Raw genomic sequence first — 287,664 nt, forward strand, 5'->3', positions numbered from 1 at the left:
CTTTGGGATTCCAAAGCAAAGTTTCCTGTACTATTAAATTTTAATTGCACTTGGTACAATTTGAATCATTTCCTTTCATCCTGTGGAAATGAGTTCCATCTCCTATTCATCCTCTCCATTGTCTCTGAGAGGGTGAGAACCTGGTGGTCATTTCTGGGCTCTTCCAGAGGCAGAGAATAAAAATATTTAGCAACCTTCGTGAGGCTCTGCATGGTTTACAATGTGCTTTCCTGCATGCTCCCCTTTCACTTTGATACTCAGGAGAGCTCTCTGAGGTAGGTGACCTTGTCCCCATTTTATAGCTGGAGAACTCCTGCTCTGAGACATGTAGCAACTTGCCCAAGGTCACTCAGCAAACAGGTGGCCGAGACTGGTTTAAAACCCTAAGCCAAGAGAAGATCTGATTCTCTCCTCTGCCATTTCCACTGGGGGAAGGAGCGGAGAGGAAGGAACAGCAGGCTGTATGGTTGTTGCCTCAGGGGCGGTGAGATGCAGATGCGGGGACAGGGTGGGGAGGGAGACATTTTCTTTATCTACCCTGTTACGCCTTTAAGTTTTGTCCAGTGTACATGTACCATCTCACTGAAAAGAAACTAGATGGGTTTTTAAATGGAAGCAAGAGGAAGAATGGAATACCAGGCGACTCTAGCCTTGCTTCCATCGAATACTCCCAAGTGTGGCCGTGGGCGAACCAACTAAATCGTCTGTGCCTAGGTCTTATCACCTATCAAATGAGAATAAAGGAATAGTTGCTCTGCCTACCAAATTCACGGACTCTTTTTGAGAATAGTATAGTTCAGTAATTATTACTCTGGAATGGGGAAGGCAATGCCAGCATCATATGGTTCAAATTAAGCACACGCCTTCCCAGATATTCTGAGACCCGCACCCTCCCCACCTCCCCCAACAATTATGAAAATCGCAATTCATGTGTTATGAAAAAAGCACAGACTCTGGAGTCAGACTTGACCTCAAATCTCAGTTGCTCAGCTTACTAGTCCTTCAACCCTGGTCCAGACACCTAAAGCAGGTCACCTCAGTTTTCTCATGTCTAGAGTGGGCATAAGCACGCGTGCCCCCCAGGGGTCATGAGGATTCAACGGGCTGAGGGACGCACAGCTCAGCATACAACCCAGGGCCCAGGACACAGCATAGGCTCAGAAGCTATTAGTCTCCTTCCCATTACAACAAAAGGGATCAATAGAATTAATAAATAAAAGAGGTAATGGCTTGTGAACACCCTAAAAGAGTTAAATACAGCAATAGAACCTGAAAGGGGTGGGTTCCCAGCAGCTTGCCACCAGCCTGGGAAGAGGGGAGGGGAGAGCCAGAGAGCAATAGCTTGTGTGTGAGCCTGGCTGCCCTCACCTGCTTCCCACGTCACCTTCCCAGCGAGACCTTCTCTGACCACCCTGTCTCACATACACCCCCCTTGCTCCCTATATTCCTTCCGCACACTTCTCACACGCTGCATGCTCAGTTTATTTATCTTGTTTATTATCTGTTTCCCCGGCTAGAATGTGAGCTCCACAAGGGTGGGGATTTTTCCTCTCTCAGCTTTACTGAGGTATAATTGAGAAATAAAATTGTGTACATTTAAAGTGCACAGAGTGGTGATTGGCTATACATATGCATTGTGAAATGATTACCATGATCAAGTTAACGAACATATCCAACCCCTCACATAGTTATCTTTTTCTTTGTGTGAAAATGCTTAAGACCCACTCTCTTAGCAAATTGCAGGTATACAATACAGTATGGTTATCTGTAATCACCATGCTCTGTGCAAGATCCTCAGAACTTGTCTTTTTTTAATAAAATTTTTTTAATGTTTATTTATTTTTGAGAGAAACAGAGAGACAGAGACACAGTGCAAGCAGGGAAGGGGCAGAGAGAGAGACACACACACAGAATCTGAAGCAGGCTCCAGGCTCTGAGTCGTCAGCACAGAGCCTGACTCGGGACCCAAACTCATGAACCGAGAGATCATGACCAGAGACGAAGTCAGACACTTAATCAACTGAGCCATCCACACATGCCAGAACATAGTCATCTTATAACTGAAAGTTGGACCTTTGATCAACGTCTCCCCACTCCCCGCCCGCCCTCCCAGCCCCTGGCAGCCACCGTCCAATGTACTCTCTGCTTCATGAATTTGACTTTTCTTCTTTAATCCTATATATAGTGATACCATACAGTATTTGTCTTTCCCCCTCTGGCTTATTTCACTTAACATAATGCCCTCTAAGTTCATCACATTGCAAAATGGCCTGCCATTTTCCTCTTTTAATGGCTGGATAACAAATACTTCAGTGTATGTATTGGTCATATTTTCTTTACCCATTCATCCACTGATGGACACTTATGTTGTTTCCAATCTTGGTCATTGTGCATAATGCCGCAAGCAACATGGCAGTGCAGATATCTCTTCATGTAGTGATTTCACTTCCTTTAGATACACACTCAGGAGTGGGACATAGGTAGTTTTATGTTTAATGTTTTGAGGAACCTCCATACTGTTTTCCATAATGATTACACCAATTTGCAGGAAAGGGTTTCCCTTCATCCACACTCTCACAAATCTTTCTTTCTTTCTTTTTTTTTTTTTTTTTTTGTCTTTTTGGTAATAGCCATTCTAACAGTCCTGGAGTGATACCTCATTGTGGTTTAGACTTGCATTTCTCTGATGATTAGTGATGTTGAAAACCTTTTCATGTACCTGTTGATCATTTGAATATCTTTTTGGAGGAAATGTCTATGCCCATTTTTAAATCAGATTATTATTATTTCTTGCTAGTGAGTTGCATGAGTTCCTTATCTATCTTATACGTGAAAACCTTATCAGACGTATGGTTTGCAGGTGTTTTCTCCCATTTTGTTGGTTGCCTTTCATTTTGTCAATGGTTTCCTTTTCTGTACAGAAGCTTTGTAGTTTGATGTACCTCTGCTTGTTTAGTTTGGCTTTTGTTGATTGTGCTTTTGGTGTTATATCCAAAAAATAACTGCCAAGACCAACGTCAAAGAGCTCTTCCCTATATTTTCTTCTTCTTCTCTTTAATGTTTATTTATTTATTTTTGAGAGAGAGTGAGAGAGAGAAAGAGAGGGAGACAGAGTGTGAGAGGGGGAGGGGCAGAGAGAGAGGGAGACACAGAATCTGAAGCAGGCTCCAGGCTCTGAGCTATCAGCACAGCGCCCGATGTGGGGCTTGAACTCACAAACCACGAGACCATGACCTGAGCAGAAATCGGATGCTTAACCGACTGAACCACCCAGGCGCCCCAAGTTTTTCTAACACCACATATTGAAGAGACTGTCCTTTAGAGGCAGAGATTTTTATTTGTTTTGTTGATTGTTGAATTCCCTGAAACTAGGAGAGTGCCTATCACATAATAGATGCTCAATAAATATTTGTTGGGTAAATGAATGAACGACAGTGGTAAAAGGGAAGAAAATGAGGCTATTTAGCAAAATTCACCTGTGCTCTGGAGCTCTCCTGACCTCCTTGGGGGTGTGGCTGTCAACTGAGGTAGCAAGGAAACTGCCAGGCCTGGCGTTGGGATCCTTGGCTCCCTCCCCTGGTTCTGGGGACACATGGAGCAGACTGCCACGGCCCTACTGCTGTCATAGCTCTGGTCTGTTGCTTTCTTGGGCAGTGACCCAGGGGGTCTTAGCTGGCCACTGGGTGGCATGTAAAGTAATGTATGTCTTGGAGTGGAGAACATTTGGGCTCCCTGACCTGCCACTAACTGGAGAGAGAAAAGGCTCTGTGACATAGAGACTGTAGTCCTGTGTGAGCCAATAGACAGATGAGACAATGGGGAGAGGACAGGCATAGGAGAAATCCCAGCTTCACTCCCAATAAGAGAGAGGCAGTGAGACCCCACAGGAGGTCTATGCTATGGAGCCCTCTTCCCACAGCACCCAGTGGAGACGCAGGATCCGGTAAGGAGGTCACATGGCCTTCCTGCTTCAGGGGCCACTGTCTCACTCACTTTGCACTTATGGGAGAGCAATCAGCCTAAAGCAAGGTCTTCAACACGTCCCAGCAGACACGCCTGCCTTGGTATGAACATTCTCTAGAGTTGGAGACATCAGAGAGAGCTCCCTTTGGCCTTTGAAACCATCTAATCCAGCCTCCATCTGGCACCCAAATCTCTATGGCGTCCCCAGCCAACGGCTCTCAGCTTTTACTTGCACACCTCCAAGCAAAGGAGGAGACCTTTCAGAACCATTTCATTTTTGCTGAGATATTTCTTATTTTGCTCCTCAGATGTATTTCTCTAACGTTTCCACCCACCCAGGGCTATTCTTCAGGACATTCACAAATTGATACCAAGGCCTGCCACCATTATGCTTTCTCATCTAAAGGCCAAGCCCCTCACTTCTGTCAGCACAGAGTAGAGCAGAAAGGACCTAGACAGGGAGAGCAGGCTCACCTTAGGATCTGCAGTGTCTCCCATCTGCCTGGGGCCTCCTCCTCTGTGCTTGATGGAGTCCGCTGAATGAACGGAGGAGTGAGAGAATCCACACAAGCTTCTCAGTCTGTAAGTGAGGAAAGTGAATCTCAGGGAGGCTAAGTGACTTCAGCAAGGCCATGCAACTCCCAACCCCAGAGCTAGCTCCCAGTTCAGAGGATTTTCCCGAGTCCATACCAGCGGGTTTAGAGACCTTGTTTTACTCCGTCTTCTCTTCTCTTTAGGTTTGGCCTGGCTGGCTCCACAGAGGTAGCCTGCCGAGCTCCTGTTCCCTGTGTTCACCTGCTATGACCTTCCCATCACTTTGTCCACTCCACCTTAGAACCTTCGCTCTAGCTCTTTGCTCTCCCAGGAGCTCTCTCTTCCCAGATGTCCACTTGGCTAATTCCCCCTCAGGTCTTTGCCTAAACCTCACCTGTTCAATGAGGTCTATCCTGACTAATCTTCTTACTACCCTCTCCTCCCTGTCCCCACCTGGGCACACCTGACCCCTCTTACCTGGCCCCACTTTGTCTTTTGTTCCACAGCCCCATCACCTCCTAACATACTATGTGATTGACTTATGATGATTCCTAATTGTCCATCTCCACTGGTAGAATGTCAGTACCTTGAGGGCGGGGAGCTTTGGGGGTTTTGTCTACTGATATATCCCAAGTACCCAGAACAGTGCCTGACACCTAGCAGGGACTCAATAAGTATTTGTTGAATGAATCTCCTAGTTGGAAAACCCAGGAGGGCCCTAGGTCTGAATCGCCCCCCACGGAACACAGTAGGTGTTGAACACATGTTTGTTAATACATGGATTAACTGATTATATAACATGTCTTTGCTGCTCAGTAGCACTGTGTATCATGTGCTGCCTCATGGCTGAAGAGAGATGTGTCATGGGCTCTCCTGGGGTTGCCACAGAGGTCCCACCATGACCTAGAGGATACCCCTATCTCAGACCCCATGGGAGATCTGTAGGGTACAGCTGGATCATGGTTGCCCTTTTGCTTCCCAACCCATCTCGGATGTGTCATGTGGTAGGCTGGGTAATGGCCCTGAAGATACTCAGGTCCTAATTCCTGGAACCTGTGAGTGTTTGCAAAAGGGAGTTTGTAGATATGATTGTGTTAGGATCTTGAGATGGAGAGGTTATCCTGAATCACCCTGGTTGGCCCTACATGTAAGCTAGAGCGTTCTTCTAAGAAGGAGGCAGAGGAGGTGTGATGACAGGATAGGAGAAAGCCATGTGGAGGCAGAGGCAGAAACCAGAGATGAGCTTGGAAGGTGGAGGATGGAGCCATGAGCCCAGGTGCGCAGGTGGCCGCTGGAAGCCTTCACCTTGACTTTCACCCAGTGAAACCGATCTCGGACTTCTGACCTGCAGAGCTCTAAGAGAACAAATTTGTGTTGTTTTAAGTTATTAAGTTTGGGGTAATTCTCTAGAGCAGCAACAGGAAATTGATACACACCATTCTACAGGCACCCCCCAACCCCCTTCACAACAACCAGCATAAACCCCAGGTCTGTTTTTCACATCACCCAAACCTCAGACCCTGGGAGACCAAGGTTGGGGTGGGGGTGGGGGCATGCTGCAGTGTCCCTGATAGCCTCGTGTTCCTCCTTCTGAGTGTTGTTCCCAGTTGAGCCGCCCACTTCCCCCTCCTCTGGAGCTCTCCAAATGCTGCAAATAGACCCTGAAGTGTCTTGCTGGCCTAAGTAGCTTCCCAGAGAGGACCCTTTCAATCTTCCTGCTTCCAAGTATTTAATTAGTCCTAAATGAAGAGTCCTCCAAAAGCGTACAGCACTTTTGCACATTTGCTGACATAATCACATTTGCTGTTGCCTCTGATCGACATCCTGGAAACGTTCCTTCCCTTCTGGCTCCCCTGAAGGTGGTTTCACGAGCTCTGAGAGAAGCAGCACTTTCTAAAGCATGTCCCTTGTCTCACGGGAACCTCTGAATTCCGCAGCACCATTTGCCATTCCACCAAATAAAGGTTAAACCGGCCAGTCGAGAGTATTTCTGAACCCCGCACGCAATCTCCATGATTCAGTCTTTCCAGGCTTGGGTTTCTTGTGTACCAGGTCACAGAGTCAGCATGACCATCCTGAAAGGTAGAATTATTATTCCTTCCTTACAGATGAGGAAATCGAGGCTCACTCTACTGTGGGAACCCATCGAGGGTAAGGATTAGAAACTGGGTATGGTGGTCATTAATGTTACGCTCCAAATATTCTGGCAGTCCCCTCTTCTGGGTTCTTGGACAGATTGCCCTTCTGGCAACATGGTTGTTGAGTGGGTGCATGAGGAGGACAAGGGGACAATGAGTTAATTGTGAGCAGAAGAGACAGAGATGTCTTCCAGGCCCTGTCTCTTTCCTTCTGCCAAGGTGACCGACAATGTCCCAGATGGATGCTGCTCCACCGGCCTGGGTCTCAGAGGGAGGACATGGTCCAGAACCAGAGCTGGCCGGCAGTGGGCACACAACATGCTGTAAGCCACTGAGACTTGGGGGTCATGTGTCACCACAGGATAACCTAGACTCAGATCGAATGTCAGCTCTGCTATTTTCTAGCTCCGGGGCCTTGGATGAGTCAGTCAACCTCTCCAGGGCTTGGAAGCATGGATGGATGGCATCTAGCATAGAGTTCTAGGGAGAAGTTAATGAGATAATACGAGTAGGATGCTTAATGTTATGTCTGTCACACAGTAAGTGCTCAGTAAATGGAAGTTGTAGTCACTTTTGTTACTACTGTTATTATTATAAAGGAAATTGTCCAGAGTCTCTTAGTGGGAAGTGGTTGGTAGGGTGTGGGAAGAGGAAGGGACCATATTTTTGAGCATCTATGACAAGTCTTATATACTTCACAAGTCCTCATGCTGGGTATTGGACCTTATAATCCCTATTTTACAGATGAACAAACTCAGGCTCAGAGAATTATTTGACTTGTCCAGCATCACGAAGCCATTAAGTGGTGGAGCCAAGATTTGAATTTATGCTTGGGTGACTCTCTCCCCAGCATATTCTTTACCTTCCTTAAAAGAGAATCCCCCCATGCTCTTGCTGGGTTGGTGGGAATGCAAACTTATGTGGCCACTGTGGAAAACAGTATGGAGGTTCCCCCCAAAATTAAAAATAGAACTACCCTACGACCCAGCAATTGTGCTACTAGGTATTTACCCAAAGAATACAAAAGTACTAATTCAAAGAGATACATGAACCTCGATGTTTATGGCAGCATTATTTATTATAGCTAAATTATAGAAAGAGCCCAGGTGTCCACCAATTGACGAATGGATAAAGAAGAGGTGGTATATATATCCAGTGGAATATTATTCAGCTGTACAAAGAATGAAATCTTGCCATTTGCAGTGCCATGGATGGAGCTAGAGAGTATTATGCCAAACAAAACAAGTCAGTCAGAGAAAGATACCAAATGATTTCATTGATATGTGGAATTTAAGAAACAAACAAGCAAGGGGAAAGAGAGAGAAACCTAGAGATAGACTCTTAACTATAGAGAACAAACTGCTGGTTACCAGAAGGGAGGCTGGTGGGGGGGAAGGGCCATATAGGTGATGGGGATTAAGGAGGGCACTTGTTGTGATGAGCACTGGGTGATGTATGGAAGTGTTAAGTCAGTATATTGGACACCTGAAGCTAAATTTACACTGTATGTTAACTAACTGGAATTTAAATAAGAACTTTAAAAAAAAAAAAAAAAGGAGAGAGAATTCCTCCAGTGCCGGGCACACGATCCCCCCACTAAACCCCACGTCCTCCACTCTAGCCTCCAGCCAGCCCTAGCACTTTTCCAGATCAGCACAGATTGCCATGGGCTCCAACATGCCAACCTTCTCCAGCCTCATTTTGGACCCCGCCCCTGATCCTTCACCTGCTTCTCTTTGCCCGGGTAGGGGAGCACACAGGGTTCTTAGGAGTCTAGCCTAAGACACTGTGTGTACCTTCTAACCCCAGGGCACTGGGGCAGGGGCCTGTCTCCCAGCGGGATAAGACCTCCAGGGAAGCTCACTGCTTTGGGAAAGAAGAGCTGCAGCTCTCTTCTGGGCTCTGCACTGAGAAAACAGTCCCTTATCTTTGCAACTTCTACCCCCAGGAGCTCACTTAATTCTGCCACTGCTCCTGTGATAGGGAGGCCACCCGCTGCCTCCACCATCTCTCCAAACACTAGATACCAAACACCAGATACTAAAGCTTCTAGATGCTCCGTCAGATAGCCTTGAGTTCAAATTCTAGTCTTTACCTACTCATTGTGTGGCATTAGGCAAGTCACTTAACCTCTCTGGGCCTCAGTTTCTGTATTCATGAATTTATCCTACCATAAGGACTACATTAGACACCCTATGGGAAGTCCTCATTGGTCATTGACACACAGCGAGTGTCCCATAGGGAGTGGCTATCTTTAATCAGCCTCATTACTATCACCTTTATCATTATCTAGGGTTTATTATTATTATCCTCTCCCAGCCTCATCTGAAAAATGAGAGCTTTGAACGAGCTGGTCTGGTTCTCCTCCAACTTTGAGTGACCACCTCAAACACATATGCACACATGCAGGTGCATATAGGCATGTAAACCCATGCACACACACACACACACACACACACACACACACACCCGCAATGCTGCCTCTTTGGGCAGAACAAGGGGCCTCAAGCCTGGGCTACAATGACAAGCCTGGGTTCTGCCCTGGTATCTTCAGCGTCAAGTTCAGGGAGAGTGCTATGGTGGCTGAAAGGTGAGAGGGCAGGGTGTTCAGGGGAGATGGGCTAAGTGGCCAGAAGGATCTGCAGGCCATAGGGAGTCCTAAGGCCTAGAGTGAAGCCCCAGAGCCATCTCCTGCAGCTCTGGAAGCAGTGCCCCATAAAACCTAATGGATGTTTGAATTATCACCAGTGAGGGAAGGTCCGGGAAACAGAGCTTTCAAACCTCCCAGGAACCGGGGCTGAGACACGGTGGCGGAGTGAGCAGACCACATGCGGCCTTGGGATGTGGGTGGGAAGAGAGAGCGTAGGCTCTGCTCGAGGGATGCCTCCTCCCAGCACCTCTGGGAGGCACAGGGAAGGAGCAGGGACAGCAGCATGGCTTACCTGTCACCTGGAGTCCTTCCCCCATCCTCATCCCTGGTGCTTTGATACCAGAAGATGACAAAGGCTTCAACCCACTGCAGCTCGGCTTTCGGGGGGGAGTGCATGTTCCCCGCCTAGCACCCTCTGTGCCTGTGCTCTGTGTCGGGTTTGTTCTGGACGCAGGAAAGATGACTGTGCTGTGGCCCCTCCGGTCTCAGGTCTACCTCTGCCTGGTGTTCTGATGAGTCACGGCTCTGGGGGAGAGTCAGAGCTTTGGGTGAGTGAAAGGGCTACATCGTCAGAGGCTAGTTAGTGAGAGGAGGCTCCTCCCTGAGAAGAGGGACTCACATAGCTGAGGCCCCTTGAGATAATGTGGCCATGACACCGCCAGGCAAGGGGGCTCAGTGGTTTGCCCCGTGGGGGAGAGGGGTCATCCCATCACTGGCTCTCCAGAAAACAGGGTGTCTGCTGTCAGGGGAAGGAGGGCAGTGGAAGGGACCTTCCTTTCCCTTCACTCCCTTCTCCCCTTGGATGGCACACAGAGCCATCTCTGCCATCTGCCCACAGCCTATAATTCAGCCGCCCAGCTGCACGGGGGTGCTTGACTGCTCTGATTGTGGGGAGGGCAGATTGCTGAGTGAGCGGGGTGATGGGCAGGTGCCCCGCGGGCCCAGCTGCCTGGGGAGCAGAGGCGGGCTCTGCGTGATATTCAGCTGCCCCTGAACCCCAGCTCCCAGGCCTGCCATGAGGCCTCCCTCCCAGGGACCCTGGTCCCCCTTTACCATCATCATTCTTTAGATCCACGCTTCTGTCACTGCAGTGTGCAAACGAATCCTCTGGGATGAGGTCAGAATTCAGATCCTGATTCAGTAGGTCTGAGAGGACCCAAGATTCTGCATTTCTAACAGTTCCCATGCTGCTGCTGCTGATCCAGAGACTATACATCGAGTAGGAAATGTTTAGACTTTACATAGCTTATATGTATAACCTCTCTGGGCTCTGGGAACAGCCCAGTGGGAAGGTGGTGAATAATAATAATAATAATAATAATAATAATAATAATAATTGCTATCATTCTCAATGCCTCTAATGCCAGGTACTGTGCATAAATCTTAACTCACTCAGTCCTCACAACACCTCAGTGAAAGAGCCCTTTGTCGGAATTTACAGATAAGAAAAACAGCCCTGACATTCTGAGCTAACTCAGTTACTTGCCCCAGGTCGTAAACCTAATGAGTGGTAGAATTAGAATCCAAACTCCTATCTTCTACAGTAGCCATGTCTAAAGTTAGGAAATAGGAGCCTCTTTTAAGAAGTGATGGTTGAGAGTCAGGGGTGGGGGGGTGGTTGGGAAAGAAGTAAGAGTCAAGGGTTAAATCTCTGGAGCCAGGGTGTGCCTGAGCACAGGAGACTCCCCAAGAGCATGGAGTCTGGAGCCACACTGCTTAGATTTGAACCCTAGCTTTGTCACTTGCTAGCTTAGTGATTTGGGGCAATGTACTTAACCTCCCCATGTGACTGTGAAGTGCAAATGATAATAGTAGGGTGACTATGAGTATTATATACACCATGAGGTCTCATCATACATATACATATCTCACAGTACATATAATCTTCATAATAATAGCCCTAGTATTATCTATCTATCTGAATAGCCCTAGTATTATCTATCTGTCTGTCTGTCTGCCTATCTATCTATCTATCTATCTGATGCGATTACCTACAGAGATCAGTTAGAGAGTCTGGCACAGGTATACGTGATGGTGACCACTTGTGAAATGGGGGTATTGACTTTAACAATAAAAATTATTACATAACTGAGTACTTAGCGTGTGCGGCACACTGTTCTAAGCACTTTACATATAGTAACTCATTTAATTCTCTTAAGAACGCTGTAAGCTAGGTTTAATAGTAATCATATTTTATAGATGGGGAAACCGAGGCACAGAGTTTCCATGACTTCCCCAAATCACATGGCTAATCGGTGGCGGAGTGGAATTTGAACCTGGTGAGGTTCACTCAACTCATATCGCCATATTGATTGATTCTTACGTGTTTGGCGCAGCCACAGGCACTGGAGACGTACCAGCAAACACGATATACTCCCTGCCCCACTGGGGCTGACATTCTTGGGGTCCTAGAATATTACCACCCATGCACCCAGAACCCTCCTTGGCACATGACAAAACCCTCAGTAAACGTTAGCTCTGCTTCTCCTCCTTTTTAAAAACAATTTTTTTAATGTTTATTTTTGAGAGAGAGAGAGAGAGAGAGAGAGAGAGAGAGAGAGAGAGAGAGAGAGACAGAGGATGAGCAGGGGCAGGGGAGAGGCAGAGAGAGAGGGAGACACAGAACTCCAGGCTCCACGCACCAGCACAGAGCCCGACCCGGGAGAACCCACGAACCATGAGATCTTGACCTGAGCTGAAGTCAGACACTCAACCGACTGGGCCCCCTAGCGCCCCTCTCCTCCTCCCCTCCCTCTCCTGGGGCAGACATCACAACTGATCACAGCAATCTTTCCCACAGAGCCCACCTAGAGCCCCCAAACCTGTCTCGAGACAGCGCTCCAGGCAGCCTCCACCAGACCTTCAGGTTTGCACTGAGACCAAATCCATGCCAACTCTGGGTAACCATGCTCTAGTAGAACAAACAAATGTTTCTGACTCCAAAGCCCCATGGTGTCCACACCCGCTCCCCGGGGTGGGGGGAAGCAGTAGGCTTAGGAGACAGGGGTGCTGAAGAAGGCTTGTACAGGAAAGAGCTGCGAAACCGACATTAGGCAGGGAGGTGGGGAGAAAAGGGAATGCTGACAGCACCTTGACCCTCTTGCTCTTGGCCTGGAGCTCTCATCCTGGAGGATGAGCAGGGTGACCAGGAGCGGAGTCCCATCAGGGGCTGCCTGCCCACACGCAGCCCTGGACCCTAGGGACACTGAGCAGGGCTGGTAATCCCGCTAGGCCCAGGTCTTTGGAGCCTGGCACTAGGCTGGGGGAGATGCAGAGACAGCGAGGCAAAGGGCAAGTGAGGGGCTTCCCCCTCAGATCTGGAATCTGTCACCAGCCACAGAGCCCGCCCATGGCCCAGCAGTGCCTCCCCAGCCCTGCAGAAAGCCTCGCTGCAATGCCTGCTTTATGGCCTCTGCCAAATGAAGCACAAACTTAACTACATCACCCCCCCAACAGGACAGGGGAGGGGGGTGGGGGTGGCACACTGGGCTGCTTCAGCCCCCTAATCTAATCACTGGCGTGGGTCATTTCAATTATGGACACCAGAGTGTGGTGGGGGGCCTGGCTGCTCATAAAAGCCTCCATGCTGTTGCTCAGCTAATTATGAAGCTCTTACTGTCTCAGCAGGTAAATAACTCAGGACTGAGAGGTTCTGGCTGCTGAGATGGAGTGTGAGCCAGGGAGGAGGACGAAGACGGGGGAGACGCCTGCGATGGGCCCAGGGCACTGATGGGAGTTGCAGGGAGGGAGGCATAGCCTTCCTTCCTGGGGGGACCAGGGGACCTGGGGTCTCTACCTTGGGATGATCAGCCAACATCCAGGAATTGGTAGAGGAATCCCCTACCTTGAGCACAAAATCTGAAATTTCCTAGAAACCTCAGAGCCACACGGTAGGCGAAAAATTTCAGTTCCACCTCCTTTTGCTAACCTTGCCTTTATATGTATACTTAGATCCCTGAGAAGTTAGAGGACCCAGGGGCCCTCCAGGCTGCACCGAGGTGGGTCTAATCCCGCCAGGTGCTGCTCCATGCTGCCTGTGCCCAGGATGGGAGCTGTGAGTTCTTTGGTTTGCTTCCCGGTCTGACCTGTCCAGGTTCAAAGCTGGGTCACAGAGACTAAGGGTGAGGGGGTCAGCTTCCTTAACCACAACAGCTCCTCCCTCTAGGACAAGCAGGGAGGGGGATGGGGGTGTCTCGGGAGGGGAGCAAGACCCTCCACGGCCTGATTATTGGCCCTACACCAGACCGCACAGGCTACGGGAGACCACAGCAGCCGGACTTGGAAGCTATTCTGAGATAGAATGACATAAAAACGGAGGGCTGCCTGTCTAGCCTGGGGCTGTGCTTAGCTAAGTCTTTCTTCTAGACGTCAGTGAAGTCCCCCAAATTGGAGCTGTGATTTCTTGGTGAGCTCCGAAACTACCTTAGATTCTGGGAAACAGCAGATGGTCGGAGCAGTCACAGCTGGGAAAATCCCATTTTTGCTCTGTTCCTCAGTTTCCTTCCTCTGTGACACAGGAATCGTGAAACTTCTAAACATTTGGAGGAGCTGAGCTAAAGCTGTTCTGTAAATAAAGGCTGCTGGTGCCCTATCTTCCTCCCACGGCACAGGGACTCTCTTCCAGGGGGAGGGGTCCCATGTCATTTGTTAATAATGGCACTGCTTCAGGACGCAGACCTGACCCTGGGGCTTCAAACGCATCCCTGGCTGCCACATTGAGATCAGGGCCCCTTGGCACTTGGACGGAGGTGGTCCACACTGGGGCCCAGCTTAGTGGTCAGGCCTCGCTCCTGAAAGGCTGCCTCTTGGAGGAGGACCGAGGAGATGCTCTCTAGGGAGGAAGTGAAAGAAGGCTGCATGGAAAGTGGAATGGGATGTCCCTTGGGCAGCCCCACCACCCAAGTCCCTGGCCAGAAGGCAGGTGATGGCTTCAGGCTTTGGCCCTTGGATCCTGGAATAAAGGCACTTCTGGGGAGAGCCAGAGCTCGTAAGTGGATTCTGATCGAGGCAGAGGAAGAAAGACCTCACACCAAAGCCTGAAGAGTACAGTCCATCTGTGGACAGCAGGCAGGTCTTATTTTTATTTTGTGATGTATTAGTTACTTTTTAAAGTGCTGTTAAATACATTGCTTCATTCCAATCCTCAAAGTTCTGTGATTTGGTGGAGTAAGTATAAGCAACCCGTGTCGCATAGTCGAAGCTCTGAGAAATCACGCTCAAGGTCTCCTGGTTGGACAGTGATGGAGCTGGGACCAAAACCAGACGCTTTCCCCAAGGACAACTGGAAAGGAAGGAGACAACGTAGCGGGGAGTTCACTGCAAGCCTTTTCCCCCGTGACAGCGGAGGAAGTGAAGAGACATCTAGGGATCGATCGAGAAGCTAACTGAGCAGGCGGAGGCAGAGGAGGAAGTGAGGAGGGAAACAGGTGGAGGTTTGCACGGACACTTCCTGTTCACAAACTTCTTATGTTCCTCATTTCATTAACAGCAGCAGCGGAATTTCATGGACAATTGGCATTGAGCACTAACTGGGAGGTAATGAGAGAGGGAGGATGCAGGTAAAGGCTGTTTGAATTTAAATTCTTTTTCTTTAGGGGGATGGGGCAGCAGGGTTTTTAAAAGACAATTTTAGTGCCGCAAAAAGTTCCTAGCAAACAGCTTTGGACTTTCGTGTCCTCTGCTGGCAGTGTTAGGAGAGTTGACTCTCAGCCAACTGTGGTCTGCCCGCCAACCTCCCGATGGCTGCCCTGGCGGAGGGCAGAGGGATGCCGAGGGGCTGGGAGTCTGACCCCGGGTAGATTTTCCCCCTCAGACCTGGAAAAACACACTAGAAATGTGTCCAACGTCAGCAGCGAGCTAGAATGCGTTGCTCTGCAACAATTAGCGCAGAATCGCCATGAGCAAAGCTCTGTGTGGACCCGGGCCGAGATGGGGATAAACTGGAACTAGAAAACGGGATGGCTATTCTAGGAGCATGTGGTCTGGGTGATGAGTGATGTGCACACACATGTATACCACACACACCACACAAACATACGTGCGCACGCACACACACACACCATATACCGATGTACACACACGTCTACACACCCACACATGTGCACACATCACACATACACATGTGTACACACCCCCCACATCCCACATATGTACACACCCACACACCTGTACACATATACCACACCACACACCTATGTACACACACACACACATGTGCACACACCAAACATGCACACACACACAAGGCCCTAAAATGTTCAAAGGGGGAAGGACACAGAATAAGGTAAGGGTAAAGATAGAGAAAGGGGACCGTCACGAGGTGCTCAGGGGAAGAAGGTGAGGGAGGCTGTTTTGAGCAGGCTCCTCAGACGCAATGGCACACAGACTGGAGAAACAAAAGAATATGTCAACTCACAGTAGAGGCTTAGACGGACATGGCAGGCAGGTTAGTCTGGCTAGACAGAAGACTGTAATAAGAAGCCATGAGAAATGAAGAAAGTCAAAACAGGAGGAAGGAAATTTTGTGGAAGACCTGAACTTCCACCTTAGAATTCAGGTTGTGAGGCCATGGAACTGCCAGAAGGTGAGCTATACTCATGGCAGACTGGGCCACTGGAGAGTAAGAGCCAGAAGTTGACCAGTTACCCCAGTTCCATGTGCTCAGGGTTCTTCTGTCCGGACAAGTAACTGTGGGCAGAGATGGGAGGCGAAGGGGCCATTGGGACTGTGATGGTTAGTTTTGTGTGTTAACTTGGCTAGGCCATAGGACCCAGATGTTTGGTCAAACATTACCCTAGGTGTTTCTGTGAAGGTATTTTTAAGAGGAGATTAACATTTAAATCAGTCGACTTGGGTGAAATAGAGTACCCTCCAGAGTACAGGTGGGCCTCATCCAATCAGTTGAACGCCTCAGCAGAAGAACACTGACGCCCCTGGAAAAAGTGGGAATTCTGCCAGCAGACACCTCCCAAATAGTTGAGTTTGGACTCAAACTACAACTATTCCCTGGGTCCTGGCCTTCCAGCTTACGTGCAGAGTTTTGACTTGCCAAGCGTCCACCATCATGTGAGTGCTATAGACTGAACTGTGTTCACCCTGCCCCCCAAATTCATATGGTGAAGTCCTAATGCCCTGTACCTCAGCATGTGTATGTGGAGGCAGGGCCCTTAAAAAGGCCATTCAGGTTAAATGAGGTTGTTAAGGTACGCCCTAATCCAACATAATTGGTGTCCTTATAAGAAGAGGAAATTTGGACACAGACATGTACATGCAGAGGAAAGACCATTGAGGACACGGGGAGAAGACAGCCATCTATGGGCCAAGGAGAGAGGTCTCAAAGAAAAGTTCCAGCCTCCAGAGCAGGGAGAAAATAAATTTCTGTTTAAGCCACAAAGTCTGTGGTGTTTTGTTATGGCGGCCCTAGCTGATTCTACAGGGAGAGTAGATGATAATCTCCTTGAACCCAAGGGGCATGCATGAAGCCCATCCCCCAGCTCAGTGCCTTATACATGGTCTGCGTTGACTACAGGTTGTGCTAGATTGGGTCTGGAAGGTTTGGAGCCCCGCTTCTGTCCAACTGTGGTGAGGTACTGGTGAAGAGGCGCTCGTTGGAGCCAGTGGGAACAAGAGCTTCAGGATACAGACATGGTGACAATTTTCCATTCTGCTTTGTACAAGGTTGACCTCGGGAATCATTCCAGTGAAGAATGATCTGTGACTGACTTATTCTGTGTTCTCTCATGTCCTAACATAACGCTTAGGACTTAACTGATACACGGTAAAGGTTTTGAACGGCTGCCTAAGTGACTAAGATAAAACAGGGAGATGAAGGAATCTTACACTAAAAACAAAAACAAAAACAAACAAACAAACAAACAAACACCCAAAAACATACAAGTATGTATGTACCTAGAAAATTTCTGAAAGAGATGGCTAATGGTGTCACCTTTGGGGAGTGGCACGGAATGAGAAGGTGGGCTTCCTTTTCACTGTGTACCTGGAGATGGCCAGACATGTTCGCCATGAATGCACTAGCCCTGGGCCATTCAGTACCTCATTAGGTGTGAGTACCTGCACTGAATGAAAAGAGGCAGCAAGAGGGGAGCTTTTTAACCTGCCATGCCCCCCTCCAACCTCCCCACAAAACTTTGCAACCTTCCCCAAGTACTGAGAAAGCGAATGTTGGGTGAGACCAACAGCCTCCAGTCTTCACAAGCTGCTCCCCAGCGCCCAGAGGGAGCACAGGCTCACGGCATAGAGCCCCAGCACGACGAGGCACGCTTTAAAGAGCAGTCGGTCAAAACGTTCCAGGAAGGCCAGCCACTTGACCTCTTGTCAGTCCTCCTGGTCCCAGGTTTGGAAGTAGGTGCTGATGGACTTAAGCTGGAACAAGACTTCCTTCAGGGTCTCTGACTCGGCCTGGTGTTCTCGACAGACCGAGGGCTCTGCATGAGAGGGGAGAATGGGCTTCCGTGGCCCCTGGACTTCCCACTGGAGCTGACGGCCTCATACTACAAGGAAGGTCTGTAGGGGGTATAGGGCAGTGGATTGGGTTGGGGACTCTCTCCTGCCTGCTCAGGGCAGGTGAGGCTGTGCTGAAAGAAGCCCTGGAGAACACGGCAGAGCTGTGTTGTGAGGAAGGCTATCTAGGCTGGATCCACCCAGGAGGTTTCCTGAGAGAGGGAGGGGCCAGCCCCACTGACTCAGTTGGAGTTTTAGAGGCTGGGATGATTCTTTTTTGTTTAATTGAGATATAATTTACATATAACATATTAGTTTCAGGTGTACAGCATAGTAATTTGAGATATTTATATCAAAATGATGACCAGAGTAAGTCTGGTTGACATCCATCACCATGCATAGTCACATATTTTTTTTCTCATGATCAGAGCTTTTAGGGTATACTCTCTCTAGCAACTTTCTTTTTAATTTTTTTTAAGTGTTTATTATTTTTGAGAGAGACCGAGACAGAGTGCAAGCAGGGGAGGGGCAGAGAGAGGAAGACACAGAATCCAAAGGAGGCTCCAGGCTCCAAGCTGTCAGCACAGGGCCCGACGCAGGGCTCAAACTCACAAACTGTGAGATCATGACCTGAGCTGAAGTCAGATGCTTAACCGACTGAGCCACCCAGGTGCCCTACCTAGCAACTTTCAAGCGAACAGTAAAAATAGCCTCATAAGTTGGTATATCATCTTCGCATGGGGCCATGCTAACCTCTGTATTGTTCCAGTTTTAGTATATGTGGGGCCAAAGTGAGCCCTGAGATCATTCATACACTTTTTCAGATTAAGTGATAGGAACCCAAATACATACAAACTGTGCATGTATGCTCTATTATTCTAGAGTCAGAGGCTCAGTCACTTTAGGTACTGGTTAAAACTGGAAAACACAAACACTTGATCTCAGCCAAAAGGCCGAGAAGCAACGGAAAACACAAACAAAAACAAGGAAAGCCAAATGACGGCCTGACCTCTAAGCTAAAAGGAGGCCTTCTGGAAAGCCAGCAGGTGGTAGACAGCCTTCGATCTCCAGAGCGGTAATATCAGATGCAGCACAGAGGTTAAGAAGCAAGTGTTTCACACTTTTCACCCAGCGGGACACTGGCCTGGTGCTCCACCAATGGAAACTAGGGTGGAGAGTGATAAAGCAAGATAGGGTAGGGGCCTTGAGGCTTCTCACAAACCTGTCACCCCAGCAGGCTGGGCTTGGGGATCTCTTCTAGGCCCGTCAGCGTCAATGTCCCCTTGAAGGCATGAGAGGGGCCACTCTTGCTCACTGCTGCACTCATCATGGAGGAATGTGACCAATAGGATGGACTTAAATAAGCCGAGAACCAAGAAGGCCAGGCAAATTGTGAAGAAGACTCCTGGTGGAAGGAACCAAATGAGATGGCATCAGCTAGAGTCTCTGGAGCCTCTCCCTCCCCCAGCGCCCCCTGTCTGAAATGCAGCATCTCATCTCTGATGGGAGTCTGTAACATGGAGGTCTGGTGTCCCCAAAGCTGCTTACCAATCAGAGGGGTGCTCACTGCGCTCCTTGGCATCTCATCAGACATGTTGACCCTGAAGACGGTGTAGCCCACCAGCACATTGGTCTTGAACACAATCCTGGCTCGGCAGGTGGGTGGCAGGTAAAAGCTTCCCAGATCCACGAGCACGAGGAAGATGCTGGGAATCAGCAGGCTCATGACGTAGACCAGTGGGCCCCTGCGAATCACCACCTGGCCGGGGCCATGGAGTCTCCTGAAGACAGGGTATAAGCTGATGGACTAATGTTTGGCCAAACCCACGGCCAAGAGATCCCCGAAGTCCCAACAGTTCTACATAATGTGAAATGACCATGTAGTTTCGAGAACGGAGATTATTTTGTGTTTTAGAAAATAGAAAAAAAAAAACCTTTAAGCTTTTATGTAGAACTTGTATTAATATTATTAATAATTATAAGAAGAAGCCTGTATTTATTTACCACTTGCTGTATGCCAGGCACTGGGCTGTGTTTCCTATGCTCTTATTCAACACTCACACCAACACTAAAGGCTGGGTATTATCATCTCCAGACAAAGAAACCGAGGTACACAGACATTAAATTTCTTTTTCAAACTTACACAGCTGGTGAGTGAGAAGCTGTTTTAAATTGAGGTCTCACACCAACATTTTTCTTCGGACAGCGTGTAGGCAACATCTTGTACTATTTTTGGTTTAGCCCGTCTTCCTATGTGGCACGTGAGTACCTTAGCACCTGTGTATGTGTCAGAGTCTGGGCAGGAACAAATAGCACCACTGGGAAATCTGTGGAGCGCTTGGCAAGGAGACCGTTGACAAGGAGCAGGGCAGAGGGAAACCACAAGAAGGGGGGCAGTGCCCCAGATACTTGGGAGGACTGGGTGAGCTGCTTCTGTCCTTAGTCCTGAAGGGGGCAAGGGCTGAGAATGTGAACAGAATCTGAGAGAAAGCTGGGTGGAGAAGGCCACCAAGCAGGAGCTGTGGCTTCCCCTTAGGGGCACAGCCAGCCTCGTGGTAACTTGACTCCACCGGGAGAAAAATGGAGTGCTCATCTGCACCCTCCTCACTCTCCCCTTCTCTCCAATCTCCTGCCACTCCATCCCCTCTTCCTATTGGTCAGAGAGACCGTGGCTCGTCTCCAGGGACACAGAGCAGGAGGACAAGGGGCGAAGTGGGTCTAAGTTGGGGAGATAACTGAAGACACCCCGCAGGATGGCTGAGCATCCGGAGCTCCTGCCGGGGCTCTGTAGCTGGGAATTTGAGACTCAGAAAGTTGCTCTATCATTGCCATTTTTGTAGACCTCGCTTCTCTGGGGACGGTGACAGGAAGTGTCTTTAATAAACACAAACTATTTTCATCAGGGAACGATAGGACTGCTTTCTGTGACCCTTTGGGGGCAAAAGCAGCAACCTTTAAAACATTCCTCATGGGGCCAAAGATAATACCTAGCTTATGATGGGTGTTCAATCAGTTTGCCAAACAAATGCATGTTCTGAGCTCTTTGCTGTTGGATTTGGAGGAGGGGGGTGGCATGGAAATGATACCTGAAAGCCAAGGCAGAGGCCGGGAATGGAGGAGACGGAGGTGGGGTAGAGCTTGGCTGGGGGAGACCAGATACCTACCACCTTGCAGGAGATAACAGGGGTCCCCCAGCCTTTGGGTCTGGGAGCATATCCCGACTCATTGGAGCTTGGTAGGCCAGAGCCATTTGGAGGATTGCAGTCTGGCTGTTGTCTTTCACATGAAGCATAATGGGCTGCAGATATCTAAATGAGAGCCACACTCATGCTTTGTAATGATTTGGTTAAAACACATTTCTACCAAAGCACAGTCTATAAGAAAAACCACAACAAAATGAACTGTCACCAACCTGTGTGTCTCCAGCTCTCTTGGTCATGCTGTGACATGACCCACCAGGCAGTGGTTAGCTGGGGGCCGTAGGAAGGGAGCCACAGAAAGGGAGCCACGTGGTCAGAGTCCACAGGGGTCTTGTGCTGTGGGCCTGACCTGGGCTATGTGGGGTGGTGGGGGGCAACCAAGCCTGCTGTCGCTAGAGGGTAGAAGTGGGAAGACCACCTCCGCCCCCCCAGACCTCATGGCAGATACGACATGAACAGTAAGTGTAAGAACCCTGCCCCAAAGGAAGTACAAGTAGGCAGCTGCCTAAGCAGGAAGAGCCTAGGCTTAGAGTCAAGGGAATAGAGTTGCAGAGTCCCTGGATTCTAAGTGCCTACATGTCCTAGTTTAAGTGCTCCCAGGTGCATGCCTTGATTTTCTTTTCTTTTCTTTTCTTTTTTTTTTTTTATGTTTGTTTATTTTGAGAGAGAAGGGGAGGGGAGGGATAAAGAGAGAGGAGAGAGAATCCCAAGCAGGCTCTGTGCTGCCAGCACAGACCCTGAGGCAGGGTTTAAACCGACATACTGTGAGATCATGACCCGAGCTGAAATCAAGAGTCTGATGCTTAACCGACTCAGCCACCCAGTGCCCCCTAATTTTCCTTTTTTTTTAAATGCACTTCACTTTTGCTTGCTGAACATGATGGGTACATTTGAGATTGGCTGTTGTCTCTTTAAATAAAGCCCCTGTGTAAATAACACATGCTGAGGTGGTTCCTCTCCACCCAGAGGCTGGTGCAGAGAGTGAGCATAAATCTGGGTCAGAACCAAAGACGGCTCCTCAGTTTTGTCAGACCATGTGTCCCCCACAGTGCCAGGGGAGAGGTGTGGCAGGGGCCAAGAGGCTGCGAGGTAGGCGGGCTTCATGGGCATGAGGCTTGGGAAACTTCCCGGGTCCTGGCACTTACAAGGGCTTGTTTGGTTTCAGGCTCTGCTGGTGCCATTTTGAAACTCGTAATTTATGAATAGGGGGTCCCACATTTTCCCTTTGCACCGGACCCCACCAAGAATGTACCCAGTCCTGTCAGGAGAATATCTGTCACTGGATAGTGCCAGCAGCCGGAAGTGCAAGGGAAACATGGCGGCTACAAGGCAGACAATTAGCTGTCCTGTAACATAAAGCAGAAATCCTGCCACCTATGTTTGGCTTATAACACTATAAAGCTACATAGGCCCCCTCTTTGGTTTTCTTCAAGAACAAGGGGCCTTCCTTTTTCTTCAGGTTGATTTAGGAGCAATGTACTTATGGACTAATTTTCTCTGCAAGCCCAGTGCAGCCTAAAGAAATTCTAATTTTATCACAGTTTTCAGAAATGGTTTGTTTTCATGATCTCATTTGATCTTCAAATCTCTTTACTCTCTTGTTGAAGGAACATTAACGGACCATAAACGCAGTGTCAGGCACTTTTTTTAAATACTGGAATTAGAAGAGTTAATAGGACAGGTTTCTGCCCATCCCAGGGGATCAGCAACCAGACTCTGAAGATGGAAAGGGAATTTGCCCCAGAATGGACCATATCCAGAATCTGTACCTGATTTAGACGATGTGATTTGGGACTTTCTGAGTTTATATTTAGATGTTATTTTGGTCTCAGAGTTGATGCTGAAATGGGGTAAAGACATTTAGGGATGTTGGGAGAGGGTGGATATTTTGCATAGGTGATGGACATGAATTTGGGGGAGCCAGAGAGGGCAGTGGACTGTCCAGGTTGAATAATGGCCCCAAGAATTAATGTCCTTCTTGGAAGGTAAGAATGTGACCTTATTTGGAAATGGGACCACCGCACATAAAATTAGTTAAGATGAGGGCTGACTGCAGTGGGGTGGGCCAACACAACTGGGGTCCTTATGAGAAGAAGAGAGACGCACAAAGGAGAATTCCACATGAGGGTGGAGGCAGATCCTGGACTGATATACCTACAAGCCCAGGGTTGCTGTCAGCCACCAAAAGCTAAGAGAGAGGCACGGAACAGATTGTTTCTGGAGCTCCCAGAAGGAAGTAATCATGCTCACACCCTGATTTCCAGCCTCCAGAGCTGAGAGAATGAATTTCTGTTGTTTTAAGCCACCCAGTTTGTGGTACTTTGTTATGGAAGCCCTAGGAAACGAGCACAGGTTACTTGCCTAGTAACACACAGTTGGATGAACGCCAAAGAATGGACTAGAATAGACCATGTCAAGCCGAGTTGCATGTCAACATCAAAGAGGATTAGCACATAGTCTCTGGAGTCAGACTGACTGGGGGCTCAAGGTCAGGCTCCACAGTTACCCTGTAACCTTGGGCAAGTTACTTAAACTTGGGCAAGTTAACTTCTCTGTACCCCGATCCATCCATTTGTAAAAATGCAGATACTCAGAGTACCCAACTCATAGAGATGTGAGGATTTCATGTGCAAACTTAAAATGGTGCCCAGGGTCAAGTAAATGCTGGGTTTTGTGGTCATTGTCACAATGTCTCCCTGGGCAACATCCCGGGCCCATGATGGATAGCAGAAGCCCCGCTTTACCCATGCTTGTGTCCTCAGTGGGGCCACTGAGCCTGGCACATGATAAGGGCTCAAGAGATGTTCGTTGCGTTGTACTGGAGTCTTATTAGTAATGTTACTTTTAGTTCCAAGAAGGTGGGAGCGTGGAGTTAGCACAGATAGGGCTTCTCCTATTGAGATCCATCCCCTGAGGGCTACCTCTCGGCACGGGTCATTCCAGAGACAGTAAGGGACTCCAGCTGATGGCTGATGCTAGTGGGGGAAGGGATGTCACCAGCTCAGTGAGACCACTCTCCGTGGAACTGCCCCTACCTAGAGCCCATCATTTCTAACGGACTAAAGGAGCTGGTGCCTTTAAATTCCACAGAAAGGGAAGAAAAAGCACTTTAGTTTCAGTCCGTGTTCGCCATTAGACACCCTTCAGGTGTTAGCAATATTATGCCACAATTTCATTATCCATTAAAGCCAGGTAATAATAAGTACACAAAGGTATTTGGAGCCTATTGATGTTAATGAAAGAGATCAATCTAATTCAGAATGTGTGTGTGGAGAGCTCCTTGGAGATGGAATAGGCCCCAAGGTTAGCCTCTAATTGCCTCCTTGATGGTAGACCCCACCAGTACTCAATTTTGCATGACCGTCTTTATGACATAGTTGGAATTTTTGACGCCCAGACTCACGCTTCATACAGAAGCCCATTTTCCTCCTCTCCCAAGCCCCTCCCACCATTCCCAATTCAGAAAGAATGGGAAAGTTGCTGCCATTTAAGTAAGATCCCTGCACAGGAGCGAGAGCTTCCGGACTCAGAGTTGGATCTGGACCATGGGTCAGGCTGGGTTAGCACAAAGTCCATGATGTCAGGGTGCTTGAGTGACCCTGGAATGATTTCTAGGGCTCTAAATTCTCATTCTCTCACTCTCCCTCCCGATCTGGTGGAGTTCAGAAGGAACCTCTCTCAAGTTCATGAGCTGCATTCAATGGCTATCTCAACAAAACTACTCTAACCTAATCTATAAAGGAAAACTATGCCAGAAAAAGAGGAAAATATGGGGCACCTTGATTTCTCAACTGCCCCTCTGCATTTTTCCAGGGGTGCCCGGGAAGGCTCCCAGCCCTGCCTGCATGAACATCTCACTCATTGTGAGTATATGTGCGTGTTGGGCTCACTTTAGTTCTTCCAACAGCTGTCTACCCTTTTCCATCCAAAATGAATTCTCACATTTTATTCCTACCTCCTCCCACTTCTACCCTCGTTTTTTTTTTTTTTTTTAAAACAACAAAAAAACAAAAAGCTGCCATGTAGACATGGAATACTCACCCTTCTGTTTCTGGAAGCAGCATGTCCGATAATGTATTGGAGGGAATCTTCCCTCCTATGGCTGTTGGAGCAGGTGCCAGGCTGCACACAGACCTCCTTGTAGGCAAAAGGTGCCCATGCTCTGAGCCCCCTGTGGAATGTAGCCTGACTCCAATGTGTTAGCAGTGCCCTCTGATAAACAATACGTGTTCTAGAGCCAGCAGATAGGACTGCACATTAGCTCGAGCTAACCAGGAATCCTGAGCACTTGATTTAGTAGTAATGGCAGCAATGTACATCAGGCCCAGAGGGACAAGATATTTAGATCATCTTTCCTCCTGTCTGCTCCACTTGTCTCCACCCCCGCACTGGGCAGCCTGGACAGGGACAATGCAGGTGATTAGATCAGGAGGGAGATGGCCTTTGCTGTCAGGACCCTGGCAGACCAGTGCTGGCAGAGAACCGGGCTCTCAATTTCACATCATTGCCCAAAGGCTACCGAAGGTCACCAGGATGCCTCAGTTGTTAACTTCAGAGCAGGATGACTGGTATGGAGTAAGAGATCATGAGCCCATCAGGGCACATAGCAGGTGTGCGGAGGCATGGGGGCTGAGAGAGGCCAAGGGAGACAAGAGACCTAGGATAGCCACTGAATCTACTTTAAGTCTTTCCAAAGTTGTATAACTGCTTCTGGGCGTAGCTCCCTGCCTATGAAACATGATCTGTGACTACTCAGGGTTCTCTCCCTACTCTGTTCCAGAGGGCGAGGGTGGAAAGCAGCCCCCAGGGCAAAGAGACGCAGGGAACAGTTCCAAAAGCATACAGTGCTGTCGATGCCCACCTCTGGCATACCTCAATGTAAACACTGTAAATGCAGAGGAAGCATGGCGGTGAACAGGGCAAAGGGATGGGATCACTGTTCCCGAGACACAGGGAAGCTTCTCCTTCCGTAAGCACTGTTTTACGCCTCTGTCCATCATATTTAAAAACGGACCTACTACATAGAAAGCCTTTCGCCACGACTGGGAAGACAAATTAACATTCAGGGTAAAGGGTGACGTGTAACTACAAATAATGGCTGCTTTATGGAAAGAGTGTGAGTGTATGTGTGTGTGCGTGTGTGCGTGCGCACTCCTGTTTATCGGCCCTGCCTCTTGCCTTTGTTTGTCTCCTTCGTGCAGTGTAGGTAATGGTGTGTGCAGCGTTCTCCGGAGCGCTTGGTAGGTGACTGTGTTCCACCTCGCACGTGCTCCTCCCTCACATTTCCCTTTAATGCTCGCCATTATTCGGGCTGCATTAATAATGTTTGTGGGCTGATATCTTTAAAATTAATGAGGTGTTTACTCTTAGCCAAGAAACTCATTGAAATTAAAAAAGCTTTCTTTTTTCCCTCCCTTTCTCTCACTTAAAAAAAAAAAAAAAAGTGGACAAATAAGCCACGACGCCAGCTTTGCTAAAAACCAAGCAGAACAGGCAAACACCCAGACTCCACCACCAGGAAGGTATGAGTTGTGATGAGTTAGTTATACATTAGTCACGTTCAAGCCACAGCTATTTCTAGGAGGCCCTGATTTAACCAGAGCTTTGCTGGAAAGCTGCATGGAACGTCTTTTGACCAATGGAGGGGCATCTGTGCCCTCAATAATAGCTTATTTCGATACCACCCTCTCTTAGCGTATGATTATCCAGCATAACCATAGCACCTAGGCTAGTCTGAATTTTCCTTCTTATCCAAAAGGATTGTTTCCAAGAGAATTCATCTCGTGTGTCATCCTGACCTGCCTGTAGTCTCTATTTGTCAATCACAGACATTACCTGGCATGAAGAACTCCTCCCCACCCAGCTATCAACACTATTAGCTGACTTTGTGCAGAAAAGCAGAAGTGACTACTGACAGCGGATCTACCAGTTGCATGAACTTGCTACAAACCACTTATCAGGACGGTTTGCCAGAAGGGTCAGGGAAGGGAGAATGGCTGCTTCTGGAGTGCAAAACAGCAGTTTCGCTGTCCTGCACCCCGCCCCTCAGGCTCCTGCTGAACAAACTGTCCCATGACAATGCAGCCAAGAGCATCCTGGTGGTGCTTCCGAGAAGCTTGGGTTCTCATCGAATCCCTTTAGAGCAGCTGTTCTCTCTGATCCAGAAACCACCAGGAGTCTCTGAGGATCCTGTAGGTGATTTGTTAGCTAATTGCTCAAGACAGTCAAATTAATAATGATAGCTTGATGCATTTGTTTCTGGAATTAGTTAATAATTTACTCAGTTAAAAACAGGACAGTAACGTTAAAGAGACGCTCTTCTCCCACTCTGTTGTTGTTGCTGCATGTGGGTTTTCTTTCTTTTCTTTTTTTTGTTTCCCCCTCCTCTCAGCAGCAATTGGGAGTGGGGATGTTAGTATGCACCGAAAGGCTTGAGGATGCCTGCTAAGGTGGGTGGTTCAGGTGCCTGAAACCATTCTCTTTTTACTCACATATGGAATCCTTACAGTAGGAGTCCAGGATCTGGGACTGAATCTCTGGTCTGTGCAATGCTGTAATGCAAGGGGCTTCCAGAGCCACCTGAATCATCAGTTTTTGGATGATGATAAAGAATGAGAACACACGACAGAGCAGAGATCCTTGAGCCCAGCAGAGAAGGCTTGCGACTGCAGACAAGTAGGCAACAGGAACAGGAAGGACCTACGTTAAACTGAATCTGTGCAAAATCTCCAGTGTTGCTCTGCAGGATGTTGTATGTTGAGGACACAGAAAGAAGCTCCCACTCACTGTCCTGCAAAAATTCCTTTTTGTCATGCTTAATGTCTTCTCTGCTCCTCGGAAGGCCAGGTCTACATCTTCCACTGACAACCAGAGAAACAATGGACTTCCCCACACACAGAGCCCCCAATAACCACCCGCTTTTCCAACTCCCAACTCAAATGATTCCTTTCACTCTTGCCCCCACATGTACAGTCTTACTGAGATGGGGCTCAGTATAACCATTTTGAATTAGGGATAGGGATGTGGAATAGAGTCTCCCTCTCAGTGAAAAAAACAAAACAACCAACTGTGAATTTATAGTTTGCACTCCATTATCCATAGAATGATGGACCTGGTCCTACCTCTTCTATAACCTTCTCAGTGGCAGAGGAGGCCTAATACTGTATTCCCAAACCTAGAGCAGTAGTGAGCAATATATCTGGGCACAACACTGTACGCAGTCCAAATTACAATGGTGGCCAAATAGCTGTAAGAAAAGATTTCGATTTGTAAAAACTATGTGCAAGAACAAAATAAACCTCACAGACAGCATGATATAATTTCACCTAAGTGCGCCAACCCAGCACAAGAGTGTTTTCCCATTGGCAGACTATGCCGCTCACGGTTTACCCGTGTGCAGGATGCTACTGAAAGTTAGGCTGCAGTTCTGCATATCAAATGGAAAAGCGTTATGTCTCTAAATTGCATGTGGAAACCACCTGGATAGGCTTAGCATTCTTAATGGTCCCAGATGAGTTCACATAGACATAGGGGAGGCCGGGTGATCATTCAATGTCCACACTATATGAAACACAAGAAGACCTCGCTGTTACAGAGAAGGCCTTAGTCATTTCAATACATGAACAGAACTGATTATGAGATGGTAGTGGCTGTGATACTCAGGACTAGTCTAGAAGTAGAAAGACAGAATCACATTTCCCATGACGTCATTTACCCTGGCAAAGATGTAATGACAGCCTCAAAAGATAATTCACTTGCTACTTTTGCAACGGACATAACCCATGAGTAACCTCAAGCATTTGTAATTAAATCTGTATCTTAAATGATGTCAACTCATGGTACTTCTACCTGGAATATTCCCAACACTACGATCCTCTTTAGGTTAAGAAACAAAAGACAGCAACAGTGACTGAAAGTGACAACTGGCATAAGTAGTCCAAGCAGTTTAAGCCCCGTAGAAATACACCCCAGCACACTTACAACTCACTGATGATGTATCAGGGGCCCAGATGGCGCTTAGAGGTAGAGAGATCTCCCTGATCCCATCAAACATGGTGGGGCTCCAGGATAAAAATTCATCATCCCAAACCTGTTAGGAGGAGCTAGAAAAGAAATGTATCAAAAAGAGGCAATGTCAATCTCCCCAAAGAACTGAAGAAGGATTTGGATGAATAACCCAACTGATCTGCTTGCTGGTACTGTTAGGGGAGAGGACTTCCCTGCTAACCCCTAAAGTTGGTGCCCCAGCCAGAAACTGTGGCCATATATCTTACACAGATTCTAATAAATTAGATCTGCTGCAGGTCTAAGAAACTAAATTGCAAACACAAAGAAAATATCTATTCCTTAGAATAATTATATTTTGCAACAGATTTAAATTTTTTTTAATGTTTATTTATTCTTGAGAGAGAGAGATAGAGACAGAGTGCTAGTGGGGAAGGAGCAGAGAGAGGAGACACAGAATGAGGAGCAGGCTCCAGGCTCTGAGCTGTCAGCAGAGAGCCCGATGCAGGGTTCGAATTCATGAACCACGAGATATGACCTGAGCCAAAGTCGGACACTTAACTGGCTGAGCCACCCAGGCACCACTATAGAAATCAGGAGTCCAGTATGCATGGAAGGAAACAGCACTTACCTCATAGTACAATATACTGGTCTTTAATTTTTGATTCTGTGCATCCTGCAAAGCAAAAAAGAAAATCTGTACCAAATCTCAGAATGTCAATAAATCAAAGCCCAATTCAACAGCATAATCATTCAGAGAAAGAAAATCAAATCTAACTAAAAATGCTGATTTTAAAAGCACTGCCTTGACTCTTCAAATCTGACTATTCTCAGCTCCTAGTTATTACATGTGCCTGTCACTGTGAACTTGACTATAGCATCCATGACAAAATGGCACGAGGACTACACCGACATCTTGAATGATTTTCTAATCCCTTTCCTACCCTAATTAGTTACTCTGCCATTAATCAAAATTAAAAATGACATGTAGTCTTAGCCAATTCTGGGTACAAAGATGAGGCCAAGCTTTTATTTGTCATCGAGATATTATTCACAACATTTCAACGACTGTTAATCTCAACTGCTACTGGCAGCCATTCCTGTTAGGTTACCTGATGTTTGGATTTCTCTGGTTATCAGACTGAATGAGCTTAATGTAAATGAAGTATATTTGTGATGATATAAGTAGATGTGATTTACCCATGTCTGCAATAAGTAATTGTTTTGGAGAAGACCCTTAAGAATAACAACCAAAAAAAGAAAAGAAAAGAAAAGAAAAACCACAAAACAAAAAACAAAACACTCCTTACCAATTTTTTTCATATCTGTTCTAGTAATGAGCATTCTAAAACTACTATGGTCTTAGGAACTAAGAGGGATATCTCACACCATGTACAAACATTAACTCAAAATTAACATAAACCTAAACATAATGGCTAAAACCGTAAAACTCTTAGAAGCAAACATAGGAGTAAATCTTCATGACTCTGACTCCTCAGACAATGGTCTCTTGCATATGAGGCCACAACCACATGCAGCCAAAGGAAAAGTAAATGGGACTTCATCAAAGTGAAAAACTTTTGCGCTTTAAAGGACACCATCAAGAAGTAAAAAGACAACCCTCAGAATGGAGACGATACCTGCAGATCATATACCTGATGAGGAGTTAATATCCAGAATACGTAAAGAATTTCTACAAACCCAAACAAAACAATAACCCCACTTAAAAATGGACAAGGGATTTAAATAGACAGTTCTCCAAAGTGGATATACAAATGGCTAATAAGCACATGAAAAGAAGCTCAACATCACTGCCAAGGACCAAATTATGTCCTTCCAAAATTCATATGTGACTAAATTTGGAGACAGGACTTTTAAAAGGTAACTAAGGTTAAATGAGGGCACTATCTACCAGGATTGGTGGCTTTAGAAGAAGAGGTAGAGAGAATGATCTCTCTGTCTCCTCCATGTGGGTATGGAGAAGAAGGCAGGCATTCGCAAGCCAGGAAGAGCTCTCACCAGGAACCTAACTGGCTAGAACTTTGATCTTGGACTTCCCAGCCTCTGGAGCTGTAGGAAACAAAGTTGATGGTCTTTGTTATGGCAGTCCACGCTGGCGAATACAATCACTAACCAACCGTCAGGGAAATGCAAATCAAAACCACAGTGAAATACCGCTTCACTCTCATTAGATGGCTACTAAAACAAAACAAAACAAAAACATAAAATAAGTGTTGGTGAGGATATAAAGAAATTGACATCCTCGTGCACTATTGGTGGGAATGTAAAATGGTACAGCTGCTATGGAAAACAGTGGCAGCTCCTAAAAATTTAAAAATAGAATTACCATATGTTCTAGCAATTCCATTCTTTGGTATAAATCCAAAAAGAACTGAAAGCAGAGACTCAGTTATTTGTACACCCATGTTCACAGCACCATTATTCACAGTAGCCAAGGGGTGGAAGCAACCCAAGTGTCAATCAGAGAGGAATGCATAAGCAAAATGTGATATATGCATACAACGTAATATTATTCAGCTTTAAAAAGGAAGGAAATTCTGGCACATGCTACAACATGAATGAACCTTGAGGTGACACTGCTTCCTTCCAAGTTTTACCAGCTGAGAGATTCTGAAATAGATACTGTTTTTAAAGTCAGTATTATTTACATCTGACTTTCTTCCTCTGAACTGTCATACTGTAGAACTGGGCTTTGATTTACTGACATTCTAAGATCTGGGCTGTCCCCCACTAAAACACATAAAGGCTCAGTTCTGGGTTTCGCTGCCATCACAAACAGGGGAAAAAATAACCCAAGTTCAAAATGCACTTTGTATTACTGGAAAACACAGCTTTTTCACTCTTCTTTCACAACAAATATAGTCTTACATCTATGAAATGTCCTGACCAAGTGTTTTTTTAAATCCCCGTCTCGCCAAGTCATGAACGTATCACTAAGTCAGTTATGTGGCTGGGGAGACCAGCATTTTATCCCATCGATTCGTATTGACTGCCATATTGATGCCTCTGCTGGCCCTTCTGTTCCCACCCATTGCTCTGTCATGTTACATGTAACAAGTATGAAGAATTTTTTTCTAATATATTAGGGGGTATCTGGGAGCATTTGTCATTCAGCCCTAAAGAACACAATGTCAAAAAGGAGTCTGAGGCTAAAACTGAAATCTTTTTTTTTTTTTTTTTGTCACAGGAAACAAGTTTCTCAATGCCAGCTGGTGAACATAATTGGTTCTCTGGTGGCATTATTCACAGCTCTTCCCTCTGTGTATCTCTCTCTCTCTCTCTCCCTCTCTTTTTTCTTTAGCTACCTTCCATCTTGCTTGTTAAAAGCAAAGGATATTTCAGAGAATTGGAATTCATTAGTCTTCCTAACAGAGGGAGTCTATTTAGATCTAAATTGGTGGTTAGCAAATACACAGATAATTCCCGCACATTCTTATTTATCTTTCCCAGTTCGGAAGACTATAGAAACAGATGCCTCAACGTCTGGCTGGGAGGCTCTAGTCAATGGGCTGGAAGACAAAGGTATCTGGGATTCGGAATTGACAAAACTCAATAGAAACAAATTGAAACTCTTCACTGTTGAGTAGATTATCTCTATAATCAGATTTCCCTAAGGTACTCATAATACCCAGAAATTCTAAGACAAGACTGTAGTCTTTCATATAAACAAAACAGGAGGCAAAACATAATGGAAGCGAGGTGCCACAATGAGAGCTGGGCTGAAAGCTCTTCACGCCAAACAAAAGTTGCCAGCAGCTCAGCTGCCGCCAGATGCACCCAACAAGTTATCTATTCACACTGGGGGTGTCCTTGGCTGATTCCGTGTGCCATGTCATCAAGTCCTTCCAAACCGACCCTGCCTCCAGGATGGACTCTAGGCTTGGCCCTGCTGAATGTAATAGAGACGTTCGCAAAGCCTATTAGACGAAGCCATTCATAATGACGGTACTAAAATTGGCACTTATGTATTTTGATTAATTAATTGCTTGACAAATATCTATCCAGTATCTTTGAAGCAAGATATGCTGTGCTGCATAATATGGGAAATATGAATATGAGTAAGCAAGTCCTTCCCTCAGGAAGCTTATTAGTAAATTAGGGTATGTGACATTATAACAAATCACTATGTGTGTTAAGAAATATACAGACTTGGGACACCTGGGTGGCTCAATCGGGTAAGCGTCCAACTTCGGCTCAGGTCAAGATCCCACGGTTCGTTGAGTCCGAGCCCCGCATTGGGCTCTGTGCTGACAGCTCAGAGCCTGGAGCCCGCTTCGATTCTGTGTCTCTGTCTCTCTCCACCCCTCCTCCACTTACGCTCTGTCTCTCTCAAAAATAAATAAATATTTAAAAAATTAAAAAAATATATACAGACTTCTGTGGATTTAAAGGGAGGAGATATTGCTGTCAGCTTGCAGAATTGAGGGAAATCTTTCTCAGAAGTGGAGATTTGAAGGACTAGAATATTTTACGGATGGAGAAGGAAGACAAAGACATTTAGTGGAGGAAACAGCATACAGGCAGGAAACAACAAGGAGTTGATTTCATTGTAGTATTGAGGAGATAAGGCTAAGACAGTAGACAGGGATAAAACTAGAGGGATAGAATATAATATTTTTCCAAATTTCTAAGGAAAGTCTGTCTTATCCAGTAACAGGGGTATGTCTAATGTATTCTAGTAAAAAATTAGTATATTCCACAACAGTGGAGAAAAACATATCTTTGAAAAAGTAATGGTGTTCTCCTTAACTACCATAAGGAATCTGGTTTTATTTACTTTTATCGGGATAGAAAGAAAGAATTAGGTAAAAAAAAAAATTCCAATTTGATACAGTTGTTCTAAGGGAAATATGAATATAGAACTTAACTCCTTTTCTATATTTATCTCCTAATAAGCCTCTAAAGGAAAGCCTGAGCAATTCTACTTTATCTAAATCAATATGAAATAAAAAGTGGGAGGATGTGGAGGGACCTAGAAGGCCTCTCTTATTCCCTTACTCAAGGCTGATTATACATCTGTCCCAGGGTTTCACATGACACGGTTCATCTCATGTGTCTTTACTCAATTCAAATCATGCTATTCCCACTGTACAATGTCTGGTAAACGACGCAGTCATAATAGCTCACAGACAACCAGCAAAGACTGACATTTCTTAAGTAGGTGAAAATATAGCCCCAGGAAATTAAGTCTCAAGAATTTTAGTTCAATATCCAATTACAGAGAGCATTTAAGGGAGTTTTCTGTTGGAGCTTTCTGTAAGACTAGGCCTTTGGAGGAGGGGTGGATATTTCCTGGCATGTATTAAATAATATTTTCTAGGATCTTAGATCTAGTACTTTTGCTAAAACTGAGATTTGTGTGTGTGTGTGTGTGTGTGTGTGTGTGTGTGTGTGTGTATCATTTAAATGTTCCTGTTTGCAAAGAAATAATGATTGGGGATTTATCTAAGCTGGAGGAAAATTATGCTAAAATATCTTGCATCAGACAAAAAAAATAATTTAAACCCTGTTATATTGATCATACTTTCAGTTTCAAATTATGTTTTTCATCAATTACAATGCCTAATTCTCAGTCACAAAAAAATCAGTCTATGACTCCCAGCACAGCACTAAGATACTAACATAGAAAACTACCTCTATTTAAATAAAGAGAAATTACTAAGTGATTTTAACAAAGTACATTAAAATACTAACATTGTATTGTGGGGTATATTATGTATGTAAATGTAAAGTTGAAGGCAAAAATAGTAAAAAAGTCAGTGGAGCAGGTAAATGGAATGTTACTATTGCAAGATTTGTACAATGTATGTGAAGAATAATAACATTAATTCTAAGTAAACTGTATTAAATGAATGATGGAAATGGGAATCCCTAAAACAACAGCTAAAAAAAAAATGATTCAGAGGCAGGCTAAAAAGCCAATACAAGAACTAAAATCAAATATTAAAAAAAATATTTTCTTTATTTAAAAGAAGGCAGGAGAGGAAGGAAAGAAGAGAACAACAAAAACAGATGGCCCAACTAGAGAACAAATAGAAAGACAGTATTGGTAAATGGATGAAATGCTTCAGTTAAAATGCACAGATAGACAGGTTAAAAAAAGCAATGCCCTGGGGTACTACTCAGCAACAAACACAATGAACTGAAGATTATGGACAACTTGGATGAACCTGAAGGGAATTACACTGAATGAAAACCCTATCTCAAAGGGTTACATACTGTATCTTTGCATTTATATTCTTTTTTTTTTTAAGTTTATTTATTTTGAGAGAGAGAGACAGAGAAAGTGAGTGAGGGAGGGGCAAAAAGAGAGAGAGAGGGAGAGAGAGAATCCCAAGCAGGCTCCGTGCTGTGGGCCCAGAGCCTGATGGGGAGCTTGAACCCATGAACTGTGAGATCATGACCTGAGCCGAAATCAAGAGTCTGACGCCTGACCAACTAAGCCACCAAGGCTCCCCTATGTGATATTCTTAAAATAACATAAATACAAAGATGGAAGAGAGATTTATTGGTTGCCAGTGGTTAGGAATAGGGGGCAGGGGCAGGGATGTGGCTATAAAGGAGCAGAACCAGGTAGCCCCATGGTGATGACGGTGTTGCTTAATGTGTGGTAGTGGTGGTCACACAAAGTTACACACATGATAAAGTTGCATAGAAGCTCACACACACAGAGACAAATGAATATATGTAAAACTGGAGAAATCTGAATAAACTCTGTGGATTGAACCAATGTCGATTTCTAGTACCGATACTCTATTTGCCTAAGATGTTAACATTGGGGGATGTTGGGTAAAGGTGCACAGAACCTCCCTATAAATTTATTTGCAACTTCCTGTAAATTTATAATAATTTCAAAATAAAAGTTGACCAAAAAAAAAAAAAAAAAAAAAAAAGCAAGACCCAACTATATGTTGTCTCCAAGAAATGACTTTGAATACAATGTCACGCGGAGAGATGGAAAATAAGAGGATGGCAAGACACACGCCATGCAAAAAGTAAGCGTGAGAAAAACTTCAAGAAAAAGAGTATTACTAGATATGAAGAGGGGCATTTCATAATGATACAAGGATCTGTTCATCAGGAAGGCATGTAATTCTAAATGTATACTCACCTAACAACAGAGCAGAGAAATAAAGCACAGTTATAGTTGGGGATTTTAACACTCCTCCTATGAAATTAATAAAGCAACAAAAATTTTAAAAGTTAGAGAAGATTTTAATAATATTATCAAATACTTTTATCAAATTGATATTTATGGAATAGTAAACCCTTCTATTCAACATTGTACTGTAGGTTCGAGCCAGTGCAACAGGCAATAAAAGGAAATACAGGTATAAAGAGTGGGAATAAAGAAGAAAAACTGTCTTTATTCATAGACAACATGATCTTCTACATAGAAAATCTGAAAGAATCTACAAAAAAGCCTCTAAAACTAATAAGGTATCGTAAGGCCACAGGATTCAAGGCCAATACATATAAATCAACTGTATTTTTGTATGCTAGGCAGAGATTCATTTTTAAATACCATTTATAGAATAACAAAAAATGTGAAATAGGGATACACCTTAACAATTATGTGTAAAGCACTAAAAACTACAAAATATTACGAGGAGAAATGAAAGGACTAAATAAATGGAGAGATAAAATGGGCTCACGGATTGCAAGACTATTGTTAAAGATGTTGATTCTCCTCAAATTGACCTATAGATTTAATGCAATCTCAACAAAAATTCCAGCAGTTTTTTAAATAGAAATTGACTCTAAAGTTTATATGAAAATGCAAAGGACCTATAAGATTCAAAATGATTTTCAAACAAAAGAACAAGGTTGGAAAACATGCTCTGATTTCAAGTTTTCTGTAATGCTGCAGTAATTGAGACAGTGTACTGATGGAGGGAGAGACACTGATTAGTTGGACAGAACAGAGTCTAGAAATAGACTCAAAATATATAAAGAACTCCTGAAATTCAATAACATAATAAGCAACACTATTTAAAACTGGGTAAAAGATCTGAGCACTTTACCAAAAGAGATATCAATTGGCAAATTAGAGCTCAAAAAGATATTCAAGGTCATTAGTCTTTACTGAAATGAAAGTTAAAAAAACAGTGAGCTATCACCACAAATCTACCAGAATGGTTAATGTTTACAAAGATTGACAATATCAAGTGCTAGCAATCATGTGGAGAAACTGAAACTCTCACACATTGCAGGTGGAATGCAAAATGATACAGCCACTTTGGGAAACAGTATGGCAGTATCTTACAAAGTTAAACACAAGCTTATCATACAACTCACAATCCTACATCTAAGTATTTATCCAAGAGAAGTGAAAACATATGCAAATGTGTATAGTGGCTTTACTCATAATTTCCCCACACTGGAAATAACCCACATGTCCAAAAACTGGTAAACAGATAAACCAATTGCAGGACACTCGCACAACAGAATGCTACTGACTCTACAGCAAAACGTGGGTTGTCTCCAAGGCAGCATGCCACATGGAAGAAGCCAAAACAAAGTGTAAAATATCATGATTCCATTTATATGGCTTTCTGGAAAGGCAAAACTATAGTGAAAAAGGTAAGATCACTGGTTGCCAGGTATTGGGGTTACGGGGAAGTGAGTGGTGTTTTAAAAGGTGTTTCAGGGGCGCCTGGGTGGCTTGGTCGGTTAAACGTCCAACTTTGGCTCAGGTCATGATCTCACGGTCCGTGAGTTCGAGCCCTGCATCGGGCTCTGTGCTGACAGCTCAGAGCCTGGAGCCTGTTTCCGATTCTGTGTCTCCCTCTCTCTTTGACCCTCCCCTGTTCATGCTCTGTCTCTCTCTGTCTCAAAAATAAATAAATGTTAAAAAAAATTAAAATAAATAAAATAAAATAAAAAATAAAAGGTGTTTCAGGGTGCCTGGATGGCTCAGTCGGTTCAATGTCCAATTTTGGCTCAGGTCATGATCTCACAGTTTGTGAATTTGAACCCTGCATCGGGTTCTGTGCTGACAGCTCAGAGCCTGGAACCTGCTTCGGATTCTGTGTCTCCCTCTCTCTCTGCCCCTCCTCAGCTCATGTGTGCTCATGTGTGCTTGCTCTCTCTCAAAAATAAATAAACACTTAAAAAAAATAAAAAAATAAAAAGATGTTTCATTTTATGTAACATATCTCAATTTTAAGATGCTCAAAATCTTGTACAATACAGTTAAAGCAGTGTTTAGAGGGAAATTTACGGCCATAATTGCTAAAATTAAAAAGAAAAAGGTTTAAAATCAAAGCTCTAAGCTTCCACTTTAAGAAACTAAGTAAAGAAAAACAAATTAAATGTAAGTAGAAGAAAGAAAACAAATAAAGAGCAGATATCAATGAAATAAAAAACAATAGATAAAATTCAAAGCCAATATTTGGTTCTTTGAAAAAAAATAAGTAAAACTGATAAAGCTTTCACAATATTGGTTAAGGGAAAATAAAAGAAAACATAAATTACCAACATGAGGAATGAAAAAGGCAATATTGTAAACGAATGAATATGACAACTTGGATAAAATAAATCCCTTTAAAAATACAAACTACTAAAAGTGACACAAGAAGAAATAGGAAATATAAACATTCTTACACATGTTAATTAAATTGAACGCACACTTGTTTTTGAGAGAGAGAGGGAGGGAGGGAGCAAGCGAGAGTGGGGGATGGGGCAGAGTGAAAGAGAGAGAATCTTAAGCAGTCTCCATGCTCAGTGAGGAGCCTGAATCAGGGTTCAATCCCATGACCGTGGGATCATGATCTGAGCTGAAATCAAGAGTCCGAGACTCAATCAACTGAGCCATCCAGGCACCCACGAATTCACATTTCAATATCTTCTCACAAAGAAAATTCCAATCCTAGATGGTTTTACTGGTGACTTCTATCAAACATTAAGAAAGAAAAACATACGGGCACCTGAGGGGCTTAACCGGTTAAGCAGCAGACTCTTGATTTCAGCTCAGGTCATGATCTCATGGTTGGTGGGATCGAGCCCCACATCAGGCTCCAAACTGACAGGGAGTGGAGCCTGCTTCTGATTCTCTCTCTCTCCCTCTCTCTCTGTTCCTCCCCTGCTTGCACTTGTTCTCTCTTGAATAAATAAACTCAAAAAAATTTTTTTAAAAGAAAGAAAAATATCCACATTAAACAACTCCTTCAGAAAACTGAAGCAGAAACATTTTTTAACTAGTTTTTTTAAGGCCAACATAACCCTGGTATCAAAACCAGACATGCACATTACAAGAAATAAAAACTGCTGCCCAATACTCCTCATTAACATAGACACAACCTGTATTAAGTAGGAATTTAAATCCAGAAATACAGAAAAAGGATAACATATCAAGATTAAATGGGGTTTATCCTAGGAATGCAAGGATGATTAACATTTGAAAATCAAAATAATTTACCCTAGTAACTGCATAAAACAGAAAAGTTATCTGCTCTCCAAATAGATGGAGAAAAAACATTTGATGTAATTCAATATGTAGTCATGATTAAAAAAAACAAAACAAAACTCCCAGTGTACAAGAAATAGGAAGGAACTTCCTCAACCTGATAACGAACATCTATGAAAAAGCTATAGCTAACATCATACCTAATGGTGAAAAATTTTCCCGAGAATGGGAATAAACAAGGATGTCTGCTCTCACCGTTTCTGTTAACGTTGTAAAAGTCTTAGCCAGTACAATGAAAAAATAAAGAGCATAAACAGATCAGAAAGGAAGAAGTAAAACCATGTGCAGATGACATGATTGTGTATGTAGACAACATTAATCTACAAAAAAAACTACTAGAATAAGTAAATTTAGTAAGGCATACAAAGTCAACATGCAAAATTCCTGTTTCTCTATAATAACAAATAGAAAATTAAAAAATTTCAAGTAACATTTATAGCAGCATCAAAAATACTTTGGGATACATTTAATAGAAATATGTGTAAAGCTTCTACATTGAAAATTATAAAACACTGTTGAAGACCCAAATAAATGGAACAACATAATATATTCAAGGACTAGAATAATATTTAATATTATTAAAATGTTAATTCTTCCGTAAATTACTCTGTAGGTGCCATATCATTCTAAACAAACTCCCAGCAGTTTTTTTAAAAAATAGAAACTGACAAGCTGAGTGTAAAATTTATGTAGAAATGCAAAGGTCCTAAAAAGCTATCTCAAAAATGAAGAACAAAGTCCAAGGACTTACACTGCCTGATTTCAAGAGAAAGAGCCTGACACTTACCAGTCAATTTAATTTTCAGTCAAGGCATCAAGCAATTCAATGGGGGAAAAACAAGGCTGAAACAACTCCTGTTTAAATGCAAAAACCCAAACCAAACCAAAACACAAAAACAATGATAAAAACCTTGATCTATATCACACACCATCACACAGATTAATTCTTAATAGATCATAGAACTAAAGGTAAGGAGTTGTAAATCTTCTGACAGAAAATACAGGAAAATGATGTCTGTGAACTTGGAGTAGCGAAGATGTCCTAGGACCTAGGAAGCACTAACCACAACTAACGAGCTGGTTTATTTTTTTTTTACTTTTTTTTTAATGTTTATTCAATTTTGAGAGACAGAGCATGAGCGGGGAAGAGAGAGGGAGACACAGAATCTGAAGCAAGCTCCAGGCTCCAAGCCGTCAGCACAGAGCCTGACGCGGGGCTCGAACTCATGAACCGTGAGATCATGACCCGAGCTGAAGTCGGATGCTCAACCAACTGAGCCACCCAGGTGCCCCCTAACGAGCTGGTTTAAAATGGACTCCATTGGGGCACCTGGGTGGCTCAGTCAGTTAAGTGCCCGACTCTTCATTTCGGCTCAGGTCATGATCTCACAATTTTTGAGTTCCAGCCCCACCTCGGGCTCACTGCTTGCTGTCAGACTGCGCAGACACTGCTTCGGATCCTCTGGTGCCCTCTTGCACTACCTCTCTCAAAAGTAAATAAAAAAATTTTTAAAAAACGAAAGAAGAAGAGAAAAACTACTGATATACACAACATGAGTGAACCTCAAAAACATGATGCTGAGTGAAAAACTCCAGACACAATAGAGGACAACACAATAAAATTTCATTCAATGAAATTCTAGAACTGGCAAAAAATAATCTATGGTGAAAGAAATCAGAACAGCAGTTATCTCTGTGGGTAGAGGGGATGGGAACTGACTGGGCAGGCAGGCAATGAGGGACCTTCCTGGGGCGATGGAAAGGTCTGTTATATTGACACGGGTGTGGATTCTACGGGTACACCCAATTACCAGAACTCATTGGACTGTGCACTTAAGATCCATGCATTTCCACATATGTATGTTATACCTTAATTAGAAAAAAAAGTTTGAGCAGTAACTTGAAAAAAATATTAAACTATATTAACAAACAAGCCCAGTAAGGTCTGATCATAAGAAAAATCAAAATAAATCTGGGACCTATTGATACTGGAAATTTTGTAATTAAGAAGAGAGAGGAGCAGGGGTAAGCCACCATTTACTGAGGGTGTACTGAGACCTCTGCTAACTGCTTTCCATGAATTCTCTCATTTGATTCCTGCAACAACCCACTCTTTAGATATAGAAGGAGAGACAGTTTTATACACAAACTTCCCTCACCATCCTTATCAAATACGTTAGGTATAAACTCAAGACACCAGGGCACTTTTTTCTTTTCCTCAATTTCAGGCAATAAGTGGTAGATGTAGGGGTGCCTGGGTGGCTCAGTTAGACGTCCGACTTCGGCTCAGGTCATGATTCACAGTTTGTGAGTTCAAGCCCCTCATTGGGCTCTGTGCTGACAGCTCAGAGCGTGAAGCCTGCTTCGAATTCTGTGTCTCCCCTTCTCTCTGCCCCTCTCCCGCTTGTGCTCTCTCTCTCAAAAGTAACATTAAAATTTTTTTTTAAATAAGTGATAGATGTTTTCTTAAATCGATCACTGTCACTAAAAAACATGAGCCATGGGGAAGAAACACACCTATTGCTATTTTTGGTGTCAGCAAACTCATAAAATATGTACACTGATCTATGACCACCAATCTTTTTTTTTTTTTACTTTAATTAATTAATTAATCCACACCCAAGTTAGTTAGCATATAGTGCAATAGTGAACAGCACTATTTCAGGAGTAGGTTTCAGTGATTCATCTCCTATGTATAACACTCAGGGCTCATGCCAACAAGTGTCTTCCTTAATGCCCCTTGCCCATTTAGCCCATCCCCCACCCACAACCCCTCCAGCAACCCTCAGTTTGTTCTCTGTATTCAAGAGTCTCTTACATTTTGTCCCCCTCCTTGTTTTTATATTATTTTTGCTTCCCTTCCCTTATGGTCATCTGTTTTGTATCTTAAATTCCACACACAAGTGAAGTCATATGATATTTGTCTTTCTCTAATTTTGCTTAGCATAATACCCTCTAGTTCCATCCACGTAGTTGCAAATGGCAAGATTTCATTCTTTTTGATTTCCGAGTAATATTCCATTGTATATATATACCACATCTTCTTTATCCATTCATCTGTCAGTGGACATTTGAGTTCTTTCCATACTTTGGCTATTGTATGACTATAATTCTTAAAACCTCCTGGGGCGCCTGGGTGGCTCAGTCAAGTGTTTGACTTCAGCTCAGGTCATGACCTCACCATTTGTGAGTTCAAATAGTGAACTCACTATAGTGGTGAGCCCCACTATGTTGGGCTCTGTGCTGACAGCTCAGAGCCTGGAGCCTGCTTCGGATTCTGTGCCTCCCTTTCTCTGCCCCTCCCAACTCACACCCTGTCTCTCTCTCTCTCTCAAAAATAAACATTTAAAAAATTAAAACAAAACTCTTAATTCCATGAAACTCCTATTTCTAGACTATCTGCGTCTCAGCTTGCAAGTTGGGAACTAGAAAGCATGTGTCTAATAAGTATTTTATCTCACGCTTACTGCTAACATGAGTCTAGTGCAACTTCCCTACCAGCTCAACTGGAGTCTTAAGAATAAAACAGCTCCTAGGCTCCTGCGTAAATAGCAGGTAGTTTTACAAAAGGGTAACATGAATCAGAAAGGGTAAGATGGTCCCTACCACATCCAATACGGCATGGACAAATACATCCAGGTATACCGTGGTGGCCTTAGTCCGGTCATGAACTGGCCTCACTTTCTTGTGATATTTCTGTAATAGCTGCTTGGTGAGACGATATAGAGTAGAATTCCTGGGGTGAGGTGTATCTGTAACTAGTATTTCTGAAAAACAAAACTTAGCATCTTAGCATCTTTACGAGATTTCAGACAGTTCAGGACTTGGTGGTTCCTAACAGAACATAGTTTTCAGCTTACCCCAATCTGCTTAAATTCATAGCCAGCTGGTGGGCTTTCTGGCAGACACTTATTTAAAGCAAGCTGATGGTCTAACTGCCCAGTAGAGAAATCTCACTGTAAAGATAAATAAACCAAGCTGATCTCCAAGGATCTGAACTTCACCTACAATTCTGTTTTCACAGCAGTCTTGCGTCTTGGAGACAGAATCCTTTATTTCTGTATCACCCCCACCTACACCTACATAGAAAAAAACCTTCCTATACACTCAGCCACAAGTTATGTCCTATTTGGATTTTTCTTTTGATTTTCCATTCACAATTCAATGGTTAAGTAGAAAATCCAAGCAGGAACATGGACAAACCAATGGACCCAAAGATCTGTGTGGATTCCTCAATAATGGGATTAATGAGATTACAATTCACACTTTTCTTCTCAAAAAAAAAAAAAATCTCTTTTTGCACTCAACTGTCTTTAAATAAAACATGCTTGTCAGAAAATGAGATCTCCGCTTTGGGAAAAAATTCTTTCTGGTTCCAGAGAACAACCATTTTCTATGACCTGGGAATCCTGATTTGCAGAGGAGCAGTGATTGGTGTTGAGGCAGGGGAGGCCAGGGGAAAGGAAGCCCGGGAAGCGAGCACCAACAATTGGAAGTGACAAATTTGCGAGGGCTTCCTCTGAATTGCAAAAAGATATTTTGCTCACAAGCTCTGCCAGCTCCTGGGGGATTCAAAGCTTCGCTAAGTCATTGGACTGAAGCAAATTGCACACCTCCTGCCACGGCGCGTGAGTGAAATCTATCTGTCGTGTCCTGTGCGTGAATTCACCTCGCCTCTCAGTGGTTTTGATGGTTATTTTGATGAGCCGCTGAAGGTGTGCAGGGTCCAGCAGGAAACTGTAAATGAGATCTCTTCTGTGTGACCGTCCTGTTTCTACCCGTTTCTTTATGAATGATGTCGTGTCACTCGCCACCACGGGCAGCAATTTCTATGATTTATCAATGTCAGTGTGACCAAAATGCTAACAACGATGCTGGGGGTGCAACTGCAGACTCGTTGTGGGCAGTGGAATATTCACTTTCATTACCACCGGAGCTGCAAAGCTAATGAGCAGTTTAACTTCCTAACTATTCACCCAGGAAGACGCCTAAAATGGCATCAGCTATTCAGGCATGCAGGACTAAGGCAGGTGGCTTGCATCAGGCGTCATTTTTAAGGTTCTTGTGAACTGTGATTGTCAAAAAAATGTGCTGTGAACCTCTCCACCTGAGACCATTTCTTGCTGTTGTACCCCAGGGGAGAGAAGTCAGGTGCGTAAAAGCAAAGCTGGTTTGGTGCTTTTCCTGTGAACTTTGCTTTGGGCAACTTCACTTTCACCTCGCTTGGAAGCTCCCAATTCAAGTCCCAGTCGGGGAAGTACTGAAATGTGCGTGTTCCAATACAGGAAACTATCAGAGATAGAGTGAAAGCATAATTCTGAGAAATGAATGTGTTTTCCCTACACCCTCTGCCCATAAAGACCCAAATTTTCCCTCTGCTATCTTTTCTAGGAAACAATCCATAGATACCCTATAGAATAACATAAATTTCCAGAACATGTCAAAGTCTTTGGGTAAAAAGAGAAAGTTCTGGAATCTAGAACTAGGAACAATAGAGAAACAAGCAATGATAGGAAGAAAAATAAGAAGGAAATGAAAATATGCTGAAATAAACTATAAGGGCAGAGTTCTTTGTCCAAAACAGGAAGAAATAATAAATTACATTTCTACTATGAATGCAAATTTGCCTGAGGAGAAAGATCAATTACAAGAGAGAGATTAAGGATTTAAGTGACCATTAATTAACAGTAAATTATGCCCCCTTGAAAGCTAATGTGACATTCACACAAGCACTAAATGACTCAGTTCAGTGATGTTTCAACAGAGCTGATGGAAATGATCCACAGACCCAGGAAAGATTCCTTGTTAGCACTGCCTCTGTGGATGCTAATAATTTATTTGTAAGATTTCTGGAAAGTAGAATGTGTTAGGGGACTGAGCTATGAAGCACTTTTACGTGAAGAGAGATTTTTTTTTTTTAAGGTAAGAATACAATAGAATTATTCGTTTTCCTTGTTTTAACAAATTACTCTCACACCTATCTTAAAGTGTTCTGGGCACTCTGATGAAAAGAGATGTTCTTGCTTTAGTGAGTTATGTCATGTTTAGGATTATTAAAAAAAAAGAGTTATACATCTATCTGAGGGGTTACAAGGACATTCAGATTTAGGTGTGTGGTCTATTGAATTCCCAAATCTGACTGAATATGTGCCATATGCCAGGTACTGTGCTAAGAGCAATTGACATGGATTATCTCATTTGGCTTTTATAGCAGCCTTACGACATAGGTACCCTACAGTCACTTTGCTACAGGTAAGGGACTACAGGCTCAGTGAGGTTAGTACCACCCAAAGTCCCACAGCTTGCAGATGAAGAGGTTGGAATTTAAACACAAGTTATCTGGACCCAAAGCCCAAGCTCTTAATCATGACACTACACTGACCTGACTCCCCCAGAATATTAGGGATAGCAGTGAGTAAGTAACCCTTCAAAAGGAAGACTGACATGTTGCATGGTGTGCATGACTGGGTAGAAACAGCCCACTGTTATTTTCTGTGTGTGTGTGTGTGTGTTTTTAGGTCAAAAGTATCTTACATTTGCATTGCACCCTACAATTTCACAATGTTATCTTATTAGATCTTCACAAATATACAAGAGAAACATTTAACTTACAGGAAAACTGAATCTCTAAGAGACTAATTGGCTTCTTCAGAGTTATATGGCTGGTGAGTAGTGGAGTAGGAACCAAACAGGTCTCCTAACCTGGGCCTCTTACCCCAGCACACATCACCTCCAGGCAGTGGCCTTGAATTGGTGGTTGGTTCAGTGCTCTTGCATTTACAAATCATCTTGATATTAACCCAGCAAAGATTCCAAAGGGCAGATTTTTCTGCAACACATGTTCCCAGTATGATTTATAGTCAAGTACGGATTACTAGACACCATTAAAACACATTTTCTGTCACATTTAGAACAAAAATCAAGCGTAATACTAAACATTAGAAAGAGATATCGTTAAGAACAATTTCTTTCTTTTCCTTACCCTTTATCCTTCTATCTTACTTAGCTTAATGTTTACAATTATTTTCTGCTAAGAAACTCATCTGGCATTTAATGAAATTTCCTATTTTCATTTTTATAATTAAATAATGATTTTATCCTTGAAGTTCAACATTCAGGATTTTTATACTTTAAGGCTAAGTGGCTGTTTTTCTTCTCTACCCAAGAAAAACTCATTTCCAGCTGCTTTGCTACCAAATTCCTTCCTCATTGCCATAAATGACGGATTCCACTTCCAGTTATATTTTAAAACATGGAAATTCCTAGATGTGAGTTCCACAGACCCCTCAAAAAAGTGGGGTGTTGGGAAACACCAGCCTAAGTGATCTGCTTGATGTGTATGTGTCTTTAAGAATCCATTGTATCCGAACTCTAATGGCCCAATTCAGTGCTGCTAATACTGGAACCATAAAAGTGTAGTTCAGTTCCAGAAATATGGAAAAATATTTTAGTTTCTAAAGCATTTTAAGGGGAACTGTACACTTAAAACACGCAAGTTCATAGTGCTTGTCTTTTGAGATATACTCATTATCTATACAGACTTTGTACAGCTGGATGAAACCCTTAATATCAAAATGACATCCGGGCATCTATAGCCATGCTGTATCCAAGAGACTCTTTCTGTGGTCTACTAAAAGCTTACAATGAAGCCAAGACCATTTTGGATAATAAAAATGTATTATTCAGACATAAAAGCAAATCTGAAAAAGAATGCCCCAGACTACCAGTGTAAATTGCTGCCAAGAAAGCCTGATTTCTAGAGAAACAGGGGTTTATCAAACAGTTTTAACATTTCAGAGCATATTTCCAGCTGCCTGTACAAAGCCCCACTGTGTGCCTCTGTGTGTATGTATACATGTAGATAAAGATACAGATGTAGATATACATATACATATATAGATCTATCATCGTAGGTCTCCATGTAGCTTCAGAGGACTAGGCGTTGTACAGATGATAAATAAAAACAAACACTTGAAAAGAGTTATACAGCACAATGTAGACAAATATCATCTCTCGCTTCTAAGAGTTAATACTCAATGCCTAAAATAAAATCATTACAAGGACCCACCTGAGGCAGCCACCAGGATGAAGGGCCACAGAGGAGCCATTGCACCTGCCGTTGTTCCCGGACACATCCCAAAGAGAAGAAACGTAAACTTGCCTACGGGACGGAATACCACTCAATTTTTCCCAAAGGGGCCCCTCTTCACTCCATTCTTTGCTGTTTGCCAGTTTATGCTGTCCTCGCCGGTGCTATTTTGTAAACACTGAACAGGACCAAAGGCGACGCCAACCCCACACAATGTTTCAGAATTGATGCCACAGCAATACCCCTTAACTTCTCCATTTGGTTCTGCCCCAGCATCAGATTGTGGCCAACATTTCAATTTCCCTGACAAGAGATAGCTAAGTGAAAAATGTAATCTAAGAGGAGCCCCTAAGGAGGGGACATTCCACACTAATATGGTTTCCTTTACAGCCTTTACCTAAGGCGATGATCTTGCTGACATTCAGGACACTAATTTCATTAATAATTGAGACCTAAATAGCTGTTCTAAACCAGACTTATGCAGGAGCATCTTCAGCATTTGACAATGGCTATTGGACTCTTGAATCACACAAAGCTAATGGAACCCTGTTATTGTCTAATCAAGAACAGCTGCTAACAATACAGTGGGGAAAGTGCACTCTGTCTTTCCTGAGCTCCTTTAATTAAAAGAAAAGTTGATGTTTGATAAATGGGGGTGCTTCTTAAATTGTCACTGAGTATACAATCCAGAAAATAAACCATGTATGAGAGGATCCTTCTAGGCTGATTGAAGATGAGGGCTACGAAAGCTGGACATCATGTGATAAATTTTTTCTTACATCTTTTCACTGAGCACCCATACTCTTCATCATGAAGGAAAGAGAGACCTAATTCCATATGATTCTATCTGCCACTGGTAGACCCCTAGATGCTCTAGAAACAAAAACTGAATTTCATACCATTTCCAACATCTATCTGCTTTTTAATACGAGTGGGATTGTAGAGGCATAGGATTGAGATGAGTTTCACAGAGCAAACCGAGGGGAGAAATACATACCTGATCCCTGTTCTGCTAATTGATCTAGTCCCTTTGTTTACAATCTATGAAGCTGTCTCCTTAATTTTCATCTACCAATAAAACGTAGCCTGACTGACTTCCTACTGTTGGTGACAGGAGTTACAAATATGGAAAGGGAGGAAACTAGGATGAACCCTGAGGCATTGAGTTGGTTTTGGAGGCATCAGTGTGAATTTGTGGTTTTCAATACATGTGGCTACATATAAAAATAAACACAGATGTCAATGTGTGTGTACAGATGTTAATACATACTTGTATCCCAAGCTCTGTCCACTGGTGAGTCTAGAAGCCAACACACCCCAGTAGCAATGAGTATACCCGACACCCAGATCTTAGTTTCTAAATAACACACTTACCTAAAAGGAAGACATGGAGCTGAACAGGGGATGTGTGAGAAGACCCAAGAACATCTTGTTGCATCACAAAGTGAAGAGGTGCTAAAAGAATGACAAGGAGGGGCACCTGGATGGCTCAGTCAGTTGAGCATCCGTCTTGGGCTCAGGTCATGATCTCGTGGTTTGTGGGTTCGAGCCCCGTGTCGGGCTCTGTGCTGACAGCTCAGAGCCTGGAGCTGTTTCAGATTCTGCGTCTCCCTCTCTCGCTCAAAAATAAACATTAAAAAATAATTAAAAAATAAAAGAATGATAGAGACATGTTAAAAGGGCATAGTTAGTTGAAGGATCTCCCAAAATAAAATACAAATCCACAGGGTGCTTGAGAGGCTCAGTCAGTTAAGCGTCTGACTTCAGCTCAGGTCATGATCTTGTGATCGGCAGGTTTGAGCCCCACGTCAGGCTCTGTGCTGACAGCTCGGAGCCTGGAGCCTGCTTCCGATTCTTTGTCTCCCTCTCTCTCTGCCCCTCCCCCGCTCATTCTCTCTCTCTCTCTCTCTCTCTCTCAAAAATAAACATTAAAAAATTAAAAAAAAAATGAATCCACAAGTCCATGCTGATTTAAATGAATGAAATGAAGACTTTTCCTTAAGTTAGAATGCCAACTAACACATGTAGAAGGAATGTCAGAATCTTCATAGTCATAATTCACTCAAAAAACATCAGTGGCTGATAAAACCTAGCTGGCGAAAGTTTGATGAAAAACAGGACACTTACACAACATACTTATTAATCAGAATGAGTAAAAAAAAAAAAAAAAAAAAAACTTTCCGTGGAGAAATCTGGCAGACAACACGTTAATCAAATGATGAAAATTAACGTTACCAATCACGGGAGTTGTGTGCCATGAGATAGGAGGGACTGAGAAGACACAGCTGCACTTCTGTGATCATCCTGCCAAAAATTCAAAACTCGGATCTATCTGGAAGGAGACACCAGATAACCCCATACCGTGGGACACTCTACAGAACAGCTTATAATCTTCAAAAGTGTCAAGGTTAGGGAAGCTGAGGAAAGACAGAGAAACCGTGTCCCATAAAGCCGATTAAGGAGACATGACAACTCGGTGCAATGTGTGACTCTGGATTGGATCCTTTTGTTACAAAGAACATCTTGGGGAGACTTCGCAAAACCCAAGGTGGGGGCCTAGAGACTCCCGATTTTGATGGAATTGAAATCATGTAATGTTCTTGTTCGTAAGAATCACATTCTAAGCACTCACAGGCGACAGAGCATCATGTTGGCAAACTACTCTCAAACGGTTGGGGGCGGGATTCATTTTACTATTCTCCCAGTCTTGCTGTGTATTTGAAAATATTTCAGAAAAAAAAAAAAAAAAAAAAAGAAATGTAACCTGGTAGTGAAAATTTGATACAAACTTATGGAAAGTTTAGAAACATCCTTGAAAGATGGCGGCCAGATAAATGGGGCTTTATCAAGAGATCCAATCACCAAAGACTGATCTGGCCACCAAAGTCCCAGAACTTTCCATGAGGAGAAAAGCAAGCTGCAGACAGACATATCTATGTACCTAGCACTTTTTATGGGAAGGCGACACAGAAGCTTCCCTTTATGCAAAGGTTTAATCGCGATGATGATCGGCATTACATTCTTGCCACACATTTTATTTTAGCAAGCCATGGTAAGTCAGACCTTCTGGGATATGCTTTCCCCTCCCTTTTCTTATCATTTCCTCATGTACCCATCTGTTACTGGAAGGCCACTGCTAATGATGTGTAATACAGGTACATTACAACCTTCATTAGCTAATTTAACAACAGTCTGGTGATCCTGCCCATTACGGCTCTTTATTGGCTGATGAATTCTGCCAAGATGGGAACGGTTTTGTGTGACTGACTTGTTTTCAAAATAGTTTATACACAGACGCTTCCCCATCTTTCCTTGATCGCCTTGCTCTGTATCACCAAATGGCTCAGATATTTGTTTTTCCAATCTTACTGTCCTGTCTGGATTTAGTTTGTTTACTTGGTGCCTTTAGATTTGGTATCTCTTCCCTGTTCATTTTTTTTCATGAAAATTTAATTTTTCATGAAATTTTTCAGGAAAATGGTCTCTTCTCATTAATACAGTACTTTTTATCCATTACTCAAAGATCTCACCACACCCCTCTAAGCTATTTAGGAAGGATGAATGTGAGGTGAACCCCGTTCAGGCCTTTCAAGCAGATCAGTGTATTAAAACGAAAAAAATGGAATTGTCAGAAGCTAAGCATTCAGCCTTCTTAAAATATCAGCTAAGAAAAAGACTTAGTAATCTGAGGTTTGAATCTGTTGTTTCTTGAATGCAGTCTAGGGTCAGGCCTGTCACTAAGAGGCTACCTAGAGATGTATTTCTCTCAGAAGTCCCATCTCCACATTCCCAGGAGCCCTTGCACTTTGTCTCTCCATTATTTCTAAGTAAGATACAACACCTCTTAGCTGGACCAGTGTCTTTTGGAAGGAGGAGGGGGAGAGTTTTTATTATGCAAACATAATAAGAAGTGTTTATTATGCAAACAGCAACTGAGTTATGTGTCCTTTAAGACTACTAAATAGTTTTTAATTACTGCTATATCAGTAAATCCCATAAATATGCAAATGCAATTAGTTCACAAAACAGACCTTAAATATCTTTATTCCTCTCCAACAAAATTCTTTGAAGTTAATCGCTAACTCTCTTTGTTCACTCTCTTGGCAGTTGTGCTAACATTGACAGGAATTTTGACAGATGTACATATTCAGGGGAAACCACATTTTCTGAGCACATCTGGTCAGGCTGGAGCAGAAAAGTAGAAATGGACACTCTAGCCGAAATCAAATATTTAATGAGTACAGTCCCATGTGAAACTTCTTTTACTCTATAGCATTATCCTCTGAAATAAATATCAAGGTAACCACTGGGACGCCACTTCAAGTACAAAGCCGCACTCAACATTTGATTTTCTTCTGGCTCAGAATTTCATTTTTAATAATAACGCACATTTTCTCCTGGTCCTTAAAAATGGATGAATAAATGAACGAATGAACGAACAAACGGACGAAGGAACAGAGGAATAGTATCCCCCATGACCCTGGCCCTTCCTGGCTACGTGACATGGTTTTCTATGGGAAGTCATGGAACACAGGAGTAAGTTTCCCAGGCTTTGGAATCTGACACATCTCAGTTGCCCTCCCAGCCCCATCACTTGCTAGATGCTCATGGCCGTGGTCAAATTGCTTACTGTTTTTAAGCTTCAGTTTTCACATCTGTAAAAAGGGTGTAATAGGCTCTGTTTAGTTTTCTATGGCAACAAAACAAATTCCTACACACTTAGCAGCTTAAAACCAAACTCGTTTGTGAGCTCATGGTTCTGTAAGTCAGAAACCCAGGTACAGCTTGAATGGGTTCTCTGCTCAGGGTCTTAGAGGGGGAAGTCATGGTGGTATACTAGAAATGGCTCTGACTGCATCAAAAGGGCCAACTGTGTACATCCCTTCCCAACTCTGTTCAGTGACATCAGGTTAGTAGCTTGAGAGCAGCCATGATGGGAATGTCTGCCACACGGACGTCGGACATCAGCAAACACTACCAGTCAGTGCTCCTCCCACCAGCTGGCTACCAAACACCAGCTAGTGTGCTATGGCCCACTCCCTTGAACTTCCAGGGTCTCACAGATACCTCCTACATTATGGCATTTATGCAAGTATATTGTGACCTTCCTGTCTCTTCCAGAATCCTGTGGATTCTTTGAAGGTAGAGCACTGTACCTAATTCATCTTTGTGTCTCCAGCACAGAGCTTGGCACCTAGCGAGTACTCATTAAATACATAAGGAGGATGGAACAAAGAGAGGGAGGGAAGAATTAACAGACGGGCAGAAAAGAAGTTTGGTTTACGCAAGAAAGAGGACACACCAAAAGGGATGAGCTTTTTCACAACCATACCCAATATGCTGTCCTTCCTCCACCATCTCAGAAAGGATGGGCGGGAACGATGACTCGGGTTCAGAGCAAGATCGCTTTTGGTGGGTTTGGTCCAGAGCCAGCCAGCAAGCCATGCAAAGGATACACACTGGATCCAGACACAGGGAGTTCATGCCTCTTTGATTCTCTCAGAGGGTGCTAAAATTCAGGGGTCTCACAGTCACCTGGAGAGAGATGTCCGTCCCCCCGCCCAAAAAAAACTAGAGGAACATGGGATCACATGGTTTGCTGCTTCTTGTCATGCCTCTGAGGACATCGGTTCCAGGACGCTGCTTCAACTGCCATGTAAGGCAGGTGGTCTTAGTAATCTGCATCGTCCAGGCCTTCTGCACACATTATGGGCCTTGAAGTCTTGCTGTGCCAGCTCTGGGCATCTCCCTGGATCTGTGGCACACTGCGGGACCCAGGGCTTCTCCATTTAGGCCCATTTAGAACTTTTCTGTGGAGAGACCACGGTCAACCACAGCAGCCAGTAAGATATTCTGGTTCGGGTCTAAATTTCTGGATATTTCCAACTCTGCTGCGGACTCAAGATGGGGCAAGGGCTTTGACCTGCTGGAGCCTGTTTTATTTATCCAGCCATCCATGTGCTCACTATGTGGGAGTTCTGGTGGACACTGGGGAATATAAAGAAAGTTCAAGGAACTTGGAATAGAGGTGATAGATAAGAAACACTGAGCACACAATGAGATAAACACTAGCTAGCTGGTAAGTGAACTCGGGACAATGGAAGCAAAAAGAGGAGCCAGACTTGGGGTGGGGTGAGAAGAGGGGTTTCACAAATAGCATTTGTGTTGGGAAAAGGCGAGGGCAGGAAGAGTGGAACTCCCAGCAGAAGGAATAAGGTAGGAAAAGGCCGAATGGTATCTTCCCTGGGACTGCAAGCCTCCTTTTGTAAAACTGGGGAGCAGACAGAACACAGGTTTCTACCTGAACCATCCTAATTGCCCAAAGAAAGGCCAGTCGCTTTAAACATAAACACATGAAATAAAGTAAAAGAAAAGAAAATTAGGGAGCAGGTAATTCTAGATTCACAAGATGAGCGGATTAACACATTCATGTTGCAAAGTGTTGAGGGAGGAATAAAACAGAAAAGGGAAATATTGTATAAGTCTGTATAAGTGCCGTTATTATAAAGCTGTCTCTAAATGGTCTGTGGCAATTATTCTAAAATGCACAACAGCTGTATTTGTCCCCTTTCTGCCACTGCTGAAATTTACACTGTCATTGCTCCAGGAGGATGGCTTGGCACTAATAACAGGCTGGCTGACTATGGCTGGAGTGTGACAGACCTCTAGTTAGAGCCCTTAAAGAGGAGAGAGGAGTGGGAAAATGAAAAGCACAGTGGAAGCCAAAGTAGATGTAGTCAGAGCACCGCCTTGTGGCAGCCACTGCACCTGCAGCTCCAGGGAACATCCATCCAACCTATTGTCCGTCGTACTTTACTGTTCACGTTTCCACAGCTTGAAAGTCATGCCATGCCTCTATTCGTGCCTCTTGTCTTCTTTGCTCTAAACATTCCTCTCCAGGTTCCCCAACACCAATTCATCTAATCTATTTCTACTTTGCTTGCAACTGTCAACAAATTCCTCTTTGCTTACTTCCTTACTCTTCCTTCTCCAAACTCTTGGTCCCAGGAGCACCCAAGTTTCCCAGTGATTCAGTGATGTTTGAAGAGGTAGTTTCTCTTTCTCCCTAAGAGTGGAAATAAAGAAAGCCTTGGCTCTCCACTTCTGAAATGTTACAAAAAGTATTATTAAAAACCATATAAGGGCGTCTGGGTGGCTCTGTTAGTTGAGTGTCCGACTTCGGCTCAGGTCATGATCTCACGGTTTGTGGGTTCGAGCCCCATGTCGGGCTCTGTGCTGACAGCTCAGAGCCTGGAGCCTGCTTCCAATTCTGTGTCTCCCTCTCTCTGTCTCTGCCCCTCCCCCATGCATTCTCTCTCTCTCTCCCCCTCCCTCCCTCAAAAATAAACATTAAAAAAATAAGAGATGAATTTAAAAATTTTTTTAGTGTTTATTTATTTTTTTGAGAGAAAGTGACAGAGTGTGAATGGGGGAGGGGCAGAGAGAGAGGGAGACACAGAATCTGCAGCAGGCTCCAGGCTCTGAGCTATCAGCAAAGAGCCTGATGCAGGACTCGAACCCATGAACCCTGAGATCATGACCTGAGCCAAAGTTGGATGCTCAACCAACTGAACCACCTAGGAGCCCCAAAACCAATAAAGAATTTTAATGTTATAAAGGTCTACCTTTTCTAGAATGTCATATAGTTAGAATCATACAGTATGTAGCCATTTCAGAATTAGACTTGTAAATACAGAGAACTGATGGTTGCCAGATGGGTGGGTTTGGGGGTCGGACAAAATAGGTGAAGAGGAGTGGGAGATACAGGCTTCCAGTTATGGAGTGAATAAGCCCCCAGAATAAAAGGCACAGCATAAGGAACATAGTCAATGGTATTGTAATAGCGATGTACCAGGATGTATCAGGACAGACCAGTAGCCACACTTGTGAACACAGCATAACATATAAACTTCTTGTATCACTATGTTGTACATATGAAACTAATGTAACATTGTGTGTCTATTATACTTAAATAAAACAAAATAAAACTATGCATTTTCTCCAAGCACTAGGTTAGGGGCATTACACAAATTTTGATATATTGTATATTCATTACTTTTCTGTCTTAAATATTTTCTAACCTCTCGTGATTTTTCTTGCCCCACAGATTATTTAGAAGTAAGTTGTTTATTTTAAAATTTGGGATGTCTTTCTAGATATTGTATGATCTTCCTCGACTTATGATGAGGTTACATCCCCATGAACCCATCATAAGCCGAAAATATCATCAAGCAGAAAATGAATTTAATACACCTAACTTACCAAACAAAATAGCTTAGCCTACCTGACCTTAGCTGGGCTCACAACACTTACATTAGCCTACAGTGGGAGAAATTCATCTAGCACAAAGCCTATTTTATAATAAAGTTTAATCTCTCATATAATTTACTCAATACTATACTGAAAGTGAAAACCCGAAACCAGAATGGTTGCATGGGTATAGAATGGTTGTAGGTGGATCAATCGTCGACCCTGGCGACCACGTGGCTGACTGGGCAGGGTGGCACAAAGCTGCTGCCCAGTGTCACAACAGAGAACCATACTGTACAGCAGCAGCTCAGGAAAAGATCAAAATTCAAAATTCATAGTGGTTTCTAATGAATGTGTATCACTTTTGCACCATTGTGAGGTTGAAAAATTGTAAGTGGGATCTTCAAAAGTTGGGGACCATCTGTACTGTTCTTGACTTGCAATTTAATTTTGTTGTGGTAAAAGAACATATTCGATGATTTCAATAATCTTGTTTTGATTGAGAGCTGTTTTGTGGGTTAGCATATGATTTGCTGTAAAAGCACCATGTGTACTGAAAGGAAGGTGCAGTCTGACATCGTTGGATGTAACATTCCGTGAATAACAATTAGATCAAGGTGGTAGATAGTGTTGTTTGGGTTATATTTATGCGGTTCTTTTCTGTCTCTTGTACCACTTCCTGTGGGGTGTTAAAACCTCCTACTACCATTGTGGAATTGTCCATTTCTTCTTTTTATCCTTTCAATTTTTGCTTCATGCATTTTAGGAGCTGCTCTGTTATTAGGCACATACACATTGACCCACATTTACGAATATCACGTCTTCTTGATGAATCCATGTATCCATCATTATAAAATGGCCCTGTTTCTGATAATACTCTTTGCCACAGGTCTGTTTTGTCTGATATTAATAACCACTGTGGCCTTTCCATGCTTATTTACATGCTTTAACAGGATACCACAGACTGGTTGGCTTAAAAATAACAGGAACTTATTTCTCACCATTCTCGGGGCTGGAAGTCTAAGGTCAGGGTGTAAGCATGATCAAGTTCTGGTGAGGGACCTCTTCAGGGTTGCAGGTTGCTGGCTTCTTGTATCCTCATATAATGGAAAGGGGACTAGAGAACTCTCTGGGGCCATAATATATAATAAGGGCATTAATTTCATCATGAGGGCTCCACCTTCATGACCTAATCACCCCCCAGAAGGCCTCACTTCCTAACTGGGGGTTAAGATTTCAATATATGAATGGGGGGTGGGGGGGGGTGGAAACAAACATTCAGTCCATGGCACATGGTGTGTCTTCTCTTTCCATCTATTTGCTTTCAGCCTACATGTGTGTTTATATTTAAAGCATATCTCTTACATGTAGCATATTTGGGTCTTCTTTTTCATTTCATTTTGTTAATTTCTGCCTTTTAATTGGAATATTTGATCCACTAATATTTAAAGTAGTTTTTGATACGTTTGGATTTAAGTTACCCATTTTATTATTTGTATTTTATATTCTTTTTTTAAAAAAACTCCTCCGGGGCGCCTGGGTGGCTCAGTCGGTTAAGCGGCCGACTTCGGCTCAGGTCACGATCTCGCAGTCCGTGAGTTTGAGCCCCGTGTCGGGCTCTGTGCTGACAGCTCAGAGCCTGGAGCCTGCTTCAGATTCTGTGTCTCCCTCTCTCTGACCCTCCCCTGTTCATGCTCTGTCTCTCCCTGTCTCAAAAATAAATAAAACGTTAAAAAAAATTTAAAAAATAAATAAATAAATAAATAAATAAAAAAACTCCTTTTCTGCCTACTTTTGGATTTTAACTTTTTAAAAATTTTAAATGTTTATCTATTCTTTAAATAGAGAGAGAGAGAGAGAGCGCGCACGAGCGAGGGAGGGCAGAATGGGCGACAATCTGAAGCAGGCTCCAGGCTCCAAGCTGTCAGCACAGAACCTGACACAGGTCTCAAACTCACAAACCACGAGATCATGACCTGAGCTGAAGTTGGATGCTTAACCGAATAGGCCACCCAGGCACCCCTGGATTTTTTTGGTTTTTAATAAAGACTACCTATTGGCTTTTTAGCTATACTTTTTGCACAACTCTTTTTAGTGGTTATACTAGAAATTAAAATAAACATTGTTCACACAGTCTACTTTTCAAGTTACTACAGTACTTTCCCATCAAATGTAGTTACCATGCAATCATTTGGTTCCATTTACTGGCCCCTGCCATCACCATGCTCCGGTGTGTCATGTGTTACATCTAAATAGATACACCCCACAAGACAGTGTGAGAGTTTTTCCTTTACACAATACGTACCCTACTATAAAGCCAAGTCAATGACTTTTTCATTTCAAATACTGAATGTTTAAGCTTGATTTTTCATTTCGTTATTATGTTTTATAATTATCTGTGGAGGTTCTTCCATTTTGCTTACTACAAGTATGGTTTCCTTTACTTCACAGAGCTTAGTTATCACAGACACTTTAATGTTCTTGTCTAATGGATTCTAACATCTTCATCTGGCCTGTCTTTTCTCTTGGTAAGTGGTCATATTTTCCTTGTTCTTTACATATCAAGTAATTTGGGATTGTATTCCTACATATTATGTTTGTTTTTAATGTTTTTTAATTTTTTTGAGAAAGAGAGAGAGAGCAAGAGAGAGGGAGGGTTGGGATATAGAGAAAGGGAGACACAGAATCGGAAGCAGGCTCCAGGCTCCAGGCTGTCAGCACAGAGCCCGACGCAGGGCTTGAACCCATGAACTGTGACATCATGACCTGACCTGAAGTCAGACGTTTAACCAACTGAGCCACCCAGGTGCCCCCTTATATGTTTTACCGAGACTCTCAATTCTCTGTCTAAAGGATGGAGAGGGGGTGTGTGCGTGTGTGTGCGTGTGTGTGTGTAACCTCTTTCTCCAATGAATGTCGATGTTTTTGTGCTTTGGCAGCGAATTAATTTGGTGAGACTCAAACTGCAAACTGTCTCTTTTGGACACAGGCAACAGCTCAAAGCTCATCTGATTTCTTCTGTCCTTTTTGAGGTGCTTTGCGGCTGCTGGAAGGGTCAGCCAGAGACGTGGTTAGACTCTGCACAAAAACCTGGGGATCTTTTTCTCCACCTCTCTCCTCTTCAAGATTCCCTCCCTTTCTTTTGGGTTGCCATGTTTGTCCTAAACTCTAGTTCTTGGTTCCTCAGGCACTTCAACCACCGCATGTCATGCTGTGACTATGGTCCGTTATCTGAGTAGAGCTGAAATAGTGGGGCACACACCCCTCGTCGGACCTTTCTGCCACGTTACGACTCCCTTTTGAAACCTCTATTCAAGCTCCAGATACTTCAGGTACTTTTTATTTTGCCCAGACTTTGTAACTGTTATCTGTTAGACAGCAGACTTGTTAAGATCTTAATCCTCCATACCAAAAGCAACATTCTTGATTAATTTATTTTATAAATTAAAAAAAAATTTTTTTAATGTTTATATCTGAGAAAGAGACGGAGAGAGAGTGCACAAGTAGGGGAGGGGCAGGGAGAGAGAGAGACAGAGAATCCGAAGCAGGCTCCAGGCTCTGAGCTGTCAGCACAGAGCCCGACGTGAGGCCCGAACTCCCAAACTGTGAGATCATGACCTGAGCTGAAGTCGGACACTTAATGGGCTGAGCCACCCAGGCGCCGCTTGATTAATTTATTTTAAAAAGCAACACAGTGGGGTGCCTGGGTGGCTCAGTCAGGTGGGTGTGGAACTCTTGATTTCAGCTCAGGTCATGATCTCATGGTTCACGAGTTCAAGTCCCATGTGGGGCTCCATGTTGATGGTGTGGAGCATGCTTTGGATTCTCTCTCTCCTCTCTCTCTGCTCCTTCCCTGTGCATGCACATATGCTAACTTTTTCTCTCTTAAAATAAATAAACTCAAAAAAAGGCAATACTATCTCAGCAACATAAAAAGAAAATAAATATAACTTGTTATGGACTGAACGTAATCATCAAAATCACAATTATTAATTACTAAGTTTTCAAATCTGAAGAAAAATAAATAAGAACTACAAGTAACAATGAATCACATAACTTCTGTAAAAAAAATGAAAGTATTTTCAGTCTGTCATTTATAACAGGGAAAATGAGTTCTACTAGCTGTTAAATACCAAGATAAGGGCTTACATTGTATATACATACCACATCTTCTTTAGTCATCGTTCAATGGACATTTGGGCTCTTTCCATAATTTGACTATTGTTGATAGTGTTGCTATAAATATTGGGGTACATGTGCCCCTTCGAATCAGCATTTTTCCATCCTTTAGATAAATACCTAGTAGTGCAATTACTGGGTCATAGGATAGTTCTATTTTTAATTCTTTGAGGAACCTCCATACTGTTTTCCAGAGTGGCTGCACCAGTTTGCATTCCCATCAACAGTGCAAAAGTGTTCCCCTTTCTCCACATCCTCGCCAACACCTGTTGTTTCCTGAGTTGTTCAGTTTAGCCATTGTGACCAGTATGAGGTGGTACCTCATTGTGGCTTTGATTTACATTTCTCTGATGATGAGTGATGTTGAGCAACTTTTCATGTGTCTGTTGGCCACCTGGATGTCTTCTTTGGAAAAGTATCTATTCATGTCTTCCACCCATTTCTTCACCGGATTATGTGGTTTTGGGTTGTTGAGCTTGATATGTTCTTTATAGATTTTGGATACCAACGCTTTATCCAATATATCCTTTGCAGATATCTTCTCCCATTCTGTCTGTTGCCTTTTAGTTCTACTGATTGTTTCCTTTGCTGTGCAGAAGCTTTTTATCTTATATGCAATGGAATATTACTCAGTGATCAAAAAGAATAAAATTTTGCCATTTGCAACGTGGATGGAACTAAAGTATTATTATGCTAAGCAAATTAATTCAGTCAGAGAAAGACAAATACCATATGATTTCACGCATATGTGGAATTTAAGAAACAAAACAGATGAGCATAGGGGAAGGGAAGGAAAAACAACATAAAAACAGAGAGAAAGGCAAACCATAAAAGACTCTTAAGTACAGATAATAAACTGAGGGTTGCTGGAGGGGAGGTCGGTGGGGGGGGGGATGGGCTAAATGGGTTATGGGCATTAAGGAGGGCACTTGTTGGGATGAGCGCTGGGTGTTATATGGGAGTGATGAATCACTGGGCTCTACTCCTGAAACCAACACTACACTAACTGGAATTTAAATTAAAAAAAAAAAAAAGGTAAGGGCTTACAACACCAAAGCTTCAGATTTTTAGTCTTTATGATAACCAAGACAGAGATTCCCAAATAATGTGTGTCCATGGTGGGGGGGAAGCCAAAATATACACCATATATGGCTTTTCTAGTATGGTTAAATACTAAGAATGAATTCCTAGACAAGAAAAGAAACAAAAACATCACTTTTGTTAAACTTTTGCTTCAATAAGTGCTCCTTCCCCAACCAGGAACCTCTAGCACTGGCTCTGAACAGGCAGGCTTCCTTGAATGTCCACAAAGTGACAGAAAGGGGCTCTTGACCCTATTCAGTTTGAGCAATGCAAATCTTGTTTTTATAAAAATCAAAACTTATTTAAGTGTCACTTCATAATGCGGAAAGTATTTTCATCACGTTCTCCCAGCGAGGTCACAACCAGATCATGGATCTGCTCTCCATGATCAAGCCAGAGTGTTGGTCTGGCTGCTATTCCATTCTCTTTGTCTTGCCAATGAATTAATGAGCTTTAACATATGACAATAATTGTGGGGATCACTGTTCCTCTTCTCATAAAGTTAAGGGAACCAAATTTGAGAATCTTCTACTTCAAATAACATGACTAGTAATTTCGAGCTAAGTAACTTTTCCAAATCTTTTTACTCCTTGGTACTAGAGAATCTTGATTTGCACAGACCAGCTCTCTGAACTGCCAGCCCAAAGCACACACTACGTACCTGTCCTCCTGAACACAACTGATGTCCCCTCTACGGAGTGGCAGCTCCTCAGAAAAATGGCTCAAGAGTCCACTCTATTCAGGACACTGTCTTCCTTTGGTTTTCACTTTCTGGTTACTCTGGAGAAGTAGAAGAGACAATAAATACTCCAACAAACCACTGTTTCCAAATTTTAAAGTTGTTCCCTTCAACATTCCAGGTCTAAATAAAATTCTAAAACTCTCTTCTCTCATGGGAAGAAAAAAATCCCACAAAAGCAAAAACAAAAACCCATTCAACTTCTGCCCCCCTCTGGCAGAGACCATCAAATATTTTCCCCCCTTTTAACTCCACGTTGTCTCCTTTCTCTTCCGGGATGGCTCTCAGGCACCTCTAGGCCTTAAATGCCACAGAGGATGGCTTACAAAACTGAAAAAGCTACCCAGTCCCTTAAGGGCAAGGGTCTCCAGGCAGTGATCCCACCCACCTTCAATGGGGTGCCCTCTACTCCCTCTGGCTATGTTCCTTAGAAACAGACGAACCAGTTCTTATTAATGATACATACTTAATCAGACAGGGCTAAGAGATTTGCATTTTAGTTATATCTGAAAGACTTTGGGTTATACTACGGTGAGATTCTCTAGGAATTGCTTACTTTCAAGATAAACTGCTCTGTAGTAGGATGACCAGACAATTTAACATCCAATCCTAGAAGTTTGAGGAAGGAAAAGCTACCAAAAATCATTCCGGGGAAAACAGGGGGTAAACCGTAATTGCCTCAGGCAAACTGGGACCTGTGGTTAACTCCACCTATAACTAGTCTTTAATGGCCTGCCAAGACTCCCATTGTCTTACTCTCTGCTTTCTCTGTCAACTCAGTTCAGGTAACACCTCCTCCGAGAAATCTTTACAGGCTGTTTCTTCTAATGATTCATCTTTCCTGGGTTTCTTTAAGCCAGAATCTTATATTTTACCTCAGCCTATGGAAAGAGAGCTAGACTGCTTAGCTTAGAATCATGGCTCCCGTCTTTATAGGAGAAGTCTTGGGCAAAGTACTTTACCTTTCTGTGATGGTTTCTTCATTTGTAAAGGAGGTATTAATAATAACAGCACTTCATAGGGTCTCGTGAGGATTAGTTCATACTTGCAAAGCACTCAGGACACCACCTAGCCTATAAGTGCTCAGTAAAGTTATTACTTCCTCTAAAAATGTTCTGTTTTCTTCCAAGGTCAAGTTATCAGATCAGTAAAAACATCCGCATTTCCGAAGGCAAGTTTGTATTAGTTACTCTGGCCTCAACTATTTTTTCAAATTCTGATATTTTGAGGAGGAAGATTTTTCACTTCAATGGGGCCCTGGGTGAAAACATTAAGTCACCTTAAGTTCCAATTTATGCTTCTAGTACTTGCTGCATTATACAAACTTCTATTTTTTTTTCCTGGGTAGCTTTCTGGTTTTTATCTTAAATGATATTTTCGGTTTCTGTAGGAGGCCACAACTTTGACATAGAAGTCTTTCCCCAAATCTTGAAGCTAAAGAGGAAAATGTTTTATAAAATAGAATTTCTAGCTCATTGGACATCATCTAAAATATGGATTTGGGGCACACTCTGCATAAAAAGGAATGGTAATATTTTTCATTTATCTTGGTGATAGTTCAAATTGTAATTCCAGAGAATTTTTTTAATGTTTATTTTTTTAAGAGAGACACACACACACACACACATACACACACACACACACACACACACACACACACACACACACACACACACACAGTGTGAGCGGGGGAGGGGCAGAGAGCGTGAGAGGGAGACACAGAATCTGAAGCAGGCCCCAGACTCTGAGCTCCAGCACAGAGCCTGACTTGGGGCTCGAACTCAAAGACCGCGAGATCATGACCTGAGCCGAAGTGGGATGCTTAACCGACGGAGCCACGCAGGGGCCCCTAATTTCAGAGAATGTTAAATTTCTGCCTCATGCATCAGCCGGCATTCAAAAGGGTAACCTGCAAACCACAGAGACTTTTCTCAATATTTTTTGAGGGCACGGAAACATCATTAGAGCAAGGATTGATAGGCTTTTCATTTTAAGTTTAATGTTCTTTTAAACTTTTGTATTACTGAGTAGTTAATAAAATTTATGTAAAATGATATAATGAACCCTCATGTAAATACCACTTGATTTATGAAACCAGAACATTAGGAGTACCTGTAAATTCCCTTATATGCCCGTTCCCTATCCCTTCCCTTCCCTTGTCTGTCCCTTCCCTTCCCATCCCTTCCTTCAGAGCTTCTAGTTCAAATTTTGTGTTTATAATATTCAGGCTTTCATTTGTAGTTTAACCATGTTTATCTCCCTAGATGATATATTATTTGATGGTTTTTGTAATTCATACAAATGGAATTACGTTATGTGCCATCTTCTGTGATTTGCTTGATCCCCTACAGTACTATGTTCCTAAGATTCATCCATGCTATTGCATAGCTGTAATTCACTCATTTTAACTGCTCTATAAAGTTCCATCGAATGACAACACAAAACAACTGATCAATTTTACCGTTGATATATTTAGGTTGATCCCTGCTTCATCTGCCATTAAAAGTGTTAAGAACATCTTACACATAGATCCTAACTAACACTAAGAATTGTTCTAGGATACATACTTAGGACACGCTGAATGTGACGCACACACAACTTCAAATTTTAGTACTAGATGCCAAATTTTTCCAAAGTGGCTGTGCTAATTTACACTACCAGCGAGTGTGTAAGTGTTCTCCCATTGCTCCACATTCTTGACCACACTTGTAATTGTGGTATTTAAAAATTTTTGCCAACTGGATGCATGACATGGCATCTTTGTGGTCTTAATTCCTGTGTTCCTCATTATCAGTGAGTTTAAGCATCTTTTCAACTGCTTGGGTTTCCTTTTCTATCCAGCATCTGCACAGCGTTTGGCTGTTCCTTCTATTACACTGTCTCTTTTGTAAAGGTTTTTCACCTCGTCTGGATCGTTGGTTCTCAACTGGAGAATATGCCCCTTAGGGAACGTTTTGCAAGGTCTGGAGACATTTGTGATGGTCATAGGTAGGCAGCAGAGAGCTACTGGCATCCAGTAGGGAGAGGCCAGAGATGATGCCAAAACATCCTACAGTGCATTGCACAGGCCTCAAAACAAAGAGGTATCTGGCCCCAACACGTTAACAGTGCCAAGGTTTGGAAATTTTGTTCTGGATACTAATATGTTATCAGTTACATTGTTACAACTATTTTCTCCCAGTTTGTGGATATTTTTTTTTCATGGTACCTTTTAACGAAGAGAAATTCTTAATCTTTTGTTAACTTTTTTTTAATGTTTATTTATTTTTGAGAGAGGGAGACAGAGCGTGAGTGGGGGAGGGGCAGAGAGAGACAGAGACACAGAATCTGGCTCCAGGCTTTGAGCTGTCAGCACAGAGCCCGACGCCAGGCTTGAACCCACGAACCATGAGATCATGACCTGAGCCAAAATCGGAACTTTAACTGACTGAGCCACCCAGGCGCCCTGAGAAATTCTTAATTTTAGCATTAATTAAAGTTACCAACTTTTCTTTTATGGTTTGTACTTTTGTATCTGATTTAAAGAAGTTCTCCTATCCTCAAAGTATAATCTCCAAATGGATGTTTAAAATTTTTTTAATTTTGCTTTTTTAAAGTCTTTAATCCACCTCAAACTGGTTTCTACTTATGATGTAAGCTAAGAGTCCAAAATTAATTTTTTATATGGATATCTAGTTGTCTGAGTACCATTTATGAAAAGTTCATCTGACGCCCACTGGTCTACAATGCTGGTTTGTCAAAAATCAAGTTTGCAGAAGTACGCTTATTTCTGGTTCTTTTTTATCACCTCTCAATCTGGAAGCTAAAGTTATACTCACCTTCTTATAAAAGGAAAATTGAATCCCACAGGTTAAAGGCTTTCATGAATTCTGAAGAAAACAGATTTAAGATGTTTGTTTTATGTTTTTTTCTTTTTTAGTGTTTGTTTTCTAGAGAAACAATAACAAGGAGATATGAGGTTGTTATTTTGCATACTAAGGCCAAATACCTTGAAAATGTAAATGAACTCATTCACCTTACTGAATGGGTAACAAACTACATTTGCCTACAATACACATTTCAGGAAGGCCAGAAATTCGTTTTTCAAGTAGCCAAAGAGAGCCTTTTCTGAGACACTTTCAGAACACCTATAATTTAACCTTGTAATTCATCTAATTATTTAATCTAGGGGTTATAACAGAAATATCCATACTGTTTCCAAAATAGTGAGAAAGGCCATTTTCCTAACTGCTAAGAAGCTGGCCCGTAAGGACATTTCTGACTAGATTGTTCCTGGAAAGGAATCCACTGCTCAGAGAACAGTCATACCTGTCAATCAGCCTCAGCCTTCAGCTCTCAGTTCCAGCTGCTCCAAAGACAGTGGCAGAAACTATTTACAGAGTGAAACAGAGAAGAAATAGAAGTATGCATTTCCGTCTTTCTCCTTTTTTCTTTTCCTAACACGTTCCCTTCATTCTTTTATTCCACAAGCTCCACACAAGTATTCAATAACACAAAATGGGATCATTTTATTACAATACAAATTCTATTTTGGGTTTGAAGTAAGTCACCAACAGAAATATAAATCCATTGATTCAGAGAAAGTAACTTAGCATGGGGGCAAACAGTTTTCAGGGAAAGAAAAAAAATTCAATTTCTCCTTCAGGAAAATAGCCCCAAAACTATGATTCCCCTTTGAAATATGTCAATTACTTGCTATTGCCCCTTATTTTTTTTTCCTGAACACTCTCGAAAGGATTATCAACTAATAATGTGATTATTCTGGAGCCTTCACGTATGGGTTTCAAGAAGGAATAAGAAAAGATTTTCTGTGGTGACAGCGCATGTTCCATGATGTCCATTTTTGCTATTTGATCACTATGAAACTTGCCAACTGATGGCCAAGCACTGACGCAGACTCTTCATTAAATACTCTGTTTGGACAGGGTGTCTCTAGCTGACTACCGTGTCCAAGATCAGGTGGTAGTTAAACACAAGGAGGCGAAGAGGATTTGTCAATCTAGAGCCCTCAAACTGATTATATCGAATTTATTAGATCTGGAGTTCTGTTTAGATCCACACAGCCGAAAGATGCTCAATCAAAATTCAGGGGCCTATTATTTACCAAATGGCCTGTATACACTTTTTTTCCCCCCAGAAATACGAGTGTAGGAGGTGTCTGGTAGTTTTTCAAGGAAGTGTTCATGAATAAGTTACAGGTTTTCCACCCCATTTACTCCCATTAAACAAGCAATTTCCTAAAATGAATGTGCAAAGACAAAACGAGTTGTTGCAGAGACATGGTCAAGACACACAGAAATTTCCCTAGAGCTTTCGATGGTAACTTAGAAATATGCGAAGCTGTAAATAAATCATACTGAGAAATCAACTTGTTTTGCCGTGACTCCAGGGTTGAGGCCATGAGCCTCAGGTGTAGAACTCATGGGGAAAAAAAAAAAAGGCAAAGGCATAACCATAAAAGTCCTGCAACTATCAGACACACACAGTCAGCCTGTTGCACGTGGAAGATTCTGATCACTCTGTCAGTTTACCTGTCAGGGAAAGGGGAACCTCTGTGTCTCCAGGTGAAAAGCAGCAGCAGTCATGGCCCCGGCTCCTGTGAGTAGCCAGGTCTCCGACGGGAACGGCTCCTGTTCTGCACCTGTTTCCTGGTGCCACAAGCTGGGCTCACGGGCAGACTAGAAAGGCCTGCAGGTGAAACATCACAATCACATGGGCAACAACGCCAGGAGCACAGGGGGAAAGGCCAAGATCCACACCAAATTCACACCCAAGATACCGCCAGAGGCCCAGATCAGGAAAATGGCATAACCATACCGCTAAAAAAGGGCTCTTCCACACCAGGCCTCTACTGAGATTTGGGACAGCCAAATGGGTGCCAACCGAACGGCGGTCAGTGATAACACGTGAATAATGTGAAACATGGTTAGTAGTTAGGATTTCCACCAAACTGTTGAAAATGCAATTTCAGATCGGGGGAGGCACTGAGTTCTTAATACGCCGTCAGGAGCAGCTGGCTCGGGCTTAACCAAATAGATTGGAATTCTAGTTTGAACTCCAGAAAACCGCAAAGGGGACAACGCGGCAACTCACTCCCCACGCCCAGGTGTGTGCGGGTGCTGGGCAGCAGGGATGAGGGGGTCTGGCCCGTCTGGGTAGCTCTGGCCAGACCATGGCGCTCAGCCTCCGCCTCTCCCTGCAAACGACGGGTAACCCCTCCAGCGCCTGGACTCCCAAGCGACTCTACTGCCAGGTGGGAAACGGCCCAGAGCGCGGGCTCCAGACAGCTTCCCGAGGCCGAGAGCAGCTTGAACTCTTCCGCGAGACGGCCGGGGGGGGGTGGCGCGCAGCGAGTCGTCCACGCTTCCCAAACCATTTCCTGGGCGCCAACAGCCCCGGAACGCCGGCGCCGCTGACCGTTAGCCGCGGGCGGGGCCTGAGTCACGTGACCCGCGCCGGGTCAGAACCCTGCGTGCGCGGGAGCACGCAGAGCTGCTCGGCCCCGGGCCGCGCGCCTTGCGTGCGCGCGCAGGCCGGGGGGCGGGGCGTGTGGGACGAGCCTCCGGCGGGCTCGAGGCGGAGGCGGGGCCGGAGAGGGGTAGAGGGCGGGGCGGGGCATAGCTACCTCCTCCTCCTCCGCCTCCGTCTCCCCCGCCTCCTCCGCCTCCTCCGCCTCCACCTCCTCCACCACCATCACCACCTCCTCCTCCTCCTCCTCCTCCTCCACCTCCTGCGAGGCTGGGCTGGCGGCGGCGGCGGGAGCCGGATGACCCGCGGAGGGGCGCCTCGGCCATGACTGCGGAGCTGCAGCAGGACGACGCGGCCGGAGCAGCGGACCGGCGCGGCTCGGTGGGCCCCGCGGCGGCGAGCGGGGGCCGAGGGAGGCTCGGGGTCCCGGGAGGGGAGGGGGCTGCGGGGCGCGGGCCGGAGCGGCGCGGGCCCGGGCGGGCCTGCGGGGCTGCGGGCTAGGGGCGGGAGGGGGCTGCGGAGGTCGCCGGCGCTGGCCGGGCGGGGGCGAGGGCAGTGCGCCGGCGAAGGGGCTGAAGTCTTTGCAGGGCTCGGGTCGCAGGGATCGGGGACGCCCTTCGAGTCCGCAGCGAGCTCATGTTGCGAGGGGAGTAGGTATAAAGGGCAGGACTTGGGGTTGTGTGCATCAGGGCTTTTTCGGGGGAGCGCTCGTGGGCCCTGACCTGGGTGAGAAACTTCCGAAGGTGGCAGCTTAGGTGGGTTTTGTTGTTTGTTTTCATTTTTAAGTCCCTTTTATACAGTAGTGTTTTGAAGTGTCTAAGCAGACCGAACTTAGCTGACTTAAAGGAGGGATTTATCAACACCTTGTAAAAAAGACCAGGGGTCCTGGTTACCACTCCCTCCCTCCCTTCCCTTACCCCTGCCACCCTCGCTTTTTTTTTTTTTTTTAAAATCAACCTCCCCAGTGCATTCATCCCTGGATTTTTAAGGAGGCAGGAGGAACAGCGCGAGGAATACAAGGTATGCTCACAAATGCCTTCCCATTCCTATTATCTGAGAAGATTGAAACCGATACAGGGATTTCTGGGCTAAGTGGGTGAGAGTGGAACACTGGTTTGGGAGCATATCAAAAGGCCGATAATGCCCGTGTGAAGAAACTTGGGAAATAGGCAATTTGAGAATGTCTTCTAAGGTTGCTTTGGAATGCTATAACAACATTACCTCCTCACCCCTCAACTACTGTGCTTTTTGGAGACCGAATGGGAAACGTGTGCCAGGTATGCAAATGAGAGTTAGGAAATGAGGAATTTCATAAACATTTACAATACAAAGCTGTCAGATACCTCCACGTGGGAAACCGGTTATGGCTCTTTATTGTGTTCCTGCGCACAGGAGAGCAGTATTGTGGAAGTGAGCACACTTCCTTTTTGAACTCCTGTAGTAAGAGATACCTCCTGGTCCTGGGCTCCAAAATGAAAGTAATGTGGATGGTATTTCATGTGCTGATTTCTAATGGGGATGCTATTGTTAGGTGTTCACAAATGCCCATTGGAATCTGAGTCAGGATTTTCTCTGGTTTCACAGATCGTTTCTATTTGTTTTAGGACAGTGACTTCAAAACAGGTGGGAAACATCTTAGTTTTGAGACCGTTGGGTTGATTTTAGGGAAGAGGCTATTTTAAGGGAGAGTAAGTCATACTTAAATTTGTTGGGGACCATGTGCCTGTTAATCAAAGGCATCTTCATTTACCTCTGCCACAATGGCCACTATCAGCATTCCCTACAAGTTTGTATGTGAGGTGTTTGATGAGCACTTGTATGTAAGTCATAGCTATTTTTGGAAAACTTGGAAGTCCCGTTGGCTGTGGCTGGCTGGAGTAGTACCCTGACTCCTGGCCATCTGCAGAGTGATGACATTCAGTGTTCTTCCCAGTGATTCGCCCCGTACAGACAGATGATAAGCTCGGAATGCTCGATAATGTTTGCCCTCTTTGTTTTTGCTAATGAAGATGCTTGAAATTAGCAGGCTAGGTTGAAGGAATTCTATACAGGGAAACTACTTTTCACATCTCAGAGGAAAGGTTTTAATAACTTCCTCCTCTTGATGAGTTTCATGTTAGAATGGCTCTATTTTGGATTCTCTGAAGAATTCTACATTTCCCTTAAAGGGTCCTTAATTGTTCTAGTTGGGAACAGTTATCCTGTCCTGACACTCAGAAGCTATTTAAAACCTAGAATGCTTCCCTTTCCTTATTGGTCAGTTGTGCATGGGACAGACAGAACCCTTCATAGCCTCCCAAGAATTTTAGTGAGAAAAATGTAGTACTCTTGAAATATGTTCTCAGTATGTACTAGCGTCTGAAAGAGGATACTTTGTGATATTACTGAATACCCCAGACTGATATTCGAATTATCTATAGAAATTACTTACAGGCAGGTTTCTGTGTTTTTTCTTTCCTTATTTTTTTAAGAAAATTTTTTAATGTTTGCTTATTTTGGGGAGAGACAGAGAGTGAGCAGGGGAGGGGCAGAGAGAGAGAGAGAGAGAGGCACAGAATCCAAAGCAGACTCCAGGCTCCGAGCTGTCAGCGCAGAGCCCAATGCAAGGCTCAAACCCACAAACCATGAGATCTTGACCTGTGCTGAAGTCAGATGCTTAACTGAGCCACCCAGGCACCCAACAGGTTTCTGTGTTTTAGTCACTTCTCGACTTGGATAAAAACCAGCAGCACAGTTTACTGTTGTTGTAGGATAAACAACTTGAAGTCAGGTTGGTTCTTATAAACCTGTCATCCTTGGCAGCTGTACTAGAATTCATCACATCTTCTTGATACTAACTGGAGCCCTATGAAAACCTGCCAGTTTCAGTGAAAATTTAATGTTCTTTTTGCTTCCTCTTGATTTATGGGCTTTTTATTCACGTTTCCCTTGTCTCATTAGTTGTGATTTCTGGAACATCAGTCAGTCAGTGTTTGTTTGGCTTTCCCAACTTTTTTTTTTTGAGGGAGAGAGAGAGGTGGGGGTGCAGAGAGAGGGGGGGAGAGAGAGAGGTGGGGGTGCAGAGAGAGATGGGGACAGAGGATCCAACGCAGGCTCCACACTGAAAGCAGCGAGCCCTGTGTGCGGCTCGAACTCCCCAACCATGAGATCATGACCTGAGCTGAAGTCAGATGCTCAATCGACTGAGCCACCCAGGCGCCCTGGCTTTCCCAACTTTAATGCCTCTTCAGCTACAGTTTCTGCTCACACGATGAGTACAATATTTATAAAAAGAATTGACAAGTAAGGCCTCACCAGGCAAGATCTTCCCATGTGTTACATTTCATCGAACAAGTTTAAACAGTAGCCAATGAAGCATATGTTTCTTAAGGAGAATAATGATGCTGGTAAGAGTAGCAGCTAACATTAATTGAGCATGTGCTCAGAACTTAACATACATTATCTCAGTACTCATGACAACTCCATGAAGTCTTCATATCGGAGGCTTTTACTTGTCAGATAATTTGCCCAGGATCACCCACCTAATAAACGATACAGCCAGGACTGAACACAGCAATTTTGAGTCTAAGAGCCCAAGATATCCTTGATCCTACTTCTTAGTCAATGGACCTGTTGTCGTAGGTCAGTACCTTTCTTTTACCCTCCAGAACTTTCCTTGTGTTTTAAACTTTGAATCCTGCCTAAATTCTTTCTAAATATACATACAGTCTTCTTTTCTACTTGGTTCAGCCTGGTGCTAACTAAAGCGGTGTGTGTGTGTGTGTGTGTGTGTGTGTGTGTGTGTGTGTTTAAGGCGATTTCCTTATTTCTCTTTCTTTCCTTCTTTCTTTTCTTCTTTCTTTCTTTCTTTCTTTCTTTCTTTTTTCTTTCTTTCTTTTTCTTTCTCTCTTTCTTGTTTTTGCTCTTCAGTATCTCTTTTCTTGTGGTATGAGTTACCACCCTTCCCTTCCTTCCTTTCTTAGAGATGAATCTAGATGCATGGCGTCTAGAGAGCCTTTTGATTGTGATTGCTGGAGGAGGATGCTGCTGGCTTCAGCGGGTAGAAGCCCGGGATGCTGCCCCATGTCCTATGATGTGCCGACTAGCCCCCCAAAACAAAGAGTCCAGAATGTCCATAATGCTGAGCTTCAGAACCCCTGATCTAGGTGATGTCTCTCCTCGCTCTCCTAAATGATCTCACATTTCCTTGCCTCAGGCCTAAGCCCCAGATAGCTTCACTGTCTTCTATAATCTTGAGGCTGAAAATATGGTCTGTGGACCAGCAGCATCTGAATCATCTAGGAGTGCCTTGGAAATGTAGCGATTTGGGTGTGTTAGAGCCAGCTTGTACTGCCTCTCCAGCCGAAAGTGTGTGTCTCTTCCCAACTCTGTGTTCAGTGACCTCATGGTGGTAGCTTGAAGTTCTCATGGTGGAAGTGTTTATACCAAGGAAATCAACAGGCTCCACAAATCAACATAGCCCTGTTGGGGCCTCCACCCTAGACCTGTTGAATCACAGTTTGCCTTTTGACAACATCCCTGAGTGATCATTTTGAGAAGCTCTGCCCGACTGCGCAGAATTCCCACTTTCTTTTCTTTCATTTTCTTCTTGTTCTTTTAAGTTTATTCATTTATTTTTGAGAGAGAGCAGGAGAGAGAGAATCCCAAGCAGGCTCAATCCCGTGAGCCATGAGATCATTACCTGAGCCCAAAGCACAAGTTGGACACTTAACCGACTGAGCCACCCAGATGCTCCAGAATTCCCATTGTCCATTCAGTTATGTACATGTGTCCCCAGTCCTCCGACAAAATAGCAACAGAATTGCCTTCTGCCCTGTCCAGTGTTTGCCTTGTTCAGCACCTTCCTTTTGTTTACTTTTTGAACCGAGTTTCTAAATCCACCTGTTTTCTTCTCTAGAGCATTTTCTCAATTACATTTGTAATTCCAATTCACTGTGGAAAACTTGGAAAACGCTCCCCCACCCGTCCCTGTGGGCAAGACTAGCTCTTGGCAGTTGGGGGCACAGCCCCCAGACCAAGGCAAATTGGTTCCCAGCCTGCACCAGAGCAGCAGCGAGAACCCAGATAGGAGGCAATAGGAGGCTTTTACTGTTTGTCGCTTGGGAATGAAATGGATCGCTCGCAGGTGACCGGTGACTAACCACCTTTTCGTGAAATCCGCGGCTTTACAGAAGTAATTCTTTTTGCCATTCTGCTTTGGTTATTCAAGTACCAACTCGAATCCCCTTCTCATGCTTTTATGTGTGATGATTCCTCATTGCCACTTTTTGGTTGCTGTTTATTTTGGCAATTATCTTTATTGCTACTTATTATCATTTCTGGGTTTTTTTTTCTTTTTTCCTAAAAACTTCCAGTGTGTATTTTTTAAATCATTTGCCACAGTCTTATCACAGACTAAAGTTTTGTAGTTTACCCCCACTTCCGAAATGGCTACATCGTTTTACAACTTTCTTAGGAAAATGAGGCCTAGAAAAGATGTTTGAATTTATGTAATACATGCAGCCTTCTTCATCTTACAAATGCAGTAATGGGCCGGGGCGCCTGGGTGGCTCAGTCAGTTGAGTGTCCGACTTCAGCTCAGGTATGATCTCATGGGCATGATCTCATGGTTCATGAGTTCAAGCCCTGCATCAGGCTCTGTGCAGACAGGACAGCTCAGAGCCTAGAGCCTGCTTTGGATTCTGTGTCTCCCTCTATGTCTGCCTCTCCCCCACTCATTCTCATTTTCTCTCTCTCTCTCTTTCAAAAATAAATAAACATTAAAAAAATTAAAAAAACAAAAAACAACAAACCCCAAATACAGTAACAGGTCTCAAGAGTTAATTTACTGTTGATCTCATTGTCTAAGTCAGAACCCTGACCTCAGGCTTCAGTTCGGTGACTGGTTCGTACCCTCAGTGCTCCAGCTGCTTTACTTCCGGAACACTCTCTCTTGAACATTTTGGACGTGTATCATTCTGGTTCTTCTTCTCTTTCTTCTCTTTTAGGGGCTAACCTGTTAGCTTTCTTGGTTGTTACTTTCCTTTTATGAACTTCTTCCAAATCTGCATTTGTAATCCTGACTTGCAAATGACTTCTACTCCCCTATTTGCAAATGCTAGTTCAACAATTCTTGCATATCAGCATCCTTGGCTATGACCATTTGCTGCATAGCCACTTTCGCCACAGGTGCATGAGGCATGGGAATATATACTTGTCATAATAGCATCTGCCTTATGCCATTTTCGGCCCTGAGCACTTTTTTGTACATACTCTGCAAGGTATGATTATTATGTCTTATTACAGAAGAGGACAATCATACTCAGATCTTAATGTAGCTTAGAAAGGCCCAATATGAGATTTTAAACCAAAGCCTGTTTGGCTCCATGCTGCAGATGGGAAATGTGGCTTACCTGGGATTAAATTCTAAGTGGCAGAGTTGGGACCTCAAGCCATCCAGCTTTCTGCCTGGAACACATGCCTTTCTCAAACCAAACTTTTCAACTACCACTTGGTAATGTATGAAGTACGTTAGGGCGTATTGTCATCGAACCCATAGAGCAACCTTACGAAGTAAAATTCAGTGTGAGGAGGAAGTAGAATTTGCAAAGCGGTGCAAAGCGATCAAACCAAAACCAAAGCATAGGTCGTTTCTCCCAACCTCTGGATGAGTTTCATTGGGCAGGTAGGCCACAATATTTTCCATTTCTGTTTTCTTCTTCGTTTTTTCATTGTACTAACACATGCTGTATGCATTACTTCATTTGGTGGTCACATCAGTGCCATCAAAGCTCATGGTACTTTATTTTCCAGATGTGGAAATTGATGGCCTGGGAAGTTGAGATTTACCCAGAGGCTAATATGTAGTGGAATCTGGGCCGTGTAGCACTATTCCCACTGTCTAGGCTTTCTACATAAAAAGGGAGGTCAAAATACCAGACATTCAAAGCTCAATTAAAGATCTGCGTCAGTAGGTGCTGGCAGCATGCCACATGATAGCTTGGTAGTCATTTTATTTATTTATTTTGAGAGAGAGACAGAACAAGCGGGGGAGGGGCAGAGAGGATCTAAAGCAGACTCTGCTGACAGTAGAGAGCCCGGTGTGAGCCTCGAACTCACAAACTATGAGATCATGACCTGAGTTGAAGTCAGATGCTTAACTCACTGAGCCACCCAGGCACCTGCTGATGGTCATTTTAAACTTGAATCATCTTCAAGCAATATTTGCTTTCTCTAGTACTCTTGTCCAAGTTAGTACTTTCCTGCTGTCCTTTTTCTTTTTTGTGTGTGTATATGTGTGAGCACAAATCTTTCTTGATTTTATTCAATTGAGGTGAAATTCACATAACATAAAATTAACACTTTTAAATTTGAGAGAGAGAGAGAACGCATGCATATGCACAAGTGGGAGAAGGGACGGAAGGAGAGAGATGGAGAGAATCCTAAGCAGGCTCCATGTTCAGTGCAGACCTGACACGGGGCTTGATCTCACGACTGTGAGAGCCTGACCTGAGCCAAAATCAGTGACCTTTAGTATATGTATTCATGAATATTGTGCAGCCACCACTTTCGTGTAGTTCCAAAAACATTTTCAAAACCACAAGAGAAAACCCGTATCCACTAAGCAGTTACTCCCTAGTCCTTCCTTCGCTCGGGCCCCTGGCAACACGGATCTGCTTTCTGTCTCTCCATTTACTTATTTTGGATATTCCATATAAATGGAATCCTACAATATGGGACCTTTTGTGTCTGGCTTCTTTTACTTAGTATAACATTCTCATGTTTCAGCCACATTGTAGCTTGTATCTATCTGTGCTTCATTCATTTTAATGACTGGGTAGTATTCCACTCTGTGAATCTACTACATTTTATCCATTTTTCCATTGGTGGACAACTGAGTTGTATCTACCTTTTGGCTTTTATGAATAGAGCTACTGTGAACGTGCATGTACAAACGTTTTTGAGTACCTGTTTCTGATTCTTTTAGATATATTCCTCCAAGTAGAATTGCTGGGTCATATGGCAATTCTGTCTTTTGTTTTTTGGGGAACTGCCAAACCGTTTTCCATAGCAGGTGCGACATTTTATGTCCCTCCACCCCCAGCAGTGCACAAGGGTTTTAATTTCTCTACCTCCATCCTCTCCAAACATTTATTTTCCGTTTTTCCTTTGTTTTGTTGTATAAGAGCCATCCTCATGTGTGTGAAGTGGTAACTCATTATACTTTTGATTTGCATTTTCCTGATGGCTACTGTTGACCCTCTTTTCATGTGCTTATTGGCCATTTATGTAGTTTCTTTGGAGAAATGTCTGTTCAAGTCCTTTGCCCATTTTTTGAATTGCATTTGTTTGTGTTTGGTTGTTTGAATTATAAGAGTTGTAATATATTTGGATACTAGACTTTTATCAGATTTATGATTTGGAAATGTTTTCTCTCCTTCTGGAGGTTGTCATTTCGTTTTCTTGATAATGTTTTTTGATGCACAAAAGTTTTTAATTTTGGTGAAGTCTTGCTTACCTCCTTTTTTTTGTTGTTGCTCATGCTTTTGGTGCCGTATCTAATCCATTGCCAAATCCAAGATCATGAAGATTTACTTCTATATTTTAAGAGTTTTGTCATGTTAGTGCTCATATTTAGGTTACTTATCCATTTTGAGTTAGTTTATGGTGGAGGTAGGGGTCCAACTTGATTCTTTTGCATGCGAATGCCTACTTGTGCCAGCTTCAGTTTTTGAAGAGGCTATTCCCCATCGAATGGTCTTGGCACCTTTGTCAGAGGTTAATTGACCCTAGACGTATGGTCAATTCCCAAGTCTAAATTCCCAAGTCTAATTCATTGATCTGTATGTCGGTCCTTCGCCATATTACACTGGCATGATTCCTGTAGCTTTTTAATAGCTTTTAAAGTCCAGAAGTGTGAGCCCTCCAACTTTGTTTTGTTTGGTTTTGTTTTCCAATATTGTTTTGGCTCTTCAGGGCCCATTGAAATTCCTTATGAATTTGAGGCTCCACTTTTCTGTTTCTGCAAAAATGGCCGTTGGAATTCGGACAGAGATTGCATTGAATTTGCAGGTCACTTTGCATAATATTGCCATCTTAACAATATGAAGTCTTTTGAGATGGTTTATTTTGTGTGTCAGCCTGCCTGGAGAATGAGGTGCCCAGACATTTGGTCAATTGTATGTCTGTGAGGGTGCTTCTGAATAAGATTAACATTTGAGTTGTAGAGGGAGTAAAGCAGATTGCTCTCCCTGATGTCTGTGGGCCTCATCCAATCAATTGAAAACCTGGATAGAGCAAATAAGGCTGAGTAAGAGGGAAGGTCACCTAACTGACTGTTCAGCTGGGCCTTTGGTCTCCTGCCCTCAGACTGGAACTTACATTGTCAGCTCTCCTGGTTCTCTGGCTTTCCACCTGAGACTGGAATGACATCTCCAGCTCTTCTGGATGTGCAACTTGCCAACTGAAGATCTGGGGACTTATCAGCCTCCATGATTTCAAGCGCCAGTTCCTTATAATAAATTACTTCTCACCCACCCATCTCCCCAACAGGAAACTAGGAATGCAGTGTTCATTTACACACACACACACACACACACACACCACACACGCGCGCGCACGCACGCACGCACACGCCCTGTTGTTTGTTTCTTTCTCTGGAGAGCCATGACTAATCCAGTCTTCCAATGCATCAACCTGAATATCTTTCCATTCATTTACGTTTTCTTTTTTTTTTTTTTTACAATGTTTTATACTTTTCAGAGTACAAGTCTATCACCTATTTGGCTAAATTTGTTCCTAGGTATTTTACTTTTTTGGATATTATAAATGGGATTAAAATATATATGTGTGTGTTTATTTATTTATTTTTGGAGGAGTGCAAGCGGGGGAGGGGCAGAGAGCGAGGGAACAGGATCTGAAGCAAGTGGGCTGACAGCAGCGAGCCCGACGCAGGGCTTGAACTCAACGAACCGCGAGATCACGACCTGAGCTGAAGTCAGACCCTCAACGGACTGAGCCACCCAGGTGCCCCTGGAATTGTTTTTTTAATTTCTTTTTCATATTGTTCATTGCTGCTGTACAGAAACAGTTGATTTTTGCGTGTTGATCTTGTAGCAACTTTGCTGAATTGTTTGTCAGCAAACAAGCAGATGTAGCTCCTTTGGGGTTTTATGTATCCTGTCATCTGTGAACAGAGGCAGATCCTTTCCAGTTTGGATGCCTTTTCTTTTACTTGCCTAATTGCTCTGGCCAGAACTTTCAATATGATGTTGAATAGCATTGGTGAAAGTGGGCATCCTTATCTTATTCCTGATGTCGGGATGGCTTTCTCAGTCTTTGACTACTGAGTATGATATTAGCTGTGAGTTTTTGTTTTTGCTTTTTAATAAAGGCCCTTTGTATCACGTTGAGGGAATTCCCTTCCATTCCTAGTTTTCTGATTGTTTTTATCATGAAGAGGTGATGAATTTTGTCAAATGCTCTTTCAACATCAGTCAAGAGAACCGTGTGTTTTCTCCCCCTTGTTCTGTCAGTGTGGTATATTACATTGGTTGGGTTTCTCACTAGTCTCCTTTTCTGTAATGGTCAGCGGCATTCTCTCAGGCATCCAGTTTCAAATATTTGACTAAACTCCGTTTCTCCATTCTTTGAGCTGTTCACTGTGTGTTCCACCTTCTCCATTCTCCTACCTGCATCCTCCCTGTCCAGTCACACCTGTTTTTATTGGTAGCTTTCTAACTCATAGTTAAGCTTTCTTTCCGTAGTCTCATCTCGCCTTGAAATAGCTGTTCACCTGTGCTAGATTACCCTCCTTAAAGCACCTTTATTTTCCTTCCTATTTTTTCCCTGCCAAGGGACTTGTTTTCCATTGTTCATCAGATCAAGTCCAACCTCATGCTGACATTGAGAACCTTTCCTAATCCAGTCCCACACCACCTCTCAAGTCCCCGTTGCTTATCGCAAATAGAAACTGCACACAGAGTCCCTCCTAATAATAACTTCGAATTTCACTGTTAGATTTCTAAAACTGGAAGCATGTGCATTTGATTTCTTCTATCTTTGCCCTTACCTTCCTGGTTTCCCCCATTGACCTTAGCAATATATTACTAAACATGGCATTTTCTTTAATTTGGGAAGATGCATTCTGTATGTCCTTATTGTAACAGTTTCCCGGCCTCATTTCTTGTACTTGATTGAGGCATGTATTCAAAGAAATGAAAAAGCCTTGTCTTAATGTGTTCTACAGTATGAAAGAAGAAAGTTGCAGGACATGACATCCAGTTGAAAACATATATTCATGTGCATCGGCCATTTCTGGAAAGATACCATTATCTGGAAAGATAATGGTGGTTACTCCTGGGAAATGGGACTGAGATGGAAAGAAGGGAGAAATTCCTTTCCGCTTTGTATCCTTTTCTACTATTGGAATTTCTCTGCGCATTTGAAAAAAAAAGAGGTGAAAAAAATTGAAAAGTGAATAATGGTTAGTTCCTTCCTGGTTTTTAATTCCAGTTTAAACCCCCCTCTGTGCCACACGAGAGTGGCTACATTTTAAAAGCTTTTAATGCTTTTTAAAAACCATGGGCCAGGGGATGAACTGAAACCGTCCTTTTGATCACGTACCTACTTGACACGTCATTGAAGTAAGTTGTGAAGTAGCCTCTTCCGGGGAGTTTAGTTTTGTTCACTAAAAAGGATAGAAAGTCTTATCCTCATGACATGTTATGAGTAAACAGGGGTTGTTGGAATAAACGTGGACTTGTTGCTGGAAGAACTGAGAAGGCACCAGGGCTTTTGTGGTCAGGTCCTTGTTTTGTGGAATATGGAGGGTCAGTGGCCAACTCTGGATGCATCTAAGACCCTGATGTCCAGCCTGGATTTCTGGAGTTGCTGCTAAATATTTTCTTTGATTCCTACAGCTATACTTTTGCTTTCCTTGGGTACTTAAGTTTCATTTTATTTATTTTTATTTTTAAGGTTTATTTATTTTGAGGGGCACCTGGGTGGCTCAGTCGGTTGAGCGTCTGACTCCAGCTCAGGTCATGATCTCATGGTTTGTGGGTTCAAGCCTCACATCGGGCTCTGTGCTGATAGCTCAGAGCCTGGAGTCTGCGTCAGGTTCTGTGTCTCCCTCTCTGTCCCTCCTCCACTCTCGCTTTGTCTCACTTTGTCTCTCAAAAATAAATAAATGTAAAAAAAAAAAATTTAAAGTTTATATATTTTGAGAGAGAGAGGGAGACAGACACAGTGCGAGTGGGGGAGGGGTAGAGAGAGGGAGAGAGAGAATCCCAAGCAAGCTCTGAACCACCCAGGCAGAGCCCCGTGTAGGTCTTGAACTCCAGAACCCTGTGATCATGACCTGAGCTCAAATCAAGAGTTGGACTGAGCCACGCAGGTACCCCTTAAGTTACATTTTAAAATTGGAAAAGCAGGTCTTTAATTTTGGAGAGGACTTCATTAGGCATACTTACAAAGAACTTTGGTAGTTTTTTGGAGTAAGAGAACATTTATCAGTTATTCACTTAGCTTCAAATTTAGAAATGTATTTGGAAGAATAGACAATTGAGATTAGGAAACGTGTATGTCCGAATGACAATAGCATTCCTGTATGAAGGAATGGAATAATTTAGAAAGCTCATCACCATGCTAAACTGCGTGTTTTATTTTATTGAAACAAAAAAATTTTCCGAATATTTATTTTTGAGAGACAGAGAGAGACAGAGCGTGGCCAGGGAAGGGGCAGAGAGAGAGGGAGACACAGATTCCCAAGCAGGCTCCAGGCTCAGAGCTGTCAGCACAGAGCTCAACGCGGGGCTTGAACTCCACAGACAATGAGATCGTGACCTGAGCCAAAGTCACACGCCCAAATGCCTGAGCCACCCAGGTGCCCCTAAACTGGGTGTTTTAAAGATAAAACTCTTAATTATTAATTTCACAAATTTGCCTCATCTGATCAAAGAGAGCAAATTTAGCTGCAGTAGGATTAGAGGTGTTAGGGTTTATTATGTGAATAGTCCTTTTCATTGCTTATTGTGGGATGCATTACTGTCTTTGCTTTAAGAAAACATCAGTTCTGGGGTGCCTGGGTGGCGCAATCGGTTAAGCGTCCGACTTCAGCCAGGTCACGATCTCGCGGTCCAGGAGTTCGAGCCCCACGTCAGGCTCTGGGCTGATGGCTCAGAGCCTGGAGCCTGCTTCCGATTCTGTGTCTCCCTCTCTCTCTGCCCCTCCCCCGTTCATGCTCTGTCTCTCTCTGTCCCAAAAATAAATAAACGTTGAAAAAAAAATTTTTTAAAGAAAACATCAGTTCTGAGAAGTGGACTGGATTGCACCAAAATCACTGAGTGGCCGAGGTCAGAAAGCTTGAGTTTCTTCTTTCTAGAGATTTGTGTGTCCCTGTCTTTCTTCACTGCCTCTGGGCAAGAAAAGAGAGTACTTTTTGTTTAATGAAAACAATGTGGATTTAGCTAAGGAAATGCAAACCTGTTGGCTCTTGCTAGTTATTTGACTTCATTATGACTGGAGCACAGGCTTTGTCTTGTCTCCCGTTGGGTGTGGGCTGTGTATATTGCCTCGTAGTTATGGTGAAGTTAATATTTAAATCAGCTTCTTGAGGAGTGCCCGGAAAAGCTAGGAGTTACTAATACAGTAGGATCCTAATGAGCGTAGTGTGTTTGTTACTGTTAAAGTAATACCTGAAACGTAGCACACTTCCTAGGATTTGGGCTTTGTTTAACTAATTACATAGGTTTAGCTAAACAGTCCCGAGACTGAGTCATATAGCCGTTATTTGTGTATGTCAGGAGCACGGCTTAATCCTTGTAAAATTTGTTATTCAAGTTCGTAATAGTTATCTCTGATTGGCCTTTTTAATTCAAGACATCTGATGACAAAATGGATTTGGTAAACTGTAGTTTCCTAATCTGCACAACGAAGATAACGATTCCTACCTTTTAGGGTTGTTAGAAGGATGACGTGTGTGTGAGGCACCTAAGGTTCTGGGCACAAAGAAGAGGTTGACATGATAGTCCCAACTGTTACCAGCACAGTCCTTTGCATGGTTCAAATTAGGTATTATGTTGTATGATTCTTGCCTTTATGGAGGCAGGAATTTCCCCTTGAAAACAGAGAACCACATGATGAGAAATACCAGGTAAAGACAGTTTAGTCCCTTTCATTCACAAGCTCATTTGTTCCCACAATATGGGGGATTCGAAAGGTAGAGAATAGTGTGGACCAGAGTTCTTGGGAATGACTTTAAGGAGGAAGCGAGATGAATCTATCCCTTGGGGCGCCTGGGCAGCTCAGTTGGTTAAGCGTCCAGCTTTGGCTCAGGCCATGATCTCGTGGTTCATGGGATTGAGCCCTGCGTTGGGATCAGTGCTGACAGCATGGAGCCTGCTTGGGATTCTCTCTCTCTCCCCCCCCCTCTCTCTGCCCCTCCCATGCTCATTCTTCCTTTTTCTCTCTCAAAAATAAATAAACTTAAAAAAAAAAAGGGATGAATATAGCCCTGAACTGTGGAATTGGGCATTCCTGGAGATAACAGAAGTTTAACACTAGAAGGCATGAGAGAGGATGCATTTGTGAGGTAAGGACTGAGTAGGAGAAAATGATAGGCAGGTTAAAGGTAGAAGCAGATAACGGCCTTTGAGGAACAAAATCAGGAGTTTGGATTTGAAGTAACATGTAGCGTGTTGTTCCTGGAGTTGTACAAAATGATTTTACATAGTTGTCGTCTGTGTCCAGAAACTTTTTTCTGCACTGACAGCACAGAGCCTGACCCGGGGCTTGAACTCACCAATCCTGAGATCATGACCTAAGCTGAAATCCAGAGTCAGACGCTTAACCGACCAGTAGCTTTTAAAAAGGGGGGACTCAGAGTTTATTTTCCTTTCATGTGTGTGTTATATTCTAGATGTCTTAGTGTCCACTGCTTATCTTACAAAGTGGAGAAAGGGGAGTGGGGCTTTAATCCATGGCTAAATATGATGATTGGTGAATTATTTAATACTTGAGTACCATATTTCACTGATTCACATTGATCTGGCATTCTGAGATCTCTGAAGTTGAGATGTTCCTTACATTGTCTGTCTGCAAGTAGCAGGTAGGAGGTACTTAGACTATCTTCACACGTTTGTGCTTGGTCAGAGCTGCTCCTACTGTCCTGGCGGTTGACTGTATGTGCTGTTGGTTAGTTGAATTTTTAATTTAGTTAGTTAACTTTTCAGTTTAAAAGATCACACTGTGGGGCACCTGTGTGGCTCAGTGGTTAAGTGTCCAACTTCAGCTCGGGTCATGATCTCACGGTTCACAGGTTCGAGCCCCACATCGGGCTCCGTGCTGACAGCTCAGAGCCTGGAGCCTGCTTCGGATTCTGTGTCTCCCTGTCTCTCTGCCCCTCCTCTTTTCGTGCTCTGTCTCTGTCTGTCTCTCCAAAATAAATAAACATTAAAAAAATTAAAAGATCACACTGCGATTTGGCATTTAAATGAAAAAAGAAAACTGGATGAAGAAAGGCATAGAAACAGAACAGCAGAGTATAAATTTGATTTTATGGGAGGCAAAATATTTGTCCCTGGAGGGATGATCGCAGTTTCAAATTTTCTTGCAAAGGTACAATCGAGTGTTTTATGGGACCTAAGAAAGGAAGCCACCCTAGGTATATTAAGTTTTGTTGCTGAGAAACATGCAAAAGAATTGCTTGTCCCATGCCAGGCAGTGCACCTGGGGAAGCGGGGGAAATGGCTGTATTTCTCGAAATAAATAAGAAATTTTAGGGCTGCAGGAAGCTGGTGTGACCAATTCACGGGTCTCCTGGGACTGTCATGAAGGCATTGTGTCCTGGATTAAGTGGCAACTGTTTTTTCTCCTTTGTGGTGCATAAAGTGTGCCGTTCAGATTCAGTCAAAAGTAGTGTTTACCTCTGACACAGTACTTTCCTGTTTTAGAACTGATTGTCTAAGTAGTCAAAGGTGTGGTTTTGTAAGTCAGGCAAAATAGTGATAGAAAACTCCCAGAGATGCAAGACTAAGGTCAAAATACAAGAATTAATTATCTGCATTGGTTTGCATTAAATACGTATTCTTTTTTTTTTTTTTTTAATGTTTATTCATTTTTGGGAGAGAGAGAGAGAGCACAAGCAGAGGAGGGGCAGAGAGAGAGGGAGACACAGAATCTGAAGCAGGCTCCAGGCTCTGAGCCGTCAGCACAGGGCCTGACACGGGGCTTGAACCCGCGAACGGTGAGATCATGACCTGAGCCCAAGTTGGACGCTCAACCAACTGAGCCACCCAGGCACCCCTGAAATAGGTATTCTTGCCTGTTACCCTTGTCTTCTCAGATACAGCCTGGCGTAGGGTGCAGACTCCTGTGGCAGGGCAGCCCGGGGTCAGATCTCACAGCAGCCCTTCCTACTAGTAACCTTGTGTTGGTGCAGGGACCTCCCTGTGCTTGTTCTCTGTCACAGCAGCATAATACCTGTCACAGCTTTCTTAGGAGAGTGAAACTGAAATTAGTTAATACATACGGAGCATGTATAGCATTGCCTTTCTGACAGTCAGCAGCGTACGTTAACTACTATTTCTGACTAGCATGATTTTCTGGGAATCCAAAGTGTCAGTTGGTACACAGGGTAATTGGAGGTGAAGATGTGATTATCAATCCCATGGCTACCTTGTTAGTTCTAGTTAGGGATAACAGCGCCACTCGTTTCCCCCTCCCAATTACAGACGTATGAGGGTTCAGCTTTACGTTGGTGTAAGCGTGGCATGCATCCAGTAGGAACCATACCTTGAATTTGGCATTTCGATCTTTTCCTCAAGCTGGCGCTATGCGATATGCTCCTCTCTGGTGATGCTGGCCCAGGGGCAGTCAGCCGCGCTACCTTGGGGGGTCAACAACCGATACATTTACAACCATTCTGGTTTTCACTTTCTGTACAGCATTCAGTACACTGCATGAGATATTCATCACTTTATTATAAAATAGGTTTTGTGTTGGATGATTTTTTTTCCCCACTGTAGGCCCATGTAAGTGTTCTGAGCACATCTGAGGTAGGCTTAGGCTAAGCTGTGATGTTGGGGAGGTTAGGTCTATTAAATGAATTTTCCACTTAATGATATTTTCAACTTACGATAGCTTTACTGGCATGTAACTCCGTCATAACTTGAGGAAGGTCTGTATTATTCCACCCTTTTTGAGGCATATTGATTTTGATTCTTTAGAAAATTGTGTATGATTGAGATGTATAGATTCACACACTTTTACACATAAAATAAAATGGAATTAGAATTATTTTGAGGGGCGCCTCGGTGGCTCAGTTGGTTGAGTGTCCAACTCTCAATTTGGGCTCAGGTCACTATCTCACAGTTTGCAAGATCGAGCCTCACATCGGGCTCCCCGCTGACAGTGCAGAGCCTGCTTGGGATCCTCTCTCTCCTTCTCTCTCTCTGCCCCTCCCCTAGTCTCTCTCTCAAAATAAATAAACTTAAAAAAATTATTAAAGAAAAAAAAGAATTAGTTTGGGGAAAAAAACTTTTTAACACTTTATTTTTCTAAAAGCCCTATGCTAGCATTTGCCAAGGCTAAATCCAGACACCTTTTAGTCTGATAGCACTGTCCCAGTATACAGGCAGTGACTACCTTTGACAAGACTCCTAGCCTCCAAGAGTGCTGGTCTCAGCAGCATCGGGTTCCATTTCTATCCTATGACTGTGGCCCATGACCAGAGCAGAAAGACTGTTGATGCTTTTCTGAGCACTTGTGCAGGTCTGTTTCAGTTAGTTATTTCTAGTTGTGTGATATTTAAGTGTTGCGTTGGGCCCTCAGCTGTTGAAAAACATAGGATACTATTTCTGTTACAGCTGACAGTGAGTGTAGACTGCCTCTTGGAGACATATTACTAACTGAAAGATAGTTGATGGGGAGCATCAGATATTGAATTGGGGCTTAATATCAAAACAACCTTAGGCATGGTATAAATTTGATTTCTTTTCGCTGAATTAAATTTGAACTATTTCGTTTTCAGTAATCTATCTAAAAGAATTGGGCGAGCCAGTTCTTTAGACGAGCTTGCTTGTGAAAAATAGGTGTTTTGTGTTAACTTTTGTCTTTGTGCAAAACAGGGTAAAGTGTTCCAATGAAGACTTGAAGGCTGTAAAGGAGTTAGAAACTGATCTTGTGGTAGCTGGAAGTTAACAAGATAGGTTTTTCCATGATTCTGATTAATGAAGACAAGGGCTTCCATAGTTTATTCCCTCTGGAATTTTATTTACAATTCAGAAAATGTTGGTTCTCTCTCTGCTTTTTAAGCAATCAAATCTGAAGTTTTAAATCATGACGTTGGTGGTATCATTTGTTAATTACGCGATTGGAAATTTATTGTCAGTGAAAAATGACACATAAAAATGGCATGTGCAGTGTGGCTTAAAATAGCACATCTTCACATCCATGCGAATTCCCTGGACTCCTTATATGACCCAGTTATGTATTACTCACAGAAAGAAAAACCTCAGGCACTTTAGCTACTACGAGGGCTAACTACTACATTTAAATATTTTACGTACTTAATAGTTTTACTATTTACTAATATTATTTCCCACCAGTGCCAAAAGCATGTTTCATGATTAACCTTTCACAAGAGAAATAAATTTGGCATTTTAGAATGTGTCTGACAGTCAATACTGTGTTGCTTGGAGTTTGTCAGTTCCTTAAAGTAAAATATGCAAGTCTGAAGCCTGATTATCCAAGATGCTTGTACTTAAATTCTTGAAATGTATCCAGGTTTACTTTCTGACTGACCTGTCTCTGGTTTTTTTTTGTTGTTGTTGTTTCTTAAATACAGAGCTGCCAAATGCTGTTAAACCAACTAAGAGAAATCACAGGCATTCAGGACCCTTCCTTTCTTCATGAAGCTCTGAAGGTTAGTTTCAAGACCGCTGTTAGTCAGCAGGCTTTAAAATAGTTGTCCATATCATGGTTATGTCAAGTCAAGCTATTTTTATGTCAAAACGAAAGTGCATACAGGGACGGAAGCTCTACGGGTCAGATCACCCAGTATCTTCTCCATGTGAATTATAAGGGTGGGGGGATGTTGAGGATGGGGGAGACTTAACTGGGAAGAACCATACAGAGCAAAAGAGATTTAAGAAATGCATCTGCCAATTGCGTTTTGTAGCCTTTGTATGGATCCTGACTCAAACAAACTCAAAAATCGTTGAGTCAGGTAAGTTTGAACTGGTTATATGATATTAAAACACTTGTTACTATTTAAAAAAAATTTTTTTTAATGTTTATTTAATCTTGAGAGAGAGAAAGAGACAGAGTAAGTGGGTGAGAGAGAGAGAGGGAGACACAGAATCCGAAGCAGGCTCCAGGCTTTGAGCTGTCAGCACAGAGCCCAACATGGGACTCAGACTCACAAACCGCGAGATCATGACCTGAGCCAAAGTCGAATGCTTAACCTACTGAGCCACCCAGGCACCCCAAAACACTTGTTACTGTTAAGGTGTGGTAATAGCATTGTATTTTTGAAAGGATACATTCTGATGTATTGATAAGATGCTTAGGATTTGTCGGGCGCCTGGATGGCTCAGTCATTTAAGCATCCAACTCTTGATTTCGGCTCAGGTCATGATGTCGTGGTTTGTGAGTTCTAGTCCTGCATCGGACTCGAGCGCAGAGCCTTCTTGGGATTCTCTCCCCCTCTCTCTGCCCTTCCCCCATGCTCTCTCACTGTGTCTCACGTGCGCTCTCTCTCAAAATAAATAAATGTTAAAAAAAATTAAAAAGAAAAGCTTAGGATTTGCTTCACAGTGTCTGGGAGAGGTTAGGCAAAACAAGATCGACCATGACTTGATAATTGTTGCAGCTGAGTGACGGGTGCATAGGGTTCAATTATACATTCCCTCTACTGTTGTGTATGTTAGAAAGTTTTCCTAATAAAAAGGTAAAAGCAGACAGAAGTATGGTCACCACTATCGAATATGGTAACTGCCTAACATTTTTATTGTAGAGGCTGACTTCCTTTAGAATCTCTGTTTTAACTGTCAGCCCCTTTTGATACATCATGCCTTTGCTAGCCTGTAAAATCAGGAGCAGTAACTTCCAGAGCAGTGAGAACAAATCTCCAGCAAGATTTCATTCTTCTCTGCGTGTCGTGGGAAATCAGAACATGGCAACTCCCTTCCTGGAGCCAACCATTTGATACAAGCTTTGAGCGTAGTACCCTTGCTGTCCTCCGCCATACTCTCTCCTCCTTTCTACCTTACGCCTTGAATTACTCAGAATGTCACCAGGGTAGTCAGGAGTTAAACCAAAAAAACTCACTCACTGTTTATTTTAAGTGCTGTGATGCTTTACTTTTGAAATGTCTGTGTTTTCTCTTTCATTAGGCCAGTAATGGTGACATCACCCAGGCGGTCAGCCTCCTCACTGAAGAAAGAGTTAAAGAACCCGGGCAAGACACTGTTGCTACGGAACCATCTGAAGTAGAGGGGAGAGCTGCTAGCAAAGAAGTATTAGCAAGTAGGTGTATCCTATCTCCGTGTATCCTGCTCCGAACTAGCAGAACGTAAGAGATGAGTGTATATGGGTTGCCCACCAATCACATCAACCCTGCGGGAATAATGCTAATAATTGCTAAGTATTGAACCATCACTGTGTGCCAGGCACAATTCTGAGCAATTACATGGATTCATTCATTCATTCATTCATTCATTCATTCTGCACTTATTTAATGGGCACCTACTATGTGCCAAGCACTCTTTTAGGTACTGGAGATGAGCAGAAGAATGAGAATCCCTGCCTTCATGCAGCTTGTTTTCTTGTGGGGGAAACCCACAAGTCAGTAAGTAAATTATGTGGCCTATCAGAACGTGGTGACCACTGTAGGGAAAAGTAAAGGATGGAATGAAAGAAATGGAAAAAGGAAGGGCACGTGGGTAGCTCAGTCAGTTGAGTGTCTGACTCCTGATTTCGGCCCAGGTCATGATCTCACAGGTTGTGAGTTCAAGCCCCACCTCGGGCTCTGTGCTGTCAGTACAGAGCCTGCTTGAGATTGTCTGTCTCCTTCTCTCTGCCCCTACCCTGCTGTCTTTTTCTCTCTCCCTCCCTCCCTCTCTCTCAAAATAAATAAATAAAGTTAAAAAAAAAAAAAGAAATGGAAAAAGGAGCACTGGGGATTGGATTTTAAATGGGCTAAGACTAAAGATAGTGAAAAGGAGGTGAGGGAGCAAGTCAATGAGGCCTTAAGACAGGGATGTACATCAGTTGCTCGAGGCCAGAGCGGAAGCTTAGTGAGTGCAGCGGGCAGTGAGAGGTGAGGTGGTAGACGGACCAGGAGGCGGATCATGCTGAGCCTTTGCGCGCTTGGCTTTTCCGCTAGCTAGAGGCTAGCCGTTGGGACAGTTTGGAGCAGAGGCGTGACCTCAACTGATTTCCGTTTTCTGAAGGTCATTCTGATGGTTCTGTTGAGAACAGAGCTGTGGGGTGAGGTGGTAAGCATGGATCAGAGCAGGGAGCCCGGGGCAGTCAGGAGGCTTTGCGGGTTCTGGCGGTGTGGGCCAGGAGGTGGTGGTGGAGGGCTGAGGAGCCCCTGCCGAGGGGGACTTGCTTACAGCGGAGATAAGGGGTGTGTGTGAAAGAGAGAGAGAGGACTTGAAGGGGTTCCAGGTTTTGCTCCCGAGCTGCAGAAATGCTGGAGTAACTACCGCTACAGCAGACTGGGTGGCAGGTGAAGAGATCGTCGGGCGGTGCTGAGTTTGAGGCACCTGCTAGACATCAAGTGGAGTGTCTGAAAGGCAGTGGGGGGATCCAAGTGTGCGTGCGGCTCAGGGGAGCGATCCGGCTACAGAGAGAGAAAACTTGAACCTGTGAATGGTCCATGAAGTTGGGATACTGGATGAGCTTCCCGAGGGGTTGGGGGTGTACAAAAAGGAACGGGTTCAGTGACTAAGCAATGGACCCTCCCAGTGCTCAGAGGCTGGAGCAGGTGGACAGTGTCCAGGGAGGTTGGAGGAATACCAGGAGAGCTGGGAAAATGGGACTCTGGAAGCCAAGAAGGCTTCCTGGAGGAGGGAGCCATCAGCTGGGGCAGATGGTGTTAATGAATATTTGGGCCTTTTGCGGTTTTGAGTTACTGTGAACAGTGCTGCTGTGAATATTCTTGTATATGTCACTGTAATCGTGACTCTTTTCAGTTAAGATTTTTCTTTTTGAAACTCGTTCATATTGAAGGTTATAACTGTAGTTCCTTTAGTTTCACTGGTATGTAGTATTTCATAGTCTGAATATACTGAAAGTGATATATTTGTTTATTGACCTGGGGTTGTTTCCTTTTTTTTTTTTTTTGCTATTATAAACAAACAGCTGTGAGCTGTTTGATTCATGTTTCTTGTGCATGTATGCAAAATTTCTTTAGTTAGCATATACGCAGGAGTGTCATTGGTAGTAAGGTACTCTCATCTTCAACTTTATAGGTAATGATATTTTCCAGAAGGTTTTTTACCTATTTATTAAACTCCCACCAACAGGATTTGAGTAACCCGTTGCTCTCAAACTGGTTATATTATAAAATTATTGCCTGTATTTTTGTTACAAAATATCTTGTTTTCAGTGAGAGTTTTTTTACATTGGTAAGGAGATTGAGCAACTTTGTCCTTTTGACCACTCACGTTTTCCTGTGAGTGAAATTTCTCTTTGGGTTTTCTGCCTCAATTTTTCTATTTGTTTGCTTTTTTTCTTATTGATTCCTGATACTCTCTTATTGATAATAGCCTTAGGCTTGATATATATCTTACTGATATTGACTTTATATATATTTGATGTTAACCCACTTTTTTGGATTTGTATTACAGACATCTTTTCCCTGTTGATGACTTGGGTTTTTACCCTATGGTGTGAGCTAAATACCTTAATTTTATTGTGGTTGCATTTGTCAGTCTTTTCCTGTGGTTTGTGCTTTTTGTTTAAGAACTCCTTTTATACTCTGCAGTCCTAGGATATGAGAATTGTAATGTTTTGCTTTTCACATTCTTTAATCCATTTGAAGTGGATTTGCGGGGAGGAGGCAAGGCATAAGGTAAGGATACAGTTTTAGATTCCTTGGCACTCACTGGGCCCCATACAGCTTAGTCAATTGTCCTGGTACCTTTTATTAAAAAGACTTTACTAGGGCCACCTGGGTGGCCCAGATGGTTGAATGTCCAACTTCAGCTCAGGTCATGATCTCGCAGTCCATGTGTTCGAGCCCTGCGTTGGACTCTGTGCTGACAGCTCAGAGCCTGGATCCTGCTTCGGACTCTGTGTCTCCCTCTCTCTCTGCCCCTTCCCCACTCATGCTTGCTCTCTCTGTCTCTCTCTCTGTCAAAAATAAATAAACATTTAAAAAAAATTTAAAAAAAAGACTTTACTTACCCACTGGTCTGCATTATCAGCTCTCTGTTATATTGGATTTTCATGTTTCCAATTCTGTTTCTTTTGAGGATCTGTTTTTAATTCATTCCTATGAATGGAATTACTGGGTCATGTAACAATTCTGTGTCAACTTCCTTGTTTTAATTTTTCTAAAAGAGGACTGTTTTCTTAGCTGCAACATTATCACACATTAAAAATTAATAATTCTTGGGGCACCTGGGTGGCTCAGTCGGTTGAGCGTTCGACTTCAGCCAGGTGATGATCTCACAGTTCGTGGGTTCGAGCCCCGCGTCGGGCTCTGTGCTGACAGCTCAGAACCTGGAGCCTGCTTCTGATTCCCTGTCTCCCTCGCTCTCTGCCCCTCCCCCACACACGCTCTGTCTCTCTCTGCCTCTCAAAAATAAAGAAAACTAATAAAAAATTAAAAAAAAAATTAATAATTCTTTAATGTCACTCCAAGACCAGTGTAGAAATTTCCTTAATCATCTCATTAAAATACGCTTGCAGTTGGTTTGCAAAAATAATGATACAGACGGCATTCAAACATTAGATATGTTTGAAATGTCTTTTAAGATACTCTTTATAAATCCCCTCTCTCTTTTTTACGTGCGGTTTAAGGTCCAAAGAAATCAAATCTTGCAGTATCTTTGAATGGGTTTTTTGTCCCTTGTCTTTCCCGTAGACTTAGGTGCTTAACTGGCACGACCGTGTCACAGGTAGTATTGTGTGTATAATGGATCTTCTGTTTTGTCATGTTGAAAAAGCAAGTAACATCTGATCGCCCTCTTTTTGTGTTGTTAGAATTGTTAGTGTGTTCAGAAGATTATCCGCTTGATTTATTTATTATAAAATCCCCGACCTAGTGTCTTCTGCAGTCATTGGTGATTATTGCTGAGATGCTTTACTTCATTGGAGACTTCGAAATGCTAATATTCTATCAATACTTCATAATTTATTAGTTGGAAGTCTTTTTTTTTTAGTTGTGGTCAAGAACACATAACATAAAATTTGCCATCTTAACCATTAAAACATTTATTTATTTAATTTTTTTTTTTTTTTAAATTGACATCCAAATTAGTTAGCATCTAGTGCAACAATGATTTCAGGAGTAGATTCCTTAGTGCCTCTTACCCATTTAGCCCATCCCCCTCCCAGAACCCCTCCAGGAACCCTCAGTTTGTTCTCTATATTTATGAGTCTCTTATGTTTTGTCCCCCTCCCTGTTTTTATATTAGTTTTGCTTTTCTTCCCTTATGTTTATCTGAAACAAAGTCCTCATATGAGTGAAGTCATATGATTTTTGTCTTTCTCTGACTAATTTCACTTAGCAGAATACCCTCCAGTTCCATCTACATAGTCGCAAATGGCAAGATTTCATTCTTTTTGATTGCCGCGTAATACTCCATTGTATGTATATACCACATCTTCTTTATCCATTCATCCATTGATGGACATTTGGGCTCTTTCCACACTTTGGCTCTTGTTGATGATGCTGCTATAAACATGGGGGTGCCTGTGTCCCTTTGAAACAGCACACCTGTATACCTTGGATAAATGCCTAGTAGTGCAGTTGCTGGGTTGTAGGGTAGTTCTATTTTTACTTTTTGAGGAACCTCCATCCTGTTTTCCAGAGTGGCTGCACCAGCTTGCATTCCCACATTTAAAAAAATTTTTTTAATGTTTATTTTTGAGAGAGAGGCAGAGTGTGAGTGGGGGAGGGGCAGAGAGAGAGGGAGACACAGAATCTGAAGCAGGCTCCAGGCTCTGAGCTGTCAGTGCAGAGCCCAACATGGGGCTCAAATCCACAAACCAGGAGATCATGACCTGAACTGAAGTCAGACACTTAAGTGACTAAGCCACCCAGGCACCCCTACCATCTTAACCATTTCTAAATATACGGTTTGGTAGTATTAAATGTATTCATAGTGTTGTGAAGTAGATCTCCAGAACTTCTTCATCTTGCAAAACTGAGCTTTCTACGCACTGAACAATAACTCCCTATTCCCTCCTCCCTTCAGCTCCTGGCAACCACTGTTCTCCTTTCTGTCTATGATTCTGACTACTCTGAGTACCTCATTCAAGTGGAATCATGCAGTATGTGTCCTTTTGTGGCTAGCTTACTTCTCTTCGCCTGATGTCTTCAAGGTTCACATCGTAGCCTATGTTAGAATTTCCTTCCTGTTTAAGGCTGAATAACACTCTGTTGTGTGTATACACTGCATTTTCTTTACCCATTTATTCGTCGGTGGATGTTTGAGTTGCTTTCACTGCTTGGCTGTTGTGAATAGTGCTTCTGTGAACGTGGGTGTGCAACTATCTCTTTGATACCCTGCTTTTGGTCCTTTTGGAATGTATATCCAGCAGTGAGATTGCTGGCTTGGGTGGTGGCCCCATTTTTATTTGTTTTGAGGAACCTCTGTCCTGTTTTCCATAGCAGTTGCTGCACCATTTTACAGTCTCACCAAACCTTCCAATTTCACAACATCTTCACCAGCACTTGTTATTTCCTGTTTGTTTGTTTTACTTGTCATCCTGATGAGTTTGAGGTGATACCTTAGTGTGGTTTCGGTTTGCATTTTCTTTGATAATTAGTGATGCTGAACATCTTTTCACGTGCTTGTTGGGCCTTTGTATGTCATCTTTGGAGATACATCCATTCAGGTCCTTCACCTGATTTCAAATTGGGTTATTTTGGTTTGAGTTGTAGGAGTTTTTTATATGTTCTAGATATTAACCCTTTATTTATTTATTTGAGAGACAGTGCAAGTGGGGGTGGGGCAAAGAGAGAGAATCCCAAGCAGGCTCCATGCTCCAGCACAGAACCCGACGTGAGGCTCGAACTCATGAAACCCCAGACAGTGACCTGAGCCAAAACCAAGAGTCAGACGCTTAACTGACTGGGCCACCCAGGTGCCCCTAGATATTAACTCTTCTATCAAATATGTGACTGGTAAATATTTTCTCCCATTCAGTAGTTGCTTTTTTATTCTATTTACATCTTTTTTTTTTTTATATTTATTTTTGAGGGAGAGAAGGAAAGAGCGTGCGCATGCACATGGGAGAGGAAAGAGAGGCAGAGAGAGAGGGGGATAGAAGTTCCCAAGCAGGCTCCGTACTGTCAGCACAGAACCCGATGCTGGGCCCAAACCCTCAAACTGCAAAATCATGACCTGAGCCGAAGTCAGACACTTAATCCACTGAGGCACCCAAGTGCCCCATTTACTCTATTGATTGTAGCCTTTCGTGCACAAAAATTTTTTTTTAAGTTTGCTTTTGTCCCATTTGCCAATTTTTGTTTTTGTTCCCTGTGCTTTTGGTGGCCTAAGAAATCCTTGCTCAGTCCAATGTCCTAAAGCTTTGTATGTTTAACTTTTTGAAGGGCTGCCAGAGTCGGTTCCTTCAAACTTCTACTGCAGCTGCACCATTTTGTGTCCTCTCCAGCTAACACACAAGGGCTCCAATTTCTCCAAATCCTCATCAGCACTTGTTATTTTCCTGTTTTGTCTGTTTATGATATCAGCCGTCCTGGTGGGTGCTGGGTGATAGCACATTGTAGTTTTGATTTGCATTTCCTTAATGGCTAATGATGTTGAGCATCCTTTCATGTGCTTATTGGCCATTTGTAGATATTCTTTGGAGATATGTCTATTCAGATTCTTGGCCTGTTTTTAACATTGGCCTGTTTTTTTTTTTTTTATTCAGTTGCATGAGTTTATTTATTTAAAAAACATGTATTTATTTTTGAGAGAGTGTGTGTGAGCGGGAGAGGGGCAGAGAGAGAGGGGGAGACAGAGAATCTCAAGCAGGCTCTGCGCTTGCTGCCTGGAACCTGATGCAGGGCTTGAACTCCTGAACCGTGAGATCATGACCTGAGCCAAGATCAGGAGTTGGGTGCTTAATGGACTGAAACACCCAAGCTCCCCTTTTATTGTCTTCTTGTAAGAACTGGCCAGAATGTTCAGAACCACAGTGAATGTATGTCCTGATGGTAGGCATTTTTGTCTTGGTTTTAAAATAAATGTGTTTTCAGGGTGGTGTGAAAGCCCAGAGAAGACCTCTCACCCAGCAGAGGGTGTCCAGGAAGACTTCCTGGAGGAGATGGCCTCTAAACAGAGGCCTTCAGGAGGAGTAGGGTCAGACAGGAGTGGAGGGTAGTTAGGGGAGAGAGGCCAGAGCCTGGTGTGTTGAGGAGGTGCATCAGGTACACTGTGGCTGGCGGGTGGAGGTGAGTAGGGTTGAAGGAGAAGCAAGAGGAACTAGAAGGGTCATGTCATCATAGACCTTTTGGATCAGGGTGGGCGCCCACCAGGCATTTGGGAACCTTGGGAGTGAACAGAGAAGGGGACTGGAGGCACCGAGTTTCTATTTAAAGATTGTCCTGGCTGCCGTGTGGAGAAAGGAGAAGATTGGCAGGGGAGCAGAGGGGGCAGTTTAGAATGGATATAAAGAGACCACTGGGAAGGACCACTTAGTTATCCTTCTAGATGCTCAGGCTCAAAGCTTCATCTCTGGCTCCTTGCGTCCTCTCCTGCCTCCCAAAGGATCTTCAGTAAATCCGACCGCTTCTCACCTCCTCCATCATCATCCTGGCATCCTGGCCTGGCTCAACTTTTCATCCATAGCCCTTCCCACCTTCCAGTCTACCTTTTGGTTGACTTTTTTAGTTTGTTTACTCTCTGTTGCTTTCCCAGAGAATAGCGTTTCTGATGTTTGGGCTACTGACGTTTGGGACCAGATAATTCTTTGTTGAACAGGGCCATCCTGTGTATTGTTGCATGTTGAGCAGTATCCCTGGCCTCTACCTGCTGGATGCCAGTAGCGCCCCCTCCCCCAGGTACTGGCAGCTGAAGACACATCTCCAGGTGTAGGCAGGTGTCCCTAGGAGGGGAAGGGTGCAGATTCACCCCCAGTTAAGAACTGTTGCGCCGAGGGGTGCCTGGGTGGCTCAGTTGGTTGGGCGTCCGACTTTGGCTCAGGTTATGATCTCGTGCAGTTGGTGGGTTTGAGCCCTGCATTGGGCTCTGTGCTGACAGCTCAGAGCCTGGAGCCTGCTTCCGATTCTGTGTCTCCCTCTCTCTCTGCCTCCTCCACCCTGCTCAAAAATAAATAAAACATTTTTAAAAATACTAATAAAATAAAACAAAATAAAAGTGTTTTACATTTCACAATTAAGTATAAAGTTTGCTGTGGGCTTTTCATGGGTACTCTTTCTCAGCCTAAGAATATTCTCTTTTGTTCTTAGTTGGCTTAGGGTTTTTATTCTTGAATAGAGTTGAATGTTATTAAGTACTTTTTCTGTATCTATTAAGATGATTATTCCTTTAAGAAAATTGATGGTAATTTTCTAATGTTAACTCAGTATTTCATTCTGCAATGAACTCAGCGTGGTGTTACTATTTGATTTTGGGGGGTAGATTACTGGATTTTATTTGCTAATATCTTCTTTCTTTTTTTACATCTGTGTTTATGTTTGTTGCTTTTCCTTTCTCACTATTCTTGACTGGTTTGGGATATACCTAGATGTTACGCTGACTTCATAAAATGGGTTGGGGAGTATGTCTTCTTCTTCTTCTTTTTTTTTTTTTTTTTAGTTTATTTATTTTGAGACAGATAGAAAGGAGGCAGTGGAGGGGGAGGGGCAGAGAGAGGGAGGGAGCGAGAGAATCCCAAGTAGGCTTCATGCTGTCAGCACAGAGCCTGACCCCATGGATTGCAAGATCATGACCTGAGCCAAATATCAAGAGTCAGACACTTAACCAACTGAGCCACCAAGGCACCCCTGGGGAGTATGTTTTCTATTCCCTAGAAGAGTTTGTGTGAGATTGAAAATATCTGCTCCTTGAATGTGTTTGATATTAGCTGATGTTTTATGATGACAGATAAACTATTTAACCTCCAGATATGGGATGTATATTTTACTCTGTAGAATAAGACTGCAGAAGTGGGTATTTGATTCATTACCTCTCAGCAGCTTATCATTCCTGCCCTTTTGGCTAATCTTAAAGTTACCGTATAGCTGTGAGTTACTCATTTGCCTCTGGCCTGGAGTAATAAAGTTGTTCCACAGATGAGCCAGTGTCGTGAGAACTAGGGAGCATATCTAGTTTTGTGAATGCTTTTGCCTTTTTTCCTACTGTACAGCCAGAAGGCTGTTGTTTCCTATATATAGACTAATTAAATTTCTGTTTATCTTCCAGAAGTGATAGACCTTACTCATGATAACAAAGATGACCTACAGGCTGCCATTGCTTTGAGTCTGTTGGAGTCCCCCAACATTCAAGCTGATGGAAGAGATCTGAACAGGTTATTTATGCAATTTATCATCTTTACTCCTCTCAATAGTATGTAGGTCAGAGGCAGTAATAGTTGTGGATGCCACTGAGGGACAGTTCTGCCAAGCTCTTTTAATTTTTTTTTTTAACGTTTTATTTATTTTTGAGATAGAGAGAGACAGAGCATGAACAGGGGAGGGTCAGCGAGAGGGAGACACAGAATCTGAAACAGGCTCCAGGCTCTGAGCCATCAGCCCAGAGCCCGACGCGGGGCTCGAACTCACGGACCGCGAGATCGTGACCTGAGCCAAAGTCGGCTGCTTAACCAACTGAGCCACCCAGGCGCCCCTGCCAAGCTCTTTTAATTGCATCCAAATGAAATTTTTTTAGGAGAAAATTTAAATTCCCATTAGCTTACTTTTTGGTTTACTTTTTGACAAAGCCAAATATGGCAAAGGTCTTAGAGTCGATGTGGTCTTTGAGTAGAGGCCTGCAGGCCTTCGTAGTTTGCACTTGAGAGGGAGAGAAAACCCATCCTAGTACAAACATCTGACAGTATGTATCCCCTTCATAAACTTGGAGGCTTCGTACACATTGAAGGTTATGTTGTTGGCTCTTTGAAAATGAGCTCAACTACCCCGTCTCAGAAGTGACCACACATATCTTTTTTGAATTAGTACTAATTTGATGATTGACTGGTATTGTTCATAAACATCTAGTTCCAGTGGAGGCCTGTCAGTTTCTGGACATGTTTATTCCCTCACACTGCTGAGTTGTTTCAGGAAAACATAGGGCCAGGTTTTGTGTGCTAGGCAATTTGAAGGCTCTTATCTCTAGCAGAGTGTCTCTCTTGCCTCTCTCAATGGCGAGGTCTGAGATAGGTCACTGTTGCTGAAATCTGAATCTTTTGATACGGCAGCCATAAATAGTCTTGAGTGTCAGCTTGGTTCCATCATGGACCTTATTGGTAATAATCTCTGTTACGGAAGGATTAGCATCCATGTCTAACCCTTACTTTTTATTTAGATTATAATGTTATAGCTACTATATAGCCCAGTGATTACCCAGGAAATAGTGTATCTGGCATTTCGAATTATCTATGAAAGATGACCATGATTCTCCATATAATACATTGTTCTTTAACTTTTTCCTTTTTTGTTGTGTGGTATGTTGGCACACTATAGGATGCGCGAGGCAGCCTCTGCAGAAACTAAACGCTCAAAGAGAAAACGCTGTGAAGTCTGGGGAGAAAATCCCAATCCCAACGACTGGAGGAGAGTTGATGGTTGGCCAGTTGGACTGAAGAATGTTGGCAATACATGTTGGTTTAGTGCTGTTATTCAGGTATGATGTGTTTAAGAAACAACTGTGTCTTCTGGAAACAACTTTGTCATTTATCGAGTTGAAATGTGAGAAACCCAGCTTAGAGAAATGGAAGCAGAGGTATAAGACTGGTGTTTTCCCGCATGGCATTATTGTGTTTTGCTCTCCTGTGTTTGAGTCTAGATGCTCTGGTGTCTAAATTAGGCAATGCTAAAAACAAAATATCCTGTGGTTGCAAATTCGTTTGTAAATATGTCGAATAGGTGGTTTGGATCAGCATTTTGACTGAAAAACGTATTACAGCAGAGTTAATAAGGAGAAAGCAGTTGGGACACAGATACCCAGGCAGGAAAAGATGGCGGCCTGGAAAAGGGAAGCAGTGTAAGCCGTGGAAGGAGAGAAAAGCTTTCTAGAGTTATGCAGGAGATCAGATCTACAGGTGCTGGGGGAGAGGTTGGATAGAGGGGATATGCAGGAGACCGCCGAGAAAGACTCCAGGGTTTCTAGCTTGAGAAACTAGGTGGATGATAGGATGGTTAGATGCCGGAAGAGGAATATTTGGGTGTGTGTGAAGAGGGGGATCTCAGTTCGGTTCTACACATGCTGAGTTTAAGGTGCGACACGGAGATGCGTATAAACCGGTACTGACTTGAATCTGCCGTTCAGGAAAAAGATGTGGGCTACACATGCCACTGTAGGAGTCAGTGGCTTATACACACGGTGATAGAGCCCACAGAGTTGACGAATTCCCCCCTCGAGAGTGTTGCCTCTCTGGAAGTACCTCCCAGGCATCTTAAACTTAATAGGGCCACAGTGTGGCACCTGATCCTGCCCCTCCAGTCTTCCCCTTTGTGATACTTGACCTCTCCCCAGCGGCTCAGCCAAAAACGGAGGCCTCCCTTTCCACACGTAGGATCCAGATTCTTGCAGCTTACTCTGTGCCTGGCCCTGTGTTAGCACTGGGGAAACAGCAGTGAATAAAGGAAAGTCGTTAACAGAGAGTTTACTTTGAAAAAAGCAGGATGGGCAGTAAATTATACATATCAAGTGGTGAGAAGTGCCATAAAGATGAGTGAGGGTAAGAGGAGCTGGGCAGGGAAGGAGGCCTCTCTGGAAAGGAGGGCATTTGAGCAGAGACCTGAAGGAGGTGAGGGGATGCGCCCTATACTTACATAAAGGGCACGGTAGGCAGAGGGAACAGCAAGTGAAAAGACCCAGGTCCAGGAGTTTGTTTAATGTGTTGAGAAATAGGAAGAAGGCAGAACTGAGTGCTTACGGGCAGGGAACAGACAGTGATGATATCAGAAGGGTCGTGGAGGTGAGGCGGGGGGTGCTCAGCATCACGATGAGGGCTTAGGAAAGTGCAAAAGTATTGGAAGGTTTAGAGCAGTGAAGTGAGCTGATCTGCTTCCATTTCACGAAGATGGCAGGCATCTGTGTTGAGGGTAGCATGTAGGAAGGAATGTGGACTTCGGGACCACAGTCAGTCCTTTCAGAGAGGAGGGGGGAGAGGCTGAGGACCCTGCCTGCCCTCCCGACCTCCTCAGCCTTCTCGCCTGTGGGCATATTGAAAGGCGTAGAGGGGGCTCTCCGCTGTCAGCACGGAGCCCACTCTGGATCCTCCCTCTCTCCATCTCTCCCTGCTCCCCTGCCCACGCTGTCCCTTTCCCTCTCAGAAATGAATAAACATTAAAAAAAAATTAAAAAAAAAAAGGTACAGAGAGGTTCACAAAGTAAGGTTTCTGAGAAAGCCCAAGAAGACAGGATCTAGAGCCTGGAGGGAGGGATCAGCCCCGAGTAGGAAAAGGGCAGGGGAGTAATAGGGGAGAAGCAAAGGAAGAAAGGCACATTGCAGATTACAGCTGAAGTGGCTTCCGATCATCTTCTCTGTGAGATAAGCAGCCATCTTCTGAGTCCCTGGAGAAGGGATGGCGTCGGGTTAAAGGGGCGGCTGCTGTGGACAGTGGAGGCCAGTCGGCACCAGAACACAGTAGTAGGATTTCTGCGAATGTGAAGGTCTGCTTGAGGGTGTTGACCTTAAATGCGTACTGACGTCAGGATGGCCTGTTTTATCGGGACTTTCTCTTAGCAGCGCTCTGAGACTCTTAGGTGGAAACTGAACATTATTTAGGTTGGGGGCTTTGCTGGGTTTGATGCCAAGGGCAGTTTGGGGATTTAATGGGGGATGGTTAAAGACCATGGAATCAGAGCTGGAGACAGGAAGGGACTGGTGGTCAGGCAGAACAGAAGGGAGTCCGTTGGCTTGGGTCTTTGACAAAGTCAAAGAACAGATGTCCTCTGGGTAATTGGATCAGTAACGCTGGAAGACAGGTTGCGGTCCAAGAGCGGGCTCTTCCGAATTTGTGATCTGAGAATTGGCCGCTTCTCTGGAATTGATACATCCTGCGTGTGACCTCAGATGTGGTCGTAGAGATGGAAGGGAGGAATGTGTCCCTAGGCATAAGATGCTCACAAAGCCAAGGGGTCCCGGGCTGAATGGGTGTGCTTGTGTTCCCTCAGCAGATGTTAGTTGAAAACCCACTGTGTGTGTAGCCCTGTTCAAGGCCCTTGAGATAAAAGAATGAGTAAAACCGACACAGAGCCTTGGGCTTGTGGAAGTTAAATTCTCGTGAGGCAAGACACACAAAGAGCAGTAAAGTGGAAAAGTAACTAGTTAACTAAACTTACAGAATACATTAGGTGCTGATCACCGTGACAGAAACAAGAGCAAGGTTAGGCATGGCCGAATTGCTGCAGAGGAGATGGGAGAATCAGGGCACAATATAAACTGTGCTGCTTAGGCCTCGCCCAAGGGAGGAGGTTGGAACAGATGCCAGATACTTGAGAGGTGATGGAGTGAGCCAGGCAGCTTCGGGGGAGAACACTCCAGGTGGAGGAAAGCACAGAGCAAGGGCCCCAACGTGGGAGTGGGCTTGGTGTGCTCACGGGGCTCAGGAGGCCCGAGGGGCTGGGATTCCAGGAGCAGAGGAGGGAGTCACTGAGGGTTCTGAGCAGAGCAGTGATGAACTCTGACTCCTCACTGTGGCTACTGTGGGGAGAACAGAATGCAGGTGGTGAGAGACAGGTGGACAAAACTACACAGGAGGCCGCTACAGTTGCCCACGTGAGAGGTGATGGTGGCCTGGACCCAAGACTGGTAGCCTTGGGGGAGGTTGGATTCTTGATTTATTCTGAGGGCCGAGCTAACAGGATGTCCTGTTCTGTTGGGTGTGGCCAGGACTTGGGAGAGGAAGAGCTGTGGCCCTGTGGCAGGTGTCCGTGAATCAGCAGCTTTATTTCTGTCGTCTCAGGAAGACAGAGGAACCTATGTGGCAAGTGAATTGATCCGGGCGGGGAGGGGGTCCCTGGAGGCAGGGAGACCATGAGCAGTGACCCAGGTGAGAGGTGAGGGGAGTCTGATGAGCACTTGGTAGGGATGGTGGGGAGGAGGTAGTTACGAAGAGCACCCCCCGGAGGCAGAGTCCAAGTGACTTCTTCCTCAGTGGATGTGGATGGATAACAAAGAAAGGATTCGAAGATTCCTCTGAAGTTCTACACTTTGAGGAGTAGAGGAGGAGTGTGTAGTTAAGTGACACAGAGAATAGAGGAGAAGCAGCAGATGTTGGAGGGTCGTACTGACGCTGGATTGGGAAGCGTAATGTTAGCTCACACTTAGATGGCTTTTAAGATGCCGGTGTCTTTGAGGAAAGCCAGATTCCGGTGAAGGAGAGGAGGCAGAGCGGAATGACTTGTGAATGTAAGGCCGTTTTCCTCGTGGTGGAACAGAAGCCCTGGGAAATGGTCTGGTGCAGTGAGCAGAGTGGGAATGACCACGGGAAGGGGCAGGCGAGGTGGGGAGAGAGGGGGGCAGGTTGAGTGTGGAGCAGAGAGGTCTCGCCCTGGCTCCAGGTAGACAGACCGTTGGTGCCGTAGCATGACCAGGCTTCACCAGCACTGCCCGGCGGGACGCTCCCCCTGGCGGTTGAACCCCAGTTGGGTCGTCATAGTGGGAGGGAAGCCGCAGGCCTGTGGTCTGCCTGGATGCTGCTTCCGGGCTTCCAGTGAGCAGGCCTGAGGGGTCTGCATCTGCGGAGTCCATGGGGATGAGGAGTTCTCTTCATACAAGGGATTTGTAAAAACTTGAACCCTCAAGAGATATTCAGAGTCGAAACATGTATGACTTACAGACAATAAACCAGAGATACCTGCTGTTAAAATAAAAAAAAAAAAAAGAATGGTTCCTATGACAAAGTGGAGAATAGCACCCACTGCTATACTTGGCACCCAGCTTTAGAAATAAACGTTACAAGTCCCTGGACTGCCTGGTCCCTAAACAATGTGCCATATTGTCTTATATATATTTAACCTTGTTATCAACCATTTCATACTCTGTTTTTCTGGAACTTCGACCTCCACAGAACACAGCTCTGAGATTTCTCCGTGTTAACCTTGTAGCTCTTAGGCATTCAGTTCCACTGCTGTGTCTTAGTCCACATTCCAGAAACATTTTCTCTACAATATTAATGACTACATAATAGCCTATTGTGCACATGTACCATAGCTTATTTAATCTATCTCTGTCGTTAGCCATCATGTTGTTTCTGGTTTTCCCCTAAAAGGATCCATTTGGTCAGCTAAATTCTTACACGGAGCCATCATCATTTCCTTAAGCATAGAAGTAGAAATAGCAGGTGACAGTCATACGCGCTTCTGGGGTAAAGGAAGTATCTTTTTTGCTGCAGTTATTTTGAAAGAAAGGCTAGGAATCTCTTTCTTTATTTCAGTCTCTCTTCCAACTGCCTGAATTTCGAAGACTTGTTCTCAGCTATAGCCTGCCACAGAATGTACTTGAAACCTGTCCAAGTCACACGGTGAGTTGGTGTGGAGAAATCCTCACTCTTGCTTAGTCCCCTGCGTCCCAAAGGCTTTGAAATTTTGGCTAAAGCTGACAGCTGTGATGTTTTTTGGCTCGTGCTAGTATCTGTTTTCATTTCCAAATGGCCTTTTTCCTTCTTTGTGACACGAAACAAGGGTCTGCAAAAACGTAACGTTCAGTAAAAATAAAATCAGACAAGCGTATCCAAGAAAGCGGTCGGTCGTCCTGGCAGCCTTGACTTTTCTGCTTCTGAGCGGAAGGTTCAGAAACACTCGTTCTGTGTGAGGGGTCCCTCACTGCTCATTAGCAGCTGAGGCCGAGTGATGCAGAATGGGTGACCTGGTGCCAGAGGCCTGGATCCTTCTAGAAGAGCCTGTGGTGGGTTCTCGCCAAACAACGTGGCCTTCTGCCGGTGATCTAACCCTTCCCAGGATTTCACCTCGGGGATGCATTTTCCTAACAGGAGGGAGGGCAGCAGCTTAGGAAAGTAAACATTTTTGCCTTTCTGACAGTATTCCCTTTCAGGCTTCCACATAGATAGTCTTCAGTTTAAGGCAATCCCCACACGGACCTTATAGAGTATGGGTCACATAGTTTGAGTCCCCACTGCTCTAGATCTAGGTAAATATGAATTAGGGAGGGATCAGTGACAACGCTTCTCTTTCGTATGTTACAATTTTGCAAGTGAAGGGTTGTAAGAGCACACGTTGCTGTCTCCTCTACAGGAAAAGAGAAATATCGTGTTTATGCAAGAGCTTCAGTACTTGTTTGCTCTGATGATGGGATCAAATCGCAAATTTGTAGACCCTTCCGCAGCCCTGGATCTCTTAAAGGGAGCATTCCGATCACCTGAGGAACAGCAGGTGCGAGAAGCCTGTGATTCTCGTGTTTTCCCTCAAACCCTGTGATGTTTGAAGTCCTGCCTTGTGGATACTACTCTGATGTTGCCCCAGTTCAGCCATGTGGTCAGCCCTGAACATGACTAAGGACCAGAAGTGTCCCGGGTCCAAGTACACAGGGGCTGTTGGAGGAGAGAGGAGGAGATTGGAAAATCTCTCAGCGAATCATAGCAAAGGGTCACTGACAAAAGTAAAGCCCTTTGTCTGCACATTTGCCTTGGGATGGCCCCGGTAGAAATCCTGTTTTTAATATCATCTAAACCTAAGTTCAGCAGCTTTTCTGAGCCATCCTTCTCTTCGAGGCAGTAGGACTTCCCTTTCCCCGCCTTGTGTTAAAAAATAGAGCTGTCACTATTAGAGCAGCGCCTTCTGTATAAAATTGATTTTTCCCTCTGTTTATCTAAAGGCCTTACAGTCCTACAAAGTTCTCAAAACATTTCGTAAAACTTTCCTTTCTCTGTTCCGATCTCATATTATTCTAGAGCACTGTAGTCCATTCTGTGGACTTTTTTTTTTTTTTTTAAAGCCTACCTGGAAGAATTTGTTTGCTGGTTGGTTACAAATAGATGTGGCCAGAAGTGGTGAACTTCCAGTTTCCTCTCTGGCCATAAGCTAGTCAGAAGCTGCCTTCTGTCTGTCTGCAGGAGCTGCCTTCCAGTGCTCCTAGCTTCATGATATGTGTCCTTGCTTGGTAAAGAAGTCCTTTCACAGCAGTGGTGTCTTACTCGTTGGTGGGATAAGGGCAGATTTTCATTTCCTGTAGTGTTGGGTCTAACTGTTCTGCAATTTGTGCCTCTCTTGTAGCAAGATGTGAGTGAATTCACACACAAGCTCCTGGATTGGCTGGAGGACGCATTCCAGCTAGCTGTTAACGTTAAGTGAGTGTTGAGGATTCGTTTGCACGGCCTTCCTACTCACACTGGTCCAGGGAGAACCGCAATATGGGGAAGCGGGGAATGGACAGGGTTTTGCTTCTCAGGCGGAAATTACTGGCCTTTGCCAGACTTCACAGGGTCGCCATTCAGATACTTGTCACTTTGTATCCTCCTTGCCTTTGCTTTTCGCCTCTGAGGATGTAGATAAGCATCTTGACCCGCAGCTTTTTACCGAAGGGCCAGAACTCTTAACTTTGTTGAAGTCACAGCCCATGCTACAAAATGTATTTAAAAGTCAGATCAATCCTAGATGTGAGCGTGGTGGTAGCACATGGATACACCTTGAATTTAATCATTTCAGTCGCTGAAACGAATTTCAGAAGTGAAATTCCAGGCGAAGACTACCAGGATCCCTTTGCGAATACAGATGCTGAGACCTTTTCTGAACTGTTTTAATGCTGAGTAAAAGACCTGTACACCACAGGACAGCTTTGTACGTGGAAGCTTACATAGGAACCATTTAAGATGGGCTTGTAGAAATAAACTGTTTCCCTTCATTTCTGTTGTGCCCCTGGGAAAACTTTGTGTTTATTTGCAAAACTGCTCAAGAGGGTTGATTCTTATTTCCGTCCTGTTCTGTAACTCATATACATCTGTCACTTCTCATATATAATAACTGTATAAAGACACATGTATTTTTCCGCATGTGGGACGCTCCTGTTAGACTTTCAGCTCCTCACAGCCAGGGATCAGGCCCACATATTTGTTCCATGAGTGTTTAAACTGATTGAACGCATTACTTATTTTAGACCATATGTGGCTCTTTGGAGGTCGATGAAAATGTACTGTTTTCGCTTTTGAATGATGATTAGGTTTAGTGCAGTGCTTATCTGATCCAAATGATAGAGAACTGTTTCCTTTTTTTAAAAGCAGCAATCCCAGGAACAAATCTGAAAACCCAATGGTGCAGCTATTCTACGGGACTTTCCTCACTGAAGGGGTTCGTGAAGGTAAATTCTTTCCTCTCAATGTTGATTCTAGACCTGTGACCGTATCTGTATTACTCGAAAAGGCTTTCGAGTCAGGCAGTCCCAGGTCTGAATATTGGTTCTACCTTCTTAGTGTGTGTGTAATCCTAGACAAACGGTGTGAGTGCCTGGACCCTCAGCCTCTTCATCTGTAAAATGGGCATATATAGTGTCTGTCTCAGAATTGTTAGATTAAATTGTATAATGTTTGCACAGCCTACGTCCAGTGTTAATGTCCGTCACAGTGATGCAACTCAATTTTCTCTGTGTTGTTTTTTTCAATGTAATGTTTAATCTCAAAAGGCTTTATTGAGTTAGACTGCCAAAAAATGTTTCTCTGCTATGGAGGCTTATCTAAGCTGCATGTTGGGTGTGTAATTTTAATTCTTTTTTAACTGTGGAGAATTTTTAGCACACGCAGATAGAGCAGTCTAAAAACCCACGGGAACTCGGCAACCATTAGCCCGTGGCCAGACATTCCCTGAGTCGTTTTTTTCTCTTACCCCTCTGATACTCTCTTCAAAACAATCCAATACCACTATTCACTCCAAAAAAGTAGCATTTCTTAATATCAAATATTTAGTCAGTGTTCAGATTTCCAAGTTGTTTTATAATTCTATATATTTGGGGGGAGGGGATGAGTGTTTATTTTTACAGTTTGTTTTAATCAGGATCGAAATGTGGATCATTTATATTTGGTTGATACATCTTTTAAGTCTCGTAACAAAATCCGTACACTCTCCCCCGTCTTTTTTTTCCTCCTTGAAATGTATATTTTAAGCAACCAGGTTGTTTTGGGGTACCTGGGTGGCACAGTCGGTTAAGCCTCTGACTCTTGATTTTGTCTCAGGTCATGATCTCACGGTTCGTGGGTTTGAGCCCCACATAGGGCTCTGCGCTGACATCGTGGAGCCTGCTTGAGATTCTGTCTCTCCTTCTCTCTTCCCCTCCCCTCCTTGTGTGCCCTCTCGCTCGCTCTCTCTCAAGATAAATAAACTTAAAAAATTTAAGAAACCAGGTTGTTTTTGGGACTCCCCACAGTCTGAAATTTCTCTCCTTGCGTACCCATGATACAGTTTAACACACTCCTCTCTACTCCTCTTTTTACAAATGGGTAGTTGGATCTAGAGTTTGACCAGATTCAGGTAAGGCTTTTTTTTGGCAAGACGAATTCACAAGGGATGGGATAGTCCTTGATCAGGAGGCACGTAATGTCTGGTGGTCTTTCTTTTTGTGAAAGAAAGTTCATGGCAGTCGTTTGTGGCCAGTACCGGGATCTGCTGGTCATCGGCGGTGGCTGCACAGGCTTACGTGCGCTTCTAACCGGTTCTCAGCAAGTTGCTGAAATAAGAAGATAACCTGTCTCTGTGGTGCCAGAAAAGCAGGCTTCAGATAATACCAGTGATGTCTTTAAAAGAGCAATCTGTTTCTTTGCCTAGGAAAGCCCTTTTGTAACAATGAGACCTTCGGCCAGTATCCCCTTCAGGTAAATGGTTATCGCAACTTAGACGAATGTTTGGAAGGGGCCATGGTGGAGGGGGACATTGACCTGCTTCCTTCCGATCATTCGGTGAAGTATGGACAAGAGGTAAGTTGGACATTTTTATTTGCTGTGCCAGTGACAGGGCCAGTTAAGTAGGACTGAGCTTTTTGTCAAACTGTCTTCCCATCAGATAGTAGCTAACTTTACATTTAACACATGGTGAACCAGTCTGAAGTTTCTTACGAGTTGCTATGCATTAGTGAGTCTTAGTGTTTGATAAATGAATTCTTTACCAAAAGTGTGAATTTGAGTTAATCATATAAAGGTTGTATGCTGCTTCTGATGTTTTAAGTATGATCAAGTTTCTCTTTTTCTGTTGAAGCCTACCTGTACCTGAGTAGGGAGAACCCACTGCCTCCATATTTTCGGAGGGTAAAAGTACAGTGATTAACTCCTATGGTATGCCATTTAGAATATTTTCCCTCTTATAATATTTACTGTTCTTCATAGTAAATTCTGCCTTTGCTTTTAACATTTTTCAAGTTTAATATTCGTTTATTTTTGTGGGTTGGAAAGAAGGGGGGGAGTTAGAGGGAGAGCACTGGTAAGCAATACCTCAGGATTCCAGTTGGGTTAAGAATTAGTGAATTTGGAGCATCACTGTCAGTACCACACAGCTTGGATCATTCTCCTTTCATCACGTGTGTTGAAACGAAGCTGTGGGCTTATGTGAGTCCAACTCAGTTGCTGACTATTTTTGAATCCACATCGGGAGCCTGACATGAGCCTTGTCAAAGTGTGCTAGGCAGCCATAGGGCAGTGTGGAACCTAGGCCAGAGCTGCCGGCTCCCGGCTTTCCAAGGAAAGTTCTAACTCAGGGTCGGGAGGCACAGCATTTGTCCCACGCATGCTCGGCTGATACGTGCTCTTACAGAAGGGAAGCTCCTTAGATCTCTGGAGACCTTTATTCCAGAATGGGAACTCGGTATAAAAGAAAATAGAAAACTCTTATCCTTACTTAGATTGACCCTGAGGTAGTCAGGCTGTCTGGATTCACCTCATGCCAACAAGGGTGCGTGGAGGGAGCTTAGCCATGTGCACCTTTGGTAAAGGGAGCATTGTAAAGCTGTTCTTGCAGACCTCTGGCAGACAGGTGAATTGAGCAGGAATGCCTTTCCTGGGTTAGCGTTTCCTCATTTGGGATCAGGAACAGTTGAGATATTTTTTATAAGTCTGTGCTTTCTTTCCTTGAAACTCAAGGTAACATCTAGGTAGTTTGACCGGGTCCCTTATAAGACATCTGTGAATTCTTAGAATTCAGAGGTTTTTCCAGAAACTTGAGCCCTCATAATCATGAGGCCATTTCAAGTTTCTTTTTTAGAAATAAAGGGGATTCAAATTATGTTGAATAGCTTGTGAACACACATATTAGTGTTTTGAGCTGATTTCATGGAGATGATTGTCTCCTTAGTTATATGCTGCTTAGGTCGTAATTTCTAATTCTTTGGTTAGGCTAGCCATTTTCTTCAGGTTTTGATCCTCTTTTGAATACTGATGACTTAGTGAATCAGTTGTGTAGATTCTTGGTGCAGTTCATGCATTTAAGGGTGGTTACTTCTGAGGACGATAGTTGAGTAAAATGTTGACTGGCTTGTAAATATGGAAACTTGAGGAATGTTTAACCATATTCTCTAAGAGGGCATGATTCTAAGTGGTCATTTTAGTATTGGGGATTAAAAAAACCCCAAAACTCCAGGGTGAATTTGATTTGAATATAAATTCTATACCAGAAGAAGAAAGTTTAAATCTGGCTTTTGCTATTTCCTCAAATTAACTTCTTTATTTTTGCTTCTGACATAGCGTTGGTTTACAAAGCTGCCTCCAGTGTTGACCTTTGAGCTCTCAAGATTTGAGTTCAATCAGTCGCTCGGTCAGCCAGAGAAAATTCACAATAAGCTGGAATTTCCTCAGATCATTTATATGGACAGGTGAGTTCTGTGATGGGTTGTCTTCTTGATGTATTGCAGAAGGAGAGGGGAGAGTTTACTAAGTGTATTGTGCATAGGAATCTCCTGGAGGTTTTGATAATATGAAAATACGGATTAATGGAATTCATTGGATCTAGGGTAGGGCCCAAGAGTTTGCATTTCTCAGAAGCTCTCGGGGTGATGCTAATGATGATTTTGATCTGGGGACCACAGTTTGAGTAGCTAGGCTTCAGGTGAAAGCCTGCTAATTCTCGGGTGAAGAACAGTGTGTGAAGTAGCCACAGTGTATTTCTTTCTAATCTGAATACCATTTGTATTCCTGGAAAAGAAAAATCCTAGACAGACTTACATTATAGGATTTTAATCTTTTTAAGGTCTGGTTTATCAGTGTATGGTTTACATGCAAAACAATCGTACATTCTTAGGTGTGCAGCCAATGAGTTTTAGTAAAATAATATTGTCCAGTAACCACCAGCACAGTCTGTCATATTTCCGTCCCCCAAAAGGTTTCCTCATGCCCCTTTGCAGTTAATCCGTTTTCCCCATCCCCAGGCCTTAGCAACCACTTAACTTGTTTTCTTGCCCTATAGTGTTGCCATTTCTAGAATGTCCCATTGTGACATCAGTATTCAGTATGTTCCCTGTTGTGGCTATATTTTTACACTCAGGATTATGTTTTGGGGACTCATCCATATTGAGTAGTACTCCAATGTAGCAGTAATCCAATATTTTTTCCATTTAACAGTTGACAGACATTTCAGATATATCCAGTTTTAAGCCATTATGAATAAAGCTACTATGAATATTTGCCTAAAAGTCTTGGTGTGGTTTTTAGTGCTTCTGGGTAAAACACCTAGGAGTAAGATTGCTGGGTTGTATGAAAAGTGTATGTTGAAATGTATAAGAAATGCCCAAACTGTTTGCTCAAGTGTCTGTATAATTTTGCATTCCTACCGGCAGTATATGAGAGTTCCATTTTCTCCAAATCCTCACCCATAATTAGAATTGTCCATCTTTTAAATATTAGCTATTCTAGTGGGTTTGTAGGAATATCTTTTCTTTTGATACATGTTTCCCTGATAGCTAACCATGTTGAATTTCTTTTCATGTGCTTAATTAATGGTCACTTGTATATTTTCTTTGGTGAAGTGTCTTTTCAAATCTTTTGTTCACTTTTGAATTATCTTCGTTGTGTTCATACTGAGTGGTAAGAGTGAGTTCTTTATATATTCTGGATACAGATCCACATATTTCTTGTCTGTGCTGTCTCTTTCATTTTCTTACCAATGTCTTTAGAAGACCAGGAGTTTTTAGTTTTGATGAAGTCTAATATATCAGTTTCTCTTTTACAGTTTGTGTTTTTGTGTTTTAACTAAAAGATCTTTGTTAACCCAAGATCACAAAGATTTTCTTCCATTTTTTTTTCCTAGAAATTGTATAATTTTAGCTCTTGTATTCACGCATGTCTATTACCCATTTAGAGTTTATTTTTATATATAGTATGAGATAAGGGTTCTTTTGTTGTTGTTTTGTGGGGGGGGTTTTGTTCTGTTTTTTGCAGGAGAGGGAAAGGAGGCATGTGGATGTCCAGTTATTCCAGCATCATTTGTTGAAAAGACTCTCTCCTTTCCCCCATTGAATTAGCTTGGTACTTTTGTCAAAAATTAATTAAGCATATATTTGTGGTTCTGTTTCTGGAGTCTCTATTTTGTCTATTGTCTAATCTTAAGGTAGTGCCACATTGTCTTGATTACTGTGGCTTTTTGTAAATTTGTCATCAGATAATGTAAATCCGCCAACTTTGTTTTTTTTTTTTCCAAAATTGTTTTTACTATTTTGGTCTTATTTTGGTTGGTTTTACCTATTTCTAGATAAATATTAGAATGAGCCTGTCAGTTATTACCAATAACTATTGGGATTTTGATTGGCATTATGGTGAATCTGTAGATCAATTTGGGGAAATTGACATCTTAACTATTTTGAAGCCTTCAGTCCATGAACATGGTATAGCTCCTTTTATTTGAATCATTAATTTCTGTCAACAGTTTTTTGTAATTTTAGTGTTCAGGTCTTACATATACCTGATTAAGTTTATACCTAAACAGTTAATGCTTCTGATGTTATAGTGGTTTCTAAAAAAGCTCTACTTTCCATTTTTTCTTTATAAGCATACAGAGATGCAGTAAATTTTTTCCCTCTCTGTTTTTGAATTGACTTTATGTCTTTTGACTTTACTAAATTCACTCACTAGTTCTGATGCATTTTTGTAAATTCTTTGATATTTTTTATGTAGACAATTTGTCATCTGCAACAAAAGGCAGTTTTACTTTTTCCTTTGCTTTCCTTTGTATGCCTTTTCTTGATTTATTTTCTCTTTTCTTTTTGTTTCTTTTCTTTTTTCTTTTCCTTTCTTTCCTTTCCTTTTCTTTCTTTTCTTTTCTTTTCTTTTCTTTTCTTTTCTTTTCTTTTCTTCCTCCCCTCCCCTCCCTCCCCCTCTTTCTCTCTTTCCTTTCTTACCTTCTTTCCTTCCCTTCCTTCCTTATTGCATTGGCCATGCCGCCAATAAAAACATTTAGTGGAAGAGACAGGAGTGGATGTCCTTGAATTGTTTCTATTCTATTAAGTATCATGTTAGTTACGTGTTTTCATAGATGTCCTTTGTCTGTTTGAGGAAGTTCCTTTGTATCCCTAGTTTGCTGACACTGTGTGCTATCAATGCTTTTAAATGTAAATGGTGTTATTTGTGGTGTTGTCATTTGCTTAGGTACATGTACAAGAGCAAAGAGCTTATTCGAAGTAAGAGAGAGTGTATTCGAAAGTTGAAGGAGGAAATAAAAGTTCTGCAGCAAAAACTGGAAAGGTGAGTCGTGATATCTTTGTGCTTAGAAATATAAAAGATAGAAGATTAAAATCAGATAATTTGCTTATGTTTAAAAATTAATTCAGAATTGAAGTATTAACTTGTGTGTTTTATAAAATAGCTAAGAAAAATTCTAAGTGTGAAGCAGTGTTTAAGATGAACTGGTAGTATCTATGGGCAAATAGTAGTCCCAAGGTCTTACAGGACTCAGTCAGGCAGTCAGTTATTAGCAGTGCACTAAAGCCCTTTACTCCTTCTACTTCCCTTGTCATCTTTTTCACAAACATGAGAGAGGTAACTGTCACAGTACTCCAGTCCCTCTGTCTTGGGAAGGTGGAAGTATCTGGGAAAGATAAAAACAAAAACAAAATGCTGTTCTCCTTGGAGCATTGCTAAATGGTTCAAAGCGCTAATAGTTCTGACACATACAAAGTCCTTTCTCTTATGGAGGAATCTTTCCCTTTTTGTTTATTTGTTTTGCACTGACTATTTCTTTGGCATCACCCCATGATTTCTTAAGGAGGAGTCAGTGTAATTCCTTTCTAGTAAAGACAGATCCCAATGATTCAGCGTTTAAGAAGTAAATCCCATGGAATGTCATTTCCAGCACTTTCCATACCAGCTCTCCATACCAGCCCAAGACCCTGCATCTATAGGTCCCCATCTTTAGCTTCCTCTCTCTCACTTGGGAAGAGCTTGTCCACGATGAGAGTGATTAGTTTTCTACTTGTCTTAATATAGACTTAAACTGAGGATTAATTCCTCAGATACTGTCCTGGAAGTGATTTAAAGGACTCTACATGTGACTATATGTTGCTTCTAAGGTTTCACTGATGCTTTGTAAGGCTGGAAAAATTTGTTTTTATAAGACCAAATATACCTAATGTATTATAACTCAGAAGAACTCAATTTGCCAGTAACCAACAGGGCATTCTGACTTACTTAGATTTTAAAACAGAGTATAGGAGCATTTTATGTAGTATGATACTACTTAAAATAAAAAGGCTGTTAAAGGGCACATGGCTGGCTCAGTGAGTGGAGCATGTGACTCTTGATCTTGAAGTTATAGGTTTGAGCCCCACACTGGGTGTAGAGATTACTTAAAAAAAAAAAAAATCTTAAAAAAAATAAATAACTGACTTTTAATATCTCAGATAATTTTATTTGGGTAAATTTTTTTTTTTATTGCTTACCTAAGTGTGACATGCTCCTGGCAAAAAATACAAGACATTTTTTTTTTTTAACGTTTATTTATTTTTGAGACAGAGAGAGACAGAGCATGAATGGGGGAGGGTCAGAGAGAGGGAGACACAGAATCTGCAACAGGCTCCAGGCTCTGAGCTGTCAGCACAGAGCCCGACGCGGGGCTCGAACTCACGGACCGCGAGATCACGACCTGAGCCGAAGTCAGATGCTCAACCGACTGAGCCACCCAGGTGCCCCAATACAAGACACTTTTAATGGATACTAGTAGGCAGTAGAACCGAGACGGGCTGGGTAAATTTCATAATTTGTTTTATACTCTTTTGTCTTTGAGTTTTCTTGCCAGGTACGTACAGTACTTACATCATTAAACAAAACAAAAAAAGGTCCACCCTTTCTTCTCTAAGATACCTCAGCATAAAGCCTAGACATCTTTTCTGAAACTACTTTCGCTCCACTTTTACTAGCTTAATAGAGACGCTGCATTACATGAAGTAGTTGGTCTAAAGGAATTCAAACAGGAAAATGATGACGTCAGAAAATTGAAGATAAGTTTCTTAGAGAAAAATTCTCACTGAAGTTTTGTATAAGTACCCTACTAAAGTACAGCATACCTGGGAAGAGGTTTATGATGACTTAAATGATGTGTAAAATGATGACTTAAAGTCCCATGCCATATCATATCTTGGCTGCATTTCCAGTAAGAAAATGTTTCCTTTGGTCCAGGCCAGTCACGCATAAATTAATTCTTTCGACAAATACTGTGTGTTTCTGAACACACGTTAACCATGTCTGTGGTACAGATAAGAAGTTTAGGTCCTGGCCTGTAGAAGTTCAGAAGGGGATAGATGGGGGATGGAAGGAAGACTTCATAGAGAAAGTAGATCTTGAAAGGTAAGTCGAGTTTAGATAAGCCGAAATAAATGCAAGAAAATAAATTTAAAGAATAGTACAGTTCTCTAAGGTTCCTCTGAGTTTGAATATTTGACATCCTTTTCAGTGAAAGCCTCAAGTCTCTGTGGCAGCCAGATGCTAATTCTCCTTCTTTAAATTAGTGAGGATGAAGTGTCTTTGCTACCTACCCTTTAACATATGTTTGGCTTTGAATTGCATTACACTTTGTTTCCCACTAGCAATTTCATTTCAAAATGCCCTTTAAAAAAAAAAAAAGTTTATTTATTTTTGAGAGAGACAGAGACAGAATGTGAGTGGGTTAGGGGCAGAGAGAGAGGGAGACACAGAATCTGAAGCAGGCTCCAGGCTGTGAGCTGTCAGCACAGAGCCCGACACAGGGCTCGAACTCATGAGGTGTGAGATCATGACCTGAGCCAAAGTCGGTCGCTGAACTGACTGAGCTACCCAGGCGCCCCTCAAAATGCCCTTTTTGATATGGACACAATTTTCTTTCTTCCTAGTTCTGTACCTGCTTCTTTCTTTCACTTTATTTGGAGAAGAAAAATACGAAGTGCCTCTCTATCCCTTTGTAAATGGAAGCCCATAATTATAGGGTTTGCCTTTACCAACCAGTCAACCAGTCCCATTTAAATTCTGTCCACTATAGTGAATTATAGAGTTTATGACTTTAACAGTGTATCTTTTTATTGGGTCTAATATGTGCTGGTAATGGCAGAATATTAGGTATTATTACAATAATTTGTTAATTATTTTGGTTATATAATGAAGATATTTATTAATTACTGATCACAGAGAAGCTTTCAACAATTTATGGCTGGCCTATGCTGTTGAATGAGTGCATGAATAATAGGGTGCTGGGGACCTTGCAGAGGAAAGATTTGTCGGTTTTCTTAAACTCTGACCTTTATCAACACCTTCTTTTCATTTCCAGCTGGCTCTCTATCATTTTCCTTAATTTCTCAGTAGGGGGTCTAACGGGCAGCAAAGAATAACCCTTGGGTACCAGTTCACCAGTGTTATTTGTGGATCTGTGGATCTGAGTCCTGGTAATAAATCTATTTTTCTTAAAGACATAGAATTTACTTTTATGACCTGATCGTAGATGTGGTTTGGAATCAAGAGAACGCACAACAGATAAGACCTGAATTGGGAGCTCATTTGAAATGTTTCCTGCCAGGTGTAATCACATAGATTGTTACCAGTTTCTACTTTTGTAGTTAGAGAATTTTCGCCTTCTGGATTGTTTGAGTGACGCATTGAATACCATATAGCATTTAGGAATGAGCCTTTCTTTCCACGGACTCTGCACAGTGACAGACCTTTTGTCAGCAAGCCACAAAGCACTAGACAAACCTGGCCAGTCAGAGCACCATTGTCTTTGCATCTTAGGTACGTGAAGTACGGCTCAGGCCCAGCTCGGTTTCCACTCCCGGACATGCTGAAATACGTTATCGAATTTGCCAGTACAAAACCTGCCTCAGAAAGCTCCACGTCTCAAAGTGACCACGTGACGTTACCGCTTTCTTCAGTGCACTGCCCAGTTTCTGACCTGGCATCCAAGGAGAGGTAATGAAAACAAATGTTTAACATAGTACACATGGCGGGAGGGCAGGGGGACACCTGGTTGGCTCAGTCAGTGGAGCATGCGACTCTTGATCTCAAGGTTGTGAGTTCGAGCCCCACGTTGGTGTGGAGATTAGTTAAAAATAAAATCTTTTAAAAAATACTGAAAAAGAAATAGTAAATGGCTTTTTGTTTGTTTGTTTGCTTGTTTAATTTGAACTGTGCACCATCTTCCCACCTGGTGAGCACTCACTCCATTAGAGCTCAAGGGCTGTGAGTTCTTTGTCGTTGAAGGGATAAGTTTGCTCCTACTTAGGTGGGAGTATTCCTGATTGCCAGCAGGGCGCTACACTCACTTGTCTTGCCCACAGGATGGTGGGGTTGTTTCAGAGGGTTCTGATGCATCTGCAGTGGTGTTCCTGCCCCACCAGGTCTACCTTGTTTTTAATTAGCTGTAAGCTCACTGCCACTCCAGCCCTGATCTTCCAGAACATCTCATTCTCACATCTGCTAAGGATACTCAACCAAGTTAACCTCAGGGAAAGCTTTATTCTTGAGTAGACAATTAAAACATGTGAAAAACAAACAAACAAAAAACAGCTAGAAAGTGAAGAGGACAGCCCAGAGGGGCTTACCTAGTGCAGGAACAGGGAGGCCCAATGACACAAGCCCTCTGATTCTCTTCCAGCTCAGATCAGGATTGATGTACGCGTCCTGGCTAATAGAATCTCTAGAAGCCATTGAATAAAAAAAGTCCATACTTCATAATTATTGTTTCTATATATTTTACTCAGTCATCTGCATCGTGGAAACTCTGTAGTTGATTCCTTGATTCTCCCAGTCCAGTCTTCTTTGAACCCTTCTTCCTTGTCCCTTCTTTATATATATATATATATATATATATATATATATATATATATATATATATATATATATTTTTTTTTTTTTTTTTTTTTTCTGTTTCCAGTTTTTAAAAAAAAATTTTAATTTTATTTAAATCCAAGGTAGTTAACATGTAGTGTAATAATGATTTCAGGAGTAGAATTTAGTGATTCATCACTTCTATATAACACCCAGTGCCCATCCCAACAAGTGCCCTCCTTAATGCCCATCACCCAGTTAGCCCACCTTCCCACCCAACACCCTACCAGCAACCCTCAGTTCTCTGTATTAAATACAGTCTCTTACGGTTTGCCTCCCTCTTTTTATCTTATTTTTCCTTCCTTTCTACTATGTTCATCTGTTTTTTCTTAAATTCCACATGTGAGTGAAATCATCTGATAGTTACCCTTGTCCCTTACAAGAAGTAGTTAGCATGAACCATAGACTCAGATAGATCTGGATTTAAATCCCATAATTTACTAGATGGGGGAGCTTGGGTAAATTGCTTAATTTTCTAAACCTTAGATAGTTATAGTTTTTGTAATTGGCGATAATAATAGTATCTGTCTCATCAGCAAGTTGTGTTAAATGAGACGATGCATATAAAGACTCGGTTTGGCTCAGTGCCTTTACTGAGCAAATATTCACCAAATTATAGCTGTACTTTTGCACATAGCAGGTAGTTTTATGAAGCACATTAACCGAGACCAAGCCATATTTTGGAAATTACCATGTGAATGTTATTTTTATCCTCTTTCAGTACAAGTAAAGAAAGCCCTACTCAGGATGTTGAAGGTACCTTTTCTTCTCCTGAAGATTCTCTACCCAAGTCTAAGGCAATGAATAAGCCATTTACATCGTCGCGGTCTTCCATGGAAATGCCCGCACAGCCGGCTCCTCGAACTGTCACAGAGGATGAGATAAACTTTGTTAAGACCTGTCTTCAGAGGTGGAGGAGTGAGATTGAACAAGATATTCAAGGTTGGCTCTTTTAAAACTTGTCAGACTGTTACTCTTTCCCTTTCTGCCTGAAGTTAGGCATAAATGATGGAGAGAGGCATGATTCTGACGTGGGGATTGGGACTTCTTTTGCACTTTGGTTCCTCCCATTATACAGCTGTGGAAAGACTCCTCCTAGAAACTCCTCAAAATTTCTAGGAACTCTTGGGACGCTTAGATGCACATGATCACCTTTGGCTAGGATTTTTCCACATCTGCTGATTTCTGTTCCTGTAGTTCATGTGAACTCTGGCTTTTGTTGACCCAAACTTAGAATTTAGCTCTCTTAGATTTCCACTTTTAAAGACTAGTCTAGGGCTACCTAGCTGGCTCAGTTAGTTAAGAGTCTGACCAGCTCAAGTCATATTTCACGGTTCGTGGGTTTGAGCCCCATGTCTGGCTCTGCAATGACAGTGCATGAGCTTGCTTACGATTTTTCTCTGTGTCCCTACTCATTCTCTGTCTTTCTCTCTCTCAAAATAAATAAACATTAAAAAAAAAGTCTTCTATGAAGTACGTTTTACTGAAGGCTAATTAGGCAGAGAATGAGCAGTGGACACAATGTAAAATGGAATTATTCGGCATTATGTTTTTTTTTTTTTAATTTTTTTAATGTTTATTTATTTTTTGAGAGAGAGAGAGAAAGAGCGTGAGCAGGGGAGGGGCAGGGAGAGGGAGACAAAGAATCCCAAGCAAGCTCTGCACTATCATCATAGAGCCTGATGCGGGAGTCGAACTCACCGAAATCAAGAGTCGGACACTTAACTGACTGGGTCACTGGGCGCCCCATTCAGCATTCTGTTTTTAAAGGTCCTTTGGCATTGTCATCTTGTTGCTCCCTTTTCCTCCTCCCCTTCCTTTCTCCTTTTATCTAGAGGGCAGAATGAATGAATGAATGAATATCATCATCATCATCATCATCATCATTAGGGACATCTGGGTGGCTCAGTCGGTTGAGCATCTGACTTCAGCTCAGGTCATAATGTCACTGTTCGTAGTTCAAGCCCTGCATCAGGCTCTCTGCTGTCAGCATGGAGCCTGCTTCACATCCTCTGTCCCCCTCCCTCTCTCTCTGCACCTCCCCCGCTTGCGTTCTCTCTCTCTCTCTCTCTCTCTCTCTCAAAAATAAATCAACATTAAAAAAAAAAATCAGATCAGTCAAATCACATTGGTCAAATCAAATCAAATCATCAAATCCAGATCCCTCCTAAGTTCTTATCACAGGAATCTCACCTCTTTCTTCTCCTCTCCAGTCGTGTATGAGGAACATACATTTTTACACCCAAAGTGACCCATTAAGGTCTTTTTCTAAACAGAGACTGCTTCTTTTGGGGGAAATGTTGGTGCCAATTATAAGAGAGAACTTTTTTAAACCTTAATGCAAATTGTGATGAACTAAAAGCCTTCATAACCTAAAGCATTAGCTGCTTTGAAAGCATCCAGTCTTTTGTGGCTCATAGAATTTGAAATCGCCAGAGTGCCAGGGATAGAGACACAGTACTTTTTGGTTGGCTGTATGGAACGAAATCATTTTAACTAAGTTTTTTTTTTTTGTGTGTGTGTGTGTGTGTGTTTTTTTTTTTTAACAGATTTAAAGAATTGTATTGCAAGCACTACCCAGACTATTGAGCAGATGTATTGCGACCCACTCCTTCGTCAGGTAGAATGAAAATTGATGGGAAAGTAGTCAAGGCATGTCCTCATGTGCTAATGGTAGATCAAAGAGAAAATTGGATAGTTTTCTTTGAGACTGAACGGGAGCCTCCCTGAGACCTAAGAATAGACTTAGGACAGAAATAGGTATTTTGCTGTTTATTTTTAGGCCCAAACAGGGAATATATTTTCTAACAATTACATTTAACACATACTTGTTTTGATTTTGCCCATGGTATTTTTTCATATAGTAGAAAGGTTTATTGTCAAGTGTTAAAAATTTCTCATAAAGTGGTAGTTTAAGTCATGTGGTGAGGAAAACCCCAGGCAGGGACTGGTTACCCACCCTTTCCACAGTATCCTGTCCTTGGTGATGCTTTGTTTAGCAGTGTGCTTTCAAGCTTTATTTCCCTCATAACTCCAGAACGGAATGTGGCCAGGGCAGAAATTCTTATTGTCCACATGCACTTTTGTTTAGAATAACCTTGTGGGCACAGAGAGGAAAAGATGCTCCAGCCAGAGGCTCGTGTCTGCAGGGTTGGAGGAGGAGGAGAGCTCTGTCTGATTCCAGGTCTCATGGAGGCACAGTAGGAACGTGCCATGTAAATCTTGGGTTTTCTTCATTTGCTCTTCCATATTATTTCACAAATTTCACTGCCATAAAAACATGCCAAAATACTGATTGAATACAGGCTTAACTTGACTCTCTGGCTGATTTTCCTTTTTCCTCAGTATTTACTTGGCACCTTAAGTATTGCTCTCTGTGTTCTCCATATTGAAAAAGAACAAATGCTTTTCAAACATTGAAACAAGTATGTCGTTGAAAGGGTCTTCACCCCAGAGAGGTGGATGGATCCCTTGGAAGAAGAAATATGAGGACCATATGACTGATTCATGATGAAGTGTGCTAACTTGAAATTTGGTACAAAATAAAATCAGCACAGAGCAAGACCAGTACTAAACTTGCCACATGTCCCTAACGCAGTATACCTTTTCTCAGCAGGAGTGGTGAAAGTGATTCTATTTTTAGGTAAACTGAGTTTGGAATTGGGAGGATAAATAGGTCTGCATTATCTTTGACTTCAGCTCTGGGATTTTAGGAATTTAAAGAGTCATCAAAGATGCCATCTCGTTCAGCCATGTGGTTTTAAAGCTTCATGAGTTGAAACATAATTTGGTAAATTCCAAGGCTGTGTTTTGTTGCTTCCTATGGAATCAGCAAGATGTTTTGATATTAACCCCATATCAAACACATGTATAAAGAGGCAATTTTCTTATGTCTCATAGTTGGCAGTAAGCTTGAAGTGTAATAGCCTACACTTTCTCGTTCACGTTGCTTAACCTAACTCAAGAATATGCCTTCTGCTCTGCAGGTGCCTTATCGCTTGCACGCAGTTCTCGTTCATGAAGGACAAGCCAATGCTGGACACTACTGGGCCTATATCTATAATCAACCCCGACAAGTCTGGCTCAAGTACAATGACATCTCTGTTACTGAATCTTCCTGGGAAGAACTTGAAAGAGATTCTTATGGGGGCCTGAGAAACGTTAGTGCTTACTGTCTGATGTACATTAACGACAAGCTGCCGCACTTCAATGCAGGTAAAAATAGCCTAACGGAAGCTCGAGATGGGGAGAATCTGTACTGCTCACAGAAGGGAACAACCTTGTAGTCTTTTTGTTTTTGTTTTTAAACTAGAACTTGGGGCGCCTGGGTGGCTCAGTTGGTTAAGCGTCTGACCTGGGTTCAGGTCATGATGTCACAGTTCCTGGGTTCATGAGTTCAAGCCCTGCGTTGGGCTCTGTGCTGATAGCTTGAAGCCTGGAGCCTGCTTCAGATTCTGTGTCTCCTTCTCTCTCTGCCCCTCCCCCGCTCATGCTCTGTCTCTCTCTCATAAATAAATCAACATCAAAAAATTTTTTTTAAATAATTAAACTAGAACTTACTTTTTTTTTAAATTTTAAGCTAATTTATTTAGTTTTGAGAGAGAGAAAGAGTAGGTGGGGGAGGGGCAGAGAGAGAACAGAGAGAAAATCCCAAGCAGGCTCCACACTGCCAGCACGGAGTCCGATTCAGGATTCAAGCTCAAAAACCGTGAGATCATGACCTGAGCCGAAACCAAGAGCCGGTTGCTTAACCCACTAAGCCACCCAGGCGCCCCTGAATTAGAACTTACTATAAAGTAATAATGCACTTAAAAAATACAGTGCAAAATAGAATGAAAAGAAATAAGTTTGCTTTCCTGCTTCTGTCCTGGAGCCCAACATATATCTGTTCTTTAGGTTTCTTATGTAGTATTCAGGAAGTGATCTAGGCACATGCTAGGTTTTATCTATCAGTGTCTGTCCCCACCCCATTTCCCCCCCCAAATGGGATATTTTTCCATTCTCTCCTGCATTTTTTCCCATCACTCATGTGTATTAGTGATCTCTCTCTCTGTTTTTTTTTTTTTTTTTAAAGTTTATTTATTTTGAGAAAGAGAGAGAGCATGAGCAGGAGAGGAGGGAGAGAGAATCCCAAGCAGGCTCCACGCCATCAGTGCAGAGTCCGACGCAGGGCTCAAAATCACCAGCCATGTGATCATGACATGAGCTGAGACCAAGAGTCAGACACTTACTTAACTGACTGAGACACCTAGGCGCCCCAATGATCTCTATATCTTTATAAATAGAACCAACTCATTCTTTTTAACAACTACATAATAATTCCATTGCATGAAATATGTATATAATTCGTTAAGCCAGCTTCCCACTGATAGACTTTTACATTGTCTCTAATTTTTTTTCTTTTTTAGTGCCATCTTTGTGCACATGATTTTGCGTCCTTTGAGAATAGCTAGATTCTATGAGTAGATCTGCCTGAATAATTTCATACCCCTCATAATACAACTGATTCTAAGAGCAATCATAATTATCATTTATATTAGAACTTTACTCCTTACTACATCTTTCAAACTTTATTTCTCTAATAACTTAGAACTCTAAAAGACACAGTAGGAACTCATTACCTGCATGTTCTTGGTACTCTGCTCGTCCAGAGTCACACAGCCAGTAAGCAGCTGGCAGGCCCAGGATTCCAGATCCAATTCTGACTCCAAATTCTGTCACCTTCCATTTACATTACTCTCTCTTTCTTTCTTTCACATTTTCTGGAAGAGGTCTTGCGACCAGCATTTCACATCTAAAATCGCGGAAAACCTTTTCTTTTCATATTCAGGCTGTACTTTGTTGAGTAAGTAAGAAAACACAGAAGGCATTTTGTCCAGGGAGTGCATTGTCTTTCCAATTGGCAGTGTGGCTGGGGGACCAGGGGATGGAGAGAATGATCACTTAGCAGTAACTGATCTTCATAATTGCATCTTTGCACATGAAAGAGGGAACAGCTGCTTGTGGGGGGCGTACAAATGACTGGACTATTGTTGGTCGTATATATGGCAGCCTTGTTATTACACATATGGTTCATTCTTCTACTGTAGAAACACATAAGTGAAAGCTGTCATTTTCCTAACGAAAAGGCTAGTTAATGGCAACCAGGAAGTAGATGTGTTGTTCTACTGTAGGCTTTTGTATTTTGATTTAGTCACAGGATTAGAAATGAAATTTAATATGCCCTTGATATCCTTGTCATTTTTCCTCAAAGCCTTTAATTATCCCCTAGGTATTATATACCATCTAAGCATTGTGTCCCATGGCTTTCTGATAGCACTTAACATGTGTGAAACTTGAGGCAGTATAAATGTCTTGGAATTCACTTCTAACCGTCTTGAGATGGATATTCTTTTTTTTTTTTTTTTAATTTTTTTTAACATTTATTTATTTTTGAGAGACAGAGACAGAGCGTGAGTGAGTAGGGGAGGGGGACAGAGAGAGAGGGAGACACAGAATCCAAAGCAGGTACCAGGCTCTGAGCTGTCAGCACAGAGCCTGATGTGGGGCTCGAACCCATAAACTAGGAGATCATGACCTGAGCCAAAGTCAGACGCTCAACCAACTGAGTGTCTAGGCACCCATAGATGGATATTCTTATCAACAATAGTTGTACTGTTTACATTGATAAAACCGTTCAGCTTGAAATTCCCATTGGATCTAACGATTTTCCGGATTTCCAAGAAATGTTTGGTCCGTTCCTGCTATTTTGCCAGTGATTGGCCTCTATTCCAAATTCTTACTCTTTATTCATCCATCCATTCAACAGATATTCAGTGTATGCCTACCTGTTAATCTTCCAGGTACACTTATTGGTGTGCTGTGACTGTTGGCTTTATATTGTCCTTCTGTTGGATTATGAATGTATGTATGTATTTTTCACGTGGAGTAAGAAAAAGGACCGAGTGTCTTATTTTCCTTCTTTCTAGAAAGGACCTTCTGATTCCTGGTGACCTTTTGCTGGATGGCACTCCCTTTTAACTCTGTCTTTGCTCTTGACTCAGAGGCGGCCCCAATTGAATCAGATCAGATGTTGGGAGAAGTGGATGCCCTGTCTGTTGAACTGAAGCATTACATTCAGGAAGATAACTGGAGGTTTGAGCAGGAGGTCGAGGAGTGGGAAGAAGAACAGTCCTGCAAAATCCCTCAGATGGAATCGTCCAGCAGCTCAGTGTCCCAGGATTTCTCCACATCCCCAGGTATCAGTGAAGGGCACGCAAGCCACTGATCCAGTAGCATCCAGTCTGCACGATGTATAGTTCACATGTCGTGGGTATTGCACACCTCACAGCACAGCTTGTGGCTTCAGAATGTCTTTCCTGATGAGCAGAAAGAATATCAGAAAGACCAGCTCTCTGTACTTTCAGTCTGTTCAGTTTTCAATGTTTCCTGGGTTGTAGGAGAAGGTATGATGGGATTAATAAGGGTTCTCCAAGGGTGTTCTCTTCTAACCAGCAGCAGTTTGTGGTAAGGCTCCTCGACATCAAGAAACAGGACAAAGTTGGGAGCACATTAAATTCTACAGAACCACCCGTGGGCTCTCGTTGAAGTAGATACCTCTTCGAGTCCCTAGTTCCGAGGGGGAATTTGCACAGGGTTAGTTTTTTAAAGGCCCGTTAGAGGGGCTGTAAATGAAACTCCGTGTCTGTTTTGCTTGCCTTTTTACAGAGTGTTCTAGACATTGCTTATCATCAGATGCTGATTCCTTTGTGCCATTCTTTATCAGAGCCCTCAGTAGCCTCTTCCCATGGGGTCCGCTGTTTGTCTTCTGAGCACGCTGTGATCGCAAAGGAGCAGACGGCGCAGGCGATTGCGAACACAGCACACGCCTATGAGCGGGGCGGCGTGGAAGCCGCGCTGAACGAGGTGAGGACATCGATGGTGCCTGCTGCCAGCCAGAATTGCCACCGTTCCCCACCTTTCCATTGTTCTGTGTCTCTGCTCCGTTTAACCACCCCCTCTTTATTTCTCCTGTTTTCTCTTACTCTTTCTCCCCATCCTGCTGCCACAGCTTCAGGAAGTTGAGCCCGAGAAGCCCATGTCCCCGGAAACAAACCCCGCAGGGCAGACAGAGCAGCCCCCAAAGGCTGGTGACACAGAGTCTGCTGCCCAGCCTGACTCTGAGGCCTCTGAAGTCGAGATTCCCAGTGTGGGAAGGATTCTGGTTAGAGCGGACGCAGATGGATATGATGAGGAGGTACAGAGATGAGTGCAGGATTCAGCTGTGTGTCGCTGCTCTTCTGTTGCCTCCCCATGTGACCGAATCTACTTTTTTAAGGTGTTTGGCAGTAGTTCATATGGAAACAAATATTCCTAATTGAAACAACTAACGAACAAGAGGGCCTATCTGGTTTTGACCTTAGCTACTGTTCTTTAAAAGAGAGCCTTGGAGCCTTGTGCCTGCTGTCCGCTGCCCCTGCTGTGTATCTACCCAGGCATATACTCACAGAGGCCCCTGCAGGGTCTAGTGGCTCAGAAAGGTAGTGTTTAGTTCCTTTTTTGGTATTATGAGAGGAAAAAAAAAAAGGCCTTTTCAATTAGGAGGCTTTGTCTTTGGTAGTATTAGCCCATTTTTTTCTGCCCAAATATCAAACTTGCAATGGTGTATAGTGAGCAAAACAAATGTGAATCGAAGTTGGTTTTGATTCTAAAGCTTTTGGAAGAAGCTTTGGATCCCACGTTATTTATGGTTCGTCCCCTTTGGAGTTGTCACTGCACATTAGCAGTCATGAACCCTGTCCCTCAAAATCTTTGAAAGCGTTTGATTTTATAAAGTCATATTAGCATATCGCCTAATTTCGAGTATCTTAAGTGTAAAACATTTAAACATTTTTAGTTAAACTCTAGAATATTTGTGTACTGGAACACACACCCAGATTACAGAACAAAATTGGAATTCTCACTGCAGACACTTCCCCTGGGAGACCTGTAATTTAACTTGATTCTTCAGCAGCCGCCATTTGTAGATATTTTCAGATATCCGTCTTAGTTCATCCGCAAAATTAGAATACATAGGAACAGCCTGTCTTGGGCAAAGTCCCGACATGCCGCGCAGGGACGGGGCTGTGGGTGTGCATGGGGGGCAGGTGCGCAGATCTGGGCCGGCCACGGGCACGCTGCCCCGCTTCGCTTCAGCCGCCCACTCGCCTCTCTGTCACTCAGTCTTCTTTTGAACTTTTCTTCTCTCCTTTTTCTCTCCGTGTCGTGTGCCTTCTTGTGGTAGGTGATGCTGAGCCCTGCCATGCAAGGGGTCATCCTGGCCATAGCTAAAGCCCGTCAGACCTTTGACCGAGATGGGTCTGAAGCAGGGCTTATTAAGGTATCTCTGTTTGTTTTTTTTTTTTAATCTAATATCCTTACACCACAAGTATCATAATAATGGAGCCGTAATTCTATTAGATGGTAAAAAAAATGGGATGAAGTGTGTTTTTCTTTAACACCTAAAACTCCACTTCCGGTATTGCATCACCGACAGCGCCCCCTCTCGGGGTGAACGCAGCCTTGGCAAGCTGTGCCCAACTGGATCACAACTAGCCTGGAGGGCCGGTCGTGGTCCTTAGGAGATCTCCATTAATAGAGCTGCCTCTGTGGTGCGAGGGCCGTGATAGAAGATGATCTAAGAAAGCAGGCCCTGCTTTTTAAGGTACCTGAATAAAACGTAAGGTACTTGAATAAATTGCATTCATGTGAATTTTTAAAATTCAGGTCCTTGGAACTCCAGGATACGCCCAAACTCATTAGAACGAAATACTCGTTTTCCTTAGAATTTTATGCGAGAGACAAATTTCTTACAGGCCCAGTGCGTCTGCGGTGCCACGGCGAGTTTTAGCCCTCCTGACAGGCAGACAAGTCCCAGGTTCCGTACTTGCCTCTGTAATTCCCCAATAGGAGCTCCTTCAAGTCTTGGAGTTCTGCAACACCTCTCTAACGTAGGCATCGGGTTGTGCGAGCGGAAGGCCACAGCGCCCCCTCCTGCTCACTGCCGACCTTGTCGTCAACAGGCATTCCACGAAGAGTACTCCAGGCTCTACCAGCTGGCCAAGGAGACGCCCACGGCCCACAGCGACCCTCGGCTCCAGCACGTGCTTGTCTACTTTTTCCAAAATGAGGCGCCCAAGAGGGTGGTGGAGCGGACCCTCCTGGAACAGTTTGCAGATAAAAATCTCAGCTACGATGAAAGGTGAGGAGGGAAACGCGCAGATGCACCACCCACCGCTTCCGGCGCGAGCCCCTCCCACCCCTGCCGGGAAGGCCGCGCCTCTCACTGCTCTCTGACCTCGGCCCACCCAGGTCCATCAGCATCATGAAGGTGGCGCAGGCCAAGCTGCAGGAGATTGGTCCAGAGGACATGAATATGGAAGAGTACAAGGTGAAGTCTCCTCTTTAAGTGTGCTAAACAAAAACATCAACTCTTGAGGCAAAATGTAACAATTTTGTGTTATCACAGACTGACTAGCCTCCACCTGCTCCCCCCAAAAAACCCACAATTGGGTGCCAATGGATAAATGAGCTCTAACCCTCAGAGTAGCCGGTTTCTTTGTTTGATTCTTCTGTTGGAGTAAATTAATGCTTCCTTTCCGTTTAATACCTACTCCAGCCTTGGACCCAGGCAGTAAAATTCTTGATTCATGGTTTGGTTTCTTGTAAAATAATACTGTTTGCTAGTATTTCTGTATTCCAAATGAAACTTCTGTGCGTAAAAATGCATACATAACTGCAAATTTCCCAAAAAAGCAGTGTGTTAGAAGGAAAACAGTGTTCTGTGACACCTAACGGGGTCCCACTGCACCCCACTGAGCTCAAGTGCTCTTCTGAATGACTGGAACAGCCTTGTCCTTCCGTGTCCCCTGCACACGCACAGTTTTGTCAGAACCTGAGACGCATCTGTTGAAACCAAAACTGCAGGACTTTGACAGGGGTGTTGGAAATGAGAATAATAAACTCTAAAGCTCCTTTGAAATAAATATTTCTGTTCCTCGGGAAGTAATAGCTCACTGAAAATGAAGGTCAGCAGTGGGCTTTTGTTGTAAATACTGAACACATCATTATCGAAAAGCTTTTGTGTTTGTTGTGTTTGTGCCTGGCCATACGTGCTCAATAAATATTTGTATAGAGTTTAAAACTTAGTGTGGTGGGAAGTGTAGAGAAAGTTCCTGGTGACCATCATCGCTAACGGTAGTCATTCCTTTGCAGAAGTGGCATGAGGATTATAGTTTGTTTCGAAAGGTGTCTGTGTATCTCCTCACGGGTCTGGAACTCTACCAAAAAGGAAAGTATGTTGGCCTTTTATGTCTCTCGGATTGTTGGTCAGGGCACTGTTACCTGCTGGTGGCCACCCAGGAACAGAGAGAACCATAGCCATGTGTTCCCTCCCTTGTCCCACGTGGCAGGGCACCTCTGCTTTTCCCACTGTTTTACTAACCATCACATGTGGTTTTTCATCCTTTACGTAGTGATAGATACATTGGTGAAAAGACGTAATGGCCAGATGTTCTCTGTGATAAAGATGAACTCAGAAAATGAAGTTTAGAGTTGTCACGGACCTTAGTCAGCATGCAGTCCCCTTCTCTGGTTTAGAGTTGAAGAAAATGGAAAGCCAGGGAAGTTTCACGATTGGCCTTGGGTCTCTTGGCCAGTCTGTAGAAGGGCAGAGACTGGCTGCAGTCAGAGTATCCCACGCTGCCTCTGTCCTTAGGACAGTTATTTTTCCATAATTGGAGCTACAGAAATTTTTGTGCTGGGGAACAGAGAGGCCTGAGCCCTAGATTTTGGAGAAAGAAGGAGCACTCAGCTGTCATTTATCCACCATTTTCTAAGGTACCAAGAGGCACTCTCCTACCTGGTATATGCCTACCAGAGCAATGCCGCCCTGCTGACCAAGGGGCCCCGCCGGGGGGTGAAGGAATCCGTCATCGCTTTGTACCGACGAAAGTGCCTTCTGGTTTGTACTGTTTGTGTAAAGCCTTATGATTTTTATTATTTTCTTGTCTTTACCTCTGCTCCTTGAAGCCGTGAAGAAATACGACTTAAAAAACAAAATAACCTTGGGTAGGTTGTAGATTTTTCTAAACTCTTAGGAGTAGTTGTACATTGAGCCAGATTATTTTAGGTCACTTAAATGAATATAATTCTTCTTCAACCCCCGAGAGAAGCTAGGATGACAATCAGTTATCCTTTTTTCTGTGCCCTCTATGTACACTTGCATTACACAGTTTACTGCATTGCTTCTCTAGTGGATTGTGAGTTCGTTGAACACAGACCCTTTTCTTATTTCTTTTTGTGTGTTTTATTGTAAAGATTTTATTTTTTTAAGTGATCTCCCCACCAAACATGGGGCTCGAACTCACAACCCTGAGATCAAGAGTTACATGCTTTACCCACTGAGCCACCCCTCACAGATCCTTTTCTTATTCAGCTGTTTTCTCTGTGTCTGGCACATCATAAGACTGTAATAGATGTGTCTTGAAGAAATGCAGTGTTTTTTCTATGTTCCCTGCTAAGCTAAAAGATTGAGAATTTGGTGATTTCTAAGAAACTCCTCCTCCCTCTCCCCCTTTTTTTTATGTTTATTTTTGAGAGAGAGAAACCATGAGCGGGGAGGGGCAGAGAGAGAGGGAGACAGAGGATCTGCAGTGGGCTCCTTGCTGACAGCCGACAGCCCGATGCAGGGCTGAAACTCATGAGCTGTGAAATCATGATCTGAGCCAAAGTTGGACGCTTAACTCACTGAGCCACCCAGGTGCCCCGAGACTGCAGTTTTGTTTTGTTTTTTTAAAAGATACAAATTATAAGAATTGGTCCTGCTGGGGCACCTGGGTAGCTCAGTCAGTTAACTGTTTGACTCTTGATCTCAGGGTTGTGAGTTCAAGCCCCGTGTTGGGCTCTGTGCTGGGCACGAAGTCTACTTAAAAAAAAAAAAAAAAAAAAAAAAAATTCGTCCTGCTGTTCTGTTAATATCACTATCATACAACACTGAAGCTCTAACCTGGCCTGTTTTGCATTTGGCAGTCATGGGGAATGGCAGACCCATATCCCCTCTGCCTATCCAAGGGTTTATATAGTGCTCGTCCTTCAGAGATCTGTAGAGGGGTGGCTTGCCTTCTGATTGTGAGCTTGCATTTGTCTTCCTGACACCCAGCAGGATTGCCCTTCCCGGGAAGAGCTGGGCCAGCATTCCTGCCACTGCCTTGTTACTACCAGATGGAGGAGATTCAGTCATGATGTGTATTCATGTCAAGATTTTCATTTTCTGATTTATACCTTGATTTCCGTATCAGTTATACGTTGTGGCAGGGCATTTTGAAGCTAAAAGAAGGGCCTTGCAGATTTGATGGATCTGAATTTTATTAGAGCCATGCTTTTATGTTTGAAATCACCAAATACAGTTTGCATTTTGAATGTCCTACTCAGCTTCTGCAAGTGGCTGGTAATAGTGATTTGGGTTCTTTCCATCACTGGCTCTCAGCATTCAGCAGGCATCACAATAACATAGGGAGCGTTCCCTCCTTGGACTGTCAAACCAGAGGCTCTGGGGAGGGGCCCAGGGCATCAGCATGTCTTCTGCAGGTGATTGTGGTGCTCAGTGGAGATCGAGAGCCATTGAATAGGCCTTTTAGTCGAAGCATGTGTTAAGCAAGACCTGGACTTGTCAGTTTAGGTAAGTGGGTCACAGACTTTGCTACATTAGAATCGCCTTGGGAGCTTTTAAAAATCCCAGTGCCCCAGTCACCTGCATACCAGTCAAATCAGTGTATCTAGGATGGGGCATCAGTAGTTTTTAAAATTCCCAGGAAATTCCAATATGCAGTAAAGCTTGGGAACCGTTTGTTTAGGCTCTTCTAAAATAGGTATTTATCCTTTTCAGACACCGCCCCCCACTCTGCCTTTTATCTATAGGAGCTGAATGCCAAGGCAGCGTCTCTCTTTGAAACAAACGACGACCACTCTGTAACAGAGGGCATTAATGTGATGAATGAGCTGATCATTCCCTGCATTCACCTTATCATTAATAATGACATCTCCAAGGATGACCTACATGCCATTGAGATCATGAGAAACCATTGGTGCTCTTACCTTGGACAAGATATTGCGGGTATGTTGTTGTTAGCACTTGGAATAAATTCTTTCTTCTTCTTTTTTTTTTTTTTAAGTTTATTTATTTATTTTGAGAGAGACAGAGAGAGTGCAAACAGGGCAGGGCAGAGAGAGAGGGAGAGTCTCAAGCAGGCTTCTTGCTGTCAGTATACAGCCCCATGCAGGGCTTGAACTCCCACAACTGTGAGATCATGACCTGAGCCCAGCTCAAGAGTCAGACACTCACTGACTGAGCCACCCAAGCCCCCCCTCACTTGCAATAATTTCTAAGGCTCTTGAGACTTTTAGAAATTACAGTGCTTTTGCTCAATAGCACTGGTTATCAAACCTTTTTAAAGGATTATTGAAGCATCGAAGTTGGTTGGAAGTGGCTCTGCTCTACTGAAACAAGGGACAGGATCCTAGGCCTCTGTCCCTCTTAACCTTCCTTCACCTCCTCTGTGGCTGCTGAAGACTTCACAAACAGCCCAGAAGTCCTGTTAAAAAATTTTCTCCTCTCCAGGGATGTCAGACTTCCATTACTTTTTCATCTGTCAAAATCTGAACTCTAATTTTATAGTTTAAAAATCAAAATGTTTATGCACTTTGATTACCTGATGGTGCCATAACTCAATTTTCCTGTGACTTGAAGTTGTAAGACAGAACACCCACTATTAACTGTGATGCCCTTGAGATTAGTAGGATAGCAAATGAAATAGTCTTGCTTGTCCAAAGCATTTTGGAAAGGGGAGCTTAAAACTAGTCATTTTTAGGTGAGTTTGGTAGACTTAGAAAGTTGGTATGTATTCTAATATGAAGCCTCTTGGTTAGTTTCTCTCACTGATGTAAAGATATTCTATTGACTTATTGAAGTGTTTACATTTACAGTATTAATATGAATTTCCTTTTAACGTCTTGGGTTTTTCTTTAGACTATGTCTGTGTGTGTGTGTGTGTGTGATATACCTTTACTTAATGCCATGTGTGCACATTGGTATGCTTTAATCACCGAAAGAAAATACACCATTCTATTTATGGTAGCCTATCCAGTTTTTCAAATTTTAGACGGATGGTAGATTAGAAGGCCTGCCAGTGAAATGAATAGGTAGTGTTATCCTGGCACACATCATACGGCTTAAAGCAGTGACCTAACTCTTTGGTATATCTGGCAAGTAGTCTTTGCTCCTGGTTCGGCTTAAAGGAATTGTTATTTGTTGTTAGCTGGCCAGCACAATGCAGTGACCTTCGAGGCTGGGTGATGGATGGACTCTGTGGAAGACCTTCCCATATAGTTGCAGACTTAACTAGTTTTTACTTAGAGATCTGTTTAGCTGTATATGTAACCATCTGCTTTCCCTCCACAGAAAATCTACAGCTGTGCTTAGGGGAGTTCCTACCCAGGCTTCTCGATCCTTCTGCGGAAATCATTGTCTTGAAGGAGCCTCCAACTATTCGACCCAATTCTCCCTATGACCTTTGTAGCCGATTTGCAGCTGTCATGGAGTCAATTCAGGGGGTGTCAACTGTGACAGTGAAGTAAGCCCCCACATGTTCAAGGCCCACTTTGGTCCGTGGCTGCCTGCCTGTTGCACAGAAGTCTGTCATCACAGTGTTTGCCCTGGGGAAGGAATTAGGTGGGAAAGTAAGATTCAGATCCAGCCCCCAACCATGCTCTGCGTGTAAAGAAGGATTGAAAATAAAATTGCACTTTTTAGGTACAAAATCATAAAAGCAATTTCATCACAAAAGACAAGAACCATTGTATTAAGGTATCGAATTACGTCACAAGACCTGAAATGCCTCTTGTACCTACACGCGTGTTCGAATGCTCGAGCTTTTTTGTAACTCTCTTGCCACTTTTAAAATTATCCTGCAGGCATAAATATTTTTGACAGTGGAATAGAAGGGTGATCCATCAGAACCTGAACCAGATGAACAGCTACTAGTTATTTTATCAAATACAGATGACATTTCAAAGTTCTAAATGGCAAGAGATGAGAGCTCTGAGCCTCGCCCGTCTCTTGATGGGAGAAGACAAAATGCATTGCTAATGAACTACCGAACTACCGCCCTTCACGTGTGGGTAGAAACCTAAGGGCACGTGGCAGCAAGGGCTGCAAAGTCAAAAGAAAGCTGCCTTTCCTTTCTTCTCTCTCTCTCTCTCATTTTATATTTTTTAAATAAACCAGAAAACCTCACACTCAGTCCCGAGTGAAAGAAAGGAAAGCAGTAAGGACCTTAGACTGAACGGCGTTGTGAACCGTCACTAAGACAGGAGAGCATTGGGATTTCAGTAAAAGCTTCTGGCGTCCGAAAACTGTCAACAGCAGGTGTCTGAGGCCGCTGCTGGCCCCAAAGAACGTTTGGATGCCCCTCCCCTTTTGTGCTCCGGAAAAAAAATAAGGGGTGAGGGTTTGTAAAAAGAAAAAAAAAAAGAATATATATATGTATATGTAGAGAGAGAACTATCCTCTGTTGACCATTTTTAAAAGGCTCCAGATTGGATATTGTGTTTTAACCAAATTTTAACGTTAATGAGGGAATAGTGGGCGGGAAGAACACTCGATACAACTATGCAGATTTTATAAATGTGCAATAAAAGTATCTGTTGTACCTTTGGTGTCCAGGATGGCCTTCATTTAAGCACACATTTTCTGGAAATCAGTGGACCCAGTAAGCATTTGTCATGTTCCAGTTTTTCTTCTTTAAAAACAAGGTTCTTTTTAATGTTTATATTTTATTTTTGAGGCAGAGACAGAGCAGGATCTGGGGAGGGACAGAGAGAGAGGGAGGCACAGAATCCGAAGGAGGCTCCAGGCTCCTAGCTGTCAGCACAGAACCCAAAGCGGGGCTCGAACTCGTCAACTGTGAGATCACAACCTGAGCCGAAGTTGGACGCTTAACCGACTGAGCCACCCAGGTGCTTCATTTTTACTTCTTTAAAAGAAAAAAAAAGCAGATGAAAGGGTTGAGAATCTTGTGGATTCTTGAGCAGCCCCTAGTGGTGGCTGGTGTCCCACACCCCCTTTGCTAGTTGCACTGCACAAAGTGTATCTATTTTGTAATTTAGAAGGCAAAAAAATTATTCACTTAGGGGCGCCTGGGTGGCTTGGTCGGTTGGGCGTCCGACTTCGGCTCGGGTCATGATCTCACGGTCCGTGAGTTCGAGCCCCGCATCGGGCTCTGTGCTGACAGCTCAGAGCCTGGAGCCTGTTTCAGATTCTGTGTCTCCCTCTCTATCTACTCCTTCCCAGTTCATGCTCTGTCTCTCTCTGTCTCAAAAATAAATAAAAGTTAAAAAAAAAAATAAAAAAAAAAAGACATTTAAAAAAAAATTCTCTTAAAACCGACCTTCTTACATTTTGACTAAATTAACAGTAGGCAATCCTTTACAGAATTTCAGAGCTGTGTTTGTGTTTCAGAGCTCAATGCGAGGATCGTGGTTTCATGGGAAATTGATCCGTCTTCTTACCCTGTAATTTGCTTCACTGTTTAAAATTCTGGGGGCCACCGTTTGCTGTTCACTTTTTTTTTTAATTTTTTTTAATGTTTATTTATTTTTGAGACAGAGACAGAGCATGGATGGGGGAGGGGCAGAGAGAGAGGGAGACACAGAATCGGAAGCAGGCTCCAGTCTCTGAGCCGTCCGCACAGAGCCCGACGCGGGGCTCGAACTCACGGACCGTGAGATCGTGACCTGAGCCGGAGTCGGACGCTCAACCGACTGAGCCACCCAGGCGCCCCTGCTGTTCACTTTTTAATCTCTGTCATCATTGAGCCCTGTGCCCAGTTGTATTATTTCACTTTCTGTAACGGCCCTGGGATGATGACGGGGACTGGTCTGTCCAAGGTCATAGATGTTTTAGGCACTAGAGCCAGGACACGAAACTTTGACAGTCTCACTGCATAGCCTGTGCTTTGAACAACCGTTCAACTGTCCTTGGCGGTCTTGTAAAATCTTTTGGTTTGTACCTTTCCACATGTGCTACCTTCTGGTCAGTTCTTGGGAATCTATAACTGACCAAGACAGGAACAGATGGACATTTGTATGTTTGGTGTGGGGTAGTTTCTGTCATTTGGAGCCACCCAAACCACCCAGTGGAGTGCTGAGGAGTAATGTCTTTTAACTCACTTTCACTGGGTGCTTTGGGTACAGCCTGGTTTCTTAAGGGGTCCACAAACTGCCTCAGGCCGAGAATGGTTTTCCCATGTTTAAAGGATTGTGAAAAAGCAGGATGAGGGCCAGGAAGGTGGTGGGAGAAGAGAGGGAAGAAATGTATTTGACCCTTACCCAAAACGATTTAAGGGTTTGGTCAGGGCACTTGACCTCAGCATAAATTCCCTTGAGACTGGGTTTAGGCTTTCTTTGGCTAGCTGGAATTGCAGCCCTCCTCTGCTTGCATTTGTTAGCTCCTTTCAGAACTCCAAGGTGTATGAACGCATTTTTATCCTACCTGCTTCAAAAGAGAAGCGTGAAGTACGTACATAGAATAGTTGAAATAATGAATGAACCAGAGGCAAGGACTGAATGAAGGGCTGGGGTATAGCAGAGATGGGATAGAAGGAATGATTCATTGTAGCAGTAGTTTATCCATTTTCGTTGCTTGGTTTACTGTATTTCTTTACATGCCCCTATCTTGCAGTTTATTCTGCTAGTTGTCATTTTGGTTTCCAGGTTTTGGCTACTATCTAACACTGCCAGGAGCATGCATGTGCATGTATTTCCATCCACGCACGAATGCATTTCTGTTGGTATGGAACTGTGAGTGGAATTACTGGGCCACAGGGCATGTGGGTCACAAAGGGTCACAGGGATAGATGGCTACGTCTTTATTAGGCACTGTCCCACAAGTTCCCAAAGCCATTATGCCAACTGAAACTCCCGTGGTAGTTGGTGAGCTCCTGTTACCCTGTATCCTTGTCAAGATTTGGTTTTGTCAGTATTTTTAATTATAGCCATTATGGTAGATGTGCAATACTGTTTTAATTTGCCCTTTGCACACTAACGATGTTGAGCATCTCTTTACATGCTTATTGGCCTTTGGCTGTTTTGTGCAATACCTAGTTAAGTCTCTTGCCTCCTTGTTTTGTTGGATTTACTGTCTTGCTAACGTATTGATGTGTAAGAACTGTAAAAAAAGATACCCAGTTACGGAAACTTTTTATATGCATTGCATATATCTTCTGCCACTCTGGTTTTTCGCTCCTGATGGCTTGATGAAAACAAATTTTTATACTGTTAACATCGTCCAATTTACTAGTCTTTCCCTTCACGATTAGTTAACGGTATCATGCCCTGTTGAGGAAATCATTATGTCATGAGGACATTCTGTGTTATCTCCCAGAAGTTTTGCTGTTTGACCTTTCCCAGTTAGCTGACTGACCCCAGTAGCTTTCACTGTGTTTTTCCCAGTACCGTGCCTTTGTCATAAACCACGGGTCTATGTAGGGTTCTGTTTCTGGGCTCTTTTACCTGTTCCATTGGTACGTTTGTCTACTCGTAGCAATATCACACTGTCTTAATTAGTGTAGCTTTATGAATCTTGATTTCCAGTACAATAAATCATCCAGTTTTGAACGTCCTAAGATCATCTTGTTTATTCTTAATCTTTTGTATTGCCATATACATTTTAGAATCAGTTTGTCAGTTTCACACATACAGATTTCCAGGGATTTTGATTAGGTTTACAGTGACTATAGATAATTTGGAATTGACATCTTCTAATCTATGAACATTGTATATCCTGCTTATGTAGGTTTTCTTTAATTTCTGTATAAAGTTCTTCCATATCTTCCGTAAATTGATTCCTAGATCTTTGATGTTTTTCAAGGTATTGTAAGTGTTGTCATTTTTGGAATTACATTTTTAATTGTTTTGTTGCTGGCATCTAAAAACAAATCGATGTTTTTGTGCTTGCTTCAGCAGCACGTATACTAAAATTAGAACAATACCGAGATTAGCACGGCCTCTGCACAAGGATGACACCCAAATTTGAGAAAGAAATTGACATTTTTATATCTACTCTGTATCTAATGACATTGATAAGTTCAGTTGCTAATTCTAATAGTTGATCAGTAATTTTTTGTAAAGATTTTTTTTTCTGTGCACAATTATATTGTCTATGAATGATGGCTTTTATTTCTTTATTTCAGGTCCTTGCAACATTTATTTTTCTTGCCCAATCACACTTACTAAGACCTCTGGTACAATCCTGAATAGAACTGGTGATACTGGGCATCTTTGTCCCCTAATATCAGGGGGGAAAGTTTTCAATATTTCATCATTAAGTATGCTGTAGGCTTTTTGTAAATTCCATTTATTAGGTAAAGAAAGATTCCTTCTATTCTTGTTTTGCAAAGAGTTTTTTAAAAAATTATGAATGGCTGTTGAAATTTATCAACTGTTTTTTTCTAGGTCTATTGGAATGATTACGTGGGTCTTTTCCTTTATTCTGTTCATGTGAATTAAGTTTATTCACTTTAAGTGTTAAACCATGTGTTGCCAGAAGACACTGACCATATTTTCATGGAATTTTTCATATTTTGTTAAGGGTTTTTGCACGTATGTTCATGAGAAAAACTGGCCTTTACTTTTCTTATTACATTCTTGTCAGGGTTTTAGTATCAAGATTATTCTGGCCTCATTGAATGAATTGGGAAATGCTCTCTCATCTGAGATTGTCTGAGCTTAGAATTACATGTTTTTGTAGGCGTGCTTTTCATTATGGTAAAGCAGTCTTTTTGATACCTACAGCATTTTTGGATTTTTTGGGTTACTTCTTCTTGTGTGAATTTTGGAAAATTGTTAGAAATTTGTCCCGTTTCATCTAAAATTTATATTTTACTGGCAGAAAGTTCATAATACCTCATGATTTTCCTTCCTTCCTCCATTTTCCTTTCTTCCTTTTTCTTCCTTTCCTTCCTTCCTCCCTCCCTCCCTAGGATCTATGATGTTCTAGTGATGCTGAAACTGGGTGATGTGTATTTTTTTTCTGGTCACTATTTTCAGGGGGTTATTAGGTCTTTTCAAGGAACTATATTTTGCTTTTGTTTACATTTCTTTTTTGTTTGGGTTGGGTGAGGGGGGTCTGCTTTTTTTTTTTTTTTTTTTCATTTATTTTTGAGACAGAGAGAGACAGAGCATGAACGGGGGAGGGGCAGAGAGAGAGGGAGACACAGAATCGGAAGCAGGCTCCAGGCTCTGAGCCATCAGCCCAGAGCCCGACGCGGGGCTTGAACTCATGGACCGCGAGATTGTGACCCGAGCTGAAGTCGGACGCCTAACCGACTGAGCCACCCAGGCGCCCCGAGTCGGCGGGGGGGGGGGGGGGGGGGGGGGGGTCTGCTTTTTTAACGGAAAGCTCTTCAGCAGTGGTTCTTAACCTTGGCTGCCAGTCCAGGATCATCCGTGTCACAGTAAAACAACAGCAGCTGGCCTTCAACCCTGCAGATCCTGACTTGTTAGATTTGGGCTGGGACCCCGTTGCTTGTGCTTAGAAGGGCATCACAGGTGATTCTGATGTACAGGCACAGCTGAGAGCCACTCCTTCAAAGAACATCTGTGCCTGCTAAGGAAGTGGCTTTTACGTTGTCGCCCACACCCCGAATTCTTTGGTCTTACAAAAAAAGCTCTAGAACCTCCTTCAGTGAGAGTTTACAGGCTTTCATGTTTTCTGGACGAAGGTATTTTGGCACTCCTCATGTTGAACTCGACTCTGATAGAGATATCGAAAATATAGTTCTTGTAATTCACCTTCCTTTTAATTCCCATAAACACATCAGTTCCCTAAAGTTTGCTCGTAGGCTCAGCTTCTCAGCTATTTGGTCATTATAGTACTTTTTTCTGAACCTTGAAAAAAGATTTCCCGCATTCTTTCTAAGTTGTTGGACAATAAACTGAACTATTAATCTACTGCAAGGAACAGTAGAACTGGCTTAAGAGATTTTCAGGACCTTTTCCATGTCTTCCTCCTTTCAACATTATGGCTTGCTGCACTGCCCATCAGGCTGTTCGCAGGTTATGATGACCTCTCGACCTCCTGTGGACCATTTATAGGCAAGTGAATGGGTCCTACAGGAGAGACCTGGTCTCTCCCCTTGTCAAAAATAAGATAATAAGCCTGATTGCTCCTGTTTCATCAGGTGGACCAGAAACTGTGATGATAAGCAACGAACAGGAATATTAACTTTGAGTAGGAATAGAGGCTAGACCTTCCATAGAATGTAGGCGACTTGGAATTGATATGTCGGCACGAAAGTGGTGCCCAGGAACCAAAAGTAGTCATTCTTCAAAACTGAATGTATGTTGGTCCCAGTGCTAAAGCAGACATGGAAGGGTGGCCCGTTTTCTGTCTAGAGTCCTGATGGTGGGCTAGACGTGTCCTTGCATGCCGAAGACGGTCTTCTCAAGGTGGCATGCAGGTTTTAATAGTAAGAACAGAATTCCCAGTGATGGCCAGAAAGTAGCATGGTCGTTCACTAAGTCACCCTGACTATCCCTGCATAAGGAATAGCCGGATCTCCTCCACGAGTTGCACAGGTTTCCAGCTTTCCTGAGCCACAAATCACGGCAGAATCGGTGTCTCTGCTAAGAAGATGTTTCATGGAAAGAATATTGACACTGGAATCTGACACACCTGAGCTCAATTACTGGCTGAACGTGTTTTCCTGGTCTGTGAAACAGGAAAATACTTACCTCGTAGTTAATGTTTTAAGAGTCAAGGACAAAATAGATGCAGCAGTGACTCAGTGTGAGCAGAGCCCTGGATGCAGTTCTCATGGGGAAACTTGTCACAGGATGAGAATTTTAAGGGCTGGCCAGACCTGTGCAGGGCTCACAGGTCGGTTCTAAATAATTGGGGTGTACGTAGATATCCAGAGGGTTATGGGTCTCTGGCAAGTGGAAGTGTTCATATTGGCCAATCTGACTGGCAGAGAGAAATGTTGAAAGGATCGGACCTCATGCTGGATAGAAACATTACAGCGTCTTCTGTCTGATTCTTCTCCTGTTTTAGATACATTTTTTTTCTTTAATTGTGCTATGGAAAAGCTTGAGCTTGGTAAGGTACAGGGAGTCAATAGTTTTCTTTTTGGTTCCATTGCCACCTTCCATTATGATCCTATGGATCCCGTTTCCCTGCCCCTGACAGCATCTCAGGAAGATTGCATAGCTGTACTGTCATGTGGGAGCCTTAAAACAAAGATTTGCATGTATTGCAGAGTCTGGACCCATCTAGACCAGTTCGGTCATTCGTTTTTTGGGCACTTCTCCCCTCACCTTAGTCCAGGCCTTGGCCCGATGGTCAGGAGCTAGCAGTAAGGAAGGGGCCCCAGGATGTTGTTCCTCTCCCCCCTGCTCTGTGCCTCTCCTCACCCCCAACTCCTGGCTCCCCTAGAGCCTGAGGGAGGAGGCTTTATAGGAGAAGGCAAGGGATGTTGTCTACTTTAAAAAACAAACAAACAAACAAAAAACAGTAATATTCTCCTGGTTCTCAAATGTCCTTTGTTAGGTCAGGAATGCAATTACTAGCTCTCGTGTGAGGTATTTTATGTGTTCTCCAGACAACCCTGTAGAAACCTCCGCACTGTCCTTTGATGTGGCTTTTGGACTTCCTGGCTGACTTACAGACCTTCTAAGCTCTTGGTTAAGTCATTCGCCCCTCCCAGCAGTGCTCTGGGACAGTGTCACCCAGACTGGCTCCCCTGCATCCACTTGGGCTGTGGAAAGCTCACCACCCGCCCCACAGAGGCCAAGTGCAGGTGCTGCCGTCATGCCCCGCTCCGGCCAGCCTCCTGATTCAGACTGCCCTCACTGGGTACCAGGCACCCTTCTCTGTGCCTCTGCAACACAGGTCAGGTTTTCTCAAGAACTTTCTTGGGCACCATCCTGAGGGCAGCAGGCGTGGGCCTATGCAGCTTCCGCAGCTCAGCAGGGGTAGGGTGGGTGTGTTTCAGGTACTGTCTGCCCTGCTAGAAACAACTTCCATCTCTACATGGTTCTCTCGAGGTCCATCTCCACCCTGTTCTCACATAGAAGGGTTGAGAACATCACCATACCCGCCCCCCACCAACTGTTAAGAATTCCCTTCCAGGAATCCACCTAATGAATCTGTGTGCTTCATTTATATAGGCTGTTGGGTGTGGCGCTGGCCAGCTTGGCCCTTTCTTGGAAGCAGTGTATTAGCCCCTGTCTTTAGAATTGGGGGCACGTAGCATCCATGGGACTTGACTTTGAGGCTTTGTTAAAAATTCTGAGCAACAGAGAAGTCTAATCTACATTCTATAAATGTGGATGAAATAGCAAGAATGGCTTAAAAAATAAATCCATCAATCAGTAGAGTGGAAAGTGACCTCCAGTTTCTTTGGTTCTATGTTTGAAGCCAGTGACTACAAACATTTTCCTAACTCTCAGTGTCCTTTGCTCTCATCCTGGCTGCTAAGACACATCTCCTGTCCAGAAGCTCATGAAACTACTTCTGACTTCTCTCCCATCCCCAAATGTGTCTAACCCACATTGGCTTCCCTTAGGACTTTTACCTCTAGAGTCTTGGAGTCTTGGAGGCCCAGAAGGATAACAGATGGGTATTAAAAAAAATTTTTTTTTAACGTTTATTTTTTTTGAAGGAGAGAGAGAGAGTGTGTGAGAAGGGGAGGGGCAGAGGAGAGGGAGACACAGAATCCGAAGTAGGCTCCAGGCTCTGAGCTGTCAGCACAGAGCCTGATGTGGGGCTCAAACCCACGAGCTGTGAGATCATGACCTGAGCTAAAGTCAGATGCTTAACTGACTGAGCCCCAGATGAGTATTTTAATAGGGATCTTCTGGAATGCCTTGTCTGCTGATGGCAAGGTTTTCAGACCCAAAGGGAGGCTGGTGGGGAGGATGGCACTGAGGCATCAAATCTGGTGAGTCCCTGAGTTTCTTTCTTACAGTGTGTGCACATCATAAAAGCTTTTGACTTGAAATTCCAATTGACTGGTGTCCTTTGCTGTTTCTAATACACATGACAACACACCTCTCCATGTGTAGCCACAATAAAGAAGTGTTTTTCATGTTAGAATAATTTGCTGCAAGTCTACATGAGAAAAGGCTGAGTTGAAGCCAGGACTTAATTAGTTCTATTTTTATCTCTCATTATTTTCCCTACAAAGTAGGTAGATGAAAACAGTGGCAGTTTTAAGTGAAAAGCATTTTCTTCCTCTAAAAGTGGATTCACATCCCTGTCTGGGAATGACATACTGTTGATTATTTGGGAATCAATCAACAATTCTCATCCCCATTTAAAAAATGCTGCTGTGTCCTTGATAGGGAAAGTTAGGAAGACAAAATATTTCTTAACAAATACTTAGTGTGTGTGTGGGGGTGTGTGTGTGTGTGTGTGTGTGTGTGTGTGTGTGTGTTCTTGCTTGAGCAGCGGCTATCAAGAAGCCAGGGCCATTTTGTCCAGAATGGGAGGCGTCTGAGCACAAGCAGCCCCAGAGCTGAGCAGGCAAAGCGCAGCACCAGTGCTGGGGAGCGGGGTCTCTGTGTTGCAAGCAATCCCGCATGCCTCTGAGCTTGGGGAAGTGACCTCTTTGCGGACACTGGGAGTGAGCACCTTTAGTTATTCTTTTGCAGGAATCGTGGACTCTTTAGACTGAGTAGGGGAGTGGGGGTGGGGGGTGTAGATGGCAGTGAGAGGAACAGGTGCAGGGTGCTTTCACCCGACAGACAGGTTTATGGGTAAGCTTGAGGCTCTTCCTCGAGGACTTGCACAAATGTCTGAGGAAGACCTGAGGTGGGTAATGAGGCTGAGGGCCTGCCAGTGGAGGTGGGACAAGCAAAGGCACCCAGGTCGTTGTGAAGGGGACTTTATTTGTAGCCACAACTTGGGTAGCTCGACTGACATTTGGGTTCCATTTTGAAGGATTTATAACGTGATTTTGCATATGGTGGAAGTGGAAGACATTGCTGAGAAGCTGATAATTCTGTCCACGTACATGCCCACATTGGGTAGATCTTAGGCACAGCCATTCTGGGATAATCAATTTGCCCTGGTTTGCCTGAGACTCTCCTAGCTTTAGCACTGAAAGTGCCCAGTCCTGGGCAAACCAGAATAGTTGTTCACCCAACTACTCATTCACACAATTTCTTAACTTCACGCTGAGAACACAGAGCTGACCGCTCACAGCCCCATAACGTAGCAGAAACAAGAGTATGTCTTCCTCTGGGATATTAAGAATCCTCAAAACTGGGGCACCTGGGTGGCTCAGTCGGTTAAGCGTCCGACTTCAGCTCGGGTCATAATCTTGAAAGAGCAGACCTAGGCCGGCTGACTAGTGACTATGTCCCCGACATGGCCGCAGAAAGAAGTTCCCGCTCAAACCTCGGACCACGCATCCCCCCCTTGAGTAACTTATGTTTTCTAGGAAAGCAGGCTACCGATTGATGCATTCCTCCGAAGTCTGAGGAGGGAGGAAGGGGAGTGTGAGAGGCGTGGAAAGTGTGAGAAGAGGGAGGGCTTCTCTCAGGTAGGGGCCAGAGGCAGGAGCCCTCAACCCTGTCCAGGCTTAGAATGACCTGAGAGCATTTTAATAACTGACCCCTCCCCAAACCAATTAAATCAGAGTCTCTGGGGATGGTGTTTGGTGCTAGGTATTTATATAGCACAGCAAGGCTGACAGCCAATGGTTAATAGGTGACCAGTGAGAAATGTTCTGTATACACTGAGGCCAAACATGTTAAACAACCTCAGACACAGTGGTTCTTAAACTTCAGGTGCATCAGAATCTCCTGGAAGACTTGTTCAAACACAGATTGCTGAGCCCCACCCCCAGAGTTTCTGATTCAGTGGGTCTGTGACCACCAGGCCCAACATTTGCATTTTTAACAAGTTCCAGGTGACGCTGATAATTGCTGATCTGGGACCACACTTTGGCAGCCAATTGGCTGAGGCCACGACCCTTCCCCAGCCAATCGGCTAAGGCCATGATCCCTATAAAACTTTTGTGCCTTTGAAACCCGCTCTCTTTCCGGTGTCTCACCACTGCGTCAGTGCAGGTAGGGGATTGAGCTCGACCTATCTCGAATAAAGGCTCTTTGCTTTTGCATCGGACTCGGCTCCCTGCTGGTCTTTGGGGATCACGAATTCTGCGCATAACAATCTCATGTTTCATGGGTTCCAGCCCCACATCGGGCTCTGCACTGACAATCTGGAGCCTGCTTAGGATTCTCTCTGCCCCTCCCTAGCTCGTGCACTCTCTTTCCTTCAAAATAAACAAACTTAAAAAAAAAAAAAAAAGGAATCTGCAAAATCACGAAGATATATTGTGAAGCTCCCCTTCAAATTGTGTGCCAGAGGCAGAAAATGAACACAAACAAGGAAGCTTCCTATCTTAAGAGGCTATCCTGGGCCAATAATTCATTTTTATTTGCCAAGACATATTCTCTAGCATTTCTATTTATATCTGCAGTGGCTATTCACACTAGATTTTCTATGATGGAGCCAATTTTGCAATATATTTTCCTTAGTAATGAATCAAGTACATAATGTTATGAGTTTAAAAGCATATTATACAAGTAAAAATCTAAGTCAGAAACATGTTTGGTAGAAAACTATGCCTTGATTTTTCATTCTCAAATTAGGATCACTATATCACCATGATAGTCAAATCCTTATCAAGTTGGGACAGTGACTACCACCCCCAAATGAGGAAAATATATAGAAGGTGGTAAAGAATAAGGAAGGGAAAGGGTTCTACTGACATTCCTTTATTCCGGAGATTCCTTGGCAGAAGCAGGTCCTAGATGAACAGGTTCCTAGGTCTTGGTGTTAGATAGAAGGAGTCATTGGACTCATTTGCTGGGGCACAGAACGGTGGGGGTCTAGGGCCAGCCATCTGGAGAGAGGGCACGTCTTCTTTTCCCAGACAGGCTGAGAAGATGAGGAGTAACCCACCAAGCGCTAGGAAAACACCAGCAGCCCAGCCCAGGTAGAGGGCATCTCCAAACTCCCAGCGAGGCACAATCTCAGGGATGCTGTTATCCCAGAAGTCTTGGATCGTGGCGTAGGCTACCCAGGAGACTGGAAAGAGGGTAGTGGCTGAAGCAGATGTTTCCAAAGTCCCTCCCAGGAGGCAGAGCCGCCTCTTAAATACCCATCTGATCCTGTGAAACTGGAAGCATTCGGACCCACAGCCAGAGAGCAGGAGCCCCAGTAGCCCCAGCCCGTGGGAGGCTACCATGAGGATTCGGGATACCTGGAGCTCCTGGGGCAGAGACAAGAAGGACTCAAAGGCCTTGCACACGGCAACTTCCTCCTGATTCACGCAGACCTCCCAAAGCCCCATGATCCAGGTCTCCATTTCGTTCAGTTCCAGATTGAGAGTCTTCCACTGGGGCAGGATGGTGGTGACACATGAGCAGACCCAGCCGAAGAGGGAGAGGAGCAGTCCCCCAAGCTGGGCTTTCCCGTGGAAACTCCAGGCCATGGTTGCTCCCACCACGGAGCTAGAAAGTGAGGACAGGCGGCTGGGTGACCGGTGAGCAGGCAGCACTTTGGGGGAGACCCAGTGGAAGGTCTTTCACATTCGGAGAGGGCTCTTGTTTCAGTTTTTAGGCAGCAGCTGAGGCAGGTGCCAGGAGCTTGGCAACACTGGGTTTAGGGGTGTGTCCAAGATGGGATGTGGGCGTGGGTTCTGGGGGAGGGTCCCATGAGAGGCAAAGAAAAGCTAGAGAGTAAGCCATCAGTATCGATTTGATGAGTAAATTCATAAACCTGAAGTTAAAATCACTCCCCAGTTCCAAGAGGATGAGAATGGTGTTTTGGGAATATACACTGATAAGATCTTTCTGGAGGGCAACATGACTTCACATTCCATACTTTTTTTTTTTTTTTTTTGAGAGCGAGAGAGAGCACAAGTGAGAGAAGGGGCAGAGTGAAAGAGACAGAGAGAAAGAGAGATGGAGAGAGAGAGACACACACACAGAGAGACAGAGAGAGAAGCAAGGCTCACTCAAAGCAGGGCTGGAGCTCACCTGAACTCATGAACCATGAGATTGTGAACCATGAGATCATGACCTGAGGTGAAGTCAGATGCTTAAAGAATGAGACACCCGGGCTCCCCGAATTTCATACTTTTAAATACACACATACTTTTGACGCAGCACCTTACCTCCAGGAACTTACCCCAATTTATTGCGAATATATACAAAGATTTATGAAAATGTCCATTGAAATATTATTAATGATTGCACACTTTGGTTAGTACTAGGTAGCCATTTGAAAGTGATGTAGAAGAAACTTCAATGACACGAAAAATATTTTTGATTCGTTAAGTGAGACCAGCAAGTGACCAGTTTTTATTTCCCTATTTGTGCTTGTCTATGTACTTTATACATTTGATAAGTTTACCATTTAATATTTTTGTAAGCAGAAAAAAAATAGAAAATGCCCCATTCAATGAACCTATCCAGACCCAGAATATACCAGGAGGGAAGCGCTCTCTCCCCATTCTCCTACTGCTGAAGGACAGCAGCTATAATGCGTGGTGGTCATACCAGCTTCCATACTCCTATTTGCTGCTGCAAAGAGGCAGGTATGGACAGGAAAGGAGATAATTTGCATTTACTGAGAATGGCTACATGCCAGACTTCTGACTAGATACTTTATCCTTATTTAATTTTCACACTGCCACTGCGAGATACATGGTGGGTAACTTGCCAAGGTCCCCCAGCTGGTAAACAACAGGTCCAGCTCCTGAGCGAGGGGACTCAGACTGTGACACTCCACGTTTCTGTCTCCAGGCTACAACAGTGATTCCTCCCGCAATGTGCACGCACACTGGTGACACAACATGTGGGGTAGGGGGTTAATCTTTACGGCAACACACAGAAGAAAATTGGGACTTTTTTTAAAGTGTATTTATTTATTTTGAGAGAGACAGAGTGAGCGGGGGAGGGGCAGACAGAGAGGGAGAGAGAGAGAATCCCAAGCAGGCTCCGTGCTGTCAGTGCAGAGCCCGATGAGGGACTCAAACCCACGAACCATGAGATCATGACATGAGCCCCAACCAAGAGACAGACGCTTAACTCACTAAGCCACCTAGATGCCCCAAAATTGGGATTTCTTATAACAAAGACATAAATGTTGACTAATGTATTTCCCTATTCATATTTTAATCTCCTGATTGCCCTGTGGTGCACCAGGAAGCAGGGGTGTTGGGGGGAGGAAGTGAGGATGAGTATCTAAGGAAACACCACCTTGACATTATCCAAATGATGTCTCAATACAGCCTGATCAGATTACCAGTGGTGTGGGGGTGGAGGGAGGTGAAGGCTCTTGAAGGCTCTCTTTTTCTTTCGTGTTTTATTATAGGAAATTTCAAACACATACACAAGTAGAGCAAATGGGTAAAGAAATGTCATGTCCTACCACCCAGCTTCAGAAATGATCCCCACATGCCAATCTTATTTTATCCATACCTGCATCCACCATTCACATCCCTCCCTTCACACTAAAAGCAAATGGGGTGCTTTTATAACAACCACATGTTCTAAGCAACACAATGGCAAAATATTATGGATCCCTGGAAATGCTGCCTGCTTGTGCTATGTTCATCCAGATTGGTGTCTGATGTTTTGACTCTTGAAAACAGGCATGTCACATGTGTATGAGCTCAGGACGGATTCTCCCAGATACTGCTCCTTATTTCCTTGCCTTTTTTTCAGAGCCCTTTCTTGACCATTTGTGGCCATCTGTGAGTTGGAAGACATGTAAACCATGATAAGTGTGAACCAGGTAGGTCAGGTTGGTGAGGGAAAACAGAACCCATTCATGTTATTGATTTCTTTTTACTTATTCAAATATTCATTCATGCCCACATGCGTGGACTGTGTGTAGCAATCCCACTCCATCCCCTATGTTTTTTCTTCTTCCTCAACCTAACTCTGGGTCTTCCCAGAAAACTTGAGGAACACTGTGCCACTAATCCAGTGGTCTCTCTGCCAGATAAGGTGGAGCCCTGCAGTGGCATTTGTGGGTATGACCCATGGATTAGTTAACTGGAGAAGATCTCAGATGCTCAACCTCAAAGTGGCCCCTCCTTCCATTCTCAGTTCAGATTCCTCCTTACTGTGAAACTTTTCTGGTTCAATTAGAGCCTGGGTGCTCCTCCTCCAACATTTCCTCTGCCCTCTGTACCTTAGCTTCAGGGCCTGTTACTTGCCCATGCCCCTTCTAAGGCCTGTACCGAATTTTGTATTTATTTTATATTCTTTTCCTTAAAGGGCCCTCCCCCTCCCAGCAACTGATAAGATTTAGGCTCCACAAAATCTGGATCAATCTCTCATTTACCTTCAAGATAGCAATGATAATATTTCCTGGGATTCTGGATTCCCAGCCTAGTCCATTGTCTGTCATACAGTAGTTGCTCAATAAATATATAATACAAGTTTTCAGGAAGGTCATCTGCAGGTCCTTCTTTCTCACTGGACCTTTCTAGTAACAGCATTTAGAATTCAAAGTGAGGCTGACAGGTCTACTGAACAGAAGCGGATCTGGTTTTCTAGGGAGAGATGCCTTCCCAGTATGTTAGGCTGTCCTTTGTACTTCCTGTCTCAACCCCAGTTTCCTGTCCTTTGCTCATGTCACAGGAAGCCGCCCTAGCCTCACTGGGATAAGCGGGTTGTCCTACAGACACTTAAAATATAGACACTTAAAATTGACAAGGACCTTAATTAACATCAGCATCTACTTGAGGTCAACCCTCACAAGATACCTTTTTAAAAAATTAAACATGACATTTTAACTAAAGCAGTACATGTTTATTACAGAAAGACAGGAAAACATAGAGAAGAGAATAAATCCCGTAAGTCTGCCACTAATATGGTGTATGTTCTTTACCTCTGTATATGTATCTGTATCTACTTATTTTAAAAAACAATCATAGTGTACATAGTATATTGTGAACATCTTTCAGTACGTAACAGTAAATAATGAAACAATTTTTTAAAAATTTTTCATCAAGTTGATTTATTAACCTCTGATAGAAAGTGTTAACAGGCGCCTAGGTGGCTCTGTCCCTTAAGCGTCTGACTTAAGCTCAGGTCATGATCTCATGGTTCATAAGTTTGAGCCCTGCATCGGGCTTCATGCTAACAGCACAGAGGCTGCTTGGGAGTCTCTCCCTCCCTCTCTCTCTCTGCCCCTCCCTCTCTCAAAATAAATACACTTTAAAGAAAAAAAAAGTGTTAAGTATCTTGTTCTAGTCCACACAGTACTAATGTTATTTATACTTAGGTAATATAAATAATACAAACAATATAAATACGTAATGTATTATTATAGATGTAACACATATTTGCTACATGACATAGTATATATGTAATATATGAACAAAGATCTATATGATGTAATATATGTACATAGATTGCATTGTAAACTGTGCAACATAAAAAGAGTGCTATTTAGGGATGCCTGGTGGCTCAGTCAGTTAAGCCTCTAACTTCCACTCAGGTCATGATCTCACGTTCATGGGTTCGAGCCCCTCGACGGGCTCTGTGTTCAGAGCCTGGGGGCTGCTTCGGATTCTGTCTCCCTCTCTCTCTGGCCCTCCCCCTGTTCGCACGCTTTCTGTCAAAAATAAATACATAAAAAATATATATACATATATAGTGCAATTTAGTCAGACTTTTAGTTATCAGGTGACGCCACTTCGTTTGCACAACTCCAGAGGGCACTACTCACATAGACTCTGATGGCCGCTGCAGCCCTTGAAAGTGAATATTCAACGAAAAAAGATCAAGATGGGTTCGTCCGGTATTCCAGCTCGATAAGTGTCACAGGTAAGCGTTTTGAAGTTGAGAAAGGTTCATTTAGGACTGATTTTTAAGTAAAAACCCTTCATTTCGTCTAGCGAAAAACAGGCGGGAAGAGACAAGCTGTTTGAAAATAGCTAGGGAGGGAAACGCGTCTCCCCTGGTTTGCCAGCTACGGGACACCGTGGAAGTTCCACGCTAGGACAGTCGCGGTGCCTGCTGGGAGTTGTAGTGCGGCCTCGCCTTCCCCGCGGCGGTCTGAGCCTCGCGAGACTCAGTTTCCCGGCAGGCCGCGCGCCAACGCCGCCGGCGGCGGGACTGGGACTGCCGCGCTGGCCACGGGAGAGTGACCCCCGTCAGCGTTGGTTCCAGTCGTGGCGATGGCTTCGTTCGTGACGGAGGTTCTGGCACACTCGGGGAGGCTGGAGAAGGAGGATCTGGGCACTCGGATCAGCCGCCTGACCCGGCGGGTGGAGGAGATTAAGGTGAAGGAAGGCCCGGCACCCGGGGACCGACTGAAAAGGAACCCGGCTCTGTTTGTGGAGGGACCGGGAAAGGAATGGGGGCTGAGGGCAGACAGAGTGGGTGTGAGCAGAGTCAGGTGGGGACGCTGAGTGAGAAGAATGCGAAGTGGGAAGGCTGGAAGTATTTGGATTGAGGGGAGGGCTCGGAGGCGAGCCCGGACAGGGGTTGGGGACTAGGGAGGGGGGGAGGCTTGAAGGGGAGGAGACGGTGGCTGGGGAGTGGGGTTAGGTTGGGGAGGGTTGGGGTGGGGTCGGGGGGTTTGGAGGAAGACTGAGGAGACCAGCAGGAGAAGTGGGACTGCAAGCCCCGAGGTGTCTAGGGAGGGAGCTTGTGAGAGAGAGAAATGCAGGCAGGACTCCCTAGGGCATTTCCTCCACCCATTCCTTTTTGTACGATTTGTTGATGAATAAAATAGCTTTGGGAGAATGGTACCTTTCTCCTCTCTGAAATTTTTGTTGTTCAAATCTGTCAACATGTTTATTAAACTCTGTTCTTCACCCCCAAGTGCTTTGAGGCTGTCCTGAGTGTTACAAAACTTGTAAAGAGCACGTTAGTGGACCCTGCTGTCTTGAGATTTGATAGACACACAAAAAGCACGCAGCCATCCACAGTTTTCACTTGGTATTGCTGTCCTTACCTTGCCAGTATTCACCCACATCTCTGTTGGATTCATTTAAAATTATGTGCACCCGCATGAAGTCTGAATTTAAGGGGGCAAGTTTGGCACCTTATCACAAAGGCACAAGAAGTAGGTCTTCCTAACAACCCTTGATGTTATGAAAATAGTTTCCTGAAATCAGTAAGTTTCAGGTTACTGGCATCTCTTCTTTTACAGGGCTGTAGCGTTTTTCACCACTTTTTATATGGTGGAAAGACTATTAAGCTACCTTAGCACGGCACTCAAGGCTCCTACCGTTCTGGATCTAACTCTCCTTTCACCAGGTTTCCTTTACCAACTTGAATCCTCAGCCAACTGACAATTACTTTCTGTGCTCCAAGCAGACCCAGTATTTTTCTTGGTTTCCAATTTTGTTTACGTTGTCATTTCTCCATCTTTGCTTGTAGTATTCTACCCATTTTTTATGTTCCATCTCAAATGCAATTTTCTGCATGAAAAATATCCCCATTTTGCTTCAGCAGAAGTGACCTCTTTCTCATTTGTGTTTCTGGAGGACATTAACTTTGTTCCTTAATTACATTTTTGTATTCTGGTTACATAAGTGTATAGTATTTTTCCTATTTAAAAATAAGTTATTTGTAAGCAGGCATAATTTACCCTGGTATCTTCCAAAGCATTCAGTGCAAAGTATTCAGTAATTTGTTTATTGATGAAACTCAAATTAAGTTAGACTTCTAAGATCAGGCCTTAAAGTTTTATAAGCAAGAAGATAGAAATTCATAAATTGAAGTATACAGATTGTGAATTTAATTTGTCTATTTGCTTTTCTGTTGGCTGTATGATTAAAATTGCTGGCTATAGTCTGAGCTAATCTAGTTCAACATGAAAACTGGCTCCCCCTTTTCTTTTTTAGCATTTGTACAGCTTTTGGGCACTGGCGGAATTGGGTGATTTTTGTCTTCTTGCATCTTATAATGTTATAGGATCCTTAAGGGTGAGAGAAATGTGATTTTTTCTTTTTTTTCTTTTTTTTAATTTAATTTTTTATTTTTAAAAATTTACATCCAAATTAGTTAGCATCTAGTGCAACAATGATTTCAGGAGTAGATTCCTTAGTGCCCCTTACCCATTTAGCCCATCCGCCCTCCCACAACCCGTCCCGTAACCCTCAGTTTGTTCTCCATATTTATGAGTCTCTTCTCTTTTGTTCCTCTCCCTGTTTTTATTTTTGTTTCCCTTCCCTTATGTTCATCTGTTTTGTCTCTTAAAGTCCTCATATGAGTGAAGTCATATGGTTTTTGTCTTTCTCTGACTAATTTCACTTAGCATAATACCTTCCAGTTTCATATACATAGTTGCAAATGGCAAGATTTCATTCTTTTTGATTGCCGCGTAATACTCCATTGTATGTATATACCACATCTTCTTTATCCACTCCTCCATCAATGGACATTTGGGCTCTTTCCATACTTTGGCTATTGTGGATAGTGCTGCTATAAACATGGGGGTGCCTGTGTCCCTTCGAAACAGCACACTTGTATCCCTTGGATAAATGCCTAGTAGTGCAATTGCTGGGTCATAAGGTAGTTCTATTTTTAGTTTTTTGAGGAACCTCCATACTGTTTTCCAGAGTGGCTGCACCAGCTTGCATTCCCACCAACAATGCAAAAGAGATCCTCTTTCTCCACATCCTCACCAACATCTGTTGTTGCCTGAGTTGTTCATGTTAGCCATTCTGACAGGTGTAAGGTGGTATCTCAGTGTGGTTTTGGTTTGTATTTCCCTGATGATGAGTGATGTCGAGCATGTTTTCATGTGTCAGTTGGCCATCTGGATGTCTTCTTTGGAGAAGTGTCTATTCGTGTCTTTTGTCCATTTCTTCATTGGATGATTTGTTTTTTGGGTGTTGAGTTTGATAAGTTCTTTATAGATTTTGGATACTAACCCTTTATCTGATATGTTGTTTGCAAATATCTTCTCCCATTCTGTCGGTTGCCTTTTAGTTTTGCTGACTGTTTCTTTCGCTGTACAGAAGCATTTTATTTTGATGAGGTCCCAATAGTTCATTTTTGCTTTTGTTACCCTTGCCTCCAGAGATGTGTTGAGTAAGAAGTTGCTGCAGCCAAGATCAAAGAGGTTTTTGCCTGCTTTCTCCTTGAGGATTTTGATGGCTTCCTATCTTACATTGAGATCTTTCATCCATTCTGAGTTTATTTTTGTGTATAGTGTAAGAAAGTGGTCCAGGTTCATTCTTCTGCCTGTCACTGTCCAGTTTTCCCAGCACGACTTGCTGAAGAGACTATCTTTATTCCACTGGATATTCTTTCCTGCTTTGTCAAAGATTAGTTGCCGTATGTTTGTGGGTCCATTTCTGGGTTCTCTATTCTGTTCTACTGATCTGAGTGTCTGTTCTTGTGCCAGTACCATACTGTCTTGATGATTACAGCTTTGTAGTATAGCTTGAAGTCTGGGATTGTGATGCCTCCTACTTTGGTTTTCTTTTTCAAGATCGTTTTGGCTGTTTGGGGTCTTTTCTGTTTCCATACAAATTTTAGGATTATTTGTTCTAGCTCTGTGAAGAGAAATGTGTTTTTCAAAGAAACCCATTGGCTGGGAGGAAAAGTGTGGGTAACTGGCAAGAAGGCTCCAACATGGAGGATTCCTTATGGAAGATGAGCTGTATATTTTTAATAGAGTTCTCGACTCATCTCACTGTAATTCTTCTGTCTTATTTTATAGGGTGAGGTGTGCACCATGATCAGCAAGAAGTATAGTGAATTCCTGCCTAGCATGCAAAGTGCACAGGACCTGGTTACCCAAGTGGATAAGCTATCTGAGGACATTGACTTGCTGAAATCTAGGATAGAGAGTGAGGTAAGAATGGTTTGTTATATTGGTTAGGTTTGTAGGCTGGTAGTTCAGCTTCCTGATTCCTAAGACAATTCAGTTCTGTGTGTAAGTTTTCAAGATCTCACTTTTCTTATTGGTAAATGGAAGTGGCATTAAATAATTTTAGGGTAACTGCCAATTTTAAAATAGAAATATTGTCCAAAACTATAATTTAAATGATTTTCATAGTAAAAATTTAAAGCTATAATAATAATGTCTTGCATTCGAATAGCACTTTACAAATTAAAAAAATAATCTCAGAATTTTATTGTCTTCAGAATAAAATAAAAACAGATAAAGCTTAGAACTGGGTCATTTGGCCTTTTCTCTTGTCTCCTCTTAGTTTAAAATGTTTCTGTCTCTCTTTTTTTTAATTAAAAAAAAGTTTTTTTTATTTTAGAGAGAGAATGCACACACGCGTGGGCGGGGGAGAGGGGCAGAAGGAGAGGGAGAAAGAGAATCCCAAGCAGGCTCCACACTCAGCGTGGAGCCCAACATGGGGCTCAGTCCCATGACCCACATAGTGCAATGACCCTCACTCAGGTCACAATTGTGACCTGAGATGAAATCAAGAGTCTGATGGTCATCCGACTGAGCTACCCAGGCTTGATTTGCCAATTACAAGCACTGTGCTTCCTGTCATAAAGCCACTCTCTGGATGCAGGGAGAATCCTTGCCCATCTTGTACTGTATCACTGTGTGGGGCCAGTGCTTGCTGTGTTTCTTCTGGATGGTCTGGTGGGTTTAGAAATGCTTATCACGTTTGCCGGAGTGCTGCCATCACAAAAAGAAGTCAGCCAGTCTGCAAACAAAAATAGCCACTTTATAATTTTAAAAACATTTTTTCACCTATGTTATTTCACCAGAATTTTTTCCCTGTATTTTACTTTTAGGAAACATAGTCATTTGAGGGAAGGAAAGCTGACCCTAGAGGTTTAAACAGGTGTACTCTTCGAGGCCTTCTACATCTATTGCCAAATTCTTGGGCAGGGCTCATTGATACCCCAAATCAAGTTGGTGAAGCATTTTCAGGGTCCTCAAGGAAAGATACTCAAGTCTTTTCTCTATGTGATAATTACTAAAGAAGGAAAATGAGCAGAAGCGGTTTTCAAAAGTTCTGTAGAAAATTTTATTCACAAATGGGGAAACCGCTGGTTACCTGGAAAATCGATCGCCAATTCATCGGCCATGATGATTAGAGGTTTTAATAAACATAAATCTGTTACTTTACAACTCTGTCACAGTTCAAATCATATTTTCAAAGTGTATTTATAATTAGTTGATTGTTTGATCAGCGAGTCAGTGGTGTAGTCTTAGATTGTACTATTAGACATACAGTGTCTGGAACAAGAGGGTCATGGACTGTCTGTACCTTTTGCTGGCCAGATTATGGTTGGTGAAATTTATTCATTTCTGGTTGTTATATTTTGAAAGGTGCCTGGTCTGAATGAGAAGGTCCATGCCTAAACATTGTATCATTGGAACAGTGAAAGAAACTAAGGGCATTTAGCCTTAGTAAGATTCAAATTTATGGCTGGAGAAGCGGAATTAGGTTGAACAGGTAGATATTAATAGAGATTTATTTAGCCATTTGGTATATTTATTGAGCCATCTGCTAGGTGTGAAATACTGTGGTAGCTGCTGAACAAGACAATTTTTTATTTCACAATGTGAATCTCATACTTAATGTAGATGACTAAAGTAGTATGATACACATTAAGTAGAAATAATTCAGTCAGAGAGGGAAAATACAGCTCAGCTTGGCTTCTTGTAGGAAATAGTATCAGACCAAAACCTGAAGTGCTTGGTAGTTAGACAAAGAGGAAGGAGTGTTTCAGATGGACGTAGGAGATAGCATTGCAGAAGCATAGATGTAATGAGAGATGTTGCTTTTGGAGAGCTGTGGCAATTCCACGTGACTCCTGTCTAGAGAGTGGTGGAAAGGGACACAAGATGAGACTAGAAAGGTAAGCAGGGACCTTGTATATCAGGTTAAGCGGTATGGAAATTATCTTGATGGCCCTGTGGAAGCCATGCCTCCATGGCTTTTAAGCAGAGTAGTGACATTGGATTTGAATTTTAGAAATCCCATTCTGCTGGCAATTTGAAGAAAGGACTTGAGGAAAACCAGACCGAGAAATGAGAAGGCAGTTAAAGCATAAGGAGGCAGTTAAACTAATCAGGGAAGAAAGGACAGTGGCCAGCTCTGAAGTCAGTGGCAGTGAGAATAGAGGAGAGGATGAGGATGAATCCTAGTGATGTTTAACAGGTAGGATCTTTGGGACATTAGGTGGGGAGTGGAAGACGGAGGGGTCAAGGATAGTGAAGAACCAGGTCATTGATGTGCCATTCACTGCAGTAGAGGGTCTAGAGAAGGAGTGGGTTTTTGTGGGGAGCCTTTGGGATATCCCAGCGGAGCTGCACAGTTGGAGTGTATTAAAACAAAGGCTAGACTTCGAAAAGAAACGAAAAGAGAGAGACAGACCTTGAAATGCAATTGCTCAAATGGCTCTTTAATTGCAGTAGTTTAGGCTAGCAGGCTGATCCTATACAGTCAAGAACTTTGAGGGGGTCTCAGATTTTAATCTACACACAAGTTAGCTAGTTAGCCTGCCACGATTTCATGGATGCTGTTAGAAGACATGAGACTCCTTGGATGGCAGATGGATAGTGCATTACTCAGAGCATTGGGCCGGTTGAGCATTTTGTTCAGAGGTTAAGAGCAAAGAGAGGGCACGGAGGAGGCTCATGTGTTTTCCTGACTCAGACTTGGAAATGGTGCACATCACTTCTGCTTCGATTTCAGTAGTGAGATCTTAGACACATGGTCACACTCCACTGAGAGAAGCTAGAACGTATAGTCTCATTGGGTAGCCACGTGCTCCTACTGTGAGAGAATGGGAAAATGGATTTGCATGTCACCCGTCCATATACATGTTTGAAGGTTAGGAAAATGATATGGACTTGAGATAGTAGTCCTTAGAAATTGAAGCCATGGGAATGGATGAGATTGCCCAGAGAGAGTGTATAGAGCACGGTTTCTCAACCTCAGCCCAGTTGATATTTGGAGCTGGATAGTTGTTTGTTGTGGTGGGCTATTCTGTGCATTGTGGAGTATTTAGCAGTATCCCCTGCCTCTACTCACTAGATGCCAGTAGAATTCCTTCATTTGTTACGACCCAAAACGTCTCCAAATATTGTCAAATGTCCTCGAATGGGAGTGGGGCAAAAAAAATAAAAATAAAAAAAAGATTATTTTTTGAGAACCACTGGTTCAGAGTAGGAAGAGGGCCAGGGAGAAAGGAATATCAATATGTGTGAAGTAGTCAGAGGGCAAATGAAGTGACCCAAAGAAAATGAATGGCCAGAGAACTAGGAGGAAAGTCAGTGGAGAATAATTTCAGGGAATTAAGAGAAAGGAGTTAACTGTACTGATAGATAGTTAAACACTGATGACGTATGCTTTGGATTTAGCCACAAGGAGTTGATTGGTGTTTTGGACACTATCTTGCAATAGTTTTGATGGAAACCAGATCTCAGCGAGTTACAGAATGAACGATAGGTGAGAAACTAGACTGTGAGTATGGCTCACTTTTGAAAGAAGGTTGGTTTTATGAGAGGGAGGAGACAGATAAGGTAGCTACTGAGAAATATACGTGGCTGCTGAGGTAGAGGAAATTTTTTCTCAAAGAGGGGGGAGATTTCAGCATGTTTAAACCTGAAGGAAGGAGCCTTGCTCTAGTGGGTATTCAATCAGTGTATATTTTATAAATGAAGAATGAATTAGGAAGAGGTAAAGGTACAGAAGAGAGGAAATAATAGCGCAAAGTCCCTGAAAAGGCAGGACAGGATGGGAGGTGGATTCTGATTTAACATAAAGTCCTTCTAATAGAGCTATCAGCTGTGGAATGAGTTGTCACTTGGCAACGGGGATACTGCTCTAGTCATCCAGGTAGATGAGCTCTCTGATGAAAAATACTGCTTAACTTAAGGATAGATGGTGACCTGAGCGTATTATGTTGCCGGGAATAGGTATTGCTGCAGAGGGTAATGGTTTGGACTAAGTGGATGCTTAAGATCTCTTCCTCATACATTCTGTGTTTTTTTTTATTCTGCTCTTAACCGGCATTTAAATTTCAACGTGAATTATGTTCGCCTACGAAAGCTTATGAATTAGCTACAAACGTCTTGTTTCTTAGATACCGTATAGCCTGAAAGTACTTTTCTTTGATGTGGATTAGGTCCGCCGGGATCTTCATGTGTCAACTGCTGAATTTACAGATTTGAAGCAACAGTTGGAAAGAGACTCGGTAGTTCTGAATTTGCTTAAACAGCTGCAAGAGGTCAGTAAAACTCAACTCAAACTTCAGTGTTTCAGGGGCGAGAAAATTATTTGTTTTCAGTTGGTCTCATTTTTAAATGTGTATCCCCTGGTTCTAAGGGTTTTTTTTTTCATATTTTAAAAACAAAAGCAGACAGACTTGAAATAATAGGATGTATAAAATGAAATACCTAATAACCATGCTTATCTTTTCAGTTTTCTTCTGCTATTGAAGAATATAACTGCGCGTTAACAGAGAAGAAGTATGTTACTGCTGCTTGGTGTCTGGAAGAGGTATTAAACTCTTTCTCCACAGTATAAGCAATTAGTACTCTTCTTGTTTTCAGTAAATTTTGTGTTCTGTGTGTTCCTTATCATTATACAAATAGATTCTAATTGCCCTGAGTCCAGATGGAATGTCTAACGATGATTCCATTTCACTGCCAGGCACAGAAATGCTTGAAGTTACTAAAATCCAGAAAATGCTTTGATTTAAAAATGTTGAAATCTCTCAGCATGGAGCTCACAATACAGAAACAGAACATACTCTATCACCTTGGAGAAGAGTGGCAGAAGCTGATTGTATGGAAGTTCCCGCCATCAAAAGGTGCTGCTGACCTCAGGTGGACTGCTTTGCTTAATCTGCCTGAACCAGTTTGGCCTCTGAATATATTCTAAATATTTTATTTTGGTGGATGAGGAGGTTTCATTTATCATTATTCGAGTCTGCACTGAATTCTCATATCAAGCAGAATGCTGGTTAGGACTCACTCCTCTGGATTCCTGAAGTGTCCTCATTTTACTTCCCTTACATCCTTCTCTCTGTCCCCATTATGAGGAAGGAGCACAGAAGAGGAGGATGATTGGGTGGGTGGGATTCACGTGATGATGGTGTGGTAGAGGAGGTCCCAGCGGTTTAAAACCACACCGAGGGGCGCCTGGGTGGCGCAGTCGGTTAAGCGTCCGACTTCAGCCAGGTCACGATCTCGCGGTCCGTGGGTTCGGGCCCCGCGTCAGGCTCTGGGCTGATGGCTCAGAGCCTGGAGCCTGTTTCCCATTCTGTGTCTCCTTCTCTCTCTGCCCCTCCCCCGTTCATGCTCTGTCTCTCTCTGTCCCAAAAATAAATAAAAAAAGTTGAAAAAAAAAAAATTTAAAAACCACACCAAGTTTCCACTGCATTGTAGGTACACCCATTCCCAGCAGCCCTACTCCCAACAGTTTACCTTGACTAGAAAGCTTTGAAAGGCTGTTCTACCATTTTCTCTCTTGGTGAGGAAAGAAGACAGGGGGTCAGTGGGACAGGGGTCTGGCTTAATTTTTTTCTGTCCTTGGGGAAAAAATAGTGGCAAAATCATGCTATAGGGGATGCTTTATAAGATGAAGAAATAGGATTACTTGGCCCTGGCTTTGACTTATGTTGTTTGGCTCTCAGTCTCTCCGCTCACTTGTAGGTGTGAGCCTTCTTGGAAGTCTTGTTTACACAAAGTAAAACCTCGGAGAGTAGATGTAAGCGACATGCCATTACCCCTAGTATGTTTTTCTAGTATTGAATCTTGAAAATTTTAGTTTGTTTCAGGGGAAAGGTCACAGTCTCTCCCATCCCCTGGCCCATGTCCACGTGGGGCCTCCAAATTCACTGTATATGTATGTGTGTACATAGACATACACACAAACATACACATATGTATTTTATACAAACAAAATATTTCATATTTTGAAGGAAGTAATCTAGAAAATTTTGGATTCTATTTCCGAGCAGAATGTAAAATTAAGAGAAGATAGCAGGCGTGTTAATACTTTGTTATAATACAAACTTCTTGTTAAACTTGTTAGGCTGTTCTCTATACTCGGTAAGAAAGAACATTAAAGAAGATATCTTGAGACCAGGACCTCACTTTTCATTCCTTACCTTCACTCCATTCATATTTAATAAGCATTTATTAGGCACATCATGTTGCTTTTGCACTTAGTTTGATTCTTTGAATATCCCAAAAACAGTCATTTTCTGTTTTAAAGTGATGCCAAGGACATGTATATCATAATTAAAATTTGGTCACAGGGGCGCCTGGGTGGCTCAGTCGGTTAAGCGTCCAAAGTCGGCTCAGGTCATGATCTCACGGTTCATGAGTTCCAGCCCCACATCAGGCTCTTTGCTGACAGCATGGAGCCTGGAGCCTGCTTTGGATTCTGTGTCTCCTCTCTCTCTGCCCCTCCCCTGCTCATGCTCTGTCTCTCTCTCTCTCTCAAAAATAAACATTAAAAAAATTAAATAAAATTTGGTTACATTAGAAGTGTATTATAGTAAAACCACATATTGAGGAATCTCAGTAGTGAATGAGCTCTGAGGAACAGAAGTGGGAATGTATTGTATTGCTGAGATAGCTGATGTTTTTCCCCTTTCTCTTAGATACCAGCAACTTGGAATCTTGCCTACAAACAGAACTTCATTTATGCATTGAACAATCTCAGAAAGAAGAGAAGACCCCTGGGCCACCAATCAGTTCGGTGCTCTTGGCATTTTCTGTTCTTGGGGAGCTACAAATGAAGCTTAAATCATTTGGTAAAACATACTACTTTGTTTCATTTACATGAAATCTTAGAAGGTTCAGTGTTTAAGGAAGTCTAGAGAAGAAGTCTAGAGAAGTCTGTTCTCTAGATAATATTGATGATAGATGTAGGGTTTGGCCTCATGATTTATCAAATGGAATTCTCATAAATATAACCCTTTTTATTAAGGGGTTGGATCCTTTCTTGTCTTTCCTTTTTTCCTTGTTTTAAACTAGCTACTGCTATTTATTTTACTGGACTGTTTTGAATAATTTAAATAAAGACCTGTAGACAGTCTGGGAAACTTCAGTGGTAAAACCTGCCATGCATAATGAGTGGTGTGTGATGTCACATTATATGTATTTTTATTGTTAGGTTCAAAGTTTTTTTTTTTTTTTTTTTGGGTGGTGTGGCATGCTTGCTTTTTAAAGGTTTCTTCCAGTGATTTCTGATGAACGTTCATAAAATTTTTCAGGTCAGATGCTGCTGAAGTATATCCTTAGGCCTCTGGCATCTTGCCCATCCCTTTATGCTGTGGTAGAAAGCCAGCCTAACATCATTAGTATTCGTTTTGAATCTGTGATGACTGACTTGGAACATCCATCACCTTCTGAAGTTTTTGCAAAGATCAGGCTAGTACTGGAAGTGCTCCAGAAACACCTTCTAGGTATGTGTCCCCAAGGTAGTGCTCTCATATTTTTACGTATGGGAAAAGGTCAATATTATTTTTAAAAGTAAATAGTATTTTAAGGTAGATAAACATGCCCCCAAGTTGAATGTATAGAGGATTGGAGGTGAGTAAATTATGCCATAGGAGTAAAGTCATTACCTTCTTGTTTCCTGCTCTGCTTTACGATCATTTTCCTCCCCATATGGAAAGTAGGGTCACCAAGGGTACCCCAGATTCTGTACTTGTAATAGTTACTTAAATTCTGGGATATGCTTCTCTCACTAGACTTGTAGCATCACATATTGGGACTCTTGCTTTAATTATGGGCGAAGCAGAGATGAACCAAGTACTGCTTTACATATTTCATTGGGAAGATCCCATTCATCTGGTAGAAACAAACTAAATTTAAGAAATAAAGTACATTCCATCTCAACCAGTTGGGTAGATCTTTATATATTCACGATCGAGATAGCCATTTTCTGTATTGCTCTGAATAATTATTTTTAGTTGTAATACTGTGAAAAATAACATGTTCTTCTGGTGTATTAATACTGTTGCTTTTTAGTTATTTGACTTCTTTATGCTGTTTTCAGTTGTCTGGCTTAATAGTCAAATCAAACAATCTTGATGTGGACAAAATAAAAAAAAATGCTGGTGTTGTTTGAATGCCTTCCTGGCAGTCCTTTAGTTTATTAATGTAAAATAATTTCTGTGTAAAGCAAGGAAGGAATTGGTTCTAGTTTTAACAGTAGCAGAGAAGAAAAGTCTTAAGACTTGTATAAACTGCAGAAATCCAAGGTAGTTCTTTTGTTCCTTCACTTAGGGAGATAATACATAGCAATAAACAAAGTTGTAAACTAAGTATCAAAGGATTGGGAAGAACCAGAGATCTTTGATGCTTGAGTCTCCTCTCTCACACTCCCATCCATGGATCACATAGCCAGTCTGAGCACTGGTAGTGAGAGCGAGGTCACTTCCTCTTGATGCATTCTGTTCTGTCTCTGGGCAACTCTTGAGTTTTATGGAGTTTTTGTTTGTTTTTTAAAAATCATATCTTCTATGTCTATGGTAAATACTACTGGCAAAGCCTCCATTTTGCAGATTAAATCTTTAAGGTAGTCGTTCAAAAAATTTGTTCAAAATACATTGCTCTGTAATGTCTGCTTCATGGATGCCATTTCTACTGTGTGGAATTACATATAACATGTCTAACTCCTGTTACACATGATGGACTTCTAAGTTCTTTACAGTAGCTGTTATTTCCCCTGTATCTTACCACCAATATAGACATCCTTAGGTTTTTTGAATCACATAGTTTTAAGTTCCTATTTTTATTGCTCTTCTGTGAATGTATTCCATTTCTTCTATAGTCTTATTCAAAGTATGGTATTCAAAACAGAACAAAGTATTATAGGTATAGTGTGAAACACTTCAGAGTAGTTTGCCAGTACTCATGCTCTCATTCTCAGTTCCATGCTTCTATGAAGATAGGCTTTTTGTTTTTATTTCTTAATTTTTAAGAAATTAATTTTATTTAAATTCTAGTGAGCATACAGTGCAATATTAGTTTCAGGAGTAGAATTCACTGATTCATCCCTTACATATAACACCTAGTGCTCATCACAAGTGTCCTCCTTAGTACCCATCACCCATCTAGCCCATCCCCCACCCGACTCTATCCATCAGCCCTCAGATTGTTCTCTATTTTTACTAGTCTTTTATGGTTTGTTTTCCCTCTCTTCCCACCCCCTACCATATGTTCATCTGTTTTGTTTCTTAAATTCCACATATGAGTGAAATCATATGATATTTATCTTTCTCTGACTGACTTATTTCACTTAGCATAATACACTCTAGCTCCATCCACATTGTTGCAGATGGCAAGATTTCATTCTTTTTGAATATTCTGAGTGATATTCCATTGTGTATGTGTATGTGTGTGCACATATTCCATTGTGTGTGTATGTGTATATATATACATATATACATGTATACATGTACACGTGTATGTATATATGTACACACACATACATATATACATACATACATATATACACATACATACACACACACACCACATCTTCTTTATTTATCAATGGGTGGAAATCTGGGTTCTCTCCATAGTTTGACTGTTGCTGATAATGCTCCTATAAACATCAGGGTGTAGGTATCCCTTCAAATCTGTATTTTTGTATCCTTTGGGTAAATACCCAGCAGTGCAATTGCTGGATCTTAGGGTAGTTCTATTTTTAACTTTTTGAGGAACCTCCATACTGTTTTCCAGGGTGGCAACACCAGTTTGCATTCCCACCAACAGTGCAAGAGGGTTCCCCTTTCTATGCATCCTTGCCAACATCTTTGTTTCCTGAGTTATTAATTTTAGCCATTCTGACAGATGTGAGGTGGTACCTCATCATGGTTTTGGTTTGTATTTCCCTGATGATGAGTGATGTTGAGCATCTTTTCATGTGTCTGTTAGGCATCTGGATCTCTTCTTTGGAGAAGTATCCATTCATGTCTTCTGCCCCTTTTTTCACTGGATTATTCGTTTTTTGGGTGTTGAGTTTGATAAGTTCCTTATAGATTTTAGATACTAACCCTTTATCTGATAGGTCATTTGCAAATATCTTCTCCCATTCCATCGGTTGCCTTTTAGTTTTGTTGATTGTTTTCTTTGCTGTGCAGAAGCTTTTTATTTTGATGAGGTCCCAGTAGTTCAATTTTGCTTTTGTTTCCCTTGCCTCTGGTGACGTGTCTAGTAAGATGTTGCTCAGCTGATTTCAGAGAGTTGTTGCTTGTTTTCTTCTCTAGGATTTCAATGGTTTCCTATCTTGTATTTAGGTCTTTTCATCCATTTTGAGTTGATTTTTGTGTATGCTGTAAGAAAGTGGTCCAGGTACATTCTTCTGCGTGTTGCTGTCCAGTTTTCCCAGCACCATTTGCTGAAGAGACTGTCTTTTTTCCATTGGATATTCTTTCCTGCTTTGTCAAAGATTAGTTGGCTATACTTTTGTGGGTCCATTTCTGGGGTTCTCTGTTCTGTTCCGTTTATCAAAAAGAAAAAGGACCCAAATAAATAAAGTCATGAATAAAAGAGGACAGATCACAGTCAACACCACAGAAACACAAACCATAATAAGAGAATATTATGAGTAATTATGTGCCAACAAATCAGGCAATCCAGAAGAAATGGATAAATTCCTAGAAATATATAAATTACCAAAGCTGAAACAGGAAGAAATAGAAAATTTGAACAGACCCATAACTAGTAAAGAAATTGAATCAATACAAACAAGAATCCAGGGTCAGATGGCTTCCCAGGGGGGATTCTGCCAAACATTTAAAGAACAGTTAATATCTGGGGTGCCTGGGTGGCTCAGTCGGTTGGGCGGCCGACTTCAGCTCAGGTCATGATCTCTCGGTCCGTGAATTCGAGCCCCGCGTCGGGCTCTGTGCTGACAGCTCAGAGCCTGGAGCCTGTTTCAGATTCTTTGTCTCCCTCTCTCTGACCCTCCCCTGTTCATGCTCTGTCTCTCCCTGTCTCAAAAATAAATAAAAACATTAAAAAAAAAATTTAAGAAGAGTTAATACCTATTCTTTTGAAGCTGTTCCAAAAAATAGAAATGGAAGGAAAACTTCCAAACTCATTTTGTGAGGCCAGCATTACCTTCAAAACCAAAGACCCCACTAAAAAGGAGAATTATAGACCAATTTCCCTGACCAACATGGATGCAAAAATTCTCAACAAGATACTAGCAGATCAAATCCAACAATACCTTAAAAGAATTATTCACCATGATCAAGTGGGATTTATTTCAGGGCTATAGGGATGGTTCAATATCCTCAAATCAATCAGTGTGATACATCACATTAATAAAAGAAAAAAGGGGCGCCTGGGTGGCTCAGTCGGTTAAGCGACCGACTTCGGCTCAGGTCATGATCTCGCAGTTTGTGAGTTTGAGCCCCACGTCGGCCTCTGTGCTAACAGCTCAGAGCCTGAAGCCTGCTTCGGATTCTGTGTCTCCCTCTCTCTCTGCCCCTTCCCCACTCATGCTATGTCTCTCTCTGTCTCTCAAAAATGAATAAATGTTAAAAAAAATATTTAAGTAAATAAAAGAAAGGATAAGAGCTACATGATCCTCTTAATAGAAGCAGAAATAATTTTAAATATATGAAACTATTTGTGTATATATTACCATATATTTGTGTATAAGGTTATTATAATGTTACTTATAATACTGAAATACTGGAAAGTAATGAAATCTTGAAGAATAGGGAAATTACAAAGTAAATTATATAGCTATGTAGTAGATCACTTTGCATAATTATGGTATGGTTTATTGTATTGAATTTTTTTAAAGTAATGATTGGTTTTAAAGCTAATTGCTTCTAAAAAGCTAACAACAAGCATTCTATTAAAGGATTAAAAACTTTATTTCCATTAAAATCAGTTGTAAGTCAGGAATGCACGTTATCATTAATATTCTTTGGTATTGTTTTAGGGGTTGTAGCTAATGCAAAGAAGGGAAAATAAAATAAGTATGTATATTAGAAGAAATTATCTTTACATATAAATGATATAATCTCATACCTAGGAAACCAAAAGACTACTAAAACTTTAATAATTAATATGAAACTTAATAGTTGTATAGATACTAGTATGAAGATATAAAATTGATAATTTCTCTCTGTACTAGTAATAATCACTTGTAAATTAAATATAAAGAAATTTATAATGCTAACAAAATCTATAATATTTTTAAAGTTAAGCTTAATAAGAAAGGAGAGGACATATGTGAAGAGAACCATAAAATTTTCGAGGATATAAGACCTGAATAAAAGGGAGGCTATCTTGGATTAGAAGATAGCCTCATAAAATTGTCAGTTCATTCCAAATAATGTATAAATTTAATACATTTCCAGTCAAATACCCATTATATGTTTTCAAACTCAACAAACTCTAAAGCTTACATCAAAAATAGATTTGGGGGCGCCTGGGTGGCGCAGTCGATTAAGCGGCCGACTTCAGCTCAGGTCAAGATCTCATGGTTTGAGTTCGAGCCCCACGTTGGGCTCTGTGCTAACAGCTCAAAGCCTGGAACCTGCTTCAGATTCTGTGTCTCCCCCTCTCTCTCTGCCCTTCCCCTGCTCATGCTCTCTCTCTTTCTCAAAAATAAATAAACATTTAAAAAAATTAAAAAATGAATAGATTTGGGGGCGCCTGGGTGGCTCAGTCGGTTAAGCATCTGACTTTGGCTCAGGTCACCGTCTCATGGTTTGTGAGTTTGAGCCCCACATCAAGGTACTCTCCTGTCAGCATGGAGCCTGCTTCGGATCCTCTGTCTCCCTCTCTCTGTATCTCCCCTGCTTGTGCACACTCTTTCTGTCTCTCTCTTTCTCAAAAAGAAATAAACATTAAAACAAAAATAGTTTGGAGGATTGCCAATAAAGATTTAAAAAACATTAGTGGGAGAAATTTAAAATTAAAACTGTGTTCTTGGTACAAGGAAATCAGTGGAATCAAAAAGAGTCCAGAAGTAGAGCCAAGAATAAATGAGAACTTGCTGTTTGATCAAAGTCACGTTTCAGTTTTGTGGGACCATAGATAGTTCATTTAATAATGGTGCTAGCAAAATTGGCTATCTTTGCAGTAAAACAAAGTTAGATTCCTGGTTCATACTCCACACAGATGTAAATTCCAGATGAATTAAAGCCCTTTATGAAAAAAACCAAAACCAATAAAAACGTTGGAAGAAAATTTAGGAGATGTGAATAGTCTGAGGTCGCTCAGAATGCATAAAGGAAAGGATGGATGAATTTGACTACATACAAATGTTAAGTTCTGTGTGGTAAACAATACCATAAACAAAGTCAAAAGACAGTAGTGGGTTGGGGGAACGTCCTTGCAATAGGTTTGGCAGACAAGGTGTTAGTATAAGGACTTTTATCCAGAGAAAAAGAAAACATAATAATAGAAAAATAGGCAAAAAATATGAATAGGCAATTCATGGAAGAAGAGGTGCAATTTGATAATAAACATAAAAAAATGTGTTGCTTAATCTCCCTAGTGGGGGGACGGAAATCACACCACCAAGGTAGAACTTTCATCCGTAGGGCTGACATTAAAAGGTCTGTGTAAAACACTTCTGACAAGAAAGTGGAAAAGTAGTCTCCTTCATTGCTTTTTGGAGTACTTTGTAAAATATTACGAAGCTCTATTATAGTATATGTATAGTAAAATCCAAAAAATGCATCCCCTGTATTTCAATTTTTAATTCTTTATGGAAGTGATATCAATCGGTTATATCTTTGTGTGTGTGAGTAGTATTATATACTTGCAGACTGGACTGTGCACCCATCGTTTGAGGAATGGTTGAGCCATACTATGGTGCATTATGTAGCCATGAAAAAGAAATGAAGGAGACCTAGATATGTTGACAAGAGATGGCCATGGTCTACTTTGAACTCATAAAAAAGTTAAGTGTAAAATCTATGGCATGAATCCTTTTTTGTTGTTGTTGGCATGAACCCAATTTATAAAAAAGAAAGCAGTCCCTTATGTGAGGATTGTGTTAGTTTGCTAACACAATGCCACAGGCTGTGTGGCTTGAACAACAGAAATTAATTTTCTCCCAGTTTTGGAGGCCAGAAGTTCCAAGATCAAGGTATTAGCAGATTTGGTTTTCTCCTGAGCCCTGTCTCCCTACCTTGCAGACAGCCTCTTACCGGTCTGTCCTGTGTAAGTGTGTATCCTGGTGTTTCTTCCTCTTCTTATAAGGCCACTAGTCATACTGGATGAGGACCCCTCCCTTATGACCTCATTTAACCTTAATAACCTCTTTAAGGCCAGACCCTATCTCCAAATCCAGTCACATTGGGGGTTAAGGCTTCAACATATGAATTATCAGCGGGGAGAGTATACAGTTCTGTACAATTCAGTCCATTTCAAGTGTGTGTGTGCATTTGGCAATTCAGATGTGTGTGTGTGTGTGTGTGTATGATTCATATGTATGTGTGTGTATTTGGCAACTCATATATAAATATATGTAGTATGAATGTAAGGGAGGAAGAAGGCAAACCAAACTTAACGTTGGTCACTTGGGCGTGGAGAGAGAAGCTTATGGATATGGAGAGGGAAGATTTGGCTTTTTCTTTATAAACCTTGGTGGTTTGGGGCTTGTCATAATAAGCAAGTTTTGCTTTTGATGTGATGATTTTCTAGAAAATGTCAACTATAGATTTCTACCAAGGAGCGGAAACTCTGAACATACAAATAACTATAGAAGAAATTTGAAAGATTGTTAAAGATTTGCCACTAAAAAGGCTACCATCAGGCACAGAAAGTTTATGGCTAAAAATTCTGTGGATTCTTCAAATTATAGATAATGCCTGTGTTAATCAAGCCCTTTTGGTCAATAGAAAAAGATGATTATGTCCTACTTAATTTTTTAAAAGCCAGCATAAATGTAATATGAAAATGTACATTTTGTGATAGTTTACACATAGAGAAAACACTATAAAATGATTTTACTTTTGACTTATAAATGCAAACATTTACAAAATATAGTAAGTTAAAGCCAACAGTACTGTTAAAAAGGACACATTGTTTATTCTAGGAGTGCAAAGGTAGTTTAGCATAAGAAACCTATCAACCAGTTTATTATATCAGCATATTAAAAGGGATTATATCATTAGATATGGAAAACATTATGATATGTTCAGTACCCTTTCCTAATAAAAAACTAAGTAAAATAAGAAAAGAGTACTTTTTAATAGTGTGGTGAAATATTTATGATATTTGCTGAAAATGTCTCTTGTCTGTTTTATTATCTTCAAGAAAAAGCAGGTTCGTTTGTTTTGCTTTGTGTTAGTGAATTGCAGTTACCATTTATTGTGAAATTTGTGACGTATTTTCTCCAGTCTCTCTGTTTTCCCTTTACTGTCCCAATGATTCTATTGGCTTTTGCATCTTCACTTAATCCTGCATCGGTAGTATACCTTGTCCATAGTTATCTCCTTTAAACTTAGAGAAATAATTATGTCATAATTAAAATAGTTATTTTGACTTAATTGCCTTTTACAATTTATATAGGTATCATTGCAACTTGTGCTGTATGCATAAATATTCAGATAAACATTACGGTGTTACATTGGTGCATAGTCAACAAATAATTGGAATGGAATGAATCTGTTTACACCAAGTGGATTGGTCATGTGTGTGTGCGGTGCTGGAGGGGATCCATGTGCCCGCCACAGACACAGCAAGTGTGACAATAGCTGACGTGGCGCAATGGTTCAAGTGAAATGAAGTCTTAGCAAAACAACGAAGTTGTGTTTAATAGAAAACTACACTTTTTTTTTTTAACTTTAAAATTTTTTGTTCAAACAATGTTCAGAGGTCCCATGTCCCCTTCTGCCATCTTCCCCGGTGTTAACATCTTGTATACCTGTAGTACGATATCAAAACCAGCAAATTAACTGTGGTCCGATTCACAGAGCTGATTCACATTTCACTGGTTTTACCTGCAGTCATTTGTATGTGTGGATAGTTCTGTGCAGTCTTATCACGTGTGGATCCACGTAGCCACCCCCACAATCAAGATACGGCACTTTGCTCTTGCCACAGGCTGCTCTGGGCGACCCCTTTATAATGACACACCCTTGCTTCCATTTTTAAGCTGAAATTGAAATCAATTAAAAAAAAAATTATTTCCTCAGTCACACCACCATTCAAGTGCTCAGCAGCAAAGTGTGGCTGGTGGCTATCATATTGGGCAGTACAGGCCTAGACTTTAGACATTGTAATGTTCTCAAGGCTCTAAGATAATATGCTCACTTTCTTTTAAGGTTCTTATCCCCTAAGGTCTTCCTTGGTGAATCAGAACTAGGTTAAAAATAGCTGGTCTCTTTTCTGGTTCCTCTTCTCTCTACATTGGTTCCTGATTCTTCACTAGTATTTAATTAATTAATAGTTTATTTTAAATATAACCCCATTAAAACCCCCACGATACACTTCAGAGAGGTATTGAGGTATTCTGTTTGCTAGGCTAGATAGTATGCTGTAATGTAAGGGATTTGCTGATATTTTACTTAGGACAAACACGCAGATCCTAGGCAGAGATGACAGAGGATGTTTATTCATTATTAAAGGCCTGGGATTTTATTCTAAATGAGTTTCAACTTGATACGCAGAACTTCTGAGTGCTTGTCATGTAATCAGATCAGTAGATTAGCAGTAGATGGTTACTGTATAATGTAGATGGCTGAATACTTTACTGTTGTGGAGTACAGGCAGTAATACAGTGCAGACTGTCCAGTTGAGCAATGAAAGTAAAGTAATAATTGTATGCCATGCTGTGTCCCGCGTAGGCAGTTGAGATGGCTGTAGGATTATCTGTGCTGTTTTCTTCCCCCTCATCCTAAAATGAAAGAATTCTAGAAAACGAGGGAACTTGAGAATAATCTGGACTGTGAGTGGCTTCTTGTTTAAAACTTTTTCTTATGATGCAGATTTACCTCTTGATACTGATCTAGAAAATGAAAAACCATCTGAGATCATATTGGCTGAGCTGCTCGGTGACATGATCTGGGAAGACTTGTCTGAGTGCCTCATTAAAAACTGTTTGGTTTATTCTATCCCAACTAATAGCAGCAAGTTACAGCAGTACGAAGAGGTAAGTACAGAGACGTCACACAAGGTTTTCAGAGACTGTAGGTGCCTGTCGGTGTCTTTTGTAATTCCTTAGAGACTTTTGCTCTTCAGAGACATCTTTAAGGAAATTATAATAGGAGGTGGAAGCAGCTTTTCCTGTTACTTCATTTCTCTCCGGGCTTTCTACCTTTCGACTGGGAAGTAGGTTTTCTTTTTAGGTATATTTTCTTTAGTGAGATACTTTTGAAAAACAATTGTTCTTTTATACTTGTATCAGCTCTAGTATCTCTTATGCGACACTGTACCTTTTTGCTTCTTTTTAGTGTTTCCATGAACACTAAAATAAATGTATATGTTTTAGAGATCTTTGCTCTTTTACTAAGTAGAGTAAGAAATTTATATTGAAGGTACTATTCTTAGTGAATTTAAGGCTGGAAAAATATATAATATATGTATACCTGCTAAGTGCTGGTCTGCTCTAAAACTTAAATGACCAGCCTGGGGGCGCCTGGGTGGTGCAGTCGGTTAAGCGTCCGACTTCAGCCAGGTCACGATCTCGCGGTCCGTGAGTTTGAGCCCCGCGTCAGGCTCTGGGCTGATGGCTCAGAGCCTGGAGGCTGTTTCCGATTCTGTGTCTCCCTCTCTCTCTGCCCCTCCCCCATTCATGCTCTGTCTCTCTCTGTCCCAAAAATAAATAAACGTTGAAAAAAAAAAAAATGACCAGCCTGTCCTTGTTACTTTTTGTACATTGGATTTGAAATTTTAATATTGGAATGGAATGTGTGTATATAATTCTTTTTTCCCCCATGTCCGTCTTTCTCAGGTCATACAGTCCACTGAAGAATTTGAAAATGCCCTAAAGGAGATGAGGTTTTTAAAAGGAGATACTACTGATTTGCTGAAATATGCCCGTAACATCAATTCTCATTTTGCTAACAAGAAATGTCAGGATGTGATCGTGGCAGCTAGAAATCTAATGACCTCTGAAATTCACAACACTGTGAAGGTACTGGGGCTATCTTGTATTACATTGTATTTAGGAAGCCGCTCATTTTTGAGAGAAATTTGGCAGAGTGGAACAGAGCACGACAGTTGCTGAGCTCCCTGGGAGAAGTTACTCATCTTCTGACATTAGTTCTCATCTTTCAAGTGGTCCTGCTCTCTGCCCCTCTCATGGAATGCTGTGAGGCCCAAATAAGTAGTGCACCCGAAAGCATTGTATACATGGAAAAGCCCGTGTAGATTAATTACCTTTGTTGAAATTAGACAGTATACCAACCTATGTAGATTTTTCTTAACTTTATTACTTGAGATTTTAGTACACAATTTTGTGACACATGTAATTGGGCTTCATTATGTCCAGAGATTATACTCTATTGTGAACATGTTGACTTCATCTGTGAGGCTACTAGCGGCCCTAGTTTTAAAGTCAAGATAATAAAACAAACAAAAAAGATAGAATCTTTTTAGGGCATCGACAATTATCCGCAGTCAGTGGACTCTTTAATTTGCATAAACGGGTAATTTACCCTTTTGACCTTAGACAATTTTGTGTATTTTCTTTTGTGTTTTTTTTTTTCATATTTTACACGTATAAAATAATATTTGGTAATTGGTAGGTGTTACTTAGATTAAAGTAAAACGTAAATGAAAGTAGTCCCTTAATGTAAAATTCCTCAGCCAGTTTTCTCCTGTCACATTGTTAGGGATTAGGCTCTCCCTCCCTCTGTTTCTCCCTCTACCATCCTCCCTTTTCCTTGGGGGTAGTCCACTCCTTGTGTCCACTGAGAAAAACAGTTAATTAGCCATTAGAGGTGCACAGATTTTAACACACTTTGAGGTATTTTGGATTGTTAAGGAGCTGCAATTCACTCGGTCCCAGGAACTGTGCTGTGGGGTCTTATTTACTTTTTTACGTAAATATCACTTGATTATGTAACTCCTGCCCCAAACCAAGTGGCTTCCCATCTCCTATAGAATGAGACCCTATAGTCTGACAGCCGCCTCCAGGATTGTACAGGGTTTGCCCTGACATTGCCTCTCTCTCCCCGTCTCCTGTTACTTTTCAGTCACCACAGCATACGACTGCTGGACTCCTTGCTGTTACCTGGATGTGTTGGGCCCACTTGTGGCAGAGCCTTTGAATCTCTTGTTCCCTCTGCTGGGGACATTTTTTAAATCTTTTTTTTTTTTTTTTTTTTTAATGTTTATTTTTGAGAGAAATAGAGAAGGAGACAGAAGCAGGCTCTAGGCTCTGAGCTGTCAGCACAGAGCCTGACGCGGGGCTCGAACTCACGGACTGCGAGATCACGACCTGAGCTTAACCGACTTACGATCACTTAACCGACTGAGCCACCCAGGTACCCCTGGGAACATTTTTACCATAGATACCTACATGACTTGTTGCGTTTCCTGGCAAGTCTTAAAATTGTAACTTCCTCCTATTCCTACACCCTTTCCTTCTTTATTTTTCTTCGTATTTCTTATTACCAACAAACATTCTGTATGAATTATTTATTGTTTTTTTTCTCTCTAGAAAATTAGCTCCATGTGGACTTTTTTTTCCCCTCCCCCCTCTTCTGACTACTGCTGTATCTCCAACATCAAGAAGATACCCGCACATGGTACTGTGTACTTAGTGCTCAGTAAATATTTGGCAAATGAGTTAATATGTGTCCCACTTTCCTGTCTCCTAACTCCTTGATGTAAATAGGATTGTCAGTGGATTGCTCTGTGACTCCAGGCTAAATCTTTAACCTTGTTAGACCTCATTTTCCTCTTCTGTCATGTGACAGAAGTGAACCAGCTGATCTCTGACCTCCCTACTCAGCTCGTTCTGACATCCCGTAAGACTGCATTATCTTCAGGGCGCCTGGGTGGCTTAGTTGGTTAAACAGCCAACTTCGGCTCAGGTATCTCACGGTTTGTGAGTTTGAGCCCCAAGTCGGTCTCTCTACTCACAGCTCAGAGCCTGGAGCCTGCTTCGGATTCTGTGCCTCCTTCTCTCTCTCTGCCCCTCCCCCACTCATACTCTGAATCTCTCTCTCTCTCTCTCTCAAAAATAAATAAACATTTAAAAAATTTTTAAAAAGATTGCATTATCTTCAGGAACTCAAATCCTAGTGGTGGCTTCCTCTAGGTCAGGGTTTCTCAGTAGTGGCACTGTTGACATTTGGGACCAGGCCATTCTTTGCTGTGGGGGGCTCTTTTGTAGGATGCTTAGTAGTAGCCTCTGCCCACTAGATGCCTGTCTCCCCGTTGTGACTCGAAAAATGTCTCCAGACATTGCCGGATGTTCCCTTGAGGGCAAAATTGTCCCTACCTGTGAACCACTGGTCTAGACTCTATCCTGGTTCTTTCCCTGGGCATCTAGCCCGTGGGATTAGATCTTCTAAGCTGCCCAACTTTAAAAAGATCCTCTTTCTTTTTCTAAAAACCATTTTCAGCTTAATTGCCTTTCATGGGCTTCATCTAAATTGTCTCTAGACTACTGCTTGTGTGTACCCACTATTTTCCCCAAAGATGCATTTTGTTGCTGACGTCGGTTCTGTTTGAACATTTTGACCTGACCATTTACCAGATTAGATCTTCCATACTTCCGTCTGGGGTTTTCTCACTCTCCTCAAGAAGTGAGCGTTTTTTTGAGTCCTGTGTATTTTGGGCCCATTATTTTTCAGACAAACATCAGCATTTTTAAATCATCTTTATAATTATATTTTTCTTCTACTTTCTGATCTTAGTCATAAATTTGACTGCGAGTTCCCTGACATTTGTATTCTCGTTTAAACTTCATTATCGCCCTCTGAGGTAGATATTATTATATACCGGTGTATAGATTAGGAGGGCACAATTGGTGTTTAAACGTTTGTATGAGACTCAGAGCTTTTCCTGTGAGCAGCACGGTGTGGAAACCCAGCGTGTGTGGAGCAGGACCGCTGCTCTTGCCGTGGAACTTCATTATGTTTTGGCCCCTGTGGCATCTTTGGGAAGCAGGGTTTGAAGACCATTAGTGAGTAGAATTCCTTCATTTTACAATGAGAAAATTGAGGTCCAAAGAGGTTAAATGACTTTGTTAAAAGTTAGGGTAAAAAAAATGTTACTGATGTTTCCAGACTAGCAGCCTAGTGCTCTTTCATTTAGTCTTGATGAGACTAGGAATTTTCATTCTGTATAAATGTTAGGGAAGCTTTGTTTTGTTTACCGGAGGATATGCTAGCCTGAATGGGTTATTTCTTTGACTAAGCCAACACGTGTTCTTGGTGGAAATGATTTCAGACAACAGAACACAAAATTATACAGGTCTGCAATAATCTAATAGTTTAGTCTGAGAAAGATGATTTTTTAAAAAAAAATATTTATTTTTATTTTTGGGGGGGAGAGAGAGAGAGAGAGAGAGTGAGCGAGAGTGAGGGAGGGGCAAGAGAGAGGGGGACAGAGGATCCAAAGCAGGCTCTGTGCTGACAGCAGCGAGCCTGATGCGGAGCTCGAACTGATGAACTGCAAAATCATGACCTGAGCCGGGTCGGATACTTAACAGACTGAGCCACCCCGGTGCCTCTGAGAAAGATGACTTAAAAAAAATTTTTTTTAAATGTTTTTACTTATTTTTGTGACAGAGAGAGACAGAGCATGAGCAGGGGAGGGGCAGAGAGAAAGAGAGATAGAATCCGAAGCAAGCTGCAGGCTCTGAGCGGTCAGCACAGAGCTGAATGCAGGGCCTGAACTCATGGACTGTGAGATCACAGCCTGAGCCAAAGTCAGATGCCCAACAGACTGAGCCACCCAGGTGCCCCTGAGATAGATGATTTTTTAAGGTCCTTTCATTTACCTGAAATCTTGGGCCAGTTTCAGAGCTTTGCTCTTTCCACCAAAATTAAGAATACACAGAAGAAATGGAAGAATTGCACAGGAAAGGAGATTCTTTATTTCTTATGACATGCTCTCACCCAAGATTGAGTAGTCATTAAAATACTGCTGTATTGGGGCTCCTGGGTGGCTCAGTTGGTTAAGCAGCCGACTTCGGCTCAGGTCGTGATCTCACGGTCTGTGAGTTCAAGCCCCGCGTCGGGCTCTGTGCTACCAGCTCAGAGCCTGGAGCCTGTTTCAGATTCTGTGACTCCCTCTCTCTGACCCTTCCCCATTCATGCTCTGTCTCTCTCTGTCTCAAAAATAAATAAACGTTAAAAAAAAAAAATTATAAAAAAAAAATACTGCTGTATTTCCTCAAATCCTTTGATTACTGTAGAGCCACAGCTTTATTATTATTTTTTTAAAAAATGTTTATTTATTTATTTTGAGAGAGAGAGAGAGAGTGTACAAACGGGAGGGGCAGAGAGAGAAGGAGAGAGATCATCCCAAGCAGGCTGTGCACTGTCAGCATAGAGCCTGATGCGGGGATTGATCCCACAAACCTTGAGATCATGACCTGAGCGGAAACCAACATTGGATGCTTAACCGACTGAGCCAGCCGGGAGCCCCTGTAGAGCTACAACTCTATCATCGTGCAAGCAACCACGTTGCCCTTCTCTGATGCTTTCGTTTGAATTGTTCTGAGGACAGTGCTTTTTCTGTGTTTTATGTTTCAATCTTAGATTACTGCTGATTCTAAGATAAGTGTGCCAGACTTACCCAGTCCTCAGAAGGATGACAAGTCAGCAGTACAGAAAATGTCCACAACTCAGTACAACGAGGTGGTGAATTTAGAGCCTGAAAATACATTGGACCAACATTCCTTTTCTTTGCCCACGTGCCGCATCAGTGAGTCTGTGAAGCAGTTAATGGAACTCGCCTATCAGACTTTACTAGAGGCCACAACCAGCAGTGATCAGTGGTAAGAGTTCTGAAAATGGCAGTGACTTGGTTAAATGCGTATCTAAACTAGACGTTTATTAAGAAAATTATCTTTGGGTTTTCCTATCCCATTAGCGTTTTTTTTTTCCTGGAAAAGCAGTGTAACACAGAGACCTATATCGATAATTAACTTTTATTTGTAATGACGCATGCTTCTTACAGCATATCTAGGAAATGGAAGCATGTGCATGGATGGACGAATGGAGTTTCTTTGACATTAAAGTTGTTAATCACTTTTTTACAAAAAACTCTTTAACTTCTGTTTAATTTGTTACTTTTTATTTGAGTTGAATGATGTTACGTGAGGAAGCACTTGCAGGGAACTTCGAATACTATCTGAAAAATCATCAATACTCAAATGTCTGTTATTACCGACGGTGGTGGTAGCATTGGTAGTTATGCCTTCTGCTCCAGCCTGCCCTGGCCTTTTAGCTGAACATTCGTTTTGCCTTTTGTGAAATCCAGGCCCTAATTATAATTAATTTACACTTTAAATGTTTGTTTTTAGCGCAGTAGTAGTTTGTTGGAAGGCCAAGGTAGAAGGAAAAGCATGGAATGTTCGAAGATCTCATTTTACCCTTTGTAGGTGATTTCTCTTAACATACACCATATTCGGGGTGCCTCACCCTCGAGTCCGCATCTTATACCGAACTCTTTCTGCTCCGCGAGCTCCTCTCTTACTAAATGGAGGAGGACGCGGCATGCTGGAGCCCGAGCTGCGGAGCAGACTGGCAGAAGCCGCCTAGTGTGTCTGTGGGTAGCGGCGCCTTATCTCCTCCTCACGGGAGAGAACAGTCCTGGTTAGGGCCTGCCTCAGCCACACTGTATCTCAGGTGGGCTTCCAGAGTTTTCCTTCTTATCTCCACGTGCAAATGGACCCTTTGATTTTATTCTGCTCTAGAAAGAACATGTTGACTAAGATATTTCCATGACTTCAATGAATTGTGATGTTCACAGGTCCATCCAGTTCTAAATATAAGTAGGAAGAAAAATACAAACGAAAAGTACATACTCTTTTGGCAAAATAAATTTTGGAGTAACTATTTTGTCACATGGCTGTCACATGAATGAAATATACTAACCAGAAGTTAGAGCTGCAAGGCAGTGTTTCCTAAGTTTTTTGATAATACAGAACACTGTAAACAATGAGTGTCTGTGTACACACTGCTTCCTCTAAAAGAAATGGTTTTAAACAGGACATACAGAAACACAACTCCATTACAACTCACTTCCCCATTACCAAACCTTGAATAGCAACACGTGGGGCAAAAATGAAATGACATAACTTCATCAGGTCATTGTAGTAATCGAGTAGTAACCGTGTTTTGGGGTGTAGGAACCATGACTTGTTTTTCTAAATATTTGTGGAATTCCTTTGTATTCAAGGTACATAGTTTAAGATATTCTTATGTGGAAGTAAGCCGTACAGACTTTATATTTGCTCAAGTGCATTTTAATAATAATCTTTAGGTATTCTAAGGCCAGATTTAAAGGGCAAAAAAAATTTGAGGTTGGATTCTGTCCTAGAAATGTTGATTCATCTCCTTGCATTGGAGTAAGAAGGAGAAAAGGTGAAAGCTGACAGTCAGACTGATTCTAAGAGAACAAGTGAATGCCTTTATGGACACCTTGCCCTTTGCAGAGTGCGTCCGTGAGTAGGTGACATTTGCTTGAGGCTTAGCTCCATTTGTTACTGAAGGGATGGTCTGGGTACCGGCAGATTGATAATGGGAAAGAGGCTTTGGGTTAATGCTGTTCTTCTTGAAATTATTAGCAGATCAAGGTTTTTACAACTGCAATCTAGTTAGTAAACACTGGTTGAGAATATATTTGCATCTAGATTAATGGTGTGTTCAGCAGTGACCGAGGCAGGTGTTTAGGTGATGACTAATGTGCACTTGACCTGAATTTTCTTTTCTCATTGCCACTATCCTTATGCATTTCTATTGAAACTGTTTTTTATTAGTGCTGTTCAGCTTTTCTACTCAGTGAGGAATATCTTCCATTTGTTCCATGATGTCGTGCCAACATATCACAAGTAAGTGCCCCCGTAAGTTGGACTAAAACCAGTCATTTTATATTTCCACCAAAAATATTTTGGTTACTAAAATTCACAATTAAATGCAGTAAGCCATTAAAAAAAAAACAAACATGTTTAAAGAATATTGGTCATTTGTTAATAAAAGTCTAAACATCTATATATTTAAAAATTTCCCAGGTGACTCTAAACTGTAGCCAATTTGAAAACTAGAGCATTAGAAAAGAGTTTAGTGCTTCATTACATAGATGAAAAAGGAATTTGGAGGAAGGGCAGGTGAGTCCTTCAAGGGAATTATTATATACAGCTGTGCTAGGTTTACATACAGAGTCGACACAGGTCAACACTGGGTTCCCTGGCTCGCTCTTTTTTGTTACTCCCTGGGATAGTCTTACTGGATCAGGCTGCACTCAGGCGGGACGCTGTCACTCTGAACAGGGTCAGGGTGATGAGGCCGCATCTTGTTATGCATTTGTACAGGAGACAGTTATTAAAGCCTAGAAGTACCTTAAAAGAGAAGTAGCATTTCCTCCACCTCAATCCCAGTAACTTGTGATTTCTTTCTTTTTCTACCCCTCCTCCTGGCATAGGGAGAACCTTCAAAAACTGCCCCAGTTGGCCGCCATTCACCACAACAACTGTATGTACATTGCTCACCACCTGCTGACCCTCGGACATCAGTTCAGACTGCGTCTCGCCCCCATTCTTTGTGATGGCACTACCACTTTCGTGGATCTGGTCCCTGGCTTCAGGAGGCTTGGTAACGGAATCCTTAACTTCAGGAAATCGTATTGATTATGCAGTCCCTCAGCCTAGTATCTTTGTAATTAATGAACAAGGCAGCTAGAAATTAGGTGGTGGTCCTAGCTGTATTGGAAAGTGGGAGAGCATTTCGTTAGCAGTTGTTCCCCGTCACTTAATTTGCTAAAGTGAATGCAGTCTTTGTGTAAGTGTGTTACTTTTCCATGACACGACTTCATGGTACATCAGAGTTCCAAACTGCATTGCTGGTGTGCAGTGAATTTGCCAAATCAGAGTCATGTCAGTAGAGTGACACATAATAAGATTTGTATTGTGATAATTCTGTTAGCATTGTCAGTAAGAGCTTACTAACGTAAGTGCCTGTTCTTTTGCAAAACCTCAAGATAGCTCCCTGCTCTTCCATCTAGCTTTACTTGGGGTTATTAAAAATGAAAAGAAGTGAAATGTGGAAGAAGTCAATATGTTTACCATAATGATAGCCTAAGAAAAGCAGAGGACCCATATGATTCACTTAGTTTTTTACTTCCTGACTTTCCCCTTAGGTGGTGTTGATGTAGTCAAAAAATAAGTAGCTGCTGCTCTTGAGTAGGTGACGTTTCTTATCTGACCCTGGACAGACTATGGGGAAAGACATTATCCTGAGATTGGGTTTGCCGGGACTGGCTGATGTATTAGAAGCTATCATTTCTGGTGACCTCACAGCAGCTTTATGATGTTATCTTGCAAGCAGTTGTTTTCAAATGAGCAGGCTGATGCGTGATTCATGCTTGTCTCTCTCCTTCCACCCTGGCTTTGTACTGTGTAACCTGACAACAGTGGCAATTCCCTATTCTGTTTTTCCACCCCAGGGACAGAGTGTTTCCTGGCCCAGATGCGGGCACAGAAAGGAGAACTTCTGGAAAGATTATCTAGTGCTAGAAACTTTTCCAACATGGATGACGAAGAGAATTATTCTGCAGCAAGTAAAGCAGTCCGGCAGGTGGGCAGCTGCTCCTGGCGCTGCGATTTGTACTCCTTTTGTACATGAGCCCCCCATCCCTGCTCCCCCACAACCAAAGAACGTGTAGCAGTTGGCTCTATTAATCCCCACGCCCCCCCAGTGGAAAATATGGATACCTTCAACAGGAATGTTTACAGACTTGCCCTTTCCTTGCTCCACCAAGCCAGCAGCAGGCTATCTTTCCATCCACCCAGTAAGGTGACTAGTTATTGATAAGTCTGTCATGGCAAGGTTTTGACCCATGAACTTGAGTTTGGGAAATTTGAAATACTAGCTTTTACCTCAGTGCCCCTCTCTCCTACATGATTTATCCCTTTTTTTAAATGAGCAAATGGTTTTTATGTATTTATTTTATTTATTGAAGTAAAAATGAACATGCAGTGTTATATCAGTTTCAGGTGTATAATATATTATAATTCTACAATTTTGTACATTTCTCTGTGCTCCTGGTTTAGCTTCTCACAGTGGTTTTCCCATCCTCAGCTTAAGTTCTGCTTTTCATCGAGCAGGAATATCCACTAGGGTTTAATAGTCAAGAAGCTGATATTTGTGATCACTTTACCTCCCCTTCTCATAATGCCTCTTCTCCCAAACACACACAAATGATGCACGTGAATGTAGAAAATAGGAGTTGCGACAGTCTCTCTTTCGTGTCAACAGCTGTATCCTCCTGACAGGTTCTACACCAGCTGAAGAGACTTGGAATTGTGTGGCAGGATGTCCTGCCAGTGAATATATATTGTAAGGCTATGGGGACTTTACTCAATACAGCAGTTTCTGAGATCATTGGCAGAATCACTGCTCTCGAGGTAAGGACCATTAGATGCCTCACCAGGCCTGGGATGGCAATTCCTGTCTCCGATTATTGCTCTTCTAAGCAAATGATGTTGGTATCTCATTTTCAGTCAACATAGATGGTAGAAAAAATTGTTCATGTTTCCTGTCTAACTCATTGTAGGGTTATTTTTTTTTTTAGTTTTGCCTTCATTCTGTTTTGCCAGTGACTAGCTAATGTCTCTCCTTTACACGTACCTAAGAGTAGGACGATCCTGCTTCTCCATGTAGCATCTGTGTAGATTATGAACGAAGAGGCCGGAAACTGGGTAGCCCTTAGATGTATTGTAAAGTATGAAGTTATGTATTTATTTAATTTGCAAGTGAGCTCAGTAACTTAGTAAAGAGAAACGCAGCCTTCCGCAGGAGCCCCTTTTCCAGCGCACTGTGGTAGTAGAGATTATATACATGAGTTTACAGGCAAGGGGCCCAGGCTCTGCCAGCTGATGTCTCCAAAGCATTGATTGACTGAATCCTTGTTTATAAAAATTTCCCCTGCTTTTCAGCAAGTGGTACAACATTCTTCTGGATAAATGGGCTCTTTCATGCAGGCACACTAAATTATTGACAATGTGTTGAAACATACTTTGTGTCATTCTAGCTTCAGGAGTATTGTCAGAGCTGATGAAATCTCATGTCTAATAAGGTGTGCTAAATTGCTTGGAAAACAACTTGCTGCAGCTGACCGCTTAAACAGCATGCACTAAAGATTTGCCCTTTCCTTACCACTAAGGTGGCCCAATTCTATTTTGTGTTCCCTCTGTGCGAAACCAGGACATCTCTACTGAAGATGGTGATAGATTGTATTCCTTATGCAAAACGGTGGTGGACGAGGGACCCCAAGTGTTTGCACCTCTCTCTGAAGAAAGCAAGAACAAGAAATACCAAGAAGAGGTTCCAGTCTATGTGCCCAAATGGATGCCATTCAAGGAATTGATGATGATGTTACAAGCCAGCCTGCAAGAAATTGGGGATCGGTAGGTATTACCCTTTTACAGAGGAATGTGTCTCTCTAAAGATAGCTACAGAGTGCGAGTGCCACTGAGAGCAGTGCTTTTCTCTGTTTCTTAACCAGTTGCTCAGGAAAGAGTTTCATGTTGAGTAACAGTAGTTGGAGCCTTGCCATGATCTCTAATCGTGTGGGTCCCCATTACCACTTTCTCCTGTTTGATAACATAAGGACTTCTTGTTTCATACTATTTTAGTCTTCAGCATGTTGTTTGGCATGCTCTACAGATGGTCTTTCATTTGTAAGAAGTACAACCTTCTGATACCTGGATGGGAAGTGTTGCCTGTTTTAACCCACGGTGGATACATTTTACGACTGGCTTTGATTCGCTAACAGAAATTGACTTTTATTTGTATGGAATATTCCACATCAACCACTGTTTGATGGACCAGCAGTTTTTCTGCAGGGAGTACAGTGGTTTTAGAGATTAAGCATCATACACATAGAGAGGATTCCTCTTGTCTTAAATGTAGCAGATGATGTTTTTCCCACCCCCTGACACCGAACACCATTAGTTAACATTGCTGTGTGGGGTAATTGTATGCTTTATTGTATCATACTTAGTATGCAGAGGTATTGATGCTGCACAAAAAAGGATAGACACAGGTTAGTTACGCATTCATGGATGCTTTTATTATTGTCTTGGTAGATATTAATAATCAGAGTATGCATACCTTGCATAGGGAATCCCTGAATAGGCCTCAAGGTCTCTCCCCATCCTTATAGCTACTTGTCTGCCTATTTTAGCCTGGTTCTTTAGTGAATTACAGGTGCCCCGTTCTATTAGACCAGTCACCCCAGATGTGTCTGAGTTTTTCTCAGCATATATTGTTCATTCTGAAACAAAGAAAGTGACATTTCTGCCTGAAAAAAGTCACATCAAAATACTTCCAACCTCATTATTACGAGATTTAATGTATTTGTTATTTATAAGTCCTCAGTGGATAATAAGATGTCTTTAGGTAAGACTCCAGAGGACAGCAGATAAGAAAGTTTCTTTCTGCTGCTGCAGCCTAATAATAATTCTTTGTGTTGAGAACAGTCACAATACTGGTGTATCTTCTTTTTTTTCTGCCTAGAAAGAATTTTTCTCCTAGAGGTTTCAGTAAACATGAGGATAGTAGTTAATTGGGAACATTTTTTACTGATGAATCTACCTCCGATGGTATAGTTTAAATGCTTTAAAATCATAAAACAAACATACAAAGGAATACAACATGTAACGTATTTACACTTAAAAGGAAACAAGTAAAATGTTCGTGTACCTGTTACCTAATGTAAGAAAAATATTACCGATCCTGCGAAGACTCCTGTGTTTCCCCTCTCTAAATGTTTGTCCCCGCAGGCAGCCACTGTCTCGAATTTTGTGTTCCTTCCTTATTTCCTTTGCTTTCCTTCATAGTTTTGCCACTTTTGCATGTGTCTCTGAACAGTATAAAGTTTAGGCCTGCTCGTGTTTGAACTTTCTGTAAACGGAAGCGTCTGTAAGTTGCTTCTTTCGGTCAATATTGGGTTTTTTTGAAGTTGACTCATGACTGTGTAAAGGGCTGCATGCATGTTTGTCTTCAGAGCTGTAGCGTGTTCTGTTTTACAGATATTTCATTATTGAGACCTGCCGCTTCATGGTTTCACCAGTATTTGGTATCATCAGACTTCAGAATTTTTGCTACTGTAGTTAGTGTGAAATGGTAGTTCGTTGTCACTGTAACTTACATTTCCCTGAATTCTAATGATGTTGAGCATCTTTTTATGGATCATTTGTTTTTCTTTTGTTGTAGCAAATGACCTGTTCACATTTTGCCCTTTATTCTTGTGATTTCATTATTGAGGTTGTTTGTGATTTCATTATTGACTCATGGGAGTTCACTGTGTATTTTTTACGCCAATCCTTTGTTGGTTAAAATTTGTTGCCTGTGGCTCATTTTTTAAAATAGTCACAGATCCCCAGACTCCATGTAACCATGTAAGGATGTGGCCATAATTCTCAAGTTCAAACAGGACTTAGTATAGAATAATGGGGAAGAGACTTACCTTCCTAACTTGGTCTCTTCATCTGACTGTGCTGATAGCAAAATGCAGCCAAGAAGCAGGAGTTAAAGAGATTGAGTGGAGGATCCAGAAAGAAGGGGAAGGATGCCAGCATTTGTTTTACTTCCATTTAAAACCAACTAGCATTTGGGATCCAGTAAGCAGTTTTAAAATCTTGCTTATCCAGAGACATAACAGGAAATAGAATTTTATCTTTTATTTTGCAGGTGGGCAGATGGAAAGGGGCCCCTGGCAGCTGCATTCTCTTCCACTGAAGTAAAAGCTTTAATCCGTGCCTTGTTCCAGAACACAGAAAGAAGAGCAGCTGCCCTTGCTAAGATTAAATAGCTGTATCTTCCCAAGAAAGCCATGTTTTGACTATTTGGATTCCTCTCTTGGCATAATGACTCCTTTAAAGACTTCTTGGAATCATCTGTTAGTTTTGGTGAACCAAGTATATCGTGGAAGTCTGATTTCACCTAAGAACGCCTTACCTCCTGGCTTGTATGAGGCTTTGTTGAAGAACTGGATGTTAAGATAAGCTGTCAAGTGAAGCACCTCAACTTGTTGGCTTCCTAGCCATCCTCCTTTGATAAGACGCTGTAGGGTAGCACTAATCCATGTTGCTTCTGGGCCTTCTGGGGACTGTGTCTGTTGTGAATGTAAGGCCCGGTCTTGGGTCAGGGAATCCAGGGGATTCCATGAGTCAGGGTAAAGAACTCGTGAGCAAATGGTACGTATGTTTTGGTAGACGGGAACTGTGTTTGTCCTCGGAGGAATTAAGGAGACTTCCTTTAATAGTTCTTTCCAATAAATAATGCTTTTCAGAGTTCAGGATGAGTGTCTTTAATAACATGGTGAGCTTTGACAAAAGACACCAACAAGTTTTCTTGTCTTCCACACCATTCTTTTTATTGACAATTATGATCCTCACAGAGGACTCCCTGATGTATCATCTTCTTCTTTCTTGGAAGGCCTAGAAATCCTAGGACTTCCTTTCAGTATAAGTTTTTGACCCTTTCTGCTATTTCAACTAAATTCTATTTTCTTGGTTGGATTTTTTTTCCCCCACCTTCTTAAGCTCCACTGTTTCTGTACCCTACAAAATGACAGAAGTTTTCAGTTGATAATGTTCCTTTGGCATGTATATATGCCCTGAGATCTAACTCTGGGCTCTGGAGCCCAGCCCTTTATTTGCTGGACATAGGTAATTCTTCAGTTCGGCTTCATCTGTTTCTCTTTTCAGCCATCGGACGGAGGTATCCTATCAAAGTTATCCTCGGCCTCTGCAGTCCTTGATGTTCTTCATACTGAAATACTGTTTCCTCTCATGAAAAGAGGGCGAAGGGTGTGATTTTTAGGTGCTGCTGAAGCAGATGCTGCCTGGAAGAAGTTTTCAGTCCATTGGGCATGGTTCCTGAGGCCTTAAGCCCTTGATTCCTGGCACACAAGAACAATTATTTTTTCCTCCTGTCTTCAAGTGTTCTGCCTTCACCCCCTCACTTCTGGTGCAGCTCCTCGTCATTCTGGTTGCGTAGTGTTTCTTTTACCTACTAGAAGAGTCACAGGATAATGAATAAGAAAGAAGCCTGTTTCTGTTCTTAATAAGAGAAATCGGCTGGTTAGTGATAAGCTGTTTGTCTATGCTGAGCAGGTCCTACTATGAGAGCTCACAGAAAAAAGAATGGCCTGAACCCATGTTAGTTTTTTGAGAACAAAGGAGTTGTCTCTCCTGAGAGAGGAGGGAGCCATTTTCACAGGTGAAAAAAATACCTGCTTTGGAAACTTTGTACAATTTCAGGGAGCAGTCTTTTTTCTCCGCAGTCGAGAGAATGGAGAACTAAGGACAGAACTGAAATAAATGCATCCCAGGACTATTACACAGAATAGCAGATTTCTTTTGTTCGTAGAAGCTATTACGGTCGCTTGACAGGTACTGCAATTTGGGGGTGGGATCTCTTGTAACTGAAAAGCACCTCTCACTCTTTCCCTCTCCTCAATAACACAGAAAATTGCATTATAGTTCTCCTGAGGCTGTGTAGACGGTGTCAGGACTGTGTCCCCTCATGAATAGTTTGAAGACCGTGGCACACAGAGCAGGCACAGTCCAGGCTTTTAGGAAAAAGGAAAGTTTTTGTTAAAAGGGCAAGACTGCAGACAGCTTGAATCCACTTGATAGTGGCTTCTGTCCCCGCATGGATCCTGAATTGTTGGGGACTTGTTCCATGTCAGTTTTGCACAAGGGTTTCTCTTTAAAAGGGAGATCCTCCAGATGGCACTCTCACCTCATGCCTGCGAGCATCACAAGGCAGCTAGGTCTGGTCTGTGGAAATTTTGCCCTGCCCCTGTATCCTGGCCTGGGTTAGCCCACGAAGGTCATCCAGACTGTGGACAGCATCCGTCCTGCAAGCTGCAAAATGTCGCCAAGCGATCACTTGTGAATAGATCAAACGGTATTTTCTTTGATCAATACCATTGTTAAGGAAGATGTGGATAATTGACTTCCCATGCTGGTGGATACTTACGCTGTCACTTAAGGCCATGATTCCCAGCCTTTTTTGGGGTTTCATTCTGTTGCTTATTTGATTTCCCAAGATTTTGTCCAGCTGAAAGTTATGACGTGTACACACACACACACACACACACACACACACACACACACACACACCATAGTTTTGTCATAAGAAAACCAGCCCAAAGATGTTTGCCCCAGCTCCACAGCTACTTTGTGCCATGGATGTGTGAAGCTGTGTATAGGAGTAACTGCCTTGTAAGGGGAGATAGTTCTACATGCAGGAAGTGGATAAAGCTATTGGAGATTATCAAAGCACTCTTCCTTTAAAATTGGGTTTTGGTGCCCACCTTCTTCCTAATCATAGACTTGATTTTTGAACATTTGTTTTGTGATGACTCCCTCCTAAAAATACTCATCGTGCTAATAGCCTAAAATCTCCTGAAAGCTACAAAGCCCCAATTTTGAGTTGTTCAATGATCATACGGTTTAGACCGAATTCCTCACTTTGTCATGAGAAGTTTGGTTAAGGATTTTGCGATGGCACGTAATACAACCCGGGAATAGCCTTAGAAACCAAGTTATGAAACATCTGCCTGGAGGTTGGGAGGAGGGCAATAAACCTGATGAGCTATGTATGAGTTCTTCACTCCTCCTCAGAAATCAGGTGCCCTAGATTTGTTTGGTGGGGAAGAGCACCATGGGGGACTGGTACCAAGACCAGAGAGAGACACCTGCCCCCTCCCTGGTCTCAGCCCTCTGTGCAGTTCTAAAACTCCCCGCATTTATTCCACTTACATTTATTGGGTGTCGAGCATCGCCCTAGTCACTGAACAACCTCCCCCCACCAGACAAAAATGTCCTGTCCCTCTGGCGATTTAAATTCTAGTGACAAAGACGGGTGAGAAACAAAGTAAATTAGGCAATATGTCTGAAGATTTTAAGTGCTGTGTAAAGAATACATGTAGAGTGAAAAATGTGAACTCCACTGGAGATCCAGAGAAGGGGGAAAAGGGGAGTGAGCTGCCATTCCAAATAGAGTGGTCAGAGTACGTCTCCTTGAGACGGTAAGTAAGCTGTGTGGCTACAAGATGCAGGTAGTTCTAAGCAGAGAGAGCAGCCCTTGCAGAGCCCTAAGGTGGGAGAAGCATGCCTGGTGAACTCAAGGAATAGCAGAGAGGGGGGAGAGAGTAGGAGGCGGGGAGGTTAGCAAAGTAACAGGAGAAGGTAAGATTGTGTTGGCCATTATTATAAGGATTTGGGTGGTTCCCCTCCCCCTTTTTAACTTAGTAAATGGAAAAGTTTTAGTAGCTTCCAAAAAAAAAAAAAAAGATAGGGGGGGAACATATTATAAAAGTATAGAAAATATTACGCCCCTAGGTACCCATCACCCATCTTCAACAATTATGATCACCCAGGCAACCCAACAGCTCTGATCATCTGTACCCCTCCGTCCTCCCTGCTCCCACAAACACACTGAATGTGGAAGCAAATGCCAGGCAGCCTCTCATTTCAAACCCAGGGCTCATTTCTATGTAAAGTCTGACTCTTGTTTCCTTTGAAGCTTTTTCTTGTTTGCATCCTTTGCCTCTCCTCCTTCCCCCTCTCCTCTGCCGGCAGGCGGATCCCCCACCTGCCTGCCACCCTCCCTGCTTCCCCAACCATACTTCTCCACTCAGGCTCCTCCTGTTCCCTGAACACTGGCTGTGAGATAAACACCTGACTGCGCCTGACGGCTGACTCATGCCATCACTTCCCTTTTGAGCCTCCTCTCTGCCCCGGCCGCTTGCTCCAGCTAACCCAATCCTGTAGTTTCTGGGTTATAAGGGTGCCCAGCAAAGACCTTCCACTTGTTGATTGTTTCATCAGAGAGGATATCCTCTGATGAACCAGATTTTAGAACCCTCTTAGAACCAGATTTTCCTGGGTTTTTTCCACAGAGATTGTCTTCACAGACATGGTGACGTAGCTCCAGCTATTGGGTCCAAGGTCGGGGTATTGGCTGGAGTCTGCAACTGGTTTGGTTTAAGGCAGGGCAACCCTCTTCCCTAAGGTCTGCCTGGTGGAGTGTGGGGTGTAGAGTGGCCACTGCCAGGTTTCTGTCTCCCATTCCCATTCTCTGACTTTAAAAGAATAGTAACTGTTTTCGTTTGCACGAAGGGCTCCATTTATGCTTGATTAACATGGAAGATGATAAAAATGATGCATGACATTAAGTATGTCAGATTAACTTTGTTATAAATTTAATTTCATTTCAGCACCAAGCTGTGTTCCTAAATGTAAAGCCTAAATAGTTTGCCACATCTGTATCTGCATTATTATTACTTAAAATGAAAAAATTAGGACTTCTTGCTCACCAACTATCTATTTAGTAAGGTGTCCTGGGATCTTCTGTAAAATTAACTTCGATGGCATTGGTCCAAAGTAGCAGTAGATCTTTTGCCTCCTTTTTCAAAGTTGGGGCCCTTGCTGTTGCTCACAAATAATAGCATGGGTTTGGGATTACATGTGCACTTTCATTTTTAAGTCCTGTGGGGTAGAATTCATCCGAGTCTGAAATTATGAGCTCATCGGAAACCCAGCTTTGCTTTTTCTGTCTTCTCACCTATCTTTGGCTTCATTTTCCTTTCAGCGATGTCTGTTCTATCCTTTCCAGGCTGAAGATCATTCTCCTTGATAGGGAATATGGAAGCATAACAGTGTTGGAATAGTTCAGTGTTCTCTTGGTTTTCAACATCACACCATCAGCTCCCAGTGGAGCTGAGCTCTTTCGATTCTTTCCTTTCACGGACTATACTCCCTCCCCCTCCCCAGCCCCCCCCCCCCACCCCTGCAAGCTCCTTGAAATAATGTTTCTTATAAACTTCAGCACATTCTGGGCTTTGATCTTTCTGAAGCTGTTTTTCTGTGTCCAGGCCATTTTGATACTTTTGCTTATGAAGGGACTGTTTGTTGTTGTTTTGTAGAACTCATTGCTGGTTTCCATTTGCAGCCAAACTGCTGCTTTTGTGTGTGTGTGTGTGTGTGTGTGATATCATCATATTTTATTATATTGTCAGATTTTCACTTTCGAACTCCCTCCCCCTCCCCTTTCATCCATAGTGTGATGTCTTTCTTTTAAAGTCTTTGGCCGTGAGATCATTTCTGGCAACTGTCTGTGATCTCTGAAATACGCCTCCCTAAAGCCAGGGCCCATGCCTAGACCACATCGTTTCTTCCTTGCTTGTTGTGAAATTTGCAATTGTCCTCTATCTGACGTTTTGGATAAAAAGTGCCTGTTTGCCTCTTTGACTTTCTGAAAAGCAATTATTAGCAAGGCTAATAGTTAAAACAAAACAAAACAAAACACAACACTGGGCATTCTGGGTTTTAGCAGAGTGGGGCTTCTGGGAGTCTTACGGGAGAGTTGAAATTCCCTACCGCCCGGTGTCAATTTCTTGTTCATTTTAGAAAAATATCAGCCACCTCTTCCATCTGGCTGGGGGGAGGCAATGTTACTTATTCTTTTTCTGCTTCCCTTTACCTCACGTGCCTCGTTGCTTAACGTTCACTTAATCAACCTATGATAATTTAACTTGGGGTCCCTGAGAACTCCACAGAATCTTAACTTGTGGCTGTTGTTTGTCTCTTACCAATTTCTGCCAGCAAAACAGTAAGAAGGAAAGAATAGTTCAGTTAGAGGAGAAGCAGACCTATATGACAGCTTTCTTTTCATAAAGGCAAAGCCACAGTCTCATTAGGAAAGCAATGCTATTCTAACACGAAGTGAAGACAAGTAAACACCTTTGAAAATTTGTATTCAAGTGTGTTTTGCCTTGGAGTTTGCTTTAGAGCAAAAGAAAGGGGCTCCTGAGAAAGCCTCCAGGCTGAGATTTCTGGTTTTTGGTTTCATCATCTTATCTTGGGAAAGACTAGCAGGAGCTATGGGGACAAAAAGGGCAGGGAAGAAAGACTGAAAGGGACTCCATTCTGGTCCTTTGGAAGATCTTCTCGGTGGCCAGCTGGGCCGGCTGGCCTTGGGAGGAAGGAAGGGTGGAAGGGGCCTGGTTGGAGGGTGGAGGGCTAGCACAGGCTGCGGGGTCACAGGGACCCAAGGCTGCACTTTCTCAGCTCTGTGACCTTGCATGAATTATGTATTTTCTCTGACTCAGAATTTGTAAAGTGGGGACAATCGTGTGACTGAGCTCACGGGCTTGCGAAAAAGATGAAGTGACTTAATCTATGCTAAGTACACAGCACAGGACCTGGCCCCGAATAGTGATCACAGACCTGTTAATTCCAGTGTCCAGTGCTTCAAACTCAATTTACCCAATTTAGGATTTAATTTTGTAGGCAGTTCCCCAACTAAACTGGAACTCCTTTGAGGGCAGGAATGGTGTCTAATGCTTTTCTTGATATGGAGCTGGGCAGAGTAAGCCTGAATATTCACCGAGTGGTTTGAAGTCAACCCCACACGATGTGTGACATTGTAAGCCACCTAAAGAGAGTAGCGGGGCATGGGGGTGGGGGGGGGCACCTTTGCTGTGTGAGCTGGAGTGTCATTTTTTTTCTTTAAAGTTTTTATTTTATTTATTTTTGAGAGAGAGAGAAGGAACAAATGAAAGAGGGGCAGAGAGAGGGAGACACAGAATCCAAAGAAGGTTCTAGGCTCCAAGCTGTAGCAGAGTCCAACATGGGGTTTGCTCCCACAAACTGAGAGATCATGACCTGAGCCAAAGTCAGGATGCTTAACCAACTGAGTCACCCAGACACCCACTGGAGTGTCCTTGTAAGTAACCTGTGAGGCCTCTAACATGGGAAGGAATTGATCTGGGGACCCAGGGGAACTTCTTCCCTTGGCTATGTGTGGATATTTGTATTTATGTATATGTTTAAAACATGTTTACAATTTATATAACCTAGAGACACAAATTATCTTCAGTTCTTCTTATCAAGAGTCTTCAGCACCAATTATAGCCCTGACAGAGTCCCTGAAACACTGCCAAATTCTGTAAGACTTTCAAACTGGTGAGGATCAAACCATCCCAATGCACTTGGAGTTTAGCATACATGATTGACATCTAATTCTTCATAGGGTGACTTTTAAATAGCATAGGCAGTTAACCAAAACAGCCAATTTGCCAATAATTCTGTACAGCTAGGGCTTTATTATATGAAACGCTACTGGAAGTGGTTTTCCATTTGGTTTTGTTATGATGATTATTTTTGGGTGGAGGTGGGATGATTTAAGTAAGAAGCTTTTTGTTTTCCCCCAAAGTCTATATGGCTGTCTCCAGGAGTGAGCATGAGAGGGAGGCGATGAGAGAGAGGGAGGCCTTGGGGGCTGAATACACTCCCCTTCTGTTCCAAGGCTGCCAGCAGAAATGCAGGAGGGGACTTTTAAGCAGAGAGCTGAAGTCCCTGGTTGGAGAGACAAAGAGCAAGTGTGCAATAAATTCAGTGGGGCAGAAGGAACCGAGTAAAGGGAAACATTCATCATAATGTTCACAGAATCCCGCAGACGGTGTGGTAATAATCAGGTGAACGTGCACTTTGCAGTTACTTTACAAAAGCGCCTTGTGATCATCACCGTCAGTATTTGCTGGGTAGTCAGAAGTTCCACTGGCGGCTCTGCCTCCTTGTTGAGGGGCTGGATCTGTGCAGCCTGGACCTGGATAAGCCAAAGAGTGTGTTTCCACATTTACTCCTAAAACCGCTCCTTTGAAGAAGATATGTGTCCCTTTTGCAGACGAGGAGTCAAGGCACGGACAGGTCAACTGTCTTGCCTAAATACACACAGTGAGTAATACAAAGTCAGGGTCCCAACCCAGGTTTGTTTTGAGTCCAGAGCTGGTGCTGTTTTTACTGTTCTCATGAAAAGTCCTTTCCCCCAGGGGTCTTCCTGCCTCTCATATGTGTCCAGAGGTATTAGTTGGCCAGAGCTGCTAAAACAGAGTACCTCAAACTGGGGGGCTTCAACAGCACAGATGTATTGTCTCAGTTTTGGAGCCTGGAAGTCCAAGATCAGGTCTGTTCTAGTCCTGTCTCCTTGGCTTGTAGACGGCTGTCTTCTCTTTGTCTCTTTGTATCATCTTTTCTCTCTGCATCTCTGTCCAGATTTCCCCTATTTTCAAGGACACCAGTCATATTGGATTAGGGCCCATCCTAATGACCTTCTTTGAACTTGAATACCTCCATGAAGACCCTGTCTCTAAATACAGTCACTTTTATTTTATTTTATTTTTTATTTTAATTTTACTTTATTTTATTTTATTTAAATTTTTTTTTAAAGTTTATTCATTTCGAGAGAGACAGAGAGAACAAGGTAGGTAGGTACAGAGAGAGAGGGAGAGAGAGAGAATCCCAAGTAGGCTCCGCACCGTTGGCACAGAGCCCAATGCGGGGATTGAACTCATGAAACGTGAGACCACGACCTGAACCGAAACCAAGAGTCAGACACTTAACCGACTGAGCCACCCAGGCACCCCCATAAATACGGTCACGTTCTGAGTTAAGGCTTCAACATATGTATCTGGGTAGAGGGAACACACAACTCTCCCCATAGCAGGTCACACACTCTAGCAGCTGTGCTTTAGACGCTTTGTTTACAGGAACAGGACTTTTCCTATTGCCCATCATTGTCTTTGTCTATTTTATTTAATCTGTTAACTAACAGCCATGAACATAGTCACCTTTGAAGTGGGCCTGCTCACTGGAGTGAGTCTCAGGTCAATAAAGCATTCAGTGGGCTCTAATTTAATTAGTCAAGTTACTGTGACAGCTGCTTTGTAACCCTGGTTCACAGACTGGCAGAGGACAGAGACAAGACTGGCAGAGCTCATTGTCGATTCCAGGCATCCCTGATGCGGCCCCAGGGCCCTCGGAACTTTGCTTCTGTTCCGGCAGGAAAAGAGAGGGGAGCTGAAGTGGCATTAGCATTTTTCTAGCCTGGGTATATCTTTTAAAACTGAATGGGAACCAGAATAAAAGGAAAGACCGTTGTGGTTTTGTGCCCCTCCTTCCTCATCTTGCCACATACCAAGTCAGTTCTCCCATAATTTGGAGGGTTTCCGAAAATCGCCGCCGCGGAAACTTCACGGGCTGATGCTGGTTTTGTCAGCTGCTTCCACCCCACCTGTCCGAGCTGGCATGGTTCCTCAAACCTCTCCCTGTCTCCCCCACCTCAACCCCAGTCTTCGGCTTGCCTCTCGCTCCAGGGACCACTGACCTTGGCAGTCTCTCACTGGTCTTCCCAGATCTGCAGGGGGCAGCCCTGGAGGGGTGGGGGTGGGCAGAGAGCGCTGATGTAAAATCAGAAGACATGATTTTCTCCTTGCTCCTGTCACTTGGCCTAGCCGTGTGAACTTGGGCAAAACAGTTAGCTCCTCTGCTCTCTATGCCTGGTCACTTACCAGAGATAGAAATTCCTGTGTTGCTCACCTTCTGGGATGGTCGTGAAGACAGAATAAACATCAAAGACGCTGCCCCTACACAAGCTGATGTGAAAACAAAACTCTCACTTTGCTTATGTTGATTTTATCATCCGCCATATTACCGGGGTCATGGTGTGGTCTCTGTGTTCTGCATGTGTGTGTCTGAGCTGGACTGAGTTCCCAGAAAGCAGAGCGCCTTGTGCAGTGCCCGACCCTGCACCATATACTGGCAGGCATGAATGGGCTTTGGGTGACTGATGAGAGCAAGTCTTGGAGAAGAAAGGAAAGACCAGTGGGTGACAAAGTGGGTATCCGAGAAGGTTGCACATGGAGAGAGTGACTTATTTTCTCTGAGTCACAAAGGTTTTACAGTCATATCAGTTGTTAGATACTGATTTAAAATGTCAGGTGGCTATTGCTGAACTAGAGCAGATGTTTGGGAAGTTATTTTTAATCAACCACATGATTGATATCTTTTGCTACTCCTTTTTGTCTTAATTAAAGCAGGTGAAAATGCCCTTTGTGTCCAATAGTGACACCACTGATTCACCATGTGGGGAAATCTCCTCGTAGTCCATGTTTGACTGAGTATTCCATAAACTTGTCTTTAGACAGAAATTTGAATGACTCCCAAAGTTGACCTTTTATTTATTTATTTATTTTTTTGAGACAGAGCGCAAGCAGGGGAGGGGTAGAGAGAGAGGGAGACACAGAGTCCGATGCAGGCTCCAGGCTCCGAGCTGTCAGCACAGAGCCTGACGAGGGGCTCGAACAGGTGAACTACAGGATCATGGTCTGAGCCAAAGTTGGACGCTTACCCGAATGAGCCACCTAGGCGCCCCCAAAGTAAACAGCTTTTAAACAAAGTTAAAAAAGGAAAACGTAGTTGCTTAACAAAATGAACAGTTTGGGGTGGTATTTTTATTTATGGTATGTAAATTATAAACTTCATATTTTATCCCTGAGCTTGAGAAGTCCTCCAGAAACCATGGATAGTTCCTTCCTTGTAGGCTTAGAAATCATTTCCTAGAATACAACTTGGGTAAGTTTTTGTCTGAATATTTGAACAAGGGAGGCCTTGTTTCCCTATCCTCTTGGGAATGCATGCTCCTGCGTGGGGACAAGAGAGTTGTTTTTGTTTTTTGGGTTTTTTTTGTCCTTCCCACTTTTTTGGCTGCCTTAGTGGCTGATGCAACAGGAGTGCAGGGCAGGACAGAATGGAGCTAATTTTTTTTTTTTTTTTCTAATTTGGGGACTATGATGTGCTGCTTACTGGGCAAAGTGCTAGGAGTAACTCTATGCAGACAGACATACCTTGTTTTATTGCACTTCGCTTTATTGTGATTTGCAGACTGTGTTTTTGTTTTGTTTTGTTTTGTTGACAAATTAAAGATTTGTGGTAACCTTGCATCAAGCAAGTCTGTGACACCATTTTTCCAACAACATTTGTTCACTTCATGTTTGTAATGTCACATTTTGGTAATTCTTGCAATATTTCTAACGTCTTCATTATGATTGTATTTGTTAGGGGGACCTGTGGTCAGTGATTGCAGCTTGCTGAAATCTCAGTTGATTGTTAGCATATTTTAGCAATACAGTATTTTTTAAATGTTTATTTATTTGAGAGAGAGAAAGAGGGAGAGACCGAGCATGAATGGGGGGGGAGGGGCAGAAAGAGAGGGAGACACAGAATCTGAAGCAGGCTCCAGGGTCCGAGCCGTCAGCACAAAGCCTGAAGTGGGGCTCAAACCCATGAGCAGTGAGATCATGACCTGAGCTGAAGTCAGAGGCTTAGCCGACTGAGCCACCCAGGCGCCCTGCGCAATACAGTATTTTAAAATTAAGGCATATGTATTGCCTCTTTAGACATAATGCTGTCATTGCACACTTACTAGACTACAGTACAGTGTGAACATAACTCTTATATGCCCTAGGAAACCAAAAGATTCATCTGACTCACTTTATTGTAATATTTACTTTATTGCTGTGGCCTAGGACTGAACTAGCAATGCCTCCAGGGTGCGCCTGTATAAAAAGAAGCCAGTAATTTTGGATTTAGGGGATGCAGTGAGAAGTTTTGCGATGGGTTGACAGCTGAGCCATATCTTGAAGCATCAGAAGCTTTCTAATTATGAAAACATGAGGGAAGGACATTCTAGCCCGAGAGCACAGCCTAAGTGAAGAGTGGAAATGGCATCCACTTGAGGAATATTCTAGAAATTTGACTATAGTTGGAATATAGTTTACGGGGTATGTGTATGGAGGGGGAGGATGCAATGAAACATGAGGCCAAAAAGAGGAGGAATCCTGATAGCCATGTGGAGGATGTGCTATGTGGGGCTGAGAAGAAAGGCAGGGAGATTGTTTAGAAAGCAAGAGATGATAGGAGTCTGAACTAAGGCAGGGGGGTGAAACGTCCCTGACTGGACAGGATGGTAGAAGAGAGGAAATAAAACAGACTGGCAGGTGCACATGTTGATTGATTGCATCAACAGACTTTACTGAGCACTTGCCACATGCCAGTCACTGTGTGCAACTGAAAAGACGAAGATGAAGAGACAGTGTCCCTGGTCTTGAGGGCTTACCACCAATTAGCCCTCAGCCATGTCCCATATGCCTGTGATGCATGAACTACAAGAGGGGGCTATCCAATGTGGAGGCTGTTGGAGGAGGTGGAGGGACATTTAACTTAGGTCTTTTTCTTTTAACTTTATTTATTTATTTTGAGAGAGAAAGAGAGAGCAGCAGAGAGAGAGAGAGAGAGAGAGAGAGAGAGACAGAAAATCCCAAGCAGACTCTGTACTGTCAGTGCAGAACCCAATGTGGGGCTCGAACTCACAAACTGTGAGATCATGATCTGAGCCAAAATCAAGAATCAGACGTTTAACAGACTGAGTCACCCAGGTGCCCCAGGCATCCCTTACTTTAGATTTTGGTCAGAGTAACAAGATGTAAGAGAGTACTCAGAAAGCAGTGTGCTAATGAATAAACAACCGATTACTATATGAGATCACATAGCTATTCTTTTCCTTCTAAATACACTTTTATCCATTTCTTTGTATTCAATGCAAGCAAAATGGCAACAGTCAAGGTTTCTTGGCTGCCTATTAATACGCAGTAATGGTCTAGAATAAGTTAACTGGATCTCGCATTTTCCCAATTTTCACTCACTAAAGCTTTCTTTTATTAGATTTAGGTATCATTAATTTCTTCATTGAGAAAATTACTCTGCAGAGGGTTGGGTGGAAGGAGGTATGCCGTTGGGCCTCGTTAGACTGTGGGATGGCATTAGAGGGTCCGATGGCTTGAACTATCCCTAGTGGAATGAGCCAAACTGAGCTGGGAGGGGGTGGGAGTTGTTTGAGGGGACCTGGGGATATTGTAGATACAGATGGATGATGAACAGATAGAGGCTGGATGAGAGCGAGAGAGGCATTCCTGGTACAGATGAAGCCACAGAAGGGCATGAGATGGAACTGAAGGGGACGTACAGAGCCTCTCGAAATCTTGATCCTGCATTTCCCCCCACGTGTGCTCTCATGAACTACACTGGAAGCGCCAGACTTTCTTCCTCTGGGAAAGAAAGAGAGAGTGATTATGGGGGCCATCTCAGCAAGTCTGAAATCAGTAGGGCAGGCAGTCAGGAACAGAAGATCATGGGCAGGCTTAAATCCACAAACAAGAGCTGAAGCTGTCACCCACCAGTAGACAGGAAGGGGACATCAGGAGCAGGATGGAACTCCATAGGCGCTAGCCAGAGCTGTGGTCCACAGGGGGACCTTCTTCTCGCTGAGCCCACATGTTCTGTGAAGACATGACGTGTGGGGCATGTATGTGGTAGGAGTGGGGGGAAACCCTGGACCAGACGTCAGGAGACCTGGGCTTGGACCACCTCCAGTTTCCTGTAGCATTAATGGTAGATTCAATGGTAGATCCTTTCAACAAAGTTTGTAAGTCCGAGAATTCGGTATAACTTGAACTTAGGTATTTTTTCTCTGTCTGAAAGTGCCAGGGCCCCTCTGAAGGACAGCTGATATTTTTGAGAATAGTCACTGTAGGAGGAGAGAAAGCAAAATTTCAAGGTTCATGAGTTGAGGCTTATCCATAGACATGGTCCTGGGAGTCAGGGAGTTGTCAGGGGGAAGAAAGTAGAGGAGCAGGGTCAGAACTAGGATGAGGCTGTATTTGAATCACCATGGTAAAAATAGAGATCCCAGGGCCTTCGTGCAGAGGGGTGTCACGCTTCAGCTGGTTTTCAGATGGCACACCCTATGGCACAAAATTTAAGGAGGCATCACTCTTAGAGTAGTCAGGTACTAACACTCCACTTGCTAGTGACTACCTCCTTACACTTTGCACCGTAGGCTCCTGCTGCCTTACCCTGGTGGTGGTATTCTGTCCAAACCAGGGAAACAGCCAGGGCCCTCAGAATAGCTCATCTGGGATGGAAGGAGTAGCAGAGAGAAAGAGAAGGGAGCCTTCTTAGGTAGCAGAGCAGAGAAGGATGGCCAGGAAGAGGCCGGTCTCAGTGTAATCTAAAACCCACGCTTTTTTTTTTCAGTTTTATGGAGACTTATGATTGATAAACTTGTGATTGTAAAATTAAAGTGTGCATCTTAATGATGTTGATGTCTATGTGCATTGTGAAAGGGTTCCTCTCGTCGAGTTTATTAACACATCTATCACCTGTTTTAGACATATTTGTTTACTTACTTGTAGACATATTTGTTTACTTACTTTTTGGTGAGAACATTTAAGTTATATACTCTTAGCAAAATCTAATCATACGTTGCAGTGTTATAAACTACAGTCACCGTATTATAACTTACATGAGTTGTAAGGTGAACAGGATGCTCAGGCCTTCCATGGAAGGAACTTGGAAGCGAGCTCCATTGCTCTGTGTGTAGCTGTAGGTTTGCTGTGTCTGTGGAAAGAAGTGAGTTCAGGAGCTTTTTGTATATCATCATCTTGAACCAGAACCCCTTTATTGATTGCTTCCCTACCCCCTGAATATGGGCCATACTTTCTTATTTTGTGTGTGTGTGTGTGTGTGTGTGTGTGTGTGCGCGCCTCACCATTTGTTGTTGGAAACTGGATTTTAAATGATATAATACATCAACTCTGGAAATCAGATTCTCCCTCTTCCCTGGTGTTTATTGTTGTTGATGTTGTTTGTTTAGTGACTTTTCTGAACGAATTCTGTAATGTCTATGTATTCTTTGTCATGTGTGGCCACTGAAGTCTCTGCTCAGTCAGCTTAGTGGTCAGCTAAAGATTGGACAGAGATTTGCTTTAGATGCCTAGAACCAATAAGTCTCTCAGTCTGTGCAGAGGCTCTAGGGGCATGTTGGGGCAGGCCTTCAACAATCAGCCAGGAAGTTTACAACTCTGCCTTAGCCTTCACTTCCTACTTTTTTAGAGCATCAAGGTTAGCCAGAGACGAAAGCTTAGGACCTTCCTGAAGTCTTTCCTAAATAAGTACACAGCCCTGGGTATGTGCACATTCCTATGCATATGCATGCTTTCTAGATTCTCTGGAATATTTCAAAATCCCCTTATGGACACCTTATTCCCCAGCTTTTTATTTTAAGGTTTTTGATTAGCTTATTGTTTGCCCCAACTGTTATCCATTGCCTCAGGCAGCCATAAAGGCCCACAATTGTCTTTGATTGTTTTCAACAGACCTCCTTAGGGAAAAAGCTCTTCATCCTGGGCAAGCTCAGAGTCCAGTCAAAGTAAGATGGCCTTGCAAAAGGGATCTTCCAGACAGTTCAAATAATGACTGCTCTCTGGAAATGAGGCTTTTTGAAGGAGCTCCAACCCTCTTCTACCTCTGACTACCAAGCTGCTGATTTTCCCTGTGATCATGGGATGTTGGTTCCTAAGGCTACTTCAGCGCTGGAGAGAGGGTGATGGAATTAGAGCAAATTAAAATGCCATAAAGCAGGGCGCCTGGGCGGCTCAGTCGGTTAAGCGTCTGACTTTGGCTCAGGTCATGATCTCACGTTTTGTGGGTTCGAACGCCACGTCGGGCTCTGTGCTGACAACTCAGAGCCTGGAGCCTGCGTTGGATTCTGTGTCTCCATCTCTCCCTGCCCCTCCCCTGCTCACACTCTGTCTCTCTCTGTCTGTCTCTCTTTCTCAAAAGTAAATAAACATTAAAATGCCATAAAGGCTCACTGTTCTTACAAAGATTGTGTCCTTTTTCTTGAATAAACACTTTCCATATTAAGCTCTTGGTTAATTTCCAGACTTTTGAGGAAGTTGATTCTGATAATTTTTTGTCAGTTTTCTCCTTGCTTTTGTGAAGAAGAGAATTTTCAGAGGGCTTTACTCTGGCATTTTCACTGACATCACCTGTAACATATTTGAAATGCCCTTCCCTGTGATTGCCTTCTCATTTCTTAAAACACAGCTCAAATGTCTCCTCTATTATAAAGCCTTTTCTGTGTCCTCTGGGCAAAGGACTCGGTTATTTCTTTATCTTCCTATACATCTATGTTGATGCCCCTGTTATTTCACTTTTCACAAATAATTATTTACACCTGTTCCTGTGTCTTCCCTCAGCCTGCAGTTTCCTAGTTTGTGACGTATTCATTCTCCATGCCCAAACTAATTCCAGACACAGTAACTATTCATCTATGTAGGCAGAGGGGTATTTGTTTTAGGGGATCTCAGAGCCTAGCCAGGGAATTCTCAGCTCCCACCAACAGTTCTTTCCTCCTCCTTCTGTGATTCATAGCTGACCTCTGTCTCTTCATTGTATTAGAAGTGTGGGGTGCTGTGTGTGATTACCATAAGCTCAGAGTTGACACACTGAATGTAAGAGGAAAATAGCAAAAATAAAGGCTGTGTGGATGAGGTTCAACAGTAATAATCATAATAGTGATAGCAGCTAATAGTTACTGAGTAGATTCTCTGCTAGATATCAGGCTAGGAGCTTTACATTCAGTATCTCCTTCATTTCCAACATCAGTCCCATGAGGTGGGTACTATTCCTTATTTTGCAGGTGAGACAGTAAGGGAAGTGGCAGATCTGGGGTTAGGTGAAAGCCCGTATTCCTAACTGTTCTATCTGAGGGGTCCGTGGGAAGCATTTGGAACAGGGGAAGCCACACAAGTCTTTTTTCTTCCTTGGGACCTGTTCTGCCTCTCTGAAGAGCTGTGGTTCCCAGGCGTGCTCAGCTCAGCCAGGCCGCTTTGTGCTTTGAAGCAAGATAGCACTGGGGGCTCCTGTAGTAACTGGTCCCCAGGGCAGCTGGGGGGAGAGACCCCATTTCCTCAGCATTGGGGCAACAGGTGTAGCCCTGAGGAGAGAAACGACTAAGATTCCTCATTATCATCCCAATTCCAACATGGTGACAGCCCCACACTGCTGGGAAAGCCAACCCACACAGAGATGAGATGTAATCCAGAGGGCTCAGAAACATTTCAACAAATGCTAATATCAGTCTTTCCAATACAGCCCTGTCAGCAGGAAGGGGGAATGTGCTAGCATGCATGGGGCACACTGTTTGGCGCAAGGGACCTGGTTGCTAAGCAACAGTAGCTGGCCTCCCCTCCTCCCTATAACCTTTTTCTCTGTTTCTAAGCTTCTAGTTAGCAGATGGGAGGGCCTGAGGCTGCCCAGCCCAGCCCAGCCCTTGGCCCCTTTCCCTGCAACAAGGGGTCTATTCATGGTTTCTGAGCAGATTTATTGTCTCTTTGGCACGCGCGTGCACGCACGTGTGTGTGTGTGTGTGTGTGTGTGTGTAGTGGGGGGAGGATAAAGGGAGGGGCCCTATGTGAACTAGGGAAACCTCACCCTCCAACCAAGCTGGCTGGGCTATTTAATCAATGCTGATCCAAGAACAGGAGCAGAACCCTGACTAGCAGACCCTGAGGCTTTACATTGGTGCCACTGACCCAAATGGTAAGGCTGTACCTACAACTGTGCTATCCCTGACCTGGCCTCTCTCTCTCTCTCTCTCTCTCTCTCTCTCTCTCTCTCTCTCTGTCTCTGTCTCTCTCTTTCCCCCCGCCCCCCCGGGGCATCTAGGGATGCCTAGACCAGTGAGGAAAGGCAGAGAGAGAGAGAGAGAGAGGTAAATGAGCACAATATAGGGCCAAAACAGGTGCCTTATGGGTTGAAGGAAACTTCTTAGAGCAGTGATGTCTAGCTATGTCTTAAAGGGTCCTAGGAGTCAGCTACAATGGGAGAAAGGACAGCAAGTGCAAAGTCTCTGTGGTGTGAGAGCACGTGAAGGCCTGGAGGACTGGCATGTGTGTTAGTATGATCCTGAATTCCACTGAGGAGGGAGTCATGCTGGCAGCTGGGGATGGAGAGGTGAGGAAGGGTGAGATCACAGGGGATTTTCTGAACCATGTCTTAGGACTTTGGATTTATCAGACTACAGAGATTCATTTGGTACTTTATTATTATTATTATTATTGTTATTATTATTATTATTTTAGAGGGTGGGGGGAGAGGGGCAGAGGGAGAGAGAGAGAATCTTAAGCAGGCCCCACACTCAGGGAGGAGCCCATGATTGAGCAGGGCTCAATCCCATGACCTGGAATCATGACCTGAGCTGAAATCAAGAGTCGGACGTTCAGCCAACAGCCACTCAGACTCCTCTCATTGGGTCCTTTAAAGATGAGATTAACTTGCTCATGTTTGAATTTTAGGATTGCTCTGACATGGAGAATGAATGGAGACAAGAACTAGAGGAGGGAGATTACTCGTTGGGTAGTAATGGTGATCACTCTTATTTTACAAATGAGAAAACTGAAGTTTGGAGAGGTGTTAGGCTGCAGACCTAGCTTTGAACTGCTCTTCCAGTATTTCCCCCAAGATCTTATTTTCCATTACTCTTCTTCACGGCACATGAACTTCAGGCAAACATATAACTTACTCTGCTCTGTGCTTTTCCACCCCCATGCTTTTGCCTCTTCAGTCGCCTAGAACACCCAATGCCCATATATGTCCATGTAGGCCCCGTGCGTCTCCGAGGGCCTGTCTCAGGCTGCCTATTCTGGGAAGCCTTTTTTGATCTCCCCGGTGAGAAGTAAGCTCTGCTTCTGAATGCCAATGGTGGTGAAACTGAACTTCCCTTCTGTCACTTAACATATTCTGCTTTTTTTACATGACCTATTGTCAGGACTCCACTGCAGATTCTTTGGGGGCAGCTGGGGAGTGTTCCATGTTGGTTTATTTTGAATTCCCTACAGTGTCCCCCATTGTGGCCTATCCACCTGGGCTAAATATGGTGCATTGTGCAGGGGCACTTCCTACTCTGACACAGGAGGGGAAGAAGAAGGCTGGGGTCTGGAGGCCTGAGGAGGGATGTGGAGAGGCTCAGTGGATGCCCTTGATAGCTGTGGGAGGCAAGGGGAGTGGGTGGTGAGGAGTGTGGGTTTCAGAGTCAGCCCAGTCTGGGTTTGAATACCCGCTCTGATACTTACTGGCCTTGTAAGAATAAGGTGGGTGAGGTTAGGGGATCCAGGGGAGCAGAGAAGGCCTGGAGGGGCATGGGCATCGGTGGGAAGACAGAGAGAGTGTCTAAGATGAAGAAGAGGCAGTGAGTGCACAGCCGAGGTTAGAGAGTGGGGGCTCGTAGTGGGCTGTGACTTCTCACCGTGGTGTGGGGATCCTGAGTGACCGACAGTTATTTTCCCAGAGCCCGATGCCGGATGGCCAAGCCCACATGGAGCCTCAGTATGCAGAGGAGGGTCCAGGACCTGGGATCTTCAGAGCAGAGCCAGGAGACCCACTGAGGAGGCCTGAGGCCCAGCAGCAGCCCAGTAGGCGAGATTGGGCTATAGGGGAATGATAGGGTGGAGACAGTGAGTGGATAAGCTGTCCACATTCCCCAGACCCTTCATGGGCCAGTCCCAAATTACCGATGGCGAGAGGCAGCCTCACTGCTCCTCCCGGAACCGCTTTGGCCGTTTCCCAGTTTGGGGACTGAGTGGGCTCTGTGGTGATGGGGCAGGGGGAGGTGGGCAGGGACAGTGGGAGCAAACTCCCGCCACAGCCCAGTGGCTGCTGTGCCCCATGGAGGTGCCTCAGGGCAGAGTGAGGCTGGCAGGCAGGAGCGGGGCACCCAGACTCCTCTGCCCTCTCCCACAGCCTCTCAGGCGGGGCGCTGGTGCTCAAGGCGGCGCGGATGCGTGGGGCTGGGCGCCCTGGCGCTGCTGGCTGGTGCGAGCGTCGGCTCATGGCTTCTCGGTCAGTGCTGGGGCCCTTCGGTGCTCTGGGGAGGGCTGGAGAACAGGATCTGGGGGATCCTTGTTGCAAGACACAAGCGGGTGTAAAGGGCAGTCGGGAAGAGCGTCTTTCTGATCTACCCCGAGCTGACAGCAGGGGAGAAGGGATGGATTCGCAGCTGGAGGGATTTAGGCTCCGCGTAAAGAATGTTTTAGTCCTACAGTGAGAACTGTAAGGTACTTGAATGGATGACCCGGGGAGGCCCAGGGCAGACGTTTTCTAGAAATCATTCCCAGTCAGAGAGAGACGGAGACAGGGACAGACAGAGTGTGCTCTCCTCGGGGTGTTAGTTGGGGGACCCACCTAAGGCTGGGTGGTGCGTGAGTCCCCAGGCAGCTGCTTTTGTCTCCCTCTGTTGCAGGGGTCTTGTTCTGCCCCTTGGCCCTCTCCTTGGGAATCCCTCCCTTCTCCTAGCCTCTTCTCTGTGACCTCTCCCTGTCCTTGTCCTCTGAAGTGCTGTATCTGTGGCCAGCCACCTCTCAGCCATCTCCTGGGAACTTGCAGGATGAGGAGATGCCTTTGAGCTGCTCAGAGGCCAGTGGTGAGGAAGCCCTGCTCCCTTCGCTTCCCAGAACAGGTGGGCCACACCCCCAAGGCAGCAAGACTGCCCTCCCCCCAGCCCTGAGCCCCTTCAGAGCTCTGGGCTCCCCACTTCTGGCCAGGGGCAAAGAGGACCAAAATGGAAGGCCATGAATCCACTGCCTGCATCCGGGTCTCCTCCTCTGGTGGGAAGGGAGTGACATGGTCCAGCCTCAAAAAGTGGATCTCTGGTTCAGAGCATCCAGCACACCCTGGGGACTGTTTTGATCTCTAGCTGAGGCACGGACAGGGGTCATTAAGGCCTCTTTGGGTCCCCGCACGGCCAGGTCCAGCTCCCCCTGGCCACTCTGCCCCTCTACCCCTCAGCAGGTAGGATGTGACTTTTATGCTGTGCCTTTAGTATCTTTCAGAATCAACCCTGAGGGCTTCTTGCTGGCAGTACAGGTGAGGGCTCGGCCAGACTGGCTCCTGGTCTGCCACGAGGGCTGGAGCTCTGCCCTGGGGCTGCGGATCTGCCAGAGCCTGGGACATCTCAGGTAACTGGGGCCAGGCTAGGGGCCCGGGGAGGGTGGCAGGCTGGTGGTAGGAAAGGGGGAGTTGGAGACCTCTATCTGCCCGTCCCCATCAAAGTGCTCAGGAACTGGCAAGAGGTCACTTTGGCCATCTCCTGGCCTCTGGACACGATGGTACCCCAGCCTGTTTCTCTCCTTTGAGCAATACTGCTTTTTAACAAATATAAATCCCAGAAGTCATTGTCAAAGTCTTGCTCAGTGAGGGTACTGTTGGGTGGATTGTATATCACATATATCCCGGTCATGATTAACTGCCATCTCCTGTGCTACAGTGTAAACCGATTTCCTCCCGTTCTGTTCCCCTCTTCTGCCAAGACTCACTCACTACAAGGGAGTGAACCTGTCTGACATCCAGCTCAACAGCTCCCAGGGGTTTGCTCAGCTTTCTCCAGGACTGGGAGGCTTCCTGGAGGAGATGTGGCAGCCCAGGTAGGGCTTCTGAGGAGATTGAGTGGGGTCCCTTACTTCCTGGTGAACAGTCCGGCAGAAATCTTCCTGTCATGGGAGGCTGGTAGCAAAGACATTGGCCGTGTGATATAGGACACAGAGGAAAATTTCCCAGTCTGAAATCACAAACTCCGTTCCCATGAGTGGGGATTCACTCTGCCAGGAGAGCCGGGATGCTGTGGGTTTGAGACACTAGAACGATCGAGGCATTAGGCTGCTGGGGCCAGTAAGAGCAGGTGAGAGAAGAGGGCTTTGGTCCAGCAGGAATGGAGGTTTGCTAAGAAGGAGGAGGGGGAGAGGAGAGCAAAGGGCGGGGGATAGAGAAGAGAGAGTAAGCCCAGGAGGGGCATGGGACAAAGCTCCCTGTTCTTCCTTTAGTCCCTTATCCGCTCATCCACCGAAAACACGTCCATTTGGGGGCTCTTAGTGGGCACAGTTGGACTTTCTTGTCTGTAACTTGGGGCCCTGTCTAGGACAACCGTCAAGGGCCACAACCTCCACTGGTACCCTGGGGTGGGGCAATGGGCCAGGGTAGCAGTGCTGTCCTGGGGGCCTGTGAATGAGGAGGGGCCTGGAGCTTGGGGCGGGGGTGGGAAACAGAGGGGGGCTGCACCGGAGGCCTCCTCTGTCTCCACCTGGCCTCCATGCCCTCGGGTGGGCCCCTGTCCAGCTTCTTGCTGCCATCTCCATTTTGCAGGGACAGCTGCGCTTCTGGTCAAATCGTTTCCCTCAGATGCTCTGGTGAGTCATGTGTCCAGTCCAGGAAGGCGGCAGTGGGAGGAAAGGGTCTCCCCACTGTCCTGAGTGTGGAGAGCCACACAGAGTTGGTGTGGGATGGGGTTCCTTGCCCACCTTCCCCTCTGCCTGCCGGTCACCTTGCAGACACAGTTCCATCTCAACAGAGCCCTGTCCACTCCTCTGTCGTGTCCCCCACCAGCCACCGATCTGGTTGGATGATCTTGCTTCTCTTCCTAGCACTATCTGTCTTGACTTCTGAGGCTCCTTCCCGCTTTCCTCTGGAGAGCCCCCAGGGGGATTACTATAGGCCGTCAACCAGTTAGCAACTTTAGGAGACTAAGGCAGGTGGTAAACCAGGGGCTGCATGGGAGACAGTCTGCAGAGCTCCTTGCGTGTGACCCCAGTCATCCGTCTGTGTCTTCACCTCTCCTTTTGCATGCATCCCTCTACACACCAACATTCTGACCCCTCCTGTGGGACAGGCATTTGGTTAGGTGTCGGGGCTCTGCACACAACACAGGCCTGGGTGTGGGCCTCCGTGAGCTCGCAGACTGATTTCTGCCTTCTCATACCCCCAATTCAGGGTCGGGAGAAATAAATCAGAGCCGTCCACACTGGACCGTGCTCCCCGAGAGTTAGGACCAATCTATCACCCACCTCTCTTCCCTAGTCACCATCTCACTCATGCTTTCCTGTTTGCAGAGTGTGGGACGAGGCCCCTGGCTTCCCGGATAGTTGGCGGGCAGGCCGTGGCTCCCGGGCGCTGGCCCTGGCAGGCCAGTGTGGCCCTGGGCTCCCGGCACACGTGTGGGGGCTCTGTGCTGGCCCCACGCTGGGTGATGACGGCTGCACACTGCATGCACAGGCAAGTCTCAGGGGCTGCTGGGGAGGACACGGCCTCAGTTGCCTTTTCCGTTTGGCCATGTCGAGGGCACCTGGGTGGCCCAGGTCATGATCTCACGGTTCTTGGGTTCGAGCCTCTCGTCGGGCTCTGTGCTGACAGCTCGGAGCCCGGAGCCTGCTTCAGATTCTGTGTCTCCCTCTCTCTCTGCCCCTCCCCACTCGCACTTTGTCTTTCTCTCTCTCAAAAATAAATACAAACATAAAAATTAAAAAAAAAAAGTCCACGTCGAGCAGTCTGCCTCCCCATGTGCGTCCTCAGGGGCACGGATTGCGAAGTGCTCTCCCCGTTCAGTGCCAAGAACAATTTGCATGAGTAGCAGCAGTAAGACAAAGACTGGTCCTCTGTGCTGGCTCAGTTTTGAAGTTTTCAAAATACTTTCGTATTCACAGCGCTCTGTGCTTCTTAATGTTTATCACAAGTGTCATTAAATCACCTTCCGGGTAATTATTTGTTTAATGTCTCTCCTCCCCTTTAGACTGGAAGCTCCCCAGGAACGGGGACTCTCAGTCTTGTTTACCCCTGGGTCCCTTTCTTGATTTGTCCACGGCCATGTCCCCATGGCCTAGAACAGTCCTGAAATACAATAGGTGCTTAATAAATACTGGTTTGAGCAAGGAAGGGATGAATGACGAGCAAATGAGCTCTTTGGACCTCTTCTTTTGGCGGCGGGCAGGGCAGTAGCACACTTCTCACTTCACAATGAGGAAACTGAGGCTGGGAGAGGTGAGGTGTCTTCCCCATGGTCACAGGTAGTAGGTGGAGAGGCAAGACTCCCAGAACTTTTTCTGACTCAGAGTTAGGAGGTCACACAAGCCCCTTTGATGTTCGTTACAAAATGTGGAGGGGGCTCATTCAGGACAGAGGGGCTGGGGGGTTGCAGATGACCCCCAGTGTCTCATGTCTCTGGCCGTTCTGCAGCATTTATTAAGCACCTACTGTGTGCCCAGTATCTTGCCAGCTGCTGCAACGATACTAAGAGGCCTGGCCCCTGGGTCCTGCGAGTGCCCAGCCTGGTGATGGGGGCTTCCATTAATGGTTTCTCTGGCCAGCTTCCTCCATCCGCCGGCATGCTTATGTCAGCCTCTTCTGCCCCTCCCTTCCCTGGGCTCAGCACGGCTCCTGTGTGTAGTTTTAGGCTGTCCCGGCTGTCCAGCTGGCGGGTGTACACGGGGCTGGTGAGCCACAGTGCCGTCAGGCCGCACCAAGGGGCTGTGGTGGAGAGGCTCATCCCTCACCCCCTCTACAGCACCCAGAATCACGACTACGATGTCGCCCTCCTCCAGCTCCGGACACCGCTCAACTTCTCAGGTGAGGCACCAGCCAGGAACGAACAGGCTGCGGGCCGTGGAGGGAGCGGGGCAGGCCCTGGGACGCCTGAGAGGTGAGCTCCCTTCTGAGTTCCCGCCCAGCGTTGTAAACCTTAACACGCTCAGTTCATCGGATGAGCTCTGCCATCTCCTGGACCTCAGCTTCACCCAGGCTTGCGCAGGCTCTTTTGGGGACAAAGGTTCTGGCCCTTTTTGCAGCTGGACTGCAAGCGGGTCTTGCCTCCAAGTCCCCAGCAGAGCTCCTGGCTGCTCTGTCTACCAACAGACCATCCCTCCCCCGTCCCCATGCCACGGCGTGACATGCTACACAGTTTTCCAGATGTCTTTCCTTCAACTCTCATAACAACCCTGACAGGTAGATGAGACAGGTATATACAGACAAGGACAGTGACACTTAGTGAGGAGAGGGACGCTCTGCAAGGTCACACGGCACATGGTTCCCGAGCCTGGTGTCTGGGCTCCAGGGCTGCTTCTCCACAGCACCTGCCCTCGAAGAGCAAGCCCCCCCAGCATGCACGTGCATGTGCGTGCTCACCAGCACACACACACACACATGCACACACACACACACACACACACAAACACGCACACGCACTCACCCAGTGGTCACGCAAGTACCCACGTGCACGCTCTCTCACACACACGCACACACTCACATACACTCAGCGCTCCTCTCTCCCACCTCCACCCATGGCCTTGGGTTTCCCAAATCCCAGTGTTGCTACATACCCTTGGGCCTACGTGACTCTGAACTTTTGCTCAACAGTTCATATTTCTAAATTGACTTAAGTACATTTATTTTTCCTAATGTTTATTTTTGAGAGAGAGGGGGAGAGAGAGACAGAGCGTGAGCAGGGGAGGGGCAAAGAGAGAGGGAGACACAGAATCCGAAGCAGGCTCCAGGCTCTGAGCTGTCCGCACAGAGCCCGACGCGGGGCTTGAACCCACAAGCAGCGAGATCATGACCTGAGCCAAAGTCGGATGCTTAACCGACTGAGCCACCCAGGTGCCCCTAAATTGACTTAAGTACCTTTAAAAGGCAAACTTCAAGCTACTGCCTAACTGGAGAGCCCACATTACTTGTAGCAAATAGGTAACAACCATGAAAACACAGAGCGAAAACGAGCCAGGGTTCAAGTCCTCTGCAGAATTTGGCGTCTGGGCCTGCTGTCTCCGTATTTAGGGGGAAGTTGACAGGCACTGGGAGAGCCACACAGGGGCACCCCATGGAATCTTTCTCCATGATGTAGTTCGAGGGACTGAAGGAGAACCCAGAAGAAAACCCTTCCTCCCCTCACGCATCAGCGATTATTTAATGGCATGTCTACGTGCCACCTGACAAGTGTGGGCCCCAACCATAGGACTTGCCACACTTTTGGAAACAATTCCCTAAGAGGGATCCAACACCCCAAGTGAAGTCCCAAAGGAGTACAGATGCTCAGAAGGAATTCTCGTTCTCCCTCAGTCCCTGGGTTGGGGGTGTGCACTGCCCAGCCTAGAAGGCACCCCGCACACTGCAGTTTATACATTGTCCTCTGTGCGAATGGTGGCCCCCCCTGCAATGTGGTACGGTGCACGACCTGCACAACCTTACAGGAGACCTGGTTGGTGGAGGCCAGGAACCAGGGTTGTTTGAGAAGCGGGTGAGGAGGAACTGCCAGGCCTGGTTCTTCCCCGAGGCTGAGGGTGAGGTGGTGGGGAAGGGAAGCTGAGCCTGAGTGGAGCCCAGAACCACCTGCTTCTCTACAGACACCGTGGGTGCTGTGTGCCTGCCAGCTGAGAAGCAAGATTTCCCAAGGGGCTCACAGTGCTGGGTGTCTGGCTGGGGCCACACCGACCCCAGCCACAGTGAGTCAGCTCCCAGGGCCCTGGGTACAAAAGGGGTGGGGGAGTGGGGGAGCATCCTCCCCCAAGGTGACGCACCTCTACCTCCCATGTCCACCTCCCCCCCTGGGCCAAATGGCAGTGCCAACCCCCTTTTTCTCTGGTGTCATCGTTGGCCTCAGTCTCCCCTGCCTGGGTCTTCCTGGGAGAACACCCCCTGAGTTTCCCCTGAAGCCAGGCCTTTTATACCCCTGCCCTTTTTCTGGCCTTCTTCACTCTTAAGTCTGACAGACCCCTGCCTCCTTCCCGGGGTCCACAGCTCCCACCCTGGGCTCTGCTCTTTGGGTCTCGTGTCTCCGGGGCCTCTAACCACCATCCCTCCAGCTGCTGTGTCTTCCTGGCCTTGCTTTGTGCCCCACGGCCCGGCCCTGTATCCCTCCATCTCCATGTCTGCCTCCCGCAGCCCACAGCTCAGACACGCTGCAGGACACGGTGGTGCCCCTGCTGGGCACCCAGCTCTGCAACAGCTCCTGCATGTACAGCGGGGCCCTTACCCCCCGCATGCTGTGTGCCGGCTACGTGGACGGGAGGGCCGACGCGTGCCAGGTGCAGCAGTGAGCGGGACCGTGGTCGGGGGCGGGGATGAGGGGTTTCCTGCTGGGGCTTGGCCCCTAGTCTGAGCAGCCTCTCTAGGAGGATGGGTGTCTAGGCGAGTTGAGTAGTGCAGCTAAGGATTAATGGAGGGACGAGGCGAGCGGAGATCCATGCTGGAAGCAGAAGGAGCCTAGCGTAGAGGGTGTGCTTTGGGGAGTTCTGGTGCGCCTCCACCAGGAAGGACTAACTGCCCGCTTCTCTGTGTCTCTACGTCTGGATCCCTCAGGGTGACAGCGGGGGCCCCCTGGTGTGCCTGGACGGGGGCACGTGGCACTTGGTGGGGGTGGTCAGCTGGGGCCGCGGCTGCGCGGAGCCCAATCACCCTGGCGTCTATGCCAAGGTTGCCGAGTTCCTGGACTGGATCCATGACACTGCGAGGGTGAGTGTGGGGGCAGGGGTGGGCGGGCAGCTTTATAAAGGACCCAACCCTTGGGTGATGCTCAGCTCTTAGGTCTGGGCGCTGCTTGGGGCTGAAGAATGGTCCCTAGATGGGGAGGAGGAAGTGATGCTTATAGCACCGAATGCATTGGATTTCTATCAGTTTAAGTATTAGCTAGGGAAGAGTGGACCTGAGTTTGTAGCCCAGATCTGCCATTTACTGGGTGAGCTTCGGCCCGTCCCTAAGCTTGGCAAGCCCCAGTTTCTTGGTAGTAGCTCACGGCTACCTCGAATGCTCCTGCGGCGATGTAGTGAGGTAAGATTACCACGAGACAGCCGTGCAGCCCTAGGCTTGTGGTGGGTGGTCCTCATGTTGTTCGGGGGCGTATTTCCGACCATCATTCGTTCCTGCTTTCTAAGGCAGTTGTGAGTGCCTGCACTCCCTGCACTTTGGAGAGAGCTCGGCATTTTGCAGTGTGGGTTCAGCAGGGGATTAATTCTTGTGTGACATCAGGCAAGCCACTTGGCTTCATCTGTTCAGTGGGAGGGCCCAGGAGGATAATGTGCATGAAGACAGGTCCTCTGTGTAAAGTACTTAACAGATGCAGGGCGTGATGATGAGAAGCATCTCTCCCCAGGGTTGGGCACAGGGGCAGGTGGCCGGTAGTACATTTTAGAGTTTCAGGGGACACATAAACCCCTGTTCTCATTCAAGCCTTACAGAAAACCTAGAGAAATAGTTTTAGCTGCATTTGATAGAAGTGGAAACCAAGGTTCTGAATGGTGGTTTCCTCAAATGGAAATTTCTCGGCTGGTAGGTATTGGGGCCATCATGGGTCTGGCTCCTTCCTCCGTCAGCCCAGGCCCCCCTCTCCCAGCCCTGTTCCTCCTCCACCGCACCACACGCAGCCTCACACTTCTTCCTGGGTCTCTGGCAGGCCCGCCAGATGGAGGAGGAGCTGCAGACCCAGGTGCAGAAGGCACGGACCTCCTTTCGCACAAGACAGTCATCGCCCACAGGCCAGCCTCCGGGTCCGGGCCTCTCCTCTCGGGCCCTGGTTTTGAGTCCCTCTTTCTCACCAGGGAGCCTCAGTAACAGGAGAGCTGATGGGGCTGGGCTGGAAAAGTGGGGGGAGGGGCGGGGGAGGAAGATGCTGCTGGCGGCAGCTGGGCACCCGCCCTCCCCCCTCTGCCCTTCCCTGCACGCATCTTTTGGGAGGATGCTCGGGGATGCCCTGGGACCGCTTTCTCCATGTCTCTCAGGCAAGGAAAGTGCCTCCTTAGAGGAGCCCCTGGCCCCGAGGCTTCTGGGCAGATGGGGTCAAGGCTGGGCAAGCCCATGCAGTCAGGATCCTCCCCACTCTGCGTGTTCTCAAGTGGCTGTGGCTGACCCGACGGGGCAGGGTCGGGGACATGTAAGAATGCTCTGGTTGGCCTTCAGTTAGGACTTTGCTTTTATAACGACAGTTCTGTGAACTGGTTCAAGGACTGCTGTCTTGGAGTGAAGTGATATAGGGTCTCAGTCCCTCATTTTCTCTTGCTCTCTGTGTCTCTCTTTCTCTCGTACACACACACTCTCTATCTGTGTCTCTGTCTCTGTCTGTCTCTCTTTCACACACACACTCTTTGTCTCTGTCTCTCTTTCTTTCTCTCTCACACACACACACACGCTAAAAGGATAGAAGTACAGTTTTCCTCTCATACATGTTTCTTAAATCTCCGGATCTGACTCCTGCTCCTCTCTCTAGAATCTGGGCATTCACTTATTCAATTCTTTACATTTCTTGAATCTACATGTCATAACCTGCAGCAAAGAGCCCCCGCCGTCCAGATGGGCTGATGCACAGGTTTGAGGACCTTCCCCCCACCCCAAGTCAGTGCTGTCTTGGGAGACCTCTGTCTCCTTGGCTCCTGTTCCAGCACTGGGCCTTCTGTCTCGGGGAGATTTCTTTCTGAGTTTATGCCCAGTTAGCATTTTCCTGGTTAAGCTTCTCCCCGACTCTCTTCTCTCTAGCAATTAAAATGCACTTGGCATCTTGTTTCTAAAAAGTGCAATGAATTTTTTATGGTGCTTACCCAAGGAAATGCAATTAGCGTTTAGCAATAACAACTTTTTCATGAATTTATCAGCATTTTTTTGGAGGGGTAGTACAAATGAATATTCATTCCTGGAGGGTCTGCTCACTTTTGGCAAAGTGCACTAAAAAATAAGGACCTCGATTTACTGTCGCTGTATTACCTGGGAGGGGTTGCTGGGAGTTGGCTCTCACATTGGAGAAGTGGTGGGGGAGAGACTCTGGCAGGTGACAGACAGCCTCATCCCCCCCCCCCCCACCACCACCCAGCTCTTAGATCTCCATCCTCTTCCCTGAGCTCGAACATTTACCACCTGACTCTGGTGAGTCCCCATCTCAAGAGGCAGGTTCAGGGCAGCTGATCCCCCTGGGCAGGAAAGAGTTACCTGCAAATCCATCAACTATAATCTTTTCAGTGTTTCTCATGTCCCTGTGAGTGTTTGCTTATTTAAAGGGAGGTTTTCCTTTATCATAGTCATTGTAGCTGGTTAATAATCAGTAACATGGGGCTATTACAGTTTATCAACACAGCTCACGTGTACCTCATTGAGATCTCACACTAGCTATGCGGTGAAGATATTATTATTGTGCCCACTTTATAGGCAAGAAAATTAGTTTAGAAAGATGAAGCATCTCCCCAAGACCAGCCACTAGTAAGCGCCAGTGAACCCTGGATCTTTTTATTCCACACCCACATCACCGTTTGGCACATGGATGAACGAGATGGTCCAGTGTTGCACAGCGTAGACGTGAAAGGTTCTTTATCACCTAGTGGAGTCACCTGCCTACACAAATGCATCGCCATCCCTGCTTTTTATAGGTGAGGCAACCAAAACCTGGGAAGAAGTTAAGTGGCTCCTGCCAGAGACCCTTCTTAGGCAATATTCTGACAGATTTCCAGTTCTCCGTGAGATTGATGGCCTGACTTAAACGTTACAAATCAGTATCTTCCACAGGAGGATAAAGAGAACCCTAATTAGAGAATTTGCTAAAAGTGATTCCCTGTTTACCTACAGAAGATCCCAGGATCTTTCATCAAGCTACCAGTCAGATCTGCAGACTCAGAGGCTCCCACCTGCTCTTCCTTTGTTGGCTGGCACCCGCCAATCCAACTCTTAGGAAAATGAGGAGAAAGAGTGCCTGGGCGCTTTCTCCTGGGCCAGCTGCTGGAGTGCAGCGGTGGGGGTGGGGGCAAGGAAGGGTGGGAAAATTCAGGTCCAGAAGGATTTTAATGAGGACCAGCTGGGTGCCCAGCTGTGTTAAGCTCTGTAGGGAATTCAGAGGTTGAGAAACCGACTGCCTTATTGGAGCGAGGAGACTTATTTGTAATAAATTATTAGTGGCCAGCCAGGCACAAAGCTGCGTGGTGAGGCAATAATTGCGAAGGGAGCTCTAGGGGACTATCGTGGAATAAGTCAGGGCATTTCTGTGCAGGAAACTTGTCTGTCCCTTCCAAGGATTCAGCATCCCACCTGCCTGGGCAGAGCTTGTGAGCCCCAGGAGACTTCGTAAGCAGGTTGCTCCTGGCTGCCATGCCCAGGGTGGAAACGTTCTCCTTTTCTGTGCTTTTGGGGTCTGGAAGGTATAGTGGGATGCAGGCTCTCTCTACTTGTTAGAACTTCCGTGGGGTCCTGCTTTTCCTAGAAGGGCTGCTGTGAATGAGGGGGCAGGCCTGCCATTCCTGAGGAACATTTCTCAAGCTCTTTCCTACATTTTATTTTTGGAAGTGCTGGGCTCACCCACAGTAGGACAAAACTGGAAATGCTATAAATGCTAAAAGCTGGTACAGCAGCTGTCAGGGGATGGTTTTCCCCAGTCTCTCTATTGCCTTCTGTGCTCTGCCCTCTCCTGGCCATGCACTTAGGACCCTCCAGGCTAGTGAAGAGAGAACCCAGCTACACTATTCAGCCTCTCTCAGCATATCTGGTCCGGATCCCCCCACCCCTCTACTCAGACACATCAGAATGCACTCTTGGGGTACACTTCACCCTTGGGGCTCTGCCTCCTGCTGACCCATTGGAGCCCAGGGTTGCTCACGGCTGTTTAAACTGTCTTGAATACCATTGCCTCTAAAAGAGTTCCTAGCAGCAAGCCTGGAGTAGCTTCCTACTCCTGAGGACGAGGCTGATCTTTCTTACACATTCCATTACCTGGACAGGAAGACGCGGGGCAGGCGGGTACACTTCTCGTGCGCTGGAGGCCCTGGGTCAGAGCAGCCCAGGGGAAGCCACTGGAGGGTTTGTACCTGGGGTTGGTGCTGGAGCAGACCAAGCTGGGGACTCAGACGAAACAGAAAGAGGAGTCCTGGCTCCAGAAGGCGCCGGTCTCGCCCTTGTGTGCCTCTCCCAGAGCGGGGTGAGGGCTGCAGGAAGGCAGCGGGGCTCACAGGGCCGGGCTCATCTCCTGAGCCTCCTCCCTCCCCAGGAATCTTTGGCTGTGGCCTCTGAGGGTGTAGAGTCCCAATCTAGGTCTCCAACCACTTGGGAGTTTGCTTTCCTGAGCTAACGACTCAGTCTCCCTCAAACTTGGGCTCTCACCTGTCAAATAGGGAGTCTGGGCCAGGTGGTCTCCATGGGATCTGCCTTGTCAGCTTTCACGCAAACCTCTGTCACCCCCGGAGACATCTGCCCCACACCCTGTAGTTGGGACACAATGGACAGCTGCCTGTTCCCTGGGACAGATCTAAAGGACCAAGACTGTTCTGGCTCCTCGGGCCCATAAGAGGAAGGCACTCACAGCTGCTCTCCCTTGAGGGTCGCCCTCTGGGTCCTGGGGGAAAGGGGAGAGATAGCACCAGGCAATTTGAAAAGCCGTCTTTCCCCATGTCCATCTGTCCAGCGTTTGTATAGGGGTGAAGGGTTCCAGGACAGGCTGAGCCCGGTGACTGGCACTGTTTCAGCTGCTCCTCAGCTCCTTCCCGACACCCTGGGTTCTGTGTGGGGCCTCATGGGCTGCAGACTCCTAAAGACAGTGAGGGAATTTCCTCCTTACCTCAAAGACCCACGGACACTTTCCTTTCGCCCATTTTCTCTTGACAGCTCCTGAGCTGGCCGCAGGACCCCCTCTGCTCCCCAGCCTCTCCCCGTGCATGAGGACGAGTAGTGAGGAAAAGTTTTGGCTACCAGAACCATTAACAGGCAGCTTTGGTTCAAGCTGTCCCCGTTCCTGGCCATGTTACCAGCCTCACAGAGGGAGAATCCTTTCCCATGGCCCTTCAGTCAGGGTGACCCTATCTTCCCAATTTGCCTAGGATTGACCTGGTTTTAACACTGAAACTACCATCCGGGCAAACCAATGGGTCACGCTAAGTCTGCTGCCTCCCTTCTGTATAAAAGGCATTTCTGTAAACTCTAGTGCCCCTCGGCTTCCTCCAGTCCAATCGGGCTTAAAAGAAAGCTTCCCTGGTGACCCAGAATTGGAGGAAGAGAAGGTTCCCGGGAATTCTTGAGGTCTGGATGCTTTTGTCAAGGCTGCAACGTTAGCAGATAGTGCCTTGGCCCTGAGGCCCTCGGAGCAAGTCTCCCACAGACCTGGCTGTCCGTCCTTCCCTACGGTGGTCCCTCAGATGGCAGCCAGGACAGCTGTCGCTTCACCTAATGTTCTGGGCACATAGCCTGATCCTTCCAGGCCCAGAAGCCCTCCTGCAATGTGGGGGAGGCTAGGAAGGTGATGTACATGTAGCACTGCTCCCGGAAGCCATGAACATCGCTTTCCCACTTTGCCCAGGTCTCACTCATGTCTGGTCCCCAGATCCTGGTCTGGGGCTTGGCATGAGGTGCTCACTGAGCCCCCTTGGGAGGAGGATAAGAGGAGGCTATCGCCCTCCTGGGAGGCGGGTGGGTCTCTTCTCCAGCCTCTGCCCTCCGGAGGGGAGCAGAGAAGAGCAAAGAAGAGACTGCCAGACTGTTGGAGCCCACAGGGATTTTGTGGGGTTTATTTTGCCTCAGCACTGTCTGCAGAGGTGAGGGCATGAATAAAAGAGCGAGGGAAGATTTACTGTTCCCACACTTGGTGGTGGCCCTGTATTTGCACAGCGGATCCTGTCTGGGAGGGGCTGGAGCAGGTGGAAGCCAGGCTGGGACTCAGGGAGAAAGCCAGACTCCAGGCAGTCTTTTTGAAGGGACCCTGGGGCGGAGTGGAAGGTGAGGCTGTGAGGAGGCTACTTAGGCCATCTCTGTGACCCCCCAGGGGCCAGAGCGTCCCCTCCACTCTTCTCTGTCCCTTACATGAACCAGTAGCCAACAGCTTGGGTCCAAGAACCTCTTAAACCCAGGGGCATGTGGTGGGCCTGGTAGGGTGCACTGCCAATGAGGACCCCAAAAGAAAGGGCCCCAGGCTGCGCTCATTTGTATTCATGGCCCTGGTAATGGGCACAATCAAGAAGTGACATTAGTCGTGGCCTAGCCTGGCCCGGGGCTGGGACCTGGAACCTTTCAGCTGAGAGTGACCTTGGACGGGGTCCAGTGTCACCTCTGCATGCACGTCCAAGACAGTACAGCATCGTAGTGTCCTGGGGCCAACAAAAGACGGACCACTTTTTGTACACTCAATCCTAATGGGTCAAAGCTGGTGGTGGGAGGTAGCAGAAAAGAGGAGAGTCTGAGGGACTGGTAGCGGCTTCTGGGAAGTGATAGGATCCATACTGTGTGTGTGTCTATGTATCTGTGTGTCTGCCTGTGTATGTGTATCTTTGTGTGTCTGTGTCTGCATATGTCTGTGTGTGTGTGTGTGTGTGGTCTCTGTGTGTTTTCGCGCACATGTCTGTGTGTATACTGGTATGTATATTCTATGAAACTTGAAGGTCTGGAGGGAAGAGGAGACATAAAGGGAGTCTGGGATAAGGCTCTACAGAATTTCTCCCCTAACCTTGAAGAGGCAGATCGAACTCTGGCCAGTTTCCATGTACAGGGCCCCCCCACCTTTAGCTTCTCCCTCCCCATGACACACACACACACACACACACACACACCACCTCAACACTTTACCCTGGCAGATGTGATCATAAATAACTAGGAAGAATCACAGTGGTCACATATAAGAAACACAGACCTCTGGTACTAGCTTGTTTGTATATATGCGCATGTGCACGTGTGCATATGTGTGTGTGTGCACGTATGTGTGGTCATGTCCCCATGGGAGCTTCTGAATCCTAAGTCAGCCTCTCAAGACTGCTTCCCCCAGGTCCACGTGAACACTTGTGGGGCTTGGGCAGGAGCATGGATGGAATATACCATATGTCTAAAGAGTTAAAAGTGACACATCAAACTAGCAGATCATTCAATTGAAAATGTCTTGCCATGACAAATATACCTCCCTAAAGATGTGGAATACCAGGTTCAAATTTAGAACCCTAGAATCCTTGGATTCTTTCCTGGGGCATGGCAGGATGGGGAGAACTGGCGTGTGGCTACCTTTTCTTCCACCTCCTGATCCCTGCCCTCCTGCACAGGGCCTCGTAGGCAGCCAGGAGGGCATTCCTCCTGCCTAGGGCTGTGCCCACCAGTGGGGTCTGCCCTCAGGGAAAGAGGCAAATGCAGCCTCGGGGCCACTTGAATTCCAGGGTCTAGAAGGGGGCACATGGGCTCTGGGTGGGCATGTGGCCTCAGCCCCGCGAGCTTCTCCTTTGAGGGAGGGTAGGATCAAAAAGGTCCAGGACAGCAGGGTCAGGCCTAGGGTGAGGTTAAGTGAGGCATGGCTCTCAGGATCTCACAGGGTGGGCTGGCTCCTGCCTCATCCTGGTCCTGGCCCTATTGGACAGGGTCTTATTAAGTAAGAAGCCCAGAACGAGGCTGGCTTCTCTTTCTGGTCTCTGGGCTCTGGTCTCTGGTCTCTGGTCTCTGGTCTCTGGCTTTCTGGGCTGATATTTACTGCAGCCCATCATGTGAGACAGAGGTGAGATGACAAAAGTAGACCCCCACCCACTCTTCCCGATGCTATAAAGTGCCCCTGGCTACATTTCAGGGGGCTCCACTTTACATCAGCCACCCTCCCCCCCCCCCCCCCCGCCCCTCATGGCAGTCCCCAGACTCATGCTCAGTGGGAAAATAGAGTGATTCATGATTCCCACTCACTGGCCCTCAGAAATTAACTGAGATAAACACAGGGACAAAACTCTAGTGAACAAATGAACTATATTCCAGAACTCTCTCACAGACAGAATTTGCTAAAACAAAGGCAAGCCAAAGCTAATTAGAAAAATGGATGTGTAGGGTCAGGGGAGGTCTGTGGGAGAGGAGCCAGGATACAATCTGTATGCATTTTGGAGAACTCTGGATTGAACTTGTTATGGACAGAATTATGTCTTCCCCAAATGCATGTGTCGAAACCCCAACCCCCAATGTGACTGTATCTGGAGATAGGACCTTTGGGAGGTAATTAAGGTTGAATGAGGTCTTCACTGGTGTCCTTATAAGAAAAGGAAGAGACACCAGCACTCTCTCTCTTTCCTCACAAGCACAGAGAAGAGGCTATATAGGAGGACACAGTCAGAAGGTGGTCATCAGCAAGCCAAGAGGGGAATTCTCACGAGAACCTGACCGTGATGGCACCTTGATCTTGGACTTCCAGGCTCCAGAACTGTGAGAAATAGATTTCTGTTCTTTAAACCATGCAGTCTGTAGTATTCTGTTAGGGCAGCCCACAGCAATTAATATACAATTAAATCACTGTAGGGACGCCTGGGTGGCTCAGTCGGTTAAGCCTCTGACTCTTGATTTCGGCTCAGGTCACGATCTCATTGTGAGATCGAGCCCCAAGGCGGGCTCTGCACTAGCAGTGTGGCGCCTGCTTGGGATTCTCTCTCTCTCCCTCTCTCTCTGCCCCTTCCCATCCTTGCACACATGTGCGTGTGTGCTGTCCCTCCCTCTCAAAATAAACAAACTTAAAAAAATAAAAGAGAATCACTGTAGAAGATGCTCATAAAACAGGAGAATAAATAGAAGAGGACGTCCAGGGTGTTGCAGCCTGATGCTGGAGCCCGTGGTTTGGGTTTCCATCACATGATGCATGGGAGGCATTTGGGGGAGGCCAGGTCCAGGACCCCTGGAGCTTGGGTTCCCAACTGGCCTTCATCCCTTGTGATTGAGCCCAGCTGTCTCTGACTTTGCGAAGTTCCTATTTTCTCCTCTATGTAACGGGACTAATAACATATGTTCTACATAACTCACAGAGTAGATGGGGAGACCAAGTCAAATGAAATAACCAGAAGGCCTCGGAGATTGTGTGGAGCTAGGCAAAAGTAACAGGTTATTGCTTCTAATCTGTATTGGTACATCTGCCACTTGTCACATTTATTGTCACCATTTATTGAATGTCTCCTTGCTATCGTGCCCCATCTTGAGCCTGGAATACCCAGAACTGAATAGAAGAATAGCACTGTCTTCGAGGGGTTCATGGGCTAGTTGCAGGCAAACACTAAAACACGGCTATTATTATTTGCTGAAAGAGCACAAATATGAAATATTTTGAAAGAGTTTGCTACAATTACTGTACAACCATTTACAGATAGTTGCTTGTTGCCAAGAAAGAACTGATGTGGCAAATGTAGAAATTTCCCACCTACTATCAGCATGTAAGGTGTTAAGAAAACCAATGGAGGCAAATGGTGTTTCGATCATAACCTCAGAAATGTGGTTTCCATACCAACGTATTTGTGCAGAATAAAAAGCCCAAAACAAAATGCTGCCTCTGATTCACAATAAGGCGAGCCTTAGTTGAATCATGTTTTTAGTAGAAAAGACTAAGCCCCCAGCCCCCACAGTGCCTTGCCAAATTGTCTGTGCTCCCGTACACATACGTGCAAGCACACAATGGGAGGTAAACTGGGGCCCTTAGAGGGATCAGATCAGGCTCTCTGTGGAATCCTGGGTTCTAACCCTGGCCTATCACTTTACATGTCTGGGTCTCAGTTTCCTTGTCTGTATAGGAGGAGTGATTCTGTCTCATTACTTTTATTGTCATGGAACTGAAATTACACCAAAGGTACTAGTATCTTGAAAGAGAAAGTAACAGAGTAGTCACATAGGTAGTCCAGCCATAGCTTAATCTGGAAGGTCTTTTATGTTCCTAGGAGGTGAGCAGTGTGGCATGAGAAGCCGTGTTTAGTTTTGTGAGGATGATCACTGTGGAGGATCGGGTCCTCCCCAATCTGTCCTGCTAACCTCTGATCATCCCTTCCTCCCTCCCTCTGTCCTCCCTTTTCCTGTCTCCTCTTTCCTCCTTCCCTCCCTTTCCCCTCCATACTCATTCCCTTCATTTTTAGTGAATGCTTGTCATGTACCAGAATGTGGAGATAAGTATCTCACTATTTCAGCAGAAACTCATAATCATGTGGGGGAGATTAGAGATGTGCACCAATCATTTCAATAAGGGCCAGGTGCAAGGTGCTTCATTCTGGAGCATGAATAAGGTGTGTGGCTGGGTAAGGAGACTGCTTGAGCTGGGCCTTGACTGATGAATGTCAGCAATGCACTGGGGCAGGGGCGTGGATATGGCCAGGAGGGGAAGAGAGAACAAGGCCATTTGGGACCAAGGGAACAGCATGAAACACCTGATATTTCCTGGGAAGCAAGTAGTTTTGTGATTGTGGACCTAGAACAGGGTCTGACACCTGTGAATAAGTGGCAGCCAAGCCAAGAAGTCCTCCTTTGTCTGATGAGAAGTGTGGGGGGAGCTTCTGAGACCGTTAAAGCAGGAGAGAGTCACAGTTGTGTAGAATGGAGAGATTACCCTGGAGGAGATACGCAGGTGGGCTTTGAGGGGAACTGCGGCATACTAATATAACCGTTAGTGTAGGGTCTCAAACTCCTTTTAAAGATAAAATCTTTATTTGGAGCCCTTAAATATTTGAGACAAAGCAGTGTTTTATTAGCATGCGTTCATTTTATAATTCCACATTGCCGATACCTATGTAGGATAAAATCAGTCAGTGTGAACAGTGATGCCATTTTGATGAGCATCAGCAGTTGAAGTCAGGAACCATGCATCAAATTACAGAGTTATATTCATTTCACGACCCAGCTTAATTCCAGATTTTGGTTTCAGTTGCATAGCACCAAGGAATCCTGACTTAACACAGTTGAGTCATTGCTAATAGCAATGGGGTTTGCACAGCTTGACTTTTAGTCTCAGGGCATGCTTTAATTAAAAGAGGAAAACTTCATTCAGAGGTCTGTATAAAAATGAGTTAATCTCGTATCCTAAGTTAATGGGGTGGTGGTCTCCAAGTACCAAAATTGGGCATGTTACACATTTTCGTAATGGTCTAGATGGCTAAAATATGTTTTAAACGAAATGTAAATCAAATATTTGAGAACCCCTATGCCACTTGCAGAAGGTGAAGACATGAGTGAAGGGTATTATGTGGTTTGTTTGTGTTGATCCTGCCATGGCCGAAGTTGGGCAATTAGGGTTACGTTAATACATGCTTCTTCAGTTGGATGTTGATGGGGACTTCTCTCAAAACTGGCAGGAGCAGTGCAGTGGGGTAGCTACATTGGGTTCATCTTCCCTATAGACAGCGTGTGGCACTTCTATAATCTTGGTACCTTTGTGACCTATGATTTGTGGGAGTTGGGAGAACCCAAGCAAAACATCAGGATATTGAGAGACCTTATATTCATTTGCAAACTTCTACCTGTGTATGCTCAGGGAACTCACCAAGTACAAAAGCACCCCCCTCTACCCTCCAAGAGGAAACTGATAACAAATCCTTTTACTGAACACCTGCTATGTGCCGCGCACTGTTTTATGCAGTTTATATGTACCAACACTGTTAACATTTGCAGCAGTCCTATGAGATGATTGCTCTTATTTTCTCCATTTTAAAGACGAGGAAATTGAGGCACAAAGAGGTTAGCGTCTTGCCCAAGATCACACAGCTAGGAAGTGACAGAGCTGGGATTTGAATCCATAGCCTGGAGCCTGCGTACCTAATCACTATGCTGTCTTGTGCCTCTTCAAGGTAAGAATTTACATTAGACCTCTGAGGTCACATATCTTTTCATTGGAATGAGCATTGCATTTGTCCCTTAATTTTCCCCAGGAATATCCTCAGTGCCGGTCATAGCACGTAGGTTCTTCTGCTGATGTTGAGGATGGGCTTTCAGTGGAAATTGTGCAATGGGCAGTGTAGGTGGGGAAAGGGACTTCACACACATGTGAACTTTTTGGAAAAGTATTCTTTGGAGGTGGGCTTGGGCCCTCCATGGTCTGGATTCATGATGCTAATATGAAGCATCAGGTATCGTGAAGTCAGGAAATAATGCTAGGGGGTCTGTGAGCCACACAGCCTCTGTTTCTCTGTCAACTGCCGGATCCAAGGTACCAAGAGGGTGGGACAGACCCAGTACAGAGAGGGTGGTGGGAAGCTGAGGCTTGGGGTGACCTGTGTTCCCGGCTCCCAGGTCTGCCTCAGATCCACCCTTTTCTGGCATTGGTCCTTCCAAGTGAAGAGAAGCAGCCGGTTAAGCCTGCACTGAATGTAGGAGGTTGGAAAGCTTAAGAGGAGACTGTAATGAGAGTAAGTTGGCAAAGCAGCTAAATTGATAGGAAACAGCAGGGTGGGATCAGCCATCGCAAAACCAGTCTATTAAGAGAAGGTCCCAAGAGGCCAGGATGGCTTTTTCTCCAGAATAAATGCTGAGCTGAGCGGACTGAATAAATGAAGGCACATCAGTCAGGGCTGCACGGATGGGCAGGAGCAGCACCCTCTAGAGTCAGGTCATGGTCAGGGTGGCCTCTGACCTGTTTGCCGGATCTCAAAGTTGAAGTTGGAAAGAGTTTATTTCAGCATCAACAAAAGGAATCTCCTGTTGGGAGAGCTTGTAATCTGTGGTGTGAGCACCAGGGAATGGATATACCATTAAGGAAGGATTTAATGAGTTCTTGGAGTGTGCAGAGCAGAAGGCCTGGGGAGGGGTATAGAGAGGTTCAGGGAAGCTGCTTGACCTTGTGGAATGGCCACCGGGAAGTTCAGCCTCCCCGGGCTCCTGGTAGCACTGTGCAGCCAAGTGAACACAGGCCATGATTGCTACCTGACCTTCGAGGGCCTCTGCTCAGGTATCCATGGGCTGTCCCCACCCCCGGGTTAGTCTGAGCACCGTGCTCAGAGATCTCACAGCCCTGCTCACAGCCCACAAACCTCAGGGTGTCAACTCCTGGGGATCACACCGAGCTCAGGTCTCTCCGTGAGCAGGGAGCTGGTTCCAACGCAACCACAGCTCTGAGAACAAGTGTGTGGTCTCTTTCCATGTGGCCAAACCACTGCTCCTGGCTGAAAAGAGCAGGGAGGGAACCATTGCTTGTGGGACACCGCCTTTGTATCAAGTACTGAGCCATGCTAAGTACCTTGGTTCACAGAATCTGTACAAAACTGCTTCGAGGAGGTAGCCTGTTCTTTGTGTAAATGAAACTGAGGCTCAGCTATGTTAACACACACAAGTTCACACACCTGGAGAAGGTGGGGATGGGGTTCAACTACACATTTTTTTGGGTTCCAAAAATCTGTGGTCTTTGCACTAGCCCTGCCTCCTGAGCAAAACACAAGAAACTCACCGCTTTCAGTGACGCCCAGGAGTGGCCGCCATGGTGTCTCCCGGCAGGGCTCGAGCCAAAATGTTCCCTATGGGACTCGCAGGCTCTCAGCTTTTGCCCTTGGGCAAGTTATTTGACTTTTTTGAGCCTCAGTGTCCAACTCGGGTACGACAGAAATAATATGCTCCCCTTCCCCTTGGAGGGTTGTGAGATAGATGAAAGCAAGTATGCAGAAGCCGTCGTCACGGTCAAGGACACATTTGGTGACAGAACAATCAGCACTGAAGTGTCCAGTGAGTTCACTCTCCTCTTCCCCATTATGTGCCCCTGGGGATCTCTGGCACAGCACTGATCTCCAAACATTCTGGGCTTGAACGGATGAAGATCTCACTGTTCAGCCAAGAAGTCATTTATAATTCCTCTCGGGGTCTGGTCACTGTGGGGCAGAATGGGGGGAATATCCATCTAAAGGCAAAACTTTCTTTTGTGCTGGCACCAGAAAGGAAGTAAGTCATCTTTTGATTCGAGGCCTGGGTAGCCAGCCAAGTCCAGGGAAGGGTGGAAGATGCCCAGGCCGGAGGGGAGGGCAGGCCTGGAGTTGTTACCTGGGATGAGGATGGTGGCTCCTGCCAGAACTCCAGGTGCTTCAGGTCCTTTAAGACTTGGGTGGGAGCAGAAGGGCAGTGCTGGTAAATGCGAGAGGGCACTTCCGGGAAGGCCTATGGGGCTCAGCTTAGCTCTGCAATGGAGGCCGGGTGGTTTTGGGGCCCTGGCTCCCCAGCTGTCCCATTTCTGTCCTCCTCGCAGGACCCTGCTGACATTGCCCCTCTCTTCAAACACTTCCTGCTCTGAAGAGCCCTCATGCATCCTTAGAACATCCCTCTCCTGCCACCTGTCTCTCAGGCCTGTTCCTCACTGCCTGTCAGGAATAGGACACCATCCGATCAGGCCCTCCCACACCCACCTTGGGTGCCTTCAGAGACAGAAATGCTTCTCCTATGCTGCTTGTCTCTTCCGTGAGCATCCACTGAACATCTGCTGTGTGCCAGGCACATGGGAGCGGGCTACATGAATTGGCACTTGTGCTAATCATACCTTTTTATTTTCTGATGCTTTGATGCCTTAGGCCTCAGTGACTCTGGAGGGACTGGCCCTCCCAGGGCTCGCTAGTTCTTATGGAGAGTAAAGGACTCCCCTGCAAGGGCACCTTCCACATGCAGACCAACCAATCCAGAGCCCAGACTCCCAGCCACCTGCTTTATTGGGCTCTCAGGGGGCCACTAATCACCCCTGGGTTGGGCGCCAGGCAGCTAGGGCAGCCCCTATACCCAGCTCAGTGAATGGAATCATCCTGCAGCTAGCGCCTAAGCCAGAAACCCAGGGTTATCCCTGGTCCTCCCTCATCAATCCACACAGAGTTCCGTGAACCCGGCCTCCTCCACATCGTCTTCCTCTTCTTCCTCCTCCATGGCCCCTTCCTTCACACTCTCAGCATCTCCCCTCAGGCTTTCGGCTCCAGTCCTCCACACCTGGTCCTCCCACTGCATCACCACCACACTGTGACTTTTCCAGATGTACACGGTGCCATCTCAGGTCTGTCTGCGGCTGTCCAGCGTCCTCAGGATGGTGTCGGAACCCCTGGGTCGGGCACACACACCCTCTAGCAGAATGCAGGTCCACCTTCTTCCCTCACTCCATCTCTTGACCCTTTGAGATTCCCAGCACCCCAGGGTGCTCCTTCTATGGGGCAGGAGGATGGGATTCACAAGGAAACTGCAGTCATCACTGGTTCTCCACACTGGATGTGTGTTAGAGTTGCCATGGCAATCACCCTAAAAATACCAACCCATTCCAGAAACTCTGATTCAGTTGCTCCCAGGCTCAGGGTCAGACTTAAAAAAATTTTTTTTGAAAGTTCTCTTATTGATTCTAATGTTGAGGATCAATAAACTCTGTGGTCAAAGCTGCTGAAGGCTGAGGAATGAGCTGGCTTTGCACCAAGGCCTACCATTGAGGTAGGAGTACAGGTAGAACCATCTCAGAATTGACCAAGTCAGTCCTGAACATTCTAGTCCCAGGTTAAGGGGGTAAGAGACATAACCTGGGGGAGGACGATCACTCTTCTACTTCTACAATATTGAGTTTATGTTGAAGTCAGCACGGTGTAGCTCTAATCAGCTGGAAAAAGTGGGAACCTAAAATAATGCTAAGATAAGTCTGGATCTAGGATATTCTGGATTCCTCCAGTCACTGAAGTGGCTCAAGTTTACTGCCCTTAGCACATGCAATACTCCCTTCTGTCTCCTTCCTCTACACTTCCACCCCAAACCAGTGATGGGGATGCAGATTCCTGTGACCAGAAGTGAGGCCTCCTCAGTCCTGGCCACATGCAGGGCTCATGAAACGTGAATGTTTCTCTTCGTCAAGTTCTGTGTACATGTGTTTCTCTAATTCTACTTGGGCTTCTCCTTCCTGGGTCCATAGACCTCTCTCAGCTCACAGACCTGTAGTTCTTTAGCATGTATCCGAATCACCTGGAGGGATTGTTAAATGCAGACTGTTAGGCCCCACCACCAGAGTTTCTGATTCTGTAGGATTAGGGTGGGGCTTGAGAACTTGTATTTCTAGCAAATTCCTGCGTGGTGCTGATGCTGCTGGTCCTGGCAGCATGTTTTGAGAATTTCTGCTTGAAAGGACAGGCCCTCTTTGGTCTGGATTCTCTGGGTATTAACCCAACTTAGGGAGAACCAAACCCTGGAATACTCCTGGAAATAAAAGATATAAAGCTGTGCACTGCCCTCTCCTCATGGAAACTGTAGCAGACATTTTCCAGGTTTCTTTAGCATCAACTTTAACCACCACAAAATGCAATCCTTGTCCTCCTGACTGTTTCTTTTCTCCTGCTTCTCAGCCTTTTCCTCCTTTCTGGCTCTCATTTTCATCTTTTCAAACATTCCAGGCTGTTTTATGACTTGGCTGTGCCATCACATATGCTGAGTTCTGAGCCCGGAATTTCCTTCCCTTCTCTCTGTCTGCCTGTTTTATTTGCCTCTTTTGGTTTGAAGGAACAGGTACTCTCTCAAATTACTTCATTTTATAGGAACTTTATTTTAAAGATCCCAAGAGAGGCAGACCAGATCTCAGGAAGAACAGGAACAGATGGGCAGTTCTGATTTCAAGGTGTCTGAAGGGATATCAGCCACAGAAATTTGTGTGCATTTCCTCTAATGTTTGGCCACTAAGTGACTCAGCAACTCTGGGCATCTGCTCTTAACTCTGCTCTCTTCCAACTAATATATGCTTCCCCAATATGTTTTGGGTTTTTTTTCCATCCAGTTTATAGCTTCTGCTTGCTCTTCCTCATCTTACATAGTTTCTGTTTCCTTATAACTATGGCTTGAGCCATGGCTCAAATTCTGCCTCACAGACAATCTTTCAGATAGGGCTACTGGGAGGGTGTTCAGGGCCCTTGTGTATGTAAACAATTTAAAGCACTTATAACAATGGTGGAAGAGGGTCCTCCAAAAATCTTCTTCATTAAAACAATGAGAACACTGGCAAAAATAGTCAAAATCAACTTTCCTAGAATGCTGGAATTTGACCACAATGTACAACAATTTGAGGATCATTTACTCAAGAAATGGCCAAATGTCAGCAAGAACATCATGTTTTCATAGTATTTTAGCTTGCCCTATTCCCATTCCCCTCTTCCTTGCTCCACAGCAACCTTGGAAACGAGCAGCCTCACAACTATGGTTTATGTGAAAATTAGCAGCTTAATAGCTGCCTTAAAGGGAAGAATAGGCTTGGACTCTCCAAAAAACCCTATACTCAGAGAAGAGCTTTATTTGAGTTGTATGGATGCTCCCTGGAAGAGAGCCATTCTCAAGGCTTGCCTTTGTTTGACCCAACTCAGGGCTCAGACATGTAGGACACCATCAAGTTACCAACATATAAATAATGGGAGTCCCAGAAGGAAAGGAGTTAGAGAAAAGGACAGAGAGAAAATCTGAAGGAATAATGGCTAAAAACTTAACAAATTTGATTAAAAACACTAATGTATACATACAAAAGCTTGACAAACTCCAAGGAAGACAAACTCAAAGAGATTCACTCCAAGACACATTATAGTCAAAATAACAAAAGCCAAAGGCAGAGAATTTTGAAAGCAGCAAGAGAGAAGTAACTCATCATTTACAAAGGATCCTCCAATAAAAAAAGAATAAATAAATAAAAATACAAAGGATCCTCCACGAGGTTAACAGCTGACTTCTCATGAGAACCCATGGAGGCCAGGAGGAAGTGGGATTACATGTTCAAAGTTCTGATAGAAAGACTGTCAACCAAGAAGTTTATATCCAGCAAAAGTATCCTTAAAAAAAAAATGAAGGTGAATTTAAGACATTCCTAATTAAGTCTTGTTTTGACTTTTTCGGGCACTTTAGAATATGATTTCTTTCAATGTTGACTCCACTGTAGTACTCTATACACTGCCATCTGCAGGGAGGATAGATGAAGGACACACAGGTGGAGGAAGAAGGAAAGTCCCTTGTTTTAGACAGTTAAAGACTAACCTGGAAGAATATGATGCCATCACATCTATTGGAATCAAGAGAAGACATTGATCATAAGGGCCTATTGGCATTGTGGAACCATGATCTCTAAAGCCCTTGGAGGAGATGGCCTGACCATCCCCAGAGGATCATCTGACATGTGGCATGGAGCCCACAGAAAGCAGAAGTACTACAGATGGTGGGGGAGCATGGGTGTTTCCACTGTCCTTGGGTGCTGTAGACTGAAGGGAGCACCATGGATGAACACCTGATACATGAGCCCAAAGATTGATAGTGAACCTTTGGTAGCCCAAAGTCCTGAATTCATCTTGTGTCTGACATGAGTGAGTGTCACCAAAAGAAATGTGACAATACCATCCTGGTTTCCTGACCTTGTGTAATCCCTTGAAAGAAATACTTTGCATTGGCCAGCAGAAGCAATCCTCTTGCCAAGCTGCCCTCCTAGAATCAGGACCCACCTATGAGGTCCTGTGACAACCACATTGCTGTGAGCCCCAGGGCTCTCAGGGAATCTGGTTAATCCCACATATGAGGTAGATGGTCTGTGAGCTCCCCAAAGGAAAGAAATAAAACAGGGCCTTTGCAGGTCCTCATCCAGGCTTGGGGTGCCCCTTCTAGATGATACTGATAGTCTCCTTCGTCACAGGTATTAGGCATCAGAGAGAAAGTACTGGCCTCCCCTGAGGTGGGAGGCCAATCCAGGACAGGGTCCCTGCTGGTTCTGATCTAAGGGTGTTACCTTCTCAAGTTCACTTTTCCCTACTAGCCACCTGGTTGGTTAAGTGTTTCTTGGTTTAGAAAATTTCTGAGAGGGAATCGGATTCCCTAGCTGATCATTTTTGCTCTAGGCCAGTAGTACTCAAGGTATTGTCTGAGGACCCCTGGGGTCTGAGACTCCTTCAGGATATCTGTATGGTTAAAACTCTTTTCATTATAATACCCCAATTATTATAATTGCCCCTTTCTTAGTGTTGACGCTTCGAAAACGATGGTGGGCAAAACTGCTGGTGCCTTGGCACAGATGAAGGCAATGCCACCAAACTGTTCTAGTGGTTTTCCACCATATTTTTCACTACCACGGACATTTAAAAAAATCCAGTTTCACTAAAGAGTGTTTTTGATGAAGCAATAGAGTACTAGTTTTATTAAATCTTGGCTTTTGAGACAAGACATGCATGTTTTTTTTTAAGTCTGTGTGGAGCCCCCCTACAGCCCTTCTGCTGCATACTGAAATACAGAGGATGTCTTTAGGAAAAGCACTCATATGACCGAGTTGCAAGCTGAACTAGCCGCTTTTTCCCTAGAATGTCATTTTACTTGTGAGATATATTGATAGAAAAACTATGATTATTCAGATTTGATATTTTGCAGACATTTAAAAATGAACAGAGGGAGTCTGCCAGTTCAAGGAAAACAACTGATGGGTTGACAACGATGGCATTTGAAGTTTCAAGTGAACAGTAGGGTTTTGGAAAGCTTGTACCCACCAGGATCTGGATAGCTTCCCACTTTTTCAAGACTTTCTGATACTGGTGGTGATATTAATGAATGTGTGCAGATAGAGGGGAAGATCAAACATTCTGATTCCGGCTTGCTAGGAATTATAGAAAGCAGCCTCAGGGAAGGGGCTGGAAGTCAGACTCTGAGAGCCCCAATAGGTAGGGCTCTGGGGTGGACATTGCCTGAGTTGACACTGGTGGTCTGTATCCTTTGTGGGGGCATGTGGCCCACTTCCTCATGTGGACTGAGAGTTTCTCTAGAAGTTTACTTGTATCATCGAACAACTCTAGAGCTCCTATGGCAAAGGCTTAGGAGAGGGTGGCACTTGAGGCTGGGCTCAACTCCCTCCCCTTAAGCTTACTACACTTGTCTTGAAGGCTCTAGGCATCCTGGGAAGTGACCTCTGAGACCCAAAGGGGAGAAGGGGGTTTGGATGGGCCCACTTAACCCTGACCATAACAATGCTAAAAATAAATGGCTCAGTATCTCAAGCTCTGCCTAGAAGTGGGCTAGACAGCCCCAGTCTTCTATAGCATATCAGATACTGTGTTTTTCAGAAATCCCAACTGAATCCTGAGTATTGCTGCACAAACACTTTGAGCCAAAATGCAAGGGAAGACAAACAAGTCTGAAGCCCTTGCAGAATGACTGAAACCAATGGAGCAAGAGGGAGAGAGCTGGAAAAACATCAAAGCAAAGCCAGTTTTCTTCCAGAGACTCCAGGCTAGTTACAAATGCAGTAATCAAATATCTGGAGGAGCAGAGGATTTGTCCTGGGCTAGGGTTGTGGTGAAAGGTCCCCTCTGATAGAGATGCGCATGTTTAGCACTTTTCTACATGTTTCTGCCACTAAGGAGGTGATGCATAGCGTAGGCTGGTGGTCACAACCCCCATACCCACACTAGTCCCACAGAGGTGGCTGTGGTGTATGTGGAGGCGGGTGGGGAGATTGGAGTTGGGCATGGAGGGATTTTAGCTGAAACAGAGATGCTGGTCCTGGGTGCTCTGAAATCTTTAAGGGAAATCTTTCACTTGTAAATAGGTTTTATTTGTCTCTGTATATTCAGTCTAGTGCTGGCCAGCACAGACAGCTGGTGCTTGGTAAATACTTGGGGCATTGTACTGTGAATTGCTTTGTAGGAATAATGTAAATGGGATAAAACAGTCATCATGGGGCCAGCAGCAGAGGAGGCTGGAATTTCCCCAGTGGGCTTATAGAGGAAGGTGAAGCTGTTGGAGGAAAAAAGGTGGGGGCTGGCAGAATGGGAGCATGAGGGCTGACAAAGGAGAGCAGGGAGAGGGCTGGAAGATCTCTGATGGAGGTAAAAATGCCGGGGTGGATGGATGTCTTGGCAGGTCTTCTGTTGGCTGGAAGGAGAAGTAGAGAGACCAGTTTCCAGGCCTAGGCTCCCTTGCCTGCCAAGCCCCTGGTCAGAGGCATTAGAAACTAGAGTGGAGATTGCACACTAAGATGGCAATTTTGCCAGCAGGGCCCTTCGGCAAACCACGGTTCTACAGACTTTTCTCAGCAAACCTCCCCAAATATTTCCCATGTCCTAACATTCACCAACCGTATGGCCCCCCAGTACTCATAGCTGTAGGTCTCTCACCTTTATCCATTCATATGATACTTACTCATTAATTAATCAATTAAAAAATATTTATTGGGGCACCTGGATGGATCAGTCAGTTGAGCATTGGACTGACTCAGGTTATGATCTCACAGTTCGTGAGTTTGCACCCTGCATTGGGCTCATTGCTGTTGGCACAGAGCCCCTTTGGATCCTCTGTTCCCCCCACCCCACCCCGCCCTGTATCCTACTTGCATTCTCTCTCTTGCTCAAAAATAAATAAACATTAAAAAAAACACATTTATTAAGTGCATCCTGTGTGCCAGGCACATGCTAGGTACAAAGGTTAAAATAGCACAGCCATTCTCTAAGTGTGGTCTCTGGGCCAGCCGCATCCGCACCATCTGGTGTGTTAGTTACCTATGGATGCCTAACAAATGATTCCAAAACTTAGTGGCCTAAATCAACAATAACCATCTCTTATCCCTCCTAGTTTCTGGAGCTTCTGGCTTAGGATCTATCATGGAGCTGCTGGGAGTGCAGTCAGGAGGCTTGAAGTAGGACTGGAGGACCTGCCTCCGAGGTGGCCCACTCACATCGCTGGTGCGTTGGTGTTGGTTGCTGGCTGGAGGCTTCAGTTCCAACCCCTGTGCACCTCTCCTCAGCGTTGCTTGAGTGTCCTCACAACATGGTGGCTGGAGCAGTTTAAGAGAAAAAGCGACAAGCTGCAATTTCTTTTGTAATCTCATCTCAGAAGCCACACACCTTCACTCCCACAGTAGCCCATTGGTCCCACAAGTCAGATCTACTCAGTGTGGGAGGAAAGCCCACAGGGGATTGATCAGGAAGCAAGCATCAGGAGGGCCATTTGTGAGACTGGGAACTTGTTTGCATAACCCCTCCCGGTGCCTCAGATGCATGCTACAGTCTGGGAACCACTGCAGTGAGATATGAAACCTTCTCTGCTCTTAAGCTGCTCATGGCTTAGCTGACGTTACTGAACAATCATGACGCAGTGTTGTAGCAAGGCCATGGGAAGTCAGGGATGTGTTCCCAGCCCAGCATGCCAGGTCCTCCTTAACCTGAGCTCCTCTGCCCCCACCTCTCATTCCTTATTCATTCCCCTCCTACTTGGGCCCTCTGCTGTAGTCTGGTCTCTTCCCATCCCCGTTCCCTCATGTTGTGCTTACTCTCTCTTCTGTGGAATGAGCTGTTAATGGATGTGACGGCATCTGGCATGGTGCCAGACACATAACAATCGCTCCATAAATGCATCCTTGCTTTCCTTTCCCTGTTCTGGATTTCACATTGGGAAGACCCAGCTCCTGCACCCTTCACTTAAGCAGATTCTAAGCTTTCTTAAGGTCCTCCACTTCCATGAAGCGTCTCAGACACTGTTTACCCTAGTTTCTCCCTTCCCTGAGTCTCTGAGCACTTAGCATGTGACTCATACAGCCCAGTCCTTGAGTCCACTGATGCATTTGGTCCTGTATTTTTCCCCTAAAATTCCCCATTTGTGACCATCTTTGCAGCTCTTGTGACTATCTGAGATTGCTTTATTATTCTGTGTTCTTGCCCCTTCCTATCATCACCACCTATGTGGCAGCGCCTACCTCCACCACTAGGCTTAGGTCACCTCCCCCCTCCCCCCCACCCCCCCAAGCAGGCTCCTGTGAGAGAATAGCCTCCAAGTTTGGTTTGTCTTAGCTAATGAGCTCTGGCATTGTGCATGGCCCCAAGGTAGGTCCTGGGCTGTGGGCACGGGGGTTCTCTTTTAAATGCTAATACCTGTGGAACAACTCTGGGCAGACAAGGCTCCTCACGTGGCAGAAAGAGTACAGGGCGCAAGGCCTACTGGCTTCCCGGCTTCTCTGGCTACCTGGTAATCCTGGGCAGGTCCTCCTCACTGGCTCAAACTCCAGTTTTCCATCTGTGAAATGGTGCTCATAGCCACCTACATCTGAAAGGTAATAAATACCTAAGTGAAGGACGGATATGATAGAATTAAACTATAATGTTGTGAGGAAATGAATGCTGACGCTTGAAGGTTATCGGTTATTTAACACTTATTTAATACGTGCTTACTGCACACCAGGACCTGTATCAGGCTCTGGATATAAAATGATGAGGGTCCCTCACTTGTCACTTGAGACTTTGCAATGGTTATCAGGGAGAACGAGGCAGAGTGAAGAAGGAGTGGACTGTGTATGAGGGCAGGGGGAGGGAATGGGACCCTGAGTGGGTGGGCAGGTAGGGGCTGGGTCCACAGGTAGCTCCCAGGCCCTTCAACTTCCTTTTCTCCATGGTCCCCAGCCTGTCCACTTCCACTGATGCACATTGCTCTCCTGTGTCTTCCTGGTGGACCAGGGCTGGGAAGAGAGGGCAGATGGGGTCTCCGCAGATTTTCCTGAGTTTGGTTTCATGTGGAAGAGGGCCTTTGAAGAGCCTGGCCCAGCAGCCATTATCCCTACCTTAGGGCCATCCCTCAGGCTCATCCTGCTTTTTCTCCCCCCAAATGTGACAACTGAACTGTGACTAACTTAAATATCCTCGTTTTATTTATTTTCGTTATTAAAAGCAGGTGTCCGTTCTAATTGTGTCTAGGATGAAGTCCCCTGAACAGCTGGCTTAGTAGCGGATGTAAACTTGCTTACCAACATCCGTCTCTTCAAAAGCAGGGTAGAGGGTGGTGGTTGGGGGGCAAAGAAGAACCGGGATCCGTTTGAGCATGGCTACATCACCACATTGCCTTCTTTCTTATCAAGAACTGTGTTTGGCTCTCTTGCTAAGTGATGCTCTTGTGGTCCCTCTGGCCTGCTTGGGAAGGAAAGCAGTCATCTGCTTGTCTCTGATGATTTCTTGTTCAGGGAACATGACAGACAGGTGTAGTGGGAAGATCATCGAAGTGGAGTCAGGAGACTACACTTTGTCCCAGCCCTGTCACTAGCTGGCCAGTGGCCTTGGCCAACTCTTGGAGCCACCTGGAACCATCTGTCAGATGAGCAGGAAGAATGAGGGTGATTTCTTAAGTTCCTTCTGCCCTCTTGGTCTTGTATTATGGGAGGAGTTTCCAGATTTGTGTCATGCCCTATGATTTTATGAATTCTGCCTGGACCCCCTCAAACCTCTCTCTCCCTCTTCACAAACTAAAATTGCTTTGCATATTAGCATCACTGATGGGAGGAAGGGTTAAATATTACACAAAACATAAGAGATGAATGTTGTAATGCTAATTCCTGGCAGCCTATATGTAATGTTTTATGTCCTATTTCTTTAAGAAAAATTCAAATGAAACATCATGAAGGCAAACTCTGGAGACTGTTCAGGCCTAGATTTCATGACTGGTCTAAATTTGGGTCTGTGTCATTGCCCCAACTTAAATGGCCACCTCTCCAGCCCAATGGTCCTATATGAGGTAATAATATTCTCTATGACAAGCCGCTGAAATGGTTCATCCTTGGTCATTAAGGAATTTAACTCCATTTATCAAATAGCTTCTGAATTCCTATTATGTGTAAAACCTTATCAGGCATGCCGTAGGTAATGAAAAGGACAGAATACTCTTTTCCTTAGGGATGTAATTTTATATAGTGTATTTTATGCACTGATTTTCCAAGGAGATAATCATGTGTTGAACATCTCAGGGTGTTAGCATATTGCCTTCATAATAACAGCAATGACTGATTTTTTTAGTACACACAAAACTATGTGCCTGCCATCACGTTAAGCACCTTCTGGGTACTGCCTCATTAACCTTCACAACAATCCTGTTCTAGAGATGTAGGAACTGAGGCCCAGGGACTTCAGTAACTTACCAATGTCTTAAAGCCAGTAACGACAGAACAGAGACTCAACCCAGGTCTGTCTGCCCCTAAAACCTGTGACATTTATCATATGAATAGTCTGCTCTGTGTAAAGTTGTCAGTCCAGAAATATTAGTTTAGTAATTGAGTAAGCAAAGAGTGAGAACTTGAAAGAATAAATAAATGGAAAGACTTTGGGGTAGACCCTGAGGGGCTTCAGGGAGTCACAGGCCACCTCCTTCACCTCACTGAAGGGGCCCCAGATCCTGTAGTTGGGAACTGTCTTCTGGGGTTCCTTTCCATTCTAGTCTGTGCTCTCACCTCATAAATGCCCAGCACACATTCACCCGTATCTACTTTTTTGAGTGAAGCATCTGCTTTGAGTGAACCGGGTTTTTTGTGTTTTTTTGTTTGTTTTTTTGGTTTCGTTTTGTCTTCACTCTACCTCTTCCCCAAGCCTACTTCCAGGTAGGCTATTATGCATCCATTTTCTGGACTCAGATTCTGAGATACCCTGGGATGTGTCCTCAGAGTTATTCACTTATCTCCTTTCCAGATGCCCAGAGTGGAGACCAGTCAGAGGAGCAGGGGACAGCCTGATTTATTGCCCTCAGCCCCATCCTGGCACCCTCATCCACACTCAGAGGCTTTGCCAAGCTAAGGAGAAACCCAGGAACTGAGAGGCTCCAGCCAGGGACAGCTCTGCCATTGAGTCCTCCAAATTCATGAGGAAGGGAGAAGCCTGGCTGGATGCCTCCAGGCATCAGCCTCTGAAGATTCAATGAGGGGGGCATGCCTCTGAGGGCTGACCAGGAAGTCTGTGAACTCACCACAGACCATGCTAGAAAATCGAGGGCCTGATCTTGGTCTTCACAGCCCTGCTTCAAGAAAGGCTGCCTTGTGCTACCTTTGTGTTCATATTGGGAGCCCAGTTTCTTCCACCCTCCTCAGCCTCTCTGCAATCTCAGCCCTGCCTCAAGAAAGGCTGAAAGACCCATTCCCCCTGAAATGCTGAGGCTGTCCTAGAGATGTTGATGGGTTTTGGAGTCGTGGGGGTCCAGAGCTGTCGGCCAAGAAAGAATTCTTGAGATGTCTTTGGAGCAAAATGGTGATTTTATTGAAGCACAGCGATAGAATGCATGGGCAGAAAGAGCTGCACTGGGGTTGTGAAGAGTGACTGGTTATGTACTGTGGAGTTGGGGGAGGTAAAGGCAAAAGGGGGGCCTCCAGAAGGATTTTCATGTGCTAAAGAGGACTCATAAGATGCCAGGGGCCTTGCTATTGTCAAACTAAGGCTGTTTTCCCTCTAGAAAGGCATTAATATTAGGACAGCAGGGGGTTCCTGGAGACCTGTTATACTCTGTATTTGCCTCAAGTATTTGTCAATGGGCTGCAGATTATAAGGAAATTTAATTTTACTTGCCATTTCCTTCTCGCCTTTGTTTCCCTTATCACTATTGAGGGATGATGATGGGGCTCCAGGAAACTGAGTCTATGGGTTTCTGGAGATTAGGCTGTGGACAAGATTGCCTTTTTCTTATAATTTACTAAGATATTTGTAAACTGACAGAGACTCCTGTCCTGCAGGACTTTGATCTCTATCAGTTAACCATTTGTTTCCTTTCCTTTGTTCTTGTTCCGACAGGAGTGCCTGAGGGATGTCACACAAGTCCCACCTGGTGGGAGGCAGGGGGGCTGTATTTGCTGGCTATCAGCTTGCCCTATGCTCCCTCATCAATGGGAAGGGCAGGAATGGGCCCAGTGCAAGCTGGAGAGCAGTGAGGAATCAGGGCACCTCTCAGAGGGTGAGTGCCTCCTGGACCTCTATAATTGTGAGTTGACCCCGCAAGCCTGACCTTCATTGCCAACTGAGGGGAGAAGGGCAAGAGGGAATGTGATTTGTTGAGAGCTTGCTACCATGTCCAGGGCTGAACGGGGACCTCCATACATGGTTCCTTTGACTATTACAATTATCTTCTGAGTTGGGTTTGACTACTCCCATCTTACAGATGAGGAAGCTGAGGCTCAGGAAGGTAAAATAATTGAACTATATTCTCACAGCAAGTGGTGGAGCTTGAATTTGAACCCAGATGTGTCTGATTTCAAAGCCCATGCTGCTCATCCCTGGGTGCTTCTCACCTGGCTCCATTCCTAATGTGGACTCCATGGTTTCCCTCCTGCTTTCTGGCAGCTTTCTGCAGCTGGCTCAGACTGGTGCTTCTAGGATTAGAAGGTGAATCCTATGCTCTGTGTGCACGTGTGTGCTCATGTACAGCATACATGTACATTGTAGGAAGTATGGACAGGAGGAGGAAGGTCTGGGGTCTGCAGAGATGCTTCCTCCCCACCACACCTGCCCCACTTCAGGCTGTCCCCAGGCTGCCCTGGGGCTTTGGGGTGGGGGTTTGTTATGGTGTTGTAGGCTCTTGTATCTTTCCCCAAGGTGGGTAATTGCAGATGACTCACCTGTGGAACAGGATCAAAACCAACTTTATTTTACTGAATTCCCCCTTCCTCTATGTGCTAAGAAGGCTTAGGGGTGGGGGTGCGAAGGCTTTCCCAGAAAATTACACCCTGCATTTCCCTTTCTGCTGCTTCTAGGACGTCATTTAAGATGGAAATTAGAGCCCATTATTGCACATTTAATTACCCACCAAATGAATGGCATATTTAATGGAAATGGCAAAATCTTCCAACTTGTGTAAGATTTCTAGTTCATGCATCTCCAGACGTGTTGCAAAATAATTCATTAACTAGAGATGTGAGCTGTTGGGGCTGCCTCAGGGGAAAAGCAGGGCCAAGGAATGGGGCCAAGGATGTGTGAACTAATTAGCTGACATCCCTGCCCTCGGGAACTGAGGTAATGGAGAATTTGCTTCTACTGTGCTTGAAGGTGCAGCCCCCACGCCTTACTAGGGGTGGGGCAGGGAGGCCAGCACTGGGGCCTCTGAGGCTGAGTGGGGAGAAGGTTGGGGTGGCCCATCTCTTGTCATCTCCCCAGCCCCAGGTTCCCATAGCAACACACTGCAGCCTTAGGCAATATATACAAGTAGCTGTGGGATGGGGGAGAGCTTCAGAGATGGCAGGCACAAGGGAACAATCTCTGAGGCAGTTAGTGGGGGGCAGCCTCTATCACCCCTCTCCCCCTCCAATGTTCTAGCTGTGGCCTGTCTGGCTTTGGCTCGAGGCTGTTGTTATATTTTAGGGATATTTGTTCATTCACTCAACCAGCCAACATTTATGGAACATCTGCTATTTGTGGAAAATCTGTTTGTTAATTCAACCATGCAAACAGCCAACCTTCTTATTAAATACCTATTATTCATTCATTTCCTTGTTCATTCATTTGTTTTAAGCAGTGAACTAACCAGCCAACATGTATTGAATAGCTACTGATTTACTTACTCATGCAACCAATCGGTAACAAAGTGCCTACTCTTTGACCACCCATCCATCCATCCATCCATCCATCCAATCAACCAACCAACCAACCCACCAACTAACCAACAACCAACCAGCAATCAATAAATTAATTCAGTATTTATTGAATAGTAAAGGCGTATTCATTCATGCAGCTCACAAACATATTGAGCACCCACTATATACCAGGCATTGTGTAGACACTAGGGAAACAAAGATCAAGACACAAGTCCTGTGTTCAAGGGGCTCAGAGTGAAGTAATGATATTAAGCTAAAATTTATTCAGCACTGAATATATATGTCCAGCAATGTGCTTTACATATATTAACTCATTTGCTATGAAAGGTGCCGTGAAGAAACAGGCATAGAGAGGTTAAATAAATTCCTCAGTGTTACACAGTTTTTGAGTTGATAGAGTTTTGGGGTTTGAACTCAGATTTGAAAGTGTGTGCTCCTAACTATGGTGTTGTCTCCCTAGGTGGGGTAGGGGGCCAAGTATACAGTGCACAGAGGATATGTGGGGTTAGCATTTAATGGTACCTTAAAGAAGGCATAGGAGCCTGTGAGCTAGGGGAAGGAAGGAGAGACACCTTGAGCAGGACAATGTTGAGAATGAGGGAATGTAGACATACAAGATATGGTTTCTACCCTCCAGGAGCTTTTAATCAAACAGGGGAAGTGGTAGACACAGATAACTTCACTACAAGGAATAGTGAGGATGGATGACAGGTGTAGGTGTAGGGTGTGCTGAATCATACAAAAGGCACAAATGAAATTCGTAGTAATAGAAGGAAAGAAGAATCCTTTCAGCTGGAGGTGATCAGAGATATCATGATGGAAGGGACAGAGCTCAAAACCCACTCTAAATTAAGGCTGAGTGGAATCTCCTAAAACAGAGGGGGCTGGGCAGAACATTCCAGCAGGTGGACTGGCTTGAGAAGATGGGCTAGAAAACAAGTGGTGCTGGCTGATTTTCATTTCAGACTCAAGTATGTGAGCGGTGAGTGGAAGAAGAGTCTTTCCAGACTCTTTCTGTAGGTATGAAGGGACTGGTGTGTTCAGTTGGGGAGATTAGGCTTAGTTTAGTAGGGAGTAGGCAGCCACTGAAGGTTTTGAGAAGGGGAGAGTGTGAATTATTCTGTGTTTGTACCCTTGTTTGTATATGCTAGGAGAAAGACTCCCACAAGCTGCCTTAGCCACCCTCCATGATGGCCAGCTTCTGGCAAGATTCAGTCAACAAGAGCCCTGGAAACATGTTCCCTGCTCTGCCCTTGCTAGTCAGAGCTGTGTCCCTCCAGAAACTGTATTTTTAGCCTTTATTGTAGGTAATTTTAGTACTCAGGTAGGCCTGGGAATCATTGACCTGTATGCTGTTTACCAATCGCTTTTTCCTTTAATCTTAGAATCCAAACCAATATTCTTATCCATATTTTACAGTTGAGAAAACCACGGTTCAGGAAGGTTGTGATGTGTCCAATGTCACCAACTTTTAAGCAGAGTAGCTGGGCTTAAAATCCACATTTCTGACTCCAATTTAAGCTTCTTGGGAGAACCGGAACCAAGATAGAAGATCTTCGCAATAACTGAGTCCTCATAGATTTTCCTCAAACTTGTTTCCTCCAGTCTTTGCATTGCTAAATATTGCCCATCTGAACTAGTATTTGCTACACACAGTCCTCTATGGTCCCCCAGCTGATAATAACCTCATAATCTTGTGGCTGCACCTGGTTTGTATTTGCATGTCTTCTTTCTCCAGTTGTCTCTAAACTTTTAAAGACAGGTGGTATGAAATAGCATGGCTTTTGGAATCTTTGATCTCTTGTACTCCATAATCTCACTCACCCCATCACTCAACGCTTGTATCTCATTCTCTATGAGATGATGAATGGCTTCATTTATGAGATTCTAGGACATCATTCCCTGATCACTCCCCCCATCCCTCAAGGTTTATCACTCACCATTTATGGATTGTTTGTTAGTAATTGCTCAATAAATACTAGCCATTTTCTTATTAGGGTGAGTAGGAGGGAGATGAGCTAGCCAGCTAGACAGACATAATTTCTAGGGCAAGGAAGGAGCCCCAAGGGCAGGGTATATTATATTTTGTGTCACGGGGAGCCCAGGAAAGACCATTATTGCATACCTATTCTGTGCCAGGTACTTAAAGACACTATCTGATTTAATCTTCCCAATAGTCTTATGCTTTGTGCATCTATTTTTATTTTACTGAAATAAACTAAAGTTCAGGGACATAAAGTTAAATTCTCTATGTCCCTCTACTTTCAGTGGCAAAGCCAGGACTTGAATTCACACACATCTGTGTGACTCGGGACTCCAAGCCCTATCTGCCACAGCCATGGCCTCTGAATTAGGGGTGCTGAGATGAATAACCCAAGGCAGAGGACTACAACTAGATGACAGGGTCTCAGGCCACAAGCTATGTCCAAGGATCTCAGCTCTGTTTTCAGGTTGCTTGTGATTCCCTCTGTCCCATCGGCTCCTACCCCCCACCCTACCCCCCCCCCCCACCCCCCTACCAATTTCACCAGAGAAGCCCTGGGTAATGACTCAGCTGGGAGCTGTCCAGCTTCATCTTCCAGACCTATTGGGAAAGACTTCTGAAGTAGATAATGGCTTTCAAAATGTAATTTAACTTAATACACTGCTGTATTGTTACTAATGTAAGTCCCAATGTGTGTGTCTCTGAGGCAGCCAATTATAGAAACTTTGATAAAGAATATTTCTAAGCCAAGGCAACTGTTACTTTTCTGAACAAATGGGATGAGATTTAAGCCATCTGTCTAGGACTGGCATTTGAGGCCTCACTATAGTTGAGATTCCAGGCTTCCAAGAAAATGTAAGGAAGAAGGTCCTTATTATCCCCTCAAGAGTAGCACTGGAATCTGTGCTGGGCGATCCCTCTGTTCTCATGTTTTATCCCCAGCCTTTCAGCACAGCATGGTGGAAGAAGGCCACCAACATCAGCTTGGGGATTTCTGTGTGCCCATGGGCTGAATTCTTCATGTTAATAAAAAGACATCTCAGAAGACAGGAAAAAAGGACTTGTAAGAAGTATTCTTCAGTTTCAGTGATTAGAGTGGGTCTTATAACAGATTGCTGGCATCTGGGGACACTGAGTCAAGTCACAATTCAACCCTCATCTGACTGGTATACGGAGAAAGTGCTTAAAATACACACAAGTAGGGGCTCCACTTACCTTCTTTCCAGTTTCTGACATTAATCTCCCCTCCTCTTCCCTCCTACACCAAAGCTGTCACCAAGGGGTTCCACTAGGTTCCCTGCAGAGAGCCACCCTCCGTCCTCCTCTCTGTCACTCAAGCCACACTTCAACAGGCCCTGCACTCTGGAGACGAGTGTGTGATCCACTTCCTAGGAAAGTGTCCGCCTTGTCCATCTGGCTGTAGAGCCAGGCACCTTTGAGATTTCTGAGGATCATCCACTGAACCTCATAGCAACTTGCTTGAAATTCTCATTTTTTTAATATGATGACAAAAAAAACACAACAATCTGTGTATCTGGTATTAAATTCTCTGTTTAAGAATGTCGGCTCAGGGGCACCTGGATGGCTCAGTCGGTCAAGCGTCCGACTTCGGCTCGGGTCATGATCTCACAGCTTGTGAGTTTGAGCCCCGCATCGAGCTCTGTGCTGACAGCTCAGAGCCTGGAGCCTGCTTTGGATTCTCTGTCTCCCTCTCTCTCTGCCCCTAACCCATTCATATTCTGTCTCTGTCTCTCTCAAAAATAAACAAACATTTAAAAAAAAAAAAAAAGAATGTCGGCTCGGAGGGGTCCTTCCTCTGGGACTTGGAGGTCAAGGGACTTTAGTGCTGTTGGGTGGGGGCACTTGGGGTGTGTGTGTGTGTGTGTTTACATGAAGTGACTAGAGCAGGTGAGGAGTATTGGGTGGATGACACAACCTTCTCTATGTCGTCAAGATGAGCACACAGAGGGGAGAGAGCACTGGGCCTAATGGTGTAGCCTTTGCTTTGCCACTGGCCTTGTAGGATTAGGCGACCAGAAGAAGAATGAAACACCTCAGCCTTGATGGAGCCCAGCTGTGCTTTAGGCTTGGCTGTGATATCCAAGATCTTCCCATCTGCCATCACTCCATCAGTCCATCCATTTGTCCATCTTTTCATCCTTGAGGCCAAATTAGTCAGAAACATTATCTTCAGGAGGGTCCACCCTTTAATGAAGGTTCCAAGGCTCTTCAGCCCAGCCTGTCTCCTCTCCAGCCTTTCTCTCTTGACCCTCTCCTTCATGTTCTACACCCCGTTGAAATGGCCACACTCTCACCTCCCAGCTGTGGTGCATGTTGTCTCCCCTACATCACACCCTGTCTACTCTGACTCCTCTACTGGGTTCATCTTCCACTCAGCCTTCAGGCTTGAACTGAGATGTCATTTCCTCCAGGAAGCCTGTTCTCAAATCCTCCCCATTGCCTGTTGGTGCTCCTTATCTGTGCTTCTTTAGCTTTAGAATTTACTCCATGAGGACACCTGTCACCCTATAGGGGAAGACATGAGTGTCATCTCGCGTTGGCTGGGTTGTTCATGGTCTGTGCCCCTGGTGGCTGTGGCTCAGGCTGGTTCTCTGCCTCCCTCTTGGGGCCGTCCAGGTGGCTGAAATCTCTCCCAGAGTCATCCTGGTTAGTGGACCTCCCTAAAGGGGCAGTTTCTACCCATGAATGAAATCTCACATAATTGATCTGTGGTTGGTTTGGAGCATCACAGGGGTTAGGAGGTCAGGGGTTAGGGGATGTGTGATGATTCATTTTATATGGCAACTTGACTGGGCTGAGGAATGCCCAGACAGCTGGTAAAACATTTTTTTCTGGGTGTGTCTGTGAGGATGCCTACCAGAGAGATTAGCATTTGAATTGGTAGACTGAGCGAGGAAAATTACCCTCACCAATGTGGGTGGACATCATCCCATCTGTTGAGGGCTCGAATAGAACATAAAAGGTGGAGGAAGGGTAGATTCACTCTCTTTACTTGAACTAAGACGTGAATCTTCTCCTGCCCTTGGGCATCAAGGCTCCTGGTTCTCAGGCTTTCAGACTCAGACCAGGACTTTAACTTTCAGCTCCTGATGCACAGGCCTTCAGATCTGCCCTGAATGACACCATTGGCTTTCCTACTTCTCCAGGTTGTAGGAGACTGTGGGACTTCAGGGTCTCCGTAACCATTTTAACTAATTCCTAGAATAAATCTCCTCTTAAACATGTCTCTGTAGATCCTACTGGTACTGTTCCTCTGGGGAACACTGACTAATATGGGGAAGGGGGGATATACATTCTAACTTTTGTGCATTTCTAGGGACTAGTATCATGGCCAGTCTAGCCCTCTCTGAGCTCTGCATTCAGCCAGGGGAGGGAGAGTTGTCAGAGAGCGCATATTTAGATGTTCTGAAAGTCTAGTCTTCCCCGCTGGGGAAGAGTGTGCAAATGGGAAATCCCAGAGAGGAATTTGGGGTATTTATGATTGTGTGGAGGGAGGCAACCTCACTGCTCAATGGCCCATGTTTGTTGGTAAATGTACTGTTTCATTACGTGTTTCCTGGGTCCTGGAGCTTATCTCTCCTGTCCAGGTGGAATTTCAAAGCCCATTGCAACAGAGACTCCTGGGAAAGAAGCAGCACCATGTACAGGTTTTTATGGCAGAGTCATCCCTGGAATTTTAATTACCTATCTTCACACTATTATGTATTTACATATCCTAATGACGAGATTACACATTTCAATTAGCATGTAATTATGAGTTCTATTACTTAAAGAAAAAATACTTGGGGATAATCACACAATTACGAAGTACAATTAGAAAATGACATATAATTAAATTTAGAAAAGCTTTTGAAACACTCCTCCTACCCTCCCATCCCGCCGCCTGTACAAGAGATTTCTTGTATTTATTCTTTCTCTCTTTTTCTTCTTCTAGTACAAACGCAGTCCAGTCTAGTGTGAACAAAGGGTCCAGGGACACTGTAACTTGGGGATGTAAGCCCTCATGACCTCTTGGGGGTTTTGAGGCATCTCTTGACTTTGGAAGCTCTACCTGAGGTTTTGGAATCATGCGGGCATTTTTTGGGGGGGGTCGTAGGGAGTAGTTGTCCAAACCTTCCTGGCTATTCCATCTGCTGGGAGTGCAGAAAGTCAGGGAGCAGGGTGGGACCGCTGGGAATGTTGCAGGCCGGCTGGGCTCCTGATGGTGGTAGGAAACCGATAGGGTATCCAAAGGGACATCTTCCATGGCTGCCACAGCTCACCATTTTTTTTTTTTTTTTTAACGTTTATTTATTTTTGAGACAGAGAGAGACAGAGCATGAATGGGGGAGGGTCAGAGAGAGGGAGACACAGAATCTGAAACAGGCTCCAGGCTCTGAGCGGTCAGCACAGAGCCCGACGCGGGGCTTGAACTCACGGACCGCGAGATCGTGACCTGAGCCGAAGCCGGCTGCTCGACCGACTGCACAGCTCACCATTTTCAAAGCACTTCATTTCCCCAGCTCATTCAACCCTCCACACCATCTGATGAGGAAAAAAAAAAAGGTTAAGTGTTCTCATTTCCCTTGTTGGGATGCCTTTCTTTGAGCTCAGTGTGTCCACATTTCTGGTTTTTGTCTTCAGTCCTTGGATTTCCATTCTTAGTTTTCTTCATTTGCTTCTTTTTCTACTTGGCTCACAGATGACATGTTCTTTTCCTCCAGTGTTCTGTCCCATCTTCTGTTCCTTTCTGTCTCTTTGGCAATTGCAGTGGGGTGAGGGGAGCAGCTGGGGGAAGGTTGGATGGGAGCAGGGAACGTAGCCAGGGAATGCTAAGAAGCCTCTGTGGCACAGACTGGCTACTGTTTACACACGCATTTCCCCTCCCTCTGGGGCGTGTGGTTGGAACATCTTCCCCAGACTTCCCTGAAGTTATGTTGTGTGTGTGTGTGTGTGGCATGTAACCGTGGATGGGGGTAAGGTACCTCACTTCCAGGCGTGGCCCATAGAACTTCCCTCTTGATCCTTTACTTCTCTTCCACCGTTTTCTGGCTGAATGCTGATGTCCAGGATTACCTTCGAAGCCCCTTTGAAGGAGGCAGGGACCCCGCCATCTCTAGAGCAGAGCACTCCTATCATTGTTGCCACTAATTAGAGTTTGGACAAGAAAAACTTTTACTTGGATGCCTGGGTAGCTCAGTCAGTTAAGCATCTGACTTCAGCTCAGGTCATGATCTCACCATTTGTGAGTTTGAGCCTCATGTCAGGCTCTGTGCTGACAGCTCAGAGCCTGGAGCCTGCTTCGGATTCTGTGTCTCCCTCTCTCTCTGCCCCTCCTCTGTTCATGCTCTGTCTGTCTCTCAAAAATAAATAAACATTAAAAAAATTTTTAAAAAGGAAGAGAAACTTTTACTCTATGGAACCATTGAGATCTCTGGGTTTCTCTGTTGAAAGCGAAATGGCTTGAAAATGAAAACAACCTTACTAATATGAAACACAGCTTGGGCCCGGATATTTGCACGGGCAGTGTCTTTATTCTCTCCTCAGGTAGGTCTGAATGGGAAGCCAGCTTGTATTCAGTGTTGGTGAAGTTGGTTAGTCTAGCGGATGTCTCAGGCCCCTCCCTGAAACCCATTTTCCTTACCTGTGGCAGCTATCTCAGTTTTGTTCAGGTCCCCTGCCCTTGTCCACCCCCACCCTCAGCTCCAAGGTTTGGCCTGTTGGGCTTAAGACTAACTACATTTTCTTGGCATTAGGGATCCAGGCCACTGTGAATCAGTCATGGCCTCAGGATTCTTTCAGGGAAGGTTGTGACCCACTTGGTCCAGTGAGACGGGGGGGCCAGGTTTACTGGGGTCTGTTTGGAAAGATCCTTCTTCACTCTTTTTTTTTTTTTTTTAATTAGAAAACCATATAGAGAATACTTTATTACCTTGGTGTAAAAAGTAGTTTTTAGACAAAATACAAAAAAATCACAAAGGAAAATATTGGCAATTTAAAATTGGTAATTAAAGTTGTGAACTTTTTTTTTGCTTCATCACTGCAAACGCATATAAACTCCTTTTTTAAATTTCTAGTAGGTCCTAGTTTTCTTTTTTAAAAATTTTTTTTATTTTTAAAAATTTACATCCAAATTAGTAAGCATGTAGTGCAACAATGATTTCAAGAGTAGATTCTTTAGTGCCCCTCACTCATTTATCCCATCCCCCCTCCCACAACCCCTCTAGTAACCTTCTGTTTGTTCTCCATATTTTTAAAAAATTTTTTTAACGTTTATTTATTTTTGAGACAGAGAGAGATACAGCATGAACGGGGGAGGGGCAGAGAGAGAGGGAGACACAGAATCGGAAGCAAGCTCCAGGCTCTGAGCCATCAGCCCAGAGCCCGACGCAGGGCTCGAACTCGCGGACCACGAGATCGTGACCTGAGCTGAAGTCGGACGCTTAACCGATTGAGCCACCCAGGCGCCCCTGTTTGTTCTCCATATTTATGAGTCTCTTCTGTTTTGCCCTCCTCCCTGTTTTTATATTATTTTTATTTACCTTCCCTTAGGTTCATCTGTTTTGTCTCTTAAAGTCCTCACATGAGTGAAGTCATATGATATTTGTCTTTCTCTGACTAATTTCACTTAGCATAATACCCTGTAGTTCCATCCATGTAGTTGCAAATGGCAAGATTTCATTCTTTTTGATTGCCGAGTAATACTCCATTGTATCTATATATCACATCTTCTTTATCCATTCACCCATCGATGGACATTTGGGCTCTTTCCATACTTTGGCTATTGTGGATAGTGCTGCTATAAACATGGGGGTGCATGTGTCCCTTCAAAACAGCACACCTGTATCCCTTGGATAAATGCCTCGTAGTGCAGTTGCTGGGTCATAGGGTAGTACTATTTTTAGTTTTTTGAGGAACCTCCATCCTGTTTTCCATAGTGGCTGCACCAGCTTGCATTCCCAGATGCTTCTTCACTCTTAAGAGCCACAGAGGGCCACCTGGGTGGCTCAGTCGGCTGAGCACCTGACTTCAGCTCGAGATCTGACTTCAGCTCGAGATATGATCTTGCGGTCTGTGAGTTTGAGCCCCGCGTCAGGCTCTGTGCCGACAGTTCGGTGCCTAGAGCCTGCTTTGGATTCTGTGTCTCTCTTTCTCTCTCTTCCCCTCCCCTGCTTGTGCTCTGTCTCTCTCTGTCTCAAAAATAAATAAGCGTTAAACAAATTTTGTTTTAAGAAAGAGCCACAGAAATTGTATCCCTGATGACTCTGGAGTTCTGAAAACAGGGAGCCAAGATCTAGACCCCATGCAAGCAGTGATCCTGGGAAGCCTGGTCCATCCCTTAGACTTGAGTCCCCTGGTTCCCAGACAGCTGTGTCCTACTGGGACTCATTCATTACCTCCTCTTGCCATGCTTCCAGGCTCACTGGGGATACCAGCTTGGGATGCTTTTTTTTTTTTAACTTATTTTTGAGAGAGAGAGAGAGAGAGAGAGGGCAGGGGAGGGGCAGAGAGAGGTGGGGACAGAGGATCTGAAGCAGGCTCTGTGCAGACCGCAGAGAGCCTGACTCAGTACTCAAACTCATGAACTGTGAAATCATGACCTGAGCCGAAGTCAGACACTTAACTGACTGAGTCACCCAGGCGCCCCCAGCTTAGGATGCTTTTAACCGAAACTATCAGGAAACACAATTCAAATAAGCCAAAAGCAGTAAAAGAGATTGGTTGGATCACGTAACTGAAAAAGGCCAGGCGTGGAGCATGGTTCAAACATGGCTCATGCTCGCTTTCTTTGAGATGCTCTTGGCACTCTGACCTTTCTTCAGGCTGGTACCCTGCACTGAGCCCAGGCCTCACAGCTATAAACGAGGTCCAAGCAAAGGAGGTTACACCAGGCTGTTCTGATTGGTGTTTTAGACCTTTTCAATTCATGGGGCCCTTGGCTACAGACATCTTGGTTGACTCCCACCGTTAGCTCCTCACATCCGCTGTTTATTACTGTTTCATTCTTAGAAGAGTGTCTGTATTTCCTCATCTCCAAGTTCTTAGGCAGAACGAGCATGTGGCTGTGGCTCCCAGGCATGGTCAGTGCAGGTTACCTCCTCTCCCATGGCTGAGCCGTTGCCTGTCCACTGACAACCCCAAGCCTATGGCTCCAGGGTGGACTTCCCTGCAGACTCTTCACAGACTCTTCTGGTTCTGGGCACCCACTGCACAGCTCTGTACACACTGGGCAAGCATCTAGATGGGAAACCCTCCTGTGCTCTCAGGCCGGTGTCCTCTAACTCAGTGAGTGGTGCCTCGATTTACTCAGTCACTCAAGTTTGAGACATCACCACCATCGCTGCCTCCTCCTTCTTCTTCCCTGGTGCATCCAAGGGATCCAACCTGATGTTGGGATCCAACCTTAGTTGAGACCCTTCTTCTCTTTTTCCTGGAGTGCGAAGGGAGTTTTCCTGACTAGTCCCCTCTGCTTCTGGTCTCACGCCTTTCAAGTCCATCCTGCCTACGATCCCTAGAGCAGCCTTTCTGTAATACAAACATTCACTTATTGACTTCAAAGAGGAGCCTTCACTGGCTCTCCGTTATTGCTCGACAACAAGATCCAAATTTCTTAGCCTGGCGTTCGAAGCTCTTCATGTCTGGCTCTGATCCCCGGCTCTACCAACATCTTCTACCATGATTTCCCCCACACTCTACTTTCCAGTCATACCGAATTGTTTGTTCTTCTCCCTCTTCCTTGAAACCCTACCTTGTGGGTCACCTACTCAGGGCACCATCCCTCACCCTTCCGCCCACAGCCAGCAGCTCCGTCTCGCACTCCCCGCCACCACATGCTCATCATGCCTTCCATGGCACTCATCAGTGCATTTGCCATCGTGTGTATATATGTCTGTCTCCTTCACTGGACGATGAAGGCCTTTCATTCATGCCCTCAGCCTTTATGGAGTGTTCGGCACGTGTCAGACCCTGTGCTGGGAGTTGGGGACAGAGAGATAAACGATAGTAGCTAACGTACCTATACGACTTGCGGCAGACCAGGCTCTCCTCAAAGCACTTGGCGCACATTAACTGAAAGAGCAGTAATCTGTTGGGAGCCATGGAGAGAATGTGAGCTGTGTTGGCCATGCATGGGGGCAGCAGTGAGGTGCCCGTCCCCTCCCAGGAACATGGAAATAAGAGAAATGCAGCCATTTTTGTAAGAGTTAATCCACAAACACAGTTATTATTGCAGCTTTGGTTGGTGGAGAGGCAGGGCTCGGATCCCGATTTTTCAGGCCCAGAGCTCACGTCCTTTCTGCCACGCCTGTTTCGCTTCACCTCCTCGCAGCATCCTCATCTGTCAAGTGGTGAATATACTTTCCTTTTCTACTTCATCTGATTTGTGAGAAAGATCCAATATGATGGTGGTAGAATTTTGCAAACTCTAAAGCTCTATTACAAATGTGAGTTCTCACTGCATCTATACGTGTGTCTCAGGGACTGTACTGAGCATCCATTGCACCTAAAATAAGGCACCTCTTAAAGCTGTCGTCTTCTAGCATCTCTGGGTTGCACAAGAAAACACTGTTGCCCTGATGGGGTCACGGATCTCTGGTCGCTTCTGGATCCTCCTTGGCGCCTGACAACAGGTTGTTTCTAAGTAAGTGACCCATTTGCCTTCGTTGGAAGAGTTTTAATCCACTCTTTACTCTTCCCTCATTACCGTATGCGCCTCCAAACTCTTCTGTCTCTTCTTCGGGCTACACAATCCCAAACCCCCCACTTCCAGGTTCTCACCATGAGAGTGGGAAACCCTGCCAGAACTGAGAGCTGGTGCAGGTTGCCCAGAAGGTCCTGTCCTGGAGTGGCGTTCTCACAGTGTCCACTTATAGTCAGCCTCAGGGTAGAAACCCCTCTGGGCTCAGAGGCAGGACTCAGCCTTCCCCGGTTAGCAGAGCAAGCAGCAGGCAGGCCCCTCGGGAAAGGCATCCACTGCGCTGACAGCCGCTCAGCGTTCAGGCCACTTGCTCCCCAGGGATGTCCTAGACCACCCCCAGCAGCCTCACTCGGGAAATGTGCTGACTGTGGGCAGGAGAGAGGGGCTGGTCTCTTGGGGTTGTGGTGATGGCCTCAGAAGCATCTGAGTGTGAGTGTGGAGGGGTCTCTGGGCATCTTTTATAAACACAGACTCAGCCTGATGTGATGGGGCGCAGTTGGCTAAAAGGCAATGGAGAGCTTACCGAAGACCCCGTCTGTGTGCAGGGAAGGCTGGGGCCCCTGTCCTGTCCCGGGCATTGGAGGGACCTGGGGCATTCCCTTCAGATGTGGGTTCAAGAGAGCCTTGGACCTTGCAGGCTTATGCTGGGTCTGTAAGGGGATTATTAAGGGACTCCTCCCATCTTCTGTCTCCTATCTTCTGCCTTTTTTTTTTTTTTAACTTTTATTTGTTTTTACCAATTGCTGTGACACCAGTGCTGAGCATGTCAAAGATAACAAAGAGCCCAAGGTCAAGGTGCTGCTTCTAAGAGAAACGATTCTAAATTGCAGATCTAATTATGTCATTTGCTCCCCATCTGCATGCTGTCCCTCTCCCCTACTCACTTAAGACTATCCAGAAACGCTTAGGACAATGTCCAGAGTCCTTAAAGTGCCTATAATCCACTACCCAGGCTCGCCTCCCACCAACGAGCCTCCCCCTTCCTTTCTGCTCCAGCTACACTGATCTTTCTGAGGCATAGAATTTGGCTGCTCTCTCTGTCCGCAGCAACTTGTCTCCCCTTCCTCCTTGTACAGTCCTCAGATTAGACATGACTTCCTCTAGGACTCCCTCCTGCCTTGGGCTTTAGACTTTCCTCCTCTGTGCCCCTCAACACCTCAATTTGCATGCCTCCGAGAAAACAGATCAGATGTTTTATAATCACAAATACTATTTTCTCTTCCCATGATAAGAGTTCTTTTTTTTTTTTAAGATTTAAAAAAAATATTTATTTATTGGGCGAGCACAAGTAGGGGAGGGGCAGAGAGAGGGGGACAGGTGATCTGAAGCGGGCTCTGCATTAACTTGCTGACAGCAGCAAGCCCAACGCGGGGCCCGAACTCACAAACCGCGAGATCATGATGGGAGCTGAAGTTGCTGCTTAACCGACTGTACCACCTGGGCGCCCCGCGTGAAAACAGTTCTAGTAGGACAAGGACTGCTGTGACCCCTAACACTTGTTAGGTCCTTAGTGAATGAATGAATGAACGAACGAATGAATGAGTGGCAACCTGTCCAGTCTGGAGCTATCTGGGTTTTTGAGAGACAAAAACAGTGATGTCCACTGACATCTGTCCTTCCCCCTGGGGTGGTTCCTACATTTCACGTCCCTTGCTTCTGCCAGTGGCCTCAGACCTCTCCTCATGCACAGAACCACCGTGCGGCTGCAGGGGGCCCCCGGCCTCATCAGGGGTTCCTCGAAGCTCTGAAACGGAGTGTTTTTGTCTGGCCTCAGTATCTGTGAGAGCAGGGCACCCCTGGGGAAGGCATTGCCTCTAGGCTTCAGAATAATGGCTTGTAGAGACTCCTCAGGGCAGGCTTATCACAGAACAACTCACTGGATTTCCCCCCCCTTATTTGATATTTTTCTGCTTCCTACAGTTGGTGAAACCTTTTGAATCCTAGCTGCCAGCTCCTGCGGTAGAGTGGCCCAGGGCCTCCCCAGGGTTGCCCTGCTGGCCGGGTTTTGAGCAGGGAGGATGACTCTGGGCTGCCTCTGCAGCTCACAGACCTGGATGAGAAGGGGTGGGTCACCCACTCCCCTGAGCACAGCTGGAAGATAAAACTCTGTTGATGCTCTGGTGAAGGCTAAGGTGATAAAATTTCAAAGCCAACCCAAGAGGGAGGTAGGGAAGGTAGTCATAGGATGACAGCTATTTAAAGCAATTGATCCCTGGAATCCACAGTGCTGGCCTTGCCCCGGGACTTGTTCTTGAGGGTATCACACTGGCTCTGTTTTGGCCCCAGGCCCCTGCAGGCAGTGGGATTACCGTGTGCTTGGTTTTGAACTAAACCGTCTAGTGTTTGAGCTTGATGTCTGCTGGAAAAATACCGCACGCAGGTTTCTCTCTCTCTCTCTCTCTCTTTTGTTTTTTTCAAATCCATTATGGATTTTATTGTGGCATGATGTGATTTGAATGCACACGAACCAGTGCCTTTGAATGAAAAATATAAGCTATCGTAGTGAAGGCTGTTGATTTGCTCTCTGTCTCTGTCCTTTCGGTTTGGTGTGCACACTGTACATATATATATATATATATATATATATATATATATATATATATTTTTTTTTTTTTTTTTTAATCAAGCATGATTAAGTATTTATTTTTGGTTGGGAACCATCTGCCACCTCTAACAGGGAAGGCATAGAAACCCACAGAAAGTTCTTTCTCATCATACTCACTTTCTGGCTGGTAATGGGATGTGATGGGTAAATAACATTTGCAGGCTTTTGTGGGGCTTTTCTAAGAATACTGAAGTACTCTGTGTGCCTTCGTGAAACGATCAGAAGGTTACTTACTGGTGAGGAAGTAGGAGCTGGATTAAGGAGTTGAGAATTCTGCTCTGATTCCTTCAGAGGGGAGGGGAGAACTCAGGGGTGGACGTAAGCCTAGCCTTTCGAGGGTCCTTTCAGGGCAGAACAGGACGAGCGGGCTTGGGGTGAGAGGAGAAGCTGAGATGTCCCTGAGCAGGAGAGTGAGGCTGAATGGCGGTCTTGCAAGAGAGACGGTGGTTTCTGGGCTGAACAACTTCAACTCTGTGGTTCAAATGTAGAGACCTTCAAGATCAAACTGTCTGCCTTTGCCCCCTTCATACCGAGGAGAAAACGGGACTGGAGAGTGGAAGTGAGAAGCAGGAAGTCATGCAGCTATGTAGTGAAGGGCAACAGAAAGCTGACCGAATCTCTGCCTCGTTGTGAGAGGGGTGGATGAGGGGTGGTTTCAAGGAAGCCTCAAAGAGTAGCATGGGCTTGGGGGAGAACGGCCAGGCAGGCGGAGGGGAGTAAAGCTTTCAGGATGAGGAAGTGTGTTGCTTCCTGTCAATATCCGAGCTTCTTAAGTTCTGAGGTTCTCTAGAAATGATAAAGATGCCTTTCTGCTGGTGGTAACGTGGAAAGTTAAGGAACTTTGCAGGGAAGAATAAAATGACTTCTCAAGATGGACTCAAAGGGATACATTTAGAGCTAGGTTTGTACAGATGACAGAGGGGCGTCTCTTATTTTCATAATGTATGTCAGGAGGCTTAGGCGGTCGAATGGTGCCCCCCTCCCACCAAATACATCCATGTTCTAATCCCTGGAACCTGTGAGTTTGACCTTAGTTGGAAAAATGACCTTTGCAGGTATAATTAAGTTGCCCCTGCTTTTCCACTGGTCTTTTTCTCTCCAAGAAGTGCTCAGAGAGCTCCGAGTGTGGGAAGGTAAGTACCTGTTGATGGCTCCTCCAGGCCCCAGATCCCTTTTCAAAATGAATGTAAAAAGACTCTAATAAATTTAACTTTAAGGTTTCATTTTAACATGCCAAAATTTTGATTCTGACAGGGAGTGACTCACTGAATTCTTCAAAGTGTTTGAGCCGTTTTCCATATTCAGTGGGTCCAGATGCTGGATGGCTGTTTCAGTAAAACGAGCTGACATCCTAAGAGCAAAGGCCCATGGGTCCCTACCTTCCTTGTCGAAGCCCCCTTACAACGACCGCTGGGAAATGCAGTGATTTTGCAAAATGGAGCTTATTCAACATGCTGAGAAAGGGGATTATCATTCAACATGCTGAGAAAGGGGATTATCATGTTGGCAGCATCTCAGTAGTAGCTGAAAAGGGGGAAGTTCCTGAGCTCTTGTGATAGGGTGGTTTCAGGGGAGAAGTTAGTAAGTGAGGTCTGGACAAAGATTGGTCAGAATTTGCAAACGGGTGAATGGTCGGTGGTCTTGTCTCTAGAACCTGAATTCATATGGAATTACTGTTAAATCATTTTCATCATGGAGCCCATGGGTGTGTAGGAGCTGGCGGTTACATTATTTTGATCTTAGGTTGTATAGCAAAGCGTGGTTTCATACAATTGATCTCTTTTGCAAATTCTAGTACAGTTTTGCTATTCATGGATTCAGTTTTATTTTTGCCCTCTGAAGACAGGAGAATATGATTTCTTAAGAGCTGCTACTTCTTTGATTCAGTCCAGGAGGAGATCCCTGATGGAGGCTAGAAGGGATACATGTTCCCAATGGAAGCTTCCCCATTTTCTGCCTCCTCAGGCTCTACCTGAGATCGTCTGAATCTTCTTGCTGAAGTAGGGAGCTCCAAGGACCTGGCTCCCACCACTCGCCAGCCACTGCCATCACTCCCCTCTTCCAGGGCTACCACCCACCCTCTCTCACCATCACCCATCACCCCCCCCCCCACCCCCACTCCCCTCCCACCTACATCACCATCTCACCATCACAACCAGAGCCACTTTTTAAGCAAACACTGGATTCCAGGACCTGGCTGCATGGGGTTGGTAACCATCATTCTGTTCAATCGCCACTGCGGCTTTTATTATGGATTCGTGGTTCTTGAGCAGAAAGATATTGATGGATCCCAGCCTAGAAGTACTGAGACGGAAGCTCTTGGATGAGAGCTCAGGAATCTGTATTTTAAAAATATTCCATAGATGATTTTGGTGCATACACAGCATTCAAGAACCACAGTTGTAAACAATATTTTCCCTGGGCCGATGGACAGGGGATGAAGAGACGATTTCCCCTGTGATCCCAGGAATTGCTATATCTGAGATGAGTTTGGGAAGTAGTCTTACAGGTCAAGGAAAAAGAATGGCTTCTGTTTAGCCACCTATTGTTTATCTCATTTTATGGAGGAGGAAACTCAAGTCCAGAAAGGTTAAGTAAATTGCCTAAGCTCACACAGCTCTCAAGGGCTGAGCTAGGATTCAGAGGCCGATCTGCCTGATGCCAGGTGCTGGGCTCTTTCCTGAACACTTTCCAGTTGTCTTCAGGAAGCTTCTCTCAGCCTGGCCTAGGCACTCGTCTAACAGACAAGCCCCTCACGTTCCCGCTTCTCCACCAGTGGAAACATAGCTTCCCAACCCAAAACGACATCTCTGCTGCCCTACCCTTTATGAACAAAGCATCTCACCATCGACACCTTCCTTCCTCTTCTGCGGCCCCTTGCAATACTCTGTCCTTCTGCCTGGAACCCAGGTTTGAGACTTTAATATTTTGTCTCCTTGTTTACCTCTCTCCAGCTATCACTTCCTGTCAGTCTTTCTTCCAACATATTCCTTGCCTGTCTTTCTTTAATTCCACTGCTATTGTACTTGTCCTCATGCTGTCTGAAACCTTGTACATCTCTGAAAGTGGCCTTAGTGACACCTCTAGTTTCTTTTCCATGCCATCTACTGTAAGATCATAGAAAATATACATGTTGGTCTCTGCCTCTGGTTCCTGATATAGAGCCCCCCAAACCATGTAAATTCCTATGTGATAAGAGAAATAGGAACATCTTTTGCTGTAATGAGGTGGCTCTGGGAGGCTGCTGGATGACTCCTGATCCTAAAATGCATCCAGCCCAAATTGCTCATCCCAGGCCCTCGTGAAGGGGGCTCGACTGAGTCTGCACATTTATTAAAAAATCACAAATGATAACAAACCTGTTTTTGTTTTAAAATTACTGTACAGGGGCGCCTGGGTGGCGCAGTCGGTTAAGCGTCCGACTTCAGCCAGGTCATGATCTCGCGGTCCGTGAGTTCGAGCCCCGCGTCGGGCTCTGGGCTGATGGCTCGGAGCCTGGAGCCTGTTTCCGATTCTGTGTCTCCCTCTCTCTCTGCCCCTCCCCCATTCATGCTCTGTCTCTCTCTGTCCCAAAAATAAATAAACATTGAAAAAAAACCTTAAAAAAAAATAAAATTACTGTACAACAGGGGCACCTGGGCGGCTCAGTTGGTTAAGCATCTGACTTTGGCTCGGGTCATGATCTAGTGGTTCGTGAGTTTGAGCCCGGCATCAGCCCCTGTGCTGGCAGCTTGGAGCCTGGAGCCTGCTTCAGATTCTATAACTCCCTCTCTCTCTGACCCTCCCCCACTCGTGCTCTCTCTCTCCCCCTCTCAAAACTAAATAGACATTAAAAATTTTTTTTAATTATTGTACAAACAGCTAAACAATTTTGACATCCACTTAATTTTACTCTTACTGAAACATTAACAGATTGCCTTCAACATAATGCCAGTGTTGATAAAAATCAAGTGAATTTGGACACAAACACTTGCTCTAATTTCATATAACATGAACATTTCTAATATTTATTTAGTTTCCTTTCTTAGAAATAGATTTCTTTCTACATAATTATGATTTTTGTAATGTTCAATATCCAACTCTCAAAAGTATCCTTTTATATGCGCTTTCTGCAATTTCAAAAATGGTTGCTTTTTACTTTATATTCCACTTGAGATAAGATTTCTAACTTAGCACAATCATCTCCAGTTAAGTATATAAAATAGGCCCATTAATTCTAGCAACAAATGTATAATCAGCTTTTAGGAAAAAAAGAATCTTTGGCTGTTTCAGGAAGCATATTACTACCCTCCCCCCAGCCCTCGCAAATAATAACTTGTGTTACATTGACAATTCTGTAAATTTAGATGTGATTTTCATCTCCACTATAATTCAGAACTTTAATTTGCCAGTAGTGAAACTAGTTTATACACACAATATGACTTTAAATATTATTTTCTGGCAAAAGGCCATTCTGTGTGTTAGAGTAACCCTGACTAATATATAAGCAATTACTTTTACTTACTCTTGTCTCAGATGTTCGGAAAAATCTCGCCTTTTTGGCTTCTTGGGCTGGATCCCAGATGGCGTGATAGGTTAGTAGCCCTCTCTAGCCACCCTAAGTAACGCTAGCCATTATATCAACCCTCAAATATCAGTGGCCCATCAACATAAAATTTTATGTTGATGGGGTTGGGTTATGCTGTCGGATGTCTCCTTCTAAGTGGTGACTCAGGGGCCCGGCCAGTCTCCTTCTCTTTTGTGGTTCTGCCAGGCTCTCTGATGGAATTTGGTGTGGGATTTGCTGGGGGCCTGGAAGTGGCACACATCACTTTATCCCACACCCTATTGACCAGAACTCCATCACTTGGCCAGTCTATGACAAGGGGTCTGGGAAATGGCGAGGCACACACAGATTTGGGTGAGGTCCACCAGCTTCTAAAATGGGGCTGCCACACACTATCAACAGTAGCTAAAGTATGGGAAGAACCCAAGTGTCCATCAACTGATGATAAAGAAGATGTGGTACATATATACAGTGGAATATTACTCAGCAATTAAAAAGAAAGAAACCTTGTCATTCTCTTATCGGAGAAAGACAAATATCACACGATTTCACTCATATGTGGAACTTAGGATACAAAACAGATGAACATAGGGGAAGGGAAGCAAAAATAAGATGAAAACAGGGAGACAAACCGTAAGAGACTGTTAAATACAGAGGTTGCTGGAGGGGTTATGGGTTGGGGGATGGGCTAAATGGGTGATGGGCATTAAGGAGGACGCTTGTTGGGATGAGCACCGGGTGTTATATTTAAGTGATGAATCACTAAATTCTATTCCTGAAATCATTATCACACTATATGTTAACTAACTTGGATTTAAATTTTTAAAAATGTGAAAAAAATAAAAATGGGGCTGCTACATTCACCCTCATAGAATCTGGATGCCTTGGGAACTAGGGTGGGAAGGTTTCACTTTCTGAGTCTTCATTAGAATATAGAACTCCCTGGAGATTCAAATAGGAGTCAGGAACCCTGAATTGCCTCTCTGGTCTGCAGCCCATGGTCCCAGATGAGGTCTACCTGTAGGTTTTTGCAAACTTAAAAACATTTTAATTACCTAACACAAAACTCATGAACAGGAAGAATGGGAAGAACCGTAGGGCAAACATTTATGTTAAGAGACTTGGATCAATTAATAAATTTACATTTAGTTGTTTACAGTTGACTGAATCAGTTATGTCATTTTGAACTCTTCAGGTTTAAACGCACTGAAGCTGTTCTCCAACGTCAGTGTGCATAAGACTCACCTGTGTACCTTGTCCAAGTGGATCCCAATTTAGTTGGGTTGAGATCCTGTGTTTTTAGTAAGCTTCTAGGTCGTGCCCATGGTGCTGGTCTGAGGGGAACCCTGAGCAGTGAGGCACCGAAGTAGCACATAAAACAGGGCATTATCCCAACTCACTTTTGTGTCATGTTCAATATTAGTCCGTATGTGTGTGCTAATAGATACAACATAACCTAACATATGAAAATAAGTGCTCTGGAGTTAGTAAGACATAGGTGCGAATCCTGCCACTGTCATCTGTTGGCTTTGTGAACTTGAGTGAATGATTGAAGGCTCCAAGTCTTTGATTCCTCCTCTATGAAGAGCCGTGAACAATACCTGCATCCAGTGATGCGAGGTTTAAAGGGAAGTCTTGGGTGAGTCTCTGGCACAGAGTTGGTAGTGAATGAGAGGAGGTTATTACTCTCCCCTCCCTTTTGGTATCAGCGAAGCAATCATGTGGCTGGCTTGCAGAAGAATTTCTGGTCCTGGCCCCAGATTAAAAAATAAAAACCCATTACATTGCTGAGCCCGGTGTGGCCTGGTCCTTTCAGACTTAGGCAACTGACTCGACTTCTCCCAACACCAGAACCCAGGATTCTGTCTTGAGTTCTGGGACTGATTTCAGTTGAAGCATCCAGAACCTTTGTGCTTTGTCTCCTTCAGTCTGGGAGTCACATTTATCTTTCATGCACTGTATTTGACTGACCTCTGTGTCTCTGGGCACAGTCACTGGAGTCCCCAGTCTCTGGGACCACATGAAATAAGCTTACTGCTTTGTTTGCAAGATTCCACATGCTAACCCTGTGGGTTTATAATCTACTTGTCCAACTTTTTAAAAAGTCATTTTAAAATTTTTATTTATTTCATTTTTTATTAAAATATTTTTTTAGTGTTTATTTTTGAGACAGAGACAGAGTGTGAGCAGGTGAGGGGCAGAGAGAGAGGGAGACACAGAATCTGAAGCAGGCTCCAGGCTCTGAGCTGTCAGCACAGAGCCTGACGTGGGGCTCCAGCCCACGACCACAAGACCATGACCTGAGCTGAAGTCGGACACTTAACCGATTGAGCTGTCCAGGTGCCCCTATTTATTTTTTTTTAGTTTACTTATTTATTTTTAGAGAGAGCATGAGCAGGGGAAGGGTAGAGAGAGGGGGGAGAGAGAGAATCCCAAGTAGGCTCCACTCTGTCAGCATAGAAGCCAATGCAGAGCTCGTTCTCATGAACTGTGAGATCGTGACCTGAGCTGAAATCAAGAGTCGGACACTTAACTAACTGAGCCACCCAGGTGCCCCTGTGATTTTCCACTTTTAATAATGAATACTATTACATATAACGCATTCCATTTACATTTACTATGGGAAATTTCAAACACGTACAAAAGTGCAAGAGTGTAACAAGTAGCCACGTCCTCATCATCCTGCTTTACCAACAATTTACTTACAGCCCGTCTCGTTTCATACCATCCCCACTCTTATCTCTCCATCCCTACGTTGTTTCCAGGCAAATCCTAGAGATCCTACCATGTTATTCATAAATATTCTGTTTGCATCTTTAAATGATGAGCGACCTATAAAAATAACTGTAATACCATTACCTAAATTATGAATAATTCCTTAATATGACCAGGTATCCAGTTAGTGTTCAAATCAATCCTATTGTATCCTAATTTATTTATTTATTTTTATGGTTCTTTCAAATCAAGATCCAAATAAGGTCCATACCTCACAACTAGTTGATGTTTTTAAATCTCTCTTCACTGCTAGCTTTCTTCTTCCTGTTTTTCCCTTCTTTGCAATTTATCTGTTGTACTAACAGGGTGATTTGTTTGTGGAATTAGTTTCCTATTTTCACGATTTTGCTCATTGTGTGCTCATGGTATCATCTACCTTATCTCTTCCACCTGTATCTACTGAATTTAGTAGCTAAATATAAAGTTTCAGATTATATATATGTGTATACACACACACACACACACACACACACACACACACACACACATATTTTAAAGTAGGTTCCACACCCACTGTGGGGCTTGAACTCATGACCCTGAGATCAAGAGTCCCATGATCTACTGACTGAGCCAGCCATGTGCCCCCAGTGTCGATATTTTAAGAAAAAATCCATCCTAGGCAATGTTGTATACTTTTATCGAGAGGCATATAACATTTGTTAGCTGTTGTCTTGTATTGTTAGTGCTTATTGTATTGGTGGGTATTGCTTCGATCTGTCCTACAAAATAGAAGCATAATTCAAGCCATATAAGTAATTTAAAATTTTCTAGTAGTTATATTTAGAAAAAGTAAAAAGAAACAGGTAATATTAATCTTAATAATATATTTAGTCTAATATGTTTCAAATATTATCATTTCAACATGAAATCAATAGAAACATTACTAATGGATTATTTTACATTCTTTTTTTATATGAAGTCTTTGAAATTCAGTGTGGATCTTACACTTAAAGCACATCTCAATTCGAACTTGCCACATTTCAAGTGCTCGGTAGCCACATGTGGCTACTGGCTACCATACTGGACAGAACTACTATGGGCTGGATCCGTTCTCCACTGGAGGATGCATATTCATGATATTCTAATTCTAGCATCCTGCCTTCATTTTTTAGCTGCCAGACACCTGAAAAAGAAAGTTACTCTCATCAATTATTTGCTTTTCTTGAGATAGTTCACAAAAAAAGGGGCAAGATAGATCTTGATTTTTTTGTTGTTGTTATTTGCCAGTTTTCAGGTAATGGTTCCCTAGAATTCTCCAAAGATAACCGTCCAATGAAGTTTTTTAAAAAATGTAACATTACAAACTCATGGATTTAAACATATTTGATGTGTTTAAATAATTGTATTTATTCTTACTGATGCTCAAAGTGTTCCATCTTTCACCCATAGGGGCCTCTTCAAGTTGGCTCCTGCATGTCCTAGACATGGCCCTGGTTGTCTTTGATAGGTCTCTGGTAAGATAAGATCTTCTAAGCTCCTATTGCAAATTTCCTGTCTAAGACCTAGAATCAGCCATTTCTCCTTAGAGCCCTGGTTCATTTTAGGGGGAAATGACTATAAAGGTCATAGTCTAGTGCTAGGATTTGCTCATTGCTCTAGGTTTAGCCATTGCTTTTGGTCTTTTCAATGGTCAAAGCTAGAAAATACATATTAAAAAATATCATTAGTTAATACTGATACTTCCAGTGCAAATTCAGGACTGCAGGGGTTTTAATCTTTTTAAGACTTCGTGTTTTTTTTTAGAGCAGTTTTAGGTTCACAGCAAAACTGAGGGCAAGGTGTAGAGATTTCCCATATACCACTTACCCCACACATGCATAGCCTCCCCCATTATCAATATCCCTGACCAGAGAGTCACTTTGTTATAGTTGATTAACCTACAGTGATATATCAAAATTGGTGTTGTACCTTCTGTGGATTTGGACAAATGTATAATGACATATATCCATTATTATAGTATCATGTGGAGCATTTTCACTGCCCTGAAAAGTCTTCTGTACTCTGTCCCCGTCCCAACTTCTGGGTACCAGTGATTTTTTTTTAAACATATCCATAGTTTTGTCTTTTCCAGAACATCATATAGTTGGAATCACACAGTATGTAACCTTGAGAATGGAGACTCCATCTGATTTTTGAACTTCTTTTCTAGACTTCCTTCCTTTCCCTACACTGTTGCCAGTTTCTGGACTAAGAAACAAGAGCCAGCTTTCTGGTATAGAGCTAATGTCTCTGTTTATTCCTGCTACTCTAATTTTACTGTGAGGATCCTGGCTTTGGAAGCATCTTGCTTTGGCCCCTGGCCATTATCTGCTGAGGTCACCTGAGAGGCCAGTGCTGTCATCACGGCCACCAGTCTATAAGGGTCTATCCTGGGGCTCGTCCAAGCCCCAGCTCCAGGAGGCAAACTGCAGATGGTTCTTCTATTTTTAGATCCTGGGATGTTGCCCATGAATGAGCCAGTGACCTGGAAGAGCCAATTCTCCCTCCAGTCTATGTTTCTGACTCCCTCATTTCCCTTATTGTTTTACTAGAATTTCCTTCTGTCTGTGGGACTGGGATGAAATGACCCAGAGTTAACTGAGCTGCACCTTAGTGCGGGGACACACACCTTAAAATCCCAGGCACCTGCCAAGACTGTTCCTACCAAGACTGGTTTTAAGTATAACAGATCACACTTCTTGTTACATCAGGGATCCACGATTTTTGATCATGTTTTCCTTTGAGCACACACTCCAGTTTTTGCTTATGTTTTTATTCATAAGTTCTCTACCTGTACATTTGTACTAATGTATATGTTATAAAGCCTATGGGAAATTTATAGGCTGAGAAAGTTGTGAAACATGAGAAGGTCTCATATTCTTTTCTCATACTTCATAGATCTTCTGGCATATCCCATGGTGGAAATCACTGCTGCATGGGGAAAGTCACCACATAGTGGAATGAGGAAATGTTCTAGGGAGACTTTGTTTTGAGCTGTAATGCCAGCTATTGTTGGCATTATGAGGAATAATGGAAACGTTTTTGCTGGCCAAAGTATTTTCTCTTCCCCAATAGATAGCAATATCTTAAAACCCTCTATTAGAGAAGTGATAACCTTTGGGTTAAGCATTGCCTTCTCTCTGAGGGCTCTTAAAACACAAATCCTCATGAGAGAAGTTGGCAGAAGGAGCATTTTACATCTCCAGGTCTTTGGGCTGGTGCCTAAATCCTTGCTTTCCTCAGAGTCCTGGATGCCAGACATTGTGCCTGGCACATAGGAAGAGCTCAAGAAGTATTTGTTGTGTGAGTGAATGAGTGAGGAAAGGGCACAGCAAGGAAAGACCAAAAAGGGCAAGAAGGAAAAAGGGTACTGGGAGATAGAGCACAGTTGAGTTTCCTCCTCTTCCTAATTTTGCTCCGGCTGGAGCCGTCATTCAGCACAGAGTGGTTCCTCTCAGTACAGGGCTTCTCTTTCCCCAAGATTCTGTTTATCAGGGTGGCAGGGAAGCCTGGGTCCCTTCAGGTTTGAGAATGGACCCTCCACCATACAGACATCTGGAAAGAGGTCCCTCCTGCCTTTCCAATAAGCTTAGCAAAGTCTCTGTTCCATTTCTTACCACTTCGGTCTGTTCTGAGAGCATCTGTCTGTCTACAGACTCAGGGTGTATCTGTGGAACCAAAGAGGGATCTGCCCACTTTGGTATCTCAAGGACATTTCTTTTGGGTAAAAGAAGGAGGCTTCTTTCTCCAGAGAAGAGACGCATGGTGAAATGACTTCTACTCATCTAGTTAGCCTTTTGTTTGTTTCTTTTTTAACTCCTTCCCCCCAAACCAGAAGAGGCTTTTGACAGATTGGATTAAGATGATAGAGGGGAGCCTGGGTGGCTCAGTCGGTGAAGCGTCCGACTTCAACTCAGGTCATGAGCTCACGGTCCGTGAGTTTGAGCCCCGGGTTGGACTCTGTGCTGACAGCTCTGAAGCAGGAGCCTGCTCCAGATTCTGTGTCTCCGTCTCTTTCTGCCCCTCCCTGCTCATGCTCATGCTCTGTCTCTCTCTCTCAAAAATAAACATTATAAAAAATTTAAAAAATGACAGACTGAGCCAGAGTATCTTTTCCCTTTGTTCTCTAGAGTTTCAGTGCACACCTAGTTTCAAAGGTGCATGTGATGTGTAAGTACAGGTATACATCAGTGCGTCTCCAGAAACAGCACAATTTTTGAACTTCGATATAGATCTACTTGGCAAAAATGGACATATTTGCCATATCGAACTTCCACATTCAGGAAAATGGTATGGTCTTCTTTAACATCTTCCAGCCATGTTGTACACTTATCATCATGTAGACCAGCTGAATTTTTATTTGTCTAATCCTAGGGATTTTATATTTTCTTTTACTGTTGTGTATTGGTTATTTTTTCTGCTGTATTTTTTATGGTAGTAAAATATACATAATGTAAAATTTACCATTTTAACAATTTTTAAGTGTACAATTCGGTGGCATGAAGTCCATTCGTAAGGCTGTGTTATCATCGCCACTGTCCATTTCCAGAAACTTTTCATCATCCCAAACAGGCACTGTGTACCCATTAAACAGTAACTCCCCAACCCCTCCTCCCCCTCAACCCTAATAACCTCTAGTCTACTTTCTCTCTCTCTCTGTTTGCCTATTTCGGGAACCTCCTATGAGTGGAATCATACAGTATTTGTCATTTTGTGACTGACTTATTTCATTTAAGCATAATGCCTTCAGGATTCATCCATGCTGCAGCATGTTTCAGGATTTCCTTCCATTTTATGTCTGAGCAATATTCCATTGTATGTATGTATCATATTTATTTAGTCATTTGTGATATATGTTTGGGTTGTTTCTACCTTTTTTTTTTAAAAAAAAAAGCTTATTTATTTATTTTGAGATAGAAAGAGAACATAAGCAGGGGAGGGGCAGAGGGAGAGGGAGAGAGGGAGAATCCCAAGCAGGCTCTACACTGTCAGTAAAGATCCCAATGCAGGGCTCGAACCCGCGAACTGTGAGATCATGACTTGAGCCAAAATCAAGAGTCAGACACTCGACCGACTGAACTACCCAGGAACATGTGATTGTTTCTACCTCTTGACTGTTGTGAATAATTCTGCAGTAAACATGGGTGTACAAGTATCTGTTCGCTCAGTTCTCTTGGGTAAATACCTAGAAGTAGAATGGTTGGATCAGATGGTAATACTATATTTTACTTTTTTGAAGAAGTGCCAAAACGTTTTCCACAGTGGCTGCACCATTTTACATTTCCAACAGCAATGCATCAGGGCTCCAGTCCTCCACATTCCTGCCAACACACCTTGTTTTCTGGTGTTTCTATGATAGACATCCTAGTAGGTGACAAGTGACATCTCTTTGTGGTTTCGTTTGCTCTTCCCTAATGACCAGTGGTTTGGAGTACTGTAGTTTTAAGTTGATTTTTGCTAGTTGACATCCTTATTTTTCAAAATAAATTGTAGAAGTATTTGTCAAGTTCCTCCAAAAATTTAGCTTACGTTCTAATTGGATTGCATTGATTTTATAGGTTAATTTGGGGAAAAAAGAGCTCTCCATTTAGTTGTCTTCTTTATATCTTTTAAACAAGCTTTAAACACTAATAGTATTTTAAATTTATGCCTTTAGAAGAATGTGCATTCTTTATTAGCTTATTTCCTGATTATGTTATCGATTTTGTCACTGTTGTGAATCATGTCTTTTTTTGTTTCTATTTCTAGATAGTTATTATAAATCCGCAGAAATGCTTCGGATCTTTGGAGACTGTTTTTGTATCCAGCCTCCTTGCTGAATTTTACAGTTTGGCATTCCTCAGAGATGAGCATATAATTTGCAAATGATAGCAGTTTCATCACTTCCCATTGGGTTCTTACAACTTCTTTTTTTTTAATTAAAAAAATTTTTCATGTTTATTTATTTTTGAGAGAGGGAGAGAGGCAGAGAGGGAGGGAGACACAGAATCCGAAGCAGGCTCCAGTCTTTGAGCTGTCAGCACAGAGCCTGATGCAGCTCTCGAACTCACAAACTGTGAGATCATGACCTGAGCCAGTCAGACACTTAACCGACCGAGTCACTCAGGCATCCCTGAATTCTTACAACTTCTTGTTGTTGAGCTGTTGTTATTAGTATGACAAGTCTTGGCCAGGATACCCAGAAGTGGTGATAATGAACACCATGTCTAATCTAATCTTCTCTATTCAGTATGATATGTGCTGTATATGTGAGGCATAAGTCCTTTATTAAGTTAAGGGAATTCCCTTTTATTTATTCTGAGGGTTTCTATCATAAGTATATGTGGAATTCTGATCAAATTAAAAAAAATATTTTGAAATCATTTAGTGTTTTTCCTTTAGTCTAGGATATGGATCATATCCAGTGATTTCTGGTGTCAAATGATCTTTACATTACTGGGATAAACCTAATTTAATTATGACCTATTACTTTTTTATATTTTGTTGACTTTGGTTGGCTTATATTTTATTTAAGATCTGGGGGATCTGTAAGTGAAAAAGAGCCATTCTCTTATTTCTTCCTTTTTTATTAGGGTTTGGAATTAATCTAATACTAGTCTAATAGAACGAGCTGGGTAGCTTTTTCTTTTTCTCTACTTTCTGAAGCAAATTGTTCCAGATGTTTTTTGAGCTCTCATCTGTAAAACCAACTGCCTGAGGCCATGTTGCCCCCTTGTGATAGGGGTATGTGTCCCTTTTTTGTTGTTATTAATCATTTCAGTTTCTTTTCTTTTCTTTTTTTTTAATTTTTTTTCAACGTTTTTTATTTATTTTTGGGACAGAGAGAGACAGAGCATGAACAGGGGAGGGGCAGAGAGAGAGGGAGACACAGAATCGGAAACAGGCTCCAGGCTCCGAGCCATCAGCCCAGAGCCTGGCGGGGCTCGAACTCACGGACGGCGAGATCGTGACGTGGCTGAAGTCGGACGCTTAACCGACTGCGCCACCCAGGCGCCCCTCTTTCTTTCTTTCTTTCTTTTTTTTTTTTTTTAATGTTTATTCAGTTTTGAGAGACAGAGAGCAAGCAGGGGTGGGGCAGAGAGAGAGAGGGAGACACACAATCCGAAGCAGGCCCCAGGCTCTGAGCTGTCAGCACAGAGCCTGACACGGGGCTCGAACTCATAAGCTGTGAGATCATGACCTGAGCCGAAGACACCTAACTGACTGAGCCACCCAGGCACCCCAGTCATTTCAATTTCTTTATTGGTTGCCAATTTGTTCAAATTTCCTAATTTTTCTTGGGTCAGTTTTATATTTTATACTTTTTCTATAAATTTTAAATATTTTAATGTTTTAAATATATTTTATCTTTGCTTTTATTTTACTAGTGAATAGCTATCCATAATGCTCTTTTATATGATTATTTTGATCTCTTTGGTGTCTATAAGTATTTTCCCTTTTTTGATTCTGAATTTTGTATATCTGCATCTTTTTTCACGTTTATCAGTTCTTGATGGAGGTTAGTACATCTTAGCAATCTTTCCAAAAGTCCAGATTCTGGCTTGGTTTTTACTTACTTCGTAGTTGCTGCTGCTTTGGTCCAGTTGTTTATTGAATTCTGCCCTTACTTTTTCTCTTTCTTCTTCTTCTTTTTTTTATATTTGTTCTATTGTTCATTCCCTAAATTCTTGAGTTAAAACCTTAGCTCCTTAGAGCGCTGGGTATCATATGTAAGTGATTAATAACTAAATTTTACTCCTGAAACCAATACTACACCATATGTTAATTAATCTTGGAAGGAAAAAAGCCTACAACCTTAGCTCATTTTTAATTGTTATCTTTTTCTGATAAATATGTTCAGAGCCATAAATTTTATTCTTCAGGCTGTTTTAGCTGTCTCTTAAATTCTGTCATGTACTTTTCCCATTATCATTCATTTCCAAGTATTTTATAATTTCCTCTATATTTTCTTATTAACCCAAGGGTTATTGAGTATCATGCCATTTACTCTCCAGATGTAAAGGCCTTAAAGGTATTAAAGTGATAGCTTATCACTTTAATCCATTGTGCTCAGATAATAATGTGTATAATGTTGATTTTTGGTACCTGTGTTGAGTCTCTCTTTCTGATCTACTAAATGGTAAATTGTTTAAATGTTCAGTGTGTGCTCAAAAAAAATGTGTTTTTCCCACTTGTTAGTCAGTTTTTTTAAGTTATTCTCCCTTCCCATATAATTATTATTTCAAGTGTGTGAATCATGTCATTTGAATATCCTCTGTCATCCCTTATTATTTGTCTGCTCATTTTCTTAGTTTCTTAGATGGTTGTACAAAAGTTTCTAATACAGGGGTGCCCGGGTGACTCAGTAGGTTGGGCACCTGACTTTGACTCAGGTCATGATCTCACAGTTTGTGAGTTCGAGCTGTGCACTGGGCTGGACACTGTCAGCATGGATCCTGCTTGGGATCCTCTGTAGCTCTCTCTGCCCCTCCCCCACTGACGATCTCTGTCTTTCTCAAAAATAAATAAACATTTTTAAAAGTTTCTGAAATAATTTCTATATGTTTCTCTCTGTAGTTACGCTATTGCGTCTTCTATCTTGAAGCTGTTCTTTAAAGGCATGTATGTTCAAAATTGTTACAGCTTTCTGATTTTGTTTTCCTTAAAAAACATCCCTCTTTATGATTTATTTTTGCTTTGAATTCAGTTTTATTTGACACTCAATTCACTCTCCTGCTTTATTTGGCTCAAAATTACTGCATATCCCCTTTCCATCCTTTTATTTGTAGCTTTCCTGTCACCTTGTATTTTATGAATATTCCTTTGAGAAAACATTGCCGATTATTATTTTTCAAAAGAGAAAAACCTTCCAGTCTGTGAATCTCTGTCTCCTGATTGGCGAGTTTCATCCATTACAAATTGTATTCGTTTCCTAGGGTTGCCATTTACAAAGTACCACAAACTGGGTTCTTAAAACAACAGAAACCCGGGTGCGAGGGTGGCTCAGTCAGTTAAGCCTCGACTCTTGGTTTTGGCTCAGGTCATGATCTCCTGGTTTCCTGAGGTCAAGTCCCGCACCGGGCTCTGCTCTGAGACTGTGGAGACTGCTTGGGATTCTCTGTCTCCCTCTCTCTCTCTCTGTCTCTCCCCAACTCACACTCTCACTGTCTCTCTCAAAATAAATAAATAAACTTAAAAAAAAAAACACTTTATAAAAAGAAATGTACTGTTTTGTGGTTCTGGTGGTCAGAGGCCTGGAATCAAGGTGTCAGGAGAGCCATGCTCCCTTTGAAAACTGCAGGAGAATCCTTTTCCATCTCTTCCTAGGCATTTCTTGGCTTGCTGCTGGATAATTCCAATCTCTGCCTTTGTTGTCACATGGCCTTCTCCCTGCGTCTCTGTCTTCTTGTGGCCATCTTTGTCTTAGGACACCAGTTATATTGAGTTAGGGTCCCACCCTGCTCCAGTATGACCTCATCTTAATTTGGCTGATTACGTCTGAGACAACCCTATTTCCAAATAAGGTTACATTCTGAGGTACTGGGGTTTAAAAGTCCAATATGTCTTTTTTGTGGGGACACAATTCAATCCAGAACACAAATTATGTAGTTGATTTTATATTAGTGTTTATTTCACTCCTCTTATTTCTAATTTATACTTACTGTATTTTACTTTTCTTTGCTTTTTTTCCCTTTCATGTCTTTCCTCAGATAGTTTTCTTCTGCCTGTTTGAAAACCTTGACTTCTATTTTTACTCATTTTGATGGTTATATTAAGCTTATTAAAAATCATATATGTGTTTATTTTTTCTCATAGGTTCTCCATCAGTGTTTATATGTTTCTCTATAACAAAATAAGTATATGCTCACTTTGCACTTGGCTCCCTTTGCAAAGAACTATTTTTCATCCACTGCTCATTTGTTGTGTTAGTGTTGCCCAGAGTTTATTTCCGGGTGGTTATGAATACTTTTGATATTCTCTCTTTCTCTCTCAGTCTCACTCTTTTTCTCTCTCCATCTCTTTATTTTTAGCTCTAGCTCTCCTTCTCCCTCTACTTTTTAATACAGAATTAACTTTTTTAAGTTATTTATTGATTCTCATTTCATTTTTATCTCATAGTAGTGTTATGGATTCATTTCTTTTCCAATTAGAACACATTCGCTAAGAGAGAATTTTGTTTGAAAGAGACTTTCATGTATTAGCTTCTTTGGGCCTTGTATGCCCGAGATTATTTTTATGGCATATTTAAATCTTTGTTTTTGTTCAAGGTAGATCCTTGGTTTGAAGTTCATTAACACTTTGAAAAGAATACATGTCTGTCTTTTGGCCTGTGTTTTAACTATTGAACAGAAATTGGATGTCTATCAGATTCTCATTCCTTCATGAAGGACCATCTCCTTTTCTTTGGCAGCCTTTAGAGTTTTGCCTTTGTCTCCATGTTTTTAAATGTTCTTGTAACGTGTCTAGGCATGAGTTTTCTCATGTCTTTCTGATTAGGCACCCCATGAGCCCATGTAGCTTTTCATCTTTTTTTAAATCTTGGAAAATGCTTAGCTATTTTTTTCTTTGACACATTCCTTTTTAAAATTTCTTTCTTTTCTTCAAGACTTCCTAGTATACAGGTGATAACACCTACATTTTATTAGCTTATTTTTCTATTTATTAGCTTCTAATTCTATATATTTCTTTTTTTTTAATTATTTTTAATGTTTATTCTTGACAGAGAGAGAACCAGAGCATGAGTAGGGGAGAGGCAGAGAGAGAGAGGGAAACACAGAATCCAAAGTAGGCTCCAGGCTCCAAGGTGTCAGCACAGAGCCCAACGCAGGGCTTGAACCCATGGACCGCGAGATCATGACCTGAGCCAAAGTCGGCTTAACCGAATCAGCCACCCAGGCGCCCCTCTGTTATATCTTTTTTATTCCTGGTGTCATTCTGGAGAAGACATCAACCTGATCACCTTGCTCACTTGTCTATGTTCCAGTGGAATCCATTTTTATTATTTACATCATCTATTGAATGCTTTGTTTCAATGATTAAATTTTTTGTAGCTGGTGTTTCTATTTGATTCTTTTTAATAACTGCTTTGTTTTGCTTCATCTTACCATTGCCTTCTCTTATTTATTATACCTATTTTGCATTATTGATCAGTTTGTGCCATTGGTTCTAATTTATCCTGTGTTGATTGTGCAGTTTGTTGTCTTTCTTTTTACAGTGATGCTTCTCAGGTGGCTGGTGGATTTTGCCCGTGAGTTCATTTTCCCCTGGGATGTCAGAATCTTGGCTTGAACTGTGACAGGGGAGGAGACCTAGACCCACACCTCACTGTGAGCTGCTCCATTCTGAGTGAAGAAGGGAGCCGGACAACGAGAGGCGCACACAGCCTGGGCTTGCTCTCCCCACATTTGCCTCTAGACATAGCAATCCTGCCTGAGTTTCTAGCTGGCCTGTCCTATGGTTTTGGGACTTGAGACTACAACATCACCTCTTAGCTGAATTTCCACCCTGCCAGCTTTTGGCTGCTCCACAGAGTTTGGACTCACCCGCCCCCATAATTGCTTGAGCCAATTTACAAAAAATAAATCAATCTCTGTCTCTCTCTCTCTTTCTCCATTTCATTGTATAAAATATAATGTTATACATGTATATATTTGGTTCTGTTTCCCTGGAGAACCCTGACTGATACTGTGATCTTATTTGGAAATAGAGTTTTGCAGATGTAACCAAGTTAAGACAAAGTCATTAATGTGCGCCCTAATCCAATATGCTTGGTGTCCTTATAAAAAGAGGAAACTGCCACAGCCTGTGAAGACAGAGACACACAGGGAGATGTCACACACAGTGACGGTGGAAGCAGAGAGTAGAGATATGGGGCTGCCGGCCAAGGACACCAAGGTGGCCATTCACCAACATAAGCTGGAAGAGGCAAGGAAGGATTCCACCCAGAGTCTCAGAGGGAGCTTGGCCTTGCTGACACCTTCATTTCAGACTTCTGTCTTCCAGAACTGTGAGAGAATGCATATTGGTTCTTTTAAGCCACCCAGTTTGTGGTACTCATCCCAGCGTCCTAAGGAAACGACCACCACCCCACACATAAACATTCATTCCAGAGGAATTAAACAGATAACCCACTTATTTTAATGACAGAGACTAATATCTAAAATGTAGATTACTGTCTAGATGCAGGCTAACTGGCTCACTTGGCAGATATCATCACTGTCTCTGTGTTGCATGGAGCCAGCCAGAGTCAGAGTCAAGATGTAAACCCATGAAGTCAACAGGAGAAAGAAAATGTTGGCAAAGGGAGGGGCTCTTCTCTGAAAGATACAAACCCAAGAGCCAAAAGCAAGAGAGGTCTGTTGCTTAACTACATGAAGACTCAACAGTTCAGTATGTCCAAGGCATCATAAACAAAGTTAGGACAAAGGACAGGTAAAAAGTACTTTCAGTATGTTTAATAGACAAAGCTGCTCTTTGTTTTGTTAACAAGGTGACTTTTGAAAGGCACCCAAAGCGGGGTATGGGGGTGTATGGGGGTGGGGAGAGGGGGTAGGAGATGGAGGGGCTTGCTGCCAGGAGAACCAACCATGTGATTAGAGGGAAGGAACTTTAAATTCCACCTCCTGACCTCCGGGAGCAGAGGGAGGGGGGAGCAGAGGGAGGGGGGAGCAGCTGGAGGTTGACTCAATTGCCAATGGCCAAAGATTTAACCAATTTTGCCTGTGTAATAAAGCCTCCATTGAAAACCTGAAAGGACAGGGTTCAGAGAGCTTCTGGATGGTGAAAAGGCAGAGATTCAGGGAGAAGAGTGCACTCAGAGAGCATGGAAGCTCCACCCCCTTTCCCCATGCCTTTCCCTAAGCATCTCTTCCGTCTCGCTGTTCCTGAGTTATACCCTTTTATAATAAACTGGTAATCTAGTAAGTAAAATGTTTCTCTCAGTTTGTGAGCTGCTCTAAAAGTTAATTGAATCCTAGAAGGGGGTCATGGGACCTCTGATTTATAGCCGATTGATCAGAAGCACAGGCGACAGACAGCCTGCACTTGCAGATGATGTCTGAAGTTGGGGTGTGTGTGTGCAGCCTTGTAGGACTGAGCCCTTAGCCTATAAACCAAGAAGGGGGTTGTTAGAACCTCTATTTTGTAGCCTGCTTATCACCTGCAGCAGAGGGCTGACCTGTGGGACCGAGCTCTTAACCTATGGGACCTGATGCCATCTCTGGGTAGACAGTATCAGAATTGAGTTGAAAGGTAGGGAGCCCCACTGGGGTCAGAGAAATTGCCAGGTGTCTGGGGTGCTCCTCAATTCTGAATTAATGAACAGAATTTACTGAATGCATATATTTTGTTTTCTGGAGAGCTGGTTTTAAAAAATTTGCCACCACGTTTTAGGACAGCATGCCTATCGATTTAATTATAATGTTAACTACCAACAGGACATTATTATGAATGAATCTTTCGCATATAAGTGAAAGACTTAAATCCCAAAAGATTAGATATAAGATGATAGTCTTTTTATAAAATTAAAAGTAACTTTAGGGGCACCTGGGTGACTCAGTCAGTTGGGTGTGCGACTTCGGCTCAGGTCATGATCTCACGGTTCATGACTTTGAGACGCGCGACAGGCTCTGTGCTGACAGCTCAGAGCCTGGAGCCTGCTTCGAATTCTGGCTCTCCCTCTCTCTGCTTTTCCCTCACTCATGCTCTGTCTCTCTCTCTCTAAAAATAAATAAACATTAAAAATTTTTTTTAATTAAAAGTAATTTTCTTTTCTTTTTCTTTTAATTTAATATAATTTAATTTAATTTTTAAAATTTACGTAAATATCCAAGTTAGTTAGCATATACTGCAACAATGATTTCAGGAGTAGATTCCTTAACGCTGCTTACCCATTTAGCCCAACCCCCACCCACAACCCCTCCAGTAACCCTCTGTTTGTTCTCCATAGTTAAGAGTCTCTTATGTTTTGTCCCCCTTCCGTTTTTTATATTATTTTTGCTTCCCTTCCCTTGTGTTCATCTCTTCTGTGTCTTAAAGTCCTCATGAGTGAAGTCCTATGATATTTGTCTTTCTCTGACTAATTCTGCTTAGTATAATACCCTTCTGTTCCATCCATGTAGTTGCAAATGGCAAGATTTCATTCTTTTTGATTGCTGAGTAATACTCCATTGTATATATATACCACATCTTCCTTATCCATTCATCCATCGATGGACATTTGGGCTCTTTCCATACTTTGGCTATTGTCTATAGTGCTGCTATAAACATTGGGGTACATGTGCCCCTTCGAAACAGCATACGTGCATACCTTGGATAAATACCTAGTAGTGCAATTGCTAGGTCATAGGGTAGTTCTATTTTTAATTTTTTCAAGAACCTCCATACTGTTTTCTAGAGTGGATGCACCAGTTTACATTCCCATCAACAGTGCAGAAGTGTTCCCCTTTCTCCACATCCTCATCAACATCTGTTGCCTGAGTTGTTAATGTTAGCCATTCTGACAGGTGTGAGGAGTTACCTAATTGTGATTGTGGTTTGTATTTCTCTGATGATGAGTGATGTTGAACATGTTTTCATGTGTTGGTTGGCCATCTGGATGTCTTCTTTGGAGAAGCGTCTATTCATGTCTTTTGCCCATTTCTTCACTGGGTTATTTGTTTTTTGGGTGTTGAATTTGATAAGCTCTGTATAGATTTTGGATACTAACCCTTTATCTAATATGGTGTTTGCAAATATCTTCTCATGTTGTGTCGGTTGCCTTTTAGTTTTGCTGATTGTTTCCTTCACTGTGCAGAAGCTCTTTATTTTGATGAGGTTCCAATAGTTCATTTCTGCTTTTGTTTCCCTTGCTTCTGGAGACATGTTGGGTAAGAAGTTGCTGTGGCCAAGGTCAAAGAGGATTTTGCCTGCTTTCTCCTCAAGGATTTTGATGGCTTCCTGTCTTACATTGAGGTCTTCCATCCATTTTGAGTTTATTTTTGTGTATGGTGTAAGAAAGTGGTCCAGGTTCATTCTTCTGCATGTTGCTGTCCAGTTTTCCCAGCACAATTTGCTGAAGAGACTGTCTTTATTCCATTGAATATCCCTTCTTGCTTTGTCAAAGATAAGTTGGCCATACGTTTGTGGGTCCATTTCTGGGTTCTCTATTCTGTTCCATTGCTCTGAGTGTCTGTTCTTGTGCTAGTACCATACTGTCTTTATGATTATAGCTTTGTAATATAGCTTGAAGTCCAGAATTGTGATGCCTCCTGCTTTGGTTTTCTTTTTCAAGATTCCTTTGGCTATTTGGGGACTTTTCTGGTTCCATACAAATTGTAGGACTGTTTGTTCTAGCACTGTGGAGAATGCTGGTGTTATTTTGATAGGTATTGCATTGAATATGTGGATTACTTTGGGTAGTATTGACATTTTAACAATATTTGTTCTTCCTATCCAGGAGCATGGGATATTTTTCCAATTTTGTGTCTTCTTCAATTTCTTTCATAAGCTTTCTATAGTTTTCAGTGTATAGATTTTTCACCTCTTTGGTTAGATTTATTCCTGGGTATTTTATGGTTTTTGGTGCAGTTGTAAATGGGATCACTTCCTTGATTTCTCTTTCTGTTGCTTCATTGTTGGTGTATAGGAATGCAACTGATTTAGGTGCTTTGATTTTATATCCTGCAACTTTGCTGAATTCATGAATCAGTTCTAGCAGTTTTGTGGTGGAATCTTTTGGGTTTTCCATATAGAGTATCATGTCATCTGTGAAGAGTGAAAGTTTGACCTCCTCCTGGCTGATTTGGATGCCTTTATTTCTTTGTGTTGTCTCATTGCTGAGGCTAAGACTTTCAATACTGTGTTGAATAACAGTGGCTAGAGTGGACATCCCTGTCTTGTTCTTGACCTTAGGGGGAAGCTTTCAGTTTTTCTCCATTGAGAATTATATTAGCGTTGGGTCTTTCATATATGGCTTTTATCATCTCAAGGTATGATCCTTCTGTCCCTACTTTCTTGAGGGTTTTTTATCAATAAAGGATGCTGTATTTTCTTAAATCCTTTCTCTGCATCTCTTGAGAGGATCATGTAGTTCTTGTCCTTTGTTTTGTTGATGTGATGGATCATATTGATTGTTTTGTGGATATTGAACCAGCCCTGCATCCCAGGTATAAATCCCACTTGGTCGTGGTGAATAATTTTTTTAATGTATTGTTGGATCCGGTTGGCTAATATCTTGTTGAGGATTTTTGCATACATGTTCATCAGGGAAATTGGCTATAGTTCTCCTTTTTAGTGGGGTCTCTGTTTTTGGAATCAAGGTAATGCTGCTTCATAGAAAAAGTGGGAGTTTTCCTTCTATTTCTCTTTTTTGGAACAGCTTCAAGAGAATAGGTGTTAACTCTTCCTTAAATGTTTGGTAGAATTCTCCTGGAATGCCATCTGGCCCTGGACTCTTGTTTTTTGGGAGATATTTAAAAAATTTTTTAAATGTTTATTTATTTTTGAGAGAGACAGAGACAGAGCTTGGGTGGGGGTTGGGGCAGAGAGAGAGGGAGACAAAGAATCCGAAGCAGGCTCCAGGGTCTAAGCGGTCAGCACAGACGGGGCTCAACACGGAGCTCAAACCCACAGACCGTGAGATTGTGACCTGAGCCTAAGTTGGACGCCCAACCGACTGAGCCAACCTGGCGCCCCTTTTTGGGAGATTTTTGATTACTAATTCAATTTCTTTACTGGTTATGGGTTTGTTCAAATTTTCTGTTTCTTCATGTTTCAGTTTTGGTAGTGTATATGTTTCTAGGAATTTGTCCGTTTCTTCCAGATTGCCCATTTTGTTGGCATATAATTGCTCATAATATTCTCCTATTATTGTTTGTGTTTCTGCTGTGTTGGTTGTGATCTCTCCTCTTTCATTCTTGATTTTATTTATTTGGGTCCTTTCCCTTTTCTTTTTGATCCAACTGGCTAGTGGTTTATCAATTTTGTTAACTCTTTCAAAGAACCAGCTTCTGGTTTCATTGATCTGTTCTACTGTTTTTGTTTTTGTTTTTGGTTACAATAGCATTGATTTCTGCTCTAATCTTTATTATTTCCTGTCTTCTGCTGGTTTCGTGTTTTAGCTGCTGTTCTTTTTTCAGCTTTTAAAGGTGTAACGTTAGGTTGTGTATCGGAGATGTTTCTTCCTTCTATAGGAAGACCTGGATTGCTGCGTCCAGCAGCAATGGACTACCTTTGCTGAGTCCCAGAGGTTTTAGACTGTGGTGTTATCATTTTCATTGGCTTCCAAGTACTTTTTAATTTCCTCTTTAACTTCTTGGTTAGCCCATTCATTCTTTACTAGGATGCTCTTTATTCTCCAGGTATTTGTTACCTTTCCAAATTTTTTCTTGTGGTTGATTTTGAGTTTCATAGTGTTGTGGTCTGAAAATATGCACGGTATGGTCTTGATCTTTTTGTACTTCTTGAGGGCTGATTTGTGTCCCAGCGTGTGGCCAATTCTGGAGAACGTTCCATGTGCACTGGAGAAGAATGTATATTCTGCTGCTTTAGGATGAAATGTTCTGAATATATCTGTTAAGTCAATCTGGTCTGGTGTGTCATTCAAAGCCACTGTTTCCTTGTTGATTTTCTGTTTAGATAATCTGTGCATTGTTGTAAGTGGGGTGTTGAAGTCCCCTACTAACATGGTATTATTATCAATGAGTTTCTTTATGTCTGTGATTAATTGACTTATATATTTGGGTGCTCTCACATTTGGAACATAAATGTTTACAATTGTTAGGTGTTCTTGGTGGATAGACCCCTTAATTATGATATAATGCCCTTCTTCATCTCTTGTTACAGACTTTATTTTAAAGTCTAGATTTTCTGATTTAAGTATGGTTACTCCAGCTTTCTTGTGGTGACCATTAGCATGACAGAAGGTTCTCCATCCCCTTACTTTCAGTCAGAAGGTGGTGTCCTTATGTCTAAAGTGGGTCTCTTGTAAACAGCATATAGATGGATCTTGTTTTCTTTTTTTAAAATTTTTTAATATTTTTATTTTTGATACAGAGACAGACAGAGCATGAGCAGTGGAGGGGTAGAGAGAGAGAGAGACAAAGAATCTGAAGCAGGCTCCAGGCTCTGAGCTGTCAGCACAGAGCCCGACGTGGAGCTCGAACTCACGGACTGTGAGATCATGACCTGAGTGAAGTTGGATGCTTAACCGACTGAGCCATCCAGGCGCCCCAGATGGATCTTTTTTTCTTATCCATTCTGTTACCCTATGGCTTTTGATTAGAGTATTTAGTCCATTGACATTTAGAGTGAGTACTGAAAGATAATGAATTTATTGACAACTCTACTTGTAGAGTTGGAGTTTCTGGTGGTGTTCTCTGGTCCTTTCTAGTCTTTGCTGCTTTTGGTATTTATTTATTTATTCATTCATTCATTCATTCATTCATTCATTCATTCATTCTTTTCTCCCCTTAGAGAGTCCCCCTTAAAATTTCTTGCAGGGCTGGTTTAGTTGGTCACAAATTCCTTTAATTTTTGTTTATCTGGGAAACTTTTAATCTTTCCTTCTATTTTGAATGACACTTTGCTGGATAAAGAATTCTTGGCTGCATATTTTTCAGATTCAGCACATTGAATATATACTGCTCCTCCTTTCTGGCCTGCCAAGTTTCTGTGGATAGTTCTGCTGCAAGCCTGGCCTGTCTTCCCTTGTAGGTTAAGGACTTTTTTTCCCTTGTTGCTTTCATGATTCTCTCATTGCCTGAGTATTTTGTGAATTTGACTATGATATGCCTTATTGATGTCAGTTTTTGTTGAATCTAATGGGAGTCCTCTGTGCTTCCTGGATTTTGATGTCTGTGTCTTTGCTCAGGTTAGGGAAGTTTTCTGCTATGATATGTTGACATAACTGTTCTACCCCTTTTTCTCTCTCTTCATCTTCTGGGACCCCATGATTCTGATGTTCCTTTTTAATGAGTCACTGATTTCTCCAATTGTTAAATTGTACTCTTTTGCCTTAGTCTGCCTCTTTTTTTCTGCTTCATTATTCTCCATAAGTTTGTCCTCTGTATCACTGTTTCTCTGCTCTGCCTCATCCTTCCTTGCTGCCATGGCATGCATTTGAGATTGCAGCTCAGTTATGGCATTTTTTAATTTCATCCTGTCTAGATTTTATTTCTTTTATCTCCACATGGAGGGATTTTAATCCATTTTCAAATCCAGCTATTATTCTTATTATCTTGATTCTAAAGTCTGGTTCAGACATCTTGCTGTATCTATGTTGGTTAAGTCTCTAGCTGTCATTTCTTCCTGCTCTTTCTTTTGGGGTGAATTCCTTCGTTTCATCATTTTGAAGGGAGAAAAGGAATTAATGAGGTAAAAAAAAAGAAATTAAAATGAAAAAAATTAAAATTTAAAAATTAAAAACAACATACACACACAAATCAAATAAATGATGGTAGATTCTAGGTGTATTTTGGTCTGGGTGTTGAAAGGGTCTTGATTATAGAAAATAGGGGAAAGAAAAAAAAAGGAAATCATTTGAAAATTTGGAAAAATGAATACATTGAAATAAAATAAAGTGAAATGATGGAAGTAAAATAGAATTTGAAATAATTTACACAAAAGTAAAAAATATACTAGAAAATGATTTAAAAATATTTTTAATAAAAATAATTTTTTTATCTTTCTGTATTCAAGAAAAATGAAAAAGAGAGGAAAAAAAGAAAATTGAATAGATGGGCCACTGAACAGACTGAACTAAGATTGAAATTTCTTCGTTTTCCCCTAGAAGTCAAAGTCTGTAAACCAAGCAGGCGGAGAGATTTATGTTCCTGAAGAGTGAGGTTGGCCCAGTTAGGCTGGGCTTTGTGTAATGGCTCCGTTCTCCACTAGATGGCGCTGCTTAGAGTACTGGGGCGGATTGTTGCTGCTCTCGTAGGTGCGTATGCGTATGCGCAGGCGCCGGATGGGTGAAAATGGCGTCACCCAGCTACCCCTTTTCTAGTACCAGAATTCTGTTCTCTCTGATCAGCCATCGCATGCCCGTACTTTGTCTCCGGCTTCCGTCCACTCCCCACTTTTACAATGTCTGTGACCAAGCCGTCAGGTTGTCAGGTGGCACCTCCCTCCTGGGTTTTATCTCAGATGCGGCTGTGTGTCCCGACCTCTCACCTCTGAGGGACTGCGGCTTTGACCCGTTCTGTCCCTCTGCAGGAGGGTCTCACCGAGCAATGGCCGGGTGCCGCCTGCACCCAGGAGCCTTCGCGGACTGTGCTTCTGGTGATGCCCAGAGATTGGGGCCGGGTGCTAACCGGCCCCAGAAAGAGTTCACGTGATCGTGTAGCAGCAGTATTTCAGGGATTATGGAAACTCACAACACATACCTGGCACCAGGCTTCAGTCCCAACAACCTTGTTTCAGTGAATGTGGTTGTTCTCCCAGGGCCACTGGGGCCTTTGCCTGCGGGCACACAGCCACTACCCGATGTCCTCCGAGCAGGGAAACCACCTTTCCCTATGTGGCCTGAAGACCCAGGACTTCACTCTGCTCCTGAGGATTCGCCCTTCTCACCAGAGCACCACCAGGTATGGAGCTTCTGAGGCTCACACTCTGCGCTCCTTGTTTATAGCGTCTTCATGGAACTCAAACCCTCTCCTTTCTCCTTTCTCTCTTTTTAGTTCAGTCCCTGCAGCTGTTTCCACGTTTCTACTTTCTCTCCAGCTGCTTTGAGGGGGAGGGAGGCGCTGCTTTTCCCGTCCTCTCTCCGCAAGCAAAAACAGCTCCCTGCCCTCCGCCGCTTCTGTTTCCCCCAGCTCACCTCTTCAAGCCGCGTACTTGCTGAATTCTGTGGTTCGCGTTGTGCAGATTGTTGTGTTCATCCTCAGGTCAGTTTTCTAGGTGTGCAGGATGGTTTAGTGTTGATCTGGCTGCATTTCATGGACGCGAGACACACAAAAAAACTTCCATGCTGTTCTACCATCTTGGCTCCTCCCCTAAATTAAAAGTAATTTTACAACACTTCTTAAATTTAAAAAACATTTTTAAAAATGATTATTTATTTTTGAGAGAGACAGAGCAAGAGAGGGAGAGGGGCAGAGAGAGAGGGAGACACAGAATCTGAAACAGTCTCCAGGCTCTGAGCTGTCAGCATAGAGTCTGATGTGGGGTTCGAACTCATAAACTATGAGATAATGACTGAGCCAAAGTCGGCCGCTCAACTGACTGAGCCACCCAGGCACCCCTTAAAACACTTTCTAAAGAAAACATGTACTAATGTCTATTTACATTCTTTCCTCATTAAAAAAAAAATTTTTTTTAATTGTTGAGTTGTAAGAGTTCTTTATATGTTCAGGATACTAACCTTTTAACAGATTCGCAAATATCTTCTCCCATCCGGGACCGCCTTTTTACTTTTTTGACTCCTTGACATTTTGTCTTGTCCTCTTTGAAGCTTTAACTAGGAGTCTCCCTGGGAGATTTACTCTTTAGTCCTAGTTTCAGGGCTCAGGGGAAGCTAAGAGTCTCAGAAAGGGAAACAGCTAATCACTTGGTCTGAGGAAAGCAGTAGTTTTCAGATGAATGATAATTAATTAAACAAAAATTCTGAATTCAATCGGGAGCCACTTTGGGCATCTGCGGAGATTGGGTTAGCAACGCTTACAGCAAGAGACTGGAAATGTGGGGCCGTCAGGCACCTGTGCCCCCTACACATTAGGGCCCAAGTGCAGCACCGGAGCACCTGATGTGGGCAGGGGCCTTTCCAGAAGTGGCACTGTCTGTCCCAGGAGCAGCAGACGCCCCAGTGCCACAGCAGGGATGCTGGAGGCTGTATTTCAACCCTGGAAAGGGGGCCCCTTTCCTCTGCCTAAGCCTAGATAAGTCTCTGAAAGATCTGTGGCCAAGGTCGTTTCTCCTGTTAAGAGGAGTCATTGTACTTCCCTTTGGCAGATGGGGCATTTCAGTGCCTGCCAGCTTCTGAACAGGCAGGAGTGTCTGCAGGGCCTCCTCCTATGGGATTATCTTGAAAACACCCGGAAAGGGCAGGGCTGAGCTGGAGGAGGGTGGAATGCTGGAGCCGACAGCCCTGGGCGGGATGCCGGAGGGCCTTTTTCCTGGCTGTGCTTCTGTTTGTTAAACATGCATCAAGCATCACGTGCCCTGGAATCTCATAGAATAGACACACTTTGGTTAAACACAGGACCAACTCCTGGGGTGGACATCGGTATAGCCCCTGTTTTATACATGAGGATGCTGAGGCTCGGAAAGGTTAAAATCACATAAGCACTAAGCAGAGGAACTAGGACAGGGTGACTTTTGATCCCAAGCTTTTTCCATAAAAAAGCCTCAATTGAGAATAAGGTTAGTGAGCTTGTGAGGCTCAAATGGGAAGCACAAAACTGCTGGCCAAAAATTAGTCCCCTTCCCTCTTGCGTGCTCTCCCTGAGAGTCCAGTCCAGACTCAATCTTCTGTAAGTGAAGGCAACCTTCTCACTTAACCTGGAACAGTTTTTCTCCTTACCTCTTACCTGCTACCCATCAGCTCATCTCCCTCACCCTGCCCCCCCTTCAAGGCTTTTAGGAGCACCTGGGTGACTCCTTCTGTTAAGCGTCAGACTCTTGATCTCTGCTCAGGATGTGATCTCACATCTAGTCCTCCGTTGGGCTCAGCACTGACATTGTGGATCCTTCTTGAGATTTTGTCTCCCTCTCTCTCTGTCCCTCCCCTGCTCTCTCTCAAAATAAATAAATAAACACGTAAACAAGCAAACAAAAAACAAGACTGTTATATGCAGCTCAAAAGTTTCCTCTTCCAGGTAGTCTTCCAAGACTGAGCCTGCCAAACTCCCCTGTGCCCCAGCAGCTGTCAGTCCTACTGTTCTTGTGGCAGGGCTGGAATCTAGGCATTATGGTCTCTGTCGTATGTGCTACTCTGTATGCCAAAACTCGAATGTTCGTCGCGGTGTTATAGAATAGGCAAAAGGTGGGAATAACCCAAATATCCATTAGTTGGTGAATGGATAAACAAAATGTGGAATATCTATACAATGGGATGCTATTCAGCCCCAAATAAAAGGAATGAAATACCGATGCACGTGTGGGAATCTTGTGCTCTGTCCCTCCAGTGGGTGCCCCGAGAGCAGGGCCTGGCACCTCTTCATCTGGGTTTCCCTTCTGTTATCAGCTCTGCTGCCCTAGGGGTCTGGGGGACAAGAGCCAACCACCACGGAGGTCTTTCCTGATGCAGCCACCTTCAAGGTCCACCACAACATGGTGGATAAACAAGAGAGGGCTTCCCCCTAAAACAGAACCTCCATCCCCAAAGAGGTCTAGCAATTGTGCCCACAAAGTAAGTCGGCAAGGGGAAGCCCTGGACCAGCTTGTGTGGGAAAACTTCCCACCATTGCCTCGTCACAGATAAAAGTCAAGACAGCATGCGTTCACTTCATCCTCTTCCTGTCTTCCTACCTTTTGCCTCCTGGTCAACATCCAGTTCAGATGCAGCTCCTGAAACCTGGCCATCTAAAGAGGCAACTGTGTGGGGAGGGGATACCAGACAAGGCTCTGCTTCCCACTGTGTCACTTCCCATCTGTGTGCCCTTGGGCAAGGGACTTCTGCTTCTTCATCTACAAAGTACTAGAGTGTCAGATCCTTCAGGGCCCGTCTCACATCCCCCCCGAACCCCAACACGTAACACGGTGCCTGAACATAGCAGGCGGCCAGCATGTCGTCATGCGTTTCAGTGGTGCCTAAAACCTACCTCACCTATAACCAGCACACCAGGGTTGTGTTGAATATCTAATGAGCTCATGCAGGTGAAAGACCTTAAGAAATTTAAAGCCTCAAAGACACCATCCCTGCCCTGGCCAAACAGTAGTCAAAGATGGGCTTGCTTTTATACACTCTGGTGCATATTCGTAGCAGCGTGACGGTGGATTTTCAGAGTTGCCCCACGGTGAAAACAACCCAGATGGACATGGGTAGGTGAATGGATAAGCACACTGTGGTGTATCCACACAGTGGAACGTTTCTCAGTGATATCGGGACCAAGCTACTGTTGCAGAGTATGGACTGTATCATCCCATTCCTATAAAATTCTAGGAAAAGCAAACTAATCTCTAGAGACAGAAAGTACATGAGTGGTTGCCTGAAGATGGGGTGAAGGGAAAGATGGATTACACAGGGGCACAAGGAAACCTTCGGGTGTGATGGAAGTGTTTGTTGTCTTGATAACGGGGTGTTGAAATGTATCCACTTGTGCACTTGATGTATGTGCAGGTTGTCATACTTCCACTGGACCCCAACAAAGCTGTTAAAAAGAAAGATTAGCCTGGGATGGTCGTCCTCTTAGACTCTTTCCCCTGCCTCTCTCTCGTTCCAGAGAAAAGGCTCTGGGAGGTGGGCATGTGATTATTCTTTGGTGTGGAAGGGGCGGGCAAAGTCGAGTTTGACTGTTTCTTCCTGAAGTTCTCCCCTTGTCTGACAGCAAGGAAACAAGCTTCTTCCTAGTTTCCTGTTCTCCCTGTGCCTTCTCCTTTCCAAAGGGTTTGCTTGATGGCCTTGGTGGATTTTT

The 287,664-nt window shown here is 44.0% G+C and overlaps 5 protein-coding genes, 1 long non-coding RNA gene and 1 other non-coding gene across 24 annotated transcripts; 5 read left to right on the forward strand and 2 right to left on the reverse strand.

Moving 5' to 3' along the window:
* Positions 1-4,481: 4,481 nt before the first annotated feature.
* On the reverse strand, positions 4,482-67,521 carry HTR3B (5-hydroxytryptamine receptor 3B). The gene is given in 19 exon segments (XM_053204092.1): positions 4,482-5,850; positions 9,578-9,810; positions 10,339-10,493; positions 17,453-17,729; positions 18,968-19,150; positions 19,294-19,504; positions 27,649-27,782; positions 27,785-27,805; positions 28,335-28,395; positions 28,397-28,505; positions 28,926-28,941; positions 28,944-29,034; positions 29,581-29,625; positions 43,045-43,205; positions 47,507-47,599; positions 48,902-54,593; positions 61,701-61,819; positions 66,087-66,147; positions 67,310-67,521. Coding segments are annotated over 13 exon segments (1,425 nt in total). The 5' UTR covers positions 48,966-54,593; positions 61,701-61,819; positions 66,087-66,147; positions 67,310-67,521; the 3' UTR covers positions 4,482-5,850; positions 9,578-9,810; positions 10,339-10,493; positions 17,453-17,493.
* Positions 67,522-67,583: 62 nt separating this feature from the next.
* USP28 (ubiquitin specific peptidase 28) lies at positions 67,584-134,573 on the forward strand. Of its 7 annotated transcripts, none has more exons than XM_053204091.1 (26): positions 67,584-67,703; positions 87,073-87,150; positions 88,622-88,754; positions 97,841-97,946; positions 99,100-99,259; positions 104,023-104,109; positions 104,840-104,977; positions 105,818-105,891; positions 106,819-106,898; positions 108,356-108,504; positions 110,260-110,387; positions 113,152-113,247; positions 116,755-116,931; positions 118,571-118,791; positions 120,399-120,469; positions 121,836-122,064; positions 124,893-125,087; positions 125,615-125,754; positions 125,900-126,085; positions 127,112-127,207; positions 127,890-128,068; positions 128,179-128,257; positions 129,082-129,161; positions 129,706-129,829; positions 131,785-131,980; positions 133,325-134,573. In XM_053204091.1, exons 1-26 carry the CDS (start codon positions 67,701-67,703, stop codon positions 133,498-133,500), a joined length of 3,381 nt encoding a protein of 1,126 aa, XP_053060066.1. In that variant the 5' UTR covers positions 67,584-67,700; the 3' UTR covers positions 133,501-134,573. The 7 variants fall into 7 exon arrangements, with proteins under 7 accessions (XP_053060066.1, XP_026892348.1, XP_026892352.1 ...); XM_027036547.2 differs by lacking the exon at positions 67,584-67,703 and adding an exon at positions 68,426-68,627; XM_027036548.2 differs by lacking the exon at positions 67,584-67,703 and adding an exon at positions 68,427-68,627 and having other exon boundaries at positions 106,822-106,898.
* On the forward strand, positions 77,854-82,725 carry LOC128311943 (uncharacterized). The gene is made up of 2 exons (XR_008290678.1): positions 77,854-81,305; positions 81,542-82,725. It is a non-coding gene; the product is annotated as an uncharacterized LOC128311943 (long non-coding RNA).
* Positions 134,574-137,870: 3,297 nt separating the features above from the next.
* Positions 137,871-137,975, forward strand: LOC113593274 (U6 spliceosomal RNA). Its single transcript, XR_003413365.1, has one exon. It is a non-coding gene; the product is annotated as a U6 spliceosomal RNA (small nuclear RNA).
* A 7,726-nt stretch (positions 137,976-145,701) lies between these two features.
* CLDN25 (claudin 25) lies at positions 145,702-146,543 on the reverse strand. The gene has a single exon (XM_015078626.2). The coding sequence runs from the start codon at positions 146,424-146,426 to the stop codon at positions 145,740-145,742; it is 687 nt and encodes a 228-aa protein (XP_014934112.1). The 5' UTR covers positions 146,427-146,543; the 3' UTR covers positions 145,702-145,739.
* A 4,486-nt stretch (positions 146,544-151,029) lies between these two features.
* On the forward strand, positions 151,030-172,976 carry ZW10 (zw10 kinetochore protein). 2 transcript variants are annotated; one of them, XM_053204095.1, is made up of 9 exons: positions 151,031-151,238; positions 154,637-154,771; positions 159,028-159,129; positions 159,324-159,401; positions 159,555-159,714; positions 161,515-161,667; positions 162,130-162,321; positions 171,974-171,998; positions 172,800-172,976. In XM_053204095.1, the coding sequence occupies exons 1-9, from the start codon at positions 151,134-151,136 to the stop codon at positions 172,834-172,836; spliced, it is 987 nt and encodes a 328-aa protein (XP_053060070.1). In that variant the 5' UTR covers positions 151,031-151,133; the 3' UTR covers positions 172,837-172,976. The 2 variants fall into 2 exon arrangements, with proteins under 2 accessions (XP_026892346.1, XP_053060070.1); XM_027036545.1 differs by lacking the exons at positions 171,974-171,998; positions 172,800-172,976 and adding an exon at positions 168,666-171,828 and having other exon boundaries at positions 151,030-151,238.
* A 10,264-nt stretch (positions 172,977-183,240) lies between these two features.
* On the forward strand, positions 183,241-275,626 carry TMPRSS5 (transmembrane serine protease 5). 11 transcript variants are annotated; one of them, XR_008290681.1, is made up of 15 exons: positions 183,241-183,437; positions 205,081-205,204; positions 205,533-205,631; positions 206,125-206,247; positions 206,611-206,746; positions 207,098-207,211; positions 207,927-207,970; positions 208,670-208,832; positions 210,001-210,179; positions 211,949-212,047; positions 212,487-212,629; positions 212,904-213,056; positions 221,590-221,708; positions 224,958-225,091; positions 239,756-239,875. XR_008290681.1 is itself a non-coding variant. In XM_027036537.2 (14 exons), the coding sequence occupies exons 1-14, from the start codon at positions 183,375-183,377 to the stop codon at positions 274,363-274,365; spliced, it is 1,596 nt and encodes a 531-aa protein (XP_026892338.1). In that variant the 5' UTR covers positions 183,241-183,374; the 3' UTR covers positions 274,366-275,626. The 11 variants fall into 11 exon arrangements, 4 of the variants coding, with proteins under 4 accessions (XP_026892338.1, XP_053060068.1, XP_053060069.1 ...); XR_008290679.1 differs by lacking the exons at positions 183,241-183,437; positions 239,756-239,875 and adding exons at positions 197,082-203,333; positions 213,994-215,950 and having other exon boundaries at positions 221,585-221,708; positions 224,958-224,971; XR_008290685.1 differs by lacking the exons at positions 224,958-225,091; positions 239,756-239,875 and adding an exon at positions 274,329-275,626 and having other exon boundaries at positions 221,585-221,708.
* The last annotated feature ends 12,038 nt before the right edge of the window (positions 275,627-287,664 follow it).

This window comes from Acinonyx jubatus, chromosome D1 (genome assembly GCF_027475565.1).
Source record: "Acinonyx jubatus isolate Ajub_Pintada_27869175 chromosome D1, VMU_Ajub_asm_v1.0, whole genome shotgun sequence".
Lineage (NCBI taxonomy): Eukaryota > Metazoa > Chordata > Mammalia > Carnivora > Felidae > Acinonyx > Acinonyx jubatus.

Bases quoted from the DNA above. Each gene is read 5' to 3' on its own strand.
- USP28 (XM_027036547.2), top strand. From the start codon at position 68,571: ATGACTGCGGAGCTGCAGCAGGACGACGCGGCCGGAGCAGCGGACCGG. The intron at 97,947-99,099 runs GTTATTTATGCA...GGCACACTATAG, and splicing joins GATGGAAGAGATCTGAACAG to GATGCGCGAGGCAGCCTCTG. The intron at 129,162-129,705 runs GTATGTTGGCCT...CCATTTTCTAAG, and splicing joins GAACTCTACCAAAAAGGAAA to GTACCAAGAGGCACTCTCCT.
- CLDN25 (XM_015078626.2), bottom strand. From the start codon at position 146,426: ATGGCCTGGAGTTTCCACGGGAAAGCCCAGCTTGGGGGACTGCTCCTC.
- ZW10 (XM_027036545.1), top strand. From the start codon at position 151,134: ATGGCTTCGTTCGTGACGGAGGTTCTGGCACACTCGGGGAGGCTGGAG. The intron at 159,130-159,323 runs GTCAGTAAAACT...TTATCTTTTCAG, and splicing joins TGCTTAAACAGCTGCAAGAG to TTTTCTTCTGCTATTGAAGA. The intron at 162,322-168,665 runs GTATGTGTCCCC...ATATACTTGCAG, and splicing joins GCTCCAGAAACACCTTCTAG to ACTGGACTGTGCACCCATCG.
- TMPRSS5 (XM_053204093.1), top strand. From the start codon at position 183,375: ATGGATGCCATTCAAGGAATTGATGATGATGTTACAAGCCAGCCTGCA. The intron at 206,248-206,610 runs GTGGGCCACACC...CTGTGCCTTTAG, and splicing joins CCCTTCGCTTCCCAGAACAG to TATCTTTCAGAATCAACCCT. The intron at 207,212-207,926 runs GTAGGGCTTCTG...TCCATTTTGCAG, and splicing joins GAGGAGATGTGGCAGCCCAG to GGACAGCTGCGCTTCTGGTC.